The sequence below is a fragment of the Serinus canaria genome, chromosome 19 (assembly GCF_022539315.1).
Source record: "Serinus canaria isolate serCan28SL12 chromosome 19, serCan2020, whole genome shotgun sequence".
NCBI classification, from domain to species: domain Eukaryota; kingdom Metazoa; phylum Chordata; class Aves; order Passeriformes; family Fringillidae; genus Serinus; species Serinus canaria.
In genome coordinates, this window is record NC_066332.1 from 4,872,451 (window position 1) to 5,101,903 (window position 229,453).

General features: G+C 45.9%; 7 protein-coding genes, 1 long non-coding RNA gene and 2 other non-coding genes across 21 annotated transcripts; 7 read left to right on the forward strand and 3 right to left on the reverse strand.

The window, feature by feature from the left end:
* The first annotated feature begins 391 nt into the window (after positions 1 to 391).
* Positions 392 to 24,898, forward strand: PITPNA (phosphatidylinositol transfer protein alpha). Its single transcript, XM_009094728.4, has 12 exons — positions 392 to 552; positions 5,367 to 5,397; positions 10,981 to 11,126; positions 11,656 to 11,747; positions 15,475 to 15,482; positions 16,431 to 16,505; positions 16,866 to 16,949; positions 17,808 to 17,885; positions 18,779 to 18,889; positions 20,160 to 20,282; positions 21,016 to 21,085; positions 22,135 to 24,898. The coding sequence occupies exons 1-11, from the start codon at positions 533 to 535 to the stop codon at positions 21,061 to 21,063; spliced, it is 816 nt and encodes a 271-aa protein (XP_009092976.1). The 5' UTR covers positions 392 to 532; the 3' UTR covers positions 21,064 to 21,085; positions 22,135 to 24,898.
* Positions 24,899 to 25,050: 152 nt separating this feature from the next.
* INPP5K (inositol polyphosphate-5-phosphatase K) lies at positions 25,051 to 39,447 on the forward strand. 2 transcript variants are annotated; one of them, XM_009094727.4, is made up of 12 exons: positions 25,051 to 25,214; positions 27,319 to 27,426; positions 28,072 to 28,180; positions 30,657 to 30,773; positions 31,080 to 31,252; positions 31,848 to 31,959; positions 32,440 to 32,549; positions 34,804 to 34,996; positions 35,226 to 35,363; positions 35,825 to 35,908; positions 36,589 to 36,693; positions 36,973 to 39,447. In XM_009094727.4, exons 1-12 carry the CDS (start codon positions 25,180 to 25,182, stop codon positions 37,087 to 37,089), a joined length of 1,401 nt encoding a protein of 466 aa, XP_009092975.1. In that variant the 5' UTR covers positions 25,051 to 25,179; the 3' UTR covers positions 37,090 to 39,447. The 2 variants fall into 2 exon arrangements, with proteins under 2 accessions (XP_009092975.1, XP_050837820.1); XM_050981863.1 differs by lacking the exon at positions 25,051 to 25,214 and adding an exon at positions 26,836 to 27,148.
* A 4,401-nt stretch (positions 39,448 to 43,848) lies between these two features.
* MYO1C (myosin IC) lies at positions 43,849 to 93,880 on the forward strand. 4 transcript variants are annotated; one of them, XM_050981601.1, is made up of 32 exons: positions 43,849 to 43,990; positions 75,741 to 75,896; positions 76,476 to 76,591; positions 79,340 to 79,538; positions 80,413 to 80,493; positions 81,155 to 81,334; positions 81,528 to 81,626; positions 81,846 to 81,959; positions 82,435 to 82,506; positions 82,731 to 82,854; positions 83,067 to 83,145; positions 83,774 to 83,879; positions 84,186 to 84,266; positions 84,603 to 84,694; positions 85,242 to 85,336; positions 85,471 to 85,517; positions 85,753 to 85,833; positions 85,992 to 86,097; positions 86,583 to 86,700; positions 86,905 to 87,018; positions 87,182 to 87,258; positions 87,367 to 87,435; positions 87,660 to 87,744; positions 87,941 to 88,100; positions 88,823 to 88,906; positions 89,968 to 90,061; positions 90,173 to 90,228; positions 90,649 to 90,784; positions 91,288 to 91,358; positions 91,603 to 91,700; positions 91,872 to 91,971; positions 92,483 to 93,880. In XM_050981601.1, the coding sequence occupies exons 2-32, from the start codon at positions 75,771 to 75,773 to the stop codon at positions 92,507 to 92,509; spliced, it is 3,087 nt and encodes a 1,028-aa protein (XP_050837558.1). In that variant the 5' UTR covers positions 43,849 to 43,990; positions 75,741 to 75,770; the 3' UTR covers positions 92,510 to 93,880. The 4 variants fall into 4 exon arrangements, with proteins under 4 accessions (XP_050837558.1, XP_050837556.1, XP_050837559.1 ...); XM_050981599.1 differs by lacking the exon at positions 43,849 to 43,990 and adding an exon at positions 44,150 to 44,284; XM_050981602.1 differs by lacking the exon at positions 43,849 to 43,990 and adding an exon at positions 51,786 to 52,043.
* Positions 93,881 to 94,258: 378 nt separating this feature from the next.
* YWHAE (tyrosine 3-monooxygenase/tryptophan 5-monooxygenase activation protein epsilon) lies at positions 94,259 to 113,981 on the reverse strand. Its single transcript, XM_030233411.2, has 6 exons — positions 113,787 to 113,981; positions 104,441 to 104,640; positions 99,661 to 99,767; positions 99,099 to 99,305; positions 98,424 to 98,560; positions 94,259 to 95,172 (listed from the first exon to the last, which is right to left on the reverse strand). Exons 1-6 carry the CDS (start codon positions 113,848 to 113,850, stop codon positions 95,120 to 95,122), a joined length of 768 nt encoding a protein of 255 aa, XP_030089271.1. The 5' UTR covers positions 113,851 to 113,981; the 3' UTR covers positions 94,259 to 95,119.
* Positions 113,982 to 117,351: 3,370 nt separating this feature from the next.
* Positions 117,352 to 134,254, reverse strand: CRK (CRK proto-oncogene, adaptor protein). 2 transcript variants are annotated; one of them, XM_009094720.4, is made up of 3 exons: positions 133,933 to 134,254; positions 126,275 to 126,810; positions 117,352 to 120,658 (listed from the first exon to the last, which is right to left on the reverse strand). In XM_009094720.4, the coding sequence occupies exons 1-3, from the start codon at positions 134,174 to 134,176 to the stop codon at positions 120,521 to 120,523; spliced, it is 918 nt and encodes a 305-aa protein (XP_009092968.3). In that variant the 5' UTR covers positions 134,177 to 134,254; the 3' UTR covers positions 117,352 to 120,520. The 2 variants fall into 2 exon arrangements, with proteins under 2 accessions (XP_009092968.3, XP_050837690.1); XM_050981733.1 differs by having other exon boundaries at positions 120,515 to 120,658; positions 126,445 to 126,810.
* A 4,913-nt stretch (positions 134,255 to 139,167) lies between these two features.
* Positions 139,168 to 155,348, forward strand: NCBP3 (nuclear cap binding subunit 3). The gene is made up of 13 exons (XM_009094719.4): positions 139,168 to 139,342; positions 140,909 to 140,974; positions 141,707 to 141,812; positions 142,695 to 142,820; positions 144,749 to 144,877; positions 147,082 to 147,155; positions 148,026 to 148,134; positions 148,918 to 149,017; positions 149,316 to 149,422; positions 150,444 to 150,729; positions 151,401 to 151,558; positions 152,711 to 152,875; positions 153,381 to 155,348. The coding sequence occupies exons 1-13, from the start codon at positions 139,190 to 139,192 to the stop codon at positions 153,614 to 153,616; spliced, it is 1,815 nt and encodes a 604-aa protein (XP_009092967.1). The 5' UTR covers positions 139,168 to 139,189; the 3' UTR covers positions 153,617 to 155,348.
* A 1,373-nt stretch (positions 155,349 to 156,721) lies between these two features.
* LOC115484518 (uncharacterized) lies at positions 156,722 to 167,644 on the forward strand. 7 transcript variants are annotated; one of them, XR_007779140.1, is made up of 8 exons: positions 156,722 to 156,796; positions 157,037 to 157,116; positions 157,684 to 157,707; positions 158,123 to 158,191; positions 158,334 to 158,451; positions 158,855 to 161,462; positions 165,302 to 165,448; positions 167,552 to 167,644. It is a non-coding gene; the product is annotated as an uncharacterized LOC115484518 (long non-coding RNA). The 7 variants fall into 7 exon arrangements; XR_007779143.1 differs by lacking the exon at positions 165,302 to 165,448 and having other exon boundaries at positions 158,855 to 159,619; positions 161,354 to 161,462; positions 167,552 to 167,566; XR_007779141.1 differs by lacking the exon at positions 165,302 to 165,448.
* LOC115484705 (small nucleolar RNA SNORD49) lies at positions 157,939 to 158,012 on the forward strand. Its single transcript, XR_003945412.1, has one exon. It is a non-coding gene; the product is annotated as a small nucleolar RNA SNORD49 (small nucleolar RNA).
* On the forward strand, positions 158,710 to 158,783 carry LOC115484729 (small nucleolar RNA SNORD65). The gene has a single exon (XR_003945437.1). It is a non-coding gene; the product is annotated as a small nucleolar RNA SNORD65 (small nucleolar RNA).
* Positions 167,645 to 167,698: 54 nt separating the features above from the next.
* LRRC75A (leucine rich repeat containing 75A) lies at positions 167,699 to 219,913 on the reverse strand. Its single transcript, XM_009094718.4, has 4 exons — positions 219,204 to 219,913; positions 197,351 to 197,479; positions 183,768 to 183,880; positions 167,699 to 169,796 (listed from the first exon to the last, which is right to left on the reverse strand). Exons 1-4 carry the CDS (start codon positions 219,465 to 219,467, stop codon positions 169,190 to 169,192), a joined length of 1,113 nt encoding a protein of 370 aa, XP_009092966.2. The 5' UTR covers positions 219,468 to 219,913; the 3' UTR covers positions 167,699 to 169,189.
* Between the last annotated feature and the right edge of the window lie 9,540 nt (positions 219,914 to 229,453).

Here is a 229,453-nt window from a genome sequence, read left to right on the forward strand (position 1 = left end):
AACCTAAAGAAGCAGCTATAGCTGAAAATGAGTTGATGAGTTGATCCAGAACAACGTGAGGGCTTGCCAGGAGTCCCCTGCCAGCGGCACTGCTGGGAAGACTGCGACACTGCTCTGGCAAGCCCAGCCTTGAAGCTGAAACAACACCGCGCGGTTTACACGTCATGAGAGAACCTAAAAAAACCCCACCAAACACCAAAAAACCCAAGGCGTTTTAGTTTAAAACGTCAGCGGCGCTCCAGGCAGAAGCCCGTGAGGGAGGCGCGCGCTGCCTGAGGGGGCCGGGGGAGGGCGGGGAGAGCCGCGCGGGCCCCGCCCCGCCCCGCCCCGCCCCGCGCGCGGCGCGGAGCTGACGCAGCCGTTGCCGCAGAGACGAACCGCCCCGGCCCCCCCGCCGGCCCGGCCCCCCCGTCCCGGTGCGGCTCGGCTCGGCTCGGCGCGGCTCGGTCCATCCCGCGCAGCGGCTCCAGGACGCGCCTGCTGTCATCTTCAGCGGCGCTGGCCCGGGCGGGAGGCGCGCGGCGGCGCCGCCATGGTGCTCATCAAGGAATAGTGAGTGCGGGGAGCTCCCCCATGCCGGCCCCCTTGAGCCCCTTCGGTCACCTCCGTCCGCGCCCGGGGCCTGGCGCGGTGACGGCCGCGGGTGGGCGGCTTGGCCTTGCCCCGCACTGCGGCCGCGGAGAGGGAGGGAAGGAGCGGGGAGCGCCGTGAGGGCCGTGGCGGCGGAGGGGGCGGTATGAAGGTCACGGCGGGGCGGGGGCCGCGGCTGCCGGCGGGTACCGGGGCCGCTCGGCCCCTCTGCGGCTCCGCGGGTGTCGCCGGTGCCCCCACGGCCTCCGCGGGCGGCTGGCCCCGCACCGGCTGTGCCGGGTGGGTGTTGCCGGTGCCCGGGTGCCGAGGGCCGAGCCAGAGCCCGCTCTGTCCCGGGGGTTTCTGTGGGAGCTCTGAGGGAGGCAGGGGCGTCTTGCCCCTGCTCGTTGTAACAGAGCCAAGTGTCAAGCCTGGCTTCGATCCCCTCCCGCCTTCGGCTGTGAAATCTCCAAGGGGGGACTCCTGAGAATGTCAGAAATGAGGTAGCTCCAAAATATTTTTGGTGTGTGGAAGCCTCACCTTGGAGTTCTTCACTGACCCTGAGGCTGCTGCGGTTATCCTCCCCTGTGATGGGGATGAAGGGGTGGAAAACTGGCTGGCCATGAGGGTGTGTAGCTATTAGTCACGACTTGTCACAGTCCTTGGTTCAGCTGCTTTTTGCTTGCTAATGTGGAATATACTCTTGGACCGGTGCACTTTGGCTGGGTGTCTTCGAAGCTGTGTGCACTCTGCACATAGTTCTTGCCTGAATTCTTAAGGTTAACCCAAGTGCATTCCCAAGTGAAGTGCATTCCATCATTTTAAACTTCTTTTGGCTGATGGAAGAGGCTTTCTGATACCTGTGATCCCAGTGATAAAGTGGGTTTTCAGGTCTTCTCTTAGACACATTTACCTACATGACTGTGTCCTCCTTACAGGAATTACTTTGCAAGATTATGGACCATGGTGTGGATTTAAATATTAAAACTACGTTGAGGGTTGTACTGATCCTTGTAGTTGCCTTTAAACTTGATTATTTTTTTTCCCCTTAAACCCCTGCTATTTTTATCCAAACAATAGGAGTGTAGAATTCAGGAGCAGCAGCAGAGCTACTCTTTGTAACACAAAAACACCATTACCTTCTGTAGTGTTAAACTGGATAGCAGGCAGAAACCTGGCCTAAGTGCTTAGTTTCAGGTGCATGAAAAGATAATTAACTCCTTCTGCAACATCTGTTTTGTTGATATTTTCCTGTGGATTTACTACTTTCCCTCTTAGAGCACCTTGGCTGGGTTATCGTGTATCTTTTTCACGCTTCTGCTCACAATCCCTTGCCTTGTGCCACAATAAAACTCATTATCAGTGAACTATGCTGTAAAGGTGAGAACATATGTATTTTGAATCAGATTTTTGACAGTGTGAGCAGTTCATTTTCGTGACTATCACTTCCAAAAGTCGTTTTACTCAACATTATTTACCTCACCATATCAGCATGCTTACTGGTCTTTCACACTGCCTGCTTCAGAAACAAGGTGGGAAGTGTAAACGTTAAGAGTAAAGGTTAAAAGAGCAGAATTACTACATTGGTTTCCTTTTACAGTTTCCATTTGTATTTTCAAAAAGGTCACTAAACCTTTTTAGCGTTGCCATTATACTGTTTCTTTTCTTCCCTTTGTTTTGCCCTTAGTAAGACTTATGTGGCTCTAAGGACAATCAAGGTTGCTGCTGGACTTTCCAATGAACATTTATTTTTGACTTTCTGAGATTCCCAGCTACCTCTGACAGTTGCACATTCTGAGTTGTGTAACTGTATTGGCTCAGATTTAAATATTCTTGATGTTGTACGTGCTCAATTTACATCCTTTTTGAGATGGTTTCTGATGAAATCTCCTGTTAAGGCATGTTGAAACCTTTTGTTTTGGTGTGAGCTGGCTGTTTGAAGTGCTTTGCTGTTACTTATGTTAGTTCTGGTTGCATGCAGGTAATTACTGCCTTCCTGCCATAGGTGGTAAAAAGCTAAATGATCTGTAACTTCATCTCATCTGAGCAGATTATTCTTCCATCTCTGTGACCCCTTGTCACACTCTCCCTAGTAAATCAGATGGGTTTTATTATGGCTGTAAGTATTTTAGGAGCTGATACAGAAATAGAGCAATAGAACAAAAACCTGATGTCACATTTTATTATCAGACAAGTCTGTATCATCATTTCTCTACAGCTTCTTGTCCTGATGGTTATGCAGTGATGACTTTAACCCTTTCATTTGATGTCCTGTCAGACTTTCAGACTTATCTTGCATTTCTATCCATCCGTGCTGCAGATCACCTGCATGGATTTTGTTCATTTGTTTGCATTTTTTTGGTGTCAGGGTTTGTAAATGCTGGCTGGAATCTTGCTTGCTGTCCTTATTTTGATTTAAACTGCCTTGGAAGACCTTGAGGGGAATCAGAGTGTGGAGACTCACTTCCCTTTCCTGTGAAGTGACGATAATGCCATGACCTTCCCTGCAGCTGTACTTCCCTTTGCTGTCATTTGAGGCAGATTTTAATCTAACAGGGATCTTAAATGTTCCTCACCATTTTCAGGCTGACCACATCATATAGTTTCTCATAAATTGAGCAAATTCTGTCCTAAAGTTAGGAATCTTTGTTCTCATTGCTGCTCCTGCAAAGATCCTCTTGAGGAGTCTTCCCTCCTCCTTCTTTATCACTTGACTACCTGTAAGTGGTTTTCACCCCCACTTTCTTGGTTTGCTGGGCTGAACAAACTGTAAACCATTAATCTTGTTTGTGTTTCTGTTTCTCCACTGAACTACAAGATAACAATTCAGATTTAGTGTCTTCCAGTTTCCTAAATGGAATTTCGTTTGCTTACAGCAATGTTTTGCACCAGGTTCTCTGAAGAAAAATGTTTTAACTCCATTCCAAAGAAATTGTTTTTTCCTTCTTTCTTGATCTTTCACTTTAATTTATCATCCAGCCCCTCTTTTATTGCACTTTTATCCAGTTAAGTAACCCAACATCATGCTTGGTGGCAAAGTCTACCTGTGAAAATCCCTTTCCTTTTTTTATTCTCCCTTTCACCACACTGGTGTTGGTCCTCTCCCCTCTTGCCTTTCAGCAGGTATTTTCAGGATACAATATGTAACAGGGAGTAAAACAATTATGGTTCAATATATCCTACCAGCAAGTGGCACATGGATTTCTATTTTAAAATCCCATTTAAAAAATTGCTTTTATTTCCTGTGTTTGGCAAGGAAAGCCATGTCTTCAGTAGACTTGATGTAAAGAAGCACACGTGACTTGGTCTAAAATTTGTTGTCTAATGATTTTTCTGTTGTAAAACAGTCACTGTTCCTTCTCCATTCACATTTTTGCATCATTTATGATCTCTAAAACTCTTCCATACCTGAGCTTTTTAGCTGGTTTTTCTCCCAAGCTGAAAGGCCAAGTCTTAATTGCTTTCTTCTCACACAGAAGCTTTTTCCCATCTCCAATCATCTTTTCAACTTCCTTTACTTGTTCTGTATCCTCTTTGGGATAAGATGACCAGGACTATGGGCAATGTTCAAGCTGTTGATATGTGGGAGATTCTAGTGACATAATTGTCTTTTGTGTGTGTGTGTGTGCTGTTCCAGTTTCTAATATTGGATTTACTTTTGAATTGCCACTGAGCTGATGTTTCCTGCTGCTTTTCCATAAAGGCACAAGATATTGGCAATAACGAACTTGGGGCTCATTAACCCCATGTGTTTGGTGAAAATGAGTCCCTATAGTGCATTATTCATTTTTTTTAATTGACACTGAACTTCATTTGCAGTTCTCAGTAGTTCTTTCTGCAGTACTTTGCAGTCAGCATAAAGTGTTGCTGTCACAAGTAATCTTGCATAATCTGTAATCTTTTGCCCCTATTCCAGTTTGTTCTTTTGGTAAGTGTAAAAAAATAATTCTATTTTCACCACTATTTCTTTTTCATAATCAGTATATTAATACAGAGGGCGTTTTTTTCCTGATTGTGTCCTAGTTCCTTTGAGACTAATTCCCAAAGAATTGGGAATTCTTCTGCCCATGGTAGCCATATCCATTTCCTATCTGTCTCTCGCTTTGGTTCCTTGTTTGACATCATCCTTGCTGAAAGCAGAACTCAACCACAGATCCAGTTTTGGAGAAGACCTTAACAAGCATGTATTTCTGTCAGCTTTACATTGATCCTTTTCTAAAAAATCTGTGTGACTTCAGGCAGCTTTTGCTGTGTTGTCCAGTCAGTTGATTCTCAGAAGCATGCAGGAAACCACAATAATAAAATAAAAAAAAGACTCATTTAAAGCAGTGGCTGCACCCTGCTTTGCAGTGAGCTCTGAGCAAGCCTTTCCTCTGCTGTTTGCTGCTGCTTTGGGACATGTGAGCAAATCGTGCAGTGCCTTGTGGCTATTGCAGATCTCTGCAGAATTGCTGAGGCCCACAGAAACCTCCCCAGCAGCTTGATGAGGAATAAGATGGGATTGCTGAAAGGATGCAGTGAGAGAGATCACCACTGTGCTGCTGCTGTGTGGGTTTGTAGGCCAGTGAGGGATCACCAGTTGAATTACAGAGCTTTAAGAGAGGGTTGCAATTATGCTCTATCATGTATTGCTTCTCTTTGAGGTTGTTATATAAATAGTCTTTGGCCTAAGGAGTACTGGGTGGATGCTGGAATTCTGGGGGGAGAGGAGAGCTGTGCAGCCATTGCTGTGAGGAATGTGGGAATTTTGGGGCTGCAGGGATATTTGCTAATTTCTGTCTCTGTTTTCCTTCCAGCCGCGTTATCCTGCCCGTGTCTGTGGAGGAGGTAAGTTCTTTGCTTCCTGGCTTTAAGACTGTAAATAAACCTGTGATCAAAGCATGAACAAAAACTGGAAGATGGAAGCTGTCTTCAGGAGCCCCTGTGAGCTGTTACTCATTCACCATCATTTTTGACCAAATAATTGTATTAAGTCTGAGGGTGCCAATCATCTCTCTTATAAAATACTTGCAGATATGCTGATTATAAATCTTGAGTTGTCAGGCTGTTTTCAAGTGCAGTTTCCTTTTCATTAGCACTATTGTTCTTTTCTATTTTTTAACATGAAGGGGGAGCTTTAGTACAGATTTAAGTCACCTTTTAAACTGTGTTTTGCTGGAGCTCTTTTGTTTTAAACTCTTAGGCGAAGATCAAGAATTACTTAGGAGGCTCACATAGCAAAAGGACTTTTTAAGACCTCTGCTATTTAGCTCTTACATACAGCAGACTTTCTTTTTGTTTAGATAAAGCTGAATTGAGAGAAGAGATGTAGTTTCTATTGGACAGGGTGATTTTCACCACCAAACCACTCATGGAATAGCTGTGCAGACTCAGTGGCTGTTTCCCTCCTGTTTCCTCTGATTTTCAGCTTGCCTTTCCTTCCTCCCTCCTCCACGGAACTTTACTCTTGAAGAGAATCTAACTGTATAAGTGTTTTGAATTTTTTAATCTTTATACTAACAAGTTAGAAATTGAAATGACTGAGTCTATGGCACTTCTGTAGCAGATTCCTTCTTCTGGATGTGTTTTATTTTTTCCTTGTGATCCTTGGCTGTAAGCCTTGGGTTTGTGAACTCTGATCAAGGCCTTGTTCTAACTCTTAGGGAGAGCTGTGATAACAGCACTCCTGTTCATTTTCCTTTCCTCTGAATATAGCAGCTACTGTGGCGTAGACAGTGGTGGGCTGGCTCATGGCAGCACTTTTTTAAGCACATCCCTTTTATAACTCTCACTCTTTTGACAGAACACAGTTTAGAACTTCATGTAGTGCATTCCTGCAGCCATCAGACTGGCTAGTAAACCAAAAGCAGTGTCTTAGCTGAGTTTCTAGTTCCTGTGGCTCAGTCTGCTATGACAGGTATCAGAGGCTGACAGAAAGCCCAGAGTTCTGATCAGAGAGTGGGTTTGGATCTGTGTTCTATGTTAGTACAAGAACAAGGCTGTTAATGCCAGAAGTTCTGTCTGTTGCTTGCTCCCTACCTGTAGCTTTTATGCTTTCTGCATGAATCTGTTTCCAGCAGTTTTAACAGAAGTCAGACTGAAGTATGAGAATAGGGAAGTTTGGATCTTTTATTCTGTCCAAGTGCCACTCACAAGAGCAAGTGCTTGTCAAAGGAAGGAGTAACATGATCAGCTTTATCAAGTGAGCAAAGGATGCAGACTTGCAGGTTGAGGAAGGAGTGGGTAAATGGCAGGAGGTTGCTAGAGCTTAATGGACAGAAAGGACCTTCCTGAGTAACAGGATCCCTGCCTTGTAGTGATATGGCTCCTTGGTGTCAAGCTGTGTAAATAGAAAGTCAAAGCATCAGCATGCAGATTGTTTCTTTGAGGGGGTTAGACTGGATGGAACCCAATACAGGGTTTTCCTAAGTTCTCTGATACTGGGATTAGCCTTCATCCAGTTAAAGCGAGTCCCTGGCTGTGCTCTTGTCCCTCCCTGGCTGTTCAGAGCCTTGTGTGTAAACTGCCTCTGTGGAAATCTGAGGGTTTGGGCTGTAGATAAACATGTCAGTCTCTGGCAAACTCCTTGTGTGGGGGCCCTGGGAGTATCTGCTTCAGGACATGTATTGCTCTACTCTGAGTCCAGTGCTTGCCTTGTAGAGAAACCCCCAACCTGACCAAATCAAATTTCTCCCCAGATTTGCACATTGTCACCATGTCCCATGAGTGATGTCCCTTTCCAAGGTGTGGTGGTTTTCTTGTGGTAGGGCAAATTTCAGGAGCCAGTTCCCTGAGCAAAGAGGGTTCTAAAGTTCACTTAGTTTTGCCTGTGTGGCTGGGTGTGCTTAAGAAAAAAGGTTATTTCCAGTGTTGACTCAGAGGATGACTGCTGCTGTGTTTATTGCCTCATCCCCCTTCCTGTGTGCAAAGATGCTGACACATCTGTGCATCACTTGGTCACTGCACTGCTGTCTGTTCTGCAAACCAGCTGTTAAACCTTCATTGCTTTCAAGGATTTCCTTGTGTACAAAACTCTTAAATAGGGCTCTGGAGACTTGTTATTGCTCCTGACTGTGTTGCTGCTCGTGAAGCATCTCTGGCTAGCAGGAGGACTTCTGATTTCATTTTTATATGGTTGATTTTTGCTCAAAAGGCTCAAGAGTTCACACCTTCTGTGTGGAAATTGTTGGCAAAAGTCTGATGTAAGATAGGGAATGAAATTAATTATAACTTTGAGACATCATGGAAGGGTTGAGGGAGTCTTTTGTGGGGTTCTGTGATATACCAGGGATTCTGTGTTCAGTCTCCACCCTTAGCAAATGGATCTTAACCAATAGTATGGAATTCAAGAGAAAACTGGTGATCAGGAAGGCACTGGGGAGCTGTGATTTAGTCAACACAGAGCTCAGTGCTGCTTAGCCAAGCTGGGAACCAAACAGTGCAAGAGAAGCCCTGGCGATGACTAAAACTCCAGAGCTGGCATGTAGGAGTTGGACTGTAGCAGTCTGTCTTCTACATGGAAACCCTGCCAAAACACAGACCTGCTCAAGTGCAGGCTACAAGCTGCACTGCTGTGTTGGTTTATCCCCTGTCCCACTGTGGGGAGCAAAGGGAATCTCCTTGTTGAGTGTTGGGTGCCAGGCTTTGCTCCCATTCCCTGACCAGCATCAGGTGCCAGCTTGGGGAGCATGGACTCGTGTGGGTGTCTCTGCCAGCTGCCACTGAAATGCTGGTATGGATTAGAGCTGTGTGTACACATTCTGTGCTGCCTCTTTGTTCCTTTTCACATGGCAAGGAGCTTGCCAAACACACAGGAATCTTATTAATTGCATTCAAAGCAGCTTTCAGGAAAACAACTGCTCTTGAAGGTGGTTGTGTTGAGATCAGGCCTGCTGGAGGAAATTTGGTGCAATGAAGATATTCTCTCAGCTGTGTAAGAGGTGTTTGGCACAGAGCAAGAGGGATGACTTCCTGCAGAAGAGGAGTTTTTTTGGTGCTCTCAGATCTGTTTGGAGTCCAGATTCCTAGAGCCAAAATCTTTCTCTCTGTTCACCTTTGCAGGGAGAATGATGTGGAATTTGCTCATTGGGACAGTTTTATTTGGGCCTTTTCCTCTCTTGTCAATGTGATTAAAGGCTCAGAAATAACAGGGAAGTTTAAATGGTGAAGATGTTAAACCAAAGGGTTTATCTTCTTAGTGTCTGGACTTTGACCCAAGTATTTGAAAGGGAGAAGGAATGAATAAGAGGCTGTTACTAAGAGGAATTAGTTTGTGCTCCTGGAGCTCTGTCCTGGGACTTGCTGCAAAGCCATTCAGTCCTCCCCTGTAATCCTGTACTTACCAAACTCATAATAAACTCTGTTCTATGAGTATTTGTGTGGCTCTTACTCTGCTAAAGCAACTTTGCTTCTAAGGTTTCACAACACTCATGTTTTGCTGTTCTGGAGGGAGGTGAGTGTTCTGCTTTGTGTGGGTCATATGTAGGGAGTCATAAGGAAGGCAGTGTGGTGTATGAAATGTCAGAAGTCAGAGACTTGTATTGCAGCCCAAAATGCAGACTGAAACCCAGCCTGCAGTGACAGTGCAGGAACTGTCCAGCCAAGTGAAGGCTGCTCATGTAACCTGGCCCAGGACCTTCTGGAGAGATCCAGAGCTGCTGCTCTTAGCTTGGAAATGGTCTGATTTTTGTTCTGCCCCACATGAGCTGAGGCCAGGACACCTAGCCTTGTTACTCTGGCTTCTATCTCTTCTTCCAGCAGGCCTTTGTTGGCACCAGATGGCACAAAATACCAGAGAGCTTTGGTTACTGTTGTTATTTTGGGTGCTGTGACAACAAAATTTAACGACTGTAGAAATCTTCCTTTGCTGCAGAAGATGTTCCAGCCCAGTGAAGTATTTCTGGGTTCTCAGCTCTGAGCAGTATTCTACTTTTCCAGGCTGCCTTTCAGAAGTGCTATTCTTGTTTCTGAGGCACAGCCTTATGCTGTGGAAAAGGAAGATGGCCTGAACAGTGTTGCATTGCTTTGTAGTTGTGTTTTGGAATTTTTAGCAGGTTTTGGTGGGTTTTTTTTGTTTTTTGGGTTTTTTTTAATCATTGCACTTCTGCTGCCAAACACTTTGTGGTTTACCCTTTCAGATTGCATCCCTGCACTGTTGCCTTTGGCAACTGTTGCTGTTTTGCTCACTTAAGAGTTCTGAAGACTTAACTCTGCTAAGTTAGAACTCTTCCTTTTAAGTCAGTGGTTTAGCTTCTACATCCTCAAACTTTGCTCATCTAACTTTGCCTCAGAGAGACCTGTGTGAATTTCTTCATTTGATCATGTTTCTTTTGAGCTCTGCATCCCCTTTTTCAGCTGCAAGAGGCAAGAGTGTATTAATCTTTACATCTTCTGCAGAGGAGAATGTTCTCTTCTGTTTGTTTTTGGTTTTTTCCTCTCTTCTGCCCAGGGAAACATTTGTGAATGCCTCTTATGAAAGAGATTGTGTAGTATCAAGTACTTTAAGTGATTTCTGGGAAATAATGCTGCCAAGTGAATGTCTGTAAGACACTGAGAAATGATTTTAGGGTAAGAATTTTACTATATGTTGAAATTCTGTGCTCTCCCTGGGAGTGGTTTACACTTTTGGCTAAGAGGAAGTATGATACAGAGGAAAAACAACACAACCCAAACCAAAGATAATAGGAAAAATAATAGTGGGAGCAGTGGCAGCATAGATCAACTGGTCATTTGGGGCACTGGCTCAGTTATTTCATTAGATAAAGCTTTCAGAATGAAAATACCCTCTTTGCTTCAGGCTTCATACTCAGTTGTTGAACTGCATGTAGGGGATGATCATCTTTGACCCTCAGGGCTCCTAACCTGTGCACATCTAACAAGTTTGTTTCTTGGAACACTTAAATCAGGTGGTGCAAGTACCCTTTATCTTCTGTCTCCCTTATGAAGGTTTTCACTCCTTTCCCCCTTACCCTGCATTTTGTAAAAAAGCTTGAGGTGAATTTCTTTGGGACTCTTCTGGATGCAGCACTGTGTGCTTGTTGATTCAGGACTGGCAGTGCCTTATTCTCAATTTTTCACTCAATAAGAGTGAAACCCAATGGATTTTGCTCCAGTATCCCTGAGGTCATCTGTGTTTTCTTACTTTCTGATGCTCCTTTACTCTTTCTTGCTTTCTCCTGATTCTGTGTTGGTTTGGAGCTTGACATTGAAGGGTTAAAGGTAAGTGTTTCACTGGCAGTGCTTTCCTCCTAACTACCACTCAAGCTTTCTATCTCAAATGAAATTAAATGAGCTGCTTATCTGCCCATACAAGTGGATGTCCTTTTCTCTGCCCTCTCCCCGGGTAATAAATTTGTCCTTGGCTTCTTCTGGCTAAGTTATTACTTCAGCTGAATTATAGCCATGGTAATAATGTGTCTTTAACTTCTCTAGTATCAAGTGGGACAGCTGTATTCTGTGGCAGAAGCCAGTAAAAATGAAACTGGTGGAGGTGAAGGAGTGGAAGTCCTGGTGAATGAACCCTACGAGAGGGATGGAGAGCGTGGGCAGTACACACACAAGATCTACCACCTACAGAGGTATGGGAACCAATTCATTCCCAGAGCTGGGCAAGAGGAACCAGAGGGGTTGCAGCAGCTGTAAATCACAAATTATGTAAAGGCTGAAAGGTGCAGAAGGCAGGAGCATAAGAGCACCTGGTAGTGAGCATCACTGGGACACCCACCCTCCCCTGGAAACGTGGCTGTTGTCCCAAGAAAATCTGGCTTTGAGCTTTTCAAAGCAAGTCTGATCCTGCCACCCCGTATTTTCATACTTGAATTTGGCTAAAGAACAAAACATCTCGATTTCAACCTGCTTTCAGCCTCTTTTGCCTCTTTTTTTTTTTTTTTAATTTGTTTTATATTTCATTATGTAAAGAAGATATATATTAATGTGTCTGATTTAGCATTTCTGGAAAACATCATAATGGGGCTGGGGAGAGTCCTACCAATTCCAGAGCTGTGCAAATCTCCAGTCTTTGCATTCCAGGTGGATGTCCTGCCTGTGTCAGTTCTCATTCCATGTAGTCCTTATCAATGCCTTTCTTCCTATTTCCAAATTCTGCAGCAAAGTGCCAACATTTGTGAGAATGCTGGCCCCTGAAGGAGCTCTGAATATACATGAAAAAGCATGGAATGCCTATCCCTACTGCAGAACTGGTGAGTGCCTGAGGAAGGACTCTGGATTCTCCCTTTTTTGTTTTCTGGGGGGTAGGGGGAAAAGAGGTAGGGGAGGGTATAAGGAAAGATGCAAGCAGTAGAGAAGCTGTTCCAGCTCTCAAATTTTGTATCTCTGTTCTCTGAGCTCTTTGTGTGGCCGGGAAAAGCAAAATACAGTGAGGAGTTAAAAGAACTGCCCTTGTCTGATGTGCTGCTCACGAGTGACCTTCTTCTGTGAGAAAGAACAGACCAAGAGATACCTGTTAGTCTTCCTAAAGGAATAGCTGTGCAACACAGATGAAATAAATACATGAGGGGTGATTTTATGTGCTCAAGTGCAGCATAGCCAGGTGGGAAAAAGTGGAAGATGCAAGAGGGGAACAGGGCAGATCTTAGGGACAAGTGTTGAGTGATGGGTGTTTGCTCACTTGCACCATCTGAGGTCAGTGAGGGTTGAACAGAGAATGCTGCAGTTGAAGTGAATCCATCTGTAAAGGCAGGGCTGAGGCTCTGGGAGCTGTGTAAAGTGCTGGAATAATATCAAATCTATTTTCTACAGGAGTGGTTGGTATTTACTTACTGAAGTTACCAGCCATAGTGTTTAACCACTACAGCTTCTTTGGTGTTCACTGCTGTAAACTGAAAATTTGACTTTGCCTCCAAACTTATGTAGTGTTTTTGGCAGCATTTTGTGCTGTTTGTATCTCTGAAGGATACATTTGCTGCTAGTTGGTAGTGGTACAGTTGCTATGGGAACAAAACACTTAAAAATTCCAACTGTTCTTCAAACTTAATATATAACCCCCCCTTTTTTTTGACAATTTACTTAAGTGAATTTTAAATGAAGTGTTTTAAAAGAAGGAAAAAGCTCTGCAGTGGGAGAGGATAGTGTTACTTCAGTCTGTGAAATTACAGGCAGCAGTCTAGTGGAATTGATATTTCAAACACAAAATTCAGATACTGCCATCAACTTTAGAATAAATTTTTAATGTCTCACAGAAGATGTGGAAACGAAGTTGTTCACAACCTTTTTAACTTTATGCAGTTTTCTTGCTGCATGTTACTTAAATTAGTTAGTAAATGTCTAGTTTATTTCCATGTTAAGCCCACTGAGCTGATTTAAATGCCTGGCTGTATCCTTCACCTTCTCTTTTCTTTCTCCACCAATTTCTGAAACAAAGCTATGGAGTTACTTCTCTTGTTATTCTCAAGCTGCTTATCCTTCAGTTACACACTAATAAAATTCCACTGAAGAATAGGATACTAAAATCAAGTACAAGACTTTTCAACACAATCAAAGAAATTTCAGGTTTTAATATGCTAGTAATGATAACAAAGCCAAAAAAAAAAAACCCTCAACTGTAATAAACAGCATCATAATATGAGATAAAAAGTGCTTTGTTGAGGGGGTTGGAGCAGAAGGCAGTTTTGATGCGGAGGCTGATAAATTCTGTTTAGAGAATCTGCCAGCCTGACATGAAGCAAGAGAGCTTGAAAAAGTTACTGAAACCTTTGTTTGGCTGGGATTGGGCAGGAGGGGAGAACCCTTGGGTTTGGGAGCCCATGGATGAGAGGACTCATGGATGTGAGAGTGACCCCATGGATGTGGGAACCCTTGGATATGAGAGTGACCCCATGGATGTGAGAGTGACCCCATGGATGTGGGAATCCTTGGATATGAGAGTGACCCCATGGATGTGAGAGTGACCCCATGGATGTGGGAGCCCATGGATGTGTTGTGGGGTTGCCTTTTTTGACCATTCTCCTTTGGATGCACTCGGGTGTTTTGGTTGTGTGTGGGAAGACTTGGATGCCCTGCTGTGAATCCTTGGGCAGCAGAAAATGCTGTTCTGGCTTAGAGCAGCCAGGCTTTCAGCCCTCTCACTAGAATCTGAAATTTAAGAGCCAGGGACCCAGTAGGAACCAAACCTGAGTGTAGGAGCTGCTGGTGCTTCTGCCTGTGCCCTCCTGTCCCAGGTGGTGTTGCTGTGCTGTCTCTGGAGCACAGCTTGCTTGTTCACAGAGCATTATAAACTGGAATAAAGCAGTGCTTTTACTTAATTGTGCCTTGTGGTATTTTTTTTAATTATATGACTGCATCCTTTTTCCATTTCCATATATCTCCTCTGAGAAGCTCAATTAATATACATATTATGGGCCATTATCAAAGTAGTACTGGAGATTGAGGGAGTTTAAATGCCTAGCTTATCACTTTCTGCAGTTCTGCACACTTCCTTGTGCTGTAATATGTTGTTTTTATGTACTTTGAATGGAATCCTTGCTTAGTTCCTTTGAGAGTATAAACTGTAAGTGAGGTGATGGTTTCACAACTTCTGCAGTAGAAATGAAGTGAGGATTGTCCAATAGTTGTACCTGTGCCAAGGTGCCAAGGGGGACAGTGTTCTTCTCTGCAGTCTGACTTAAATATTAATGTTGCTTAAATGTTTTTAGAAAAGCAGTTTGATGTGTGTTCCACTCTGAGTGTAACCATGGCCTGTGGCCAGATGGCAAGAAACTGAGAAGTTATAACTGCAGTTGAAACATGTAGGAGTTGCTGCTGTAATGCCTCAAGAAGCAGGTCCTAATTTGTAGCAAGCTGAACATTGAAGTTTCAGTGGACATTTCTGAAGAGATTAATTTGTTTCTTTACATATGAGGAGTCTTCCCCACAGGGAAGAAGTTAAGGAGGTGAAGGAACCTGTTTTGAGGCAGCTGCATAGTCACAGCACACAGTCATGGCAAAGTGGGAAGGCCCTGGTTTATAATTATTGCTGGTTTATTCAGTATTTTGTTGGACTAGCAGGAAAGAAACCCCACTTCCTTCTTGCAGAAATAATGAAATGTTCTTTGAGATGAAGTTCAGCCTTTGAAAAATTAGCCTCAGCTCTGCTTTCTTGTTCTCTCCCTCCAGCCCAACATGCCAGTCTAAATAATTGGCTTTCTGTAAAATTGCTGTAAAAAGCAATTTTCACATGCTAGGGGTTTATAACAGTCCAAGCCCAGCAGTGGGTAATTAAGGCAGCTGGATGTGCATGATTGGTGATTTGGGATGGTAACTGTCTGCAGGATCCTGGGTTGGAAACTCAGAAATTGTTACAATACCTTCAAAACCAAATTGCTCCTTAATCAAGCCCTGATGTTAGACTTCAGAACAGGCCAGAGAACTTCACCTGCAGCTTCAGACTTCCTTCTGCTCGAGTAGAATTGCTCATGTAGAGCAGATGCTGACTGTTACAGGATCTTTAATTGCTTTTCTGTGTTGAATAATTGAGCCTTGGTGTCCAGGGAGCTCAGTTACTACGAGCAGCAGAGATGCAGAGGGTCTGGTTACTCCAGGCAGGGCTGCTCTGGCCTGAAATCCAGCATGGGTTTCCTTTGGAACTATGGAGAGGCTCCTTATCTGCAAACTGAGAAAGGATTGGTAAAATGCTGTCAGCTGAACATACTTATTCCATCTTCTCATCCAGCTGGCAGCAGGCCAGGGAGCACAAGTGGCAGTGCATAATTAATTGCTGCTCCTCTGGGTTTCTCTGAGAATTTCCAGAGGTGAAGGGGGTGCAGTTAGCTGGATTTTATCAACTTCCATGTCTTTTCCCTCAGAGGTACCTGGGAAGCTGGAGCTGTCCCTGTTTGGCTGAGAGTGGGAGGAGGGCAGTGGTTGCTGTACAGTCTTTCCTCACTAAAGTACTGTGTCTCTTTCTTTCCATGTGTTGATTTCTTGGACCAGTTATTACAGTAAGTATTGTTTTTACTGATAATCTGTGGAATAATGACTGAAATGAAGTGTTCTGGATAGAAGAAGCTCTTTAACCTGAGCTAAAGGCACTTTAGCTTTTATCACTGTAAGATCACATAGATTAACTGCCCTTACCAAGGGTGGTGTATCCACGTGAGCATGGAGAGAGATCTGTCTGTGCTCAGCAAAGCTCAGCTCTACAAAGGGGAACAAGCCCTTGCTTGGGTAAACTGAGTAAAAACCAGTTAGCTCCTGTCATGCTGTCCCCTTGATTAATCTCTTCTGAATTTGATATTTCCTTTCTACATGCTGAGTGTTTCACTGGCTTGTGCTTTTGTTTCTGCTCCCCTGAGGGAGGATAGGGTTACCTTTGGGAGTCCTTTGCTACTCACAGTGATAGTGAGAAATGGAAAGTTTTTTGCTTACTTGGCAGAACTGTGCTTCTTGTCCCTTCCTTTACAGTGTCAAGAGCTCTCAGCACATCAGTTTAATATTGTTATTAATTTGAAGAGTTGCATCAAAATATGTACTCAGTGCTAGATCAATAATCTCTGTGGAAAGACAGTTTCTGCCTAGCTAACTTATGTTACCCCTTCTAAACTCTAAATAGAGTGGCAGATATTGTCCTTTCAAGAAAAAGCTGTTTATAAACTCCAAATGTTTCACTAAAACAATAGAATTTATGGTGGTTTTTTTGTGAACAGCTTGTGGTTTATTTAATCCTAAGTAATTAATGATCAATCAACTTTGCTGAAAGCGGTGATCTGGTGACAAATAATTCTGAAATTCCCTAAGTTGGACCCCAGTCAAATGGAAAGTTCATTCTTTGATTTAATTCTTTGAGTTGACTCTCCTAATGCTTATCTGTGTAATAAGAAGACAAATTATATATTTGTCTTATATAATTATATATCCTAGAATAACAAGAAGCTTTATTTTGATGACAGAATGAGTATATGAAGGATGACTTCCTGATCAAAATTGAAACCTGGCATAAATCAGATCTTGGAACACAAGAGAATGTGAGTACTTGTCATGTGTTTTACTCATCTCTTTAATGTCACAGTGCTGCTTTCTGTGCTGGGTTAGAGAAGTGCTGTGTGGAGCTGTCTATTCACTGTGTTCCTGCATTTCAAATGTTTGTCTCACTACCAAGACAGACTCCCTTCTCTTCTCACACATAAACTGAATAAAATTGACCCCCAAGCACTTGTTCTGTGTGAGCCCCTTTGCTTCTTTGGAAACTCTCCCACTGTGTGTTTGCCTCTCTGTGGGTGGGAAGGGGAGCACTGGGTGTCTGCATTTCCATCTGGCTTTATATTTTCTTAGGCTGGGAGTGTTGTCACTAAAGCACCTCCTTGAGTGCTGTTGTTCCCCTGCAGGTGCATAAACTGGAGCCAGAGGTATGGAAGAGTGTAGAAGCCATTTATATAGACATTGCTGATCGGAGCCAAGTACTCCCCAAGGTATGGTAGGTGGGTAACAGCTCCCTGGGGGGGAGGCCTTGTGCTAAAAGGGGGGATCATGGACAAACTGTGCTTCCAGGGGTGGCCACAGCCAGCAGGACAAGTGGAGGAAGCCAGAGGAAAAGCTTTTAAAAACTGTCAGCACTGCCTGTAAAATGTGTTGCCTGTGCATGTAGCAATATTTCTCCAGCAGTGCAGCTGACTGAAGTGTTTGAATAGCAGGAAATGGCACTCCCCTTGCCACACAGGGTCTCTCCCAAACTTCCCTCTTTTTGATACTGACCCATGGCTTCACAAGTGTATCTGGAAATGATGTAGCCAATACTTGCTTCTAAGCATCACTCCAGTTACTATGAGAAAGAAAGGGGTGTTTCTTTACTAGGAAGAAAAATCAACTGTATAAAAATGGAATGTTGGTTGAGTTTCCTGACTTTCAAACAGTATTTGATACCATTTCATGGTAGTACTGTGAGTCTGACTATACTTTTCTTCTAGTGAACAGCATGTGAGCATCACACTGATACAGTGCTGTGAAAAATCCTAGATAGCACAGCTGCTTGGTGTAACAGCAGTTTAGCTCCCAGAGAACAAGTGGTTACAGGAAACATATCCTACAGAACTTCTGATAGCCTTACAAAGGTCATATCAGTTTGTTACCACTTCTTCATAGGTCTAGGACACAGCAGAGTGGGGAGATACATTTCCTTGGAGAGTGTCTGACCTAATGTTGAGGTCTGAAAACAGTAGCTCTTGATAAGGCAGAGGTTAGTCTTGGGCCAGGAAAAGAAATCCTTTGTGTGAAAGAACAGCTGGAGACAGTAGGATAATTTGTGTTTAATCTTTGTGTCTGCCCAATAGGATTACAAGGCAGAAGAAGATCCAGCAAGGTTTAAATCTGTCAAGACTGGACGTGGGCCTCTGGGTCCCAACTGGAAGGTTTGTATTGATGAGTTCAGGAACTGTATTAGGACAGATACTGGGATTTGGAGCCAAAGAAACACTGGGAAACACTGGAATCCCTTCTGCAGAAGGAAATACAAAACTCAGTCCTGAATCTGTTCTGATTTTAAAAGAAATGAAAGAGCTTGGTACAAAGAGAATGAGTTCCAGGAAATCTCTAGAGCTGTCTGGTGCTCAGCCCAAGGGTTCACCCACAAGAATTCAAGTATGAGATAGCTGAGCAATGACCAGCAGTGTTTAACCTTTCACTGAAATCCTTGGAATATGAAGACATTGCAAGTGCAGATATAATACCAGTCTTTAAAAGGGACCCTGGGTGGGATTTAGGGAGCTGCTGGTGTGCAGGTCTGATTCCTAGCAGGCAGACTTGGCAGAAGCTGAGATTGATGTGATTCATTTGGGGAGAGTGGTTATGGCTCCTGTAATGAGAAATAAGAAACCTTATGGAGTTTTCTTTAAGACTTTATAATCATGACTCAGATGATTTAATCTAATTCCAAAATGTTTTAGGTAGGGACTTTATGGAGAGACTTTTAAGGAAGCAAAGTAGCCGTGGTATAACAGTGAAGATGCTGAAAGACATAATTTTAATGGAAGAAAGAGTGGACAGCAGAGGAGAGGAAGGAATAGTCTGTTCTCAGAATGGAGGGAAAGCCACCTGTGAAGGAAACCAGGGTCTAGTTTCATCATGCCTTGCAAAAGGGTGAGCAAAGGTGTGACAAAACTTGTCAATAAAATATAAGAAAGGTGTAACAATGCAAGAGGATTGTGGGGAATTGTGGGAAGACTTCACAGTTAGGACTGAAGGATCTGCTTTCCTGGAGACACTTGGCTGGAGGTTTAATGTGGATATCTTTGTGTCTTTGCAGAAGGACCTGGGGAAGCAGTCAGATTGTCCATACATGTGTGCTTACAAGCTGGTAACAGTCAAGTTCAAGTGGTGGGGTCTGCAAAATAAAGTGGAGAACTTTATACAGAAGGTAAGTTCTGGGATGGGGAAAGATGTGGGAATGGGGCACATTTCATCACCCACCTGCTGTACAGGCAATGCCTCTGCCTGAAATTCTGCACTCAGTTAAAGCTGGGTTAAGTTTGCTGCTAAGGATCTTCCTGACAAGTTCTGGAGCTCTAGTCACATTTTCCTCTCCTAGTTTGCTGCTTGGAAAAACTGTGTTAAAAAATAAGCAGACAGTGAGAAACTTTATTAACTTAAAACATAAATGGTATCTTGAGCTTTTTGTGGCAGAGTATAACCCATGAGCTGCAGCAGGATGCTACACCTGGGAATGGTTGTGTGTGGTTTTCCAGGCAGTGCTGTGTTCATAAAACTCTTGTGCCTTCAGATCACAGAGATTTCTCAGTGGTTAATGTTGAGAAACCACAGAGCTGCTTCTGCAAAAGCAATTCTCTGCTGATACAATCAAGGCAGCTCCAAGGGGGAATGACCATGGTGCTGCAGGATTTCAAATACCTCTAACAAAAGTCCTGAATAATGCAGTGTCTTCAATCCCTTTCAATTTATGAGTATCTACAGGCTTGCATCAAAGTATTCAAGCTGCTTTTAAAGAGATATGAAACCATAATTGGTAAAACTGAAGTGTCCTTCCTTAATGAGGTCTTTCCAAGAGGCATTATATATCCCTGTCTAATATAATGATTTTGCCTAGCTTATCTCTTATAAAATGGAAATAAATTACTCCAAACCTGGAGTAGTTTGTGCACTTTAGTCACCTCTGCTGAAAGGTTTATAGTGTGAAAAACAAGTTTAGGCATTTTTTTAGGTCACTTCAAAAGAAAAAAAAATAAGATAGGTGCATGACAGCCCTTTACATTTCATAACTTTAGTTTTTAGCAAATTAAGGATTTAAAAAATACCTGTTTCTCCTTTTTTCTACACTTCCAGACCAACTTTCATGCTCTGAGTAAACCCAGCTTGGAGCACTTTATTCAGTCAGAGCAATACTGTCAAATCAAAGGAAATTCAGTAATTCTTTCAGTGCAGTGTGCAGACTGCTGTCTAGGTTTGGAGGGAAAAAAAAAGGCATTTCTCTGGGGATTCAAGACTCCAGATTAGATATTCTGATAAAAGAATAAAAATTAGCTATCTCCAGTTTCCAATTGTGGCAGCTAGGTGGAAAGGTGGGCGAGGGAGCTGATTCTACACATCTCTGAAAATTGTTCCAATGCTGTGAGCTCCATGGTAATTGCCCTGTGACTAAGCTGGTTTGTGTCTTATTCCTCCTTTTGCAGCAAGAAAAGAGGCTCTTCACAAACTTCCACCGGCAGCTCTTTTGCTGGCTTGATAAGTGGGTTGATCTGACTATGGAGGACATCCGTAGGATGGAGGAGGAGACCAAGAGACAGCTGGATGAGGTCAGTGGCAAAGCAGGGCAGGTGTGGGTTGTGTGAGAAACTGCTTCTCTCCAGCACAGCAGAGAGGAAAGGCTGCTGCATTGTCAGGGCATGGTGTGAATTGTGCTCCTGCTATTTAGGTCATGCTGTGTGTGTGCTTTGAATGATTGGCCATGAGTCCATCGTGCTGGCATCTCCTCCTAATCATTATGGAATTCTCCTTCTGTTTGTTGTTGAGCCAGTAAATGTATTGAACCACAGGTAATGAGGGGCTGAGTGGCAATGATTCATTTACTGCCTCAATATCTTCTGTTTGATTTTACTCAAAGCTGAATGGTCGATTCTGTCCTCATTAGTTGCCAGAAACCTGTTGAGTAAAAGGTTTTATAGCTCTAAGTACCATAAGCAGGTAGTGGGGATATGTAACAGCATTCTTACTCTGAGAAACACAAGTTTGGTAATAATGAGAACCTTGTTCTGTGGCTTGTGTCCTGCCCTGCACCCTTCTCTCCCTTCAAGCCTCAGGATATTTCATTACAGTTTCATGTACACTCTTGCCCTTTGGATAATGGTTCCAAATCTGCTGCCAACCCACAGCTTAACCAGAAGTGATGCCTGCATGTGCATTTCACAATCACTGATTTGAGGTGCTGAGATATAATCAATGTCTTACACACAGGAGATGTTCCATACTGATAAATTTTGAGATAACACATGTGAGAATCATTACTTGAACACTTCTTTCCTCTTTCAGATGAGAGAAAAAGATCCAGTGAAAGGAATGTCGGCTGCAGATGACTAATATGACTCCTTCCTTGTGCACTGTAGGTATCAAAGAGATGTAACAAAAATCTGTATTGCTCTATTTGGTTTAAAACCCCCAACATTTGTGTGAAGAATGATCCTGTTCATAGCTTCTGACAAGCAAATCTGTGCTATTGATTGTTTTTATAGTGAAGCCATTTCACTGACAGGTTGATGAGCGAGGTTTACTGCCTCATTTCAGAACTATTCTAAAGAAAAGTCTGAGTGAAAAGTATAAGAAAAATGTGTTAGAATGTTATGTAGTTTACTGCTATTATTTCTGTAATGCATATGTTACTTTCCATGACTCGCAGAGAAACTTTTGTCAGTCTCAAAAAAAAAAAAGTTAGACATGCAAATGCTTAGAATACAGTTGGAAATTGAGCATTCCAAGCATTTTGTGAGGCATTTCTTATTTCCATTGCTTTTTAGTAGTATTTACTAATGGACCAAGGCTTGGAGTAACACTTGAGCATTGCAGGAGAAACAGAAATGACCATTTTAAAGTTTTTGACTTGTTTTCTTTCTATTCTGTTAAATATGTCATCACTTTGGGTGCTGGTTTTGCCAAATTTTTCTTAGACACTGCAAAAACATTGTGTAGTATATACAATATATACAGTTGTATTGTATAGTATTAGAGAGGTAAGAAAGCAAGGAGAAAGAAGGGATTGTCCATTTATGATGGGAAGAACAGGTTGTTAGGGCAGTAAAATGCCATCCTAGTTATCCTTGGAAGGAATGGGGTGGGGCAGAACCACATCCTCCTGGAGTACTCACTGTTTATTCTATTTGCCCTCTGTTACCTGCTGGTTGGTTGGTGGTAAGTGGGGAACACGAAGTGAGGGAGTGTCTTTTGATAGAAATATTTTAATTTTGAATGCAGCTTCAGTCACTTGATTTTCCTCTCTCCATTTCCTGTGGATCAGAGCTGCAGTGTAACCGTGCATTGTCTGCCCGGTGACAGCCTGACTCACATTTGCTCTCTCAAGGTTGTCTGCCACCTCCCTTGGCACACTGCTCTCCCAAAGCCATCCTGAAACATTTCCCTGTTGTCTCTTTGTTTCAGTTTGCAAGACAGTCATCAGGAAGGCCCAGGGAATGCACACCCTTGACTGATGGACCATCTCTGGATCAAGCCTTTCTCTGTCCAGCTGGCAGGCGATTTTAAACCTCCCATAGCTAATTCTAGATGCCCCTTAATATTGTGAGCAAATAGACAGTCTGGTACTAAGCACTCCAATGTTAGCACGTGCATCCCAAGGAGGTTCCTCCTCCCTGGGGCCGTGTGACTTAGAGATCTGTATTTACAACTCCTCCCTCCTCTTTTTTTCATTGTGTTCAGACCAATTTCCATGTGGCCCTGTTTGATTTCCAAGTGACATTTTTAGCTCAAATAGTCTTGTGATGTGGTGACTTAGAAATTTTTTTGTTTTGGTTTTGTTTTTGGTTTGTTTTTTCCAAGTGGGATAAACTGCCACCTTTGTTTCTGCCCAGCCCTTCACTGTTCTTTGAATGTCTGTTTGGAGAGGGAAATAGTCCATATTTAACAGTGCAAAACTCTTCCATGAAATGTTCTGCTCTCACCCTTGCTTCCAGAGGGAGATATTGAACGGCAGGTAACCTGAGTACAACATGAGGAGCAGCCAGAGAGTTCTTGGTTTGTGATGAGTTGGGATTTGTGGCTTCTGCAGGGCATTACTTTGTTCTGTCTTAACAAACATGAATTAAAGACTGCCCAGAAGCTGCAGTCAGGCCCTGTGCTGGGGCATTCAGCACTTACCTGTTGAGTTTCCATTTTAGGGGTCTCTCTGGCCCTTGTAGCTCTGTTGTCCTCCAGCTGTGCGTGTCAGTCTTACAGAATCTTTCTTGACACATGTTGCAACTTCCTGGTTCTTTATTAATTAAGACTTCCCATAACTTACAAAGCTGGAATGGTTTTGACTAATAATAACAATGTGATTCTCCCTGGACAAATTGGGATGTTGCAAAGGCTGGTGTGCAAGAGAGGTGTTGGCACCTGGTTACATCCTGGTGCCTGGGGCGGTGGTTCTGCTCAGCAATAATATTCTTCCCATTGCAAGACTGACTAAAATATCTCCTTTTGTGCTGTAAGAAAAACTACTTTAAAAGTCCTGCAGTTTGCTAGGATATCTTTTGGTTATTATAAATCATAGAGGATACTGTTAATGTAAAGAACTCTTGTTATTTAATGAACTCAAATATTTACTGTAACTATCTTTGTGTTGATATCAGCTTTAGACAATCAACTCAGCAGAACAGAATCAAGGAAATGCTGCTTTCTTCAATACATATGAGGAAAAAAATTCCTACTTCTTTGCTTATCCCTAAGGCCCAATGTTTGATTTTTTTCCCTCCCCTAGTAGTAATAACTTTATTTTCCACTTCTGTATTTGGCAGCACTAACATGAAACCCTGAATGCCAAACAGTCGTGGGTGTATCACCACTTTTGAGGAGTCTTTTTAGTATTCTGTAATACTCTGACTCCTCCAGCCCTTCCCACTCCTGCAAGCAGGAGATCCTGAAATGATCCCATGCCCTGCTGAACAAGGCTGTGCTGTGATCAGAGCTGTTTTCAGCGTGAGGGAAGATGGGCATGCTCTGGAGGGAGAGGATGGCATTGGTTTCTGGGGAGGGGGCAGTTTATCCCTTTATTTTTAGTTTATTTTGCCTTACTCATGTCTAAGTGCAATAAGCTCTGAATTGTACCAGTAACTCTGGCAGGCTCTTCTCAGTGACCTCAGACGGTTCTGCGGGGTTGGGGTGGGGTTTGAGGGGTTTTAGCAATCTCACCAGGCAGAAGTAAAACAAGTTTATTGTAAAATAGATAAAGAAACTAAATTTTAATCTTTGAGGCTATTTGGGACCAGGATGTTTCATGACATGTTGTATAGCTGTTCCAGAAGTATTCTAGGAGTGTAGGCCCCAGTTAGAGTTCTTTCAGTTTGAAGTATTTTTAACAGAGAATTTATGCACTGACTTCTGTTCATGTTTGTTGGTTACGTTTTGAGGGATTCTTACACTTGAGGGCAACCTGAGAATACACATAGCACACTTGTTCTTTCAGTTTGTGTTATCCAAGAGGCTTTTTCCATCTGATGACACTAATCGCCGTGGAAGCAGATTGTAACATTCCACCATTGCAATCCTTTTTTGATCCTCTGATTTCAGAGTAAGAGCTTTTACACAAAGCTTTCCTGATTAGTGGAAAAACTTGGATTGGGGGGGGGGGGGGAACTGCAGGACCTTCAGCCTGAATCCTCCCCCTCTGCTCCCTGCCCTTTGTTTTCTGTCCTTCCAATTTGATCCTAAGTGAAAGCATCCCTCAGCCTTTGGATAGACAAATCCTGTAAAGACCCTTCAGTCTCGACGCTTGGTTCCTGCTAGTGAGCATAGCAAAGATCACGCAGCGTTCCCGTGCCGTATCTTCCATCAGCTTTGGCGAGAACCCCCCGGAGCTGTCGGCTCCCGGCGGGATCGGCTCCATCCCGAGGGGCTGGATGCGCTGGGATCGCCATTCCCATCTGGGTTTGGAGCTCCAGGGGCAGCTCCCGAGCCCCAGCCTGCCTCAGGCTGGTTTGCTGCCAGGGCCGCCCGCCCCTCACATCCCGCAGCCCTCTGGGCTCATCCCGCTGGGCTCCCGCCCCGTCCCGACGGGTTCTCCATGCTCTTTCCTTTGGCGACACACACTTTGTAGAATGGGTTAGATTATCTCGTCGTTTCTTTAAATGTGAGTTTGTGCCTTTTTTGTCTCCTAAATCTTCCAATACAGGCATATTGGAAACGAAATCTAATAAAATACTAGACAGAGCCTCTCGCCTCCGCTTCCTTTGTTTTGGGGTTTTTGAGTTTTTTTTTTTTTGGGGGGGGGGAGGTCTCAGTGCCATCCTAAGGCTGTTGCGGGTCCTCCCGGCCGCCAGGGGGCGCCGTGGCGCGGCGCGTGCCCTCCCCCGTCACGCGCGCTGATGGGCGCGGAGCGCTGAGGGCGGCGCGGAGGCCGCGGCCGGGCCGGGCCGAGTGAGGGGAGAGCCGGGGGATCCGCCGGCCCCTTCCCCGTCCTTCGGGCAGCGCTTCCTAGCGAGAACCCCGGGCATGGAGGCCGCGGGCCTTCCCACCAAGGAGTTGAGGTGAGTGGTGGGCGCGGAGGGGTGCGAGGCGCGGGGCTGAGGGCGGCTCCGAAAAGTGGCCGCGAACGGTTACGTAAATGGGCGAGAATTAGCGAAACGTGTGTGTGTGTGTGTATGTGTGTGTGCTTATTAGCGCAGAATTACACAAATTGGCGGCGTTGCGTAGTCATATGAAATAGAGGAGAAAAGCTGATTTTCTGGTGTGGAAGGTCGGTACTGGAGTGGTTCAGGGAGGCTTGTGGGGCGTTTTGGGGTGCTCGGGACTTCCCGGAGCTCTGTTAATGTGTTATGAGGGCACGGGCATCTTCACTTCTGTCATGGACCGGCTGTCAAGAACTTGTCAATTTCCCTGAGGAAGAACAAACTTGAGTAAACACTGAGCTTCCGCTTTAACGGTGTTTTTACAATGTGTCTTCTCTCTCTGTCGGTGTCTTGTCTGGGCTCGATTCCTTCCCTACAGAAACCTGCTTAGATGGGATTTGGGTAACAGCCTGTGAGAGGAAAATATAAACAGCCAAACTAACAAGCTGACGAGAGCTCAAATATCTTAAAAATCCTTTGAAGGCTTTATTATGAGCCCTGTGACCCTGAGAAATTCTCCGCTATTGAGTCATTTGAGGATTAGCAGCAGTGATGCTAAATAATGACTTTAGTAGGTTGCTTGTATTTAGGACAGTGTGTGTTTCTACTTCTGAGATTTGGGGTTTTGCCAGTGCTGTGGTCACTGGGCACCTTGAGGAATTGAATTTATGTCTGTAATGACTGATGGCTTCAACATTATTTCAGTTTTGTTTAATCAGGTAATTGTCTTACAAAATTAGTAACTGGAGAGTGTTCCCAAGTGCCATCTCCGGTGGCAAAATTAGATCTGCAGCCTGCCTACATTTTTTTTCCCTAGAAATTTGTTTTGGAGTAGGTTTTGTGTGACTTCAGAATAGTCTTACAAAGATACACTATTAGTGAGGAAAATTATGTATCCTTTTAATCTAATGTGCAAGGTTGTTTTCCAGCTTTCCTGTATCCATTTCTGTATACGTCACCTTGAGCAGGCAGTTGATTGTGGCATAGAAACACAGTCTTAATAATGGGTGTATTGATGGGATTCACTAATTATCAGTGTTTATAACGTCATTATAGAACTCTAAGATTTATTATTTTTTAAGCCTGTCTGTCACATAACAAGACTGACAACAAAGTGAATCTGTTTTTAGAAGCTCTGGTACTGCAGTAACCATGTTGTAAAGAAAGAACAGTGCTGTGATGTGAATGTGGAGAGTCAGTGGCTTTGCTTGGTTCTGCTCAGAACTTTGAATGTTTGGGAGCTGGAGATTACATTTCTCCTTGCCTGCAGACAGGCACATGATCGATTCAAATCAACAATAAATTCTTTTAAACCCTGAGCTCGTCGAATTAACCACATTAAATCTATTATGAAAAAACAATTGACTGTGTGTGGTAGGACGTGATTGCAGCTTTTGTAACAGCCCAGCCACTGTGGTGGGAACGCCACAGGTTGTTTTTTTTCCAGCATTGCTGCACCTCCATTTGTCCTTTTGCCTTGGAAGCAATGCTGAATTCCACAAGAGCTGGAAAACCCTTATCAATCTCTTGACTTCAATGGGCCGGTCCTTCAGGGCATAGCTTGAACTGGGAGAGCAGATGGCATCGCTGAGCAGCGAGGATGCAGCTGAGCATTGCCAGGGGCTGTCCCTGGCCGAGGTGGAGAGCGGGCCCAGCCTGCGCAGCCGCTCCGCCAGCCTCAGCAGCACCGGCTCCAGCGGCCGCCTGCAGCTCCGGCACAGGGTGGCCCAGCTGATGGCCTGCGTGGAGGACATCAGCTCCGATGACGAGATCCACGAGGAAGTGTCTCGCACTCTGGATGAAGCTTTCCTCATCTGGGGGAAAAAGATGAAGGATAAGGGGCAAGAATTCAGGTTTTGCTCCCTCCAGTTGGTTGTTTTTGTGGTGGTGTAGGGGCTGGCAGATAGAACTTCTGTCACTTTTCATCAGCCAGAAATCTGGTTGATGAAAAGTTCGTAGAGTTGATTGCCTGTCCACATTTCAATTTTAGCATTGGTTTTGTGTGGTTTCTGTTTGTTTTTAGACTACATCTAGTTACCTGGAATGTGGGCACAGCTTCTCCCCCTCCTGATGTCACAAGTTTACTTCAGCTCAACTCGCTGGGCCCCCCCACGGACATGTACGTTATAGGGTGAGTGATATTAAAGAGCTCGCTTTGTGAGTTTATTGCAAAACTGCTGGGTCTCAGCATGGTGTGTGTTGGGAGGACTGTGTGATGTGAATCACTGCCTGGGAGATGGTCTAACACTACTGCTACCAGAGGGTGAAGACTAACTTAGTCTCCTGTTAGTTAGACTAACTTACAACAGAGATGATTTAAAGCAGTTAGCTGCTGCTGTGTGGTGTCAGAATGCAGAATATATTTTTTCTAAACACTCAAAAAGTTTGGGCTGCTGGGTTTTTTTTTTTTGATAGCTTGTTCATTTTGATATGAAAGTTATTGGAAATTGAGCATGTTTTAAGGGAATTAATGCAAGCTTGTTAGGCACAATCTGTCTCTGTGTTTTCCAAACTATGTTGAAATTCTGAAGTCCTGACAATCAGGTTTTTATAACACATCTTGAGTCTGGCATTGTCTTAAACTCTATCTTCAGGTGTATATAACCTCCTTTAATTTTGTTTTACTCAGTGTCAGATGTGTTAGATCTGTGTGTGAGTTAAACTGCTTGAATGAGAAACTGAACTGTAAGAATTTTCTGGGATCTGTGTTCTGCAAAGTTCCTATGAATTCTGTCCAAACCAAGTGGTGCAATGTGAGTAATTGTGATGTATTCAGCTTACAGGAGGTGAATTCAAAAATCACAAATTTTCTGACTGACTTGGCATTTGATGATCCATGGAGCATTTTTTTCATGACTGTCTTGTCTCCCTTGGGATATATCAAGGTATTTATTTACACCACTCTTCAGTGTCACAGCACTGAAATAAGAGTCTAAAATTTTTTTCCTCAGGTTATCCATAAAAGAGAAGTTGATGGTGTTTTTGCAGGTGTCTGTCACTTCCATAGGTACACATGTTAGAGGTGATTCTTCATCACACCTGTGTTTTCCTGTTTTTCATGTGATGTGAGATTATACTAAACAGCATATTTCTTGTGGCCACAATATCTTTATCTCTCTCTTGTTTGTAGAAAAATGTTTTGCTCTGTGCAATATTGGGGAACTGTATTGTGATGCTTCTAATGTAGTCTTGCACTATAAATATTCCAAGCAATGGCAGTGATTGTCATTAAGATTGGTAAGGCACCTTTATCTTGTTTTTTTTTCTTTTTCCAGTTTGTTTGCAGGTGAAAGTAAATTGCACGTGTGTAAAACAGGATTTTAGTGGGTGTATATATTTACATGAGGACTTGATTTTTGGTTGAATACCTGTAACATTATATGGGAATTGAAATTATAAGATTTTGGGATAATATCAGGGACATAAGAGCAGTTAAAGTACTGGGTATTTTAATAATGCCAACAATAAACGTCGGAAGATGTCCTGGATTTCTCTAGTAAAGAGAAATTAAAAGCCTTTTGTAGTGATTTTCTAAACCAAGCACTATTTCTGGCTGATTTTGCTGAGGTGATTTCATTATCTGCATGCTAATCAGACTCAGTAGTTGTGCTGTTCTTTTAATTGTAATTAAACAAAACAAAGGACCCATTGGGAATTACAAAAAGGAAAAAACCCACATTGTTCACTCTGGCCTAAGTCATTGCTGATAAAAATTCAAAATCTGGCCGTGGGCTGACATTCAGGCCCTGTATACACACAGTTAAAAGAATTCCTGCTGGTATGCCTGGCTGATTTTGAATTCTAATTTAGAACAGAGGCAGTTTGGAGCACACTAATGAATGGATGCTGCCACCTAATGGCTTTCAGCAGGACTCGATTAGCTCCAGTAATAAGGGGGAGCTGTCAGGCCAGGTCAAAATCAAACCAGGCAGCAAGGAAAGGTTATCCCAGGACTTAGCCAGGAATTTGGCTGAGCAGGAGAGGAGCACTTACCCCTTGGCTGACCCGTTCTGAGGTTGGGTGTGGAGGGAGAGGTGTCATCCTTGGGACATTCTGTCCCCTCAGTAGCAGGGTCTGTTTTCAGAGTGTTCAATTGGTCACAGTCCATTCTTCCACCATCCACAGGATCCTGTTCCCTCTGTGCAAGGGCTTTGCTTGATTTGGCTCTAAGGGCTGGTGGGACTGGTGCTGGTTCCAGCAGGGGAGGGGTTAGTGCCTTGTTGTGCTCAGGTCCTGTGGATCTTGAGAAACCTCTGAGGACTGCCCACAGCAGAGTGAAATAAAGCAAATAAATAATAAAGGGACTGGAAGATCTTGGTGCCTCATGAATGTCACTATGGAAAGGAGAATGCTGACTACTAAAATATTTATGCATCATTAGTAATTGCAGTCCATTGTTTCAGTATTTTGTGGGGTATTTTGTTGGGTTCAAGGACAATGAAAACATTAAAATATATTCTGAAATAATTTTGTAGATAGGGAGACAAAGGAGGAATTCTGTTTTAAATTTTGGGTTGAATTTTTTGTGCTTCTCCAGCAGTTGTATAGTCAGTTTTATTCTATTGTAGTCTTTTTTAAATTAATCCAGCATAAAATTGAACTACAGTTAATGTATTTCAATGCCTGTATTTTAAACTGAATTATAATCATTAAAGCACAATGAATTTTGTGTCTCATGCCAGGGTCATTGTAAAGTCCATAAATGTTCAATGAAGGACATCTTTATTAGACAGTTTCCACACACACAAACCAAAAAAACCCGAAACCACAAAAACCCCGTGTCTTATGTGCTCTCTAAGAGTTTGGTAAATCAGTTTTTACAGGCACTGCAAGGCAGGAGGTTCTGCTGTTTGCAGCTCATTGTTTTTGCAGATGCCTGGAATGACTGCTGTGCTTTTGAGGGCATTTAGAATATTTAATGACCTGCTCAAGGGTTCTTCAGTTTGAAAAAGCTGCTGCTGTTGGAGGACTTGTAGGTGTGAGTTATAAAGCTTTTAGGTGAAAAGTGAAGGATTTAGTCTTTCATCAACAGGAGTCTTAAAGGCAGAAACAAGAGGCTGGTGAGGCAGAAGAAAAGTCTTTTAAAGAGGTTTGGGCAGGTGCCTGTTTTGAGGTTGACTTCAGATTGAAATACAATGGTGGAACTGTGTTAATTAGCTGAGGAATTGATCAGATTTGTTCATAAGGAATATGTTTTTCACAACACTGAAATGAGTCTGCATTTACTGTGTCACAGTATTGAGGCCAGGCTTGGTGAAGGAGTTGCATGACTTCTGCTGTGGACTTCTTCACCTAAAAGCTCCTGTGAAGTAAAGCCAAGGACCTCCTGAAAATGACCATTCCTTCTTTTCTGTCTCCCAGCTCTCCTCAGTCCGCATGCAGGGGCTGCTGCTTCTGATCTTTGTGAAGCACGTGCACCTTCCCTTCATCCGGGACATCCACACCCAATACACCCGCACGGGCCTCTTTGGCTACTGGGTAAGGACTGCCTCTGGGCACTGCTGGTGCTCTGTGCCTCTCCATGGCTCCCTGCTGGGACAGAGAGGGTGTGGCTTCATTAAAAATTAATAACCTGACAAGCAGACTCATTGTTTGAACCTCATATGCGGCACAGAGCGTAATTTCAGATTTCAGCTTATTTGCTGATACGCAACAAGTTGTGTAGAAAGAGATTGTACTGATTTAAATCGTAATTGCAAGAATTGAAAGGTTATAGGTGGTGCTAGTTCCATTTGCAGGCACTGCCTGCAGTTTCAGGGAATTGTTCTTCATCTCCCGTGCCAGGGGAACAAAGGAGGAGTCAGCGTCCGCATGTCCCTCTTTGGGCACACGATCTGTTTCATGAACTGCCACTTGCCAGCTCACATCGAGAACACCGAGCAGCGACTGGATGACTTTGAGAAAATTCTGGAAATGCAGTTTGAGGGAGAGGATATTCCAAGTCCCTTGGATCATGAGTGAGTTGTTCTCTCAGTTCTGTGTTATTTTTATCTATTATAGGGTGAACTCTTGCCCTGAAGAGTTTTGAGTTTGGATTTTTCATCCATTATTTTATTTTAAATGTCTCTTCAGCCTTGACCCTGAACTCTGGGAGAAAAAGATAACCTGAAGGACAATTGTCTGTTTTACAAAACTCTTCTCTTCCAGTCTCTAATTACATTCATTTGTTAGCATATAGACTGTACATGTCATGCAGGAAAGCTTTAGAAGCTAAAGCGTGTTTAAACCAAAAATCCTTTAGGTTGCTGTTAAGTGTTCAGAGATGTAAGACACAGGAGCAGTTAATATTCAGACAGTAATAAGCAAGCATCAAGAATGCAAGTGACTTAATTTACTGTTTCAATTACTTCAGTTTTTTGTTTAGCAGCAGGTTGTCCCTGTGTAAACTTATCTATAGCTACTTAATGTTTGTGTTAAAGCTGTTTGCATTAAGTAATAAAAGTGATTAGAGCACCAAATTAGTGTAATGGTTAACATTCTATCAAATTCTTTCCTTGAGTTAATAGATTCATATAAATCTTCTTGTTTGATGCATCTTGGTTTGCTTTTAAGGCTTCTCTTCTGGTTTGGAGACCTAAACTTCCGGATAGCAGATTATGGGATACACTTTGTCAGAGAATCAATCAATAACAAGCGTTTCAGTCTGCTCTGGGAAAAGGACCAGGTGGGTTGGCTCAGTCTCTTTGGGGGTTTGGTTTTGGTTCTAATGCACACAAACACAAAGTGGTAGTTAAATTATACCTTGAGCTTCTGATTTCTGTTAACACAAACTCAGAGCAGTCACAAGGTGGAACCTGAGGTGGTCATAAGCCCCAGTTAATTGCAAACTTTTTCTGCTTTTGTGCAGTTTCTTACTGGAGATTTCTTTGAACTTCATATCTTGTCAGTTGTTCCTCACCTTTGTCTCTCCTTCCAGTAATTCTTTTTAAGACAACGTAATTCTGGATGTTTTAGGTAGAATTGCCTCTAAACTTTTAGATGGATTGTGTCAAGAGTTCTGGCTATAACAAAGAGGCCTTTCTAAATTGACCTTTCCAGTGTTGTACTGACTTCAGTGTTGAATTCTTGGAAGATGCTTTCCTAGTCATCCTTTAAGATCTGATTTTTAAACATAATCTTTAAAAGCTACTTTTTATTTCTGCAGTTAAATATGGCAAAAAAGGAGGAAGCATTTCTGAAGGAATTCAAAGAGGGTCCTCTGCACTTTAAGCCCACCTACAAGTTTGACCTTGACTCAGAGGTCTATGACACAAGGTAAAATAAAATGAGTTTAGATGTGGAATATGAGAGTGAATGTGGTGCTTGGTTAAATATCCCTTCAGTAATCAGCAAACCTGAATTTCCTGAGTGTACTGGGTCTGTTGAGTTGTTCTGTTAGGCTTGGATTGATCAAATCTGAATAAATGAATATTTTTGGCTGAAGAAGCTGGGGTTTGCTGATTGTATGAGGGAAGTAATGAAACAACCCAGCTGCCTTTTTGGAAAGACCAGATTAACAAAATAAACGAGCACTTGTTTAAGCTGCTTCTGTTTTGTTCTTTCCTACTAAAAGTGCTCATTGGTTGTGAAAAAGGAGCAAAAGTATAATTGTCTGTCATTTTTGCTTCCTTCTCTGTGTAAGCATTTCATTTGATATGCTGGTATGTGAAAATTAATGTATATTTGTCTTTATTGATTACTTTAAGTTGAAGATGGGGTATCTTAAATTTCCAAAGTTTTTCTGTGATATTAAAGTCTGTTTGTTAAGTATTAGTCTTATGTTTCCACAGAAGGATAAGTTCCTGTCCAACAGGGTTTTGTACTGATCTTTTTCTTTACTTCCAGAGAACAGAAGTCCCTATTTTGGTTTAAGTAAGAAGAGAACTTTCTCAATTTTGTAGTGATTTTAATATTTCAGAATCAAAACAAGGCTCCATCTGAGCTTTTGATTTGATTTTTGTGAAATATTTGAAAATCAGATGACAGCTGATTTTCTTTAGGAATTTTCTTAACCTGTCTGAAAGCTGCAGTGTTATCTACTCTGCTGTTGCACTTAATATTGGAAGTTTATTTATGTGGACCCAAAGACATTTTGCTTCCTAATTTAATATAACGAGATGTAATGGGACCAGCAGTAAATCCATCTTAAAAAAAAAACTTAAAATAATCCAAACCTGGACATATTACAAATTACTCACAGCCTGGTTGTCTGTATTGGCTGATGAGAGAACAAAAAGTGTGGTTACACATTCTGTGTGCATCCTGCTGCTGCTCAAGCTACCAGAGACTTTGCTCCAATGGGGTGACCAGCAGGACCTCAAGGCAAGCACCCTGCAAAAGTTGTTTTTACTGAAGCCCAGAGAATTTTATTTTTGATACTTCTTCAATGTGAATTCTGAGGGTTTGTTTCCCATCTAATATTCCGTTTTCTCTATACCAGGGAGTGTTTTACTTTAAGCTGTTCTTTTGGTATTTCCTGCACAGCAGAGCAGACATCTGGCATCTCCTAAAGGTTTCTGTCCGTTTATAGAATTACTGCAGTAAGTGGGATAAGGGCCCTTAGTCATTTCAAATCTTTCCACTTTATTAAAGGTAGGAAGGGGTAAAACAAAATTATATTGAATATTGAACTAAATGGCCTTGGTTTTGATATTTAAACTGACAGTTTTCCTTACACATCCTGCTTTTAACTTTCATAATGCAATCCAGTCCATTCTAATTCCTCTTCCATAGGGTATGATCTTTTCTCCATTTCAATTTAAGTGATCCACCCATCCAGAGAATTGCTGTTAAGCCTTACCCCACTATACAGAGAACCACAGAGGGCTCATGTCTTCTGGTGTAATTGAGATGGTACAAAAGGAAACTCTGCATTGTGATAACAGATATATAGTACAGTTGCTGGCACAACTTCCTTGATTATGGAATTTTGAAAGCCCATTGTTAGGAGACAGCAGTAGTTTGCAAACCTGAAATGCAGGCAGGTACAATTTAGAGGAATTTCAAATAAAGCATTGCTGTGGTACCTGTGATTACCATAAGCTACCCGAGTTTGTACTGTCTTGTGTTGTTAAAAGAGACTTGCTCTCAAATATTTTGAATAATTTCAAACGTCATTCAGACTCTTCCTACATATTCCTTATGTTTACACCCTCATTTCTCAGAATATCTGTATGGAGCCTGGGGCAGTTGTTGTATTATGTCTAAATCCATGCATGTTTTTACAGGGTTTTAGGAGAAAGTATCATTTCCTGTATAAAGCAAACTAACCCACTGAAATGTCCTTCTCCCCTTCATTTTACTCCTCTTTCAGAAAGCCATGATCTGTGCTGAATGGAGTTCAAATTAAGGAAACATTGCTTGTAAAACACATTAATCAGAGCTGTAAAATGAAGCCTGGATATGATTGCCTCCTTTTATTAATATGTATCTCACAGTCTTTGAAATCTGAGTAGATTTTGCACAGCATTCTTAGCTTTTGGCAACTTGTTTCTCTGCTCATTTCACTTTTTACCTTACATTTTTGCAGTGAGAAGAAAAGAAAGCCAGCATGGACAGATAGAATTCTATGGAAACTGAAAAATCTCAGCGAGGATGCATCAAAAGAAGACGAATTCCCTGAAGAAGAGAATCCAATTTCTGTGACTCTGAATAACTATGTCAGTTACATGAGCTATGGCATCAGTGATCACAAACCTGTCACAGGAACTTTCAAACTTGAGGTGCTGTCCCAGTTATGCTGTCAAGAAAAAGTTTGTTTTTACTCAGTGTTGCCTTACAGCAGCTGATTTCCTAAACCATAATCTCTGTTTCATTCTGATCATAATGAAGGCAGCAAATTGCTGTCAGGTTATTTCCAGTCAGTTAAAGAGTCCCACAGGTGGCAATTGTGGCAGAGAAGAATAACTGAAAGACAGGCTTGACTGAGCTGAAACTCTTTTTTTGGTGTAGATGAAGCCTCTTGTCTCAGATCCCCTGGTCGTGCTGAACCCTGAGGGTGAGTGGAGCGCAGAGCACGATGTTCTCATCCGCTACTCCGCAGCGCCTGAGCTCCCCAGCAGTGCTTGGGACTGGATTGGGCTCTTCCAGGTAATGTTACCTCATCATGGCTCCTCAGCAAAGATGGGGAATGTGCCTGCATGAGCTCTGGAGAGTTTTAGAGCACTGATTCTTGCTAGTGCAGAACTCTGGGAAGTAGTTGTGTTCTTGGTTGCCAGTAGTTTCTGTGTGCGGACAGTTTAGCTCTACAGCGTGTGAGCTCTTCCACAACCTCTAAATTCTCTGCTAAAATAATCTGGTTGTTTATTGAAGTAAAATGTTGTAGAAGCTGTGGAAAGGAGTTGATGCAACAAAAATAAAAGTCAATGGAAGGGTGAGAGAACAGAGCAGTCCCACCCTCCCAGAAACAGAAGATGCCCCCAGAATGTTTTGATCTTTAGAGTGTGTTAATTACTTCAGTGAAACAGTAAACATCTCTCACAACTTTGTTTTTCACATAGTATGGCTTTTGTTTCCATCAGGAAGCTGATAGTTTGTATCTTTCTCTGCAGGTGACTTTCAGGCATGTGAAGGATTATGTTACTTATGCTTGGGTGGAAGATGATGAAATTTCTTCCAGCAGAAACAGCAAAGAAGTCAGTTGTATTTCTTTCTTATGTAGTTTTCCATAGAATAGCATTTTAGGTCTCTTCCATATCTCCTTCCCCTCAGCAGTTCTGTATCCTCTTCCCAGCTGAAGCTAATTTGGAACAATATAATTAAGATCCCTCTTCCTAATTCTTCCTATTGAATGTTTTGGTCCCTCTTTAAAAACTGCTGTCTGCTACAAAGCCTTCTAGTAGTGATTACCTAAAGGGATTTAAACAAACAAACAAAAAAAAACCCCTTATTTTGATGCAAATGATAAATAACTAGAGATACTTACCTGAACAAATAGAAGTTGAAATTGGGACCGGTGGCTCCTTGGGACAGGAGCAAACCAAGCTTGTGGAGTGCTCTGCTGTTGCCACCAGGCGGCAGCTCCACTCCCTCTGCTGCTCTCTGGCTCTGGCCCTTCCCTTCCAACCACTCTGGGTCCCTTCTCCCTTGTCACTGAACCAAGCCTGCCTGCTGACATGGTGAAGGATATTCTTTCTCCTCCCTGATTTAATTTTCAGATGGTTTCCTGAGTTATTTCTATCCCCATCCGTTTTAGCTTACGTTTTAAAACGTGCTTATAAATGGCAAATACTGATTTTGATGGTGTCCTGAAGGGCTTTTTTGTAAACTTCTTTTGTTGTGGAAATTGCTCATTGCCTGTTCTTACTCTTGCCAGGTTTACATGAGTGCTTCAGAAATACCCAAGATGGGAGGAGAATTTTTGCTTTGTTATTTTAGCAATAACTTGCAGTCAATAGTTGGCATCAGTGAACCTTTTCAGGTAATACATTAGGAAGCATTGATTAATGTTGATGTGATTTTTTTTATTTTTATTACTTCATTTGTTTTCATATGCATCTGAACATAACTGTGCTAAACCTTGGGAAGGTGGCAGCAGAAGGAATTTTTAAAAGAATTTGTTCTGGCTAAAAAGAATTTGCTGATGTGCTGAAAGACTTTGAGTAACTGTTACAGCATCTTTATATAATAGTATGGATAATGGAGAGGAACACAGTGCTTTTGAATTGTTAATTTGGTTTTTATCCTGTTTTTCTCCTAGATTCAGCCTAGCCAAACACCAGTAGAAAAGGATGTGCCAGAGGAGGAGAGCAGTTTGCTGCAGCAACCTGACAATCCAAAATCAGTTGATGATTGTGAAAATAGAAAGGGCATTTAATGGTCCTGGTTCAGCTGTCAGATGATTCTTTATGTCTTAGTGATTGTAAGCTTTTGCTCTTAGAAGATGGAGTAAGACAGGTAGGAATGTTCAGAAACTTTGGAAGCTCGTAGAAGATTATTTATTGTGGAAATGGTTATTTTTATTCTGGGGAGAGTAACTCTCTTGCACTGGGTGAGAACTGTAAAATAGCACTTCAGGAATGCTGTATGTTTTCAGGTGATAGACATTTCTGATGCAATGATTTAACCTAAGGAGGTTGCAATGTTGAATAGGTTTTTAGGCTTGTTCCTTTTTTTGTAGAGGATATTTTATTTACGATGCAATATTTACTATGCTGTAACCACTTAATAATTGATTTCCAAATTTTGAGTTTAAATGAAGTTATTTAAAAATTATTTATTAGATACAGCTAGTTAGCTTGTTTTGAAATTTTATTTGACTTTCAGATGTAAGCTAATTACCTTTTGGGAAACACCAGTGACAACAGGCCACATGAAAAACAAAATCTTTGGAGTGTGTAAAGTCTCCTTGGGTAGATCCTTCTCTTCATGCCTTACTGAAGAACTCTTAGTAGGATTTTCAATATCTGATTCTTCCAAATTGAAATACATTTATCAAAATGCACTATTACTGATTTTTGAAATTCTTATTTTATAAACCAATTAAGCAATTTGCCTATTGCCTTTACCCTCATCATTAAAAATGTAAAATAAACCCATTTTTATACCAGTCCCTGGCTTGGAGTGAGCCAGGATCCCACAGCTAACTTCTGAGGGAAATTGCAGAAGTTGAGAAATGCTTTAGCATAAAGGAGCAGCCCATGGTTGATGATTTGATAATCTCTGAAAATTGTAAATATCTTCAGTTTATAGCAATCAGTCTGCAAACTTTCTGTTTTTCTAGAGGTGCTCAGACCTTTCTATATCCTGTGCACTTGAGGGTGGAGATGGAATAGAAATTTCCTGTACCTTTAGGAACCTGGAAGGTAGTTAGCTTCTGAAAGGGTCTTGTTTCTTGGTGGGGAAATGGAGATCTTTGGAAAGGATAGGAAACATTCCACAGAATCTCAGACTGCAGTGCTGGGACAGAGCACACAGAGTCTCCCATGCTCAGTACTACCCACAGCTCCCTCCCAGGTGTGGTGAGCAGAGTTAGTCACTCCTCACTGGCACAGGGATGGAAAAGAGCAGGTTTGGTTCAGGTGGAAGAGCAAGGGATGTTGGGATGTTCATGCTGGAATTCAGCTTCAGAACTGAGTGGATTCCTTTTTGCTCTTTTTCTCAAAGCCTTATTTTTTCAGGGTTGTTTTGAGATAGAAAGTTAACAGCTTGATAGGATATTTGTTTTGCTTTTATCATTCACAACATAAAACCTTTTGAGGTCCAGGTGTCTTTGTGTCCTGTTGAAGCTCTGACATAGGTTTCTGGTTAGGTAGTGCAGTGGGCTTTAGGAACACTTGGCCTCTGTAGGTTTTAGTTGTATCTCAGCTTGATGCTTGGTGCTGGGAATATTTGGTGAGTAGCGAGGGCAGGTTCAGAGGATACTGTGTTCATTGCATGGATTAACACTGCCTTGAGGTTTACAGTTTGTACATTCCTGTTACTCTTTGGAACCATATTAGAAACAGTTTGCCCATTTATACTGGTCTCCCAAGAATTTGTTTTGCACTGAATCTTCCAGATATGTGACTTCTCATGGCAATTAGGGCATCAGACAAACCCCTGCTTAGAACTGCAGTCCCTTCTGCAGTTCCTGAGTTGATCTCTGTCTCTGGTTTCACTGGTTTAACTCTCTGATCATTCTCCATGCAAGGAGATTCTGTGGAGAGCCCAAAGAGCAGTGGGGCTTTGAATTCCAGACCACAGCTGACAATTTACTGTGGACCAAGATCCAGTTTCTTCTAAGCAGGGTGCATCTGCTGGGCAGGAGCAGCTCAGAGGGAGCCATGCAGCCTCTTTGCAGGGGCCAGACACTCGAGATCCTTTGTGTTTATGGGAGCTGAGCCCCCTCTGTCACTGGACACAGAAGCTGCATTTTGTAAACTGATCCTTTGAACCACGGGACTTCCCGGAAAATGCCCCCAGCAGCTGGGATTGGAGCTGCTTGTGTGTAAGGAGGATGCTGCACAGAACTCTGCACTTCTTTCTTCAGTATTATGCACACAGAGGCACTTTTGTTTACTACTGTTACCTATGGTAGCTTTTCAAACTATTCCATGACCTGTAATGATGCAATTTCTGATGAACTTTATCTTTTCTTAAAACACCTTTAATTGGATGTTATAATCACTGGAAATGTTTTTATACTCATGTGTTTTTCTTTTCATGTACCTCTAAAATAAATCCTGGCAGTGAAGTGTTGTGCATGGCTTGTGTTAATTTGAGAAGGAACAGACTGGTTTGGGTGGGGAGAATTAATTTGTAACTTTTCTCTGAGAAGCTTGTTTTGGTCATGTTTGATGCACAGATACAAAGTATTTTAGAAGGAAATTAGTTACAATTTATGGTAGGGCTTGGGCAGCAAAAGAAGAGCAAGGATAAATGCTGCTTTTCCTTTGGACAAAGCAGATTCATCTTATTTTTTTCCCTATTTCAATGAATCCAGTATTAAATGCTCTTGTGGTTTTGCATTTTCAGTCCCTCTTCCCCACTGAGGTATTGACATTTTCCTTGTGAAAATGCCCAGACCACTTGACATTGTTTCTTAAGTTTTGAGAACAGGTTCTTCTAATTTCACTTTTTCACAGTGAATTTTTCATCTTGTGATTTGAGGTGTCTCTTTTGCCTTTATGAAAGATCTGCTAAGTTATGCATCATATTTACAATTTTATATATTTTATTATAAATTTGCACTCAATTTCCATCTAAGGATAACTTTTCACAACTCCCTGCTGTTGAAGAATTAATTTTCAAATGGGAGCTATATATCCCAAGCAATGTTGTCCAGTCTAGCCTCATTTAACTCCCATATATTTGTGATTGCTGGCTAACCTCAGGATGTGCAGTGTATCATTGCACACAGATAGTACAGCTCTGTGTAAACAGGAAATATTTCTAAGATGTCTTGCGTGTTTGTGAGACCCTAAAAATACGTTCTGATAAAGACCATTGTTTCTACTACCACTACTTCCTTCTCTGCTCTTGGACACTGAGTGACACTCAGATGAACTTGTCTGAATTAATATACTGCAGTGGAAAGGCCAGTTGAACAAAGCTGGAGTTAGGTTTTCCTTGAGAGAGGAAATGATACCTTTTTTGAGAGCTCTGTGTTGCTAACAGGAAACTTCCTGTGGCCCTTTCTGCCCCTGGATTTAGGAATTGCTGTTTGCACGTGATTGACACGAAGCAATTTCTATTTAATATACACTTACTCTGGAAAATTATCTGCTCAGGAACTGCCCTGAACTTGTTTAATTGCTTCAATTTGAGGAACACCATGGATCTGTGTTTGTACATCCCACCTCCCTCCATTACAGTGGAACTGTCATCTTTCACTTACAGGGTGTCTGCAATTAAGGAGAACTTTGTGCAGCCTAGAAAGCAGCAAGAGAAATCTGTGTGGGAACAGTTAAACACAGCTTGGGAGAATCACTGGAGTCAAACAGTGAAGTGTGAGATCTGGGGATGCAAACTGGCAAGAGGAAATGCAGAGGTGCAGGAAGAATACAGAAAATGTGAATATAGGCACCACAAAAGGATGAAAAATAGAATAGAAAATGTTTTAACCTGCTAACTGTGCTTTGAAACTGGCAGTGCTCAAGCACAGACATCAGCTCTGGTAGGGAATGCTTCAGCATCATTTGTCAAGTTCTAATTGCACTGTAACTGTTGTTTTACACCTCAGCCTCATCAGAGACCACACTCTGCTCCTCTGCGCCCTTTTTATTTTGTTCTTTTAAAGTTTTTTCTGCAGTTTCTTTCTTCTGTTTTTACCTTTTTTTTTCCTCTTACCACTCACCTGTAGCCCATTTTCAGAAGGCTTTTTTGCACATAATTCTGGTGTCTGCATCACAGGAGCCATTCCACTAACACAGCTTTGGTGTTCTGACCATTGTGATTTCTCTCCATAGAAAGGGGAGGTAAATCAGGCTGGGTATTGCTCCTCATTATTGAGAATAGGGTGGGTTTGTTTGGGGAAGTGACAGTGTTGGGTTTTAAAATGTGATAAAATCTATTTTTTTTTTTAGTAGAACTTTGTATTGGGAAGTAAGTGCTCAAGGAAACAATTGTTGGACTGGAACAGTCTTGTGTGTAACAGCTAAGGAAGCATAAGAATAATTCCAGATATGAAACACAGAACCTTTCTTTGCAGTTGCTGAACAGAACTGTTACCTGTATTTGCTCTGGAGTGGCCAGTGCTTGTTAATCTTATTAATTAATCTTGTTAATGCTTTCTTGGCAAGCATAATCAACTGCAGTTGGTTTGTAGTAGAGTTGAAAATTCAAATTTGGCCCTTCCAAGAAGATAGAAGGAATTATATCCTGAGCAAATCTTAAAATACCTGAAATTTCGACTGATTTTTTTCCCCTCAGTCACAGGCAAGATATGTGATATCTTTTTTTGGAGGGTGATAGGTCTGGCCACTCCATTAATGGATGGCATGATCATTATGAAGCTCTGTAATTGCACTTAACCAGCATTCACCAGATTATTTTTCTCCTATTTGTAGGAATTTTCCTGCAGTAACGTGCCAATTAATTTCCTTTGCCATGATTAGTTAGCTGCTCAAGGACTCAATTAATAATGATTCCATTCTGCAGCAGTTTGCAGAACTTCCTGTAGTTACCATGGGAGCAGTCAGGGTTTTTTATTGCTTGCTCTTGGAGGCAAAGATGAAGGATTTTTTTCTGCACAAAATCTCTTGGTGGATTTTTGAAGTCTACCATGGGATTGTTTCGTGCCAACACCTCTGAAACAGCATCCGCAGCGACCTGACTTTTCTGAGCCTGGTGGGACAGAAATGGAACAGCAACAAAGTTGGAGGCAATAAACACAAACATAAATTTAGGCTTCTTGGAACTGTCGTGGCACATTGGAGCGAGTGGAAACCAGTCCTGAACTTCATTGTTTCAGCTCACACCTAACACTTGGTATAAATACAGAGGTTCATCTTTTCCTCTCACAACAGGGCTCTGAACCAAAGGCTGCACTTAGTCAAGGTTGGCTGCTGCTGCTGCTGCACACTGAAACCAGAACTGTCCATAAAGAATTGAGGGATTTACTGACTTGCCTTGGGAAAATGGAGCTGCAGGTTGAACGTGTCCCTACAGGAGAAATCATCCGCGTGGTCAGGCGCAAGGCAGAGCGCAGGACTGTAAGCCTGGCTTTTATTGTTCTCTGGCCCCTTCTGGTACTCTTGATTACACAATAACCGACTTAGATCTGAACTGAGCAACTCCAGGGTAAGAATGGAAGGGTTTGCAAGGCTGGTTGGTCATTGGAGTGACTGGAGCTGTGTTGTGAACAGTTTTTTCTCTCTGGGATGGAATTAGTAGCAGTGAAGTGAGTGGGAGTTTAGAAAATCGTTATGATTTATTTCCTGTAGAAATACTGCAGTGACCCAAAGCTGGTGTTTGGCCTGGCTCTATGAATTCTGTCAGAATTCTGGGAGCACTTTCAGACAGCAGAGGAAAGGAAAGAGCTTTGAAACAGTTATTTTGTTCCTCCTGTGTTGGTTGTGCTGTTGTAGGGTTCATGCCATCAATGGTATAGGAAGGTTCACATATGGAAAATTCAGTGGTACAGGCACATATTAACAAACTTATAAATATCTCAAGGAATTCTCTTAACTTGGCACTTTATTGACTTGTTTTCAGGGTTTGTATGTAAGCAAATGGAAATCCATGAGCTGATTTTTTCTGGTTTGACAAACAGTTGAGAAAGATGGTACTTCTAATAATTTCAGTTTTCTTAGAGTTAATGGCTGTTCTGCGTGTTTTGCTTCAGAATATTTTCTATCTGTATTTGTATAATCTTTAATTAAAGGAGCCCAAAGAAAAGGAACTGAGTAAAATTTAAAAAGATTTGAAAGTACCTAAGTGCAACTGTGAATTTCTCTCTCTCTCTGTCTTAGCTATCTAAAACCTATTTAACAGATCTTCAGCTCTGGTAGAGCCATCTTGTACTGAAGTGCACATCTGTGCATGTTGCTGCTGTTTCCTAGCATTGTCTTTCTAGTGACTAATCTGAAACTCAATCTGAAAATGAGCTGAGACATTTACTGTGTGGTTACACAATTGTCAGGTAGAGTCATTTTACCTCAGAAAAAGCCTACAGCTTCCTCTGCCTTATTAGGAGAGGAGACAGTGGCAATTCTGGGGTTCTTTGGTTTGCAGGAGTATTACTGACTGATGTGTAGCGTTATTAGGGAACTCTGGCAGGACTGAAGTGTTGTTCCCAGGGCTGAATGTTCCTTTAGCGTGTGCCGAGGTCCTGGGGAAGACATCAAAGAGAGAAAAGGTATCGGTTCAACTTTATAAAAAGTTTTAAACACTTATTAACATTCCGTGAAATGATAACTTGCTACTTTGTGTGTCAAGCAGTGGCCAGAGAGGGGTGGTTTAAGAGAAACTTTAAGATACTTTAAACTGCTGCAGGAGTGGCAAGAGCAGAGCTTTTTTACTCTTTTAGCTCAGAGTGGTTCAGGCTGTTGGAGTTCAGTGCGTAGTATTTCCTGTAGAGCCTGACGAGACTGCCTCGGGTATTTCACACCTGTGTGGGATGAACCAATCTGCTGTGAGCAGCAGATGGTTACCCGAGCTCGGTGCAATCACTCCAGAGCGAACTCCACCTGCGTCCTTCCCAGGAACATGCACTTCTGATGACTCCCACAGCCAGGAGGGGCCGGTAGAATTACCATCAGCGTTCGACGTTTATCTTGTCCGTCTGCAGCCGACAGGTGCGTCTGCCCTTGGAGGCAACAGCAGCAGCTCGCTGCACAAGCTGCTCAGCAGGATGCTGCTGCCGCCGACAACATAACCAGCGCGGGCCGGCCCCGGAGGCGAGGCGGGGTCGCGGCGGAGCTGCGGGGCCGGTGCAGGTGAGGGCGGAGCAGCGGCCCGCAGCCCGCATGCCCGGCGCTCGGACATGCTCACTAGCGGCGCGGCGCGGGCTCCCGCGGGCAGTCGGCGCCGAGGCGCTCGCGGAGCCGCCGCAGGGCCCCGAGCCGCGCGTCCCGGGGCACCGAGCGCAGGTGAGCGGGGCCGGGGGGGCCGAGCGAGCGGTCGGTCCGTCGGTCGTTGTGCGCGGTGTGTCCCGCCCGGCTGGCCGGCGGCACCGGCGCTCCCCGCGCTCGGGCACATGGCCGCGGGCTGCGGGGCGCGCGGGGCGGCGCGGGGGCAGCGCCCCGGGCGGCCGCGGCTCGGCCGTTCCCCGTAGCCGCCGACCTTCCCGGAAACTCGAAACGTTCTCCACGGAAGGAACAAATGAGCGGGGTAGAGCAGCTGACATGCCGGTGGCGGCACGGCGTGGCTCCAGCTGCCCGCCGCAGTTGTTCGCTGCCCGGCTCCCGGGCGGTCGGTGGCTGCACTCCGGTAACGCTTTCCCTGCGCGCATCCCTGCCCGGCACGGGGCGAGCGCTGCCCGCGGGGAGCCCGAGCGGAGCCGGGGCAGGGCGGGGCCGCTCCCGGCTCAGACGTGGCCGTGGCACGGCCGGGGCTCCAGGCGGCTCGGCTTGCCCTTGTCAAGACAGGCTTCCTGGACATCCCGAACTTGTGTTACAGCTCCGAGCGCTGCTGGGTGTGATCCACCCTGCTATGCGCAGCGCTGACTGTTCACATTGAAGGAATTCTTCCTTCTTTGTCAGTGCTTGCACAGGTGCCCCAAAGCGCTTCATGGGGAAGTGCCCTCTCTAGTTAGCCCTGTCTCACAGGTGGAGATGGTCAAACTCCTTACCTTCTCCAACTTAGACCACAGGTCTGCGTCCCCACTGAGGCTCAGGGGGTCCCCATCTCTAGTGCTGCTTTCCATGCCGGTTTTCCCCAGTTCTAATATATCTGGAGTTAATTGTTTTAAGTGACAGTGACTCATGGGAGGAATCTGACTCTGCCTGAATGAGCAACTCATTCTAGTAACTTGAATTTTCCAAGTAAGCTGGCTTGAGCTGCATTCTTCTTGTTGGGAGGATTGCAGAGGAAAAGTGGTTCTGAGATACAATACAGAGATTATTCTGGTATTTAATCTCTCTCTGACAGTTGCTTGGGGGGGAAGGCTCCTTCAGAACTACTTTTGGATGGCAGCTGCTTAGTTTTTTAAAGTGACAAATGAGAAAATTTGCTTGGTTGGTGGGACAAGCCATGAAAACAGAACCACATCTTAGAGTACTTGGGAAGAAAGGCATTTTTCTTTCATCCCCTTTTGGAGCAATAGACAATTGCCAGTTGTCAGCACCTTTTCAAAACTTTTAGAAACTGCCTAAGGCTTATGGAACTGATGAGTTCTTAATTTTCACAGTAGGTCCTGATATGGCAACCACTGTCATAACACTTCAGGGGTTTTAGTTTTGATAGTGGATATAATAATCCTGTGTTCTAGGAAGGGGCTGTGTAAATATGAATTTTGTGTTCTGCCTGGCAGGGACCAATGGAGTGTTACACTGAACACATGCTCTAATTTATCACTGTATAAAGCATGGATTTATTTTTAAAAAGAAAAAAAAAAAAAAAGGTGTGAATCATAACACACTAAGGAGTGAGAGATCCCATGTGAGTCAGGATCCACAGTGTGTAATTTCTGTTCTCTCCTGCATAATTAATAGTGAAGAAACTTGTGATTTACAGTACATCTTCAGGATTTATAACAACTGTAATAGAACTTACACAGATGCTGACAAAATGAGTCAAGCCATTTTTATTTTTTTATTTGATCTAACCCCACTGGAGGAAGGCCAGTAAAAAACTGGGGGCTAACAACGGTTTATAACATTAAATGTAGTGTTTCTTTCTATGAATAAGCTCAAACTCTATGGATGTCTTTGTGCAAAGCTAAGATAGTCTTAGTCTTGTTCAGATATTTGGGATTTTCTCTTTGTAGTGTCATGTTTCTTATTACTGCATTAGGAACCACATGCTTTCTAGGAACAGGACAAATTCCTCTACCCCTGTCCCAAGGAACAGTCTGCTCCAAATGCAGGAAAAGCAAACTGCAGCAGCTGCCACAGTCCCAGGGCAGTGTATAAAACCCAGCTCCCAGTGCCCCTTCTCCTGGCTCTTACCTGGCAGCTGTGAATGCCTCCAGCATGGAAAATACTGAGGAGCACTGGGCTGCAGCACTTTGCCTCCCAGTTCAAAGGACTGATGAGTGAGCACTATTCTCAGATAACCAGCAGTGCCTTCTGGAGGACAAGTGTGTGTTTGGGAGAAGCTGGTGTGTTACAGGTGCTGCAGAAAAGGAGGTGGAGGGAACTCAAGTACAGATTTCCCCGGGGCTGGTCTGTGCCGCAGCCCTTTGTAAGAGATGTAACTCAATCACTTGTCCTTTCACACAGGCTAAAGAACCGTTTAGAAAGGCTGATTTGTGTGGTGGGGAAAACCATCTGTGTTGTGCTCTGGGTTACCTCTAGCAGTGGCAGCCAAAGGTGGTTAACTGCTGAGAACTGATCCAAATCAGAACTGAGCAGCCAAACAAACAGGGGATTTGTGAGGAGGAGATTTGTGAGGAGCATTCCCCAGCCCAGCTCTCTGTGTGAGCACAGCAACATCTGCACAGAGGCAGGGAGGGCTGGGGTCAGGTGGGACCTTTGTGCTGGCATAAAGTGATTGCAATTATGGCACGTGTGTGTCTCCTGTCAGGGCTTTTCCTGTGTTAAACACTGCTTTACTGCTGTGGAACCAGCTCCTCAGTGATGTGGTTGGCTCTGCCTAGGATTGCTATCCCTGGCTTCTCCAGAAACCATCCATCCAACCTGCTGTCAGCTCTAGTGGGTGAGGTTTGCATGCCTTGTGTTCCTCTGAGATTGCAGCACAGTTCTTTTTCTGCCTGGAGGGAGCCACTTGTGCTGTACCTCTCTGTGCCTGGATTCAGGGATCTCTCTGCTGGAAAATATCCTCCTCTGTATTTTGTGTCCTCTTCTGCATATTTCTTGTTGATGTATTAGTGAGGTGGGTGACCAGCTCTTTCCAGAAAATATTAATACGATGGAAGCAGGCAGCAAAAGTCAGTGTGAAAGGCTACCAAGGCTTGTTCTGGCAGAAGGTTTGGAGTGGACAAATCTCTAGTAATTTGTAACTGAGTCATGTTCTGTGGGGGTGGAAGTGTTCCTTACAGCCCTGCCTTATTTAAATATTTAAACATTTAAATACAGCAAGGAGCAGCAGGGCCAGTACCTTTTCTGTTGCTATATATCTCCAGTGTAGACTATTCTATATTAAATTCCTGTACTGGAAGGCAGTAAAGGTTAGTATTTAGAACTCCTGTGGCATTCATGCATGCATGGATAGCTCTCCCTGGCAGCTTTTTTCTTTAGGAAAGCATTTGGTCAGGTCAAGCTGGCCAATGTCCAGTTTTCCTGGGACACTCTCAGCCCTTTAACCAGTACAGTGACCTTGGGCCAGCCTGGCCACCACCCTTCCTGTGATTCAGTTCAGCAGCTGATAATAAATGGACGTAGAATTTGACATTTTGGCAGTACCTTTTGGAGTGTTTTTCCTCTGGGCAGTGAAGTCCCAGGGCTGGGAGGTACAGCAGGCTGCAGTCACTGAGAGCTCTGTCACTGAATGGGCAGTGTCATTGTTGGTGGTGAAGAATGTCGTGTCAAAATGTGTTGTGATATTTGCCAGGAAATGGAGAGTCCATGAATGACTAAAAAGTGCTCTGTGACACAGCTGTGATGGCACTCAGCCTGCAGGCTGGGCTCTGCAAGCTAGAGCTGGGCCTTGAAATTTATTTTGGTAATTTCTTTTGAAGTCACTTTACTAGTAAAATTTCACCACAGAGTTTGCTGTAAAGATGATGAAAGGTCTAGAGGGGAAGTCCTATAAAGAGCAGCTGAGGTCACTTGGTTTGTTCAGCCTGGAGAAGAGGAGACTGAGGTCAGACCTCACTGGGGGCTGCAGCTTCCTCTGCCCTGTGACAGGAGGAGGGAGCAGCTGGAGCTGTGGCAGGGCAGGTTTAGGTTGGATTTTAGGCAAAAGTTCTTCCCCAGAGGGTGCTGGGCACTGCCCAGGCTCCCCAGGGAATGGGCACAGCCCCGAGGCTGCCAGAGCTCCAGGAGAGTTTGGACAACACTGCCAGGGATGCTCAGGGTGGGATTGTTGGGTGTCTGTGCAGGGCCAAGAGTTGGAATAGATAATCCTTGTGGATCCCTCCAGCTCAGGATGTTCTGTGATCTGACTCTGTATTTCCTTTTAGTGTTCTGGTGTCTGACCAGAGATTTCCCCCTTACAAAAGGTAACTCAGAGATGTGCTCCTACCCTGGGACAGCGCACACTGGAACAGGAAAACAGCCTTTGGAGGGGCTTTGAGGCTGCAGGGAAACCTTGGTGCCTCAGCAGCTGAGTTTCATTAGGCAGAGTGATCCTGGTGCCTTCTGCCAGCTGACAATCACCAGGTGTATTTGGCCATTTTGCTAATGAAGAGGGGGATTATGGAAGGAGCTGTAATTCAACTAGGGAGCAGTGTTTGTCAGAGGATTTTATTGAGCTTGCAATTGCATTTTTCTTCATTACCATATCCTCAATATTTTATGGCTATCTTTATGTCTGTTTTCATTGTCACCTGATGCCAGGTCTAGATGGACTATTCCTATCCAGGAAAGAATCAGCTTTACTTCAGCATTATAATGCCAAACTGAGAACAGAAAAAAGGGTAAACTCAGCTTTCACACTGCACATATTGTTCATGGCTGAAGGGTCCAGTTAAGTCAATGTCCAATTATATAATGAAGAGATAGTGATCTGTTTAGCTTTTTAGAAAATTAAATTCCACTGAAACAATATAACTGGAACTATAGAAGTAGGAGGAAAACTATTTTCCATTCTGAAGCAGGCCTTTGTATAGAGTTGAGTTTTTTTAAACTCACTAACAGTAACTAATAACTTGTACATTATACAGCCCACACTGAGTCATTGTTTACTCAGGGAAATGACTTTCAACAGCCAGACTTGTTTGTGAAGTTTAATAACTAAAATATGCAGTTCTGTGCTTTACAAGGCTGCACACTATAACCAACTTTTTGGAAAAAACAAAACCTGGTGCATATTTGCACCACCACACAGCACTGCATTGCAAATGCTGCTGCTGCAGCTCAGGTTTTAATCTGCAGTAAAAGCTGGTGAGTGCAATGGTGTGGTTTGGAGACAGGGAAGATTATTGCACAAATTAGTGCTGGGCTTCTCTAGAGTTTTATTGAACCTTCCAAATTAGAAGCCTTGTTCTGTGTCCACACATCTTGTTGTTTTAAATAACAGGTTGTCCTCCACTCTTAGGACTTTTGGAGTCTGTTTGAAATTGCCTCTTGTTCTTCTTGGGAGGGAAAGCCACACCTTTGCATCAGGAAGCCAGGAATTCTCTCTGACAGAACTGGAACTCAGACAGAAAAACAGATGTTTCTTTTGCCTCCTTTGAGTGAGCCCTCGAGTTCAGTTGTGAGCTTTTCTGCTTTTTCCTGACTCATGATCTGCTGTTCTGTGTTAGCATGGGATTTTCTCACAGATGTTACAGGAAACTTCCCTCCCCACCCATGACACCTGAAAAGGTTTTAACAACAGCCAGGGTTTGTGTCCCTGGTTGGTTTTGGGGTTCGAGTAAACAACCAAGTGCACCAACCAGCAGAGCACCCATCACATTTCTCAAGTAAACCAAGTGTTTCATTTTAGATAGTGTATTCAAAAAGCTTATTTTATGTTTTTCCCAAAATTACAGGCTGTTTTGGACACAATTTTGTTGGAAAACAAAAAGGAAAACCTTTGTCTCATAATGAAGGCGAATACAAAATATGTGACTTGCAAAATCCTCATTTTGTTTGTGCATGGATTTGTTTGCTCTTATAAGTGGGTGAGGGGATCAAAAGCAAGTTCTGCAGAAAAGTACAGTGTGTGTTTTTGTGTGTGCCCAACTATAGCACTCTGTGGGAATGCAGATTATATTTAATTTTGCTGAACTTCTGTCCAGGAATCTGGTGGATAGGACCTGGGAACAGCAGTTTATGGAGCTATTAGCAAAGCTTAGAGCATCAACTTTTACCATCCCAGAAATTCTCATGTTTTACTTTTATAATTCCATTAAAACAACTGTACAGTGCTGTGATAATCCTAGCAGGCTTGGAATTACTGAGAGAACCACCAGGTTTCCTTGGACATAAACCCAAGTCTTGACTGCAAGGTGTCAGGATAGTCATGGGTTATTTCTGATCAGCTGGGGTGTAGAAAAAGTGTGGATGGACATATCAAGGTGAAACGTGGTTGTTTGGAAAGGGAATTTACAAATTCATAACCTTGAAGGGGTTTGAATATTCTGTGCTGGTCTGAGAGAAAGTCAGGGGCTGAAAACCCAGAAGGAAAAGTGGAGGCTAAGAAAGGGTGGGAGACCAATAGAAAAAGCAGAAACTGAAAAGGAGTGGGAGGCCAAAATAGTGTGGGAGGTCAGCAAGGAAAGTAGAGGCCAAAAAGTGGAGGCTGGAAAAGTTAGATGGAGATAAAGATGTGTGGGAGGCAGAAAAGGTGGTGAGGCCAAAATAAGCCCATATCAGAGATCTGATCAATCTCTTTTTGCTCTGTTGGCCTCCACATCCTCCTGAAGAAGGGGACTCTCAGACTATTCAGCTGAAGAATATTAAAGCTCAGCTTCATGGAATAACTTGGGGACAAATGCCCATTGTCTTGGCTCTTGTATTCCTTCAGTTGGAGCTTAGTTTCAGCACTTAAAAATTTAGTTTCCAGCAGAAAGCTGGAATTGTTTGAGTCTTGATTGTATAAGCTCTGTAAATTGTTTGAGTCTTTATTGTAAAAATGGTGCAGGTGAGCTGCAGTGCTGCCTGTCTGTTCAATACCTTAAAATATTGTCCTTTAAGATCACCAAAGAGGTGTCCTCTAAACCCACAGAAGAAACAGCACTCTCATGACTGCTTTTGCAGGGGTTTGAGAAAGCTAGGAGGAATTTGGGATAATTTATGCAAGAGATATTTCCAAACCAGGTGTGGTAAAGTCTCTTAGAACTTTTAAGAAAAGCAACATAATGAAGAAGCACAGTGTCTTTTCTCTTTGCCTGATATAATTAAAGAATACAAGGGCTGATGGTTATGAGCCATTTACATATTAGGGTAAAGCTTTCAGACGTTATTTGACTCAAATAGAAACGAATCTGATTTGAGGTATTTGTGTCTTGATACAAGGAAGAAGCAGAAAGGAGAGTAAAAAAAGAGATGAGCTGCACTTCCTGGAGAGAAAAGCAGGGCATGGCTGGTGCTGGCAGCCTGGCAGGTAGTGAGTGCTGGGAGGGACTGAGGACTTCCCTGCTGCTCTGGCACACTGGTCGTGAAGGCTCCATGTGAAGAGGAAATGTTGCAAGAGATGTGGTGTTCTCTATGCAAAAAACCCTTGTGTTGTGCAGGAGGCTGTTTGATCTCTCTCTTTCAAACTGAAACCTGAGTGGTTGCCAAGTGTCTGCTCTGAAGTTTCCGGATCTAGGTGGGGACAGGGGAGTTCCAACTGTAACCTGAATGTGTTGCACTGGCAGCTGCTGGTGTCCAAACCACTTGCACTGGGAGGAAAATTCCACAAAGTGGCTCTGTGTAGGATGAGAATGTGAGCTATGTCCAGGCTCACGGCCATGGAACTCAAAGCTGCTCTCCTGTAACTGTTTATTTTTCTCTGGAGGCTTCAGTCAAGTTGGCTGTTTGTCCCTGACTGCAGCTTTGCTGGAATGCTGCCTGCCTGCCATCAGAATAAGGGAGCACCTGTGAAAGGATTGTGGTGTCACCTGAGAGGAAGGAAATCAGAAATCAGTGTTGCTGCAGGGTGAGTGTTCGCATCGGGGAAGAAATCTTTGTATGAGCCAGTTATTGCCTTCCAAAGAAAAATTGGGTTGTGACAGAATTTTTTGGTTTGGAAAGGCAAATTCTGGTGTAGCTGTCAGCTTGGTACCTGGCTGTCTGTTTTGAGCAGTGAATTTCTCTATGCTGAACTCTTGGAAGTGCTTTTCAGGCCACACTTGTACTGGTCTCAAATTATCTTAATTGCAAACCACTTATCTGAACTGATGAGTAGTTAACACAAATGTGACACGGTGCTCGTTAGAGTAGAAAATCAATCAGTGTTTAGTGTGGGCTGGATTGACATTTCTGAATTGATAGGGGATGGGGAGGTTCATTTGGGTCAATAAATGGCTCAGTGATGAGTGTGTGGAGTGAGCTGCTCCTCTCCTGTGTGCTGGCAACCACAACCCACCAGCATCAGCCCTCATTTCTAAGGCCAAAAGTGTCAGTTTTTGCATTTTTTGGGAGTAGCAGAGCAGTGCTGGGATAGGATCCCCATCTGTCAGATTAGGTGATTTATGGTGCTGCTTCCCTGCTCCTGGTGCACTGCAGATGACAGGCTGCACCCCTGGTGGCATTCCTGGGCCTGTCCCCAGGGCTGCTGGGGGTGATACTGTCCTTGTGTCGCTTCTCCAGGATTTCAGTGCTCAAGGCATGAGGATGTGCACAGGGGAGGGGATGAACAAGCAGCCAGAGAGTCTTGGAGCTTCTTCCATGTCACTTCCATGAAATGCCCTTTCTTTTGTATTCCCCCAGCATCTAAGATAAGCTTATCCTGATATCAGTTCTGTTTAGAATCATAGAATGGGTTGGAAGGGACTTAAAGATCATCTTGTCCCTCCTTTCACTGAACCAATTTTAATTGGTTTCCCTGTAGTCCTCCACTCCCTGCCTTGTACTTGCATCCATTTGACCCTTTGATTAACCCTTTGAAACAAAGCTGGGAGAGCAGTGATGACAAAAACCAACATTTTCTGTTTGTTCAGTTCCCTGGACTGTCTGCTCAGAGCTGAATGGATCTTAGTCCCAGTCCAGAGTGGGAGAGGGCCAGGACAGGCCCAGCTGGGACAGAGGCTGTCACAGTAACATCAGCTGGCCAGGCCAGCTGACAGCAGCCTGGGACTGCCCTCTGGCACCTCGGAGGACATTTTCTGTGCCCTTTTCACCTTGGACAAGTGTCTGTAGTGTAATGATGTGGGAATGATGTGTGTGGTTGTTCTATTCTTACACTGCTGTGTTTTGATCCTTGAAGTCAGTGCTAGTGAGAAGTTTGTTTGCTGGAAGGTTCTGCAGTCACACTGGGGGACTTTTGTGCTCTGATGTGTGGGCTGGTTGGCACCAAAACCTCCCAGCATGTGGATGTGGAGCTAGGCCAGCTGTTTGGGACATAAATGGTAATTAGTTTCTTTCTAAATGTTGGCTTTATCGAGGTTTACAAACAGAACAGGCCATCTCCACTCCACTGCTCATAATGAGCATTCCCAAGCTCCCACAGTCCCAGCTCCTGAGCAGTGCAGGAGCACCTGCCCCTGAGTCCTGCACTGCTGGTGCCCTGTAATGTGCTATCAGATCAGGGAGAGAGAGGCACTGATAAATCTTTTCAGGCTGCACACACTTGGACACAGAGCCAGGAAAAGCTGCTGTCTGTTTGCCTCTTGCCAAAGCATCCTCAGAGTGGCAGCATCCAAACCAGGGAGAGGAGCCCAAGGCACAGGGGTCAAGTTGGGCACTAGTGTCTGGAATATTTTGCTCCCCTCCCCTTTCTAGAGCATTGTTTTTTCCATGGATGGAGTTTGGGAGAGCCAGTGCACTGAGGGTCAGGATGGGGAATACCTTACCCAGGTGTGGATGCAGAGATTCCCACTTTTGCCCTGCTTTTCACCAGGTGTAAAGATCCAAAGAACCTTTGAGCCCTGTGGGACTCTAACAAGGCATTTTTGGTGGGTAGTAGAACAAGGTCACTGTGTTGTGGTAGCTGGGCATGCCATGAGAGACACAGGCAGAAAGGGGAGGGGAGAAGGAGTCAATTCGGCTGCCAAAACCTTCTGTGCCAGAGGTCGGATGTGGCTCCGTGCCCACTCCAGGCATACGTGCAGGTTCCTGCAATTCATTGCTGTCACCAACAGCAGTGGCACACAAGGAAACAAAATTTAAGAATGCCATCCTGCAACAGAGACCTCAAGAGGCTATTTCTAGATGGAATTGAAGCTCTGTGTGATGTAGTGGACTGGAGGCTCATTGTGAGGGTAGAAAACAACCAAATGTAGTTTGTGCTGGAATTCTTTATGCTCTAGTAGGCAGCTGGATTAAAATGTTTTGGAGTTTTGCTCCTTTTTGATGCACTGTGGGTGAAGAGGCTTCACAATCAGCTGTGACCCAGCAGGTGAGCTGCAGTGGGTTAGTATTGTAAATCAAAGATGACTCCAATGAAGGGGGGAGAGAATGATGTATCTGACTCCATCATCAGAAGGCTAATGAATTATTTTATTATACTATACTATGTACATTTCATCTAAACTGAATCTGCCATGCTCTCACTTTTGCTCACAACTGCACAGAACTGCACTCATCTCTGATTCTCTCCTGACTGTCCCATGACACACACACACTTCTTGGCCCTGGTAGGCCAAGGGAACAAAACATTTTCACCTTGGGTAAACAATCTCCATATTGCATTCTGCTTTAGCACAACACAGACACAGCAAGAGAGATAAGAATTGTGTTTTCCTTCTCTGCTTGTCTCACAGCTTCTCTCTGTTCAGAGGGCATGTGAATACCACAGGTTAGCACTTGGAAAAGTGAATTTTGGAATAGTGGGGTTTAGCCCTGCAGCTACCTGCGTGCAGCTACTGCTGGGAGCCATCAGCTGTTGTGGAATTTGTCAGTTCACCAGACAAGTGTGTGCTGCCTCTCACACCCCCCAGCAATTCTGAGAATGCAAAGTACTCTCAGATTCCAGTCCTGTATGGCCCTTCCCCTCCAGCTCTAGGGGCTAGTGGAAGCAGGAAAGGAGGTCAGGCTTGAAATCCGAAATCGGAGGGGAGGAATTTGTGGATGGGCAGCAGCTAACGCCCGTCACTCAGTGCCTTTGGCCACTCCCTCTGCCCCTGCTTTGTGGAAAGTCTGATTAAAGGCAGCCGCTCCGCCCTGCCTGCCTGAGCCATACATCCATGCACAAATGCCAGATTCTCTTCATTCCAGCCTGCTGACTTCAAGGAGGACTTGCTCTGACAAGCTGGAAATGAGGGCTGGCAGCTTCATCTGCAGCTCAAAGGCTTTATCTCTCTTAGACACTCTTCCTAACATTTCCCACAAACACTGCTCTGCTGGTAGGAGCTGTTGCACACACAGGATCCATCAGGCACTTATGAATAAAGCCTTACCTTGTGTAACTCTCCTCAGAACAGGCAAGGAGCACTTCACAAAGCACTTGGCACCAGGCCTGTGGCAGAGCTGGCTCTCCTTGTGCTTCAGCCTCATTATCTGGGGAGCAGTAGGAAAAGTCAGCTCAGCCTTTGATTCTCCTGTCCCCCTACCAAGCACTGATGTTCTTTCCTCCACAAAAATCCTACAGTCCATCTCCTGCTTGGGCTGTTTCCATCAGCTGAAAGCTGGCAGCTTTCCATCACCTCCAGCTTCCACACCATGTTCTGATAGTTCTCCACCTCAGCCTCTCTTTCCTCTCTGAGCTCCCACCTTCACTCCTGCCCCTCTGCTCCATGATGAGTTCTTTGACTTCCAGGATTGTTCTGGCCCCAGCAGCAGCTGCTGTTCCCCTGGTGCTGCCTCACTGCTCCATGAGGGATGCCAGCTGTGTCCACCTGTTAGGGTTGTTTTGCATGTGCCTTTAAGGCAGCTGCTTCTGCTGCATTTGCAGCCTTAAACCTGGAATATTCATATTCCCTGGCCTATCTCAAGCAATGGATGAACTCAGCCTTCACTAAATGCTTTCCCAGGGTGAAATCTATTTAAGATGTAATAATGGTTCTAGAGAACCTGTGCCAGCAACTGCAAGATAGCCAAGGTCTTCTTTGATTGCTGTTTGTTTCAAAATCACTATTATAGCAAGTGTACTTTTACATTCACATTTTTAACATGTAGAATGAGATAACCTTAAGCTTGATGCAGTAAGGTGCGCACTCTCATACAAAAATTTATCATAAATCAAATTTGAGTCATCATCATGATTGTGACATGATTTCTGCTTAAAAAGGCATCTTTGATGTCATCAGCATATTGCTTCACAAGCAGCTTGCTGGTGTTATTTTAGGTTGGGGAGGGTGTGTGCATGTCTATAGCTTCTAAAAACCATCAGGCCTGTGTCAAATGTCTGCCCAGTGCTTCACAGATTGCACAAGTGGCTGCTAGCAGACAAAACTCTTTTTTTTTTTTGGTCTGATTTTTGAGGGAGGGCTGTAACCACAGGGCTTTGACTTGTGGCCATATAACCAACCCTGCTGAGCAGAAAGGGAATCCCAATGATATCTGCTCCAAATGCTCCCTCCTGACCATGGCACTGCCCTTCCTGGACATTGTGTGAACTAAAACTTGTGAAACAAAAGCTCTAATTTCCCTTTGTGAAGCTTCATACAGAGCACACAGCTCTGGAGCAGCAGGATATGAGAATTAGAATCATTGGTGCAGTGAGGATTTTGAACAAGAAGCAGGCATGAAATACCCAAAGCATTTAAGCTCTGTGTTTTATTCATCCTGGAGCAAGTGTAATTTAAAGTGGCACCTCTATAATTGATGAAGTATCTTTTTACCATTTGTTTAATTACCAGTTTCAGTGTCTAGAAAGCAGCAGATCAATAATTTACAGTGATGAACTTCCCTGTGTCTCTGTTTTTCTACTTCAGCCATGCAAACAACAGCTCCTGAAACAAGCCCTCAAATATTGATGCTTTCCTTTAGGTAACATAAAAAGCTTGACCTTTTTTCCTGCCACAGGTGCACTCCAACACCACTGAAGCTGAGGGCAGAGCACTGACCTTGGCAAGGCAGGGTTAATTTAGGGCTTGCCCTGCATTTTGTATCAGCTCTCAGCTTTTTGCAGCCTCCTCTCATTGTTGGAGTGATGAAGGCTGGGCTCCTGTTGTTGCTGTAACAGCAGATGCTGCTGCCCTGGCTTTAGGAGAGCTGTTAAAACAGAAAATTTAAGGTGATGAACCAAAGCTGCTGCCTGTGGTTTATATGTATTTCTTACATGATGGGGTTTGATAACAAATGTCGACTTTTCTATGTGAAATACCTGTTCTGGAGAGTCTTGGATCCTTCTGTCAGGTTAGAGCTCAGATTCCCTCATGGTCCTGCAGCACCTCCCCAAGGGGATGTCCTTGATCTGTCCAAGAGGATCTGTACCTGTCAAATCAGAGGGAAAAAGGTGTTTCCTTCCCAGTGGGATGGGCCTTCAGACAGTTCCTCCTGTGGTTCTGGCTGCCATGGACTGTGGGGTTTCCCACACAGCATCAGAGCAGAAGATCTAAAGACACCCAAGTTCCATGAGATCTCCAAATCCAGGCATTTCTAGCAGGATGGTGAGCTCTGCTTTCAGACTCCCAGTCTCATACCTGTGATTCTCCTCACTTTTTAGAGCCAAGACAAATATCTTATTTCTCCTGAACCTGCCTTTGAAACTGTGCAAACAACTTTGTGACTGCATCTTTGAGCTTGGTATGAAAATAAACAGGGAATGCATCCCTTTCCTGACTCTTAGGAGTGCCAGCCCTCATCTCCTGTTGGAGAACAAGATGCTGTGGGACAGTTGGCATTTCTGTTAATGTCACAACTGTCAATTCCTTCAGGATCTCTCCTTTTAGCTGGGGCTCACAGCCCAGAAGAAAGCTTTGTTTAGAAAATAGGTGTAAAGGGTCACGAGGAAGATTCCTGGGCCTGTTGTGTCAGCCTCAGCAGGGTTTGTGCAGTTTTGCAACCACCAAATGCAGGGCTAGGAGTAAATCAGACAGAGAAAGAAAAAGGGTTTGGACCCAACCACAGCTGGGGAATGAATGTTTCCATTCTCTGCAGAGATCCATGTTTATCCAGATGTGCAACACACATTCCTGACAACCACAAAGGGATCGACTCCTTCATTGTTCTTTAGTGTCTCTGTTTCTGATTAAACTGATGTCTCTGATAATGCAGAAAGTTTTGAAAATGCAGAGAGCAGGACTGTGTAGTTGTCCTTAAGAGAGAGTTGAAACTACCTTGCGGATGAGATATTGCTTGTAATCCAAAGGGGGCTAAATTGCAGGCCAATAATTTATTTATTTTTTAACATCAATGTCATCACTGCTTTTTTTACATTAAAAAAAATCTTGATATAAGGTGGTTTTGATCCAATAGGAATGTCAATTTTTAAAACTGGAAAACAATATTCAGTCTTGGAAAACAATGTTCTGAATTGAGAATATTCTGACTTTGAGTGCAAGCTGATGCAGGTGGACATGGGATATCCTTCTGAAATGATGGCTGTATTTTCCAGGCAGCCTGGAACTCTTTTGCCATCACAATGACAGCTCATCATTCCCTGTGAATGTGAAGTGATGCTAAATCTATTTTGGGACAAAAAAGATTCACCAAAGCATTAAATCCTCCATGAGTGATATAGGGGGGGCTCCTTGTGGCACAGGCAGAGCAGCCAGAGGAGATGACCTCACACAATACCCTTCATCTGCTGCCTTTTCCCCTCCTTTTCAGCAGGAGCAGGGCAGGCAGGGGAAAGGGAAGCAGCTCAGACATCAGCTGCAATATCATCTGCCCACGTGCTCAGCTCTCTGCCAGCCTCACTGCCTGGCTCCTCTCCTTCTCTCTGCCTCTGCAACTGCTCAGCCCCTTCCTTTCAGCACAATCTGGAATTTCTACAGCTCATCCAATATTCTTATTTTGGGTTCATGAGCTAGTTGTTGAAACTCTTTCCTTAAACTTTTCTTAGGGGGCTTGTGCCAGCACATCAGTGTCAAGTGCTCTTTGTTCCCTTACAAAGAAGGGTTTGAAAAGTTCAGTCTCATGTGTGTCACTAATAGTTTTATTAGAACTTATTTATAGCTTTTCACTGCCCCAAAATAACTGCCTGCCTTAGGCCAACAAAGTCAGTTTGAAACAGAGGAGAGAGGAAAAAGAAAAAAAAAGAAGTTTAAAAAAAGTGGAAGTACAAATTGTGCCTGTAAACTCTTCACTTATAAATCATCAAATAAAAAACTGCTCCACTTGTTTGAATGTCCAAAGCATTCAATGTGCTCCCAGAACTTAACTCCACTTGGGAACTTGGAGTTTGCTACAGAATTTTTTTACAGAAACATTTGCTACCCTTGCATTAAGGAGGGTCACACCCAGAAGGAAAATAAGAATTTATTACTCCCAGGTATCACCCAATGCTTGCAGGTTGCTGACTTGGCTTTTTTCCCTAAGGAATCTGTGGATAATCCATGGAACAAACCTTTGACAAATGCAATTGTGCTAATACAAAATGTTGCTCACATCAACATATTCCCATATTTTGGGTACAAATGATAAAGATATCCCAGATATTACACTGATAGAAACATCTTTATCCTACTATAAACTGTCCATAGAAAGGGATTTTGCTGTTACAGTAACACTCATGTACAAACTATTTTATAAAAAAATCCAAATTTAAGCAAATATGTTCCATATGTGAGCCTCTCTCCTGTGCTTTTGAGGAAAGTTTTAGTCATTTGACCTTTATTCTTCTGTCTTTGAAAGCTTGAATATACTCATAAAATCTAGATATTACCTGTGCTGCAGTCTCCACATAACAGAAAAGTTCATGGCTTTGAAAACAAACTAGGACTTCCACGATAGCTTTATTCAAGCTTTATGAAAAGGAAAAGCTCCATGCTGCCTTAAAAGAAACAATTTCATTTGGCTCTTTTGGAGGGAGGTATTTCCTTTTTAAACTGTTTTTCACAGTAGCAGTGATCAGATTTTGGGTGTGGTTTGTTTTAATGTAAAGCTACATCGGTGAAAGTTGTCAATTCAAAGAGAAAAGGGCAGAAGAGGTCAGTGAAGTTCAGTTCTTTCCTATAAAGCATCTGATATAGTAGATAAATTTGGTATTTGGATTTCTGTAAAATGATGTGTGTTGGCACAGTTAAGAATGATGTCTTTCAGGTAGCTTGCCTTAGCTTTCAGATTTAACCTACTAAAGAAAATAAAGCAACTTAAACCTTCTAGTTTAGTGCTGGCAGTTCTAAACAGATAATTCCTATATTTAGAGAAGAATTTTGCAATCATTGGGGGCACAGGAGAGGCTTGGGATCCTGTCAATGCAACATTAATAGGGCGGATGAACTCTGCTTTCAGACTCCCAGTCTCATACCTGTGATTCTTCTCACTTTTTAGAGCCAAGAAAAATATCTTATTTCTCCTGGACTTGACTTTGAGCAAATATCTTAGTGCCTGCATCCTTGGAGCTGGTATGAAAAATAAACAGGGACTACAACAGCGTTAGGGTCCAGCCTGACAGCTGAGGCTTTGTACTGATTTAAATCCACAGGGAGCTCGTTCCCAAACATGTTTTTCTCCAAATTTAACTTCCAGATACCACTGACCACAAACCATACCAGCAGAGGCCATCTTGCTGAATTGCTTTATAATTGTTATGGAGTAAGTATTACATGAGGAAAGAGGCATAAGAGCATTTAAAATTAGAGCTTTTTTGTAGCTGTTTTTCTCTCAGAGTCATAACCACTAGTATTTCCCAGCTCTGAAAAACCTGCCTGCTGCCTGCACTCATTTTCCCCTTGCAGTGCAGTCAAGGATGTGAAGGATTTAACAGGACAAAAATTAAAGGTCAGTCTAAAAATCCTCAGAAATCAAGATGTCCCTAAAGATAAAGGCCAGTGTGAAACATCCTCTTGGCCCAGAACATGCCTTGGAAGGCTCTGAGTGCACTCCCTGTTCTGGCCAGGTGTTGTGGGGACAAGGGCCAGGTACAAGCAGCTGCTGAGATCCTGGTGGCACTGGAGGAATCCTGTGGGACAGTGGAGGGAATTGGGAATAATTGGGAGTCTCAGCTGTGTTTTCATGGGGACTCTGAAGCTCCTGATGCTGTGATGTGGAGAGAGCTTTGCTGTCAAACTGTAATCTCTCATCGATGACTCTTTTACAAGGGTAGCCTGGGTTGTTTTGTTTTTTTGTTTTAAGGCTCTCTTTTTAAGATTTTTTTGTTTGGTTTTTTTTTAATGCTGTGGCCAACTGAGCCCTGCAGCTCAAGGAGGACTCACCAGCTGACAGGAAAATGTTGGCTGGGATTTGGCTTTGCTTTCCCCTGGAAGTTGTGTCATTCTGCAGAGAAGAGACATAGGATGTGGCAGGGCTATAGATACAGAATTGTTTGTACATTTTGTCACAAACATCTCTTGCTGTCAGGGAGGGAAAAAAAAAGTAAACCAACAAAACTCTGGGTGATAAATCTGTCTAGCAATTTATATTGTGCTCATTTCCGTGGCAGCTCTGGGGCTGTGTTTGCTCAGCAGGCTGCCCTGTACTGGCTGTTCCTGGCCTTATCCATAGAAAAAGCAGAGATGGAAAGATCCCCCTTGATGGGAATCACAGAGAAACCTCCCAGTTCTATCACTTCCCCCAAACAAGGCCTCTGTGAGCATTGCTGTAGGAACTCCCTTCCATTTGTATAAAAAGGATGAAAATCTGTCCTTTAACTGGGCTTGCAGGTTTGGTGTTTGCTGAAGGGATGGTGAAAGTGTGGGTTGGAGCTACAGCTCCATAGCAGTGCCCTGGCAGCTCTGCTGGGATGTGCACAGCTGCCTGGAGCTGCTGGAACTCTTGGCCTAGGAGACATTAATTCCTGCTATTTTGTGGCAGTGCTGCAAAAATGAATTTAAATGGTGCTCAATGTCTTTGCTCTTTAAACCAAGATGAGTTAGAGAACTGTCCAGTTCATAAAACATTAGTGCTCCATGGATCTGCAGCTCAGGAAGGGCAGGAAGGGGAGCTCCCAGCCTGCCCTCTGCATCAGCACTGCCCATGTTGTGTTTTAGGGCATGGCTTTGTATTTTCCTGCCCTTTCCTAATCAGAGACATGCTCAGCTTTGCTTTGTAAGTGTTATTTTATAGATTTCAAAGTATATTCTGTCTTTTTCCTGCCATGGAGAAAAGCAAGGATGTTACAGAAGGACAGAGCATCTCTAATATGTCCATTTAGTTGCTATTTAGGGCTGAAGGATAGGACCCTGCTCAGCTTAGGTTAAACTCTGTCCCTCTGTGTGGAGGGGAGCCCTGGATGTGCTGCCTTCCCCTGATGTGTGAGCAGCCTCCTGAGGATTCCTGTACATCCTTCTCCTCCAGACTGCAAACAGTTTAGTGCTGATCTGGCCTTATATAGTAATTTCCTATTATTAGAAACATTTCCTTGGGATCTTGCTCAGGGAGTAGCAGAGGGAAATCCTGTTTCCTTCATCTAACTTGCAGGCAAAGCATCAGTGCTCACTCTTTCCTTATCTCGTGTCGATGGAACAAGAAGTTTTTGTTGTGATTTGCTTTCCAGCCTTAAGCCCTTTCTAACACTGAGCCTCTTTTCAGAAATGCAGGAAAAGAAATGTGAAGGAATAGGAACTGTCAGTCAGCAGTGTGAGCTGTAAAGTTTTGTCTGCAGCCTGAACATTCCCTGGTCTTTTTCATCCTGTTTTCTTCACTCGGATTGAGTCCTTCCTTTGGAAAACCAGCTCTGTGTTCAGTGCTGGTTTGTGTGAAAAGCAGTGTGCTAGGATATTTCACCTGAGAGTGCCAGGGATGGGCAGACAGCCAATGGCTGTGTTAAAAAAGAGGAACAGCTTTAAATTAAGGAAGGAGAAGTTTTTGTTCTGCATGCAACAAGAAGTGTTTTTACAGGCGAGACTCACTGGAAGCACAGAGATATGCACAGGCTTTGAACACTTAATTTTTCCTGTGAAAACATTTTTTCCCCTTAAAAGGAAGATGTAGGTCCTGCCACTAGGAGTGACTGTTTGGAAAGTCAGTCGGCAGGAATGCACATCAGCTGAACTGAGTCAGGCTGTTTGTGTTACCAGCTCCCTCCAAACCCCATCCCTGCCACAGCCCCTGCAGGGGAGCTGCTGCAAATGATTGTGTCAGAGCAGGGCCAGAGCAATCGCAGGGAATTAACTGCTGGGTTTAAACTTTGTTGTTGGAGTCAGTGCAACAATTGCTGTTGGGATTGGAGTGTGTTTGTAAAATCAGGGAAACCCTGACAGGGCCGTGAGCGGGAGCAGCCACGGGCATGAGACAAAGTGGCATCACATTAAGGGCATCTGGTAATTATAAAGTGGGACTTTGTTCTGATGGCCACTGTCAAAGCCAGCCAGCCATTTCTGTTTCACTGCTTCAGCAGAAAGCAACAACAAGGGAAATTTATCTTAATTTGTTAGATTAACCCAGTTTCTGATTTTGCTCACGTCACAGACCCAGAATTATTGTGTGTGTGCGGGAGCCATAACTAAATACAAGCCTGTCATATGTGCTTTTTAATCATCACCAGGGGCATCAAAACAGGGAACAGCACTGGCACAGAAAGTGCAGGAATCCAAGGAGATGTGTGCATCCCCATTTTTTGGAATTTTCCTTTTTTTTGTATTTATTTTTGAAAGACTGAGCTTGGGAAGAGAAGAAGTTTGGTTTTCTCACTGACAAAGCTTCTTGAAACAAACAAAACCAGTACTGACAGTTTTAGGCATTACAAAGCATAAATTAGAATCCAAAATAATAATCTAAATATTCTTTGTCTTCTGGTTTTTGAACCTTTTTGGCCACACCTCACTATTTTGAAGGTTTTGTCTGTAACCCTGCAAACACGACACAGAATCAGGGAATTCAGTCAGCTTGTGATGTCATGAAGTTTGCAGTAAAGTGAAGGAACTTTCATCATCTTGAGGCACCTTTTGAGTGAGTATAATGAGCTTTTGGTTTAACCTTGCTAGGTGTGCAGTTTCATAACTGAGCAGGAATGTTGTGACTCCAGGGGCCAATGTCCTGTGTTCAAGCCTCTTGTTTGGAGCACTCTTGAGAGGGGAAGAGGAGATGCTTTAATCCAAAAACTGGGTAGAAAAGAACAGTTCTTAGCAGAATTAATAATATAGGGAGGAGGTTTTGCCTTTTTATCAAACCTGTTACAATATTTAGCATTGGCTCTTTGGCAGGGCATTGATTTATCCTTGTCCTGCAGTCAGATGTTCATCCTCTGTTGGACACAGGGTGTTTTTCCTAAGCAGTGGGACAAATGTCTCAGAACCTTCAGCTTCTGCTGTAGGCATTTTAATCAGTTTTAGATCAGGATAATCTGGACAGCAGGACACATGTGACAGGTTAAAGACATTTCTATTTTTTGATTAAGACGTTCCTCTGACCTGTAAGAGGAAGGGCTCTCAAATTCCTGGCCTGTTTAGGGTGGTTTCTTTCCCATGGTATTTTTGCCAAGTGCTTTCTAATTATGGAATGTGTTTTATTCTGTAGTTCTTTTGCAAGGCAGAAATAACTAATATTACAAAAATCCAGAAAGAACTGACTCACTGATAGATGAACTTGACACCTTTTGGAGTAACATAGATGTGATCCCTGCTGGTTTTTGAACAGCATAAACCCAAGGCAGCATCTCATACCTCCAGATTTATATTTTGCAGTGGAATCTGCACTGCAGAGGGGAACACTGGTGATGTTTTCACGGGGCCAAACTCTTTATTTTTTCAGCAGAGCCACTGCTTGCGTGTGTAGCTTAGAGAGTCACGCTCGGCTCTGCGAGCCTGTCGGAGCAGGGCTGACAGGAAAGGTTTCCAGTCCCCTTGCTTTGAATGTGAAATTGTATTCAGGGAATCAGCTGCTTATCTGCAACGAGCAGAGCAATCCCAGTGCTCTAATCCAGGGTTTAAATGAGTCACTTCTAACTGGTGAGGCCTGGAAAACTTGATTCATCCCTCGGCCTGTAGTTGCCTGTTGGAGTGAGCCAGACCCTGCCAGCCATCCTCAGCAGAAATCACAGACAAGGGCTGGGCTCTGCTGCTGGAAAGGAAGAGTCTGGTTTTATCACCTTCACAAACCAGGATCAAGATCTTATAAAGTAAAATTATCTCTGCTTTCCAACTTTTTTTTCTCCTCTTAATTTAGGCTAACCCACATGCAGGAGTGTTTTCCTCACCAGCAGAAGTTGGGCAGTAGTTTGGCTACAGAAAAAAAGCATTTTGAGGAAAGGTTTTTTCAGTGAATAAATAAATAAAAGGGTTTTCCTGCATGACAAAACCCAAGGAAATTATGTAAAAAATGTACTTCCAAGTGCTGGGGTGTTGTATATTCTTCTCTTATGTGACATTTTCTGTGATGAGATTTGATCTGAGAAATGTTAGGAGGTGTAAACGAGGGAAAAGGTGAGGTTGTTTATGTGAAGATAACTCTGCTAATACTTAGAATTGTAACAGGAGTTTGGCTGAATCTCTTTGGTGACAATTAGACTGGTTTGAGGAGTGCTGGTGGAGCACTGACATTCTCCTCCTGAAGAGCTAGAGCTGCCAGGCCACAGCTTTAATTATGCTTGGAAAACTCCTGGCTCAGGGCTCACTGCTGTGTTTCACTAATGGCTGATGTGGCTCACTTTGGGAAATGGAGTTTATATCACCTCTGATCTCACCTGTGCACAGCAGAGGGGACTGGAGCAGTGTCCATTTCCTTCAGTGCCAGCCCAAAGCTGAACCCTTCTCTGAGCCACATCCTGAAGCTGCTGCCGTTAAAAATTCACCCAGCTGAGATAAGAAGTGAATTAAAGTCCTGCCAAACAGAGTTGTGCAAGAACCACAAATAATGCTCAAAATGGAGTCTGAGAGGGCAGAGGAGCTGTGGCACTGCAGTGCTCCCAGCAGCCAAGCTCCAGCCCAAATCCTTGGCACATTCTGCCTGTGACATCCACAGCAGCCAGAATCTCTGGGAGCTCTGCCTTGGGCAGGGCTAATTAGAGGGGAGTGCTGCACCCAACCACTGACAACATCTGCTACGTGTGTTTGCTTTTAAATAGCCTCCTCTCTGAGCAGGATGAAGCTTTTTGCTCTAAATCTTTTTTACTTCAGAGCTTGACCTTACCCTTCCTGTAGCAGAATTTGTGAAGGATGCATTTTGATAAGAAGGGAAAAAACAAAGCAAACCAAAAAGCCTTTAAGCAGAGCTGAGTGCAGATACTGCCAGTCATGAAACATCAGCAGCTGAGCTTGGGAATCATTCCATGGCTCTGCATCTTCAATGGTTAGAGAATCTGCTTGACTGCTCACAATATGAATTGCCTGAAACACCTGGGGGGTAGCATCCTCTCTAACAGATTTATATCTTTATTTGCACTACCTGTAACTCTTTTTAGGGTGGATCCACAGCTTAGTCCATCGAGGAACAAAATAATTAATAAAATCATGGAGTGATTTTAGTTTGGAAAGAACTTGTGGAGATCTCTGGTCCATCCTCACTTCTGGGCAGGACCAATTTAGATCAAGTCACTCAGACATTGTCTGGTTGAGTTTTAAATATCTCCAGGGATAGAGTTTCATAACTTTTTGGGACCCCTGTTCCAGTATTTGACAACACTCACTGGGAAAAAATTTTCTCAAGAACTCACTGGAATTTCCCTTCTTCCAGCTTGTGTCCACTGTCTCTTGTTCTTTCACTTTCCCCTAATGCTAGTGAAGGCTGTGCAGTATTTTTGTCAGAATGTTCTTATCTCAGGAGGTGGGTGGGAAATTAGGTGGGGTTTTCACACTCTTGGTGTAGCTGTGATCATAAATAATTTTGTGTGAGAAAACTGATGAGCTCAGAGACAGCAAAATGTGCAACTTCTGCTTGCAAGGGCTGGGGACTGAGAGCAGCAGGGCCTTCACTGTGTCCTCTAGGCACACAGTGAAGGCTCTTCCTTGGTAGTGCAGGTTATTTTGTAATAAGGACCTCACAACTTCCAGGTAAAATGGCTGTTTTTATGCTGGATGGCTCCAAAGAAATCTGGAATAAAATCCTGCTGAGCCAGGTTGGATGGGGCTTGATGGAATTGGAAAAAAGTGAAATTCAAGGTCTCTTCCAATCCAAACCATTCTGTGACTCTTAATCCTTGTGAAGGCAAACTGCATCCAGCCCTGGACTCTTTATGGTCTGTGATTCTCTGAGGGGGTGATTCCCAGTGTGATGCCAATGCCAGGGCTGGGGTTGTGGGTTTGCTGTGTTTGGGGTGAGCTGGGAGCAGGTCTGGGCAGCCCTGTCCACGCTGCTGTTCCAGGACAATAACCCACTGTCCCAAAGCTCATCTCTTCCTGTCTGATGGCTGTGGTTTGTGTGCTGGGCTCTGCCCCAGCTTTTCCAGTGCCTGGGATTACTTTTCTTTCTGTTTTTCCTGTCACTGGGCAGCGGGAACTCCGCAGGCAGAGCGCAGCTGATTTCCCTGGGACTGCCTCTGCTGGGCTGCTCCTGCTGGGAGGGGAGTTCTCCTTGGAAAACGCCCTCTCCAGATGCTCCAGTAGGAGCTGGTGGGAGGGAGGGAGTTCTGACTGCACTGAAAATGCCATGAAAAAAAAAATTAAAAAAATAAGGCAACTGACAGAGGAGAGAACTTGTCCTGAGAGTGCTGCTTTGTGCAGCAGCGTAAGCGAAGGCTCTGCGAGGGCAGCGGGAGCTGGCGGGAGGCAGAGATGAAATTCCGAGGAGGGGTAAGATTATTTAAGGTTTATTTAAGGTTTTTTTGAGGTTTATTTTACTCCTCTGGGGGCTTTGCAGCTCTCAGATGCATGTCTGGTCTCAGAGGAATAGAGACACATTTTCAGGGTTTCAACAGGAAAGTGAAATGCTTTGAGAAGGATCCCTTCATTGGAAAATTGGGTGAAATTGGCTGGAAACTCAGGGAATACCTGTTTGGAGGAGGAAGCCAAGATGGGAGTTGAGAAAGTGGGAAGAGAGGGGAAAGCTGTGCTCTGCTTTAGGAGGGAAGAAAGGGTGGAGCTTTCACTTGGGCACAAGGATGTGAAGGGACTGTCCTGGAGCTGGGCTTTGCTCCTGCCCTTCCCAGGGCTTCTGTCCCATTCCTGCCATCCTAGAGAGTGGCAGGAATTACCTGATTAAGGATTTCTTGCCCCTCAGTTCTTCCAGGCTGTTTTAGTTTAGGAAAACTTTGTCCATGCTTTAGCAGCAGCCTGAACACCTGGCCCTGTGTCCTGCATTGGACAGCCCCAGGCTTGGGAAAAGGAGTTTGTGACAAAAGATTAAGAGGACTGGGATTGTTACCTGGAAAAAGAGATAGGACAAGAGGAGGAGAAATAAATAATAGTTGTACAGAGAGCACAGAGATCCTTTTTCTGGGTTGGGTAGCATGGGAAGAGAGACAATGAGTTAAGCTAAAATTTACCAAAGAAATGCAAAGATTATTTTTGTATAATGAATAACTGGGCAATGGAATTCACTGATTCTGGAAGATGTTGAGGTCAAGAATGAGGGAGTGTTATAAAAAAGTGTGTGAGCTTTTGCCTGGATAAGAATGCTCGAGGCTTTAATTGGTAAAGTGACCAAATTTAGGAAGAGAAGGGTTGAAAACGTCACTTCTGTAGATTGGAGCAATTCTCTGTTAAAGAAGAGTTACCATGGGGCTGGTGTATCCCAAACCTGCTCAGCCCAGAGATACTTGCCTGTTTTCCCAAATATTCTGGTGCTGACCACTGAGAAAGTGATGGAGGGAAGGGCAGAGCTTTTGGAGAACCTCCTGAGTCCTTCTCTGTGGAAGTGGAGGTGTCAGGGCTCCACAGGGTATTTCTGCTAGCATCTGGTGTGCTGGGGCCAGCCCCCCTGCCCAGCTGTGGGCCTGGAGGAAGGCTGGCAGAGGTGGCAGTGGCAGTGTGACAGGCAGAGGTGGTGTCTGGGGTGGTGTCTGGGATGTTTTCTGAGGGAGCTGTGGGTGTGGAGGTGCCCTAAGCATGGCCCCTGAATGCTCTGGAGTTCTCTTTGGAAAGTTTGAGTCTCTGAGAGACCTCGTGGTGTCAGAGGTTCTGTGGGGGTGTGGAATGCAGGGGAAGGGCTGCCAGGGGGGTTGGCAGTGGGACACCAGCAGGGCTGGCATTGCCAGGGCAGTGCAGCAGGGAATGGGGCACAGGGGGTGCCCCAAAGGTGCAGGGGGCACAGGCTGGCCCTGGCTCCTCATGTTTGAGCTTCTGCCACCCTTCACCTGCTCAGCTGCTCTGGAAATCAGCATCAAAACTCACTTGAAGGGGCAGCAAGCTGATGCTTCACCTTTTAAAAATGCCAGTTTGAAATCTGTTTGTCCTCTGAAGCTGCTGTGGGATGCCCAGGCCTGTGGGCTCAGGTCTCCTGAGCAAACTGCCACCAGCAACATCTCTGAACCAGCAGCAGCTTGTGCCATCTGTTCTGGAGCAAAAATGTCAGCTCCCTAAATATAGAAATTCTGTGTATTTACTTTTCCAGCCCTGGTGATCTTTCTGGTTTGCCTAGTTCATTTTTCTTAGTGCTCCTTTAAATTTAGCCTGTTGATTGAAATATCATTATCCCTCTTAATGGTAAACATTTTTTCCTGTCCTTCAAATCAGTTCTTACAACTGCCTTTTCCTTTTCACTGCTAATTGCTTATTTCCTTACTCATCCCCCCACAAAGTAAAATCTGGAAGGTATAATTATGTTATAAATATTGAACAAATAATATTACCTACTTATTATTTCGATTTGTCCCTACTCAAAACGTGAAAAACTTCAGTGTAATTACTTTGCAATAGTCAAGGATGTAGCATTTCTTTTTCTTTAATATAATTTTTTAAATTGTGTGTTCTGGAATTCCATCCTTCCATCTGGTTAGGATGGGAAATATCAGAGGGACAACCAAGTTCTGAGTTCTCTGACTCCAGACATTCCATTGCTGGTGATGTATTGGTCTAAAAGAAGCAAGAATTAGAAGTAATTCTGAGAAATGGTCCTTGAGTGGCAGCTGCAAGTTCAAGTTGTTCCCTCTAATTCTGCTGGTCTGGGTCACCAGAGCTGTTACCTGGTTTTGGTCCCAATCCACCTGACAGCTCTGCTTTTCCCAGGTTGTCTTTTGGGAAATCACTTCATTGGCCTTACATAATTAAAGCAAATACGTGTCTTATCAATTATTAGCTCAGCTCAGGTGGCTTCAGGAAGGGCAGACAAATCCACGTGGTTGCTTGCAGGGGATTTTTATGGGAGACACAGAGCTGCCTCTCAGGGAACCTTCTTTCCAACCCAGCTGTTGACTAACAGAGGGAGTTGTGTCCAAAATGAGCAGCTGATCTGCAGTGTGGCAGGAGGGAGGAGGATCCTGAGTGCACTTCAGTCTGTCAGGGCTTTGCTGGCAGAATCCCTGATTCTGGTCCACCTCTGCCATCCTTGTTATCTCTTTCTCCATGCAGAGGGAAAGAGGAGCTTTCCCATTCTGCACCTTGGGAATTGAGGCTGTGGACACAACAGTTGATTTTTGTCTGCTCTGCTGTCTGGCCCACATTGTATCCAAGCCCTTTCCCAGGCTGTAGAATGAAGTTGAAATCAAAGGAATTTTTTCCTTTCCTGCAGCTTTGGCATGACAGTGAAGAATGTCCAACTATCCATGAGAGAAATGTTTTTTAGCTGCCACCTCCCCACGAGGAGTTCCTTCTTGGTTCAGGCTTGCATTGTCTTCCAGAATCTAATCTGAATTTCCCTTCCCACTCACATTTGGTTCTGGCCTGTTCTTCCGTTCCCGGCTTTGTGGCTATTTCTGGAGCCTGCAGATCAATCATCTTGCACTTGATACCAAGATAAAGGTGCCTGCCTCTTCCCAGATGGAGCCACTTCCTGGGGTTCTTCCAGTGAGCCTCCTGAGTGGATACAACCCAATCTGTAGAAATACATTGCCAGGAGAAAATATTGCAAGATACACTTTTAGGTGTTGAAAAACAAATTCTGTTTATGTTGTGACTTTTCTTTCTGAAGCAGATATGGAGTTTCCCTGCTCCATACAAGACCATTCATTTTGAGAATTCCAGGTGCTTTCTCATGGAAAGTTGCTGGTGCTGCCTGTGTCTGGAATTGAGTTTTAAACCATTCCAGTACCCCTCTGGGAAAATCAAGCCTGGGAATGAGTCTTTGCTCCATGCTGGGTATTCCATTGCCATGGGGCAGCTGCTGAACAAAGCCAGGGGGAATTTCTTACTATGCTCACATCAGCCCCAAACCCCTGTGCTCATGGCAGAGCTGCCCTCCCATTTTCCAGCACAAATTCCCCCAAAGTGCTCAGCCTGGCTGACTCTAATCCTTTGGATTTTGCTGCACAGAGCAAAAGGTCCTGTTTTTCATTTCTGAGGTGTATTAGTTCTCCATGTCCTAAGCGGAGGAAAAACTTTATCATGCTTTGGCATTAAGCAGAGTTTAAAGGAAAAATATGTGTTTACACCTTCACAACCCCATGTCAGCGATTTCCCAGTTCAGTTTAGGAAACTCCTTGGTACAGTCTTGAGTGGTTTTGTACTCCCAGGAGCTTGGAGGTATTTGCTGGTCTTGTTGACTCTTGTATGAACACAAAGAAAAGCTGGAACCCCAGCCAATGTAAACCTGGCTCTGCAGGCTGCATTCAGCAACCAATTTACACCAGCAGAAAGTCTTTCCCAAAATTCACTCCCAGGGCAGAAAGAGCCCTGGAAGCTTTGCTGTGGTGGTGATTGCACTGGCCTGGTCCCCACCATTCCAGAGGGACTTTTCCCTTCCTGGCCCTGAGCCACTGTTGTGCTCCAGGCTCTGGAGAAGACATTAAAAGCAAAGAGTGGGTTAAAACAATGTGGGAACAGATCCTGGGAACGGCCCCGTGGGGTGGTGGCAGAAATCAGATTGGGCACCCTGGAGGGGAGTGACCCTCAGGACAGCAGGTTCAGCACGGGGTGAAAGGGGAGATTGAGAGGAGGCTCAGGAGTGCCTGAGCCTCCTCACAGGCACCAGGATCACATGGAGATTGCTCAGATTTTTGCCATTCCCTGGTTGCAGCCTGTGCTGGGTGTGGCATCAGGTGTCTCCATCCTACAAAGGTCGGGATCCTCAGCCAGGCTCTCCTTTTGATCCCACAGGGGTTCTTTAAAGTGGATGTGGTGGAGCTGCCCTAAATAACTGATTCAGTGTGCTCCCTTTCCTCCTTTCCCTACCCCTGACACTGTCCCATCCCACAGGGAGGTGATTTAGCTCAAAACCTGCAGAGAAAACCACCAGATGCTTTATTCCTGCTCTTTGCTTTGCTGATTGAGTTGCCCTGGTTTGGGTTTGGAGGTGTTACCCTGTCCCAGGGAGGCAGCAGAGCCTGAGGAGGGATTTGATGCTGAGCTTTAGGCTAAACCCCACCTGCCTTTTAGGTGGAAGTTTCCCAAGCATTTCAAGGCAGCAGGAACTGGCCCTGCTGCTGAATCCTGGCTCCTCCCTGACCCTGCTGTGGCTCCCCATTACCCTATCCCTGGCCATCGTCATTACACGGGGGACCAGGGTGGGAAAATGACCTGGATTAAAACAACAAAAGAATCTGAGTTAGTTTTTAAATCCCTGTCAGATTTCCAGCCTGGTTTATTGCACAAGTCCTGGGCCAGTGCAAACCAAAGGGTGCAGCTGCACTGAGGTCCTCCCTCAGTGTCACAGCAGCTCCTCTAGCACTGAGCTCTCCTGGCAGCTTCCAGAAAAACTGATTTCCACAAGGAAGGGTCTGATCAGACCCTCACAGCCTGTGTTCTCCCAGTTATCTGGAATATACTCCCTGGCACAGGGCTGTCAGAGTGGTCCAAGCTGATCCCTTGCCTGGAGCAGAGGATGTTGTAAATGTATTTCAGTCAGAGGTGGTTTGGCACAAAGAAATTCATCCCCTGCAAAGACAACAAGACAATCAGTGTTGTCCATAGACAAAGTGCTTTAATGGTTAATTAGCTCCACTGCACCACATTTAACCCCCCAGACTGGGTTTTCTGGCATTAATTTACAGCCATCAGATCTGCTGTCTGCCTGCTAACAGAAAATCACCAACAGTTTGGTTATTTTAATTTATTCAGTGCCTTAAATTCATCATTTAGGAGGAACATATGATCATCACTGTGGTTATTTTTTCTTAAGTAGTGTCTTCCCTCCCCACTTCCTTCCTTCTGCATGACTGCTCTGTTTCCATTTTGCAAAAAGGGTTCATTTGCACCTCCTTTTATGGCCCATCTGTTGGTGGCAGTGGCAATGAAACAGTTAACACTGGCATTTGAAGCTGGTGGTAGACTTGGACATATGCAATAAAGCAAAATGCTGGCATGGAGCAGTGCCTATTGCTCAGCTCTGGCTCAGATTTGCACTCAGCTTGGGTTTGGGAAGGGACAAGACTGAGTGAAGTTTATATTCAGGAGGCTCTGACTGCATCACATCCCCTGGGCACATTTAATTATCACCAAAAAGCCACTTGCAGTCGTTTGTTTGGCTTTTGTTTTGTTTCGAGCTGACTGCAGATTGGAGGTGGTTATTTCGTTCTCACGGCGAGGGGCTGGAGTTGAATGAGGAGACAAAAATTGGAGGAAACCGAAAGTTCTTGGCCTTAAATGCCTGTCCCAGAGGAGGTTTCTGTGTTGTGAGGGGGATGGATTGGCTCTTCCCTCTGCTGGATGTGCACAGCTGGGATCACTTTGTCCTGGCCTCAGGGAGGGGCTGATGAAAGAGCTGCTGAAGTGACGTTTTCTGCAAAGCTTCAGGATTCTATAAACTGGGATTAACTCTGCCAGGGTGGAAGTTTCTCCTCAGTCCTTGTTAAGGCAGCTGTGTTTTAGAACTGTAGCTGTACATTTCCCCACTTGAAAAGGACTTATTTTCCTTTGGTTTTGCCTTTGTTCTCATCACCTTGGCCAAAATTTGCTCTGGGATTGCACTGCAGGATTCCCATTTCTAGGCAGAGTTTATTTGTATGTGATTTATCTCTATTTTCCTTTCCTTATCTCATCACTTTCCTTCTCCAAGGGTTATCCCTTTTCTCCTCACCTTGGCAAAGAGGGTAGAAGACAACAGAGCATTTTGCTGAAGCTGTGAAGGACTTGGCTTGGAAAATTTTGGCCATTTTAGGACGATTACTTCATGAGAGTATCTGCAGAATTCCTCCCAGGCTGTGTCTTTCCAAGCTTAGAACTCAGGCCTTCCAGACCACGAGACTAATTGGAAAAAATAAAACAGGAAATCAAATGATGTTTCTTTGAGCCATTAGAGTGGGTCTGGATTTGAGATTTCCAGAAGGAACTGATTTTCCTATCTGAAAACTGCTGGGTTCAGGCAATCACATCTGCCCAGGCTTACAGGGAGGAAGCCAATTAGAACTGGCAGAAATAGTCAAAACTGCACTTATTAATCATTTACCAAATAAAAAAAAAACATTTACCAAGAATTTGGTGAGTCAAAACAACTGCAGACTGAGGGGCTTTGTACCTGGTTTCACCCAAATTGATACTGCAGTGACTCTTGCTTTTATTACTGTTTAACAAAACTTCAGGTAAATTTTCTTCCTGACCAAGGCTGGGTTTATTTTTCTCCCTGCACATCAGTGCTTGTGGTTTGACCACTTTTACATCTTGGGAAGGTGCAGAAAGGAACTCTTGAGTCAGTAAAAGTCATCTCCATCACTGTGCAGGGTCTGGCACTCCCAGTTGGTGATGTGTGTCTGGGATTGCTGTTGGTGCGTGAGCCTGCTTTAGGAACAGACCCCTCTGGTGTTTGTGCAACATCTCAAAATATCACTTGGTGCTTTAGGTTCTGATTTAGGAGAAGGGTGCTGCTGTGAGCAGTGTGCAAAGTAAGAAGGGTTGAAGAAGATAAGGAGATGCATGTAGGTGAGAGGCAGAGGGTGTCACACGAGGTTTCTCCTGTCTCTGGTTTCTGTGGTGCCTCTCATCTTCTCCATCTCTGTCCCTTGAGTAGAGATTTCCCCACAGGCAGGCACTGAGTCACCCCTGGGTGCAGATTTCCCCTCCCTGCTTTACAGTGAAGTCAGGAGTCAGCAGATGAGTGCTTTCCACACTGTGGTGGCTGTGTCTCACCCACCTCAGGTTGGAAATGGAGCCTTTAAAGGAGGGTCAGGGGCAGGAGTCTCTCGATGCACGGCAGTGTCGTGGTCTGAATCCAGCAGCGTGGGTGCAGAAATGCCCATTTCTCATTTCTTCTCAATTTTCTCAGAATTTTCCCATTGGGTGCCTTGCTAAAGCTTTTAAGTTGGTCAGCAATGTGAAGCTGTTTGCTTCTGAGATGAATCATCATTAGTCATAAAAGATTCCTTACCTCGAAACAGCTTCCCGTTGTGAAATCAGAGACAGGAGAGAACACATTTCAGTCTCCCTCCTGCTAAAGGATTCCTGGGAAAGGAAATCCAAGATTTATTCTCTTTATCAAATGTTTGTTTCTTTGGTTGATTTGAAGTTATTGGAAATCCAGCAGTAATTTTTCCCTAATGCTGGCTTGTCTTCCCTCAAAGCAATTAGAGCAGACAACTGATGAAGTGTTATAAACCCTGTGTTCAGCAGCAACAGCGGGATTAGTTTAATATCCCACTTTAATATTTCATTTTAATATGGTTATCCAAGGGTAACTGTGGTTCTTGTGGACTCAGGGAAGTGCCTGCAAACCCACAGCCATCCCATCTTCCCTGTGCTCTTGGCTGCAGGGCTTGGGAGCCAACGGCATCCGGCTGAGCATGGAGAGCGCTCTGACGGCGCGGGACCGCGTGGGGGTGCAGGACTTTGTCCTGCTGGAGAACTTCACCAGCGAGGCTGCCTTCATTGAGAACCTGAGGAAACGCTTCAAGGAGAACCTGATCTATGTGAGTAGCACAGGGACAGTCCCCAGAGTGGCCCTCAGTGATCTGGAGTGTGTTTGGTGCACGGGACAGGCCCGGCTCTGCTCTGCAGCGGGGTTTGGGGGTGCTGGTGGCAGCTCACACAGGCCATGGGGGCTTGTGCCAGGACCAGGCTTGTGCCAGGACCACCCATTTCATGGGTGTAGGGACTCACTGCAGTGCCCCTGTTGAGATGTGGTGGCATTGACAGCGCTGAAAATCCAACTCCCACCACATTTTTCCATCTCCGAATTCACTCACTTCCACCAACCCAGACTTGAAGTCAATCCTAAATGTATATCAGAAATACCCCAGTATTGTGGCTTGTTGGAAACCCTAAAACCATTTGAGGTGCTTTTTACCCAGCAAGGATAACATGGCTGGCACAGCTCCAGCAGTGTTCCTTTCCCAGAGCTGAGAGTTCTCTTCCTCAGCACCCTTGGCCTGTTTGGAAGCCCTCAGCAGCATCCCCAGCCCACCAGGATGGGTGTCCATCCTCCAGAGACACCTGAGCTCTGCCTCCAGACCTCCTGTAAGCTCCCTGCTTTCTGTTTTGTTTCCCAGACCTACATTGGCTCTGTGCTGGTGTCTGTGAATCCCTACAAGGAACTGGAAATCTACACCAAGCAGAACATGGAGCGCTACCGTGGTGTCAGCTTCTATGAAGTCTCTCCTCACCTGTGAGTGGCTGCCAGGGCAGGTTTGGTCACTCCCACCCAGCTGGGACACGTCAAAAGAGGCAAACAGGACTTTGCCCAGTCCCAGCTGCAGCCCTGGAAGTCCAAGGGACAGAGAGGATCCTCTGAGGGTGTGGTGTGAGGCTCTTTCTATTCCTGTTCCTCTCTCCAAAGAGGATGAGTTGCCTTTGCAAGAGCAGTATTTGGAAAGGGAGTTGGTTCCTTCCTGGCTGCAGGAACAGAGTTGCTTACCCAGCCCTGGCAGGACAGGAGTTCATTGTTCCAGGGTTATTTGGGGTCTCTGTGTCCGGGGCTAAGTAGGGGAAAGAGTTTCTGCTGTGTGGGGGTTTCTTTCCTACCTCTGCTGGTACTGCCTGACCAATATTTATCTGGTATTTCCCTTGTTGCTAAGATACCATCAGCCTGTTGGAACAAGGAATGTATTTATTTACATGGTCTGGCTTGGTGAGCATTCCCAATTTCCCATTAAAAAAAAAAAGTTTGAGGTTTAAAGTTATTTTTGAAAGCGTTTGAATTTTTTTGTCAGACAGAAAGAAAAAGATGACTGAGAGCTGAGGCCACATGGCTTCAAAATGGTTTTTCTTCAGGACTAAAGGCCAAATTCTGAGCACCTCTTGGAGGATTTTTTATGTTGTGTTTTGTTGGGTTTTTTTTTAAAGAAATCTTGGAAGAGTAAATGATATTATTTTTGAACAAACTATTTGGGTTGTTTCTTATTGCTGGCACATAGCCCAGGAGAGTAAACAAACCAGAATGTGCTGCAAGCACAGAGAGGGGGAGAAACACCATTACTTGGGAAAGTCTCAGCACTTCAAGTTGGATTTGTTAGGACAAAAATATGATTTTTACTGTGTGAACCCAGATGGAGGAGAATTAAACTTAAAAAACCCTGCACTCAAACCTGCTGAGTTCCCTTTGCCTGTGGTCAGGGAAGGGCTTCTGTGCCCTTAGATGGGAATTTTGGGATTCTCTGGAAAATCCTTGGGGTTGTGGCCCTGTTTTTAACTGTGCAGTAGGTACAGGATGATGGCAATGCTGTGGATAGCACAAAGCCCTGAGCAGATGTGCTTTAATTCCATTTAAATCTCACTGTGGCTGATTACTCCTCAGGCTTCCTTTCCTTTTAACAAGTCCCTCCAGAAGCTGTAAAATGTGCAGCTCATGAGTGAACCCTGGGGAATTCTGATCCTGGGTACTGCTGCTCCCACTGGGAGAACAGAATATTTTGCAGACTGTTTTTGCTGTTCCATTGCATTATTTGATTATTTTATTGCATTATTTGATTATATATGCATTTAAAAATCATCTGAGGAGCAACAAAATGCTCTGGATTTCTCTTTTTCCAGTAACTCATCTTTTTTCCTCTTTTTCCTCTTCTAAACTGAGTCTAGAAAGCCAAAACATTTCAGGATCTCCATTTCAGTGTCAGATAGTTCAGCTGGGCTTTCTGGGAAGTGCATCACACTCAGAGGAGGAAAGTTATCCCTGTGGGCTTGGAGCCCAGCATATTCCCAGAGATCTGTCACATCCTGTCCTGTTTGTGGCCTGCAAATGGGACCATAAACATTTTTATTTCTGTGATTCTGTCTGTGCCTGCCTGCAGCTCTTGGGGCCATAAAGGCACAGGGGCCAGAGGCACTTCTTCAAATCCAAATTAAATCTGCATTTATTCAGCTGTTTTCCAAAAGACTCCAGAGGCAGAATCTGGATGGGAACAGAGGGACATGATGTATTTTGTGGGGTGAGTTGTGTTGCCAAGGGAGCTCATTGGTGTTGCCTTAGCACCAAGTATTAATAGACTGGAGAAGGCCACTGCTGTTATTTTGGTGTGATTACTTCTAATTAATAGCACAGCAGGAGAGTTTAAAAAAAAAGAAAAAAAAAAAGGAAAAAATGAAAATTTACAAAGCCAAGCTTCTAAAATGTTGTCAGGTGTGTGAAGAAGAAGAAGACAGGATATCTGCTTGCTCACCAGATGTGAGAGCTGAAAATGGTGTTAGGGAGGTTGTCCTTTCCTGTCCCCCTGAGCAGCTGTCACCATTGTCACTCATCCCCTGCTGCTCTCTGGTGCTGTGGGAGTGTGTGTGAGTGACTGGGTGGGAGATCCTGTCTGCTCACAGCACAGAAATGAAAGAAAAAGCAGCAAAGGAGGAAGAAGAAGGGCAGGGCCAAATTCAGTGCAGGGAATGGAAGTGGCTGCTGCTTGGGGCAGAGGGGACCTGCAGGATGCTCCTTAATCTGGGGTGGCTTTTCCAGCTCTTCCCACCACCCAAGAGAAGCTCAGGCAGCAAAATTCTGTTTGTGACCTTCTGAATGTGTCATCACCTAGAAGATAAGCAAGAAAAAATACCAGTGGAGAACGAGGTGTTTCCTGAGTGTAAAACTTTTCTGCCCTTTGGGACCGGGACAGAAAGAGAGAGGTCATGATGTTGAGAGATCATTTATATTTAGAAAAGCCAGTTCTGCACAATTTAGTCGACTTCAACCTATTTTTGTCAGGAAAAAAAAAAGTCAAAAGAACAGTCTTAAAGAATCAGACAGTTTGTGTGATGACCCTGCAGAAGGCTGGCTCGGTGGCTGAGGTGTGACCAGAGGTGTCAGTGCTGTCCTGTGCTGTCACCAGCGTGCAGGAGCTGTGATCTCACCCAGCCCACGGCCTGGGGCTGTTTTGGGGGCTGTCTCAGCCGGGATTTCTGGGCACACCCGCTGACCCCGGCTGTCCCCTCCCAGCTACGCCATCGCGGACAACTCGTACCGCTCGCTGCGCACCGAGAGGAGGGACCAGTGCATCCTCATCTCGGGGGAGAGCGGCGCCGGCAAGACCGAGGCCACCAAGAAGATCCTGCAGTACTACGCTGTCACCTGCCCCGCCAGCCAGCAGGTCGAGACCGTCAAGGACCGGCTGCTGCAGTCCAACCCCGTCCTGGAGGTACCTCCCACCGACGGGATGCTGGCCCTGGGAACGCTCCCGGTGCCACAGCGTGTCCTGGGAATGCCCTGTGGGCACATCACCGGGGAATCCTGCCCTGATTCCTGGCCAAAGCACTCCTGGCCCTTCCCAGGAAGGGACCAGGAGCAGCTGTGGCACGGGTGGGATTTGGGGACAGAGGGGATTTGGTGTGGGAAGAGCTCTGGGACACTGCAGGACTGCAAAGAGACACATCCCAGTGGGCAGCTCAAACTGGCTGGGCTCATTTTCTGGTGCTGTGGTGTCCTCTAGTGTCCAGCCCTGGCTGTGTGCAGTGCCCTGAGACATCCCTGTGCCCTGAGATATCCTTGTGTCCCTGTGCCCTGTATCCATCCGTGTGTCCCTGTACCCATGTGTCCCTGTGCCCTGTACCCCTGTGCCCTAAGATGTCCCTCTGTCCCTGTGCCATTTCCCTGTGCCCTGAGATGTCCCTGTGTCCCTGTGCCCTGTGTCCCTGTGCCATTTCCCTGTGCCCTGAGATGTCCCTGTGCTCTGTGTCCCAGGAAAGGTGAGCTCCCAGCAGCCCCTCTGGCAGTGAGCTGTGACCAATGACTGTGGGCACACAGGGAAAGGCTGTCAGATGTGACATTTGTTGTCAGCAGTGGACTGGCATTAAAATCAGCTTGCAGGGGGGTGGAAGTGTTTTCAGAGGATGTTCCATCTGCACTGCTTGCACAGGGTGTAAAGATCAGCCTTAGAATTCAGGGAGAAATCTGTTTCCTTCTGGGTTTCCAGGAAGGAAAATCCTGGGCTGTAAGTAAATAACTGACAGCTTCACCCAAGTGTTTATAAATAATCTGACTTGAATTTAATCTGAATTTAATTTTCATTTCAGGCCTTTGGAAATGCAAAAACCCTTCGGAATGACAACTCCAGTCGGTTTGGGAAGTACATGGATGTGCAGTTTGATTACAGGGTAACTTGGAATCTGCTTTATATGTCAGGACTGGTCCCAGTTTAGGAGCTCTCTGTGTTCCTGTATTGTTGTGTGTGTAGTGAGTGCTTTGCATTTCCTTGGTGACAGCCTAAGCAGAGCCTGTGGTAGCAATGTTTGGGTCCAGAGGTTTTATGGCACTCACTCTCCTTTCATTCCTCCCCTATTTCTCTGTACAAGGAGACACTGAGACCAAACCCTTTTATTTCTGGGGTATTTTATTTCTAGTGCTCTGTGCCAGTGGATACTCCCCAGGCAAATCCACATAAACCAGCTGAGAGTTCTGAAGATAATTCCTGTCCTGAGTAATTTTGCACAGAGTTTGTGCCCACTCTGATCCCAACTGCCCCACACCAGCAAGGTGGACACAGTGCAGGGGCTGAGGAGCTCAGCACTGCCATCCTTCAGGTCTCCTTTAATCCCTCCACACTCAGTTTTGGTGCTTTCCCTTTGTGGTGAATTCCCAGAAGGAGCTTTAGCACTCAAATCACCACCTGAAAATAGAGCTCGTGGCACAGAATGACATCACTCTGTTGGTTTTGTGGGATTTTGCTTCAGATCTGGTCTTTGAACAGACAATGAAGAAGCAGAAAGGTTTTCCTCTCTGTTGATGAACTCTTTCCACGTGTCTGGTTTGGTTTAGGGGGCTCCTGTTGGGGGCCACATCTTGAACTACCTCCTGGAGAAATCCCGAGTTGTGCACCAGAACCACGGCGAGAGGAACTTCCACATCTTCTACCAGCTGCTGGAGGGAGGGGAGGAGGACCTGCTGAGGAGGCTGGGCCTTGAGAAGAACCCACAGCAGTATCACTATTTAGTAAAGGTGATCATTAACTAGAATTCTTAAAATATTGTGTTACAGGGTTGGGATATCTCCAATTGACTTTGTAATTTCCTTCCCTCACTTCAAAAATAGCTCTGAGGTGACTGCTGTAAAAAGAAACACAATGCATTGAGCATGGATAATGTATCTTTGTTGATTATTTACTTATTTATATGAAGCTGTGTCTTTTTAGGGTCACTGTGCAAGGGTCAGCTCCATAAATGACAAAAATGAGTGGAAGATCATGAGGAGAGCCCTGTCTGTTATTGGCTTCAATGACAGTGAGGTGGAGGTGAGGTTTAGCAGCACAGATTTTCCTACTTTTAAGGATTTTTTTCTGCTTTGATTTTGGATTTCTGATTGAAATCAGTGAATCAAATCAGAGTGAATGTATTCCCCACAAAAATCCTGAAAAAGATACAAAATGCTCTCCTAAAAATTGAATTAACACAAAAACCTTGTTGTGTGTTCATTCCATCCTCCTGATCTCTGCCTGTTGCTCCCATGGCAGGATTTGCTGAGCATTGTGGCCAGTGTCCTGCACCTGGGGAATGTCCAGTTTGCTGCTGATGAGCAGGGGAATGCTCAGGTCACTACAGAGAATCAGATTAAATACCTGGCCAGGGTGAGTATCACCAGTGAGGGAGGTATTACAGGAAAGGCGAATTGTAGAGGATTCCTTACTTTGAGCTTAATATCATCATATAGTTTTAGACTGTGATTTTGAAGTTCTCATAAATTCAACTTTAATTTCACCTAAATAGAATGCAAATATTATCATCAAACCCATTTAATGCACAACTTCTCTATTTACCACCTGACCCACCCCTGCCTTGAGCTTTCCACCTTGGGGCAGTGAGGTAGGAACAGACTCTGGGGAAGAGTTTTAAAGCAAGAATCACCTCAGTGCCTTTGCTTGGTCACTTCCTTCCAGCCAATCCATTGGTTAGCTCATATCCCTGCCAGAAAGGAGGGGAGGGGAGGATTGATGCTGCAGAGTTGTTCAGTGTGAGTGGGAAGTAAAGGGTTGTTTCACTGGCTGGGATTTTAGGAAAATGGAATGTACAGCTCCATAAATTAATTGAATATCCTGCATGCAGCTGCTGGCAGTGGATGGCTCAGTTCTTCGGGATGCACTGATCCACAAGAAGATCATAGCAAAAGGGGAGGAGGTAAGAACAGGCCCTGGGGATTTGGGAGGCAAAGGGGATGCAGTGAATCAGCTCTGCCAGCTGCTCCCTCATCACCTCTCAGGAGGGTGGCACTGCAGGGATCCCACTGCTGATGGTCCAGCCACGAGCAGGATCCTTGGAGTGGCTGTTTAGTGATGATGAGTGAGGAAAAGGGGATCCCTTGGTTTGGGGGTGCTGAGTGCTTTGCTCTGCTCTGCCTGCAGCTGGTGAGTCCCCTGAACCTGGAGCAGGCAGCCTATGCCAGGGATGCCCTCGCCAAGGCCGTCTACGGCCGCACCTTCTCCTGGCTGGTCAGCAAGGTCAACAAATCCCTGGCTTACAAGGCAAGTGAACCCTCTGCTTGTTGAGATCCAGCCAAACGTGGCAGCAATTTCCAGATCTTTCAGCCTCAAAGCAAGTTCCATGCTTTCAGTCATTTCTCAATTCATTTGTAAATAATCTGATCCCAGTAAACGCTGGGATTTGATGATGGAGATCCAGGGATGGATCATAGCTGTGAGCAAATACCTACATTTGTTTTTTTGCTCTGTTGCAGGAAGAGAAGTTTCCAGGCTGGAGAAGTACAACAGTTCTAGGATTGCTGGACATCTATGGGTTTGAGGTTTTCCAGCACAACAGGTTTGTTTTGATAAATTCTGAGTTACATTATTCAGTTTATGATGTTTTTTCTCCCTTGTGAGGCAAGGTTTAATTCCATTTCTTAGTAAAAGAGGTGGCATTTAAATGTCAGGACATCAAGTGACAAACTGCTAATTACAGGGCTTCTAACACAACATCCAGCTAATAATTAGCATTTACAGCTATTAATGGTGCTGGTATTTGAAAAAAACTGTTGGGTTTTGGGTGTATTCATGCCTTACCTTGAGCTGTGCCTTTGTCCAGCTCTCCAGCCCAGGGGTGGCTGTTGTGACATCTTCCCATGGTGGTGACAAACCAGGGATGGGACTGGCAGAGTCTGGAACCTCCCTGGCAGGTAGCACTGAACCAAGACTCTCAGATTTGCAGTATTAGTGGGCCTTTATTCAAGGTTTTTGTGCTCTTCCATATTCCATTCTTCATGTCCATTTTTCCTTCCTTCTGGAACTCTTTGAGTTTCCCTAAATAATAAATTCACTAAAGTCATGCAGTCAGTAAATAAACACTTCACTAAAATCTATTTCTCTCCATTCACTGTATCCCTGCTGCTCCCACTGTCTGTACCTCCTTCTGTACAAACAGTGATTATTTTTCTGATTTTTCTTTGCAGCTTTGAGCAGTTTTGTATTAATTATTGCAATGAAAAGTTGCAGCAGCTCTTCATAGAGCTGACCCTGAAGTCAGAGCAGGAGGAGTACGAGTCCGAGGGCATCGCGGTAAGAGCCCAAATCCCCCTTCCCTCTCCTTGCAGAGATCCTGCCATGAGCTCCAAACCAAGGAATTAAAGAACTTCCCTTTTTCCCTTCATTTGGAAACCCTGGTAACTGTGTGAGACAGCTGGAAGTGAGTAATGCCATCCCAAGCTTTTAATAAAGGCAATGTTAGGAAAACAAATGTGATGAGTGAAAAAGCTTTGACAGAAAGATTGTTTAAATCAGATGTTCTCTGAAAAGTTCTGAAATTTACATTTCTTTTCCAGTCTAGAGTTGTTTTCACCTAAGTCTGATTTCTTGTCTTTGCAGTGGGAACCAGTTCAGTATTTCAATAACAAAATAATTTGTGATTTGGTGGAAGAGAAATTCAAAGGCATCATTTCTATTTTGGTGAGTTGAAAACATTTTTGAATGAAAAATTTCAGGCAGTGTAGTGGAAAACAAAGGGGAAAACTTGGGAAAAAAATCAGTTTATGTTGGAAGTGTTTGGTGGGAAGAGCAATAATACACAGAATAGTGACACCATTAAAAGTCATTGCATCACCTCCAGGGGCTCTGGGGAAAGCAGCTCCCAATCCAGGCAGTCTGGAAGGAGGGAAATATTCTTCTCAGCTCAAGAATTCTTCATTTATTGAGCTAAAAGTTGTTTATCTGTAGAAAGGCCAATCTGGAGGAGAGTTTCAGTGAGGCAGAGCCCAGAAATCCCTGGAATTTGTGTGTTTGTAGGATGAGGAATGTCTGAGACCTGGGGATGCCACAGACACGACATTCTTGGAGAAACTGGAGGAGACTGTGAAGAACCACCCTCATTTTCTCACGTGAGTGTTCCCTCAGCTGAGGGGTTCCAGTGAATAACATCCTCACTGTGCTGGGTCCCACATAAAAGATGATAATTTTCTTTTACAGAGAGATTAGATTGATATTTAAGATAATATAAAGTAGGTTGTCAACACAAAATGTCTGACTGAGCTTCAGAATGCAATTGGGGCAACAAAACTCTTGTTACTGACTCACCTCTCACCTTGCAGATTGTTTACTTCAGTTTTGGAGCTCCAAATGTCTGTTTATTCTGAATGTTCTGCTTTTGTTCTGAATGCTCTGTTTAGGATGTCTACATCTGATGTGCACACAGAACCAATCTGCCAGGAACACTGAAATTCCCCTTTTAATTAAACATAAATGCATTTATTGACACTTCTATGACGTGCTGGATGATAACTTCCTTTACCTGAAAACCCCCAAGTCCAGTTTGCATTCCTTGCTCACTGCTGCACAGTCCTGCTCCAGGACTGAATGTCCAGATGCTTTTTGAAGTGAATCCTGCAGGATTTTGTTTCTCCTGAAGGTTTTTTTCTCCCTCCCCAGGCACAAACTCGCTGACCAGAAGACGCGCAAGTCGCTGGGGCGGGAGGAGTTCCGGCTCTCGCACTACGCTGGGGATGTCACCTACAGTGTTGCAGGTAATACAGAAAAACCAAAAATCTGGGCCTTAAATACATCCCCACATCACTCGATCAACCAGAATAATTTCAAATCTCAAATCCCTGCCTTGAAGCCCCAGTGGAACAGCCTGAGTGCTTTGTTTTTCTTCCAGGTTTTCTAGATAAAAACAACGACCTTCTCTTCCGGAACCTGAAGGAGGTGAGTGTGGAGAGAGGAGTTTCCAGGACAGAATGAGGAGCTGGGTTTCAAATGAGGTGGCACCTGAGGGAAAGGATTCTTCCAGACTCCACCTGGAGGCTGTGTGTCCACAGGGCTGCGCTCTGAAAAGACTGATTGAGATCCCAGGGCTCATTTTGTTATTTTAAATAGTTTTGTCCTCAGGTTTCTCTGGTAGTCCTCTGTACTTCATCTCTGAAAACATCTCTCTCTGCAGACCATGTGCAACTCAGAGAACCCCATCATAAACCAGTGCTTCGATAGGACAGAGCTGACAGACAAAAAGAGACCTGAAACGGTGAGAACTCGAGAGCTGGAGGGGGCTGTGGCTGTTCCCTCTTTCTGAAACATGAACTCTCACATGATCCGAATGCAAACCCCTGATGTTGTATTCTGCTGGTTTGTAGCCAGCTCCAAGTCATCCCTTCATGTGCAATTTTCTCTTTTTTCTCCTAGGCAGCAACTCAGTTCAAAAACAGCCTCTCCAAACTCATGGAAATCCTGATGTCCAAAGAACCCTCCTACATTCGCTGCATGAAACCCAACGATGCCAAACAGGCTGGTATGGCCTTGGACAGAGGCAGAGCACTGCATCCCAGTCAGGGAGGCACAGAAAGGAGCCAAATGAAGATTTTGGGGTCATTTTGGGGCTGTGCCTGAGCTTCTGTAGGGAGGGGGTGGCAGTGCCAGCAGCCAGGAATCGCAGTGGGAGCACTGCTCTTGGGTAGGGGAAGGTGGGGGTTATAGTAAAGAATTATTCATCTGTAGAAATTCATTCTAATGACCTTATTCTCCCTCAGTTTTGGTTCCTCTGGGATGTTTTATGCATGGAGGAAAACTTCATTTTGGAGCTAAATAAAAATAATTTAAAAGGGATGGGAAGGGGGAAGGCAGAAGACACAAAATTGTGTGGGACTTGTGCTGTGAGGATTCATTGGAGTTTAAATATAATCCTGTGAGCTACAACCAGAGCTGAACATTTCCCTTCTGTGGAGCAAGGCCCAGCTGGGCACTGATTGTGTTTGTGCATTTCCATGCCCTGCCAAGACCGATTTGATGAAGTCCTGATCCGACACCAGGTGAAGTACCTGGGGCTGATGGAGAACCTCCGTGTGCGCAGGGCCGGCTTCGCCTACCGCAGGAAATACGAGGTGTTCCTGCAGAGGTGAAGCTGCTTTGGTATTCTGTCCTCTCCTCTCCCTCTCCCTGAGCTTCATCCCACTGCTGTTGAGGCTGGGAGCTGTTCTGAACAGCACAGGGGCAGCTTTACCACCTAGAGGGGTGGGAAGCTTGGGGTCCTTCCCTTGCCCCCCCTCCCTCCTTGGATTGCACTTCTCTCCCTAAGATTTTTTCTCCTGCCAATTCCCAGGTACAAATCCCTGTGTCCAGAGACGTGGCCCACGTGGGATGGGCGGCCCTACGATGGGGTGGCTGTGCTGGTGAAGCACCTTGGCTACAAACCAGAAGAATACAAAATGGGACGGTCAGTTCTGTGTTCTCACTTTGAGGTTATGAATCACTGCATGTCCCTGTTGTCCCTTTGAAATGAAGCTTCTCTAGATAATGGGGGAGGGAAAGATTACAGAGCCCAGAGGGGATGCCAAAAGCAAGTTGCTCCAAATGTAATTCTGCATTTCTATTTCCAGGACAAAGATTTTTATCCGCTTTCCCAAGACCTTGTTTGCCACAGAAGATGCTTTGGAAGTGAGGAAACAGAGTCTGGGTGAGGCACTCACACTTGCAGTGGATTTCTATTTTAAAAAGCTGAGTCTTTTTCTGCCCAAATGTGCTTGGTGGCAGTTACAAATTGCTGCTTTTCTTGCAATTCCAGCCACAAAAATGCAGGCGACGTGGAGAGGTTTCTACCGCCGGAAGAAATTCCTGACCATGAAACACTCAGGTATGAGAGACACACAAGGAGGGAGAGATGTTCCCCCAGCAGCTCCCACAGCAATTCCCAACCTTTTACTGACATTTATCCCACATATCACATTATTAAAAACTCATATTCTTGCCCCCATGCCCCACTGAAAGCTGGTTATTTCCAGAGTGGGTTTTCCGGAGTATTTTTGGTGCCAGTTTTGTGAAGGAGCTCTCTTAATGCAAAATCTTTGTTATTTTTAGCCATCACCATCCAGTCCTGGTGGAGGGGAACCCTGGGACGCCGAAAAGCTGCCAAGAGGAAATGGGCAGTGGAGACAATCAGGAGGTGTGTGAAGAGCAGCCCAAGCCCTCAGACATCACATTCCTTAACAATAAGATGCTAAAAAGAAACTTTCTTGCCACTACAGAGTTTTTTTAAAATAAATTACAACTATTAAATAAAGCCCAGGAAATAGAACCTTTACATACCACTAACTTGGATGACTTTTTAAATTTCCTGACAATATTTTCCACTCCCCCAGGTTCATTAAAGGCTTCATTTACCGGAACCACCCGCGGTGCCCAGAGAACGAGTATTTCCTGGATTACATCCGATTCTCCTTCCTCATGAACCTCAAGAGGAACTTACCAAAAAATGTCTTGGACAAATCATGGCCAACTCCTCCCCCATCACTCTGTGAGGTGGGAATGGGATGTGGGAGGGGAATCCAGGCCTAGAGGATTGCAGCTTCTTGGAGTGTGGTGCTGTTGCAACATCATTTCCTCCTGGGCTTCTCATCCATTTCTGAACTTTAATTTTTCTCTAAACAAATTCAGTTCCCTCTGTTTCTGTTATTATCCTGCATCTGCTTGAATTGGTTTATATGCTCAAAACAAAATATTGCGGAAATCTCAGTTACCTTATCCAAAGAACTGTTTGGGTTGAAGGTACAGCTGGAAGGAAGGAAGGGCACAGCAGTGCAGAGAGGAGGGATCCTGGCGTTTATTCCCCATTCTAAGGCAGCTGGAGAAGTCCCAGGGCAAACCCTCATAGAGAAAGGCAAACAATCAACTACTCAGTATTTAATTCTTGGTCAGGAAACAGCTTTTTAAGCCAGCAGTGCATTTTCTGCAGTTGCTGCTGCTCTGTTTGGTTTGTCAGTGGCTCTGGGCTGTTGGATGTGTCCCTGTTGGATGTGTCCCTGTTGGATGTGTCCCTAGGGGTTTGTCAGTGGTTCTGGGCTGAGTTTTCGTCCCTGTTGGGTTTGCCCCTCTCAAGTTTCATCCTCTTGGGTTTATCAGTGATCTCTAGACTGTTGGGTGTTTGTCCCTGTGGGGTTTGTCAGAGGTTCTGGGCTGTTGGGGCTCTGTCCCTGTGGGTTTGTCCCCAGCTCTGACTGTCCCCTGTCCCATGCTCCCCGCAGGCGTCGCAGCTCCTGCGCAGGCTCTGCATGCAGAACATGGTCTGGACCTACTGCAAAAGGATCAGCCCCGAGTGGAAGCAGCAGGTACAGGGCATCTTTGCAGGGCTTCCCTGACACTGCCAAGGGCAGAACTCAGGGAAAGGAGGAGAGGAGCAGCTGAGGGGAGGGCCAGGCCCTGCCCTGGGCCTCAGGGCAGCAGTGGGGAGTGGCAGGGCTGTGAATTTCTGCTTTCTGGGTGCCACAGGAACAGTGTCACTGATCTGGGTTTAGGTTAGACTCAAAACACTAAAAGCCTGGAATGTGCACAGAAGAGACCCCATTCTATACATATTTCAATAGATACTATTTAAACAGGCTGTGGAGACAAGCCCCCACATAATTTCTCTATTGAAAAGCCCTGCTACTCTGCCCATGGAAGCTAAAAATATAAGAAGCTGCATTATTCTGCCTGTACCATGTAAAGTAGAGAGTAAGAATCCTGCAGACACAAACCCAGTCATTTTCTAAACAGAGAAGTTAGAGGAACCATTTCAGCTGCTCTGTTGTAGCTAAAAAGAATAAAAATGATACTGAGATTTGATTCATCTCATGGAAAGGTAGGGGGAGGGAGTTTTTGTATTAAAAAAAAGCTCAGTAAAAGAGACAGAATAGGAGATGTTGGCTGTAACTGCCATGAAGGTTTTTCATTGCACCATTTCTCACCTTCTGCAGTGCATGGACACCTGGAATGAGAGGCTGAGCCTGTGATTAGGGACATGGGATTAACTCAGCTCAGCAGCTGCTTTCCCCCAGCAAACCAGACTCACTGCTAAGGAGCCTCTTTTATCCCCATTGTCCCTGTAAATCATCCCAGGTGCCTTGTCCTGTGTCACAGCCTTGGCCCCAGGTACAGCAGGGGGGATTTCCCACTTTCCCAGTCCCTGGTTTGTTCTTGGAGCAAAGGAGCCCAGGGCTCAGGTCACTGACAGGGGCTGGAGCTCTGCCACCTCCAGGGACTGAAAGTTTAGGGTGACTCCTCATCCAAACAGGAACTAAATTATGACTGCTAATAGAACCACAAAGGGAACATCTCTTCTAACACAGACCTATCTTTTTAATGAGGAGAAATTTTACACTAAATAAGAACACTTCTTTTGTCCTTGCAGCTGGAACAAAAAGTAATTGCCAGTGAGATATTCAAGGGTAAAAAAGACAATTATCCTCAGAGTGTTCCCAGGCTCTTCATCAACACTCGATTGGGTGAGTGGGGCTGCCAAGTTTACCAGGAGGAGGGAAGGGGGGGATTAATGAACTCTCTTCTTGCTGGAAATTCCTTTCTGACCCCCCCCCACCTCTTTGGTTTTAATACAGGTAGAGAAGAAATAAATGCTAAAGTCCTTCAGGCATTAGAAAATGAAGCACTTAAGGTGAGAGATGTCAAGCTTTTGTCAAGCTCCCAGTTACTCAGCAGGAGGCCAAATTATATTTCTGGAGAAATTACAGCAAGAATTTTACATTACATTAAGCTTGTAATACTTTTGAGGACAGTCTGGGAAGAATTGATGGATTAGAAACTGGAGACTTGGGCAGTTTAATGATGGCAATTAAGAATTGAATGGGTTACAGCTGGAGGGGAAGGGGGAAACCCCCCAGAGTGCCACCAAACCTGGGTGTCCCAGTCCCCAGGCAGGGCAGCCACCAGGGTGTGTCCAGAGCTGCTCTGGGGCAGTGAGGAAGTTCTGGCACAGAGAATTTTCTGCATTCCTGGTTTCCCAAGCCCTGGTTGGAGCCTGGTAGGGGCTGGCAGTGCCCCAGGTGGGCTCTGGCCCTGCTCACTCGTGTTTCAGTATGCAGTGCCCGTGGTCAAGTACGACAGGAAGGGCTACAAGGCGAGGGCACGGCAGCTGCTGCTGACCCAGAGCTCGGCCATCGTGGTGGAGGAGTCCAAGATCAAGCAGCGCATCGACTACTCCAACCTGACAGGTGGGAATGGCACTGGGATGGGGCTGGGCCCTCCCCTGACCCTGCTCCTCAGCTGCACTTTAGTGTCTACCACCACAAACTCCAGTTTGTCTTTGTCCTGGACAAAAACAGGATGAGCTGATCTTGGCAAGCATTTTAGTATCTTGAAATTGCATTTTTCTAAAATGAAGCTCCATAAAATGTCACCAAAATGACTCAATGAGTCTCCCTCAACCCTCCCTGGGTGATTTCCCAGTTGCAAGGTCTGGCCATGGGGGAGTTGCACCATTCCTGCACAGCAGCTGCCTGAGCCACTGCTGCACCTTTTGGCCCTTGGAATATCTGACGGGGGGGAAACTGCTGACCCTGCTGCAGTGTGGGCCCTGCAGCCTTGGGCTATTGCCTGTCCCCTCAGCCCCCTGCAGCCTCCCAGTGTGCTGCCTGGGAACAGTTGCTGCATTCCTGGAGAGGCTGTGAGCCCTCCCCAGTCCAGGCAGTGCAGTGATGCTCCTGTCTCTCCCCAGGCATCTCTGTCAGCAGCCTGAGCGACAACTTGTTTGTGCTGCATGTGCACTGTGAGGACAACAAGCAGAAGGTACTGGGGGCTCATCCCTCCCTCCTCCAGGGAGCACATCCAGCTGGGAGGAGGGGGTGACAAAATGACAGGGATGTGACTTTGTGCCAGCTCTTTCACTGGTATTTCCCTGCATTCCTTGCTGGGGCTCAGCAGGGCTTTTTTGCCCCCTCTGGTGCCGTCCCTGTCCCTGTCCCTATCAGCAGGGTAGTTTTGGTGCAGTGACACCAAAGCCATGATCCTAAAGCATGAACTCTCCTCCCAGGGTGATGTTGTCCTGCAGAGTGACCATGTGATTGAGACACTGACAAAAACAGCCATTCTGGCCAACAAAATCAACAATGTCAACATCAACCAGGGCAGGTGAGTGACACCAGGGCCCTGCCCCAGCTCTGCTTGTGCCTGTAAACCCAAATGTACCCAATCCATCTCAGCCAAGGCTCCAGAGCACATCTGCTGCAGCTCTGTTAACACCCAGCTCCTGGAAAGTCCCACATGCTCACCAGGGCTGTTCTGACCCTTTGCTCTTCACAGCATAAAGTTCACAGTGGGACAAGGCAAAGAAGGGATCATTGACTTCATCTCGGGATCAGAACTGCTCATAGCTAAAGCCAAGAACGGGCATCTAACAGTGGTGAGTGTGGGCTGGGGATCACTTACCCTGGATCCAAACCAGCATTCTGGCATGGGACACAGGCCAGGGGATGTTCCTGCCCTGCTATCCCAGCCTTTCCCCTAGTTGGAGCTGGGCACAGGACTCCTGCAGCCCTCAGGGGCTGCCAAACTCACACTCAGCAAGGAACTGTCCTCACTTTTTATTTCCACCTCCCAAGACTCATTTACTTCATAGCAAATCAAATTTTAGATACATTTAAAAATTCGAACAAAATCCTCTTCCCTTCTCAGCTTGTTTGTGGTGATCCTGGCAGTCAGATCAGCTCCACAGATGATTTATGCTGTCAGACCCAAGCTTACTCAGAAATAAATCCAGCACAAACCCAGACTGCACTGACAACCCCTTCCAGCAGAGCTGAGAGCTCCCATTTGGACCAGAGGGCTGCCCCTCACAGCAGCCTCAGCATGCTCAGGAATTAAAACTTCTGCAGCATTCTGAGCACACTTTCAAACCTGTCCTTCTCCTGCAGGTTGCTCCTCGGTTGAATTCCCGATGATGAAAAATTCCCTGCTCCAGGACCTTCCCCTCCACAGACTTGGCTGAACGTTGCTCCCAGCAAACCTTCCCTTCCTTGCTTTGCTCTTTCTGTTACTACCAAAGACCTGCACTTTCAGAACAACCACAAAATACATCCTTGCTCTCTTGTCTTACTCTCAAAGTCCCAGACAAAGGCCTTCTCCTCTCTTCCTTCCCTGACTGAACGTGGGATCCAGCACAGCTCAGGACCTTCAGCTGGGCATGGAGGAAGAGTTTAAGCCCTGATGGAAATGACCAAAATTTGTGCTTGTCATCACCAAAAAAAAGCACAACCAGAAAACAAGTAACTCTGCTGCTTTCTCAGCCAAATCACTGAAATGCCAAACTTTGTATTCAGAATATTTTATGAAGAATTTTGCTCGGAGATGTTTTAATGCTTTGTGTTACAAATATAGTGAAGCCATATTGTGTAAATGAGTAAAACCTGTAAATACTTTATAGCCAAGGATGAGATGCACTACGAGAGATGGAGTTGATGTGGAAATTTTATGTTTTAGGTTTGAAATTTTTGTTGGTTTTAGTTTATGGTTACAAGGTATAACCTGAAAAACCCATGATGTAACTTCACTGATCAGGAACCAGAGACTTTTATCTTTTTTTGAAGTCAGCTGTCCCATTTCTTGCTCTATTTTTATACCATAGGAATTTTTCATATCCACACAAACACAACGTAATACAAACTGCAGAGGTTACCACTGCTCTGGGCTGGCCATGGGATGAATGTGAGCTTCCCCCACTACCCTTCTTCTGCGAGTCCCCACTGCCCCTTGCCCACACAGCTCCGCAGGCTCAGAGCAGCACCTTCAGGAAAAATGGCTTTTCCTCTTGTTCCATAACTGGAAGTCTGACTCCCACAGTATTTATACCAGTGCCTCAGTGCTGCCTTACCAGGGAGGGCTGGGCACTGCTGCTGCCCCACAGCTTCAGGGACATGGGGGGTAGGTGCTGGCTGCAGCACAGCTTCCTCCTCAGCACCTTCCTTTAACCCAAACACCTGCAGGGTGCAGGGCTGCATGGGGAATTCCTGCTGCATCCATGGCACAGCTCCACAGCCCTGTGCATCCTGCCCTACCTGCCTTAGACACCCCTCCCTGCCATCCTGCTGCAGCCACAGCCAGCCCTGACTGCCTCTCACCCACTGCTGCCTCTCTCATAGCCTCAGCTCCCTCTCCTGCTCTGGTTCCTGACACAATGCCATGGTCCAGCCCTGCTCCTGGCTGGAATGTGGGATACACTGCAGGCCATCCCCAGATGTGCTCAGAGCACGCTGCAGATGTTGGTGTATAACCTCTGCCAGACAACGCTGAATAAATTTTTACAAAAAAAACAACCTCCCTTGTCTTTGGTGCCGTTTCCTTACGTGGTTTGGGGGGAGGCTGACCCCAGCCCCAGCTCTGTGTCCATTCCAAGGAGCAGGTTATCCCAGCAGAGCAGATAACCTGTGTCCTTTCTCTCCACCTATGGAACTGCACTGGCTGAGAGCTGGAACAGCAGATGAGAGGAATTCACCAACCATTTCCCAGGGATTTATACAGGGAAAGACTGGATAAAAGGGCTGCTCCCAGCAGCACAACTCACGCTCAGACCAAATCTTCCTTAGCTCCTGTCTGAAGAACAAGGCTGCTCCTGCTGCTCTCTCCCCCTCCACCTGTTCCTAGTACAAGCAACAAAGGAAAGTTATTCTTCTAAAAGAAATTCATAGTGATGGTTGGCATTTTTAATTTAGGTTTGTTTTATTTAAGTTTAATGTTAATTCCATGCTGTGTTTCAGTAAGAACAATACAGATTCTGTATCTGTGGCTCCAGTCAGATATCCAGTAGTACAAATTAGCTTCAAGTTACACATACTGAACAAAAGAGGTTGAGCGAGCGAAGGGAGATGGGGAGAGGGGAGGGAGAAAAGAAAAAATATTGAACACGCATGCAGGCTTATCAATGCCACCTTCAATGCTAACCTGCTTGGAGGGAAAGTAAAGAACAGGCAAGAATGAGCAGCCACGGATTGTTGAACTGTTACCAGCACCATGATTTTCAGCAACATTTCAGCAGTTTGGAAACTTTTTGTTTTTATACAGTAAAACCACTACAATAAATGTCCCAAATGCAACCTTGCAACTTCAAGCTAAACACCCAATTAAGTTGAAACATTGGTATAAAATTCAGTTTAAACAGTTATAAAAAAAGAAAGATGCCACCACATGAGCACTACCTGGCCAGGACCAATCTCTCCCTACACGGCCTTCAGGTGTCACATCCAGGTCTGATGGCAATGTCACCACAGCTGGCAGAGACAATACAGTAATGCTGAAAGAGCCTTTACGCAGTCCTGTTAGTGTCTTAAAGAACCTAAAAGCTGGCACCAGTAAAATCCACAGAAATTCACTCTTGCCTTTAAGAACTTTTAAACTGTGTAAAAAAAATAAAAATAAAGAAACCCAACAGGGCAGGAACCTAAATTCTGAGACCCAATGTAAAAGTCAGATTTGGTGGTTCTCAGAGTGACACTGAGGGTTTTTGTGGGGAAGGGGGAGGGTGGTCAGAGATGGGTTCTCTTGTTGGCCTTTGTGTCTCACTGGTTTTCATCTTCCACATCCTGCAACGCTTCTTTATTCTGTTCTTCACCTGTGGAAGTGGGAAGAAGGAAGTAAAATGTTACCATTTAAAACTGAGAGCTGCAGAACAGCTTAACAAGCACCTAGAGATTAATATTTTCATGCAGTACACGCTCACTCTCCCACTCCACACCGCCAGCTCCAGAGTGAAGCATTCCCATGGAAACGAAGCCTTGGAATCACCTGCACCCTCACACACAACTGCAGCCAGGCCATTAGAACATGGGAGGACAAACAAACCCAGCCCTGGAAACTGACACCACTCAGGTGAGCAGGGCCTGGACAGCCCAGGCAGAAACCATGGCAACAGCTGTGGATCAAAAGCCTTGGATCTGGAAATCCCTTCCCCAACCCTAATCTCTTTTCCTGCCCAAGCCCACTCAAGCCTCAACAGAAAAGTACTTCAGGGAATTTTATACAGTTACACTGATGGCAGGAGTTACCAAAGGTATGAAAAACACCCTACTGTGACTCCAACCTAGTAAGAAACCCTGGTTTAAGGTCATTAACAAAAAACATCTTGTGGAAATGAATGTCTCAGTTCAACCAGGCTGTGCCACGCAGGGGAATGGGGGTGTCCATGAGACTCCTGCAGTTCGGTTACACTCCAGCTGCCCCAGGGAGCTCCATGCAACACCTTCTGCAGGGCTTTACCAAAATTCTGCTGCAACTGGGCAAGTTCCAGGTACCTCAGCTGGGGCCATCACACATGCACAAGTCACTTAATTGATAAGGGAGGCTGAAAAAATGCTTACAATTATCTGTAACCACACAAGATGGGACTCTCTTAAGGGCAATAAACAGAAATTAGTAATTAAAAAGTTAATTTGCAATAAAACCCAATCAAATGAGACTGGTAACTTCCAGCAGAAAACCAGAATGTTTGCTCAGAGCATGTCCAGATTCAGGATTACCACCAGGTACAACAGGAAGTAGATTTTGGAAGAGGGGGCCTAGAACACAGGACATTCAACAACAGTAAAGTCTATAGACAGAATTCTATTTAAGAGAGGAAAGCAGAGGCTTTAACCCAGACTAGAAGATCTGAGCATGCTCTAACCAACACTTGAGCAAATATTCCTCTACCAGGCCACTGTGAAGTACTTCCCATGGCCAAATATTCTTCTATCCATCCAGGTTTGCAGCTCAGTTCCCAAACACGTGAGTTACTCTGGATCCTAGTCAAGCACATCATCCCTGGGCAGGGGACAGGTGCCACAGGAGTGGCAGCAGGGACACAAGCATTTGTCAGCAGCAGGTGACAGAGGCAGGCACTGTTAGTGACAGGAAAACTGACACTGAAAACTCCAGTGAGCCACAACAAGAGACTTACAAAGTAGAGTTTTTAGGAAATGAACAGTTGGACTTTCCTTTAGGAATCTATACAGCAGGAAAGAAGGGGAGAACAGGAATCATATGGAGATGGCATTACAAGTGTGGAAATAAACTCAACAGTCATCTGGGCCATGGGAAAGCTACAGGGATTGGGATGGGAGTGCAGCAGCTGGGTCATGCCAGGCTTTACATCCCTACATGGCTGAAATGGAAAGAAGGAAAAGCTTAATGCCACAGAACAAGCCCTTCTAAGCCTCTCCCATCCCCTGGAAACTGCTAATTGTGCCACTATTGATTTATTGTTCAAGGGCTCTGCTCATTTGGGAATATGGAGCTCTGGAAGCATCAGCTGGAAATGCACTCAGAGTATTAGCAAAGTATGAGAAACTTAACTCTGCACCCGTGTCTAAACATTCTACATAATCACTTTTCTGGATCCAAAGAATTCCACCACGATTTCAAGCAGTCCTAGAGTATTTTCAATTCTGTCATCGTTATCCTTCTGGCACCAGTAGCCAGGAGAACCTGAACTACTTCAGGAAGAACAAAAACCTCTATTTTCCATGCTGTGGAGCAAGAAATTCAGATCTCTGTTTATTTTTTCAAAATCTAAAGAGCCTGCAAGTAATCCTGTGGAACTTCTACAATATCCAAGATCCATGAGAGACATCAACCATGGACAAATCAGGAACTTTTGGAAGACACTGGTACTATCCCACACTGACCCAACCTTGTTACTCCACTAAAATGGCTTCCACAGACTACCAGGGTATTTGGCCCCAATAAAAAAAGTAAAGGTTGTATCTAAATTGAGGGAATGTGAAACACATTTCTCCTCTCCAATGCCTACCCATGGCAAGGAAGGGATTCAACACCTGCAGTGTTTTAGAGAAAAGTCTACAGATCCATCCAGGGTCCATCCTGCACCAGAGACAATCCTTGAAAATGGAGGTGCAAGAGCCTCAAACACTGGGATGTGGAGTAAACCAGGAGCCAAGACCCCACACATTTACAGCATTCCCAGTCTCAGCAGCCCAAAGAGCAGAGAGAGGAGCTATGGAGTAACAACACTTCAAAACAAACCCATCACCCTACATAAAAACAGGAAACTGGGAAAAGTGAAGAGATTCTACATTTACTTTCAGATGGACACATCACCAATAAAATACCCCCAAGAATGCTGTGTGGCTACAAGGAACAGTTTACCAAAAATTTAAGACACTCACATATTTATGTGAAGTTCAGCAGTGCTGTTTCTAAGCTCTGGGCATTTACAGGTACCCAAAATAATCTGAAAAGGACTTATTTCTTCCCTTCCAAGTTAAAAGTAAAAGAAGTCAGCTCTTTTCCTTTGTCTATCCAAGAGAGAAACCCTAAAATGAGCAGATTTATACTAACATTGAATGTGAAAGTTTAAGTGTTGGGAAAGTCCATTCAGTGTGCCAAAAACTTCAAAAATGTGTGCTATCCTTTGCAGTGAACAGAAGCAATCCCTGTCCCACCCTCTGGTACTGCCAGGGGACACCTTAGGCATTTGCTCTGGCAATGAGAATATGGAGTGACCTGGAATGAAGGGGAACTAAAGCATTTGCAGTGCTTCCTCCTGCACTGGGGGTTCACATCTGCTTGGAATGACAGCCAGAGATGAGCATGAGAGAAAGAAAAGATGAAATAAATGAAGTCACTGCTGTGACAGTCATCACAGCTGCCATGTGGGGAGGGACAAACAACCAAGTGCTAATTCCACACCTTCTTCCTTCAAGTGAGAGCCCAAAAGACCCCAGTGTCACCCCTATCGCCTGATTCAGTGTTAAGGTAGGACAGGAGAGTCATTATTGGGAGAGACAGAAGTAAACCATCAAAGGCTCTCCATGTCCACACTCCGTTCCTGGGTCAGGATGAGCTTTTCCAGCAGGACTCACTTACCATCACCCTGCATGTCTGAAGTCCATAGTGTCAGGTTATCACGTAACAACTGCATGATAAGTGTAGAGTCCTTATAGCTTTCTTCACTCAGTGTATCCAGTTCTGCAATAGCATCATCGAAAGCTGCTTTTGCCAACCTGCAATGACACAACAAAGATTTAACAAATATTGCTGAACACAATCCAAAAGCACCACTTAGCACCAGTCACTTTATGTGATTTAAGAAACTTTTTACTCAATATTGGTTTTATTAAGCATTTCTACATCTTGATTAAGTGCTGCTAAAAACTTAGTGTTTCACCACTGCCACTCTGTACATGCTCACAGGTCACAGAAATCAGTGCCACCAACCCTACCTGCCTGTGCAAGACAAGTTAAATCACCTCACACCTTGGGCAGTTTGAGGGCATGCAGAGAGTTAACCTGGCAAGCTCTGAGCTGCCATTAGCTGATCAGTTCAAGGTTCTCACTGTTCTGCCTCTCATACACCATTACTCCCACACAAACAGGTGGCTCTGGACTCCAAAGAAAACAGTGATGGTGAAAATGTTCCCAGTGAACTGACATCAATCACAGCAAACATCAGCAGGAAGAAAGCAGCAAAAGCAGTTACTCCTGGCTTGTCTGGTGTTCACAGAGCATTCCCCTATTCCCACTCTGCCAGCCAGCACCTACCTGCAGGCACGATCAGGAGAATTAAGAATTTCATAGTAGAATACAGAGAAGTTGAGCGCAAGTCCTAAGCGGATGGGATGTGTTGGTGGGAGTTCTGTCATTGCAATATCACTAGCAGCTTTGTAAGCCACCAAGCTGTTCTCTGCAGCCTCCTTCCTGTCATTTCCTGTGGCAAACTCAGCCAGATACCTATGGTAGTCCCCCTTCCTGAGAACAGAAACAGTAGGAAGTCAGTAATCCTTCTTTGCCCACCAGCCATTAAATTTACAGCTGCAATTAAAGTGTGTTTAGATATTCACACCAAGCACTCTGCTGCTCAGTTACTGTCTACACAACACTGCAGTAGGAGCTGAGGGAATTTCAAACCATCACTACAGGACACACCTCCTTTTCTTCTCTTTAAAAGTGTTCAGCTCATGCAAAATAAAAACCAATCAGGGATGTGATTTCTACATCATTAACTCAATTAAAATTGCTGTTTCTTACATCTAAGAGCTGCACAACAGTGTATTTTAAGATTTCTGTCTCTATTTCAGGCCTGTCCTCTAAAAAAGGTACTTACATTTTGTAATAGAAAACCTTGGACTCGCCAGTGTTAGCTGCTGGAATGAGGTGTTTGTCCAGTACATCCAGAATGTCACAACAGATTAACTTCAGTTCAGTCTCAACCTAGTAAAGAAAAATAAAAATGTAACAAAAAATTAGAAGAGGGGCCGGGGTGAGCACCTAAGCCTAAAAGCTTTCAAAAGTACCAAAATATCAAACAGGCAACATCATGAAATGCTAAAGAGGGCTAAGACAGAAGAAAAATAAAATGCAGCTGCTCCAAAGGTGCATTAAGCAAAACAGTTCTGCACATTCAGCTGGCACACACAAGAGGCAGGGACTGATGAATGATGAAATGTGGAACTGAACAGTGAAATTGCAAATTCCTTGGAAGACATCTTGCTAGACCATTGCATTAAGTTTGTTTCAGGATGTAATTCCTTACTGCAAGGCTTGCACAACTCAATTCCTTCCATTTTTGATCCCAGAAGGCTGCCCTAAAAGTGGCAACAGCAAAGGGGACAATTTGAAGGTAATTAACCTGAATCGGCTCAACTCCATTATACCCCAAAGTTAAATGGCACCTTCACAACAGGTTCTAGTGAGTCCTTGGAGGCAAAGCTCTAAAAATAGAGCCTTAAGACAAAAATCATGGAGTATCAGAACAGAATCAAGATGTGCCACACAAACAAAGGTCAGGTACAAGATGAAAATAAGCTCCAGAAGCAGGTGAAAAACACAAAGCACAGAACTCAGTGAAAAAGCAGAAATCATCAACACTAACAGTGAAATCTGTGGCCAAAACCACAGTATATAAAGCCTCATTTAAAAACAGATACTGGATTTGAATAGTCTGAACTGAAAACAGTCACATGAACCTCCATTTTTTCCAGTTCCAAACATAAAGCAAGGTCTATGAGGTCAGGGTTTACCACAGAGAGTTTCACACCTGCAAGCAAAGAAACTGAGCACACCAGAAAAGCTGAAACCCCTCCTGTGCCATCAGCACTGCCCAAACCAGATGGGCTCTGAGCCCCCAGGTCAGCCCAGTAGGAGTGGTTGGTTTAAAGCACACAGTCACCCATCCATGCTGCTTTTTCATGATTTCACAGAGACTTTCACAGCTACAGCTGAAGAGAACTCTGGCTCAAGCTAATTTCATATAAAGGAGAGATTTCAAGCAAATGCATGAAAGAAATTACCAGGAACTGCAAGTCTTGGATCACAGGAGCAGCACCACTCACTCCATCATCCCTTCCTATCCTCCCACCCAAGCATTTGCTTTCTCCTTCTTCCTTTAAGCATTTTCCTTGCTATGTAATCCTTTTATCACCACACAGCTCCCAAACTATCTGGGTTTGTAACCACAGCAGTTATACCCAAAAGGCGTGCAAATTACAGATCCAAAATAAATAATCAACTGGCACATACACACACACACACACACACACACACACACTGACTTGTACAAAGTAACAATTTGCAAAAGTTCCTTTAGGTAAATTAACTGTCAGCAAATTTCATGGACAAATGTCAGAATGCCCTGACATTCACAGGAAGAATAAGATGCTGTACTTAATTATGTGACAAATGCTTAAGAAAGGTGCTGAAATATGGTCACTTGAGGAGAATCTACTTCATATATTCTTGGGCTACAAAAGCTATAAAACCTTTGGCCAGCAGTCAGTTCCTGCAAACTTCTTTCCTCTTGATCCTCTTTTTCAATGACTTCTTTTGCAGAGAGATCTTCAGCAAAACTGCAAAGAATTAAACCAGTTTCTAATCCTCTTTAGTTAAATAACCATACATGTACAAACTCTATTTCATCTCAGACAGACCTTTTCCAGCTTTGCTTAAAGGATCAGTCACAGTTATCAGAGATCAGCTGCTGTCCAGGGCAATGGAAATGTCCTGAGCAAGCTTAGTTTAAAAAGATTTAATATAAATCAAGGTGATTAAGAGTAAAACAAATAAACAAAAAGCCCACAACAAAACTAAAAGCTCTTGTACAAAAAGGATCAGTTCCAGACAGAGTGGCTCAGTGAGCACTCTCTAAGAAGGGGGGATGGAGGAGAGCCTGGCAGCTCCCCAACAGACAGCCCAGGCTGGAAGTCAGAGCACTGGAAACACACATTCCATGTGCCACATCTCCAGAGCAGGAAGGGGAAGGTCACTACCTGTGCTATGGTGTGGCAATGGATCTGGTTTAACTGCAAGGGAGGGAACTGCACAGTGTGCAGCCACACCCCACTGCAGCCTCTCCAGGATGAAGAGCACAAGCCTCAGTGTGCTCTCATCAGAGACACAGCCAGATGAGAAATTCAGGAGCTTCTGTGTATCCAAACGGCCACAGGAGGCAGGAGAGCAGCCTGTCTACAAAGGAAGCACCTAAGTGGCATTTTCCCTCATGGCTATGGATGTGTTTGGCTCCATTCAGCTGAAGTGCCTTGGGAAGAGGCACAGTCTGGTGTCTTTCATCTCTCACCACTGCCCAGTGCACACCTGAGACAAGCCAAGCCCTGCCCTGCCCTCCCAGCACCACCATCCCTGGAGTTCTGCCCCAGGTCACACTGGCCACTAGGTCAAAAATGTCAACAGGAGCCATGAGCTGAATTACAGTAAATACTGACATACACCCAACCCAACAAAGAATTACTTTCACAAAAACCACTACAGAAACTTTCAATTCCTACTGGAGCAGCACTCTACAGCGGAGCAAGGTCACTCACAGCTGCTTCTGGTAGATGAGAAATGTGTCTTTCAGAGATGCTGGTTTTCTCCAACCCCCCAGTGCTTTAAACTTGACCTTGTTGGCCCCCAGAGATGGTCTGGGGGTTGGGGGTAAAGGTTTGGTTGGTTGGGCTTTTTTCCCTTCTTCAGAGCCTTTCAAGTCTGAAAAAGGTTTTCCCAGCAATGAACTCACTCTGGAAAATGCCACAATAGGTGAATTTGTTCACAAGGGAATCACAGCGAGCAGAATTCTGCTGGAAGCTGTTTCTTCAGGGAAGCACTGAGCACAACAGGGCAGGAGTGCTACTGGTGAGCAGTGACAGTGAGCAGCATCCAAACCTGTGCCATGTTCCTTCCTGCTCCCAGGCCATCCTGCCAAACCATTCACACTCAGAGCAGATGCCAACCCATATTAAGTGTCCCAACAGCTACTAAGAGGATCTGGCTTTCAGCAACAGATGATGATCAGGAACCTCTTGTAAAAGTCCCTGAGGAGCTGGGCAGACACAGCCACCCTTCCTCCAGCGTGGAACCAGTGACAGAGTTCAGTGCACTGCTCCTCCTGTGCAGCTCTGAAAGCTGCTCCCTTTGAGGATTCCACAGCTCAACACCCTGTTGGCATAACACTGACTTCATGTGGCCTCTCCATCTCTTCAGACACCTCAAGCACTACAAACTTGTACTTCTTGCACCCCAGTCCATCAAGAATGGCACACATCCTTTACAAAAAGAGATGCAGAACAAAGGCTATTTCTAGAGTCCTTTCAAAACCAGGAGAAAAGTCTTTTCATCATTAAAGGATCTCTGGCAGAAGATGATAACCACCCACAAAACCCTGTGCAAAAGAATCTGGAAACACACAATGTAAAATTTAATCACTGGATAGCTGTTGTCTTGTTTTCTATGTTCTTTTAGGAAACACCCATCAAGAAAAGGTTATTTGGGACTGTATGTAACTGGCAGAGTCTCATCCCATCAGCATGCCAGCATAAAATTAGAAACTCACAACTTTAACAATTCCATGGAGCAACAGAAACCCTGTGAGTCAACAGAAAGTAGACAGAGCCATTCCTGGGAGAAGATTTCCAAGCCAAGATCATTTCCATTGCTGGTATATGAATCAGTGCCAGGTGATATAACAGACTCCACTGTTTCTCTGGAAGTGAAGATGTGAACCATGTGGAGGCACTTGTCCTCAAATAATGGAGATGAAGTCTCTGCAGAAATGTGTGGGATTTAAATAGTATGTGAGGCTGCCTGCTCCATGCTAAACCATCATTTAGGGCAGGGGGAACAACAGCTCACTGAGAGCCGGAGGTTTCATTAGCCCTTACCAATGGAAGTTAGAGCTTGCTGCAAGCTCTCCATTTTAGGTAAAGCTGCACACACTGACTAAGTCAGCATGAAGTTATGTGGATCAATTTTTCCCTCTCTCCAGAGAGAGAAAACAGCAAGGCCCTGGAGGTTGCTACACACACAAGTTTCACAGCTGGGATGACCAGGACATGCCCAGGAACAGGAGTGACAGAAGACAAGGAGCCAAGAAGAGCCTGAAGAACCTTCCCCAAGGACATTTCAAGTGTTAATGTTTTGAACTCTCTAGGACAGAGAACTGGAATCACAAGAAGTGCCACTGTATGATCCAAAGCAACTTTTATAGGAAGTGGAAGTTTAACAGCCAAACACCTCCTTTGACAGGGTTAATCAAAAGAAGTGGCTTGGGGTCAGTGAGGTTGGAGGGGAAGGAATGAGGCCTCCTGAGCAGGTGGAGCCTCCCACCTGAGTAAGCAGGGAAGTGCCAGTGCAGTTCAAATGCTTGGCAGAGCTGCTGATGCACTGAGGGAAAGCCCTCCCTCTCCTGAGCCTGCTGCCCTTCTGAGTGTTTATACAGCAACACCACAGCTCTCCCCTTCACCAAGAGATTCATTCTCCAGATAAGGAACAAGCTCCAGCCTGCCACCCCATTCCAGGTCAGCACAGCACAGGCCATCTGGAACAGCAGGGCAGTTTATGGCAAGGGGACCAGAACTAAATGACATTTTGTTGTAAGACCAACTCCATCTTACCATTTGCCGATATTCCCGAATCATTTTTAATTTGTCTTCTCCACCTTTGTTTTCTTCTTTCTGTTCAATGCTGCTGATTATTCTCCAGGAAGCTCTCCTGGCTCCAATCACATTTTTATATGCGACAGAAAGCAGGTTTCTTTCTTCCACTGTCAACTCCACGTCCATTCCAGCCACCTTCTTCATTGACTCAACCATTTCTAGGAGGAAAAGGTCAGGCAATTATTCTCACACCTGAAGCATCTTTCAAATCATTCAGTACAAGCTGTACATTAATGAGAACTTAGGAAATTAATTGGACTCCCTCCTCCTTTAATCCAGCTACTCCTCACTTTTACCCTGCAGTGCTCCAAACAAATCAATCAGCACACACACAAAGGAAGTATCTGATATTCATCTGGCATTTTACAAGGGTTCCAAAAATTAATAACAGTTATCAGCACAACCCTACAGGAATGTTTGTTCTCCAGAGTGCTTTGGAGAAAGCAGAGAACACTGAGAAAACATGAGCAAATGTGATCTGGCTCTTGACACAATCAGGATAAATCTGAGGAATTACAAGATGTTCCACTGATTTTAACTGGAATACAGTATAATGTGGTAATTAACAAAAACATAAAATCCAGATTTGAATACATGTAGAGATGTCTGAGTACTGTTACTAGGAAAGTGAGTCAAAGCTGCAAGATGAGCCTCCAAAAGAAAAGTTTGGTGCTTGGAGTGGTAACAAAGAAGTCATCTTGAGTGTACCCACAGTAACCATATGTACCCATGCCAAGCAGCCATTTACACTGAAAAGTAACACACAAAATATGAATTCATATATATATTTGTATTTTAAGCCTGTTGAAAAGTATTTCTAAACCTGAGGTTAAAACAATCAATACCAAAACCAAAGCCAGCTTTCCTACACTCCAATGAAAACAAAGACTGAACCACTTAAGGAAGGCTGTAACCCTTTCATTATCTAACCACACCGGGATTGTTCAAGACACATCAGAAGAACAGTGTTAAATATACAAATGAAGCTTAACTATCATTTTTTGCCCTCAGATGTCGAAATCACAACCTGAACAGGCATAAGCTACTGCAGCAATGGAGACTGTAGGCTCCCTGGCAGGAACAGTGTTATCAGTCTCCAACAGGTCTCCATATGGGGAGGACAACATTTTATGGTGGCTCTATTTTTATCAGCAGATTTTGCTTCTCTAAATCACAGAAAGTAACAAAAAAAAAATCCACCAAGGGTTTGATAGAACTTGTTGAAAACACCACCCTGCAACTGCAAAATGGTGAGAAGAATCTGAGAGCTGCCCTAGAACACTCCATGCTCACACAATTAATATTAACATAAACATAAGTAATTGATGCCAGCTAAATTACAGGCAATATAATATAGCTACAATTTGCTACTTTAAAAAAGCAAGTACTGTGATTTTTTTTTCCCGAAGGATGACCCATACCATCCCATTCATACAAAGAATCTAGTTAAAAGCTGTGAATTTTAAAAACTATGCAAATTAAGCCATCTCATATTTTGAAGTTTATTAAACAACAGAGCTAAACTCAAGAGAAGATGCCTGAGAGATCCTGCGGACAAAAATGACAATCAGGAATTGAGACTTGCAGTCTTCATGACCTGGGTATCTTTGTCAAGCTCCAGCAAGAAATGCAGGTCTTGTTTCCAAGCCTAACATTTACTGCCTTCAGAGAAGCAACCCAGAGGTTACAGAAGATGCTGCCTTTTCTTTAAAGGGTTTCCATAATTGTGCTTTATCCACTGGGATTAAATACACAGTACTTCAGTCCTACTCCTGGATATACACAATGCTTTTATAGAAAACCTGCCTCTTAATGAAGACAACAGAAATCTCTTCACACTTATCCCATAGAACAATGATATACGTTGAGTAATGAGCCCAGAAGTGTGGAGGTTGAGGAACATGGACAGCAACAGCTCCCAAGATCTTCTGCCCTGTATCAGGAAATTGCAACAACTGGGCCAAAAAGGGCATGTTTTATCAACTGTTCTACAGGTTTCCTTCACAACCTCTTCCTTAGAAGCACATTTCTCTAGAGTGAAAATGTGAAATAAAAAGCTATACGCACAACTTGCTGTTCCCTGTAAATGAGGAGCTGTTTTCAGTGTACATTCAAACATATCATTACCAATTTAATCAACTGCTTGCCTTCTGCAGGATTTTATCTGTTACTAGTCTGAAGATCTACAAACTCTTGAAACAGAGATTAAACCAAATTTAGCTGAGCAATAGCTGGTCCAAAGCCAAACCCAAAACCCTGCCCTACAAGGAGCTCCTGTGTCAGTGTTTCAGTCTGTTGGCAAAGGAGGTCATTACCCACCCTCCTGCAGAGCCACAACCACGGAAACAAGGGAGCCAAAGGAAAACAGACTCACAACTACTCCTTATCAGTAAACAGCCCTTATCACCCCAACATTTTTATGACTGAGTGGTTAGTAAGTTAAATAGATTCCCTGACAAGTGGCAGCCACTGGGAACAGGATGCTAGGGGATGGGGGTGCACCTCAGGTCCCTCCATTTGCTCTGAAGCACAAAGCCCTCAGCTTCAGCACCCCTCACGCTGGGTACAACCTCCCAACACTGACAACAGGAACTGAAAGGTCTCCTCCACAAAGTCTTAATCTTGTCACTAGATCGCCACACAACCACAGATCAGAATCCCACCCATAAACAACCGTCCCACCCAAAAACATTTATCAGTCTTTATTAGTCTACCCACAAAGCTGTTGGATAAAAAGGTTTCTAGTTTAGTTAAGAGCCCAATTTTACTTAAAAATACAAAAATCTGGGCTGACATTTCAACAAGACAAAATATTATGCACATACCTGGGTCTTCCATAGTAAAGCCATAATCCAGCCCTGAAAATTTAAGCCTGATGAAAAATCTTAATACAACACAAGTATCCCCTCCAACAGAAAACAAAAATAAAGTCACCCACACCGGCGACAGAGCAAATTATTTTTTATTTTAAATGCAGTTTTACCTATCTGGAAGTTTCCATAAGGAGGTGGAAAGCTCAGTCAGAGACCACTCAAGACAGAATACAAGTCTGAGATTACATTTCATTAACAAGGATTACTGCAGGAATGACAACTCACTGCATACAAAATCCAGAGACTCTTACACTGCGTTATGGAAAAAGTAGTGTTATGCAGATTCAGAGAGACAGAGACTGTATTTAAGTGGTTAAGATCCAGCCTCTCAGGTGATTGTGGCTGTCACTTACTATGCTACTGTCAGATCATGCCACCATCAGAGCAGGAAATCCCAAAAATGTAAATTGTGGAAGGAGAGGGGAATATTCTGGAGGATGACATGCTTGCCCTAGATTTAGATTATTCCCCAAGCACCTGCTGCTGGTTAAGAAACACCACAACACACAGACACTGCCTGACCAGGTCTGTATATTCTTACGGAAAAGCTGAGACTTCAAACAACTGCCTAAGATACTACAAAACTGTCATGATGGCCAGGCCATTTTTTAGGTTCCTATATTCTACTACTATGATTAAAATGCTGGCTCCCCATTGCAAACCCTGCTGAGTCACCTCCAGCCACCAGGAGGGACACACAGGCAAAGCCTGGATAGCACAAAGGGTTGGGACAGAGTTGGCCGCCTACAAAAGGTTTGTAGAACAGCAAGGTGCAAGGCTTGGGATTGGGGCTTAAAGTGAAAGACAAAGAATAAGCCTTACTCTAAGCTAAAAAATAATGGGGAAGTTTAATCTTTTCTACTGCCCTTATCTAAGGACAATAAAGCAAACCTGGATCTTTGAGATTCTAAGCTGCTGCCCAGTACCTATTTCAGCACTTCAGGAGCAAAAGGCTGCGAGTGAGCACCCTGTGAGCTGTGAGGAGGTGGAGGACACAGGAGAAAAAACAAATCTTCCCTTGTGCCCACCACAGATGACCACAGACCATGAACAGTACTCAAAGACTCAGTACAAGTGTTAGCCTTGTACTTGTTCATTCTTGCAATGAACAAAAGATGATCAGAAACAAGTCACAGGAACTTGAAGTGTCTGACCCTAAACTGTTGTGCGTAACCTTCAGTCAGGGCTTTAATAGCAGCAGCAAACACAAAGTGGTTCACACTGTTCATTTGAGAAGGGTTCCAGCAGACACTCAAGGGGACCTACAACACCATGAACCTAATACTCACTAGGGGTCAAGTCAATGGGAATTACATTTAAAAAACCCCTGGAATAAGTGGGCATATGCATAATCATTATATTGTAGAGCACGGCCTTCCATTATGCCTCACAAATCTAGTGGAATGCTTTGAACAAGTGAAGCACATGGACAAAGAGACATAATTGGAAGAGTCTACCTGGATTTCCCAAAGGCATTTGACAAGGTCCCTCACCCAAGGTTCTTTAAGGAACTCAACTGCCATGGGATAGGAAGGAAAGTCCTCACATGGATAAACACTTGGCTGAAAGACAGGAAACAGGGCATGAATATGAGACTGAAGTGCTGAGAACAGAGAAAGCCCACCAGTGGAATCACAAGGGACCGGTGCTGGAAGCAGGCTGACATTTCTGAGGGAGCCACAGAAACAGAAGCAAATAAGAAGTACTATCTAGTAATAGATAGTAAACTCCTAGGAACAAACATAAGAACTGAAGAAATAGAGGCAGGTGTGTTTTCTTCAGTAAGAGATGAATGCAACTCTGCAGATTAATGCCACAGACTGCATTTCCCACAGCTACAGACCTAGATCAGTGTGCACCACCCTACTCACTACACTGATGAGCTCCAAATTCAACCAAGTGGAAGATCAGCTTATCTTTCCATCCATCAGGAACTCCCCTGAACACACCATGACACTGCCTGCATAAGGATTTTCTGTTCTCTTAGGGAATCCTGTGTTTGGCATCCAGAGATGGCTGAACCCATCCCTACTGATTCCCTCCTTCCAGCTCAACACCCCTCTGACCTCTCAAATGGCTCATTCAGGTCACCAGCTCAGACAACTACTCACAAGGGAAAAAAAAAAATCCTGCTTTTTATTTAGAGAACTGAACTGGTTCTAAGGGTCAGACCAGAATTCAAGCACAAATGAGAAGCATTCCTTATCACAATATGCAAGTTTTACACAAATGAGCATAAAAGAACCTAACAGGTGGATTCCCAGTTAAGACAAGCAACCTGCACAGTGGCTTGATGATGATTTTGTGGACAAAGCAGAGGGTTATACTGCTATTCCTTGTGTAAGGTTTCTAACAGCTGGTGCAGTCAAAACCCTTCCAAACCCGACAGCATGACTCTGCAATAAACAGTCCTGTACCTTTACACACTTGGAGAAACACAGGTTAGGGCCAAGTTATCCTAGCAACGGTGGGATTTTCTGCATGATCAATTGTATAGTCTACCACAAGTCCTTCTTGCAACAAGAACATTTTTAAATCATTCCTCTAATCTGTTCAAGCTGTGGACATTTACTTTTCCAAATCAAGAGGATTTCCCCACTATTTCTAACAAACATTTCAGTTTGAAAGCAAACATTTTAAGCCTGGCCTATAAAGATCATAAATCTCTCCCTTTATTGAGATCTGCTACTGAGCAATCCTCTAATACTGAAAACCAGTTCAGCTTCTGGGCTCCTTGCAGAGGACCTCACCATCCAAATGTAGAATTCTGTCTCCTTTGTCTGCTCCTGGTACCTCAGGAAATTCAAGAAGGCCATTACAGACAAAGGCTCTCTCACACAACTGCTCATAATCACAAGTCAATTTATGTCCCAGTATGTACAACTCCCACTTAAAGAAATGTACAGTCTTATTCCTTTAGCACCATCTTGCCCATATTTTAACTGTTGGATTCCTACAATTCTTAGGGATATGCTGAGATTTTTCTGTCTTTTATCTCAGAGACAGCAGTCACACCCCACATCGCTACAGCAGTAAGAGCTTTAACAGAGTAAGTAGTAACCATTAATAGGGAGAGGACCCAAAAAACTGAAGTGTGCTTGACATCTGCTTGAAAGAGACCAACCCTCTGCAAACCAAAATTAATATGCAACTTGAATTCTAATTTGTGACTTTTTGATTCCTCACTAGGCTCTAAGCTGAAGACCTGTTACTAGGAGACAGATCTTCCTAAAAAGGGTTCAAATCTTGAACTGAACCCACGGCTGCACACATTCCTGCCTCTGTGATAAAGACACATTTCTAAAGACAAAGGAGCCAGCTGTTAGCCTGCTGTGCCAGGAGGCAGGAGACCTGTCCTGGTGGGCCGGGCTTTCCTTACCTGTACCTTGACCTATTCTCTGGTTCTGAGGGCGAGACCCCACCTATTTCACCTCACTCAAGTAATTTACTTCAGGACCTATAGTACAAAGCAGCTGTTGGAAATATCTGCTCATAGACTGCCCTGAGCCATAGCATGTTTCTCACATGAAACAAAGATGCTCCCAGCCCCTACAAAGAGGAATTGGTTTCAATATTCAGCAGAAGTCTACAGGAGTCCTCTACATCCTCTTGATATGAAGAGTTCCACAATATCACTTACTCCAGTTTTTTCCAAAAAAGGAGTCCATTTAGTTATATATTATACTACCAATAAGGAATAGCAGTGAGTGAGATTTCTCACCAGGCTTCCTGTACTGCCAGTAAGCTTCCTGGCATTCTATGATTTGCCATAGCATGCCTAAGCAGATCTGTGAATATAGTCAGACACCCAAATCTCCTAATATATCTCTGGAGATCAGGGTTTAAGTGCTACTTACACTGCAAAAGTACCTAGAAAGTTGTCCTCTTAATCTGGGCCACCATCCTGAGGACAGTACAGGCACAGGACTAGATTCCCAACCGTTCACAAATGCAGCTCCCAAGACTTCAGAAATTCCCTAAGTGGGTCAGGTAAGTAACACCAAAGAAGCCACAGTTGGATGCCCACCATAAGTGCTGCTATAAATGCCATGAGCCATACATAAATAGCAACCCACCATTCTTCCAGTCTCCAGGAGAAAGATGGGACAGAAGTTTACATTTATTCTAATGTTAAACACAAAAAAATTGTCAAACTCATATTTGAATTACCCAAGGGACTTGTATTTCAATCTATCTGTAGCCAGTACTTACCATCACCCCATTTGATATGTGCCCATAATAACTGTGGCCTTATAATTGTGCACCTCAAGGATCAAACTGAGGAGCAAAATTAGGATTAGCTTACTCTTTCCTCATATTGCCTCTCAAATCACTTTGCTCACAGAATTATTCAGCAGTCTCAGCTATGATCTTGGCAGAACTGCATTATTTCACATTAACAAGAACAAATTATGCCAATCATCTTTAATTGTTTCAGCTGAACAGGAACAGAGAATTAAATGATAAAACAGTATCTACAGTACATTTTCTTCCAGGCCATGGACACGAGGGAAGTGAAGATGCATTTAGAGCAGCTGGCAAAATTAGAGGGTGCATCTTAAATTATGTTGACCCAACCTGATTCCTAAAACCTCTGGAAGTCCAAAACCCAGAGCACTGATTTAAACAAGACAACCTTAAGTTCAGTGCTCCCTCCTAAATTGTAACAAGTCTCATGCTCATTCAGAAGCAATACAGCACAACAAGTCTGTTACATTTTGCTCTGGGCAGTTTGTTTAACAAACAGTCATAGTACTGGGAGAACCAAAAGTCCACCCAGGGAAATGCTGCACCAAGGCAATAATCCTTCCTAATCAATTTTTATCAGTTGACAGGAAGTTTGCTTTGCAGATCTGTGTCATGGGGTAGAGTCCCATTACCTTCTAACAAAGTGATTTACTGCTGACTTCAGAAAACCCCAGAAAGACACTCATGCCACAAGAACTCCCAAGGATGATGGTTCCTCCAGTATGTTGGGTTTCCACTCAAACCAAAGCCAACACTTTCATCCCTACCAGGTGGAGAACCCTTCCCTCCTCAGCAGAAGTTGCACACATTCTGTGGAGTATGGGTGTGTTCCTCTGCCCAAGGTAATTATAGTACTCCAATAACTGGTTTCTGGGGGCATTGCCTTTCTCCAAGTCCTTCAGTTATGGCAGAGGCTGCCTTACTGCTTTCCTTCAGTGGTACTCTGAATTCTAAACAATTTTCCAATCAGAACTCTAAATGCATGGAGTCTTACTTAGACCTTCTTTTTCTTTTAGTTTCTCATTTTTTCTCCAAAACGTGTATTTTTCAGATTTTCTGCAATGATGCCATCAGATGTTTTTTAAGCACAACTCTTAAATGTGTCACATAAAAATGTGTCATTTGGTGAGACCTTGCTCATGTTGTCTATAAAAATTGAGGAACAGAAAATATTTGGAGTGTCTTCTTACCTCTCTAAATGAGGTGTTACTGCATTCACACATTCCACTTACATATATTTATTTCACTTCAAATGAGTAATCACAGCTCTCAGGGCAAAGTAACAGTCTCAGAAGAGTCGAGAAAATTAAAGGCCCTTTCTATTATATGCAAGGGAACCATGTTTAAAAGGAACAGTTGCAAGACAGACATTTTTGGGGCAAGAGACACCACCCAAGGTTGCCAGTTCCTCCCCTCTACCCCTGTTCCCCCAGATATTAAATCATCACGGATATTAAATTATCAGGGATAGCACAAAAACTTAAAGAGGGAAAAGGATGAAAAGAAAACGCTGGGAAAGTGAAACAACCTGTAATAATTTCTACCACATAATGAAAGCATATACATTTTCTTTAGGCAGTGAATCATGTACTCGCTCCCTGCAGGGTGAGAACTCGCTCTCTCTGGGTTTGCCAGGGGCAGCAGGATCGCCAGCCGGGGGTAGAGGCAGAGAAAGAAGCGCAGCCCCGTCCCCGGGGACCCCCGCGAGCACGGCCGGTGAGGGGCCGAGGGCCGGGCCCCCCCTCCGAGCGCTCGGCATGGGCGTTGTCTGCGGCGAGCCGCCCTCGCCCTGCTCCGCCCGGCCCGGGGAGCGCGGGGCCGGGGCCGGCCGGACCTCGCGGCGCCGTGAGGGGCAGCAGGGTCTCTCTGTGGGGCCCCCCGAGGCGGGGGCGGCTCCCCTGCCCCCCCCTCCAGGACTCGCCCTTCGCGGCCGCCATTTTATTCCCGGCTCCTGCCGCCACCGCCCCCCGCCCCGGGCCCCGCCCCGGCCCAAGACACCCCCTCGCCCGGGCCCCCCATCCCCGCTTCCAGCGGCCCCTCAGGGCGCTCCCCGTCGCCATTTTGTGTGCGCCCCCTCCTCCGCCCCTGCCCCCCTCCCCCGCCCAGCCGCCATTTTGTGGCCGCTCCCTCCCTCCCTCCCTCTCCCCTCGGCCGTGCACGGCCTCCCGAGCCCGCGCGCTCACCATCGTAGCGCTCAGCCTGCTCAGCCAACTTGGCCTGATAGACGAGGTCCTCCCGATCGTCCATGTCCTACGGGCGGGGCGGCGGCGGGGACTGCGCGGGGCGGATGGCAGCCGATGGGTCCGGGGGGCTCTGCAGCTACCAGCTCGCTGCTCTCCGGGCAAATATGGCGGCAGCGCCTCCTCCCGCTGCATCCGGGCACTCCCGCGGGCGCACGCATGCGCCCCGCCGCCTCCCATGGCAACGGCGGCTCCCTGGCAACGAGCGGGGGGCGGGGTGAGGCGGCATGAGGGGTGAGGCGGCATGAGGGGTGTGAGGAGGGCTGAGGGATAAAGGGATGGGGCGGTGTGAAGGATAAAGCGCAGTGAGACGGGATGAGGGGTGAGGCGGGATGAGGCGGAGTTGGTGTGAGGGTGAGGCGGGACGGATGAAGCGGGGTGAGGGTGAGGCGGGATGGATGAAGCGGTGTGAGGAGTGAGGCGGGATGGATGAAGCGGTGTGAGGAGTGAGGCGGGATGAGGGATAAAGCGGAATGAGACGGAGTTGGTGTGAGGGTGAGGCGGGATGGATGAATCGGGGTGAGGGGTGAGGTGGGATGAGGGATAAAGCGGAATGAGGCGGAGTTGTCAGTGTGAGGGGTGAGGCAGGTTGGATGAAGCGGTGGGGGGGGTGAGGCGGGATGGATGAAGCGGCGTGAGGGGTGAGGCGGGATGAGGAATAATGCGGGATGAAGGATGAGGCGGCCCGGCAATGGCGGGGATGGATCCGCCGTTCCCCCACCCGGCTCTGGCAGGGCCGTGACCGGGCTGTGGGCGAGCGGGGGCAGAGGGCCCGGCCGCCGGTGGAGTTTCCCTCAGTGCGGCTCCATCTCTCCGTATTTGTGCTGCCCTCAAACGCTGACAGCGCTGTTTGAGTTACCCTCTCTCGGTATTTGGGTACAAATCACCGCATGTGCCCCTCATGGAAGGGTGGATCTGTGACGGAAAGGCAGACGGTCAGATACAGATACAGATACCCTGCAGCCTCTCCAGGGTGTTTGCTCTAAGTAGCACCTCCAGTGCTAGCACGTGGTAATTTCAGTTTCAAGAGGCTAGAAAATCTAGAAAGTAAAATTGAATGTTTCATGGGTTCCTCACACAGTATTTCTGAAAAACAAAAGGAGCATTCACTTTAATAACTGAGATAATGCCTTGATTTCTGAAATCAGAATGGTTTTAGAAAGCTAAAAGGGATGATGCATGGCTGGCATTAACCTGATCTTCAAAGATCCCCATCCCTGGGAGTGTTCAAGGCCAGGTTGGACAGGGCTTGGAGCAACCTGGTCTCATGGAAGGTGTCTCTGCCCATAGCAGAGGAATTGGAATGAGTTTTAAGGTCCCTTCCAACCCAAACCATTCCACGATTCTGTGATTTGCTCAGGGCAGCTGTGAATGAAGTCTTGTCTCTTTTCCCAGTGTCTCCCTGGAAGTGCAGACTACAGATGTTCTCCCATCACTTCACTGCTGGGAGAAGAGCACAGAGACCTTGGCAAGTTTGACAGCAGAGACAGAGCTGGCCCTGGCACCTCCTGGACACAAAGTCAGGTATCCCCATTTATTGTATTGTGCCCACTGAAATGGGCTCCTGATGGGTGACTGAGGGCACACACCTTGAACACCATTCAAAGCATTTTTTTCAGTAGTTTATTGCTTGCCTTATTTTTTACAGTTGATAAACAAGAGTTTAGGGTCTGCAAGATCAACATAAGCTTATGCGTTTCTTATAAATAAATCTAAAAACTTGACAGAATTATTTTTATATCACTTGCTCAGGAAATCAATTCTCTGTTTTCAAGGGATATTTAGACCCTCTTTTTCACAGATCAGGATCATCTAATCAGGATTTCTTAAAAACAGATATCAGTGACTAAGGTCACTGAAAATTAGGTGTCAAGTCCAGAAAAAAAATTGCTTTTTTTTGATTTATTTGAAGTAAGACTAGAAAATGCTGATTTTGCTGAAATTGGGAATCATTGTAAACCTTTACTTCTGAATTGCTGGTAAATACATGACACAAATTTAGGCAATCAAAAGGTCCCAGTAGTGCACAGTCACTATCTCTGTGTAAATTTTTAAGACTTGCAAATCACTTCTTCACTCTCTTGACCATAAAAATCTATTTTTCAGCAGAGATTTGGGGAGCTGTGCACAATAAATTAGATTTGGATCAATTTAGGAATTTTTCTGTGATCCTCATGTTCAGCAGGCACTCAGTTCAGCAGGCACTCAGGTTGCAGGGAGTTCAATAATATCAATAAAGCAGGACACTTCAAGCAGATTTAATTGCCAGAAGTGAGGTGCATTCTTGGTACCCTTGCTAAATAATAGCATATTGTCTAAATACTTCAAATTCTTTTGAATGCACTCGTTACAGATGGCATTCGGATATTTGGAAATTGGTCAGGGATTTGGCAAAGCATGAGGAATAAGCAGCCTAATCCAAGGAAATACAGCACAATTTGCTGATGCAATCCTTGTTTGCCCTTTGCCCCCTGAACTTTCACATTAATTCACTCAACCACTGCTGCAGCCAAACCTCACAGTTGAAAGGAGAGGGAGTGGAAAAGGAAAAGCAAGCCCTTTGCTCCATCAGCTCAGGGAGCTCTGCAAACACCAGGGCAAAGTAAAGCTGGAGGGGATGGCTGGCAGGGCCCTGGGGAAGGGCAGGCACAGCCTCTTCCTTTTGGCTGCAGGGAGCTCTGAAATTCTTTCAGCCAATCTCATTAAAAGGCACCTTTGCATTGCAGCTCTGCAGTGGGTGAGCACTGAAACAAAGCTGGGGGATTTTATCTATGAAAAATTAAGGGTTTTTTTCCATCTGGAGCAGACAGAATAATCTTTGCTGTGTGGAGACACACCAGGATTCTTATCTTTGGGGCCTAAGGGCCACTGGCCCCTTGCAGTTTTTAAGGAATAGTGTGGCAAAAGCAGCTTTAATACAGATTGATGTTACAAATGTTGCTCCCCATGGGATTCTGATCCTGATTTTCTGTCCTTCAGCCCTTGACAGCACCTGCACACCCTGGCCTTTCACTGAATTAGTGCTCTCACACCACCACACATAAAACCAGCTCTTCTGAACCATTTGTAGACTCCTGCAGGAGATTCTAGCTGGTATTTATTTGTGTAACTTTGTGTTCACTGATGTTTTTAAGAATATATAAACAGCTTTTTATCTTCCCAAACATCCCATCCAAACAATCCCCAGACTCTTCCCTGACACACTTGTGCAGGTAGAATTGAGAGCAAGAGCTACAAAATCTCATCTTAACATTCCTCACAAGTTATTTTTGAAATGAGAATATACATTTCCCCCAACCCCTTGACTCATTTAATTACAGAAAGTCACCTTCTTTCAAAAAAAGTCCTATTTTATTGTTTGATACGTTAATTATCTTGGTTTGTCTTACTTCTGTAGTGGCTATGTTTAATTATTTTCATACTAACATGACCAATTAAAATTGGCATAGCCCCTCTATTTTTAATTATTACATGCAAGTACTCCAAGAACTGATTGAGAATGACTGAGTCAAAGTTTTGGCTATACTTTTATTTACTTCACGTACTATGAACATATACATTACATGCTACAAAAAAATAAAAAAGGACTTTAACTGTCAAGAAAGTGGATAGTGTTATAATACAATGGCACATGTTCATATTTTTCTTCAAACAGGTTTGGTTAGAATCCTTCCCCAAAACCATTAACAAAAAGGAAGTGTTTTACTCTTAAAGATGATTAGAAATCTTTGCATTATTAACAAATACAATTCAAACAGATTAACAAGATTTAACCAGGTCATATATTAGTAAAAAGGCAGGGGCTTACCAAAATGAAATATATATTAAAAAACCATAGCAGCCAGTTGTACTTTTTAGTGTGATATAACATGTAAATGCACCAGAAGAACACAGTGTACTTGAGCATTCTGCTTTCATGGTGTATTTCTAGAAATGATTATTCTAGTTCTAACACCTGCCTATGCACAAGAGACCAAAACCACAGCCAAGGAAGAGACAAAAGATTGTGACCAACATTCTGAGCAATGATTTTTTTGCACGCCTTGGGGAGAAGGGAGGGAACAAATAGAAGAGGATAAACAAAGGCCACAAAAGGATTTCCTCTACATGTTCATGGACATGGGTTCTACCTATTTGCCTTGAAGAGCCTGACAAGTTGAAATGTCTATTTTGTCCAAATTCATACTCCTTTCTATCACCTATGAAACAAAATCACATTTCAGCTTAGAATGGAAGAGTGGAAAACAGTTGCATTAATGTATCAGTCAGCTAAAAAAACTGCTTGATAAGAACTTGGAATTCTAGTGTAACAGCAGCTATTAAGACTCCTCTAGTTTCCTTATTTTGCTCTTTCAAAGTGTACAAATATTCACAATTTATACAGTCTTAACAAAACCACATCTACAAAGTTTGCAGGGTACTTGCTAGTTAATTCAATTCATGTCTTTTGTATTAAAAATGCAAGGTTTGCATAATAAAACTTCCAGAAAAATGATCTTTTGGTATCCAAATTCCTGATTGGAAAGGTACAAATATATAGGCCTTCATTAACTGCAGTTGGCAAAAATACTTCAGAACAGTGTTACTCTAAGGACACACTGTTTATTGTATTTCTTTTGCAATACCTGAAGAAAAACATAAGCATATATGGGCAACTGAAAAACTCAGTATTAAGTCTGTTATTTAGAGTGCAGCTATTGAACAAAACCCCCTGAACAGTTACAGTGAATATCAGGATCAGAGGAAAACCACAAATTAGCCTTAAAGAGCCTGATGAGTTACAGAACCTAGAGTTAGTTTCACAATTTTTTTCCCCTCAAAGTAAATTTTGTATTAAGCTAGAAGAGCTCCCACAATCACTGGCACGTCACCCTAACCAGAATAGCAATCCAAGGTAGAACAGAGCTGCAATTCCTTGTTTCCATTCTTACCCCACTGTCCCTGCTGTCAGTTTTTGACATTAATCCTCAGTAGTGCTCATGAGACTGGTGATGGACAAGTGTGATTAACATTAGTCCACAGAATTAATGAGTGCCCATAACCTGAACATTACTCAGACTTGCTGATGGATTAATTTTGTAGTAAAACAACTAGTACTTAAATAGAACAGAAATATTATAATTTCCAGCATGTTACAGAGTTCTGAGGTAAAGTGTTACCAGTATGGTTGTAGGGTCGGTGCCTTGCAGCAAAGGCCTTTGCAGCACGTGCACCCCATGAGCCTTGGGGTCACACGGGTCTGAAGCAACCAAACCCAACAGTTTCAGTCTGATGCTATTTAGAAAAACCCTTCTGCATGGATTATACTGTAGTCAAAGTTACAAAATTTAGTTTGGTCATCAGAGTACTGTGCTTGGAAAACAACTCAGGGTACAGGCAAGGGAGAATTACTTCAGTGTTTAATTTCAGTTTACAAAACTTACTAAATCCATTCTGATTTATATTAGAGAAAACCAGATAATTAGAAGAACAGACTATAAAACAACCATCAAGCAGTGCATAATACTGCCTACTCAATGTACTGATTTTCATCATGAGCTAGGAAGCCATATTTACTCTATTATGCCTTTTGAGAATCAATCCAGAAGCACACAATTATTTTCCATTAGTTTATTAAAAATAAAATCCTCATGAGTTCACTATCAAATATTTTACAGATGGGAATTAAACCAGAAGAGTCCCCAGACTGTCTTTAAAATAAAACTAATATTTGGTTTGTCAGTTCACCATGTTTGACACTGATTTGTACTGTAACAGTATTGTACAATATTGAAGAATTCTAGAAAAATTAAACTAGCCCTACACAATTTAATTTTATTGGAAAGCAGTGTCAATATTTTAGTATATTTAGTGAATCAAACACTGCTTTAAAGCTACGTATTAAAGTGCTATGCACGTATTTTTCAGCACTGATATGGAGGTTTACACTTCCATAAGCCTTGTATTTGTAGATAAAAGGAGATACTGTGTGTTAATAAAAATCTTAAATTAAAATCAGCTGCTATGTTTGAAGCATCAACAGTACTGAAGAAATCAATCTAGTGTCCACAAGCTTCTAGAATTCTGAGGTTGATTGGATCTGTCATTTACCATGAAAATGGTAAGGATCTGTAAATCATAAGGCTGTGCCCAACGGGTCCTGCATCAGTCTGTGCTGTGCACAGCTAACTGACCATGCAGAGCACTGCAGAGCCTTTCTAGGACAGAGAACCCAGGATGGAAAAAAACATGGAGAGAGCTCCAGGATAAATTTGTGAAATTTCTATCAAGGTATTGAATTGTCTACGGTTGATCTTCATTGCCTGAGGAAGAAGCAACATAAGCAACGGGCCCGGAGAGAGCTGTAAATGTTCTCTGAACATCTACAGCACTGCTTTCTCCAGCTGCTGCTGCTGGCAAGGTCCAGGCTGCCGTGCACATGGACATAAGCAGGCATTACAACCTATAATCATGGCCTAGTTCTGCCACTGGACACACGAGTTATCTACTGTCGTACCCTGAATTACATGACCCTTCTTAAGGAATGGTGGTGTTGAGTCCCAGGGGTTTGCAGGTTATCAGAATGCTTATCCAAGCAATACCGCTTGCAGTGTCGGTCTGAGCTTAGTCTTGATGGCATCTGCAATAAAAACAAGTTGAGATTGTTCCCATCTGTAAGAGCAACTGTTGAGCCACACTCAGCTGAAGTCCTCGTCAGGATTCTGTTGATCCAGCAGACGGACGTGTGTGAATGGAAAGTGACCACGTCTGCCATTACATTCTCCTTCCCACTGACCACTCATGTTAATCTTTGTGACCTTTACCAGCTCACCGACCTGTGGGGTAAGAAAAACAAATGTTACAAACCAGAAACACAGGCAGGATGAGCTGCCACCCCTCCCTGGTGTGCTGTCACCCACTTATACCAGATACACATCTATAAAAAGCAGCTTTAGTCCTGACAGTGTCTGACACACCAGCCTGCCCCCAATGCCATTCACTCCAAGAAAGTATATAAAGAAATGTACCTAGATCAGGTGAGAACTACCTGAGCTAAAGAGTCAGCAATCCAAAACCAATCTTTCCAAGTGCTCCTGGGTCCTGCCATCAGGTGCTAACCTGATAAATGTGCCTTGCTGGGCTGACAGAGACCTGCACACTGCTGAGACTCCATCCAGAGCCTCATAAAAGAAGGAAGGCTTGCACCTGGACCAAGTGGACACTAATCTGCAAGCTCAACTGCTCCTTGGTTTTGCAATCTTTTGGAATTCCACTTTTCAAGTTCTGGAAAGAAGAGGATCCCTCTCTCTCTTCAACAATTATAACAAGTGTATAAGAAGTGCCATAAGGCTTCTCTGTTCTTGCTCTGGACATCCACAGTCAGCCACTACCAAAGGCAAAGCCAGATGGCATTTCAGGCTTTCCCAGCATGGATTTTTCGGAGAAATAAATCCCACTGAATCACAGAATTGCTTAGGTTGGAAAAGATCTTCAGGGTCATTGAGTCCAACCATTAACTCAGCACTGCCAAGTTGAGCACTCATGGGAATAGTAAAAACAACAGATGCCTCTCCCACTTGCCCAGGAATACATTTCCTATTCTAATCTCCACCCTAATATTGCCAGCACCAATTCCAAAGGCATCCTCTATCATCCCCCTGTGACACAGGGACAAACTGCAAAGCAGGCACTTCCCCAGGGCCGTGCAGATAGTTCAAATCAGGACACAAGTCTAGATCTGATCAGTCCCCAACTCTGTTTCATATTTAAGGGTGCTTAATAAAGTGGCACTTACACAACCCAAGGAAGCACAATTTACATTGTAAAGACACTCACTGAAGAGTATATGAATGCACCACTGAAAAGCTGTGTACCCATTCCACCCCTCTGCAGAATTTTATCAATAATCTGATTTACAAGTAACATACAACGGTTTTTAGAATTCTTCCCACATCACAGATGGAGGATGCTTTTGGGATAGACAGACTCTATTTTCTTTCACTAATACTGTAAATAAACTCTGAAGGTGTGGCCAAAGGCCTCTCTGCATTTCATCCAGAAATTCACTGAATATAGAGTTATAGTTTACACAGATGCTCATCACTGTGTTCCAAATCCATCCAAAACACAACCTCATTATTTGCACTTTCCAGGCAGCCAAGAAAGAACAAGGAAAACAATTTCAGATGTTACCAATCTCCATTAACTTTACAGGTTTTAATCACTTCAAATCTTTTGCCAGAACAGCTTTTAACAGTTCATAAATTCAACCCCTTTCATGGACATTTAATTAAGCTTCCCATACCTCTCATGATTACTTATCTGGTAATGAGAGGCCCATTGGGACTCTTGCTGTAGCTTTATTTTTGCCTTTTGTAGTCATTAGTATAGACATTTTAATGAATCATATTTTGAAGAAAATCCTCTTATGTATTAGCTACAGGCAAAAAGGAAGCCTTCCTCCAGTTCTGAATGCAAGCTTCAGCTCTTTAGGAATTTAATCATGCAGTTTGTATAATTTTGCTACTGCTAATAACCACTGGGGGGTTGTACCAACAAAAATACTCTGCTGACCAAAACAATACATCAGCTGTAATTTAACAAGGATAAGAGTCAATGTGACAATACTAGAAGTGGAAAATCTGATTTCCTAATCACAGCCATTACCAGAACAATGTCCCAGATAAATTCAAGCTGCTTCAGACCTGGATATAACCTACAGATCAGCCCTCACCAGAACAGTATTTAACCTCCAACCCACTGGGAAGGGAAAAGCACCACTTGCACTGGTTTGCTGTCTTAAGACTGTTGGCCTCTGCTCTATCACACCCTAATTAGTGTTTATCTTGGATGCCTTACAATAAACTCACCTGCAAAAGGTGGGTTCAACAGAGCAATGACAGTTACAGTATGGGATGCTTGTGAAACTCCCTCACTGCCCCAGCATCCTGTAGCTGGTTCTTGGTTTCCAGGTGTGTTTCAGGGTCACTGCAGCCAAGGGACACTCAATTATGAATTCCCATTACTATACAAAGCTACACTTGAAAGCTGCTTTTCAGTACTTGTTAAATGAGGAGAGACCTCCAAGATCAAATATTCCTTTTTTTGCCAGTAATTTAATTTAGCAGACACACTGATACAGTTTTTATTCCCATTTCATTTGTATCTGTAAACCTTCTAATTCACTCTTACACATTTATCTTTACATCTGTCAAAGCAGGACTAACTTTAAGCAAGCATGGACCATTTCATAAATGCTGCCTTAATAAAATGGCTCCATTAGATCCTGACTAACTGAAAGATCTTTCTAGATCTGCTTCAAACCTCTGCCTAGCAAACTATATTTCAACCACTCTCCTGAAGACAATTTAGAACCCTTCCAAAAATTACTTATTACAAGTGCTGAAGTTTTAAAACCTTTAGGCTAGGAGTGGATGTTGTCTCTGAATTCTCCTCACTTTCAGCATTGATTTCTGGCAACATTAGTCCATAGTGCATCATCCCACCAAGCACAGCACCTCAGGAACAACACTGTACCCTGCTAGAAAGCCAGGTTTGTCTCAGTCTTCATCAGAAGCTTTAAAACTAAATACACCCATATGATTCAAAGCAAAACTGAAGGTTCAAGTGAAGACTTCTGTATGCTGTGGTTTTATTCCAAGTACTCCTCTTTGGCGAGGTCAAGGTGGCAGAGTTCTGCTACTGTTACAAAGAAAAAGAATAAATCCATCGATCTCAGAGTCATTCACCACACAGATCTTCCCTTTTCTTCCTCTATTTTCTCTTAAAATAGACTGAAAACTCCTTGAAGAGGTCCAGTTACATGCAAAATAAATGTTAACTTCTCCTGCTGAATCTTTTCTCCATAATAGAGCACAGACTTTATTAGAACATCATCTGCTCTGATCCTCTTTCCCTGAACTCTTCAAAAGCATGTCAGGCTTAAAATAACAGAACAGCACAGATATTCTGTTTGCAGTTTGGGCAAAAACTGTTTGATGTTAAGAATCTATTTTTCTAAGAGAAGCAGTGGGATCCACCCCCTCCCATGAATACTGCCAGATTTAAGGATAAGAGTTTTCATTTGGAAAAAATCCCACTTGCTGTATTTATAAAGAGGTCTGGGCAAAAATGGCCTGATAAGATTTACATAATGCTCTCTACTAAGTTACCTAAGAAAGAGATCTCTAAATAAACAGAGAAGGAACACCATGAAGTGAAAGGGAATGTGGAGAAAGGAGACAACAAGAGACAGCACTTTGATAGACAGGTTGAAGAAAACTTGGATAAAATGAAGTACATATTACTTTTTTTTCCTGTACAGACATTGAAAGCAACTCAGTAACATTGTGATTGGAAGTGATAAAAGCTGCAAAGCTTTGGAGGCCAGTAGAAGCAGTGATAAATGGCACACTTTTTAAAAGTGAGGTATTTGCAGTATTACATACAGAATGAAGAACCACAACTGCTATTGCATTTCTTAAATGGAGAGCAAGACAGGAATATAACACCCTAATCAAGAGGGCCAAGGTGTCAACTGACAAATATTTAAGTAGTTTTAAGAGGCCCACAAAGGCCATTTCTGGACACCAGAAATCTCCTGTGGTCACACAGCCAAGCTGAGCTGACACTTCTCAGCTGCCTCTCCCAAATCCTTCAGCTACTCAACCTTTCCCATCAGTTGGTAAAAGACTCTAGAGGTGTAAGGTAGCTTAGAAAAGAAAGGTGTTACCCACAAAACTGCTCTTCCTACAGGCACAGCACTCTTGCCAGATCATGTGAGTTTTGGTGAAGAGGATTGAACTAGCCTAAGATCAGCCCTGGCACTCACAAGCTGCTCTCCAGCGTGGAAAGCATTTCCTTTCACTCTAAGTTGCTTATGGCCTGGATTAGCAGCATTTCCTCACTCTCCCTATTTCACTCCATGCTCCCAAATCCTGCACTGGGCAGCAGTGTGGGGTTCTTTAGTGGAATAAAGTATGAAGTTAAAGCTCAACAGAATGCAAAATTCAGAAAGAAAACCAAAAGGTTTTGCTAAATATGCCACAACAGTATCCAGAGGCTCGAAACCAATCTAACATCTGGTAATTACAACAGCCTGCATTCAGGAATGTTCCCAAGCTCCAGGAGGTAACTGGGTGGAAAGGGTGAGAAAAAGAGGGAAAGAGACAGCCTTTTAACCTTTATGAGAGTTTGAAGGGTAAAAATCCTCACATGTCCCCCAAATCTGGTGAGTTTACATTGATTTCCCTACCTGCTTCTCAATCCAAAGATATTCAGCCCTATAACAGAATGTGTAGCAACTCAGAGTTTATCTCCTACCTACATGGGAGAGATTTCACATCTGCCAGGCTGTACATCACTTATCCATCTGCAGTATGTGCTGCATCTCCCACTTCTGCACCAGACACACACCTACAGCTGCCAGATCGCTGAAGTCCTCGAGTGCCTTTTGTGCTATGCACAATTACACAAAGTATTTGAGAGTGCAGAGGAGATGCTCTGACTCAGCACAGAAACTGTTTTTTCCCAAGTACTTAAAATGTTATATAAACAGGAAGTCAATTAGGTATCAGGAAATTCCAGAGCCTCTAGCTCAAAGAAAGCCTAGATTAAAGGATACAATTTACATATCCTAAGGCAAAGGTCTGCCACAGGGAATATCTTAGTCTCAATTTCCTCAAATGTAACTTGGGGAAGAACTATCTGATATGGAGAGATAGAGTGCTCCAGTCACCTTTTTAAGAGGAAAAAAGACAAACCAAAAAGGGCCTGGGCAATTACTTGATCCTGTCAGGAAGTGAATCAACCCGGGGAAAACTCAGTGCTTTACTACAAGCCCTGCTCCATCAATCACTGCAGATTTATACCAGACCTAACAAACTGTGGTGTGAACTGTAAAATGCTCCTGCCTCAAACCTAAACCCAAAGTAATCTGCTTGAGGCGATGTTACAATTCTATGTGTGATCATCTCAGTCCAGGTAATTTCAAAGTGTACCAATGTTTCCACTGATTGCTTTAAAACTGCTGACACATTGAGGAGAAAAAAAATACCCAACACAATACAAACCAACAAACAACCCAGCACACCTTGTACAGATTGTGGTAAGGCACACAACAGCAAACACAGGTTCAGACACACAATTTATGAGCTACTCCCTCTCCCTCCCCCCAAAATGAACATTTCAGAACTGAAAAGATGGATGGGGAAACACTTATGTTAGTGATGGTTGACAACAGACACAATACTGGTTCAGTAACCTAATAATAATCAACAAGAATCTAATTTACAAGTGACTCGAGTCACTCATTTTATCCATAAGTTATTAATGATGACATAAAACCAGTATTACAAAGCTTTTCCCTTTCTCATTCCTCCAAATGGAGAAAGGGAGCGAAAGGGAAATCCCTTGAACAGATCTCTTCCTTCTAAGTTTTGCCCATTATGTACCTCCAAAGCCAAGGCTGTCTTGTCGTAGGCATTAGGGACTCGCTTCTGGATAACCCGGGCATAAATAGGGCCATTCTGAAGGTTAGGGAGCGGAGTGTTGATGCTGGGCTGGGCATAGGGCCCTGGCTCCGGCCCACCCAGTGGTTGTGGGTGGGAACTATCCTGGTTACCTCCAATCAGAGTGGGGACTGAAGCAGAGGAAGGTCTATACTTCTCGACGTAAGGAACGGGTATCATTCCCCTCTTCCCTTCGCTGTCTTCTGCGTTCCACCACTGCTCTTCAGGCTTATCCCGGATTCTCAGGATGTCTCCTTTCTTAAAGGGGAGGTCTTCCTCATCATTGCCATTAAAGTCAAAGAGGGCTCGCACATACTCGGCCTCCTCCTGCCTGAGGATAACCCCGCTATTCTGCCTCGAGCGCGAAACGGGTTCTATCAAGGTTGTAGTGTCCAAATAGTGAATTTTGTAGAATTCCAGTAAAGATGGCAAAGAATCAAACTCTTGGTCACCTATTCGAAACCTGGTGGGATTCGACCCTGAAAAGAGAAGGCAACATGTCAAGGAGAGCATTAAAACTATAAATCAAACATTTGAGAAAAGAAATATATTTAAGCGGAAGTATTTTAACACCAGATTTGATCACCTTGACATCATATTCAGCTTTTCTGAGCATTTTCAATCAAAGGCAGCACTATCATGATCGTGAGTACAGGTTTTTTTAAAAAGATTTTGTCAAGGAAGGAAAAGATAAATTCTTTGGCACTGCCAAACTTCCCGAATTATGCTAAAAATATCTTTGTTTCTTTCAGTATTATATGGACCCAACAGATGAAAATGTTCAGTACATTAGGGTTTCTCAGGAGCCTGCACAACTCTCCTGTTTTATACTCTAAATATAGGAAGTAAATTTTGGTACCATTCCAAAGAAATTATTTTTTTTAACTCTCTTCTGCTGCTCAGATCTATTTCCAAAGAACAACACTGCAATAGTGGTTATTTACCTGTTGTAACACCTTGGGTTAAAGGCATGGACACTACAGAAAACTGCTTTGCATGGCAGCAAACAAGTGATGTTAATGAGCAAATAAAGTTATTTTTCATTTTGATAAAAGGTACCACTAAGAAAATTATCTCCGTTCTATGCAATGCAAAGCAACAACATATATTTTCATAACAGGTATGACTCAGCCTTTTAATCTCAAGTCTTGTAGCTTCTTTGCCACATTTGTCAGATGGAGCCTAAGCTATAAATCCAAACCTCAAATACATTGGAATACAGATGATGTTCACATCCAAGCCATTATAAGCATCACTACAAGTGCAGAATATCCATTTCCAATCTGTGTGTGTTTTTTTTTTTTTTCCATTTTATGTTCTTCAGGCTCAGCTGAGGAAAAACACACACATGATGTTCTATTTCCACCATGCCCCATGCCATCAGTTATGGGAAGAACTGGAGAAGGCTGGGGGAAGAGAGTGCACATGAAAAGATTTATACTTTAATGAGTAACTCTTTTAGCAAGACAGAGATGCTTACTTTGCAAGTCTGTTTTCTCTGCAGGGAATATCTAACGGTCCCAAGCCTTAGCTCTGGAGTACAAAGCTAGCAGAATCTTTCAAGCTGTCACTGATCCAAAACTCCCTGCAAAGTAGCACTGTCAGCATGGAAAGCTAATGTTACAACAAGTTCTTTCAGGAGAACAGAAAGGGGTTCTAACAGAGAAAAGGGCAGATTCAATAAGACCAACACCCAAGAAATGAGTTCTGAAGTATTCTGAAGGAACAGGAGCATTAGTGGAGCTGGTTAAAGGAAATTCGAAGGAGCAGAACTAAGTCATTGGAAAAAGCATGTTTGCATGCTTTAACAGCCCTGAAAGGCTCTCAAAAGAAATGAATACAAACATAGTGAGCCAAAACCCAAAAGCAATAGCCTTGAAAAACTGCAAAAAAACCCCTCAAACTGGCATCACCAGAGATAAAGGAAGTTAATGTAATTATCAGTGAGAAAAGCAAGCCCAGCATGGGAAGAGAATTAAGAATCCATCACATTCTCCCACAGTGTAGTGCTGAGAGGATGCAAAACCCCCTCAACGTTTGTTGCTGAGATGCAACTTAGAGCTCTAGACTTGGCCAGAACCCTGGAATTTCATCCCAGTGGCACTGTCAGCTCTGTGGGCTCACAGGACATGAATTCTGGCTGGACAGGCAGCATGCCTGCACCACTTCAGAACAGCTCAGTGGAAAACAGGATCTGGGAATGCTGCACTTCCACTAGAGTCAGAAGTGAGGAACACATCAGGTCTCAGACCAACCTGGTGACAGAAACATGTGCAAATATCTAGCACTATTTTAGCTTTAGCTTTAAGGATCAAGGCTTGACATTTGAGCAAAAAGAAAAAGTCATGGGAACTTTAAGAGCAAAGCAGCAAAGCTCTTTGCAAACCATATGGAGAAGACTGAGTCTCAGGGAAGTTTACTGACATGGAACTTATTTCACATGACAGAAACAGAGATCCTGAAACACCAATTTACCTCAGTGAAACCTGCTACAAGCTGACTCAGCCAGGGAGCTGAGCTCTGTCAGCAATGTGGGATTCACTGAAAAATCTTCACAGGTCACAGGAAATGAGCAGTTCATCAGTAACATTCATCAGCCTGGTCAATCTTCACCAGGATGAACAAGGTATTTTGGAGTGTCTTTTTTTTTTTTTTTTTTTTTCCTTTGGAACAGGTTCACCCGCTTGAATTAATGCACAACAGCCTGGGGGACCTGCCAAGTGTACCTGAATACAAGTTGGACTTTAAGAAGAGAAGTCCTCTGGAACATTATGTACAGAGAAAGAGTGACAGAAATCACTGTACTGTATCCTGGAAAATCAGCTCCTAAGAGGTATTTTACACAGCTGAACAACCAGAGGACATAGACCCTCCAAATTCTGGCATCAGAAAGATCAATGCACTCCTTGAAGGGACAGAGGGAAAAGCATCAGAAAGGAGAGATGTCACCCTCCCAAAGACCACACTGCTAGAAAACCACGTGTATTTCTGATGCTTTTCTTTTAAAAAATGTAAGGCAGCTACAGATCATCTAGAACAAGAAATCTATAAACTAAATTATTCATAAATTAATATAAAGGCAGCAATCTCATAATCGTCTGGAGAACTTAAATAGAAAACTTCTAAAATTTAGCTAAAACAGGCATAAAAAGGACAACAAAGTTCAAAGTCACAGGTGGTAAAATGCAGATCGGAAATAAAATACAATTCCACCTTCCCAAGCAAGTGGAAAACTTTCCATCAGTTTAAGTCTTATATGGATCTTCTTCAGCTACAATGAACCAAGTGATGTTCACATGCAGTGGGGAAATTATTCCACTCCCTACAGGCTCCTGAGTTTTGTCATTCCCTGGTATAATGAAATTCAAAGATTAACAGATTTCAGGCTCAGAGGAATTCTTCAGCCTCTTGTTTGAACTGTGACACTGCTCATACCTGCAGGCCAATGGAATTATTCAGGCAAGATCTAACAAAGAAAAAGTTACAGCAACAAGGTGAGTGGGGTTTTTTGGTGAATAAGAGCAGTTTTCCTTCATGATCCTGGGATTCCTCTGGAAGGCACAAGCCTGAGCAGCACAGTGTGCACATATTCTGAGGGCTCTCAGGAAGAGCACAAGCATGGAAAGGTGAGTCCAGTTCCTGGAGGAACTTTTGTCACTTCCTGTGAAAACTGGGACACTTGAGTACTGGAAATTCTCTTTCTGCAGCCTGGCACAATTGAAGAAGAGCTGCTCAGGGAGTACCTCCACCACCAGCACTGCTCAGCTGAGCAAGATTAACTTTTTGAATGAGAAGCACAAAGGGCTGAGTATACTCTTTCTTCCTGACTCCATTTCCACTAACATAACTCCAGCCAGCTCAGGATGCCACAAAAGGTGAGGAAAGAGTTAAAATCCTAAGGGTCCCACAAATGAAGAACATTTCAAACCTGGCTCATATCAGTTCTCTGTTTATGATGCACATTCCCTCCTGTCACAACGCTCTGACACTGTGCTGCCTTTGTGTCAGTCTGGGAAAAAGTGCTTTTGTATATTTTAAATATTGTCCAGATCCTGGGGAATCAGGGCTGTAAACCACACAATATTATGCTGGCTGGGGAGGTGGTGAAACCACAGAGCAACTTCTCACTTTCTCAGACATCTCAGGGGGTTTGCTTTTCTCTCTTCACTCCAATTGTTAGTGTCAATAAGGAGTTTTCTCTTTATTCCCAATAAAGAGGAAGTTGCTTGGAAACTTTTCCTTCACAGAAAAACAGGTCTTTATTTTTTCATCTAGTTTATTCTGTAAGGCTGGCTCCCTTTCCCAATTCAGAGTGTGCTTAGGGCCAGAAAAGCTGCTCTTATCACACAGAGCACCAGTAAGACACCCCAGTGATGTAAGCCACTTCCTCCTGGAGCATATGGGAACTGGGCTCTGAAGGCACCACATTCCAGCCCTTGTGCTTCCCCCACTCCCACAGGAACACCTTTTTTCCTTGTTCTCAAGTACCTTCCTACTCATGCTGAGCAGAACAAATAAACCCCATGAACACCCTGTAAAAACATAAAACTCTATTGAGTGGAAGAGCTCTGAGCACACCAGGAAAACATTCACTCAGGAGTTAGACTCATTTCTGATCACTGCAGTCATCATTTACAGATCAGAGGACAAGAGCAGATGTCTAATAAAGGCACTTTCTAAAGTTACAATTAGTTTTCATTTAAATATATTTTTATCTTAATGTAAAATTGGAAATAAAACCAAAACCCAAGCATCAGAGTTAAACCACTCTGCTCACACATGCCTAAAGCCACTTCACCCAGGGCTGAGTGTGGGTATCATTCTGTAAGGATTCTGATTCCAGGAAGTTCAATTCAATTCAGAACCATGTTCTTAAAACTCATAAATGTGAAAACATCCATTTCTGCATTTTATCTGTTATATTTGCCAACTTTAAACAGACAAATTTAACAACATTATAAGGCTTCTGTCTTTATAATGCTGCACTCTCAACAGAGAGCATTTCTATCTTTAGTATTTCAGGCATTTTTTAAGTGCATATCACACATTTTTACCCCAAGCCCCCATGTCACATCATAAGCACATGATATATTTAATATTTCCTCTGCTGTCCATCACCATGCTAATGCCTGCATGGAGCACTTTGTCTTGTTTGGGATTTCTTTAGCCATTACTGTGATACTTCATCATAAATTATCCCTTTCCACTGAAAACAGAATGTTTTTCTTTCCCATAATTCAGTGATTTATCCTATTTTTTAACATCCTTGAAACATTCCAGGAAGACATAAAAAATTCTGTTAAATTCTTTTTAATCTGTTATGTTGAAAAATCACCTGCAAGAAGTTAGAAACTGCAGCATCAGTCAAAAGGACAATTTAACAAAGAGTTTGCAAGTTTACTTTATACTTCAGAAATCAAAGAAGGTATCATTTTTTGTGACAGTGTGTTTTTTAGGGAAGCCAGAGCTCCTCATCTCATTCATTCTGTGCTGATGCTTCCTATCCCTGAGACCAGCCAGGAATTTCACAGACACTGAGCCCAACACAAATCAATCCAAGAACCCAACCTGGAATATTCAAATTTCCCAGAGAGACCTGTGTATTTGCCAAACAATAAATTGCTAAAAGAATTGTACCATACTAAAATATAGTAATTTTGTTTTCCCTAATGTCTTAACTTGGCCACAGTGAACAAGCAGGACAATTTGCAATCATTTAACTCCTTTTACTGCATTAGCTTCCCTACCCAAACATGGAATATCTTCAATCTTCTACTGTTTTCACCTCCCTTCCACTGCAGAACAACCTCCCACTTATTTTTTTCTGAAAGAGCACCTTAATTACACTTGAAGTATAATTCAATATATACCTCCCCAGCACCTTCTTTGGTTGGAGTGTGAAGACAGCAGTATCAGCATGAAGGCATGATTTAATTAAAATTACTAAAATCAGCGTGGGAGTGTCTGTAGTGCAGGAGTGATGCATCACCCCTCCCCAGAACCTCCAGAGGACAAATAAAAAGGAGACCAACCAAAACATAATTATACTTTTTCAGATATATTAAGCCTACTGTGGCACCAGCTTACATAGCTACTCTTTTAAAACAGAAGAGAATTACAAGGTACTTCATGATTTTAACCAAAGCCAGCCCACAGAATGCCACAAAATGTCACTAAGCTTAGGATGTAACACAAAAATGTCAGGACTGCTGAAGTGATGCCACTGTTTTTCCAGAGACGAGTTGCTCCCCCAAAAACAACTGCCCAGAAGTGACAGACACTCATGACCCAGTGTTTTTCACTGTCTTGAGAATACAATTAGGTTGGATTCTCAACAAAGCATCCTGGTGACTGACTCTGCTCTACATAACACCAGCCATCCTTGTCAGCAATCACAGCACCAAACCTCTGCCTGCACACACAGAGCAACAGGAACCCACCACATTCTGACCTCCCACAGCAGCAATAAATTCCACTTCCAGCTGCATTCAGCCACCTTTAACTCCTACCTGTGGAGCTCTATAACCCGAGTGCACTGTGCAGCTCCAGGAGGTTCCTGGCATAAACAGGAGGAGTTTAGACTTTCCCCATTTTTCCAATCTGAAATGCTTCCCCTGTATGACACTGCAAACCTACTAGCACTAATCTTGTTTTCTCTCAGATTATCTCCTTAGTCAAACATTCTGTGCCGAGACTGAAAAATAAAACAAGTCTTGTTACATCTTTCCACCACTGGTATCCTATTCCACCCACAGACCTACACCAGAGTGTCTCTGTCTACTTTATGCCAAATAAGTTCACCAAATCTCTCACTACACAGGTTTACTATAATTAAAAATTATCTAGTGTCTCCTTGCAGAGATGGCAATCACACATCCATATCATTTTGCAAGGATCAATATCCAAACTCAAGCAGTTCCAGCACCAACTTCCCTAATTCCCACAGCAGGGACACCAGTGCCTTTGGACTGCACGCTCTGACACATCCAAGAGTTCTGCACTGCTAAGGTTTACTTGAATTAAAAGCAAAAATTCTGCTTCTCCCTCTGGCACAATCAGCACCTTCTGCACTTGCAGTGTTACACTTCAGTGTGTTGTTTTCATCATTACACGTTCAGCTGATGAGAAATAATATCAAACTCCTCCTTTCAAGGGGAAAGAAATTGAACTTCACATCTGATTCCAAGAAACATTGCATTTACATCCTGAAGAGTTCCCACCACTCAAACTCGAACTCAGTCTCCCTGATAACGCCAAACTGCCTTGTCAGAAGTCAAACTTTGGAGATGACACTTCCACAGAACCACCTCCCGGCTGAGATGACACGGAAAATCTATGAATTATCGCTAAGGGGGTTAGGAAAACAAAGAGGTGCGAGGCTGGAGCCGCGGGATGCCCAACTCCAGGACGCTGAATTTCTTGTGGCACAGGACGGCAGGTGCGGACAGTCGGCTCTGCTCGGGCAGCGGCCCCAGCTCCGAACACGGCTTAATTCCACCACAAAGGGCTCCACGCCTGCGAACACCGCCCGGGCGCCCAGCGGAGCCGCCCCGGCTGCCCTGCCGGGGCTGCGGGCACCGCCGGCCCTGGGGGTCACTCACCCGGGGCCCCGGGGCCCTCGCCGCCGGCCCGCCGGGCTCCCGCCGGCCCCAGGCTGTTGACGATGTAGTGCGAGACGCGGGAGCTCTCGGACACCGACAGCACGAAGTCGCCGGGGATGGTGCTCGAGTCGCGCACCAGGAAGGTGCCGTGGCGCTGCCCCTGCAGCAGCGATACGGCCTCGACGCGGCTCAGCCGGCCCCAGTACCAGCTCGCCCGGTCCTCGGAGTCGAACTGCCCGGCCATGGGGGCCGCGCTCCTCCCCCGCCCGCGGCCGCCGCCGCCCGCGGAGCCGCTCAAAATGGCGGCCCCGGGCCTGACCTCACCTACCGGACGTGACCGCACGCGGGGAGCCGTGACGTCATCTCCCCGCGCGGGCGGGGCGGGGGTTCGGTGTGAGGGCGGGCTGGGAGGGGGAGGCGGGAACGCGCTCTGGGATCGGGAACTGCCGGTGAATCCGGGCAATCCCGGCGTCGATCGGGCTGGAAACACCGCTGGAATCGTCGAGTTCAACCCGGGACCGAGCACCGCCTTCTTAACTACACTGGAGTGCCGCGTCCGGTGATTTCTTGAACACCTCCAAGCGCGGTGACTCCGCCACGTCCCTGGGCAGCCTTTCCAATGTCTAATGACCTTCTCTGGGAAGAAGTTCCTCCTGATGTCCAGCCTTAACCTCCCCTGACACAGCTTGAGGCCGTTTCCCCTCGTCCTGTCCCTTGTTTCCTGGGAGCAGAGTCCGACCCCCACCCGGCTCCAGCCTTCTTTCCAGCAGTTGTGCAGAGCCAGAAGGTTCCTCGTCCTTTTTTCTCCAGGCTCAGCTCTCCTGGCTCCCTCAGCCTCTCCTGGTGCCCCCAGCTCTGTTCCTCTCTCTGGTCATGCTCCAGCCCCTCGGTGTCCTTCCTTAATTGAGGGGTCCAGAACTGGACACAGCGCTCCAATGTGGCCTTACCAGTGCCCAGCATAGGGGGGTACAGGGGGACAATCCCTTCCCTGGCCCTGCTGCCACACCATTCCTTGCCTACAAAGATGGGGAAGGGTCTGGAGAAAAAGGCTTATGAGAATGGACTGGGGACAGGACCAAGGTTTATTCAGCCTGGAGAAGAAGACTCTGAGGTCAGATCTCCTTGTGGTCTTCAACATCCTTCTGAGGGACAGCAGCAACCTCTGCTCTGTGACCAGGGACGGGACCCGAGGGAAGAGCAGGAGCTGTGCCAGGGGAGGGTTAAGTTGGATTTTAGGAAAAGGTTGTTCCCCAGAGGGTGCTGGGCACTGCCCAGGCTCCCCAGGGAATGGGCACAGCCCCGAGGCTGCCAGAGGTCGAGGAGAGTTTGGACGATGCTCTCAGGGATGGCCAGGGTGGGATTGTTGGGGTGTCTGTGCAGGGCCAGGAGTTGGAATAGATGATCCTTGTGGGTCCCTTCCAGCTCAGTATATTGTGCATATTTTCATCTGTACATTGAAGGCTGCAGCTCCCTGTGTTTTCCTTTAGGGCTGTGCCAGCAGCTTCTGTCCTCATCCTCCCTGGCAGCCACATATTCCCACCCCATGGCTGTGCCAGCACAGCTGCTTTTCATGGGAGTACACACTGAATTGGGCCAACGAGCTGTTCTGGGTTAAAAATAGCCCTGCAAAAGAAAAAGTTTTGTTTTATTCAGGAGAGTTCACTGACTGCAGTACCACAGAGGTCTGCAACAGCAAAGAGCTAAGGTTCCACTGGTGCCACAGAGGAACCATGTGTGTGTGGGCAGGCACAAATTAAGAGTTCTGTTTGTGAGAACAAAGCAATATTTGCCACTTTTAGACTGCTCTCCAAGATCTCTTAAATGCCAGAGTAATATCTGTCAATATGTGTAGAATTCTGCTCCGGCTCTGCTCAGTTCTGTGAGCTTTTTTCCAGGAAGGAATGTGCTTTTTCAACTGTGTGGTCTCCCTGTGGCAGCACTTGCATAAACAATGTTAGAGCACAGCTGTCCCTGACTGTGAGGGTGCTGTGCTCTGCCCTGCATCCAATATCCTGCTTTTTTTTTAGGGCCCTTTAGCTGTCTGCTGGATGGGACTCTGGCATTGTGTCAGGTTAGCATGGTTGTACTAACCTCCACAATATCCCAGTGAGAAAATATTCTGTTTTACAGGTGGGGAGCCTGTGGTTCATCAAATCCATAAGAAAACAGCAGGTGCTTGATTTCAGCCTCACAAATGAATATCCTTCCTCTGCTGGTGCTGTTCTCTCTCCAGGTGGACTGGAGCTAGGAGCAAGCCCTGATCCGTTTGGAAGGCAGTCCCAGTTTCTGTGGTGATGTGTGGGGTGTGCTGGCCAGCTGCAGGAATAGCACACACACTTCCATGGGTTTTTCACAGGTTTGAAAAGCTGCAGAGCCTTGTTGAGAGCCCAGGACGGCAGGAGAGTTAAATCATATCCGCAGGAACACATGTCCATTCTGTTCAGTGTTCACAGACCTTAAACAAACAAACAAACAAATCAACCAATACTTTACTGGGGCAAAATTCACCATTTTTCTGACTCCTGCCAGACCACTGCAAAAAAAAAAAAAAAAAATCTCTTTTTTTTGGTGGCCCACAAACTGTTCTTTTTCCGCTCTGTTCCTGGTCCCCATCTCCCGTTTTCACCCGATCCCAAAACTGCGGGAATTGATGTTTTCCATCAGGTTTTGGTTTATCGTTTACGTTGGGAATCCTGTTGCATGAGCTCTCTCTGGTGGTCAAAGGCGGGAAACCAATGACGCTCCTGCCCTAAATCGCTCCCGTGGGTGTTTTTATGCTGGAATGATTTCATAGGATCTTGGAATAATTTGGGTAGGAAGGGACCTCATAGATCATCCAGGTCCAATCCCCAGCCGTGGACAGGGACACCTCCACTAGGGCAAGTTTTTGAGAGCTCCATCCAACCTTTCCTTGATCCCTTCCAGGTTATCCACAGCTTCTCTTCTACAGTCACTTTCTCACCTTCATTATTTGTAAGAGCCTTTCCTTACTTAGCATTTCTTATAATGACTGGTAGCCTTTCCCAAATTTCTTTTTCATCCCCGATTTAAACACTGCATCCCTCAGTAGTTTATTACCCTCGCCCCCTCCCTGCTGCACAGAGGCTGTAAAAGGCAGAGCCCTTCTGCCCAAACCTGCTTCCTACAAGTTTGAAAACAATTTACATTTTAAGAGTTCAGGTTATCTTTCACAGGCAGAAAGATTACAGAGAGGAATGTGAAAGAAAAACAAAGCTCTGGGAGTCTCAGAAGAATAAAACTAAACCAGATTGAAATGCTGAAGAATTCACTGATAATTACAAGATCCTAAAAGGAATTACAAAACATTATGAAAATATTCTATTCACTCACCTAGCAGTAAAAAAGCCCCACTGGTACCCAGGTTTAGTTTCCCTCTCCTGATTTTATTGTCCCTACCAGTTGGCCAGAGATTGTTTTTTCCCAAGAAGATCTAAAACTTTGGCAATGTGTCTAAAGCCACAGTCAATCAGTTGCAAGTTTCTTGCTGAGTGCAATGAGTGAATCTTGAAAAGATGCCAAGTATGGAGGGCTGTAGTACAGCAATGTTCTGCCTGAGATGACATCCAAGGGATGTTGAAACAAAATCAGGAAACACCTGGGTCAGCCCAAGGTTCATCTGCACTCTGCTGACAGCAGTGCAAGGTGACCTGGTGTCACATCACCCTGTCCCAACTGCTCCTTGAAGGGTTTGGCTTTGTCAGGCTGGTCTAGATCACATGGCAACACTGTGTGCTACTTAGAAAACTAAAACTAAAGGAGGAGAAGTTCCATCTCTTGGTTTCTTTTCCCTGTGACCTGAAGAAACAGCATTTCTTCCACAGAAATGTTTCCTCTTGTTCAGGCTCAGCTGCTCACAGGAGGTGCCTGTGTCCTGTTTATTCCTTTTCTTCACCTCATGTGGCCTGGAACCTGGCTTCACACCTGGCTTGGAAGTGTCACCTGTGCCAGGAGTTGCTGCCAGGTGCTGCTGTGGGATGCCAGCCCCAAATGTAGCACTTTTGGTGAACAGTGACATGAGCCATTGTGTAACGAACTCTGTGTGAAGACTTGAGAATAAATAATCTTGGAGTGAGTGATGGGTGGAAGGATCTCTTGATCCTGCTGGATTCTGTGTAAGGGGAGCAGCCTTTATGCTGCCATCTGGGAAATGTCTTTGTGACAAAGTCTAAGTTTGAATTTTCCTGGGAGGTACCATCAGTTCAGAGGGAAAGTGACATGTCACAGGAAATGGACCGGAGAGGGTTTATTTGTAAGATGTGCAGAAATGAGGTGTGGAACAGCCTGAGCTGGAGGGAGGGTCCTGCAGCTGGAGAGGTAATAGGAATTCTTAGTGGTGCAATGATAACACACAATGACAATGGGATGTGACTGTGTAGCCTGGCCATTGTAGTGTGAAATAATGATGCCAAGGCAGGAGCAACTCCTCAGGTAGAACAGGGCCCTGGTCTGCTGTGTGTGAGGGAATGGAGCTGATTAGTGTCATTAGGGAAATGAAGAACTGGTCTCATGGGGACTGGTGAAAGCATGTGGTTTATTTAGGCCAAGAAGAAGCAAGGTTGCTCTCCTGAACAACCTGAACACCTTGGGACAAGGGGACAAGGATAACTGAGCTGCAGTTTGATTAGCTGAGAATTAGTTTGATTTTATCACAGGTGTAACATTCCGCTAGTATGGACGGAAAATTTGAACCTTAGAGTTCAGATAGTTAAAAAACCTCTTTTTTTGCGGGGAAAGGGCTTAAGTTCTGTGTTTGTCCGCTCTCCGGGGCCGGGGGTATGCGGGGACACCGCGGGGCCTCCCTCTGCCCCGTCTCAGTGGCCGTTCTCCACCCTGAGCCCCTGGGCCCTGAACCGGCTCCGGGATGTGCCGGGATGGGGGTGCTTGGCTCCGGGGGTGCACCGGGCTCGGGGGGTCCGCTGGGTCTCGGGATGCGTTGGATTCGGGGTGCGCTGAGTCTCGGGGGTGCGTTGGGCTTAGAGGGGGCACCGGGCTCGGGGTCCGCTGGGTCTCGGGAGTGCGTTGGATTCGGGGCGCACCGGGCTCGGGGGTCCGCTCGGTCTCGGGGGATGCCCCGGGCCCGCCGTGCCATGCCGTGCCGTGCTGCGGGCGGCGCTCGGGGCCGCTGCGCTCCGCCCGCCCGGCGCTCCTGGCCGCTCTCCGCGCTCGGAGCCGCCCCGCCGCTCTGTGCCGCCCCGCGTTCGTCTCGCTGGCCGCGCTGGGCGGGCCTGGCGGAGCCATGGCGGCCGTGCGGGGCCTGCGGATCTCGGTGAAGGCGGAGGCGAGCACGACCACGGCGGAGCCGCGCGGCGCCGAGCCCGAGCCCATGGAGGTGGAAGAGGGAGAGCTGGAGACCATCCCTGTGAGGCGCTCGCTGCGGGAGCTCATCCCGGTGAGGGCCGGGAGGGCTGGCTCGGTCCAGCGGTTGGGGGTGTCTGAGCGCTCTGTGGGGGCTTTTGGGGACATTCTTGGGAACAGCAGGGATGGGGGAGCGGGGGTGTGAGGGGACTCGGGGACGAGCGCTAAGGAAGCGGGCGGGGTGTGCTTGGGAAGGAATGGAATAAAGGAAGCGGTGGAGAAGAGGATTTGGGGTGCAGCGTTGGGGTGTGGAGCAGGCTGTGGGAGGGTGTACAGGGAGTGTTTGAGGAGCCCAGGGAATGAGTACCTGGAGCGGGGAACAGGGGCTGACCGCGGGGTAGCAGAGCTGGGACTGTGGGCTCTGACGAGCGGGCTTTGAGGGCTTCCTTCCCCATGTTTTTCTGCCCTTTTTCACTCTCCCCGATTGTTTCTGTACAAGTTTTAGTAGGATTAGATTTACCAACTAAAAATGGGTCAGAGTTCTAAAATCCTAAGTAATCTTTTGCTCTGAAAACTTGGGTGTAAATTGTTTTGGAAGCTAATCTTTAATTAGCTGATCTACCAACGTGCTTGTGCTTTTGCACAACATGTGGCCTGAGAGACAGCATCGTGCTGTACTTCCTTGTGCTCCCTGAGTCAACCTCAGACGCTGTGGGGTTTCAGCTTTAAAAACCATGTTTATTTTGCTTTTCCTTTTCTAGTAACTCTGGCCATTTGGCAGCATTAGAAGAACTTTGGTGCTGTTACTAAGAAAAGCGGTTGGATTGTGTGTGTTCTTCGGTCTTTCTAAACTGAGACTAACCTACTTCTAGAAATGGCTCTTTAGCCAAAGTAATTATTGCAGCACAAGTGTAAAGAACACGGTTACTCCTAAAGAAAGCAAGAGGTGTTCTTCCAGCTCCAAACTTCTGCCAGTTCAGAGTGTCAGAATGAAGAGGTGCCATTTTACAGATGCAAACACTGGAGGGCACAGAATTGGGTCATTGGTCCAGGGGCTGTGGGCTTTAGTCCCTCTCTGAATTCAGCAGTCCTGACTGATAGAGAGGAAATTTGTAATTTTTTTCCCTCTCATTCTTCATTTTTACCCTCTCTCAGTATCAAAACAGAACTGTTTCACCTTGGGATTTGGAATTTGGGGTTAAAATAATGATAGGAATAAAAAGTTAGTTGTTTCATTGTGGATGTGGCTTGGTGTTCTCACTTTATGAGGTTAAAAGCTGCAAACTGACATTTCAGTAGTCAGGTATCACTGTTAAATCTGCTCATGTTTTACAAGGAAATTATACCCAAACCAAAATTGTGCAAGTCTTACTTGGGAAAGATGTTTGATGACCTTTCCTGTATTACTGAGAGAGTAAAAGCTTGGCAGCAGCTGACATAGAAACTAAATTCTGTCAAAGGAAAGAATCCTTACGGTGAGGGAAGTTTGGTTCAGTTCATGTGCTTTCACTTTCACTGACATGAGAGTGCCTCTCTGTCCAGGGATGTAGGAAAAGAGGATCTATTTCTTGTAGGAATGATCTGGTAGGTTTTTTCAGTGTAACAAGTGTGTTGCTTTCAGTGCTCATTGAGATTTCATCACCATTTTGCTTTGTTTCAGGACACCAGTAGGAGATATGAAAACAAAGCTGGAAGTTTCATCACTGGCATAGATGTAACCTCCAAGGTAATTTTTGTGCTATGGCTCTTCAACATTTGTCATTTTTGCCACTGGAGAGGTGGAACTGTTTCATTTCTTTCTTTCCCAACATGTACAAAGGCTTAGCCTGGTGTTCAGATGATGCAGCTGGTAAGAATCAAAGTGTGTGTTCCAAAGATCCAAAAACCTATAGTGCTTCCTAATAAAATCTGGAGAACAAGGGGCTTCTCAGCCAGTTCCCAAAACTGCACAACTTCCAGGCAGGCTGTTGTTCATGAGCTGCATAAGAGGAGCCTGAGTTGCCAGTCTAAAAAGTTCTCTGGAGCCAGCTCTCCAGTGTTAAATGCATGCTCAGAGAGACAAATTCACACTTTTGTATATATTAAAAAAACAGGGGGAAAATTATGTAATCTTCAAAGATGAATTTTGCCTGTGGTAGAAAGACTTCTTTTAGAAAAGGGGGTTTATTTAATATTTGTTAATAAGGATTAGATAATGTTCCTGTTTCATGATGGAGTCTGTGTTGTCTGAGCCACCTTGTTTTCCTGATTCCCACTGCTGGACCTACACAAAAACTGTTCTGTGACACAGAAATATTCTTGTGAATTACTTCTGCATTCTGAAACCTACAGGTCTCTCCAGAATGAACAGAATTATTAATATAAATTGTTGTTGTCTGGTAGATTTTAGGTATCCTCAGTGCAGTTTGTTGAGTGTGCTCCTGGCTCCTGTTTGAGTGCATTGTTTTGCATTTTGCAGGAAGCAATTGAGAAGAAGGAGCAAAGAGCCAAACGTTTCCATTTTCGGGCTGAGGTGAATCTGGCCCAGAGGAACGTGGCCCTGGACCGGGACATGATGAAGAAAGGTACGAGTTCATCCAGCAGTCAGGGGAAAAGATCCCTTTAGTTACTTCCTCACAGTGTCTTGACTTGATTTATCCTGCAATATTTCCTACATTCCTAGAGGTTTTGCCAGATTACTGCTGGAAAGGAGTCACTTTGGGGTTGTTCCACCTCCTGATTTGCATGTCATTATTTTTAACCTCTTTGACACTTGCCACTTCACTCCTCGTTTTACCAACCCCAGCACAAAGATAACATTTTTTGTGTGCCTTATTTACTACTGCTAAATGCCCAAGATTCACCTTCTGGATCAGGGCTGTTTTAAGAATCTTTAAATGCTTTTTAAAAGCCCTGGAGCAGTGTGTGGGTACAGGTGGAGGACTCTGTGTCCTGTGCACAGGGAGATCAGACTCTGCTGTACACACAGTGAAGCTGCACTGATGGCAGGCTGGAACAGAAGCCAGGAGATGTGTGCACAACAGATTGGTGCTTTTGGCACCCAGTTAGTTCTCAAGGCTTTTTTTCCAGCTGGCAGCTTGGATCTGCTAAGCTGTGGCCTGGAACAGCTCCCCATCAGGTGATACAAGTGGAAATGCTTTGTGCAGGGCCTTGTTTTGTTCTGCCTCTTTAGTACTTAATGATAGAACTTTGGCAGTGTTCAAAGAGGGGAAAAAAATGTTTTTCAAGCTGTTTGGTTGCTGTGCAATCTCTGTATCTACCAGTGCTTGAAACTTCTTTTAATTCTTAATTTATTGAAAGTTTTACATTGTGGAAGAATAAGTTATGGTCTATGTCATGCTTCACTTCAATTAGTTCCTCTTTAGTTTATTTAAAGTATTTGCTTTATAAACTCATATGGCACTAATCTGAAAGCTTGGAATTTTGTGGTTTTTTTCTCTTTATAGCAATTCCTAAAGTAAGACTGGACACCATTTACATTTGTGGAGTTGATGAAATGAGCACCCAGGACATCTTTGCCTATTTCAAAGAGTATCCTCCTGCTCATATTGAGTGGCTGGATGACACCTCATGTAAGCAAACAGAGCATTTGTAATTCTTACTCTTTTATTTAAACCTGGTTACAACTATATCTCTAAGGGGGAAAAGAAAAATTTCTGAAATTATGAAAAATGTCTAAAATTATTATCTCCATCTTGACATAAATAATATATCTGAGAGAGGGTGATTGAATGGTGCAGTTGGGCAGGTTGGGATGGTTTTGGGAGGAGGAGGAGGAGGACATGATTTGTTGCCATATTTGTGTAGTGCATGCTCCAGGAGAAATGGGTGGGTGGAAGGAGGTGGCAGCTGGGTGTGATTTCCATAGGTTGGAAAAGCAATGTGGGTACACATGGTGAGGGCTGTTTTGGGGAGTGAGATCAGCAAGATCAAAGGTGGTGGAGAGTTGTGCTTTCCTCACTGACACTGAAGCCTGTAGAAGAAATTGTCATGTGGCTACAAAGCTTGTGCCTGAAATAATAATTTAAAAAAAAAAAAATAGGAGCCAGTGCAGGTTTTCCAAATAGCTGGAAATGTACTGACAAGCATGGCTAAAAGCTGAGAATCAATACCTTCATTCTCTGGAGTGACCCTGAAGAAATTCTGTTCCAGTTCAAGGCAAGATAGATGGTGACCTTGAAGTCACTGTATATGACAGCTTGAAGTACTGGCACGAGCTGATAGAAAATGTGAAACCCAATGAGCCCTGGGTGGATAATTACAGTCAGAGCTGCTGGATGGACCTGTGCTGATGCATGAGCTTGCAAATGCACAGCTTAACTATCTGAGACAATCTAACATTGTCTGTTTTCTTAAATGCTACATGGGTAAATTCATATGAAAATTAAGGCTTCAGGGTTGTAACAATACCCAGTTATGGTTATTATGCATTTTTTTTAATGGTGAATTTTCATGCTGTGTCTGAGTTACCATGTCAGCTACACTTGGTGAAAATATCAAGAAAAAGCTTTTTCTTTTCAGCATAGATTTGCATTGTGGCAAATACTCAGTGTTCCCAACTTAATTACATCTTAAGGTGTGCAAAGGTGGATTTAGTGTCCTGTGTTTCAAACTGATGAATGTGAAATGATGAAGGTTTTGGAAATTTGGAGATGGGAAGATGAGGCAGACTGAAAAATATGTAGATTTATTAACCAATTGTTGAAGTTAATAACTGGGTGTTCTTCACCTTGTAATCCTTGTCTGTTTGAGTATTTAAAGAAAGATTCTCTTATTTTGGGTCACTGTACTCTTTATATCTGAATCCACTCTGCTTAACAGCAGAACAGAGACATTTGTTGCTGTATTTGTACCAAGTGCAGAAAGCTTTTGTTCAAATCCTGTTTCTGAGCAGTTTTAACTCTTTCAATTTCAACATCTATTAAATGCTCTTAATTTGCCTAATAAATTATATTTTAGTATCATCTGGTGATGCTTAAGGCACATCCTGAATGATATTGAGAACCTGTGTACTCTATAATCTGTGCAAAGTGCTGGAGCAGTCTCCTATTTCCCCTTATTTTCCTGCTTGTTGGAAAAGATTACCAGAATTCTGCAGTAAAGTCCAAGGTTCTGTCAATTGCCAAAGGGGAAAAATATCCAGGCTTCATTCCTGCCCCCTGCTGCTCCCATAATCACATTTGTGTGGGAACACATGGATCCACTGACCCCCATCCAGTGCCCTGATTTGCTGTTTTCAGGAAGCCTCTCAAATCTGTGGTTTTGCATTTCAGTGATTCTGGAGGTTTGATCAGCTCTTGTGTTTTGTAATAAGCTGAAAATTGTGTGTCCTTCAGCTTATCAGGTGTATTAAAGAATATGACCTTCCCTGCAAGAGATCTGATGGCTTTTTCTGTCATTTCTGAGTTTTTGTCATTGATCTCCTTCCAGCAAGGCAGGGGAGATGTGACTGCTTGATGGCACCGACTGCATTTGGGTTTTGTGTTTCTGTTTGTCCCAGGTAATGTGGTCTGGCTTGATGAAGTGACAGCAACACGGGCTCTAATAAATATGAGTTCCTTGCCTGATCAGGAGAAAACAAAGAGCAGAGAAAACAACAAGGAGAAGACAGCTGAAAAAACCAAGAAAGGTAGATTGAGATATGCAAATACAGCCATCATCTCATTAAATCAATGAAACTTTAAACTTGTGCTGGGGTATTGCATAACCTAAATTACTGAAGGAGCTTCTATCATATAGTTGCAGGTAAATGTATTCTGCCACTTTAAAAAAGGCTTTCATCTTGGAAACCTTTTGAAGAAGCTGCTTCTTAAAAGGTGGGTTGGAGCTAGACCAAAAGCAGTAATTCAGTCGATACTAAACGTGTTAGATGAGGCTGACACTGAGAGCTGGTATTTATAGTGGGCCCTGTGCACAGAAATAGCTCTGGGTGATGTGCTACAAAGGCAGGCAAAGTGGGCAAAAAGCAGGTGTGAGAAAGTGGCCTATTTTTGAAATGCCACAGCTAATTCCCTTTTTGATGCACCACCATCCTTCAAGTGTATCCCTCACAGCAGCGTGACAGTGCCTCACTTCAGCAGGGTGTGTACCAGCTCTAAATTTGGCTGGTATCCTTTTAAGAAAGGAGTTATTAAAAGGTTGGTTATAAAAGAGCAGAGCAGCAGAAGTGTGTGTCAGTGTCGTGATCAGTCTGGTACCTCGCTGCCTTGATTGTAAATTTATTTTCCTTTTATGTGGGGAAGTTTAAAATCAGAATTTTGCTACCTGAGGACAGTTTTGCTCTTAGGCTGCTGTGGGTGGTGTGGTTGGAGGTGCTCTATCACATAATACAAAGAAAAAAAATTGTTATATTTATTAACTTTTCCATAGATTTTGCTTAAAAATGCCATATATGACTTCATTGCAAGTAGCCAATCTCTCTGTTAGATATCTGCAGTTCTTCCAAAAGCCTTTCTGGGAAATTTGGTGTTTAAGGCTTTGTTAAATTTATGGATTCTTCAAATTCACCCCCTTTTCCTGCTCCTTTTCTCCACAAAGCAGTGACTCCTCAGCCATCCATGTGACTTTAATTTTGCCCAAATGTTGATAAAGCTTCAAGTAAGACTTGTTAGGAAATTTCTAGAGATTAGGGACATTGCTTAAATGGAGCATAAACATATATATTTAATCCTGCTTGCTATGAATTGCATATTATATTATCATTGCACCCCATCTGAAAATAAGAACTGTCATCTGAATTATTCCTGTTCCTCTGGAAAAGTGGGATATTAGAGAAAGTACAGACTGTTCAATTACATCTTAAGGTGTGAGATCCATACAGATACCCTGGAGTCATCTGGCTTGGTTGCATTCCTTTTTTTAGATAGGAATTTAGGGAGGCAAAAGATTGGTCTGTGCTATGAGAAACTTCTAATTTGTGAGGGAGAAAAATGCCTGAGTACTCTCTCTGCTGGAACTTAATTATTCTGGTTTGAATTTGGGTAATTTCTTTACTGAAATTCTCTCTTTGGTTTCAGTTTGGTTAATTGTGCTTTATTGTTTTCACTCAGGAATATTTTCCAGGATCTTTTGAACAGCTGCCACTCTCTATTTTAAGTCCATTGTTGGAAGAGATTTAAGAGAGGGAACTCTGAAACATAAAAGAGAGGATTTTTTTAATCTTAGGCCTATGAAGCACTTTGAGATCTTTGCAAATGATATTGGCATATCACACTTCATAGCTGTCCATAGTCATTACTTTTTTACAATATTTTATTTCTTGGAGGCTTTGGGAAAAAAAAATCACCATAAATTTTCTTACACTGGGCTAAAAAGAACTAAGAAATCAAAGCAGCTCACAATGTTAACAGTTCTGGAAGCATGCTCTTATTTTTTAGTTATTTCACAGCAAAATTAAGTCACTAAGGTTAGTTGTTTTCCTTTTTACTACTCTCTCTCTCTCTTAAGCTTTTGATTAGTTGGTACTATTGGATATTTGCAGGCATTTGAAAAAGAGATGGAAGGAAAGGCTTTTATGTGCCTTTAGTGCCTTGGCCTTGCTGATCTCTGATTTTGAACAGACTAAATCCTGACAGGCAGTGCAGTTTCATTTGCTTTCAAAGAATTAAATTAATGATGCACATGTGCTGCTGCAGGCACAGAGCTCTGAATTTCACTGTGCTCCACTTTTCCATAGGCATTCAGTGCTTTGATTATTCCCTAGGCTGCTCAGGAGGAAGGAAAACACCTTCAGGCTGATTTCAGACAATGTAGGTAATCATAAATCAAATGAGGCTGACACACTAAAATGGAGCTTGGTTTTGTTTTGTTTTTTTCCCCAATTATTTTCCTTAGAAAAACAGGAGGAAAGCTCTGATGATGAGACAGAAGAAGGAGAGGTTGAGGATGACAATCCCAGTGATGTGGAGGTCAGTACAGAGGGGAAGTGAAAACTCTGCTCTGGAAGTTCTGCTCTGGCTGGTGTGACGTTTTCACAGCATTTTAGGTTTCTATTTGCAATTCACAATTTAATTATCAAAATAAATTAGGTGGGGAGTGAGAGGGAGTGCAGGTGGGGATAATCTCAATGGAAAGTGCTTTGTGAAAATGGATTTTGGAGAGTTTAAGAGTGAGCCTGGCTTCTCTTTTCTGCTGAGAGGAGGCAATGAGAGAACAATAATGGAAGGCAATGACCTTTCAGCAGGGAAAGTGCTTAGAGCCCAATGGGATTTAGGCTGCCCATGGATCTGTGGGAATCAGCACACACAGTGATGGCCTGGCAGCAATTTAATCCTCACTGCCTGAGTGTATAATAGGTGTGATTAGGATTTCCTGTAGGAATAAATCAGTGAACACTCCATCATGGATGTCTGATTTGAGTTTCTATAAAGCAGCTATAAATGAAAAAGAAGGGTTTTTAGTCATTGTGTGAGGGCATGAGAACCTGTTAATAAAATAATTTGGATATGAAACAGGGAAAAGAATCATTCTTTTCAGTGCCCAAGTTTTGCTATTTATTTTCTGCATTTCAGTCAGTAATATAGGGTCCGTTGGCAATTACTGGATTTAATAACCTGAGTTAATGTTGTGGAACAAGAGAAGGAAATATTTTAAATTTTCAGGGCAATTTACATTAAAAATTAACATCAGCCTGTCAAGAAAATAAAGCAGAGTTCATTTGAACATCATTTGAAAAATTATTTTCTTCATAACCACTTGATTGCTTCTCTGTAAGCAACCCATTTTTGTTCAACAGTCATTTGAATTTTGAGTCCAAAATACCTTTTTTGCCCCCAAAGTTGGATGCCCTCTCCCAGGTAGAAGAGGATTCCCTCCTGCGTAATGACCTTCGCCCTGCCAATAAACTGGCTAAAGGAAACAAGCTCTTCATGAGATTTGCTACTAAAGGTAAATGACCAAGCACCCTGAATTCACTGCTTGTTGTACTTTTATTTGTTAGCTAATTAATGACTCAGAGTGCCTGCTTCTTATTTATAACACTCCTTATAAAATAACACTTCTTATTAACACTTAAAAAATGACACTTCTTATAAAAGTGGGATTTTTTTTTTTTTTTGCTAATTGTTAGGTATTAAAATTTTGCCATAAATCTACATTTCTTGTGTCACTTATATCCAGTTCAAGTTGTATGAAAATTATTGTACCTGGAAATTGTATTTTGGGCACAGGGCATTCTTCCAAATCCCATGGAATAGGAATGATGCCTTTTTCCAGAAGTAAATTCCACATTTTATAAATATGGATACAACTTGAGATGCCAATGAGGGATTAGTAAAAATGATTGCTAAATACTCATTTTATTTATGAATTAAAAAATCCATATAATTTCTGGACCATGCAGGAAGTGGCACATTCATTAAGAAAAGAAAGGTGATGAGGAAGGTGAGTGGAAACTGCAGCAGTGACAGGGGGATGTAATGCCCTGTTAAGCTGATCTCTAGAAACCCAGTCTCCCTGGAATTAAGTTTCTAGACACAAATAAAGCTGTGATGGTAGGAGAAATTCCAGAGGTGTAAGCAAAATTGAATCCTTCATGGAGGAGGGTGAAGTAATTCTGATTTTAAGGCACACTCAGTCTCACTCTCTGTCTTGGATGGTTACTTATTTTTATGCTGTGCTGTAAGTTATACTCTAAGAGGGAAAAATTCCTATAATTTATGTTTTTTGCAGATGACAAGAAGGAGCTGGGAGCTGCAAGGAGAAGCCAGTATTACATGAAATATGGCAATCCAAATTATGGAGGCATGAAAGGAATTCTTAGCAATTCTTGGTGAGTGTTGGACAGAGGAATTGGAACGTTGCAGGTAATTGGAAAAGCTAATCTAAAACTGTTTTTATTTGTAGATTTTCTGTTGAGTTTATGTAGATGCTTCAGTGTAAATAATGGTTTTGCAATGTGAGTGTGAATTATATGGAGAGACTTTTCCCATGCAAATAATGTTTCTGTTCAGACCAGCTCTGACATAAACGTGTGTCTGCTGTTGAAGTAGGTGATAATTGCAGGATTGAGGGGTCGTGAATGAGCCATAATTCCTGTGCCAGCCATGTCAGCCTCTCTCTGCTTTCAGGAAGAGGAGGTACCATTCTAGGAGGATCCACCGGGATGTGATCAAGAAGAGGACTCTGATTGGGGACGATGTGGGCTTGACTCCCCCCTACAAACATCGGCACTCAGGTACTGGTGGCACTGGGACAGCTCTGGGGGGACACTGGGACGTGGAGGGCTGGGCAGGATCTGGAGCAGTGCCTCAGCAATCCCACGGGATGTGTGGAAGTCTTCTTAAAAAAATAAATTTGAATCCCATTTTAAGAGTTTACAGGAAATTCCTGTGGTGGAAACTTCATTCTGATCATTGCTTCCCAAAATAGCTGCTGCTTTTTATGTGACATTTTTCTTCTATAAAATTTAGAGCATGGGGACTGTGGCATCAAAGACCAAAAGAAGGGATGAATGACTTCTTCAGCCTTCTTGACAATTTGTCATACTTGCTAAGTCAATTCTCCCAATCTCTAAATGTAGAACAATAGAGATGAAAAAATTCTATGAATTAGGCTGGAATATCTTCATCTGCTACCTAAGGTAGAAAAATAATGGGTATAAAAATCTGGCATGAGACCAGTGCAGTGTGATTGGCCTGTTAAAAATACAGCCATGGATGTGACAAATCTCATGGAAAATTTTCCATGTTGGTCGTGTGGTGCTGTCTGGAGAGATGTCTGAGTGCTGGTGATGACTCAAGTGAAAATGCTTCTATTTAAATCAGTGTCTGTGATGAATTCATAATAATGACACCTGTGTTCTTTTTGGCATTGCTGCTTGCAGGACTTGAAAGGATTTTTGCAGAGCCAGCAGCTGGCACATTAAGCCCTGTAAGATCCTGGGAATTGTGCTTAGATCAGCAAGGAAGAACTGCACCTTCTACAAGAGGCAGTTGTGCTTTAATTACTCTGTCCAGCTTTGTGCTTGGCCAGGCCTCTGAGGGACTGAACACCAGGGATATTTTGTCCTGTAGCAGTTTTATGCCACTTATTGATTCCACTTAAAATACTCTGCAAAATATTCTCTCTTTAAGAAGAGAGAACTGAAAGAACTTCAGACTCACCTGTAGGAGATCATTAATTGCAGTGAGGTGATTTTCCTTTAGGTTTCATTTTTCTAAAATTCATTCAATCAGAATGAGTTCGTTTTGCTGCAGGCTTGGTACATGTTCCTGAAGAGCCCATAGAGGAGGAAGAGGAGGAGGAGGAGGATCAGGACATGGATGAAGATGACAGGGTGGTGGTGGAGTACCGGGATGAGCTGCAGGCTTTCAAGCAGGCGCGGGAGCGCGGCGCCGCCCGGAGATCCAGCGCCAGCGGCTCCGACTCGGATGAGATGGACTATGACCTGGAGCTCAAAATGATCTCCACCCCCTCGCCCAAAAAAAGCATGAAGATGACCATGTATGCAGATGAGGTGGAGTCACAGCTGAAAAATATTAGGTAAAAGTTTCTTAGTCTTTAGGAGCAGCAGTGAAGAGGGATTGCCTGGTTTTTGTGACAGAGCTGTCCAAGATTGAGGTAGCAAAATGATATTATTTTATATAGATTTTCCAACAATACAGAAACTAGGCTTTCAATAGAATTAACATTTTTTAATACAGCTTTTTCTGCAGATCTCTCTATCCTTGCTTATTAAAAATAATGAAACTCAAAGTAGAATCAAGAGAAATTTATGCAAACAATCATAATCAGCAGGGAAGATTAACTCCTCTTTCTGTTTTCTCTTTGCCATCTCTTATCTCAGAAAAAAAAATAGCCCTCAGTTGTTGGTGACAAAAAGGAATTTATGTTCATAATGGGCTTACCAACCAAAGTTGTATATATTGTAGGTGAATAAAATAATGTGTCACTTCAGTGGGGTGGTTATACTCATTATAATGTCAGCAATTTTGAGGCTGCCTTGAAATGGATACTGAGGTATTCATGGAATTATTGTTATATTTAGGATTCTGGTTTGAACAGCTTCTAACCATTGGTTTTACTACTTTTTCTCAGCAGAGAAATCCTGATACTATTATTTTCTGTCATGTAATTTTCCACATAAAGAAGACTTAAGAACTATAGTAGATTGGATTTTATTTAGAGGACATCAAATCTATGATTTATTTTAGGAATTCCATGCGAGCAGATAGCATAGCCACCAGCAACATCAAAAACAGGATTGGCAGCAAAGGATCCTTGGAGAAAGTTGCAGATGTGAGGCTCCTGTTGGAAGAGAAACGTCAGAATAACTCTGGGCCACGGCAGCCAAACAGCACTGTCAAATCAGGTGATTTTATCTCTCATTGCTGGGCAGAATTGTTTCTAAAATATATTTATTCCACACCTGTGCTCCAGTGCAGATAAACTCTGCATTCACACAGTTTGTCCTCACTGGGAGATTGAGGTGGGAATTGCTTTGGGGAAAGAATCAAGTGCACTTCAGTGAAAGCTTTTTTAGTTGTTGATTTCCATCCATTTTCTTTGCCTGTGCCGATCTCCCCCCACTTTGTCCTTTTTGATTTGCTCCCTCCTTGAGGCACAGATTCTCTGCAGCTGAGAAACAGCACACAGGGAAGGTCCTGCCCAAAATCAAATGTGAAACACTGACTACATTTAAAAATACACATAAATACACATTAAAAATGTGTATTACATGAATATGGTTGGTTTTGCATTTGGCAGGATTTATTTCTGAGCTTAAATAACTTAATTAACTTAAACGTGTATAATTTCAGCTGCTTCTGACATATTTTTCACTTATCAGTCAGATAATATTACATACCTTTTTGTATTAATGAAATGTCAAAATTATGTTCGTGTATTTTACCCTTCCTGCCTGCCCATTTTGGGCCTCTGACAAGTTGACACATAGTCCTGAAATTCCCTTTGATTTAATATTTTTGACTGGACCTCCTGTAAGATTGGGAACATCCAACTAAGCCAGGCAAACTTCAGAATACAAAATTTACATCAAGGCTTAAGTATCAATATCTTTAGTATTCTTTTTATTTTATTCTGCCAAATACCAAGCAGTGGTAGAATTTTAAATCAAGGTATCTGTTACCTGAAAAGAATTGTTGAAGGCAGATCAGTTTTCATGGAATTTTCCCTCCTGCTGGATATTTACAGACTCTGCTGCTACCACAGGAAAGCAGCAGGCCATGGGATAACATAGGTTTTTATCAGAGCACAGCTTGAAAACATGAAACGTCAAATTTATTGCCAAAACTGAAATGAAATCTGGCTCGATTGTATTGCAGAAATTTCCAGGAAATCTCAGTATGAAAGACTTAAATGAACAGGCTAAAGAAAAGATAAACCTAGAGAATCTGTCTGCTTTCAATAGTGGATGAGCATAAACTGAGGTGGCAGAGGTAGAGTAAATGCCATGGGATTTTTTTTTTTTTTTTGTCATTTTAATCACTGAAAACATCCCCAGATGTGAGGCAGAGGCTGGGAAAAAGGCCACACTCTCCAGAAATCAAAGCTCCAAGCAGTACCTGTGCTCCTCGTCGAGAACCAATCTCAGATGTGCACAGCAGGCTGGGAATCCCCAAACAAGATGTGAAAGGCCTCTACTCTGACACAAGAGAGAAGAAATCAGGTTAGTTGTGTGCAGAAAATGTTCTGCTGCACTTCCTTTTGGTTTTGGAGTCCAGGAGAAATCCCAGCAGAAAGCCATGAGGGGTGAAGTTGAACGAAATTCAGGATAAATTAGGAAATGTTTGTTCAGAGCTTTGAAATCTAAATACACGTAGGGAGGAGCTGGGGGGTTTTGGGAGCAGTATTTTTATGGAGGTGGGCTGGAGATCAAGGACTGCTTTCAAACTGTGGGCACCAAAACAAGTGTCAGGAATGCAGGGGCACTGGAGGTGTGAATTAAACATCCTCTGCAAATGGGGAACAATGAACAAGGCTGCCCTGAGCCTCCTGCGGCTAAATTTCAATTACTCTTCAAAACATAATCAGTTCCATGCCAAGTATTGAGGTGGGAGGAGTAGGAAGGGTTTGAAGAGTTGCTGTGAGTTTAAGAATTGGTTCCTTGACTTTCTCCTCTCAGTCCTGTCTGTTTTGGGCTTTTTTAAAATGTTTGTTTTTCATCTGCTTAGGTAATTTATGGACCAGATTGGGGTCTGCTCCGAAGACACAGGAAAAGACTCCAGAGAAAGCTGAAAACTCGGTGGCATCTCCAGAGGAAGATGACTCTGAGCTGCAGAGGGTTTGGGGTGCTCTCATTAAGGAAAAAGAACAGTCCAGGCAAAAAAAGAGTCGCTTGGATCATTTACCCTCCCTACAAATCGAGATCAGCCGGGAAAGCAGCTCTGGCTCAGACTCTGAATCATGACTGGGTTCACAGCCTGACCCTCCAGGTGCTGCCTCTGCAGCCTGGCAGGATCCCCTTTGCCCAAAAGCTGGACACTGGCAAAGACTCTGCAGTGAAGGTTCCAGAAGTGTCTCTGATCCTTTTCTACAACAAGAGAGGCATAAACAAACCACTTGAAACCTAAAGCAAAGACGTTTGTCTGGAGTCTGTGGCTGGCCCTGTGCTCTGTAGGGCATTGTCATCTCTGGTTATGACAGCAAACCTGTAGTGAATTGTAGCAAAACATTTTCTCCCCCGAGCTTTGAACTTAAAAGATGAGGCAGAAATGCTCTGTATTTTTAAGGAGACTTTTTCTGTTCTTGATGTTTTCATCATGGAGGCTTTGAACAAAATGTTTTACACACCTCATCCAAAGAACAGGGCATTTACTTCATGATCCAGATCATTGCCTTGCCCTTCTGGCTCTTACCAGCACCTTTCCTTTCCTCTTGAAGTAATAACAGTAAAGCTTCCTGGGTGGGCAGCCAGCAAGGATAAAGCATGAAGGGATTGATTATCACACTCCCTTCCTCCAACACACTGAATGTAAACCCGAGTTACACATTTTATTACAGTTAAGTTCCCTGTAGGTATCCCAGTGGCACCACCAGAATCCAAGGAATCCTGCTCATTTATTTTGGTGGTGCCACATTCTGCTGCAGCAGGGATTAAGATGTTCAGGACTGCAAAGTTGGATGTTTGACAATTGTGTAAACCCCTGAGGGTTTGGGGGATGTTTTTTTTTGTTTGTTTTTGCTGTTGTTCCACGAGGAGAGATTATATTCCTGTCATTCCACCTGGATTATGTCCTGAAGCAATCTATCCAACAGCTGGAAAGCATTTTTATATTTGTGAGAATCTTCCCATTGGCCACGGTGAAAGCTCTAGTGGTGTTCTCCTCTGTGCTGTTCTATCTATGTAGAAGTGAAAGAGAAAAGGAAAACTTTAGGATCACTGTCTCCTGTCAATATTTTGGATGTTCTTCCTGTATATTACACGTGGATGTGGACATGGGTGACTTGTTCCATTCAGCTTTTTTACCTGCACATTTTTACCCTTCCCTGGGTAGGACAAGGGTTTGATCAGTGTGCAGCTGCTATTTCTTTATTTTTTTTTTCATGTTGCCAGTAATTCTGAGTGAGGAATAATGCAGCACATCACATTCAGGTAAACAACAGGTAGCAAAACCATTTTAATAGTCTGAAATCTGTTTGCATTGTCCCTGTTCCTTGGTTCTATCAGTCTGAAATATTTGTGAACTTCCTATTTCTGCTTTCTAACAAGGAGCTTTTTCACTTTTTTTGTCGTCCCCCCGTTTTTGTACTAAGTTGAAGTAGGTTTGAGATTTCAGCAAGAATCTGCAAAATTAACTTTTCTTATGCTTTATGATGTGTGAGGATAGCAGCATGTCAAATGAAAGGTCAAATGACAGGCACAGTGACTGAAGGGGCAATCTGGGGGCTGACCAGGCTTCAAGCCTTACTCTTTCCTTGTTTTGTGACACTCATCCTTGATTTTATATTTAATTATTGAATATATAAATGTCTCATAAAAGTACTGTTGAGAGAAACGCCTGCAATGTCTGATCACTGTAATAACTCATTTTAAACGTGTGCTTTCACTGATACCCTCTCCCCAAGCTTTCCCAGAGAATCACTCCCATCTCCCCAGATCCTGATAAAATTTATTTCACTGGTGTCTTTTTGCCAGCAAACCTTTGTGTTGTGTCACTGCTTTGAATCCATTGGGACCTTTCCTTTTCATGAAAAGAATCAACACCTCATGCACCAAAGCTGGATTACTGGGAACCCCTGTGTGGTATTTCCATGTCAATATTCCTGATTTAAACCTGGTGGAGGATAAACTGCTGGGAATTGAGGATCTCTTTAGGTCATCTAAAAGCTGGGTGAAATCAAGCACAGTCCTCTAACCCCCCTAACTCTGCTTTTGCCTTCCAGGTTGTCAGAAATCTGCCTTAAAAATTCCCCCACGCTGGTCAGGACTGTGTTTTTATGGTTTTGGGGGGGTTTCTGTGTGATATTGATCCCACAGGAGCTTAGCTGCAAGAAAAAAAATGAGGTTTATTGTTTAGAGAGGGTTTTGTAATTGAGTGTGCCTAGTTTTGCTTTTTTACAATGTACAGAGAAGCCTTGGAGAGTGCTGGTATCAGGAATCCTTTGGGCTTCCTTGGTTACCTGAGCCAGGGATTTGGTAATTAAAAATGAACTCTGAATTTTAACTCAATGCTTTTTCCTCAACGTTTTAACTTCCATCCATTTGATCAAGAGATTGCAAAGAGAATTTTGTTCCTTTCTCTTTGTGTTCAGCTGTTCAATCCTTAGCTAATGTGGTTTTTCACTCACCTCCCAGCTGTCATCACCTACAAGAATTTGATGTTTGATAGGGAGACGGGACCTGTGTATTTCACTAAAATGTGTTTATGTTGAAAATTGCAAAAAAGGAGAATGTTGGCTTTGGCTCTTGCTAGAGGATCTGAATTTTAGGTGATTTGTTATAGCACCACATTAATCCTTCTTGTAGGAAGTTTTTGCTGTTTGGAAAATGTGGATTTTTTATAAAGGGTTCCTTAGGCTGACTGAACACTTTGGTGTTGAGGATGAAATTTTAAAGCAACGGTGGCTTTATGTTTGATTTTAAAACGATGGCTGATGCATTTAACAGAGGGAAAAGGACACCAAAACACCCCTATTTTCAGTTCAAGAGGACACAATGAGAAAAGAATGGAACTTTTATTTAAAAACAGTTGTTCTGTTCTAAATAAAAGTGGCCTGAAATCGCTCCGACCTTCCAGTGTTCCTGGGAAAGGCAGAACCCAGGGCAGGGCCGCTGCTCCCTGGGGCTGTGCCCGGCCACACGAGAGTCCCTGCCCGAAGCTGTCACCTGTCCCTGCCCTGGGGTGGTGCCTAAACTCGGGGTTTTTTTGGTTTTTGGGGGGTTTTGGGGCCGGGTTTGAGGGATCCCGGCGGCTCCCCCCGCCTCATGCCCTCATGGCCCACACGGGAGGAAATGGGCCTCGGCGTCCCCCGCCCATGGAGCAGTGGCACGGCCCGCCCCCGCTGCTGGGTGGTACGGCCCAAGGCTTTATAAGCGGCCGCTGAGAAGAGTCGCGCCCTTTCATCCTGTGCCTTTGGAACGGGTGAGGTGAGAGCAGCTTGGGCTGAGCTCGGGGTCTGCTGGGCGGCCAGCGGGGAGGCGCAGGCCTGGCTTGCCGAGCGAACCCCCATACAGCTGAACGAGCTGAAGCGCTCGCTCCCCCAGCTCGGCGGTGGTAGCGGCCGCCGGGCCTGCCTGGGCCGCGCGGGCCGGGCCGCACCATTGGAGGGGCGGGGGGAGAAGGCGCGGCCTCGCGGCGCGTGGCGGCTCACGGCCATTGTCCCTCAGGCCACCATGGAGGCGGCAGCGGCACCGCGACCCCGCCGGCAGCGCCGGGACCCCGCCGGGACCGCGGAAACCCCTCCCCGGTGAGTCGGGAGGGGCTCGGGGCTCGGCCGGGCCTGCGTGTCTGTGTGTGTGTGTGGGGATCGCTGCTGGCACGGCCCTGCCCGCGGCTCCTTAAGGACAGCGCAGGTATCGCTGCTGCGTAGAGTGCTCGGCATCCAGCGGCATCCATGGATTTTTGTGGCGTTAAAATCAGTAAAATCAGAAATTAAAGCCCTTTTTAAATTTTTTTCAATGTACTAGACCCTTTCTGTGTAATTTAAAACTACACCCACAACATTGGAGTGTTTGTGATTTCAGTTTGAAAATTGCCCTTTTGATAAATGTAATCCTGCGAGCTGCATTCTTACATACTTTTAAATTTACGTAGTTCTAAATTTCCTCATTAAGAATTAATGGGAGAGGATTGCTGAGTATTAATAGCTGTATGATATAAATATTTCAGTGATTCATATCAGCATAAACGCGGGTGGAAGCACAAACAAAGTTGGTCATGAGGGTCTGGTTTTGTTCTTGTTTTTCCCTGCACAAACTTACTTTATACTGTAAAAAGTATTCTAGTAACATTTTTCTTGCTTTTACTCCCACAGCAGAAAGATGTCTTGAAGTAAAGAGTAAGTTAATTTTTTTCTTTCTACCTTAGTGTGTGCAAAGTTGTTAAAAGGGGTCCCAGGCCTTTACAAGTCAAAATAATCTGTAAAAATTACATCTTAAGTTAAATAAAAACTCAATAAAACTTGGTGTATGCACAAGAGTTAAAGCTTCATACAGGGGGGATATTGTACAACTATTTGAGATGAAAGCTAGTGTTGTGGTTGATTAATTAGAGGAGCTAATTAACGGCTGTTAATGATGATAACCCTGAATAGGAAGTGCCGTCAGATGCGAGAACTGACGATACCCTGGTTCTGGTCTGAAATGCAGCTACACACAGGAGCTCAAACCTCCACAGTCATCCTCTAGAGCCAGCAGGCAGCCTGCTGTCACTGGAAACATCTCACCTTGTCCTTCTGTCCCACTTCTCTGCAGAGCTGGGCTTTCCACCTGCCTGTGACACAGCAGGGCTGGGAGCAGCTGGGGAGTGGCCCTGATGTGAAGGTGAGTGATGGGTCTCAGTGCACTACACAGAGCTCTAGACCAGCTGAAATGTAAATTAAGGATGAGGTTAATAGGATATCAAGAGCTGGAGTCCGTGTTCCTTAGAATATTAAGCCTGATCTTTATTTTCTGATGTGTTTAGGTAGAGCCTGCAGGTCTCTGCTGCCACGTGCTGGTGGCTGATGTCCCCCCAGTGATGGGACAGCTGTTCCCAAGTCCTGTGGAGGGCACTGAGACAGCAGAGCAGGAGAATCTGCTGGGTGAGTTTTATATTTATTGTGCTCTTAGCTGAACATGGTGGCTTTTGGCTGCAGTCTCAAAAAGAGACTTCATTTTACATTTAGAGCTGAGTTTCTGCTCGAAATATATAATTATTGAAGCTCTAGACAAAAAAGAAAAAAAAAAACAACTTAGAATAAAATTAAAGCAGTAAATGTGTGAGAGCAGCTGTTTCTGCACTGTGAACAGAGGGATAAAGGTCTGTTCTGCCACAAAAGTGTCAATTTCCCTGTGATATCACGTGATGAAACTAACCCAAACTTGCTGGAATTACCGGCAGATTGACTGGTGGTGAACAAAAGGTTTTCTGATGATATCTGACTCATTAACAAATGCATTCATGATAATTAAGGCTGGTTACCTGACCCTGCTCCTGTGTTCCAGGTGGTGCTGCTGCAAACATCTCTGAGGCAGAAGGACTCCAACAAAACACCTGGCCTTGAGGATTTTGTGTAGACAAAACATTTTTCTGCCTGTTACAAAGTGGTAACAGTTAAAGTGGTTTGTTACATGTACATTAAAATAATTAAAATTAGAAAAAAACCACTGTTTTGTCACTTTACTGCAATAAGGAAACTGGGCATTCCTGTAATTTGCTGTAAGATGAAGATGTACCCAGATGGCAAAATTTTCACTGCAGATGATGCCAGTGGGGTTTAGTGTGGTAATTAGTGTTTTAACAAGGCATTAAGAGCATAATTACTGCAGAGATCAGCCCTCCAGTGCTCTGATAGCCAGAGCAGCAAATGCAGCTGCAGCTGTAGCTTGTTTTAAGCTCAAAATTGAATTTAAAGTCTGCTGCAGAGGCAGAGTTCAAGGGTTAGAGGGAATCTTGGGAAGTTAGAGATGCTTAAAAGAGTTAAAACCTCAGCGTTTAAGGCCAGAACTCCCAATTAGGTTAATTATGTCACTAGAACTGGCAGGTTACAACACTTCAGTGCTCCAAACATCCAAACTGATGGTGCTGAGCCTTCTGCCCACCTGGTGTCAGCAGTGAGGATTTTCGGGTGTGCTTTCTGCAAACTTTATTAATATTTGAACTATTTCCTCACAAGCCTGTGGTCACTGCCAAGGGGGGGATCACAGTGGTCAATGCACAGCTCCAGGTGGGAGAGTTTGGGATTGTTTTGCCTTCCATGTGGAGTTCAGGTGAAGATCTGAATTGGATTGAATCTGAATTTTAATTTTAATTTTTCTGACTGGAAGGTGCTGTGAACTGGTGCTGCTCATGTGACATCACAGGGCAGTGTCCCTGTCCCTCCTAAAGTTCAGGTGACAGTGCCTCCTGAGGTATAAATTGCATGAAAAGTAGAATTTCAGGAATTTCTCTTGGTGTTCAGAGAAACTGGCTCAGTGTTTTCCAGAGAAATCTCCTGGTTCTACAACATGCAGGTAAATTATTCTGGATTTTTTTTTCCTAGAATTGTTACAGTGGTACATCCAGGGCTTCATAAAAACATTCAGCCTGGGCAATGGAGTAGGTAAATCATGTTTGGAATTAATTAGTTGCTCTTAATCTGAAAGGATTTGAACACTACGAAGAACAGGTTACTCTGCTTAATTCAAATTTAAAGTTACATTCTGTTCCAGTGTTTAAAGAACCAAAACTTTTTCCCTGATTTTAAGAGCTTGTGTATTAGAAACATGTTGATATTTCTTACAGCATGCACTGGGAATAAAAATGGGTTTAAAGCTCTCAAAAAGCACAAGGATCCACCTTTTTTAAATGTGAATCTGCAGACCATGGAGGTAATAGCAGCCACATGCCCTCAGCAAACAGAAATAATCAGCAAATTGTTTAATGAGCTGTTCAGTTTGCTCCAGGAAGCTTTGCTGCAACTTCTTTTACAATTCTTGCTTTCTAGTGTTAGAATTCTCTTATTAAACAGCAGAGTTGATCTGGGAAAACTTGAAAATTGACTTTACCTGGGTTTATTGAGGGTGCAGTTGGTGGTATCTGTTGGAGATAAATATTCATGAGTTTCATTTTACCATCACTTGTTTATTGTTCTAATCAAAACTAAAGTTCCTCAGCAGGGATCCTCTAGCAGGCTGGGGTTTTGCTGAGATTAATGAATGGAAAAGTGTTATTTCTGTTAGAAAATGGTGCCTTTCAAACATAACAAATGTCCTCAACATTTTACTGTGATTTTCCAGGGGAGCACAGATAATTTCATGGTGCTTGAGGGGAAGGGAAATAAAACCATTCTGTTTTGATTACATTTGGAGCACTTGAAACTTAGTGTTGGGGAATAAACAGCAGACAAAAATCTGGTTTTAAAACACAATTATTTTGGATTTTCTAAAGGTTTAAAAAGAACGGTTGGCAGGAATCCCTTTGGCACTCAACAGCAGCCAACAACCCTGGATAAATCTAAAATAGATGAAAAGATTAAAGCACAAAGAAAAAATATGCAACAAAGCAAAGAATGGCCGAGTGCCAGCTTTTAGCAATAAGAGAGATGGCAATGCCATGTCTCAAATCACTGTTTGAGAGAAAACATGGAGATTATCCCCAAAATCTGTGCTGAGGGGCTGGAATTGAGGAGGAGGGGAGGCATCCACAGGGACAGAGCTGCCTCACTGTAAATCACAAGCTTCACATTTCACATAAATGCTGGTTATCATCCTCATTGCTTGATTAGTACTGTAAAGCAATCATATCTGCAGCAGCATGAGAATAATCACTGATGCAAAGCCATAAATTACTGTAATTAATACATGCCAGCTATTAATGGCAATGTAAAGAGGAGCTCTCTTGGCTTGGTGGCTGCTGTTCCAGCTGAGGCAGTTGGAGCTGTAGCTACTTAATTAGGAGGGAGGAAGGGATACCCTGTGTATCTGAAATCCTAAATATTGACACTTCACTCCTTTTCCCCTCAGAGCAGGAGGAGGAGCTGTTCATTTTCCAAGTCTCCTTCATCTCAGAGAAGTGAGGCACAAAGGAGCTGCTGTTTTCCAGCACCGGTGTCATGCAAGCAAAGTGTCACAGGTTTGTTTTCTGCCAGCTAAAGAATGTCAAATGCTTTGTTACAATTTCTGAGATTGTAACACAGGCAGCATCTCCTGAGCTGCTCAGAGCAAAAACTCAAAATAACCAAGGGGACTTTGGCTTTCTCAGGCTCAGGATGTTCCTGGCACCCCCCTGACCTTGTGCTGCCAGAGCTGGAGCACATTTCATGTGTTCCTATGAAGAAGGACAAGGTTAATGCATCATTTAATGCTCTGCCAGGACAAACATCCCCCTTCTTTGTCACTTCATGTCATTTAGTGCCTTAATTTTACGCTTGAAATCAGTTTCAGCTCAGCTGATCCTAAAACTGCTGAACGTGGGGAGGGTTGAACAGGTGGGGTTTGATTTAGGGCATGCAAGGAGAGCTTATTTAAAGAACATTGAGCATTTTCTGCCCCTGTGCTCTGATTCTCAGAGTAACATCTGTCCTGCTTTACCTCCTGACACTTGAGCCCACAAGGTGGGGCAGTGACCAAGCTCAGAGCATTTGAAATAAAATATTTTTGCAGCCTTGAAAATGCTTATTTTTGGGGAAACTCGGTTTTACTGCTGGTTCCTTCCCTGTTTCTAATAAGATTTGCAACTTTCATTACTATGTAGAGAATCCCACACACAGTGATAATGTCACTCTTTAATTAGCTGTTAATTAATGTGTCTTAGTGTTGGACCAGCAGAGGCTCATTTGATGAGCTTTTGATGCTGTGCAAACTCGAAGTTCATGGTCCCACCCTAAAGTGTTCCTGCTCTGAGTGTGATGAGGAGCCAGAGGAGTTCAAACTTATTTTTATTTGATAAAAATAAAGGATATTTTGCCCTTCATTGCCCTTCCCTCCCAGGCAGCTCAGGAGCTGCCAGGCTGTGCCTGCTCCAGGTGGATTTTGAGTCAATAAACACCCCCAGCTCAGCACCTGTGTGGAACTGAAACCTGAACAAAATGCAAGTGAGGAAATCACTTAGTGAAGGCTGATTTCAAATCCCTGCTGTTTTAATCAAATAGACATGTTAAAAGTTTTATCTCCAATAATTAAGACTTTTGTTTGTTAGACTCCTGTTAGTTTTTGCAAGTCAATACCTGGATTTTTTTCCATAACAGGTTTTTTTGTTTGTAATGGTTTGTGGTAAAATCATTGCAGAGCCCAGCTGCAACACAAACTAAACAAATAATGATTGATGTTTCTGAAGCTGCCTATGGCTTTCTGCTGGGCTCTCCTTGGTTTTCTTTATCATTTTGATTTATTTCCCAGTTTTTTTTGATTGCTTTCTTGCTTGTGCTTTCCCACATCCTGCAGGGTAGTTACTCTAGGTTTGATTTTCTTGGGTTTTTGTGTATTTTGTGCATTTGCAAACTGCACCTAAAGATGTGTTAGTGTTGGCTTTGGGTTTGTTGGGTGCTCTTATCACCGAGCAGTGGAATAGGCTTGAGGTTTAACAACACAAAGACAAACTTCCAGCTAAGCCTGAGGTTATCAGCCATAATAAAAAATAATAAATTTTCCTAGATAGCTGAAACTTTATTAATAAACACCTGAGTCAAGATAATGGTGGCACCAATGGTAATTTGGTTATCAGCCTTTATCAGACAGCAAGAGCAGTCCTGGTGCTGAGGTGAGCTGTGAGCTGTTTAATGCAGCAGCAGCTGAAATATCCAATAGAAATGTTTTCCATCTGTGCCTCCCTCTGATAATCCTGCAGCAGTCTGCAGTGCTCCACATCACCTCCTTGCAGATGAGGAACTGGAGCTGGAGCCCTGCTGGGAGCAGGCAGAGGGTTTGGTCAGTGATTGGATAAAGCAATTTTCCTGAACTGTGTCAAATCAGGTTTTTTCTTCCTTTCATCTGTGGCAGTAAATAATAAACTCTTTGTGCTGAGTGAAATCCAGGGGAGACCTGCTGGGAAGATGATGGGAATTGTTTCAGAGCTGGGAGTGAGGTGGGAGCTTTGAAATGCACAGTGATGGGAAGCCCCTGCACCAAGGTGGCTGCACTTTGAATTTAATTAATTTAATCTGTCCAGGCACCTCCCCACCAGCCTGTTTGCTGCTGTGCTTTGGAGGAAGATGCTCTCTGCTTGCAGGAGGTGAAATAAAGCTTCAGTGTCAGGGCCAGACTGTTTGGAAATGCAAAACAGGAGCTGCATCAAGGGCAGGGATTTCAAAGGTGCTGCTTTTATGCTTCAGAAAGGTCTTTGGAGATGACAGCAACAACGTGGTGTCACCTGGCAACAGGTCAGAGGCTGGCGCTGAGCCAAAAGAAGGGTTTCAGGGAGGAAAACGGGGCTGAAAAATCACCAACACCAGAATGGTTTGAAGAATGGTTGTGACACCAGGGTGAGGGGACAGCTCTGGGCTGGTGGCTGCCCCTGCCCTGGAAGTTCAGCCCACTTTGGGGGTTGGCACAGAAAAAAGGACAATATTTGCATTTCAGCCCTCAGCTCTGCTGTTTCTGTGCCTGTGGTGGAGGGGAGCTCTGAGCCTGCAGGAAAGGCTCACTCTTACCTGAGTCTCTCTTACCTGAGTGACCAGGCAAGGAGCAGCTCCCCAAGGGATGCTCATGCCTGGGTGATTCAGCTGGGTTTCCACATCTGCTGTAGCCCAATATCCCATAATTTTCCATCCATCCCTTACTCTGCATGCCTTTCCATACATTTGGGCCTGTAGGAAGATGCTTTGAGGTTTTATTTATGTAGATTGTGTTTAGGAGGGCTGTGAGTGCTGCTTGCAGAATCCTGATCACAAAGCACCTCCCCAAATTCTTGCCCAGAGCCAGAGGAGCCCTGGTTTTCCCTGGAGAAGGACAGAGCTGACAGGGAGAGCCAGGAATAAAGTGGTTTTACAGCACACACCCTCAAAATCCAGTGATAAATGCCCAGGCCAAACCTTCAGTAAATTAAATATTAATATTTCTCTCTTCTTTTGTAAACCTCCAGTCTATTTGTCCTTCCAATTACAGCTCCCTGAGAGCTGCCACGTGCACTCACTGGAGGCTGGGATTGCTCATCCCAACCTGCTGGATGCAAACCAGCTCACAGGTTTGTTTTCTCCTCAGACTGAGTTAATAAAACAGCAAAGAAAAAAGATGGCCCAGAAGCCACAGGATCAATAAGCTATTAGGAGCCAAGAAAACTCAGCAAACTGCGCACATAATTAAAGGCTGTGGTGAACAGGTTGCATCTTTTCTGACTCTATTAAATCAGGTCTTCAATTTAATGTAAAACTATCAGCTGAGCTGGAGGTAAAACCAGCTGTGTCTCTCTGTATTTACAGAGGGGGCATAAAAAGGGATAAAAAAAATGCATGCCCAGAACTGCCAGAAGAGGTTGTGAACAAAGCACCTCCAGTTCCCCATCCTTCAGGAGTAACTGAGCCATGGCCTGATGGAGCTGGCACATCAAAAATGACACTTTGTTCCTAAATACCTTTCCTGCAGTGCCAGTTTGGGATCAGGATTCCTGCAGTGAGCAAAGCTCTTGAGCTGCTCCCTGAGAACAAACCCTGTGCTACCATTTTATTGAAGCAGGTCCCAGAATGGTTTGGGTTGGAGGGGAATTAAAGCCCAGTTCATTCCAACATTCTGCTGTGGGCAGGGACACCTCCCACTAATCCAGGTTTGTCCAAGCCCTGTCCAGCCTGGGGATATCTATCCATTTATTAATTATAATTAATTAATATCAATGGTAATGTGCCTGGAGCTGGGCCCTCCCTAGGAATTGAGGCTGGAGCCTGGCTGGAGGCAGCAGAGCACTGTGAGGGGTGGCTCTGTCCTTCAGAATTTCCTGTTAAAGACATTTCACAGAGCTGGAAAGCTCCTCTGCTCTTACAGCTGCTGGTGGAAATCATCCCCCAGGCACAGAAAAACCCCACTGCCCTTGGAGTGGAGGAAAAGTGGGATCAAGGATTCCAGCCTTGTACCAGAGAGGTTGGGAGGAGATTTCATCTGTTGCTCACCAAGGAACATTTCACTGCAGAGGTTGGTCAGTTGTTTTTACCCCTTTTCCCTGAGCTTTGAGATGTGAATTCTGCTAATGAGGTCAATCAGTTTCCTTGGCAATGGCAGATCCCAGCTGATGGAGCAGGGGAGTGTTTGTGTTTCCAGGCCAGGAGTGCTCCTGAGCCTGAGCTCACAAAGCTCCTGCTGCTGCTGGAACAGGGCTGATGGACCACAGGGGAGCCCTGGAGGGCTTTTGCCCCTCTCCAAAGGCAGTTTTAGTGGGATAACCCAGAGTGGTGCCACTGCTGCCTCCCCTGGTGTCCCCTTGATCCTTTAGGTCACTTTTTGGCTCTTCTCTGACAAAGGTTGGTGTTTGGGCAATTTTGGGTTGACATTTGCTGACTCCTGCCCCTGAGCACCAGCAATGCTTTTGGCCTAGGTATTTTGTGCTTCTGGACATCCCCAACAGCATTTTTGTGTCTCCCTCTGCTCTCCCACACACTCCCTGCTCGGGGGTGACTTTTCCCAGCTCTTTCCTGCTCCCAGCCATCCTCTGGCAAAGCAACCTTCATTTTAAATGAATAACCACCTTCAAAACTCAGCCAGCCTTGGTGCAAACCCTTCCCAGATCCCCCAGCTGGCAGGAACTCTCTGGAATGTGGCATCAGCCCTTTCATGGCTCTCTCAGCCCTCTCTCATTCCCTGCCTGCTGTTTCCATTCCCCTCACTGTGGGCTCCTCAATCTGCACAGAATGATTTCCAATTACATTTTTGTTGCTGAGGCCATAAATCTCCTCCCCAGACTGGTTTGTTTGATTCCCAGGCAGGGCTGTGGTGCTGCTGGGGAGAGAACCAACCAAGCCAGGCTGAGGCTTTTTATGCTTTATTTATTTTATGGTGGCCCTTTCCTCCTCTCCTGGACAAGAAATGACCTCATTCTGTTTTAATATTCTAACAGCAGTGATTTTCAGTCCTTGAATCCTTCATGTAAGGCCAGTTAAAAGCCTCTGACCCAAAGCAGCAGCCCAGAGTAGCCCAGAGAACATTGATTACATGTGGAGTGAGCCCTGAGCTTGTTTTGATGTTGATGAGCTGGGAAGGGAAGGGTCTCACTCTGCTTTCTTCAAAAAAAAAAAAAAAACCCAACCAAGCCCTGCTCTGTGCTGAGCCCACAGGATCATCATTATCCTGAAGTGCACTAAGTGGATAATTGAGCTAATCCACACTCTGAGGGAGGCACTGATGAGCCAAAGCTTTTATAACCAACTCTCTACAACAGCTCTGCTTTTTTTTTCTCCCCCTTTTTCCATGGCAGTAATTTGGTGCATGCATGGATATATTGACAAAAATCCCTTTCCAGCTCTTTCTCTGTCTCAGGAGGGCTAAACCCTCACTGGACACAGGGATGTTGGCAGTGCCAGTGCAGCAGAGGTGACTCAAGCACTGCAGCACCTGCACGGGATCTCCCTTTGGAGACACTGAAATGATTTCCCCATGGCTGATGTGCTTCCCAGCAGGGGGAAGCTGAGCCGGAGGGGAGATGTGGCAGGAGCAGCTCCTGGGTGGTTTTTGTCTGTGAGGGAATGGAGCAAAGCAGGAATAAAGGAGGCAGAGCTCCCTCTAAATGCAAAGTGCCTCTGGTTTGGGAATTTGTGAACTGGGGGGTCCAGGCAGCTCCTCAGGCCCTGGGTCCTGTGCAAATACTTAGCAGGGAATAAAAACCTTGCAGCAAGGAGCTTGTGACTTCAATAATTTAAACAGACAGAGGGGCTTGAGCTGAGCATGAGGAGCAGAGCCTGGTACTGAGGTACCTGGGTAGAAGGAAGGAATTGCTGCAGTTTCTTTTTCTTTTTTTCTGCAAAGAGAAATCTTGTTCTTGATTAAATCCCCCTATGTTCCCCCAACTCCTTGGCCCCCATGGTTTGTGGCTGGGACAGCGCCCCTGCTGCAATAAACAGCATTTCTGCCTGCAGGAGATGAACACCCCAAGGAGCACTACCCCTCTCTCAGCCTCCCTTTCTCCCACATTATTTTATTTTGGCAATATTTAAAATTTAAAAGATTCTTTTATGATGCTTCTGTGTCCAGATTATGGCCACCCTGATAAATCCAGCCTATAAACTGAGCTCTTTATTTCTCCAGCCCCCTGAAGAAGCCAGAGCAGCAGCTCTCAGCACTGCCTTGTCCTCTGCTTTTTCCTGGGCATTCAACCTGGACAGAGGGAAAATTCAACACTGGGTCTTTATTAAACATTATCATTTATTTTGTTTATGGATAGCTCCTTTATTTCAAACAGAAATATTCCATATTCACTGGAAAATTGGGGTTTTTTTCATGCCTGTTGGAAAGAGTTAGAATTAAAAAAAAAAAAAAAAAATAAGGAAAAAAGGCTTGGATACATGCAAATCATACTGAGTGTTGCCAAATGTATTAAAAGTAGCAGAGTTTTTTCTAAGTTACCTTCTTGCAAATGGAGGACAAACAACCACTGGCAGCCTGAAGCCCCTTGGAAAAGTGGATAGAGCCAATGGGACCAAAAGTCTTTGCACCCCAAAAAAGCCAAGCTGGAGTCACTGCTGGGAGCTGCTCAGGGAAGGGCTTGGGGCAGAGGCTCCCCCTGCAAAGGGAGTCAGCTCTGCTCCTGGAACACAGAGAGGAAGTTCCCCACTTTCCTGCCCTCCCCCAGCTTTGGGATCCAGTGAAATTCTGGTTCCAAAAAGCCAAAGTGCACATTCCAGCCCTGCTGCTCTGGGCTGATCCATTTCCCACTGAAAATAAACCCAAAGCCGTGGCTTAGAAAAAACTGGAACCTTTTAGGAACAAAGCACTTCTGGTCCAAAGGGCAACAGCCATGGCCAAGGGACCCCAAAGCTTTCTGGGGCTTTAAATCCCAGCTGGCTGTGTGGCAGTGACAGAGGAGATGAACCCCAGGCTTGTTTTACCTTTTTTAACCCTTCAGTACCCTGGTCTCTTTTTGTCAGTGATGCTCCTGAGCCCCGACTCCAGGATTTGTGGGTCCCTCCCAGGATGGATCAGATGCTCCCATTGAAAGCTCAGGAATTTTTACAGCTGGTAGGAAGCTGGGTTTTACTGGATAAATCCTGGGCAGGCACAGGTGCCAGCCTGCTTCTGCTAAGGCTGGAGGTGAGGGTGGTGTCCAGGCACGCTGCAGGCTGGGATTTAACCCTGCCCCAGGAAAACAAAGCTCTCCCTCTGGGCTGGGCTCACAGTACTGAGAGGAACAGCCCTCGTTGGTGTGTGAGCAAATTTTTGAGCCCTGCTTTGTGTGTGAGCAGATTTTTGAGCCCTGGTTTATGTGTGAGCAGGTTTCTGTTGTGTCTCAGAAGCCATGCCTCTCACCAGTGATTCCTGAAGTCAGGAGTGGGAAGGATTGAAGGTTTATCCCAGGCAGGTCCCTTTGGGGTGGCTGCTGTCTGTCCATGACACGTGGGGAGCAGCTGAGATCCAGCACTGAAGGCACCTCCCTGCTCCCTTTGCTTGCCCTTCTGAGGTTTTGCAGCCCCTTGGAGATGCATTTCTGAGAGAGCCAAAAGCACAGCACACCACTAATGCTTCAAAACACCTGGCCAGCTGTTAGGAAATACAAACACTCTACGTGATCACTTTTATGTTGTCTTCAAGAAGAAAATCACTGACGTTTGTGGCACAGGGGGAAGGCAGCACTGGGACTCCTGGAGCATCCAGGAGTGGGAACAGACCCCCCCCAGCTCTGAGGTTTTAAGTCATCCTTGCTCAAGGTGCCCACCCAAGGGCTGGACATCATGTCTGTGGTGTGGCAGCACCTTGCTCTGGGCCAGGGAGCTCCCCAGCCTGGGCTGTTGTGTCCATCTGCTCCCAGTCCGTGCTGCCAGCCTGACCTGGCCCAGCCCTCAGCTCCTCCTGGCTGTCCCTCAGTTCCTCCTGGCTGTCCCTCAGCCCCTCCTGGCCCTCCAAATCACTGACCTGACCCTCCCCAAACTCCAGGATGGTCGGCAAATTCCCCTGCTTGGGGCAGCGCCTCTTCAGGCTGACCAGGAAGGGTTGGGGCAGCGAGAAAATATCCACATTATTGCCCAGATCGATCCAGGTGACGCTGGGGAACTTCTTGGGGTCCTTGAGGGTCTCGGTGAGGTCCCTGAGGATGGCCTTGGTCAGGCGGTTGCCGTTGAGGGCCAGCGTGGTGAGGCGGGGCAGCCCGCAGAGGGCGGGCAGGAGCTGCAGCAGCATCTCGTCCGTCAGCTCGGTGAAGCACAGCTCCACCGTGTCGATGTGCTCCGAGCTGTGCTCCAGGTAGGACGTGACCCTCTCCAGGTCCTTCAGGGTCAGGGGGATGCCTGACAAGTCCACGGTGTTGTCCTGGGGCTTCCCCATCAGCACGGCCTTCAAGCTGCAGACAGGGGAGGCGAGGATGGGGTTAATGTGAGAGTTCAGCACAGACCCACAGGGGAATGTCAGGGGAACCACAAGGGAACACTGCAATTGACCTGAGGTGTGGAGAAGCTTCCAAAATTGATTAACAGCACTGGGATCACGGCTGTGGAGTTGGTTATTACAGCTTTCCACCCTGTAATATCGCAGGTGGAAAACTTAGAGTTTGGGGTTTTAGAATATAGAAATAAATATGGAGCAAGATAGACGTTTTAGAGCAGACACAAGCTGTTCTTCTTTACCTTCTTCTTCCTTCTTCTTCATGGGTTTGAAGAAGAAGGAAGATTTTGATGGGTGATATTTTGTAATTGGACAGAAACGTCCACACTGCAGAGTTGGAGGGATCAGTTATTGGGTTTAAAGGGAAAATAATCTAGGTGCCATTTCTTAATTGGATAGTTTAGCCTTAAAAGACCTTGTAACAAGAGACAGTTGGGCATTTTGTGCCTTGCTCATGAAAGAACTCACGGTTGAAGCTGTTTCACTGATAAATAATAAACACCTGAGTCAAACATGAAATACCACCTCAAGTGCCTTCAATCCTGACCTTAACAGAGGTAGAAAATAAATACCAGAGAAACCACAGGCAAGGACAGGAGCTGTGGGAAATGGATTTGGGGAAAGTTATATAATGTATTATAATTTATAATTGTATTATAATTAGGAAATAGCTTCTGATTGTGATAGTATGAATTATAACATCTGTATTGTCTCACCCTTCTCATGAAACTAAACATGGAATTAAAGATTTCAAAATGTCTCTCAGTTGCCCCATCTCTGGGGCAGGACAAGAGTATTGTCCAACAAGGAGTTCTGGAGAGGTTTCATGGAGGGTTTCAGCTGGGGTTGATGGAGGACTGTGGGAAATGGGTTTGTGGGGAGTTCTCAGGGCTGACACGAGGCCCACAGAGTGTGCAAACCTTGAGATAAGAAATGCTGACTTAGAAATGCCCTGGAATAGGACAGACATTGAGAGAGAAATGGAGCTAGAAACAAGTGTCAAAGGATGGCCTTGCAAATCAGACTGGATACTTTGGAGAAACAGAACTATGGAAGATGCATTGGAGTGGGACCCCAAATTCCTCTTGTCTTGCAGCCTTTGAGCACCAAAGCAGCATCTCACCCCCAAACAAAGTGATGACCATTTATCAGCAAGACAGCCAGAGCTTGATCCTGGTTTGATCCATTTTTCCCTGTAATTTCTTGTGGGATGTCTGGTGTGGCTTTAAATAACCAAATTAAGGAGGTAACAAAGGAGGAATGGGGACAGCTTCAGGACAGATTTTTTGGGTTTTTTTTTCTTTTCAGCTGCTTTCAGTGCTGCTGCACATTTGTCCTTTCCCTCAGAGCATGTATGGGATTTCTGCCAGGCAGGAAAGATTTCTCCCTGGGGTTCCATCCTTTCCCCCTGAGAGGGATTCAGCAGATCCCCAGTGGAACAGACTGATTCTCTTGGACCAGCTGCCTTTTCACCCTGCTGAGGAGCACAAGGATCTCCTGAATCCCTAGGGCAGAGGGCCCTGGGCTGCTCCTGGGGGAGGCTTTGCCCCTCTGTCCCTGGGGAACCAAGGACACAAACCCCAAAGAGGATTCCATCCAAGCAGTCCCATGGCTGTTCCCAGCCAGAACATGGAAATAAGAGGGATATTGATGTTAACAAACAGCTGGAAAAGCTCCCAGCCCTGCCAGAAAAGTTGGCCCTGAATCTCAGGAGGAAAATCTTAACCATTAAACAAATCCCTGTGAGCTTTAGTGGGGGATCAGTTACACCCACTTGGTTTCATCCTCATATTTTACAAGGCTGTTCCACAGGGAAAACATTCATTTTTTCCCCCCCCAGCTGGGGTTTTGCCCAATATAACACCAGGATTGGGAACAGAGCCCTTCACTAAGCTCACACCCTGGCAGGATGCTGATTTATCCACACTCACGCTGAGCTAAAAGCTCTCTGCCATGGAATCAGATCAGAAAATGGTGTCATAAACAGGAATATTGATGTCTAGATCAAAGGGAATGAAAAGAAAGGGGTTTCCTCCTGGTTTAAATTCATGGCACTGCTCTCAAGCGCTGCACAAATCGTGACTTGTGTCGTGTTCTGAAGGAAAATTGGGATGTTCCAATTCCCTGCAAAGGAACAGCTCAGGGAAAATGAAGAGGCAGCCCCAGAGAGTGAGGAATTGCAGCAAGGAGTTTGTACAGACACCTGGGGAGAAAAGTATTTATGAAAATGTCAGTGAAGCATTTTTGGATGTAATGAATCACCCAAAAAAATCCAACACAACAAATAAAAGGTAAAAGCCTGAGATAGAAGATTTGTCCTGGAATAATGGTGGCAGCAAGGATCAGCATTAAAATCTTTTTTCAAAATCCCTGCTCCAAATGATGGCAGTCAAACACTGGAGCAGAGATTTGGGAGAGGAAGGAATACAAACAAATGCTGCAAATTCAGTGATAATTTTGAGTAAAGGGTTGAGAATCCCCACCCTCAGAGAAGGAATAAAGACAAATAAATACAATTATTTAGCTGAAAGAGGGAATGTGACTTAGATACTAATATATTGGATACTGGATATACTGTATTATTTTATATTATATTTATATATTATATTATTTATTTATTTATGTGTATTATACTAATTTGAATTTTATATTATATTTCTATATTATGTTCTATTTCTATATTATAAAATATATCCATATAATGAGGATGATCCCATGGAAATGCCACCCTCCCTTGTCCCCCTGTGCCACAGCTCCTCAGTGTCCCTCAGCAAAGAGCCCCCATGGAAAGCCAGAGCTGCTCAGAAATTGGATTTCTGCTGTCCCCCCTGTCCATTTCTCCAGCAGGGACAATTCCAGCTCATGTGCACTCAGCTCCTGCTCCTGGAGCCTGCTGGGATGGGGAGGGAAGGGAAAGGTCCTTGCTCTGTTTCAGAACCATCATTTCCCCCCCTCCCCCCAATTTGTTTTTATTTCCTGCTAAAAAAAAATGCTAAAAATAAACACTTGGGAGCAATCAAAATGCTTGGCTATAATTATAACTCTATTTAATTTAGTGGGGGAAAAAAAAAAAAAAAGTGAATCTCCTGCTGTTGGAGAGCTCCATTTTCCTATCCCATCCTCCCCAACATAAAATGTATTTATATCCTCCCAACGATACAATTTGCTCCCAAACCTCTGTTTTTATACAGAAATTGCTGGAATTTTCCCAGCAAACTCTCCTCCAGTGGAATAAGGAGCTGCAGCTGATAGGACCTGGATTTTGCAGGAGAGGCAATTTGCACAAATTCCCATAGAAAACCAATCAGCAATTCAAAGGAAAACATGTTGGGCTGGTTGCTTCTGGAAATGACTCCCTGGAAGAGAATTGGCCTGAAATAAGGATTTGTGTTACAATAAATGAGAGTTTGCCATAAAACAAACAGCATTTTCTTCACAATTCTAGCACAGGAGGGTTTAAAAAAGGCTGGAAAGACTTTTGGAAAGAGACTTTTATGACTGGGGAGACACAAAAGTACCCAAATCACGCTGGATTTACATGAGCACCTCCCCACCTTTACATGAGAGAGGAAGCAAGGCTGGTTAGGAAAAGGACCTTTAAATCCATTTGCAGCCCTCAGTATCCAAAGGGAAGAGGCCACAGGAAAAGAAATCCCTAATAATTTGCTCATAAAAACACCCAACTGGCTGCCAATATGTGTTAAAAAAGGGAAAGAAGAGGAGGAAAAAGAAAAGGGAGAGGGATGTGATGGAGAACAGCAGTGCTGGCCTGGACTCTCCAGCACTTTTCTGGAAAAGCAGGATGGAGGTTTCCCTAAAATCCATAATTCCAGCCTTTCCCTTTGGCTTTGCTGGTGCTTTGTTTGATTTTTGGAAGGAATGAGCCTGTTAAGAGGCTGGATGTGACCCCAAAAGTGAGGGCAGAGTGTGGCTGCTCCTGCTCTGTCCCCTCACCACAAACTGAGTTTTGCCACGTCGATGGAAATTGGGGCTGGTGTTAATTATCTCCATCCCATTCCAGAGCCCCAGGAGTTTTGGGATGGGGGAAACACCCAGGAAGAGCCAGGCTGGAGAGGCAACTGCTCCAACTCACCAAAATCCTCTCCCAGGCCTCAAAACAAAAAAAAAAACAAAAAAAAAAAAAAAAAAAAAAAAAAAACACACAAAAACCCAAAAAACCAGGAAAAAAATGTGGAGAACTCCCTGTATCCAGGCCCTCTCTGAGGGCTTGAGGTTCACACTTAGCAGAGGCTCTTTGTGTTTCCTGTTCCCTGAAATAAGTTGAATTCCATTCATACAAAGGGGAAAACCCCAAGATATTTGGGGGTGGGGAGAGAAATTTCAACTCTGATCTTCCAGCCCAGTTTTCTCATCAGAAACCAAGAAAATAAAACAAAATAAAAAACCCCTCTCCCAACTGCTCTTCCTGCAATTAGGGAGTGATCAGCTGCCAAAATGTGTGCCTGGGGCTTGGCTTTCCCTAAAATGTTTATTTTATTGGAGCACAGATCACATTTGGAAGAGTTTAGGCAGGCTGAGGTCCCCTCTTGCTCTGATGAGAGCCAGAGCACGAGAGGCAGCCGCCAGCCCGGCTCCCAGGGTCCTGCTTGTCCCCCTCCCTCCTTGGGAAGGGATTTTTTCCCGAGCCAGGAGCTGCCATCACCCCCTATTTTTCCCTTTTCCCCCCCAGATCCTTGGCAGGACCCTAAATCCTGCCCTGCCCACCAAAATCCCAGCAGCTCTGGTGCCCAAAGTGAAGGCAAACAGCTCCAGATCCATCCAGACAGATCCATCCACACTCAGGGATGGATCAAAGGGAAGCTCCTGACCCTGGGCACAGCTGGTTTGGGGGCACAGGGACCCATGGGATGGCTCTGTGATGTCCCACGTGGGGCTGGTGGCCTCCAACCACATCCTGGGGGTCAGCAAGAGCACAGAACATCCTGAGGAACATCCAGGGATTTGTGCTGGAGGAGCTGCAGCAGCCAAAGGAAGAGGAGATGGACACAGTGAGGCAGCCAAGAACCTCTCACCTGATGCTTGGCCAGTTTTTAATCAGAACTGGCACATCTATTGAGCCAGAAAAAGGTTTTTATAATCAGAATTTGCATGTCTATTGAGCCAAAAAAGCTTTGTTTCATCTGGTTTTCAACAGCCAGGTGTTCAGCTGGCCAAGCAAACTCTGTTCCTGTGGCCACCCTGCTTCCCTGCAGGGCCCATGGTGCTCCCAGGGGTTGGGATGAGATCCCTGGGACTCAGCAGCCTCAGGAGAAGGAGCCCTGGCATTGGGAATTCCAACCCTGGGGTGCATCTGCTGCACATTAACCCCAAGCACTGGGTCACCCTCATGCCAGCAGAACAGAGCCACCATTGTCCCCTCAGCTGCCCTCCAGTGAGGAATAACAGGATACAACCTGACCCACTGCTACTGGCTTCAAAAGAAAAAGGGATTTTTTGGGGTGGCTTTTTCATCTTCTGTTCCAATGAGAGGGTTTCGCAGCACCCCTCTCCTCTGTCACTGCAGCACAGGTTGAAATTGAATTTCTGGCACCCTGTGGGTTGTTTATCTTGCTGGGCACAGTTTTTGGTGCAGTTGTTTCATTTTAAATCCCCTTCCCTGAGCCCAGGGGCAGCAGAAAGAGGCTGCAGCCGTTCCTGCAAAGCCCAAACAAAGGGAAAAATCCAGGCAACAAGGAGCAGCTTGAGCTGCCCAAAGCAAACTCCCTCTTCCCCCAGCACTCCGTTGCTTTTGGCAGGTTATTTCCCTGCTGATGGGGGGATTTCAGCCTCCAGCTGCCCCCGAAGGTGCAAAGAGAGCAGGGAGCAGAGGTGGGGCTGGCTGGTGGAGCAGAGCAGGGATGTGATCCTGTGCCCCGAGCAGCCAAACACTGCCCAGCTCCCCCATCCCCAGGCACGGCAAATTCTGCTGGACAAGCAGGAAAACCACAAAAAACCTTCCCTGGATTTCCCCTGGCTGCCTGTTTGGCTTCTCTGCTCCAACACAGGCCCTCCAAATGCAAATATTTTGCTTTTTTCTCTGCCCTCTGCACCCACCAGTGAGGAGGGTTTGTGTCACCATGCTCTGAACGCTGCTGCAGAGATCAGCACAAACAAATCTTCCCCAGCGATTTGTCTATATTATGTCCATATTATTATGTCAACACACGGGGTTTTTTTGTTTTTTTCCCCACAAATCTCCAGCTCATCATCTTTGGGATAACGAGCCCCACTGGAGGGGCCAGTGTGAGGCAGCAGCTGATGAAAGCAGGGAATGCAGGAGAGGACTGGCTCCAGATGGGCATTCCTGCCAGGCCAGGAGCTGCCCAGGGATAATCCTCATTCCCCAGGGCACCAGAGGAGTGACTGCAGCACACCGGGGTGGATTTAATCCAACCCCCCCCAGCTCCCCAGCTTGGCACTAATCCTGGATAAGGGGAGAGTAAAACACCTGCAAGAGCATATTGCACCCTGGGCTGGACAAAAGGGATCAGCCTTGGGGCTCCTCTGACACTGGGATGTGTCAAAACACAGCCTGGCAAGGCCTGGAAAAACTTGAACACGTCCAGAAGCTTTGGACTTTTTCCTGGAGGTGCCAAAATCCCCTTTTGAGATGCAAAAGAACCTTCTGTGCCTCAGATGCTCCAGAGGTTTTTTTTCCCTCCACCCCATCTCTCGGAGCCAAGCGGTGTGTGAGGGTGAAGGGTCGGAGTGGAAGGGGGAGAGCCCAGTTTGTGTCACCCGTGGGGACTCTCAGGGGACAGACAGAACCCCCTGGTGATGGCACAGCCCCCTGGTGATGGCACAGCCCCCCGCTGTCGCCGTCCCCATTTGCAGCGTTCTTTTAAAGCGTTTTTTCCATTCAAAGAGAGCAGCAGCAGCAGCAGTGGGAGGTGGGAATTCACCGAGTTAAAGTGATGGATGAGCTCACTAAACACCTTCATTCACCGCCTGAAAGGGCTGGGGAAATAAAATAAATGTAAAATGTGCCTATCAAAGCTTCATCATCGAGCTTGATGGTCTTAATTGGGAAATACAGCCCGGGGTGACAGCCAGGCTGGGCTGGCTGGGATTGAATGGGCTCGGCTGCTGGGAGTGATGCCTCTCCCCCATGGAGCAGCATCCAGGCCCCACATTGCCCCTCACCACCCAAAAAAAGGAGTCAGTGTCTGCTTTGAGACAAAACAAATCATCACAGAGTGTCTGGACCACTTCCAAGCTGGGGGATGAATTATTTTCCCAGCTGATTCTCTCCTTTAATAACAATTTCTACCGGTTGGTTCCCAGCCCTGCAGCCCGAGTGGTGGGGATGGATTTAAATAATCCCCACCATGTGTCCATGGAAAATCTCATTTCCACTCTGCCCAGAAGCAGAGGAGTAATTATTACCAAAAAAATAAATTAAAACCCCACACTTTTCACCATCAAAGGCCTTTTCTAATTAAGCACCGGACTAAAAAACACATTTAAGGAGGCACAAGCACCCAAGTGCAAGGAGGTGGGAGGGGAGGAAAACCACCATTAGTCCTTGGTTCAGCTGCAGGAGGAGAGAGGAAAGAGGAGGATGAGGGTGGATAGGAATCGAGGTTTTAAATCCAGGTAGTGCCTTAAAAACCTGAAGTTTATAAGGCTGCAGCAAAAGTGTGAGGGAAAAGCCAGTGGGGAAGGGTGTCCTGCTGCTCTAAATCACCCCAGCCCAGCCTCTGGTTGTTTCTGCTTTATTTTCCAGCATTTCTGGCTGACAGGAGCAGCAAAAGCAATTTGAGATTTTTGTCAGGGTCACTATTCATCAGCGTGGGGGGAATGGTGTTTGCAGTTTGGGTCAATTGTTTTCAGTTCTGGGGCAACCCAGAACAGGAGCAGGGGAAGGGCTCAATTTACACCCTGAGCCAGTGGAAAACCTGAAGTCCCTTGGATGTGCCAGCCCTGTGCCACCAACCCGGGTGGCATTTTAGTGGCCATGAATTATTCACAGCTCAGCTTCAAATGCAGGTCTTGCTCAATGCCAGCTGCTGGCTGGGCGAGGTGTGCCAGGAGCTGCAGCCTCTCCATGGCAGGGTTATCCTCTCCTCCAGCCAAACTCAGCTGGAAAAAGAACCCATTTCCACCCCAATCTGCTGGTCTGGTGGCCAAATAGTGGCAAGGAGTGATTTCAGCACCTGCTTTGTGTGGTCTCCTCAGTTTTTCCAGGAATTGGGGCAGAACCTACAGCTCCCACTGCAACAGGCCCAGGAAAAATCAGATTATCCCAGAATATCATCAACAATAATTCCCTTCACCCTTTGAAGTCATTTCAGGGATACCTGGAGGCATTTAAAAGATGTGGATGTGTTCCTGGCTTAGTGGTGGACTTGATCTCAGAAGGTTTTCCCAACCTTAATGATCCCACGATGGTGGCAGCTCCTTTCATTGCCACAAGCCACACATTGCAGAATGATTTCTCAACCACAGCCCTCACAGATCTTTACTCCCCCAGATTTGCAGCATTCCACCTTTCCCCCACACCAGGCATTTCATCTGTTCACAGCTTAGCCCTGTTTTCATCCTGCCAAAAAGTCTCTGACTCTTTAAACTCAACCAGAAGCATCACAGCATTTTCCTTCCAGGCCTCTGGAGCTCGAGCTGTGGTGTTTAATGGCCTGTCCTGAATTCTCTGTGCTTTTGGGCCCTTCAGCATCATCCAGCAGGGAGAACTGGGTGGAAAAGGAATTCCTTGGGTTGGTTTTTAGCCTCTCTTTTGTTGTAGCATTGGCACACTCTGAGCTGGGAGAAGCTCAGGACATCCCTGTGCACTGTCAGGTCCATCCCTCCCTGCCTGACACCCCCTCCCCAATCCAGGGATAAAGTGCAAACCAGGGACACCCTGATACCCTGAATTTATACCCCACTAGCCTGAAAAGAGAATTATTTAACACCAAAGCCTCTTAGTGCTGAACATGATCGAATTTAAAATGACACAAGTTTCTTTTTCTTTTTTTTGATTCCTCTCTCATTCAAGAAATCCACCTCCAGCTGGATGGAATTCTTCCCTTCTTCCCACTCAGCCCATGCTGGACGATTGTTGGCCTGTTCCTTCTCTCCCCTCCAATATCACACCCCATTCCTACCAGGACAAAACATTTCACCAGGGTTTTTGCATGGTCACAAAACCTTGGGGTTGCCAGAGGAGATGTTTGCACATTAAACAGCATTTTTGGAGGAGGTTCATTGGAATTTCTCCATAACCAGGAGCTCCAGGGAGCTGCATCCCAGCTCCAGAGGGTTGGGATTTTCCCTTTTTTTTGGGAAGCAGCTTGGGCACATTTAACCCCAGATTTAACCTGCCCACCCCACTCAAACTCATCCTTTAGGGGTTCCACAAAAAATCCCAAATCCCACATGCAAAGGACCAGCCCCAAATGCTGCTCCCATTCAGATATCTTGGGAAATGGATTTTCCAAAGGAGCAGCTTGGAAGTGCCCCAGCCCAGGAGAGAGCAGCCACAGCAGGGACTGCCTGCAGCCTGGCATGTGCCAAAGGGAATAAACTCAAGGGGCAGCCCAGAGCAGCATGGTGAGCAGGGAACAGAACAACTGCCAGGGCACATCAGAGTTTGTTCCCAGCCCAGCCATAAGAGCAAGAGAAAAGGCACATCTTGAGTAGCTATAAAAATCCACACGGGGCAGATGGAGGAAATGCCCCATGGCCATGGGGGAGAGCGAGGTGAGGAGGACAGGGGTGATGAAAAGGGCATTCCTGGGATAAAATGACATCCAACTTTTTCTCCCAAGTCCTTTTTGGTACCTCAAAAAGTTCCTTTTTTTCCTCTTAATGTGCCCTGAACCCCATCAAATTTCCTCATTTGCAGTGTGGGGAAAAGCCAAATCCCACAGCTCTGCTGGGACCAACCCCCTCCTGCTCTTCAGCACCACAAATTCCCAAACATTTCTGCCAAAGCACAGAAAATATTCCCAATTTATTAAGCTGGCTGAGCCCTGTGTGAACTCCACCAAACCAAAGGTGTCTCCCCCAAAGGTTTTCCACTCTCTCTCCCAAAAATCTTAGTTCATTTCTGTGTCACTCCAGGCCTTCCCATCACATTTAGACATTTATTAGAGAGTGCCTCTGAGCCTGGGCTGAGCATCCCAACCTGAAAAGCCACCGGGAACCAGAACTTTGCTCTTCTCCATCCCCAGAGCCTCAGGCCACGCTGGACAGAGCAGAGAGAGGTTTGGGAATTGCCTGTTTTCCACTGCTAAAGGTGGAAAAATACACCACCACCCCAGACCACGGAGTTCTGAGCATTTGGAGCATCCTGTGTCTTCTCAGCTCCCTGGAATGTCCATGGAATGGCATCCCATGGGCACAGGGAGAAGGGATCGCCCACTCACACATCCCAGAGGCTCCAGCTCCACATTCCCTGCTCTCCTGCAGCAGCTCCAGCACACACACACATTAAATGGGATTTTAATGATCAGGAGCCCCTGCTCCAGCCTCCTCCCACCACCTGGGTTTGTGCTGGATGCTCTGAAGGGACCTTTTGTTGCAGGAGCTCCAACTTCTCTTGCTCGCCCACCAGCTGCCACAGCAGAGGAGGATTTCCAGCCACAAACATTCCCTTTCTCTTCTCCAAAGGGCTTCTCCCACCATGAAAACTCATTTTTTAATTTTTTTTTTTTCCTCAGTAAAGCAATGCAAGCAGGCACTGCCAACATGAAAGCCCTGCACCCAGCATTCCTGCAGGACAGAAATGTTTTGTGCCCCTGATGAAATCAGGAGTGGGATGCTAAAAGATCATTCCTGCCATCAAAATAAGGCTGCTCAACCTCTGTAAATTCATCACTAAATCCAAACACCTTCTGTTCTAACAGGTCTCTGGATCCTGGATGCCAAATGCCATGGAGAACACCCAGCCCTCAGGTAACCAGGGGTTAAGTCTGCCACAGCCTCACAGAGCCTCCACATTCCCAAAAGCTGTCCCAAATTATTCATTTTCCTGCTATTTTCAAGGTGATTTCTAATGATTTCACATCAGAGGGTGAAAGGAGTTCAGGCTGAGTCCCAGGTGTCACCAGCAGAAAGGAGAAGTGGCAAAGAAAAGAATGGGCTGGAGCTCAGGAAAACCACCTGGAAAACCCAGGAGAAGTGAGAGAAGAATCAGCTCCTGGCTCCTTCCAGGTGCCAGCACTGGGGGGGTTTGCACGAGTGAGGGCTGGGAGCTGTGAAACAAAAAGTGGGGTTAGAAAGTGCAGAAAATGCCACGTTGGCTCAGCCTGGTGTGGACACTTGGGGGTTTCTCTGCTGGTTGCAGAGCAGCAGTTTAAAAATCCACACATTTAGATCCAGATTGACCCCATTTATTTCCATTTAAACTGAGCTGCTTCACCCTAAATTCTTCCCCTGCTTCGTGAAGAGGCATTAACAAGAACTGTGTGTAAAAAGAAAAAATAAAGGGTTTATCTGATGTAAATTTGGAGTTCCAATGTGAATATTTGATATTCCTTTAGCTGGTGCCCACTGCTCCATCCTTCCTGCTGCATTCCTGGCTCATCCCTACCACAAAGGCCGGGGATATCCCCAGGGATGGTTTCCCCCGGGAAACACCTCCTCCCTCCCAGCCCTCCGGGAGCTTTGATTCCCGGTTTGCCTTTGTGATGCTGACAGGAGAGCTTGGCAGCAGCAGGAGCAGGGAGATTCCAGGAGCAGGGAGATTCCAGGGCTGGAATCGTGTCCCCAGGCAGAGCCAGGCACAGGGAAATGACTTTAGCAGGCTGCCTTCATCCTGCTGCTGCTGGCTTTCCCCGATTTTCATCCCTGGATGTTTAATGTATTCCGAGGGAGGCGTGGAGACAGCGAGGGAGAGCCAGACAGATTTATAAGGTGCCAAAAAAATAAGGTCATTTGGCAGAGGTTTGGGTGCTGCTGTGCCAGGGCTGGGAATGTCTGCCTGGATTTAGGGAGCACACCCAGCCTGGGAGGAGTTGGGATTAGGAAGTGGAGCCTCCCCTTCTGCCTGGCCAAAAAATCAGCTCCATCCTCTGTGCCCATCCCCCTCCTGCTGCTGCTCTGCTTCCCATTCCCACCTGCAATGGATACGTGGGTGTGGAAGAAGGAAAAGAGATTTTCCCTGCAACACACACACATGAAAAGGGTGGATCTGTGATATTGGGCAGCTCCTGCAACACCTGGCAGCAGGGCCGAGTCAGGGCAATGCCAACACCTGGGAATGGGAGCTCACAATTCCCTTGGGAGCAGCACAGGGCACTTGGAAACCCCAGCCCCGAGCAGGATGCTCTCTATAAAATCCCTGTTTTATGGCATTTAGACCTCGGCACAAGACTGACTTCACCTTCCAGCAAAGGGTTCAACTCACAGCCACCTCCTAAAAGAGTATCTAAACCAGAAATCCAGGAAAATCCAGGAAAATTCCAAAGCCTGGCTGGGGTAGAACCCAGCCCACGTTGGCACTGGGTCACTTCAGGGCTCGCTGACAGCCAAAACCTCATCCCAAAACCTCATCCCTGCTCCTAAAGCCCCGGGAAACCTCAGCTATTTCCCGGCTGCTGCAAGGAAAAGCTGCAGATAAAGCCTTGCAAATCTCGGGCACGAGGCTGTGCTCACACCGTGCTGATCCCGGGCTGGGGATTAAGGACAGGGATTGGTAATTAAAGACAGAGGGGCACCAAGCAGGGCTCGAAGTTTTTTCATTTCCAAGGATTTCGGGCGGTTTGGGAGCTGTAAAGAGCTCGGCGATGCAGAGCAGTGTGACTTGAACAATGCCCTGATAAGGGGTGATAAGGGGTGAGCATTTCCTACTCTAATTAAGAGGAAACCCCGGAGGGTAATGAGCTGCTGGGTCATTACAGCTCCGTGCCCTCAGGACACAGCCTGGGAGCTCCAACACTCCCCCAGCTTCTGCTGCTTTATTGGAAACTGCAGATTTTAGCCATCAATACACCTCAAAACCCACCCAAAAACGTGGGTAACACTGCTAGTGAAATGCATTTCTCCACGTTTTGGTCTCTCAGGACAGCACTTTGTGAGGATGATAAGCCAGATCCCTGGGAGATGTGCCCCTAATCCAATCTGGCCACTTAATCCTTTATTTCCTTGTGTCTTTTCTTCCTCCTGTGACCACGTTCCTCCCATCTCCTTACCTATCCCATCTTTTTCATTGGATTAATTCCTACTACAGCTCCATTACACCCAAAAGTCTCCTGGGACCACAAGCCAGCACCTGGATACAAATCCTGACTCTCATAGATTGCAGCTTTGTTTCTATTTCTTGCTTCCTTAAGCAAAAATAATAAATATATAATGCCCAACATAAGGAAAACAAGCAGCCCTTTCTATTCCCATCAGCCTCATCCTCAGGTTTCTCAGCTCTGTAGATCCAAGATGACACCAAATGGAAATGCTCTGCTGAGGAGCTGGATGAGGAGGGGATTTGGGTTATTTTTTCCCTGTTTTTAACAAGAAATTTTCTTCTGCGTAAACTGCAAGCCACGGTGTGCATGGTAACATGTGCCTTTACATTAATTACCAGCTAATTAGGAGCTCCTGGAGCAGTTGGGAAGACAAGGGATGTTTGGAGGATGGATGGCTCAGGTTTTCCAGACCATTCCTCCTCCCCAGACACTGAAGCGCTGCTCTCCTCTGCAACAGGGAAAGGAAGATGGAAATAGAGGAAAATACCTCTGGGGGAGCATGAAGGAACCATAAATGAAATTCTGGTGAGATTGGAGAGGAAGGAAGATTCTGGAGGTTGGGATACCCCAGCTCTGAGCACTTCCCTTCATCCCGCGGGATTTGCTCCTCCCGTGGCTGCAGGGAGCAACAGGCAGCTCCCACATTTTCCAAAACCATCGTGGAAAACCCCCCTCCCCAGTGTCCCCAGCCCCGTGGTGGCCCTGAGGGGTGGCAAGGCCAGCCTGGGGACCCAGCAGGGACTCACCAGGACTGCGGCTTCCTCTTCATGATGCCCTGGCGTCTCCACTGCGAGTGGGGGCTCAGGTGGTAGGTGAGCTGCCTGCAGAGCTTCTCCATGGCTCCCAGGGAGTCTCCTTCCTGCAGAAACAGGGAAAGGACACGAGCTCAGGGCTCTGCAGCATTGCCATCACACCCAGGGACTGCTCCGAGCCCAGAGGGGCTCCAGCTGGGAGCTGGGAAGCCTTAAGGGACCACCCTTAAAACAGTCTAGAAAGGGGGAAGAAACCTCTCTGATTGCTAAGATTGCAAAGATTCTGCAGGAATTATTATTATTATCATTATTATTATCATCATCATCATCACTGCTATATTGTTATTATCCCACCATTACCATTCCACATGGCACACCAGCTTCCAGCGCTAAAATTTGGCAGAGATTGATTAAATGTGGTTAAATCACCCATTCATTACCACCAAAAACAACTTCCCAGAGGCTTTGTGAGCTGATGGAGTCCTGGGAAGAGAAAATCTCTCAATATTTAATTGTTAGGAAAAATAAAAACATGAAGACATGTGGTGTCTGCTCGATTTTGGATCAGAGTTCCATCCCAAGGGATACTGGGCTTGGAAAACTTGAACTCTGAGACTTTCAAAGGGTTTGGGTCTAGAAATTTTGGGTCCCAAAAATAAAATAAAACCCAGTCCTCAGTATCCAGACTGTTCAATCACGTTTCAGGATTTTCATACACATGATCTGCATTCCAGTAATTCAAACCACCCATCCTGCAGTGCCTCTCTGGCTCTCTGAAAGGTCACAGGCAGAGATGAACCTGACTGAAAGATCAATAATGATAAAAGAGATCCAAAATGTGACAATTTGTGCTGTCTGCCTGGTTTTATCAAAATGCTGCAGCATTAGGGAAGACACAGGAATTAAAGATGAAACCCTACAATAAACAGTCAGCCTGGGCTGCTCAGCCACAGGGATGGCTCAGGATTTCTGGGAAAATCCTGAGGAAGGTGCTGCATCTCCTCTGCCTGGACAGCCAATTATTGCTGCCTTCACGTCCTCCCTGAGAGCTCAGCTTTTGCACCCTAATTTATGCAATTTATTCACCTCCTCACCTCTGCATCAGTGGAGCGGGACCAGCCTTATAAAGACACATAAATATTGAATTACCTGGGAGCAACTGGGATTTTGACAAATCACTGGGGGTGTACAGGGAAACAATTACAGCAGGTTTTCTCAGGGTAAAAAAAAAAACAAAAAAAAAAAAAACAACAAAAACAAAAAAAAACAAAGCACAACCATCACAAACCCAGGACATCTCTGCAGGTGGCTGGGGCAGAAATATCAGCCAGGATTTGTAGGGTTTGACTCCACTCTAAGAATGAACATTTAATATAAATTGGGGAGGATTTCTTCCCAGATAAATCATGGTGATTCCCATGAATCATAAGCTGCATTTCCAGCTGGTTTTTCCCTGATAATTCCAGGGTGGTGCTTGCCCAGCTCCACCTGCACTGAGGGCAGCAGTGCCGGGGGATTTCAGGCAGAAACTGCAAATCCAGGGATCCCAGCAGGACACATGGAAAACCCTGGGAACCTGGAGCCACTTCCCACCTCAGCCTCTGATTCTCAGGAAATCTGGGTTTATAGGAGCACATTTAAACCCCTGCTTTTCAATGCTGAACCCCAAAGCTGGGTTTTCATCCCACAAATTTAATTCCTCAGGTGTTCCCACAGCTCCTCTCCCACTGCAGGCCCTGTGGCAAAATCCAGCCCCGGGCCTGGATGAACCCTGGGAGGCTCAACCTGTGGAATGAACACTGAGAAAATTAGGAAAAGCAACATTTTACCTCATGTTTCCCACTGGAAAGCCTGGAAAAAAAGGCAATTCCTTAATTAGAGCCTCAAAACATTTTGGGAAGGCAACACCGCCAGCAACACCTTCCCGGCTGTGGAAACACCCGCCCCAACATGAGAAGAAAACACCTCGGATTTTAACACCTCCCTGTATTTTTTTTTAATTTTATTTTTTTTTTAACCTGCCAGGTGCCAGCAGCTTTCATTTCATCTGTTTTTTTTTAATTATTATTTTTCTTTTTAAGCACCGAAGCTGCCCCTGAAGCAGCAGATCCGCCCTGAGGGAGGAGCGGGGGTTTCCAGCTCCGAGGCCTCCCGGGAAGAGCCGGCCTTGAAAAGGAAACAAAGTGCTAAAAATCCTGAGGGGGTGCTGGCATTTTGTGCTGCAAATTTCCTCCAAAATAACCCCGCAAGAGACAATTCAAGCTGTCTCCAGCCTTATCCCAGCTGAACTGTTGGGGAAGTGAAATGATCCACGGGAGGAACGCGGAGAAGCTGAGAAAGTAAAAACAAAACAAAAGAAAAACCCCACAAATTTTAGCTGGTTCAGGTGTGTCATGGCCATCTTCCCTCTCCAATGAGGTTTTTTATGAGGATTTTTTTTTCCCTCAAGACCTCTAGATGGCCAAGGGAAGCTCAGGCCCATCAAACCAATTCCTGAATATTCAGCCCAAAGCAAAGCCAGCCCATCCATGCTGCTACAGGAGCAGGATAAGGAATATTTTAATGCTTTCTCCACATCCACCTCATCCTTCCATGGCCATCCCCACCCTTTCAGGCCTTTTTCTTCACAGGCTCAACTCCCAAGCCCTGTAGATCCTGGGATATTTCAATTTTGGGGAGTTTAATAAATGATTTAGAGCACACGATTCCTGCACACATCAACTCTGTAGACAAAAAATAAATATAATAATAAATACAATTCCCATTTCAGAGCCCTCCTAAGGCACGGGATGGCTCCTTCCTTCTGCACATCTCATTCCCAGTAACTCTGTGCTTCAGGAACATCCATTTTTTAGGTTTTTACCCAAACCTCTGCAGCCCCAAAGCTCATGTGCAGGAGAAGGGACTTTGCTGGTGCCATGCCAAGGGCTCCAAACAAAAGCTTTTCCCAGTTCCTGATCCAAATCTATCAGGAAATAATTGGAGCTGACGCACACACCCTGGTGGGACTAAGCCCAAGAGCTTGTTTGGAAAGGGAATCAGCATAAAAATCAGTTTTAAAATCAGTTTAAAAACCAGCCCAGCTCGTGCTGGCAAGGTTTGAAGCTCCTGGGGAATGGGGAGACCCCTGGGTGAGGGGATTAGCCTGGGGGAGGGATGATGCCAAGAACTCCTGTGGGATGCTCCCTCTGCCTTGGGATAACAGCTCTGCCCAGCACCACCAGCATCCTCAGGAATGATAGAAAAAAAAGCCACAAACCCCTCTGGGCAGATCCTGCTGCTTCCCACAACATCAAAATCGAGGCCAGAAGCTCTTTCTGCCACATCTCCATCAGTCTGCATCACATCACTTGTGGAAGGTGAATATAAAGCTGATTTTTTGTGGTCAGAGGGCAGGGAAAACCTCAACCTGCAGAGCCTGAATCCCACAGGGCTGGGTTTTGGGAAACCCCTGAGTGCCCTTTCCATGGAAAGGACAACAACCAAGCACAAAAATTGCATTTTCTCACCACCAGAGCCCAATCCCAGCAGCAAACTCTCCTGAAATAACACACAGGAAAAGCATGACACAAGATGTGGCCCCTCTAACATCACACAGGGGGTGGGAATGTTCATTTTTTATCTGGTTTTCAAACTCTGGGAGGAAAACTGCATGGTAGGGCTGGGGAGATGAGACAGACCACACACACTCAGAGTCCAGCTTTCCCAGCTGATGCTGCTGGCAGGAAAAAAGCTGGGATGTGCCCTTTTCCTGAGCACTGAGCTCCCAACCAGCTGGTAAATGCTGGTGAGGAGCCCCCAGCTGAGCTCCTACAGATCCATCAGCCACACATCTGCAGCTGGGATTTGTGTCCTGACCCCGTGGCTGAGGCATCACCCAGCACCTGCACAGCAATTTCTCCACTCCTGGGCACCTTCCTGGCTTTTCTGCAGGGCAGAGGGATTTTACCAGGGAGAAACAACCCTGGGATGTGGTTCCACTGTGGATAAATAACCCTGGAGTCACTGCCTCCCCTCCCTGCATCACCTCATGAGCGAGATTTGGGTCCCCAGACTGGATTTCAGGGCTGCTCCAAAAGGAGAGAGAGCTCAGAGGAGGACACAAAGGAGGTGATAAAGATGTTAATCAGCAAATTAATTTGTTTTCATTAAAAAATGAATCCCTGCTCCTCCTCCAGGAGCAGAATCCCTGGGGATGGGCAGAGCCCTGGGGCCAAGCACGGTGGAAAAGAGGCCAACATTAATGATTAAAGAGCCCTGGTGAAGGATTCCTGCTGCAGCCCAGCAGGGGAGTGACCCAAATTAGAACAATTAGCCATTGTCTGGGGGCTGCCAGGAAGCAACAGGATTTTATTTTATTTTATTTTTCCCCCAGCATTATTACACAGTTCCCACATTTCTGTCACTCACAATCAATCTTAAATAAAAATGTGCTGTCCTGCATATCTTAAAAATGAGAGCTCCCTGGCCTTCCCAAATCCATTAAAAATTGGGTTTTTTTTTTCCCTGTCCTTTTGTGGTTCCTTTAAAAGAATTTTCACACTTGGAACATCCCTCTCTGGATGCTGCAGGATTTGCAGCTGTGAGGCAGAGACCCCACTTATCCTGGGAACCCCATTCCCTGCCCAGGAAATATTTGGTGTGGGGATCCCTCAGCCAAGATTTTTGCTTTTCATGCAGTTCAGCAGACAATGAACCTTAAAACATGACCTATTTCACACCTTAAAAATAAAGAGAATGAGAGATTTCCTTCCAAATCCTCCTCCTTTTTTTTTTTTTTTTTTTTTTTTTTTTTCTTGGATGATCAGCTAGGACAATAGAATAATAGTTTGGATTATTAAGCAAAAAACCTCAAGTGGTTGAAAGACAAAAAAAAAAAATGTTCACAATGATAAATGGAATTATTATCCAGTTAAACAAAGGCATAAAACAGTGAGACATGCCCTGGGAAGCCCCAGGGGAGAAAATCCTCAATGGCTTTAATGTGTATCCAATCAGTTATCCCAAATTAGCAGGAGGCAAAGAGAGCACATCCCCAGGGACTGGAGCTGGGGTTTGGAAAGGATGAGAGCAAATCACAGAGGAAACGTGGAAATGGCCTCATGTATGAGGGATACACACCCTGTGAGATCCCCAGAGTGGGAATAGAGACCCCAAACACTGCAGGGACCCCCTGGTCTCAGGGAATCAGGGGTGTCCAGCACCCCCAGTGCACAGAGGATGAACCCCACAAGCCCAGGACAGAGCTCTGCCCACCCCAAACCTGCAGCTGCAGCCCCAAAATGGCTTTTCCTGCTCCCCTCCCGGCTTTAATGGGATCCAAATTTACAACTCTTCCCTTTTGATGTTGTCACGAGGGGCTGAAGTCATCTCATGATTTTCTGCTTTGCTTTTTCCCTTTCCTTTCTTCTTCTTCTTTTTGTCCCTCCCCCCTCTGCTCTCAGAGCGTGGGGCTGAGCTCAGCCTATTGTTGCTTGCAGACATCTGTGCTGCAGCCAGTCCCAGATTTCCCTTTGCAAGTCCTAATGGAGTTTTCTCCAGCAAATCCTGTGAGATCAGGAGGTGGGGAAAGATTTAAATCCACCATTCCCCCAAAACATCCCAAGAACCAAGAGGGGAACACAGGGATTGGTGACTGTTCCTACCTCCAACCCCATCCAGGTGTGCAGGGGAGGATCCATCCCAAATCCCAAATCTCTCCTCTTTCAGAGCTGAGTTCCTTGGGCAAGGCATGAAAAATCCCCCTGGAAGAGCTCTCCAGGGAGGTGCCCTTAAAATATCACCATGAGGGTGCTGCAATTCCCCTTCCCTCACTTCAGGCTCCTCTGGGAAGAGGATTTGGTGTGTGGAGGATGAGGGATGATGTGGGTGATGCCCAAAGGGAAGCAGATGTTGGCATAGTGGAGTGATAGATCCTAAAAATAAATTCCAAATAAAGTGACAACGTGGCTTTAGGGCTGATCAATTTGACCACCCCCTAGCTCAGAGCAGAAAAGCTTTTGAAAATAAATCATGTCTGGTTTAATTCAAATTAGAGGAGGAAGTCAAGCAATTTAATAAAGGCTATTTTAATAAGAATGAGGGGGGTTTTTTGGTCATATTTTGCAATGATCACTGTGGAGCCACAAGGCTTACACACAGTCAGAGCCCAGCATCAAATCAGATCCTACATCACCTGTTTCAGGGGGGTTTTAATCTCAAACTACCCCAAATATTAGGAAATGCTGGTAGTTTGTGGGAAATTCTACTGAGAGAATGTTAAAAGATGCACAGATACAGAAATAAAAGACATAAAAGCTGCACAGAAACAATGCAAACCCAGCAAACAGCTCCAGATGCTGTTTGGATAGGGAATGCTATTCACAGCAGAAACCTCACTCCCCTCCTTCTGGTTTGCTTGGATAGAGGTTTTACCACCAAAAATTCCCTCTCAAAGAGGGTAAAAGAGGAAAAAAGAGGTAAAATATGAAGTAGCATGAATAAAAGCCAAAGAAAAAGGGCTGTTTTTTTTTTTAGGAGGAGAACCATAAGAAGAAGAACCATTCTTCTTTTTAAGGAGAAGAATCTTCTATCAAGCAAAAATTAGACTTTGATAAAACCTTATTAAAACCCCACTAAATTTCCCATCCAACAGCAACCTTTTTGCACAGGAAGGAGCATTTTGGAGATGCTGATCAGAAAACTCACCCCCATCCATCACCTGGCAAACCCCAAAGCCATCTACAAAACCATCCAGGGAAATTCCAAACCCAGGTCTGCAGGTAAGGACTGCACAAAAAAGGCAGGAATAATTAAAGGTTGGGGCTGTTATTAGCTGCAGAGCAGGGTGAGAATACAGACCTTGAGCAGCACTTCTGGCCCTTCACCACCTTTTGGGAGCAGGCTGACACTCTGGCAGCTGAAGGTGTCCTGGAGCAGATGGCAGGGGCTCCGTGCCAGGGCAAAATTAACATTTTGTGGTGTCCTGCTTGACAGCAGCATAAAACTCAATGAGGGGGAAAGGCAGCAACTGGTGCAAAATGGGACTGGGCTGCACTTGTGGGCAGGAGGGGCCTGCAGGGACAGCCAGGCTGTCACCTGAGGGGACCTGCTGGCCCATCTCCAGGAGGTCCCATTAACCCTTGGCTTCCATCACATTAACCCACTGATCATGGCACTTGTTTTAACTTCATGACTGAACAAACCCCCAAATCCTCTGATTCCAGGCAAATCTAGCAAAGCTGGAAACCCCAAATGAGTGGGATTGTCACAGCTCCCCCTCATGTCCTGGCTGCAGGGATGGGGAGGGTGCTCACCTCCCCCCAGCAGCAGCCAGGCTCATTCTTGAGCTCTCAGGAGGGGCTTTGCTCCTTTTCAACTCTTAAAATCCCAGCTCTGCCACCACAAAGCCATGGGCATCCCAGCAGCACTGAGTGCTCACTCAGGACAACCACAGAGCACCAAGGACCCAGCAATTAAACCCTGAATTAGCCCAAATTAGGAGCTGGTGAAGCTGCAGCAGTGGCAGAACACTGAAAGGCAAACTCTGGAGAAACAAAGGGAAGGAGTGGAACCCAGTGTTGCACATTTCCCCCCAGTGTGCTCTGCTGAAAGGCCAAAGGGCAGAGCCTCAGCCTCGGTGTTGACACACCAAAATGAAAAGCAATGTACAGCAGGGCTTATCAAGAGAGGCAGGAGCAGGAGATGAAGGCGATTGCAGCAGCTCAGGAAGTTGTTCCAAAGGATCCTGCAGTAATATTGCACTTGGGCTTCAGAGAAGCAATTAGAGAAGGCAATAAAATCCGAGGTGATAGACGGCCCTGAGGGGGACATGGAAGATAAAATTGCAAAAAAAATAATATCAAAATCTTCCCTGAGAGCTGCTGGAGGGTACCCAGCTCAGCTTCCACAGCAAAGGAGGAATGGGAGCAGGGTGGGGAATGGCAGGGAGGTGTGTGCTGCATTTCCTGGCCCTAAAAACCTGCCTGAGGTGTGGGGAGGAGGCCTTGGAGCATCCCCACTCCTAAATTGGACCCACTTGAGTGCTACAAAGTCATTATGGGAAGATCACTTAGGTGCCACTGGAAAGGTCACTGGAGCAGCTAAATTTTAATGCTAAATCCATCTGTATCCTACTGATAGAGCTGCCATGAAACAAAGGGAGCAGCCAAAAATCCAGGAGGGATTACTCTGGATTTACTCATTACTCTGGAAATATCTCAGCAAACAACAGGTTAATCCTTGCAGCTGGTGCACAACAGAAAAAGAGAAAAACCATCCACTGGAATCAGAGTGCTCAGGGGATGATGGCACTCTCAGGAAAGGGAATGAAATCTTGATTTAAATGAGGATCACTTGGGCATTGCTGTGCACTTCATGTCATCCCATTTTGCTTTTCTTGTTTCACTTTGTATCGGGTTTGTTTTATTTTTGAAATTTCATTTCTTCTGTTTCTCTTCTGTCTCTTTGTTTACCTGTATTCCCTGATTTTAGGGAATTCAATGGGAATCATTTCAGCAAGTTTTGGTCCTTTTCACTGCACCTCATTTCCTCTCAGTGTATTTGGTTGTAGTCACTCCGTTTCAAATTTTCTGTGGTTTATTCAATTTCATTTTTAGTAGATCACATCTCCTTTCCGGAGTGTTTGTTCCACTCTGTCCTCTGATTTCAAGATTTCATTCCCTTTCCTGAAAGATGGCACTGCCTTCCCCCTCAACACACACAGGGAAGATGAAATTCAGAGGAAAATTGATATTTCTCAGGGAAAATCCCCCTTGGAACTGCAGGTCTCATCCCAGCAGGCACCACTCACCCTCCTCTGTCCCCCATCCCCTCCCATGATGAAACCAGATGTGAGGTTTTGGGTTATTTATGTCCCAAAATCAGCACATCCCAGACAGCCTTTCCCAGCCTGGATCCCACGGGAAGCAGAGCCCAGGCCAGCCCCCCATGGCTGCAGGAGCGTCCCTGGAGTGCCCCTGGGATATTTTTGTGACATTTCTGTCATTCCCTGGGGGTTCTCAGCCCTGGGAGCCTGGGGAGGGGCAGCAGGACCCCCTCCCATCCAATCCTGCTGTTCCCTGCCCAGAGAAAGGGCACCAGGCTCAGCTCCAGCTCATGAACCACCTCTGCTCTGCAGGCACAGCACCACTGGGCATTTTCCGAATTTTTTTAAGGGGAAAAGAGGTCAGGAAGAAGCAGTTGAGGGTATCCAAGCTCTCCCAGCACCAGATGCAGCGAGGCTGGAGGGAAAGGGGTCCCTTCCAAGTGCTCCAAGCAGATGTGAAAACACGGATCCAGACCCAGGAGCTGTGCTGGGGCTGTCCTGGCAGGAAGGATGGCAAGGGGAAAAAGGAAAGTGACAGGGAAATCAGGAGGATTTAGCAAATTACCCAAATTACCCAAATTACTGCGGAGCTCTTTGAAGATGGGAAGGGTGGGATAAAGCTCTTAGAAATCCCCAAATAGCCCAAACTGGGAGATAATCACTCGCTGGACTTTGGCCAGGAATCCCAGTCCCTGCCATCGAGGAAGAGCAATCACTGGAAAGCCTCCTGGCACCTTCCCTATTTACAAAAGCTCTGTGCTTTTATTTCTTTATTTTCTTTTTTTTTCCTTTTCCTAATTGAGGGTGCCTCCCCTCTGGAAGGAGTCACACAGAAATTGTTCAAATGACAGGAAAACAGAGCTTCCATCCACCCAGGGCAAAATCCACTTTGCTTCCACTCTCCAGCTACTTAAAAGACTCTTCCTGTCTCCATTTATCTTGAATTTCAGTGGGGAAGATGAGGATGATGCTCCCTATTGCACACAACAGGGAATTATCTCAATCCCAAACTGAGTTAATTGCCCAAATCCATTCCCCTGTGTTTGAACAGGGTCACATCTTCCACCTGAGGCCTGGGATGAACTGCTGCCCAGGAGGGGCAGGAGAATGGCCAGGAAAATTGGATTTTGGGATGGTCTGGTTTATTTTTGAATAAAAAAAGCTGCTGCCCAGGAGCTGCAGGAGAATGGCCAGGCCCAGCTGGACTTTGCTAAGCTGCTCTGCCAGCCTTGCCCTGCCAGAAAGAAGCAGGATGGGGATCAGCAAAGCCAAAATCTCACTCTGGGCAGCCTTCAGGGCTTGGAGGAGCTCCCAGGTACATCCCAGGGTGTGCAGTGGAACAGGACAAGGGCACAAGCCCCAAACCAGCCTTGCCCAAGGCTCCACTTTCCCTTTCCCCCAATGCTTACCCCAATTCCAACAAGTCCTCAAGCTGGAGAGAAGCCTGACTCACTCCCTATCACAGCCATCAGTCATCCACACACGTGGCTTTGGTGAGTGGAAAAAAAGGAACTGCTTTAATTTTCCAATAGTTCAGGGCCAGATATCCCTGCTGGCATGGAGAGCTGTGAATTTTTCATGGGGGCCTTCACTCCTTACTCAAAGTTTGTGTTTTCAGCTCCTTCTCACTGCAAACCAGAGCAGCTGCAGGAGGTTTGCTGCAATCCCACAGCATGTGGCTTTGCTGAGGTGTTTTGTCCCCTTTTCCTATCCATGGGGACAGACAGACATCACCCTGAGGACAGCACCCACTGACTCCTGGCACTGGGTTTTGGGAAGTGGCTTTGGAGCTGAGCTGCTCTCTAAGGAACCTTTTCCACAAGGAGAGAGGCAGGGAGATGAAAGACTGGCCATGGGAGAGAAGACACTTGTTCAGATGTCTTTGATCCCCCTTTCCTTGCTGGGAAACTTCCTGCACAATGTGAGTTTCCTGAACAGCAATCTGCCCCTGCCGAGGCTTCAGGAACCCCAAAGGTGACAAAAGCTGCACTCCAGGACCTGGGTTTCCTTGAACAGCACTAAACACATCTGTAATGGGACCAAATCCAACCCCTGACTTCCAAAGGGTCTGGAAAGGAGATTTTCCTTGGCTCCTTTCACACCCCAACCCTTGAGCCAGGCTGGGACCTCAGCAGAGCCTGGGAGCAGCAGTCCAGCCCTGCACCACTGCCTGGACACCCACACAAAGCTCACCCAAACATTTCCACCTCCCAAATTCCTCCTTCACAGCACTCCAGCCTCCTCCAGCACAAGTTACAGCTTTTGGTTTGGGTTTGCTGGCTGGAATCAGCATCCCCTGAGCTCCAGAGCCACGCTGGGGAGCCCAGGTCAATTTTTCCTGGCCATACAGACTCAGGCTGTGTTTACCCAGGGCTTGGAAAGAATATTCAACTTTTATTTTAGCTCAGAGGAGAGACCAAGGGGTCACCTTTAAGCTAAGGGTGGTATAAATAGAAACTGAGTGAAAAAAGCAATGTACAGAGAATCAGGAGAGCCTCTCCAGGAGGGAGGAGGGAAGCAGGACCCCATAACCCTGAGCAGGGACATATTTAAAAGAGAAGGTTAACAGGGACCAGGGTCCAGGCCAGCTCCATCCACCTCTGCATGGATAAGGACAAGCTCCCAGCTGCCTCAACATATATATTTATGGATATTTGTGGCACAGGATGCAGAGCAAAAGCCAAAACTTCTGCAGCACTCCTGGCCCTGAGTGTTCTCCTGCTCTCACACATCGTGCCAAGCCTCTGTCAAAGTGAACTAAGTCTGGGGGAAGAGAGGGCTGGGAGCTGGAAAATAACCCTGGTGACTAAAGCAGGCAACTTTCTGGGGACTGACAGAACATCTCAGGAAACACCATGAAACACTGGGATGAAGTTACTTTTCACTCAGCTGCCAAAAAAAAATGGATTTAAAGCCCAGCCAGTGGCACCCAAAGCTGAGCAAGGCAAAGCCACCAATGAGGAGCTGCAAGCACAGCCCTGCTGCTGTTGGAGTTGTTCTCTGTCACCTGCACAACCCCTGCTTCCCTCCCCAAGGCAGCACCCATCCATCCATCCCATCATCCATCCATCCCATCATCCATCCATCCCATCATCCATCCATCCCATCATCCATCCATCCATCCATCCATCCATCCATCCATCCCATCATCCATCCATCCCATCATCCATCCATCCATCCATCCATCCATCCATCCATCCATCCATCCATCCATCCATCCATCCATCCATCCATCCATCCATCCATCCATCCATCCATCCCTGGTGTGGTGCTTTGAGCTGTGCAAAGGACGTGGAGAGCACCAAGGGCATCCAGAAAGCACCTCCTGCAGATTGAGAGCCTCAGTGCTGCACAGGCTGATTCATTTGGGGTTTTGCCAGCACAGAATCCCAGGAGGGTCAGGCTGGAAGACCCAAATTTCCCAGCACATGGCACAGGATTGAGTCCAGACAGCTCTGGGATCCCTGCAGTGAAGGGAGGCTCCACACTCCACACTCCCTCTGGACAATCTGCTCCAGCTCTCACCTGCACAGGGAAGAAATTCTTCCTCATTTTCAGGTGGAGCTTCCTGGGCATCATTTCCTGCCCTTTCCTCCTGTCCCACTGCTGGGTCCCTGCACACAGGGACAACCAGGGATGAGGGCCCCTCTCAGCATCTCCTCTCCAGGCTGAACAGCCCCAGCTCCTGCAGCCTTTCTTTGTCAGAGATGCTCCAGTCCCTTCATCCTCTTTATCCCCCTGCTCTGGCCCCACTCCAGGAGCTCTTCTTGCTCTGAGGAGCCCGGAACTGGACACAGCTGTCCAGATGTGCCTCGCAGGGCTGAGCAGAGGAATGAGAACTCTGCATCTCCCTGCTTACCCTGGCAGTGCCTCCTGCACAGCCTTTGGTGCCAAAAGAAACCTGCAGGGGAACAAGGGAGGGCAGGAGCTCTGCACTGGAGCAGCTCCAGGCCCAGGAGTGGCCTCGGGGTGTTTTTATGGAGAATACAGAGCTCTCCTCCCATGGCTCACCCTCAGGAGGAGAAACCAGCTTAGTCACAGGGCTCTGGAAAAGGACAAGCTCAGCAGGGGAACGGGGCCTCTCCGCCTGGAAAGGAGCCCGGCACGAGAGCAGCTTTCTCCACTTTCCCAGCTCATGGGGGAGGAGGAAGGAAAGGATCTCACTCTCCACGGGAAAAGGGATCCATGGAGATCCCTGCACAGCACAGGGGTGTGGCTCCATCTCGAGCTCACACTGCAGGACATGGAGAGCCACCCTTGTCTCTGTCTCTGGAGGTGGAGATTCAGGTCCCTGGTGTCCCTTCCATCCTTCCCAACACTTTTTACTGAGTGCAGAGTTTTATGAAGCCTTTCAGAGTCAGACTCACACCACAGCCCAAACAGCACCTTTGTGGCTTTGTCTCACAACATGAAAGAAATCTGTAAGTGCTTAAAAAAAAAAAAAGCAATTTCCCTCCTTTTCAAACGCTGGTGGAGGCTATAACTGAGTGAAACATCCACAAGAAGCAGCAGTGAATGACTCCATCCCTTCAGACACTCTCACAGGAAATTAAAGACCTGTTATTAGCAGCAAATACAGAAGAGGGATGCCTGCAGGTCCATCCACCCATGGATGATCCCTTGCCACACACAAGCCAAAAGGAGTACCAACATTAGCCAAACATCACTCATTCAGCTGGAAAACCTGATCCTCTTGGTCCAGACCCACCCAGAACTGGGAGGATTTTCCTCATTCCCAGTTTGCCAAGTGTGAGGAGACCATGGCACCTACTGGTTTGGGGCAGTGGATGTATCTTGCCAGGCTGATGATGAGGTCGTGGGTGATGGGATCCACCAGGTTTCGGAAGCTGGCATAACGATAGAGGACATCATCCAGAGAGGTGGACTCCATCCCTAAATCCTGCAGGAAACAGGGCAAAGGAGCAAGGTTAGGTGGGACAGAAAAGTGGTTCTTCAAGTCAGCCCTCACTGGAGGTGGAAATGATCCCCAGCAGCTCCCACGGAAAATGTTTGGGAGGGTTTTTGTTCTTCATGCGGTTTTGGTGACAAAGAGAAGGAAGGGACACCTTGTGTCACCTTGAGGGAAGCTGCACTCCTGGCCTTCACCTGCTCTGCAAAGAGGCTTTAGGGCTGCAGGATCAGCCTCATAAACCCACTGAGCCAATGACACCCTTGCAACAGGAAAAAATCCAAAAGATGACCCCGGAGAACATCACACGGAGCTGCAACTGGAGAATAAATGCAGCACTGGAGGAGTTCTGGGGCTGCTGTGCACAGGAGGGAGGAAGGAGCCCAAAACTGCAGCACTGGAAACTGGAGGATGGATTGGAGAGAGGGAAGAGCAAAATGCTGGGTTAGACTGACTGGGAAGGAGTGGAAGCTGTGCCAGTGGAGACTGCACGAGGTGGTGTCAGGAGCAGTTCAGGTGGAGCTGATCCTGCCCCAGGGATGGGCCAGACCTCCTGAGGTCCCCTCCAAGACTGATTTCTATGCTTTGTAATTCTTGGACTGGATAATTTGAGGAATTTTAGCAGAGAACTCCCGGTATGGAATACATCAGTGCACAGGGATGGGGAGGGGAAGGGTTATACACAGTGTGCTCCTTTCACCCCAAATATATTTGTGGGTATAATACCCAAATAATCTTTTTATTCCTTTATGAACTTCTTTTACTTCCCACGGAGCTGGCGGCACCCGGCACAAAGAATTTCCTCCTGGCAAACACAAGCCAATAACTTTTGGCACCGTGCAATAAATTAAAGCTTGTCCTGAGCTCAGAGATGCTCCAGCCCCAAAAACCCCACGGGAAAGCACATTGCTTGTAGGTGTGGATGCTCTGTGATTTCAGACAGGTTGAAAATAAACATCTACACAGTTAAAAAATCCATTGTGCCTTCAGACCCAACAGCCCGAGGGATCTCACATTACAGCAATTACAGCTCAGGCCACAAACGAGGTGACAAGTGTTTATCCCACTGGTTTCCTTGGTATTTTTAGGATCAGGCCCGCAGCAGTGCCTGAGTTAACACCAACTCCTTGACTGCAAACAGGTTCTTCGGTAAAAAAAGAGCCGAGGCAGTTAAAAACCACAGGCGTGTGAGGCTGCCCAGCTGGGAAAATCAAGTGGCCAAACTGATTTCTGGTCTGTCTCACGGCTTCTGCCAAATTACTATTTACAAATTATACAAATTATATTATATTATACAAATTATATATATTATATTATACAAATTACTATTTACAAATTTTTACAAATTATTATTTTTGTGCTTTAAAAAAAAAATAATCACAGCATGGAGAGAGCTTGGGCTCCTCTGCAAGAAGAAGAAATAGAAATTGTGGAGGGAGGTGCTCAAAGGAAACTTTCTTTGAAGTGGGTGCTTCCCTCCCACTTTTCCAGGAAGAGAAGCACCAAGAGCAGCATGGATGTTTGGTAAAGCTCAGCATTAGGATTAAGCAAACATCAGATAAAAGCTGGATTTGGTTCATGATCTATGACAAACATCAGGCACTACCAGAGGGCCAATCTGGGGACTTGGGACAACTCACTGGGACCTTTCAGAATCAAACCAGGCTCAGCATCTCGCCCTTTCAAACATCTCAAAACTCTTCACCATTTTCTCCTCAGCTAAAATGAAAAAGTCCAGCTCATAAATCAGAGAATTTCTCCTCCTCTCTCCTGGGAGAACTTTACATTTTCCACACGGAGCATTCCCTGCTCCCCCCGGTACTCACATTTTTTAGGCACAGATGTCTTTCTCAGCTGCTCCCCAAACCTCTCTGCCACACCAGCATTGTCTCTTTTCCACCACACACAATATTTTAAAGCCTCTGAAGGCTGAAACTTGTTCGAGGCCAAGTGATGAGCTCATCTGCAATTTAATAACTTAACACCAGTTCATGCTGTCAGCAGCAAATCACCCATCACTGGCTTTGCAGAAAACGCCCAGCATCTGGCTCCAGTCACTTTTTTCCAGCACATTCCTTTTTCCCAGGGGATTTTACCTGGATGGCAAGTGCAGATTTCAAATAAATAAGGGTTTAAAGTGATGGGATTTATCAGCCAGGCATGGCTTCCTCAGGGCAGATTGGAGGGGTGTTCAGGAGTGGATGCAAACCCCTGAACTCTGCTGGGGTGCTTTGTGCAGGTGTGGCAGGAAAATGGGAACATCTCTGCAGGAAAAGGGGGAATTTTCAAACAGAAATCACCTGTGACTTCTCTGCAGTTTATCCCATTTGTTTCCAGCTTTAGGAAGCTGAAAGCCAAACCATTGATCCATCCTTATCTACTGGAAGGAAAACTTCCTGCCACCCACCAGCTGAGCCTCCACAGGAGGAGTGTTCTGCAAATCTAGCAGTGTAAAGCTATCAGGTTTAAAAAAACAACACAAAAAAAAAATAAAATCCAACCACCTATTCCACTTTGAGGGGTGAATTTGAAATTTATATCCAAAAATCCAGCAGAAAAAAAAAATGTAATGTGTTCCTCCAGCAGCCAGCAATAGAAATTCCCCAGCCACAGCCATGAAAAGTATAAAAACCCCCAATTATTTCTGAAAACAAAACCACAAGCCCAGTGAGAGGCACAGGGATGCTGTGCCCAACCTGTTATTTGCAGCAAAACCCATAAAAACAGCTCTTTTGCCCCAAAACTCAGAGCTCACCCATCACTCTCCAGGCCAACATCACCCAAGCAAAACATCTGGGAGCTGCACCCCAACTTTTCCTTCCCTCAAGTAAAACAACCTCTTGTTCCTTTCTGCTGCCCAGAACTGCAGCTCCCAGGCTTTGGGAGCTCCAAGTTGTGTTTCCACCAGTCCCAGCATCCCCCAAACCACACAGAGCCATCACCAACCACAGCCAAGCCCATTTTTGCTTATTAAACTATTTATCACTGCAAATTTGATTGTAATTAGGGGGAAATACAGCAGGTCTCTGTGTGGAGTCATTGAGAAAGCAGCTTCTGCTGTTGTTGTTTTCACTAACACCGAGTTATTGCTGCCCAAACGAGGTTCCTGTGCAAAAAAAAAAAAAACTGCTCACAGCTGCTCACAAATATCCCAAGAGCTGCAGGTTTGGCCAGCACCTCTTCCAGAACTCCTTTATCTCCACTAAATTCAGGGCAGCATCCTGAATTTCCAAGGTCGGTGTTGTAACCAAGAGTCAGGGAGGGAAGGGAAAGAGGGAAGGGAGGGATTAATTCAGTGTTCCATCCATCATCTGCTCCAAGTTATCTGGGAAAAATGATTCCAGCAGATGGGACTAGTGTGGGGAGGGAGGTCAGCTCAGAGAGAGGGGTGGGATGTGACTCAGCCCCACGTTCTTCTGGATTCTGGACACAACCCATGTCCTGTGAGGAAAATCCAACCACTTCCTCCTGCTCTCCCCCAAAAAGATTTTTAAGGCAGGAATCAATTTCTGGTTGAGAGAAGAGTAAAGCACCCCAAAGGTGATGATGTCACAACATATTTTGGGATGAAAAACCAGCCCTCAGCCACACAGAGATGATCAAATTTGCACTTTTGGGGAGGGCAGGCAGCATTTGGGAGCTCGGCACACCTGGATGAGGCATCCCAAAAGCCACCCTGGGAACCTCCACACAAACCAGCAACTGCTTCTGCAGATTTCACGTCCACCCCACCAGCCTGGAGTAAAATCAGAGTTTAAATATGTGGGGTATTTTCTGTTTCACAGAGTTAATATCAGTTTGGGAGCCACAAATCGCTCATTCAAGCACGGAGGGTGCAGTGAGAGAAGGGAGTTGATGCTTCAGGGAAGGAGCAAATATTTCCCTGGCAGACTGACTCAAATAATAAATGGTGGCAGCTTGAACCCCCTCCAGGAGGGCTGGAATTGAGGAACTTGGAGAGATGGATTAATGGGCAGAGATGTGATGCTGCCAGCCAGATAATAAACAACTGAGAATAGGAGATTTGCAGAAAAATGCTCTTTTATTTCATGCTGCCAGGCAAAGGCAATGACTCCAACTGGAATTTGGCCAGATCACAGTTAACATTTCTTCAGGAGAGTGCCTGTGGATGTTTAATAAGGATGGCCTCAGCTCTGCTGATTTACAGAGCCACTGGATCCCAGGAAAAGCCTGAAGTTCTGTTTGGGTAAGGTGACTCCAGGATTTGCTTTGAACAGCTCCAACAATTCCCATCCACCACTGCCTTTAACCCAACTCTGCCTTGAGCTCCAAATCTCCTCCACTCATCCCTCCTAAAGCAGCAGGAGCTGCCCAAATCCTGGTTTTCCATCCAAGCCTGGGGCTGGGGCTCCAGCTGGGGCTCCAGCCCCAAGCCAGGATCCTGCTGCCCATGCAGAGCCTGCACCAGATGGCTCCTGGTGGCACTTGTCACTTATTCCTGCTGCTCCCAGACAGATGGGTGACAGCCCAGCCTGCCAGAGGCACAAGAGACTCTTTAGAACCCTCCCTAAGGAGAGTGATGCCACAAAGTTTTCCTCCTGCAAAGGGAAGAGGCAGAAAAAGCTGCAGGTCAAGGAGGATTTGAGCAAAGCACAGCTGAGGGGTCACTCGCCCACCCCCTCAGCTCCTGGGAGCCAGCTCCACCCACAGCCCCACACATTCCTGGCTAAAACCCAAAGAAAAAGGTTCATGCACCAACCCTGCACAACCCCCACCCTGTTAACTCCACTCTGGCTGCTGGGTCTCCACAGCTCTGCAATGAAGCATTACATGAAAATACAACCAATTTAATCAAATCTGCCACTTCCATCCTCGTGTGTCTGCCCAAAGAGCTTCCTGGAGCACCCCAGGTGCTGCCTGGAGCATCCAAACCACAGGACAGGAGCAGAACTTCATCAATTTCTCAGTTTCTCATCCCTTTTGCCCTGTGACCAGTAGCTCTCAGGGCTGCAGAGGAACTCCTGATGCCCAGGATCAGCCCCAGCCTCGACCACATTGTGCTGCCACATCCCAACCTCAAAAAAAACCACTTATTTTCACTTGCAAAAGCCTTCTAGATCTCTGCTGGAAAATGGACTTGGAGGACAGGCTGCCTATTATCTCCTGTCAGGGAAGGAGCCAGAGCTGCCACCTAAGCTCAGTGTGCTGTCAATTCATATGAGGATGGTGATTCATCCTGCTCGGAGACAGCTGGGCTGACTCAGTCCCTGGATGAGCTTGTCTCTCTCATTTACCTGCCAGGAAAAGCCCCTCTAATTAGCTGATCCTAGACATTCAATGTGGAGGCACCTGGAGCAGGAAAATCCCCCTCGTGCTGCTCTCACCTTTGCTCCCAGCACAGCGAGCACCGAGCTCTGCCTGGTTTTCCTGCTCCCTCTCCCAGCCCAAATCAGCCCCATCTGTTCTGCAGCTGATCACCCATCCACATTAGTTAGATTTTTATGATTTGCTTCAGCACCCCATGGTTTTTTAAGAGGTGACCCGAGGCTCAGACAACTCTTGTCCTTGGGAGGTGACAGAAGATGCCTGATGGCCACTAAAGATTTTTATTTGTGTGTGCAGCTCTCCTACCCTGCCCTCACAAGCAGTAAATCCACAAACAACCCTCAAATAAATATTTACAGGAACAAAAGAGAAAAGCAGAACTGGGATCCCTGCAGGAAAGGGGAAGAGATTCACAAGTAGAGGATGGCACTGTCAGATGGGGAGGAATCACTCGCCCTCATCCTTTCCACTGCCTGGGAGAGACTGCCCCAGGGTCTGGGCTGGCAGCAAGTGAACAGCTCCTGGGACAAGAGCAGCATTCCAATCTCACAATTCCCTGCCTGGAATCACAGACCAGGCTCCCCACACCCCCTCCAGCTGATGGGAGTTGTTGGATCAACACGGAGCCCTTGGTGCAGTCTGCTCCTCACCCCCAGGTGCAGCATTCCATGAGCCAGCTCTGCACACCCCTGCAAACATCTCTGCTGGGAAAAGAGCCCCAAAGCCCTCACCCAGATGGCCCAGCCTCAGGGAGGAGCCAAACAGGCACCAAGGCTGGTGCTGCCTGTCCATCCTGCCACCCCTGTCCTTCCCCAGGTGACCCTGGTGTCACCACTCCCATGAAACCGTGGGGAAGGGGCAGGGGTCTCACAGGTGATGAAGGTCCTCTGAGTTCAGGAGAACTGGGAAGGAAGAAGAAACAGATCCCAGCAAGGGAAGGAGCAGGATTTGGCTGTGGAAAGCCCTGCATGGCAGAACAGATGCTCTGCAGCTGGGCCAGATGGTCCCCAGCTGCTGTCAGGGATTGTGCCTGGGACAGGACACTGGATCCTGCTGGAGCTTTGCCTGATGGGATGGAGGATGCAGGAAAGCTCAGCCCTGGTCTAACAGAGCAAATGAGGCACTGGGAGTCCTCACCTCTCACTCCTCTAATCCAGGCACCTTCTCCAAATTGCCCTCCCTCCACAATTAACACAACCCTGCACCAGCTGCCAGGCTCTGCCATCCATTCTAACCCAGGCTCTGCTTGGGAAGGAGTCAGGATTTATGGTCTTGGCCCAGCAGCTGTCACCAGGAGAGGCTTCAGGAGGAGGCCAGCGTGGGTCTCCTGAGGTACAGCAGGTTAAAAACCCTCTCTGAGCCCATCCTGACCTGCTGTTCCCAGGAACAGCAGAAACAGAAAGAATTGCAAATCTCACTTGAAACAACACATTTGCTTTTTTCTCCACTCCATACATGCTGCTTTTGATGGCTCCCCTTGCCATCCTCAGCCAGCAGAGCTGTTGCAATCCAACAATGGGGGAAAAAAAAAGTTTAAAATATTGGGGGATTGGTCAATGCAGCCAAAAATCCTGAGGTGAGGATTGCCCACAGCTATGCAGGGGTTTTGTTCTGATGCCCAGCCCTGGGAAACACTCCCACACCCTCCCCCAGAACCTGCAGCATCAATAATGATGTTCCTGCCTCACCTGGAAGCCTCCTGGACCCAGCAGAAATCAATCCACTCCTGCACACACAATGAGAGGCTGCAATCCAAGAACTGCTCTCTGAAAGCTGCTCCCACTTGCAAGCCCTGAGCTGATTATTATTGCATTAGCCAGGGAGGGATGCATTGTTAATGCTCAATGGATGCTAAACTCTGCTTCAAAAGGGTGGAATTTCGGGGTGGGAGACTCTAGGAATGTTTTGGCATCCTTTAATAGGTGCTGGAATAAAGCCTCAGATATTTCTGATACAGAAAATGAGCATCAGTGATTCCTCATCACAGCTCTCTCCCAGAGTTATTCAATGGAAGTAATTGAAGGCATCTCTGAGAGACACAAATATTCAATTAACTCTCCAAACTGGCTGCTGTGGAATAATGCAAGCATGACAAAAAGACAATTTAAGTGAACAAATTGCAGCTGACTCCCATAAAATCATGCCAAACCTTTTGGGTTGGTTTTTTTTTTTTTTTTTTTTTTTTTTCTGGGCCATTTACACAATTGCAGGAGCCTGGGTGGGAGGAGCACAGGGAAAAAATGGGTTTGGATCAATAGCAATACCTGCACATACCAAAATCCAGGCATATCCCTGGATTTTTTACCAGCAAAGAGAGTGGAATTATTCAGCACAAGAATCTGGCTGAGTGTCACAGCAGGAATTAGGAGATTTTGCAAGGTAAAGATTTAGAAGAACAAGATACAGAGAGATTTTAGCTCAAATCTAAAGAGGAGGAAGCAGGGTTGAACAAAACATTGAAAAAAAAGCTCCCTGACCCTTTTTTTGCATTAAAATTTATCCTCAGGAGCAGCCTATTCCATGAAACCATTTAGTATCTTCCTAAATGTTAAAGGGGAATTCCAGCAAAGGACAAAAACCAACCCAATCCCACAGCACCAAACTCAGTTTCTGAATTAAGACAAAGCAAGAGAAGTGGAATAAAAATAAAGGTTTCCCCAAGGAAGGCAGCATCACCCAAGTAATTAATATGGACAACATGAATTCCAATTCTTTCATTTGCAAATCCAGCATCCCCAGTTAATCTCAAGCATGGACAAAGTCCATTAATAAAGCAGATTCCTGTAATGGGATTCAAAGCAATGTCAAATCAATAAATTAAAAAAAAAAACTTTGTGTGGTTAAATAATCTACACTTTGCATAATAACATCAGTGCTGTGATGCTGGGTGGTTAAGTGGAGACAAATTCCAGAGCAATCCCAGCAGAAAAACCCAGCCAGAAAATCAGATTGAGGTGGGAAAACCTCCCTGCTCAGGGGTGGAATCCATGAGCAAAGGGAAAATCTCCCTCACAGCCATGAAACCTCTCCTGAGCTGCCCCACACAGAGCTGGGAGCTCCCCAAGCAGCTTTTCAAAGAGTGAGGGAGGATGATTTCCCTTGAAATCCTTTCTCACCCTGGGTGTCTCCTCTCCAGGATGTGCCAATTGGGAATTCAGCAGCCCCTGGCAGGACCTTTCCTGTGCCCCCTCTGCCAGCTCAGATGAATTTAGTGACCAACACTGACCCAGCTCCTGTTTCACCAAACCTTTTGGGGCACCTTTGATGCCTCCCAGCTCCCTGCAGAGAGCTGAACAAAAGGAGAAACTGAGTCACAGAAAGCTAAACCCACCCCCCAAAGTGGCACTGCTGCCCTCAGCACCCCCATTTCCAAACCCTTTCAGCTGGGAGGCCACAGCTCTGCTCTCCTTCTCCTCTGGGATATCTCCTCTCGGGCTTGCCAAGGCAGAAAACCACTTAAATACCTGATTAACTACAAGCACATGTTGAAATCCCTCTGGAGCCAAGGGGGTTGGATTAGCAGAGTGCTTCGTGCAGGTTTTTGTGAAGCAAAACTTCTTTCCTCCACCCAGTTCCCTTCCTGGGGAAGGAGTGGGACACCCCAGAGTGAGCTGCAGCTCAAGTGAGCACTGGAAGGAGCATTTTGCCCAAAATCAGGGAATGAGATCCCAGGGGACACAGGCTGGGCTGATGGAGAGTGCTCTGCCCTCCAGAGCCAGCAAACATTTCCAGTAAGTGCCATTAAAATTCTCTTTATTTCACCACACACCAGGCTCCAGAAAGGCCAGAGGGTGGTGGCTGCTGGTCCCGAGCCCCAGAGATGTGACAGATTAACCCAAGGATGGCCTGAGAGCCTCTGTGCCTGGCTGAGAAGGGAAACCCACCCCAGGTTTCACTGGGGGTGCTGAGCAGACACAGGTACCAAAGAGCTTTTCTGCTTTTCTGCTTGTGGGGTCTGGGTCCCCTGTGGGGGAAGGGCTGCTCTCTGCACCCCCAGACCCACAGGACCCCCACAGCAGGCAAGGAGAGGCAGGACCATCCCTCCTGCTGGGACAGGCAGCATCACATCCTGCTTTCAGCAGTAAAAGGTGCCAACCCACCCCCAAAATCCAAATATTTCTGCTTTGTTTGACAGCCGGGGCCATTCAATTGCTGTTGTTGATCTTCCATTTCCCAGCAGAGCAGCTCGGGAGGATGAGACACAAGACACACCTTGGCCCAGGGAGCTCCTGCCAGGGAAACGGGGCCTGTGAGGGATCTGTGGCCCCAGGAGGAGAAGGAGCCATGAGCTGGGTGATGAAAACCACGCCTAGGAGCTCACTTTGCAGGAGAGGATCCATGGCAAAGCTGCTGCTCCCATTGCTGAGTCACAGCTGCTGTGCAGAGCTCAGGATCAGGAGTTTCCTTCCATCTGGGGCTTCTGCCCAGCCCTGACTGTCGGGGTGAGCACCAAAAACCACCCAGGAACAAGGCAGGGAGCAGCCCCAGAGCAGCAATATCAGCAAAGCATCCCTGCCTCCATGCCCTGGGATATTCCCTGCACTGCCTACAGTGTGACACCAGCCCAGGAAGTGTCCCCAGGGAGCAGCCTGGAATGCCAAGGGTAACAGAGCACCCTGCTAATCCCTCCTGCTTCCCCAGAGCTGGCTGAGCCTTCCTGGGGGCACTCAGCTGGGTCCCACGGAACCCTGTGGCCACAGGATACTCCCACAGTGCCAGAACCAAGACTTGCAGCTCCTGCTCCCAGTTCTGGCACTGCAAACCCAGAAGATTGATTTCCCAACTCCAAAGCAGCCAGCACTGATGTGTTTTACACCAGCAGCTCCTCCTGAAGTTAACAGCAGAGAAGAAGAGCCCCAGAAACTTTCAGGACACAGCACCAAGTCCTTAATCTCGTTTCCCAGCTACAACCATGGAGTGAATAATCCCTGAACCCTGATGAGCTGAGCAGGAGGAAAGGCAGGATGAGCTCATTGTGCTGAGCCTCCCCTTCCCTGCTCCATCCCACTGAGACATCCACAGCCCTGGGCTGGAATTCCTCAAACAGCCACAAGCAGCTGATTTCAATATCATTAAAACATGACTAACACAGCCCCTGAGCTGGTTTTAAAGTGGAGGAGCCACTGGTGGGTGCTGAGCCAGACACCTCCAGCCTCACACACGAGATGTGGGGTGGCATTCAGCACACAGTGACACCAAACCCGCCTTGGGACCTTCCTCCTGTGCCAAGAAATGCCAGAAATTCATGGCTGGAAGAAAGATTCCCTTTTGCAAGGCATGAAACAGGAAGAAAAAAACAACCCTTGTTTTCTCTGCAGACCCACAGGCTGGACTAAAATCACCAGTGACAAGCAAATAGGTTGGAAAAACCTCCCTCTGAGAGGCAGGCTGACTCAATCTGTGTTATCTTTTCCCTTTTTACTTTATCTTCCCTGATGTGCCTGCTCAGGAAGAGATAAGGAGCAGCTGCTCCCAGCCCTGCTGTGGCCCTGTCACTTCTGTGCACTTCATTCCTGTTCTTGGGAATTCCCTGCTTCCCTTGCCCTTGGCCAGAGGGATGCTCAGCCCTTCTGCTCCTCCATTCCCTCTGAAAAATGAGGACTGGGCTCCTGATAAAGAATCCTGGAATTATTTAGGGTGGAAAAGCTCAAGTCTGACCACTAACCCACCACTAAACCACATCCCCACATCCCATAAACCCCTCCAGGGATGGGATTCCAGCATTTCTCTGGTGGCACAGCCAGAATTCTGCTGGCTCTGGGTCAGTCAGAGCTGGAACAACCAGGGGAGCTTGGTCCCAGCAGGATTTTGCACAATGTCATTCCCATCCTCCTGCAATCAATGGAATGATCTCAGCCTGTGGGAATGGCACTCTCTTCCTGCCTTTGGGAATATTCCAGGCTCCTGTATTTTTGCCCTCCTCCAAAGGGAGGGCACACAAGCAAACACAAGTCCTTGTGGAAAATAAAGTTGATTTATGTGATGAGGCAAAACTAAGAGGTCTTTTTTTTAAAAAAGATATTTCAGGAGAAGAGTTTAGCTGATTTATTTTCTTTCAGGAGAGGAGTTTGGCTGATGCATTTTCTTTGTGTTGGTGGAGAACAGCAGCTGATGGGCAAGAGATGAAAGCACCCCAAGCAGAGATTCCTCACCACGTTTCAGGGAGTTCATCCCATCTGAGAACTGCTTTACCTCTAAAAAAGGATGGAGAAGTTTATCACAGCCCAAACTTGCACTGGTGCAAGGCTGACCCTGTCACCTGCACCGTGCCAGAGTCTCCATCCTCCTCCTCTGGACACCAACGGGATGGGAAGGAAACCAGAGGGAAAACCAAGCTGTGCATGGAGAGCTCAGGAGAAGCACCAAAGCTGCTCCTCTTTTACAGGTCAGCCTTTCCACGGAATGACCAGTGCCACGGACTGGAAAGTCAGCTTTGGGACGTTTTCTCCTGCCAAGAAATGCCAGGAATTCCTGCCTGGAAGTGGTACAGCTCCAGCAGCTGCTCCCCACGTGGGAGCAGGGCTGTGCTGGATGCTGCACACCCACGGCCCCTGCTGTTTACGAGGCCCCCAGGGCCTTTACAGGGATAAAAATCCTAAAATCCAGGAAAAGCTGGAGTCCTGGCAGCTCCTGGGGCTGCTGCCACCTTTGTTCTAAAGCAGCAAGGCAAGAGAGGAGAATGCCATGGAAAGGACTGGATTTTTACACTGAGGAAGGAGATGCTGGAGAGCAGATGTTGTGCACGTCCAGCACACATTTCCCCTTCCCAAATCCACAAATCTGTGCAAAGACTGGTTTGGGTTGGAAGGGACCTTAAAGCTCATCTCATTCCCACTCCTCTGCCATGGTCAGGAACACCTTCCAGAGACCAGGGAGCTCCAGCCTGGCCTTGGGCACTGCCAGGGATGGAACAGCCCCAGCTGCTCTGGGCACCCTCCCAGGGAACAATTCCTGCCCAACATCCCATCCAACCTCCCCTCTGCCAGCCTCTCTGAACCACCCACACTGGTGACCCCATGGTTTTGGGGTACCTGGTGAAGAGTTCCAGCTCCAATCCAGAGAGAGGATGAAAAGCAGAGTCCCAAACTCAGCAGGAACAGCTCCACACCTGCAGTCAGCAGGGTCCTGCAGGATGCCCTGAATTCCCCCCAAATCCAGCACCCCCAGCCCAGCAGTGCTGGCCAGGCACCCTGTGACCCCACTGAACAGCCTGGGAATGGCACACACACAACAAAACATCCATTCTGGAACTGCTGAGAGGAGGCTTTCCTCTTCCAACACCCCCAGAAGAATGGGCAAGGGAATGGATGAGACCACCAGCATGGGCAAATGACCCTCATTTCTTGCAGGGTGGCTCAAAAGTCTCCCCTTTCCCATCCTGGAACTGCTGTGCCCACACCACAGGGAGCTGGGAACCTCAGCCCTGACTTGGACCAACAAAGGAGAGTCAGTTTTGGGGATGAAGGGAAGAAATGAAGCCTTTCCCATGTTTTGTGCCATGTTTGTGTGGTTTCATTTGCAGCATCAGATTTTGAACCATCAGGCAGAGCAGGGCTGGGATCTGGTATTTGATATTTGAAGAAGGTTGGAAGGTAAAATCTTTCTTGAAGGCTTTCACAGCACCCTCCCTCCCTGTCTGGCACCAGGGAATTTGGATGCTCCTTTGAGGATCCACCCTGGCATGTACCTCCAAACTGGAGGTGGGATCCTCCCAGCTGGCTCAGTCTCTCCAGGGAAACCCAAAAGTAAAGGATTTGGGCTCATCAAAGTCACCAGGAAATGCCCAAACTTGCTGAGGAAGAATTAATGACTGAGCTGCCCAAGGATTCCATTCAGTGATATTAAAATTCAATTAATGCTGCTCTATAAAGTAGCTTTAAACATTAAATACATTTACTTTAAACCACCCAGATCTCAAACCAGCAATTTGATGTCAACCTCTGGCCAGGCTTTAATTTTAAAATTGAAAAAAATATTTAATTTTAAACAGCTCCTGTTAGCCCAGGTAGGCAGGACACAGCTGCCAATGATTTTAGGGAAGTCAGTGATAAAAACAACCAGAAAAAAGTGCAAACACAGCTTTGGGGAGAGTTTGGTTCTCTCACAAGGACAAAGAAAACATCTTAATTTCAGTTAATTCAGATGTTCCAGTTTCAAGGATTTTCATTCACTTAGTCCAGTTTAACACTGAATTTCAGCAAGTCAGTGAAAAAATCAGGAGTACAAAGGAGAAATGCACAATTTCCAACCTGCAAGTAAAACTTTGACCTGGGACACCAAGATCTGTAATTATGGTGACCAGAAGTGTAATTCATGATGCACAATTAATACTCCACTTCATGAATCAACCAGTTTAAAATGCAAAATCTGTTTTGAGACATTTACTTTGTCTGCTTTCTTATCCAGCATATTTTGGGTGTATTAACTGATCAAAAAACATTTTAAACCACTTTTCTGCTCTTTACACTTGCTTTCATTTCCCTGTAACTCGAGTCAGAAATACAAAAGGATCAATCAATCAATCCTGCAAACCCCAAATTCACCATTTCCCACCAGAATAAAACCACACAAAATTCCTCACCAGCCACACAGCTGCCTAAATAAATGTCCCCAGATACACCAGGCTCCCTTCTCAGAAAAGGAAGTATCCAATTACACCAAGCAGAAGCAGCTTTTTACAACCAAACAGGAAAACATCCTCTTTCTTACAGAATGACCCCCAAAAAATCCTAACCACACACAAAAAAAAGGCTGTTTAAATCAAGATTTAATCCAATCCTGCCTGGTTTTGGCTGGATGTAAATCACGGGTGTAGATCATTCACACTCTCATCCCAAATTGTTCTTCTGCAAGCCCAGGAAGCTCAGAGAGAAATTTGGGAGCAAGATTCCCCCCAGATCCTTTCTGGAGAGGGGAGAACCCAAATGGAAATAAATTGAGGGATTCTGGGATGAACCAAGGCTTTGGGGCTGTTTGGTGAGGTCTGAGTCCTGTTTCTGCAGAGATTTGGGCTTCTCTGCCCTGATTTTGGGGAGCTCAGGCTGAACCAGGAGCTGGGGTTTGTTCAACACCAACCAAACCTGGGGCAGAGGCTGCAGCAGCTTCAGCTCATCCTTGTGCAGGGAACTGGGGTTTTTCATGGAGGTCCAAACCCCCCCAGCTCCTGTATCCCACTTCCCACTGGGGCTGGGGATGCCCCAGATCCCAAAGCAGCCCCAGCAGGAGCTCAGTGCTCCACAGCAGGGTGGGAACAGGGACAGAGGTGTCCCAGGAAAAACCCTCAGCACATCCCTGGCCAAAACAACCATTTCCCACCCCAGCCTGCTCTCCTTCCTCAGCAGCCTTTGCTTTCCCCTGCTGGGATTTCAGTGCTATGCCAAGATCCTGGCCTTGGGGAGGCTGGGGGTGAAGGAACAGCCCTGCAGAACCAGGCAGGAATTATCTGCTCCCAGCCCCAGGGTGGGCTCATCCCCTGGGACAGGGGAAGAGGCAGCTCTGGGAATTTCCCAGCCATGGGACTGGGGCTCCTGGCTCAAAGCCCTGTGCTCTTCCAGCCAGGGAATCTCTGCTCAAAGAGAGGTGAAGGCACAGGAACTGCTCAAGAAGGTTCTGGTCTCGTGTTTTCCAAGCTCATCCTTGGAGTGGGAGGAAGGGACAGACAGAGCTCGCTCACCTGGGTGTGCTCTGCATGCTGAGGGTAGGAAACAGAGCTGCAGCTCCCACAGAACTGCAGCTCCTCTCCTAACACCCATTTCCACACTTCCTGTGCCTAAACAGAAAGCAAGGAGCTGAAAAACCCAGCACACAAATCCCCATCCTCCAAAAAAGCCCTGCTCCTGCTCCAGGCTGGCAGGTCAGCCTCTCCTGTAGTGAACCAACCTTCACTTCCACCCAGCTGCTGCTAGAGCTGGAACTGGCACTGCTGCCAGGCAGGGCCTCCCTGAAACCTCCTCCAAATGCAGCCCCTGAGCACCCCTGGGAATGGGCAGCAGCAGTGGGAGCAGGAGCTGGGCTGGGAAGCTGCTCAGAAAGCAATCCCACAGGCAAAGGGGACATCCAAGGACTGAAATCAGCAGCCAGCAGCAGGACCCAGGGCTGGGGAGGAGCAGACCTCAAGGAGAACCTCCATGGATTTCCAGCCAGGACTTTGGAACCACTGGAAAAGGCAGAAACATCTCCTACAGAAATCCCCCCACCAAGATCAAACCTGAGTCCTGCTCTGCAAGGCAGGACAGCCAGGGCTCTGGGGAGATTACTGTGGTATGAAGAGCCCTGGGGAATGAAATCCCCACTGAGATACCCAAAGGCATGAGGAAAAGGCAGCTCCCTCCTCTCAGCTCTGCTGCCCGTCCAGGCTCTCTCCAGAGCTCAAAGCCTCTCCCAAAGGAAGTGCCTCTGACTTTGAAAGACACCAAGTCTGAAAGATAAAGAGCCCTGAAAAGATCTGAGAATGCTGGAAAGCTCCAAGCAGTTCCTGCTCTCCAGCAGCAAGGTCAGAGCCAGGAGTAATTGGAGCTAAAACCTTCGGCCTGGAGAGGAATGGAATGGACAATTTGCTTTTCCTTTGACAGGCAGGATTCAATTTACCACGCAGTGATCTTTTCTCCAAAATCTGAAGGAGAAGGAGGCTGAGACACACACACACACACAGAAAGAGAAATGGAATCAGGCATTAAATCATACCAGGCCTTTGGCCAGGACCTGAAGATGTTGCATACTAAAAAAATTCCACACCACTCGTAGGAGAATGAAATGAATATTAATATAGAACCACCCCCCTTAGCTAAGAGAAGGGCACAGGCACAAATCCCCCAGCACACCGAGCACTGAAGCTCCAGTACACTGAATTTCAGGTGCATCAGCCCCATTGCTGCCCCCCTGCACACTGCACAGCCCAGGGATGTGCAGGGAGGGCTGTGCCCACACACCCACGCTGCCAGGGAGAGCAGACAGCCTCACACTCTGGGCTTTAGGAGTCTGGAGCAAGATAAAAAGGAGAAGAGAGGGGGGGAAAAAAGGTGTATGCCAGGCTGTCTGCAGCCCCAAGCTGCTGCATTCACATCAGGTGTGAAAAAAGCAGAGCCTGGGGGGGGGGGGACAGATTCCTGCTATTATACAAGCAGAGAAAGTGCTGAACAGGGGCTGGGGTGGAACAACAACCATGAACCTCTGCCAGCTTGGAGGTTTCTGTCTGCACTGAGGGCACAGGCAGGACCTGATCCTCTGCTCCAGGTGCCCACAGCCCAGCCCAGCCTAACTCAGCCCAGCCTAACCCAGCCCAGCCCTCACTTTCTATCACATCCCAGCTCTCCCAGCCTTCCTCTCCCCCCAAAACCACATTTCTGCCAGGAGGAGCAGCAGCAGCCACCTTCCAGGGGGTTCATTAAATCCTGAAATCCAACCCTGTGCCTGCACATCCACCTGCAAATCCCACAGGGGGTGCAAAAGGAGCAGAAGGATGGGAAGAGGCAAAGTGAGGGAGCATCTTGTACCAGAAACCCTTTTTGGGGCAGGAAACACCCCAAATACCAGAGATCTTTGTTGTCAGTGCCTCCAGCAGCCTAAGGGTTAAAAAGCACCGTGGGGAGCCCTGGTGGGGTTTCAGCAGCAGCTTGAGGCAGAGGAAATGAGGGCTCATCCCAAAGCCACCCCACTCAGAGCAGGGTTACCCAACTTCCACCCTGGGGCCCTGCTGCAGCCAGGGCAGGGCCCTCCCCCAGCCCCAGCAGCTCCCAGCTGAGGAAAAACAACCCCAAACCTGCAAAATCCCTCATCCCTGTCCTCTGCTGGCAGCCACGGGCTGGGAGGAGCCCAGAGACCCCAGGCTGGGTCACCTCTGGTGCATCAGCTGCTCTGAGCACGCAGGAGAAGGGACCAGGTGTTCATTTTTGGGGCAAACACAGCAGTGCTGAGCTCCTCCAGCATTCCTGGGGTGGCTTCCGTGGGAATGCTGCCCCATGGCTGGGGAGCACAGGGCCAGGGGCAAGCACTGAGCCCAGCCACAAATATTTTAATTTTTTTCTCTGCTCTTGCGTCTCAAGGAGGAAGTCACAGGAGCCCAAAGTGAGCTGTCTCCATCAGTATTTTGAAATTATTTTTTGTGATTTACTATCCAGTCAAGCCCCTCTTACAATGAAGGCATTCACAATTAATTAATGAATTAATTAAGCATCCCTGTGCCACACAGTTCCCAGGCTGCTCAGGTCATGTCTCGTTCCCCACAACCTCTGGCTGGAAAATCCCCCTGGGATGGGGCAGGGCCACAGCAGGGGCTGTTTGTGGGACAAACCCCAGGGATCCCAGGCTGGACCCCAGCCAGGAGGGGCAGCCACAGGGTCTGCAGTATTTGCTGGGCACGGAGCATGTTTGCTCCCAGCCCTTTCCTGCAAATGGGATTTTTGGTGGTGTTTTTGCCCATTTGGGGCCCTCTCCACCCTGCCATCCCCACCCCAGGCTGGCAGGGCACAGGATCCACCTTGCCAGTGGTGCCACACCTTGGACCTTGGCATCTGGCTGCCACACCCAGGCATTTGCTGCCACGCTTTGCTTCCTCTCCCCCCTTTCCCCACTGAATTCCTGGAACTGCTGCTCACCTGCCCTGTGCAGATGATGCTCAGATCTGCTGGATTCCTCCTCCTCCTCCTCCCCTCTCCCCCAGCCCCAGAACAGCAGCAAAAGCTCCACGTAACCAATGGCAAATTCCTTGAGTGCAACGTAATGTGCTGGGAAGCGCTTCCCCATCTCGCCTGGGAAAAGCGATCCTTTGGCAGCAGGGAGGAGGAAAACATGCTTTGTTTTACAAATCCTCTCCCCAGCAGGAGAGACACTCCCAGAATTTAATATACTGACAGCGCTTGGCTGCCTTAACCACTGGAACTCAACAGTATGGGGGAGAAAATAAGAGTGAAAATAAAAAGTGCCACGCTCTGTAATGCTGAAACCTGTCCTGCTCTGCAGCTGGTGGTACTGGGAATAGTGGGGCTGGAATTCTCCCTCCTGGATGGTGAGAGGGGTCTGAGAGTGGGTTCCCACGTCCCAAGTGCTGGACACCCTGAATAAATACATTTTTCAGCCTCTCCCTGCAGTATCTCCTTGTAGGAAAGCAGAGAAGATGCTGCCAGGTAAACCTGGGAAGTCCCTTCTTGGCAGATAAATTCCAAGTTATTCCGTGCAGGAATTACTTCCAGCACCTCCCTCCAGGTGACCAGCAAGCCTCTGGCAACCCCCAACACCAGCCTAAATCAAATGTTAATTATTTCAGTGTCTTCCCACTGCATTTATGCCAGAGGCATCCTCCCTGCAGCACCCTGAGGGAAAACACCTCGGCCAAGGAGAGCAGCAGGCACTTCTTGGGATTTGGGGGGTTTGAATTTTGGGTTTGGGCTCCAGGGCAGAAAGAAGGAAAAAGAAATGAGTATTCTGTGTCTCAGGAGCTCGACGTTAAATTAGCCTGGCTGTGCCAGAGGAGCACAAACCCTTTGGAATGGCTGCTGGCAGCAGGAATAACAGGAGTGTTATTTTGGGGGCAGGCAGTGGGATCAAATTGCCTCCACAGCAGAGACCACTGCTGACCTCTCTGAGGAAGCAAAGTCTGTCTGCTCTTCATGCTTTTTATATTTTAAACAAACAAACAAAAAAAAACCCCAAAAAAACCAAAACAAAAAAAAATCACTTTGTATCTCAGTATTTTATGGTTGTTTGCAACCTCCAGGCATTCCCAGAAACACAAATTAATCCTTACAGGAGCCTGTAAGGAAAACAGCATTGCTCCCACCTCAGGGGAGGGAGAAGGATGGATAAATTCTAAATAGATTCTAAATAAATTCTAAATAGATTCTAAATAAATTCTAAATAAATGGGTGGAATGCAAAGGCCACAGTGGACATTGGTGCCAGTGGTGGGACTGGAAGGGCAGGACTTGCTCCAGCAGGTTTAAATACAGGATTGCAGCCCTGCCCTGATTCTCAAACACACCTTTTGTGGGAGCAGAAAAAGCCCCCCAAACCTTTTCTTGCAGTGGGTGGGTAGGGCAGGGAGTTATGGTACAGAGACCCAAAAAACAAAGATTTACAGCTCTGGCTATGTGCTCATCCTGCTCCTAAAAGAATTGTGGAGCCTCTCCAAAGGCAGGGATGCTGTCACCCACCCCTCAGCAGCACTCTGGGCTGGCTTCAAAGCCTGCTGAAGTCAGTGGGAAGGCTCCCAGTGACCTAAATGCCTGGGATTTAAAAAAATCTCTTGCTGAGAGCTGGGCACCAGGTCACTGGGTTTGCTGGGAAAACCCCAGTTTTGCTGGGAAATGCCCAGTTTGACAGCAGCACCTACATGGAGCACGGTCCCTCTGGGGGGGACACCCTAAAAATGGCTCAGGGAAAAGTCTCTGCCCCACCAGGCTCATCCATCCACCCCTTTCCAGGATGAAGCTCATCCTTCTCCCCAAATCCTCACTTTGGGGCTGGGACACTCCAAGGGCTCTGCTCTGGAAGGCTCCTGCTGGAGTGGGAACAGCCCCAGTGGTGCCTTGGAGGCACCAATGCCCTCCTAAAACATCCCTCCCAAAACCCAGCTGCTGGAAAACTCCAGAGCAGCCAGGATTTGTTCAGTGGGGCATCCCACATTCCCTCCCCGGAGGCAGGGATTAATATCACCTCATTAAAAACCTGCTTGGAGTCTATTATGGTATCTAGGACAAAGAGTTCTGTATTTTGACACTCTAAGATATATTTTATCAGAGCGAGCTCTGCAGAGACACTCTCTGCCAGAAATGCACCTGACTGTAACAGGTTCCTTGCTTCCCCCAGCAGTTTAAGATTAATTTTTAGCTTTTTCTTCCCAATCTCCAGCGAGATGAGAGGGTTCCCCCGTGGTCAGGTTTGTCATTAGGGCATCCATGGTGACACATGCCAGCTCCCATCTGCACAGAGAGTGAGGACAGACCTGAGCATCGCTGAGAAAAACCAGTCTGGAGCCAGGGAGAACGTGAGAGTGATTCCTGGCACTTTGCAGGCCCCAAGATTTATTTTTTGGGGAGGTGTTTGAGATAAACACCCTCTAAAATTAGCACCTGCCCTTCTGCCAGCTCCAATGGGCTGCAACAACGATAAAGATTTGGCGTGGCTGAGAGGGTGCAACATTTGGGCTCTGATCTGCTGCCCAGCTCAACCCCCACGGTCCCACAGATCCCAAATGGAGAGGTCACTGTCCCAAGGAATTCCACCCCCAACTCCCAGAGAGGCAGCACACTCCTCTCAGGAAAAGGATTTTATCCCTAAGTTGAAAGCGGAGAAAGTTTTCCATGAAAAACCAGAAATCATATGACACAGTTCAGATTTCTCAGCTGGGCTGCTCTAAAGATAATCCTAAACCTGCAGGGCAGAGGGAGAAATGGGAGTGGGCTGAATGGGGACATGCCCCGAACAACACATCCACTCACTGGAAAGTGGACCAGAAAATGGGGGGGACAAATGCTATCAGCAAAAAACCACCAGCAGCAAACCCCAAAGACAGAACCCCAAAAGAAAACCAGACTGGAGCAGTCCCATGGACAGACTACAGGGCAAGAAAGCAGCTCCCCGTGCCCAGCAGAGATCTGAACAACTTTTCCCCGGGTGGCAGAACTGGTTACACCGAGCGGCCGAGGGAGAGAACCCGAGCTGGAAGATGGATCTGCTTTAGGTTTGCATGGAAAACTCGCTGCTCCTCAAAGCCCTGCGCACCCCAGAGCCTTGAAAACGCCCAGAGCACTCGGGTGTTTTTATCAGCACCTATCAGCAGGAAAGATTAAATGCTAATTTGCTTTTCTGTTTGCTCACAGCAACTTTCCGTCCTGTTGCTTCCCAGCTAATGCCCAGCTCAAACAGATTTTTCAAGGCAAAAGGTCTCGGGCTCGCTACAATTAATTCCCCACTCCCCCAGAGCTTCTCGTTCCTCCCAGCCCCAGTCCACACCAGCAAAACTCCACCAGGCGAATGTGCGCCAAAAAGATAAAAAAGCAACGCTGCCAGCTCTGGGTATTTCTGAGCCAGCAAGAAAAGAGCTGATTCTCAAAAGCTGCCAGCTCCAATTGCCTCGGCGCTTTTACGGAGCTGCTTGAAACACCAAACTTTTGGAAAGTTCAGTGGGAACCGCTCGGAGTAGGCTGCAAAGCCCAGAGCCCCCAGCGCCAGCAAGGAAGGGAAGGGGGAAAACCACCCCGGGCAGTGTTTGCTGGCTGCAGACAACGCCGAGCAGCTCCCTGGGGGTGTTTCCCCCTGTGTGACACCCTGACCACCCCGCAGCTCCCCAGCCACTTCCCCAAAATGAACCACGCGAGTCAGAGCCGCAGAAGCGGAGCGTGGCCCCCGTTTGCCACCCAAAGGAGCAGAGTCGCTCTCCAGCTGTCTTTCCCCAGCGCAGCCCCCTTCCCCCGGAGAAAGCCGCCCGTCCTCACCTGCCGCAGGTTCTTCAGCAGCTCGGTGGCCTCCTCCTGCTTGCCCTGCTTGACCAGCAGCAGCATGTCCTGGATCATGCAGATCCGCCGGTGGTACGGGGGCAAGCTGGGGCCAGCGCCCTTCCCGAACTTCTCGCCCGACTTGGCCACGAGGGAAGCCAGGAAATCCCCCCTTTCCCTGGGGGCCACCTTCTTGCGGTGGTGGCCCGGGGGGCTCTCCCCGGCGCTGCCCGGCTGGCAGCCCTTGGTCTGCTTCGTGCCCATGGCCAGCGGCTCCCGCAGCCCGGGGGCCGCATGCAAGGGGGTGGCGAGGCTGGAGGGGGGGCACAGCACAAAGGGGTCTGGGGGCCGCACAAAGGGTTGGGAGGCGCGGGAGGTGCCGAGGATGCCCGGGAGGGTCGGGGGGCTCAGCAGAGGGGTCGCTGCCCGCCGGCGAGGCGGCTCCGCTCCCGCAGGCGGAGGATGGGGCGGCTGCTCCCGGCCGGGAGGAGCCGCGGCTCGGCCCCTCCGCTCCGCTCCATCGCCGGGAGAGGCAGAACCGCCGGATCCGGGCAGCTCCGGGCAGCTCCGGGCGCTGCGAGCGGCGCTGCCTCAGCCAAGCGGCGGCGGCTCCTCCGCGCAGCCTCCTCCCGGTGCCGAGGGGTCCCCCGGGGGTCCCCCGGGCGTGGGGGGCGGTGGCCGCGGCTCGGGGGCAACTGTTGCGCTCACGGGGCTCCCCCAGAGGCGGCGCGGCTCGGCTCGGCTCGGCCCGGCCGGCTCGGGGTGCTCGGAGCGGGGAGAGCCGGGGGAGGGCCGGGGGCGGGCACCGTGCACCGAGGCAGGGCTTGCGGAGGAAGCCGCAGCCGGACGGGGCTCGTCCTTCCTTCCCCGCGGGCTGGGGGCTCCGCACGCCCCGCAGGGGATGCTCCGGGCGGGGCAGCGGGGATGGGGCCGGGCAGGGAGGGAGGGAGGCGGCGGGGCCGGGCTGCTGCCGGGGACATCCCCGCCGGGGTTCCCGGGGAGGGATTCCCGCCGGAGCCTCATCACCCGGGGCATTTGATGGCGTTCGGTGCCTCGGGGAGGTGCCCAGGACGGGGGAGGTCCCCCAGCCTGTCCCCTGCGGGTGATGCTGGCACTCTGTCCTGCCACACCGAGCCTGGCAGCTCCTGCACCTGCTCCTCACCCTCAGCCCTGCTTGCCCATCTGGAAATCACCACCTGTGCCCCATCCCCAGCCAGCGTTTCCACCCCTCCCTTGCAGGTGCTGCTCCTTCCAGCCCCTCCCCAGCCGATATTCCATCACTCCTGGTATTCCATCACTCCTGATCTCTCAGGAACTCCCCTGGCTGGGCTCAAGGCATGGATTGAAGCTCCCTGGTAAAGCTCACGGTGAGCAACTCCTCCAGCCAGGCTCTGCCCACCTGCTGCAGGACACAGGTTGCTCCAGAAGGGCCTGGGAGGGATCAGCTTTGGGGTGATGAGGCCCCAGCAGCGGCCTCAGACCCTCTCCTGATGTGAGGGGATGTTTTCTGACACAGAAACTCTTTGCAACAGTTTTAAAATTTAAAAAGAACCCCAAAGCAATGAGGGGATGTTTTCCAACACAGAAACATTCTGCGACTGTTTTACAACAGAATCCTGCATGAGAAGTTTTTGCCTCTCTGCATCCAGTGCAATGGCACATCCAGGAACACACAAATTCCACGTTGCTGTGGTGGATAAGAGGCAGCTCTCCCCCACCACCAAAGAGCTGGAGGCCCCTGCAATTGTTTCTCAAACTCAACTCATTCTGATCCACAGACCACGGGAACAGCTCAGCCCCAGTGACTTCACCAGGGTTTGGCTCTGCTCTGCAGAGCTGTGCTGCACATGAGCCAAAAGCCGGGTGTCTTCCCCCAAAAACACAGCTCAGGGGCCAAAAACTCCATTTCATGCTTCAGCCACAGTGAGTCAAGTCAGATGAGGAAAACAACTGATGCCTCAGGTTTTAATTTTTACATTTTTCGGATTCTGGGCTGCTTTAGGGTGAAGCTCTGAGCTTCATCTAAAGCGTTAGCAAGTTCTGCTCTGAGGGTAGGCAGACAAAACAATCCTTTTCCAGCTTGACCAAGGACAACTGCTGCAAGCTGCAGGCCCAAAAACACAAACAATGGTTGTCGTGGGCCTTGGGTCTCCAGAGAGAGAAGAGCGGTTGTTGGTTGTAGTAAAGTTGTTTGTTGCATGAATGCAAGGAGTTCAGAGTAATTATTAAAGTCTGTGCTAAAAGCGTTCTGGCACGGAGTGCTGATGTTTTGAGCAGAAGCAGCAAAAGCAGCAGCCACTATCTCTTTTTCTTCTTCCTTTTCTTCATCATCTGCACCCCATTACAGCAGCTTTTTATTCATAAATCATCCAATCAGCTAAAAACACGATTCTAAAACATTCTTTCTACAGCAATCTGAACTTGATTCTAATGTACAAAAGTGGTGTCAGTCCTCACACAAAATCTTACCTATATAATTTTATCTATTTATGTAAATGGTACCATCTGTGTTCTTACCTAAGATCTGCATATATAATTTTATCTATTTACGCCAATAATTCTATCTATTCCATCTAGAAACCCAAGCAATGTCCTGCTATGTTTTTGTTATGTCTGGAGCTAAGTTCAGCTCGGCTTTAGGGCCTTTTACTAACTAACACAGCCTCCTAAGGCACTTAAGATATATTTCTATTCACTTAAAACTAAAACTAAGACTTCTACTTCATGCCTGCGTGGCTTCAGAATATATATTCAGCTTCTCCAGAGGTTCTGAGGGAAATATTTCTGTCAGTATGGCATTTGAAGGAATCCCAGAGTTATGTGATTTTTATCTCTTCCTCCAAAAAGAAATTTAAAAAATCAACCTTACTGTAAGACCCCAGCACATGCAGCAGGAGGAGAGCAGTGAGTCTCAGCAATCTCTGGGGAAGGAGGCCAAATTGAAAAATGTGATTTTAAAAGGACAGAAAGCCATCCTCATGCTGAGCTTGATTCAATTGGGCTCTGACAGCAGACAGGGTGGAAATGCTGTGAGATAAAATTGCAGATGAACCAAACTCCAGATGGAAGGGGCCAATAAAAGGATGAGAACCATCACATGAGAGGTGCTTTGAAGGAGAAATGAAAGAATCTCAGGTAGAAGCATTCGTGTTTCCTTCTGGCAGTGGATGAAATCTTCCTGTGTTCACCTTTGGATTAATTCCCTTTGGCCTCAGCTGCAAGAGGGACAAGAATTGAAAAAATATCCCCAAAGCAAGGGGGAACCTGAGCAGCCAGAGAAATATTGCTGCAATAGAGGCCTGAAATCTGCCCTGAGCTCTGGCATCTGATTTCAGCACGGCCCAGGGTCACAGAGGGGCCAGGGAGGAGGAAAATAAACTGCTCCCCACGTGGGAGGAAAAGTGACCACAGAGGGCACAGAGCTGCCAAAATCCCCAAAGCACCACCTGGAAAATTTCCTTCTTAATTATTGTTTTGCTGCACCTCGTCCCTTTCATGGCACTGAAACCACTGTACGTGTGCAAGCATTTTTAGAAGAAAATAATTAATATTTAAAACAAACCCCCAAGTCCCCTTCCAAGCAATTCAGCTGCCACAGATGGAAATTGGGATTTTTCATGGCCAAACCAATTTAATTCCTAAAATGTTCCCCCACCCCCTTACCCCACCAGCAGCTCCTGCTCCTCCTGCACTGCCCTCAGCAGGCACAAGAGGGTCCCTCTAATACTCCCTCATGGAGATTTTAACTCTAAAAATTGAAATTCCAGCAAAGGTTTCACTGATTTCTCAGAGAATTAATGGGGGAATTTCTTGGTTTAGGTTTTGGAGTGGTGGTTGTTCATTTGTTTGGGGTTTTTTGGTTTTTTTTTTGTCATTAACGAGTGTTTAGTCATTTAATCCAATCAGAAGAGCAGGAAAATATCTGTTAGATTCAAGAAGCATTCCCTCAATCCAAAGGGATGGGCTGTGGAGGGGTTTGCCTGTGGTCCTGGGAAAGGGAACGTGGAAAAGGGAATGTGGAAAAGGGATCCCAGAAAGGGATCCTGGGAAAGGGATCTTGGAAAAGGGATCCTGGGAAAGGGATCCTGGAAAAGGGATCTTGGAAAAGGGATCCTGAAAAAGGGATTCTGGCAAAGTAATCTTGGAAAAGAGATCCTGAAGAACGGATCCTGGAGAGGGATCCTGGTGAAAGGGTCATGGAGAAGGGATCTTGGGAAGGGTTCTTGCCAAAGGAATCCTGCCAGAGCAGTCCCCAGGAGCAGGGCTGGTCCTGCTGGGGCTCCCAGGGATCCCCTGCTCACATCCCATCCTGGATCTGGGGCTGGGGCTGGCAGGGGATGCACAAAACTCCAGGAGAAACCCAAGGACACACTTCCCAGTGTCGACTCCCAAATCCACAGTCCCCCATCCCAAATCCTCTCTGCACAGCTCCCCACATCAAAGCTCCCTGCCCTGCTTCCCTGCCAAAGCCTCTCTGGGCAATGCTGTTCCCTGCACCCCAAAGGAAATTCCCCAAGGAATTCCCAATCCTGCTGGAAGGGAAGCAAAGGGTGCCTCGTCCAGATGACTCCATAAAAATGCCTGGCAGCTTTAACCTCGTGCTAAACAACTTTTGGCCAGTGTGTAAACAGACTTTGGGTTTGTAAACACGGGATCCAGGCCTTGGAGTGGGAAAAGAGCTGGAGCTGTCCCCAGAGGGAGGATGGATCGCTTCCTGCAGCCCCAGGGAGTTTGGGTTTTGCTCAGGGTTAAGGGTTTGAGTTTGGCTGGGAATATTTTGAGTGGAGAATCTTGGGGGAGAGAAGGGGAGAGCACCTGGATTTGGGAAAAGATGAGGTTGGAGAAGTGCTTCTGGTAAATTGGGGAAAAAAGCCTCATAAGGAAGAAGAATAATGGGATTAGGAGGGAGAGGATGCAGGTGGAGAGAATCCAAATGGGCTTTGGGGCATCCAAAATTCAGAAAGAAAACATGAATTATGCTGGTGAGCCACAACCTAAAATTTAGACCTAAAATGTGAGGAAAACACAAAAGCAGAACAGAGAAATGTGGATCTACTCCCCCTGTCCCCTTTGTGGCATTGCTCAGCATCCCAGGAGTACTCAGGACACAAAAATATCCCAGAACTGGAAGCACCACATTCTGAAATGCAGTCCCTGGACTTCAGTTTTGAGGAATTAAAAGCAGCAACCACCAGCACTCAGCAAAATTGGCATTAAAAGCTCAGAGACCATCCAGCCACAGCTCAGACTTTGGCTTTGCAGAGGCTCCCAACCCTTCCCGGAGCAGCATTTTTAGGGTCCCTCTCATCACCACAGTGATGATTTCACACCTTTCCCACACCCCAGAGCCTCTTTTACCAGCTGAGAACCCTTCCCTGGCACAACCAGACTCGCTGGGATTTTTTTCCAGCTCAAATTAACCCAAAGCCTCAAAAAGGTTCAGCAAAGAGAAGAGAAAGCTCATCAAGGAGCAGATGGTGACAGTCCTGAGCAACCCAGGGGCCTCTTCCCTGCTTGGCCTCAGCCTTAATCTAGATAAAAGCCCTCTCTTCTCCAGCTAAGAGCTTCTTTTGCTCAGTAAGAAGATGAGGGTGTTAGAACGTGCAGAGCAGGGGGAGTGCTGCTATTTTGAGACAGAGATGAGACTTCTCAAGACCCAACTGGTTCATTTATTGCCCTGGATATTCCCAATTTCTCCCTCCTTTTTACCTGGGGTAACCCATGGCCCCTTGGAAAAGAAGAGCCAACACTCCTCAAAGTTATTTCAGTTGGTTGTGAAGCCCCAAAATAATTTTGCCGAGGTGTGTTCACATTTCCACCCATCCACCCATCCACCCATCCACCCATCCATCCATCCACCCATCCACCCATCCATCCACCCATCCATCCATCCATTCACCCATCCATCCCTCCATCATCCATCCATCCATCCATCCATCCATCCATCCATCCATCCATCCATCCATCCATCCATCCATCCATCCATCCATCCATCCATCCATCCATCCATCCATCCATCCATCCATCCATCCATCCATCCATCCATCCATCCATCCATCCATCCATCCATCCATCCATCCATCTCTCCACAGGAGATGACCCCACTGGTACCAGATCCCTGGATAAGCAAGGCCAAACACCCAAAACAGACCCCAAACCCATCCAGAGACAGAAGATTCCTGGTTTAAATGATCTTTTTGGCTCTGCTGAGAGGGTTCTTCTCTGTTGTGGCTTTGGAAGCAAATAAATCACTTTGCCTTCCCTTTACATCTCTTTACAAACAAATCAAATAAACATTTTTTTTCTTTTTTACAAATATTTTTGGGCTTTTGCAAATAAAAAAAATAAATCACTTTACAGCCTCAAAAATGCCCCCTGCCACTTCCAGGCCTCCACCCTGGCATGATGCAGATCCCAGCATTCCCAGATGGGTTGGATTAATGAGTCACCCTCTGCTTCCAGCACCTCTGGAAGCCCAAGAAATTAAATTGAACCCCTCAAACACGTTCTTGGCATCTCCCAGGAGGTTCAACCACACCAATCCCGACCCTTCCACTTGCCAGGAGGAAAAGCAGCCCCTCCTAAGAGCACGGAGAGTTTTGGATGAGGAGCTGGCTGGACATGGGAGGGTTTCCCATTTCCAGGAATGCCGAAGGTTGCAGCTTTCCTGGCAGCTCTCTGCAGCAGCTGAAACGCCCTAGGCTGGAGGCTGGAAGTGGCTGATTTTGGGGAAATGAGCAGAACAAGGCCCAGAGCACCCTCCCCCTGCAGGGAGAGCAGCAGGGAGGGATGATTCCCAAAAATCTCTTGGCAGCAAGGTCACATCTGGATTTGCAATCGATGGCAAAATTGCCAGCAAGGCTGTGCACAGGGGATGAGGCTGGGAGGAGGAGGAGAGGGAGGAAGAGGAGAAATGGAGAAAAGGAGAAGGAGCAGCAGCATTTCTCAAAGCCCCAGAGGAAGCAGCCCCTGCAGAGAAATCTCTCCAGCAGGAGCTCGCTGCCTCTCCTGGGCTGTCCCAGCCAGCTCTGGAAGCTCTGGGCTCCCAACAGCAACATCTGCAAGCTGCTCCCAGGAAAATCCAGCCAAAAATAGCAGAGATGTGCTGTCCTCAAGAGCCACAAACTTCTGACCCCACTGAGGTCACACTGTGGAGAGCACTCGAGCATCACACACCTACTGCTCAAAGCAGGGTCTGAACCACAAAGAGCAATTCAACCTGCCCAGATGTGTTGGTTTCAGTGAGTTTTTGATCTCAAACCCTGATCCTGTTCAAAGGCAGCAGCTCCCCCCACTCCCAGAGCCTCACCCAGCCCGTGCCCATCCCTGTCAGCCCCTAAAGGACAGAGCTCCCCACGCCTGGGAGCTCGGCTCTGGGGATTGAAATATTCCCGGGTCAGCACAGCTCCGGCAGGACTCGGCTGAGCTCAGGGAGGTGGCAGGGCAAGGGAGCAGCCCCCGGGGACAGCGCTGCCCCCAGGAATGCCAGCCTGGGCTTCGTTCTGGGGCAGCCCTAAAGCTGAGCTCCAACTCCGCTCCATCTGCAGCCGCAGTGCCACGAACCCCTCGGGGCCGGGGCAGCAGCAGCAGCGCATCCACCCCAGGCTGTGACACTGAGGCACCCTCAGCCCTCGGTGTTCCACAGATCTGCCTGATCCCGGCTCTCAGCAGTGGGGAATGGCTTCCCAAAGGATTCCGCCCGGATCCCGGCTCTCAGCCATAGGGAATTGCTTCCCGAAGGATCCTGCCTTTCTCAGGGCAGCCATCCCAAGGGTTCAGCGACCCCGGGCACACAAAGCCTGTCCTGAGCTCCAGCCATCCCTGCCTGCCGGAGGCTCCTTCCTGAGCCCCAGCACGGCCCTTCCCAGCCGCTGTCATTGTCCCCAGGGTCCCTGGGGCTGTGCCAGCTGGGAGGAGATGCCAGGCCCGGTGTGGGGCTCCCCTCACCCCGCGGTTTGCTCCGCACTCCTCAGATCGCTGCCGGCAATGCCTGAGGGAGGGAATTTCCTCTGTGTGCCAGCCTGCATCCCCTCAGCACAGGGAACGCGGCTGGCGTCACCCTGGTGGTGGCACAGCATCCCTGGCAGCGGCATTCCCTGCCGGGAGCTCTCCCGCCATCCAACAAGGATTCCTACAAACCATTTTATCCATGCACGATGGAGCGCCACAAATAATGACAGGAGCTCGCCTCGCTCCCCCGCAGCAGCAGCTTCCCCCAAAGCGAGGGGGGAAGGAGAGGAGTTCCCGCATCCATCACGGCCGGGAATCGCGAGGATTGCGGCTTTAAATAAAGGAGGAGCGGTGGGGAAGCTCAAATCTCCCAAAGAATGATTAATTCTCGTTGCCTTCAAGGCAAAGTTGGGCATTGGGGCTGGGTTCTGGTCAGGAAACGGATCTGAGGGACCATCGTGGAACCAGCACCTTTCTACCCCAATATCGCTGCTGATATTAATTCTGATTTAAGGCAGACTCTGCTTGGCAGCCAGAACAGCATCAGACCTGGGGGCTGAGCTGCACGGTTATCACAACAGAGAAAAGCAAATCCTCTGGAATTCCTCCTCTAATCGATGGCAGGAAAAGTTTTGTCTGATTGCTTTGACCTTTGTACTCACCGGGCTGGGCTTCCAAGAGGGCTCCAGAAACTCAGTTTATTCCTTACGATTTTCCTGCTCTTCCCTTTCCCTGCCTGGAAGCAAGACCTGGGGAAAACAACCTCACTCCCCAGACTTCCCCCAGGCAGCTGCAGGTGTGGAATATTGGTAATTAAGGGTTAATCCGTGACCTGGGATGCCGCTCAGGGGACACCTCGTGCCTACCCCGGAGTGCTAGGGCTGGGTTTGTTGTTTATTGGGAATGCAGATGAAAGGACAAGGAATTTTGTCAGGGAGGTGTTTTGCTCTCCTGCTGTGCCTGGAAGCTGTCGGGGGCACGGTGGGCAGCAGGGATGCGGGAGGAGCAGCATCCCACAGCCCACAGGGGTTCAGCATCCCTGAACCCACATGGGAGCTGCGAGTGCCTCTCCCACTGGGACATCTCCAGGAAAAATCCCAGTTTCCACTCCCACACCTGCCCTCAGTGCACAAAACCCTGGGGCTGCCAAACCCAGACACCACCGGAGCGAGAGATCCCCGGGGAATACCGGGGTGGGAAAACGCGGCTGGTCCCGGGATTTCCATCCCCTCCGAAAGGGAAAGGACGGGCTCGTGCCGCCACCCAGCGGTGTCCGGCGGGGACACCGGGACAGGGACACACGGACGGGGACACCAGGAAGGGGACCCCGGGAACACCCGCAGAGGGACAGGCTGGACAGGGACACCCGGGCGGGGATACCCAGTTACGGACCCCCTCCGGACCCTTTGTGCTCCAGGATTCCCCCTCCATCCCCTTCATTCTCAGGGATTTCCCTCAGGAATCCCCGCTCCAGGATTCCCCTCCAGCCCCCCCATCCCCAGCGCTCCCCGCTCAGGGTTCTCCTTCCAGCCCCTCCATTCTCCTCAGGGATCCCCCTCAGGAATCCCCGCCCCGAGATCCCCTTCCACCCTCTCCATCCCCACCATTCTCAGGAATCCCCACCCCAGGATTTCCTCTCCACACCCTCAGTCCCACGGGATATCTCCTCAGGGATTCCCTCTGCAGTCCTTCCATCCTCAGGGATTCTCACTTCAGGATCTTCCCGCAGCCCCTCAGTCCTCAGGGATTCCTGCTCAGAAATCCCCCTCAGCCTCTCCCTCCGCCGGGATTCCTGCTCTGGGATCCCCCTCCAGCCCCTCTGGATTTCCTCTCCAGCCCCCGGAGTCCCCCCAGGGCCCAGCTCCCCCTTCCCCACTGACATTCCTCATTTTGCCTCAGTTTACCTCATCCTACAAATCCTTTCCCTGCAGGAATTTCAGGGTTTCCTCCCTGGCCCAGATCCACGTTTGGTTTCTCCTCATTTCCAGGCACTTTCAGGTCACCTGCGTTGCCCTGGGAATCACAGAGGGTTTCCTTTTGGACATGTGCATTTTTAAGCTGATTTTCCCCATTCCCTGAGCTTTAAGGAACACAACCAGGCTTTCAGGAGGGGCACATCCATTGCTCTGAGCCCCACAGTGAGCCCTTACCCCCCCAAAATCCCCTTTTTTAGCCATTTGTGCCTTCTAGGTGCCAGTTTTGTTCATACAGAACCCAAGGACACCCCTGTTGTGCAGTCTCACCTCACCTGAGCTGCTCCTGGGCTCTCATCCTTTCCTCACTGACAGAACTCCCTGGTG

Excerpts from the sequence above, each read along its gene's own strand:
- PITPNA (XM_009094728.4), top strand. The coding sequence starts at position 533 with ATGGTGCTCATCAAGGAATA. Across the intron at positions 553-5,366 it reads ATGGTGCTCATCAAGGAATA|CCGCGTTATCCTGCCCGTGT; the intron begins GTGAGTGCGGGG and ends TTTTCCTTCCAG. Across the intron at positions 20,283-21,015 it reads CCAAGAGACAGCTGGATGAG|ATGAGAGAAAAAGATCCAGT; the intron begins GTCAGTGGCAAA and ends TTCCTCTTTCAG.
- INPP5K (XM_050981863.1), top strand. The coding sequence starts at position 26,874 with ATGGCATCGCTGAGCAGCGAGGATGCAGCTGAGCATTGCCAGGGGCTG. Across the intron at positions 27,149-27,318 it reads GATAAGGGGCAAGAATTCAG|ACTACATCTAGTTACCTGGA; the intron begins GTTTTGCTCCCT and ends GTTTGTTTTTAG. Across the intron at positions 28,181-30,656 it reads CTCCCTTGGGATATATCAAG|CTCTCCTCAGTCCGCATGCA; the intron begins GTATTTATTTAC and ends TCTGTCTCCCAG.
- MYO1C (XM_050981599.1), top strand. The coding sequence starts at position 44,162 with ATGCCCGGCGCTCGGACATGCTCACTAGCGGCGCGGCGCGGGCTCCCG. Across the intron at positions 44,285-75,740 it reads TCCCGGGGCACCGAGCGCAG|GGCTTGGGAGCCAACGGCAT; the intron begins GTGAGCGGGGCC and ends TCTTGGCTGCAG. Across the intron at positions 82,507-82,730 it reads TCATAGCAAAAGGGGAGGAG|CTGGTGAGTCCCCTGAACCT; the intron begins GTAAGAACAGGC and ends CTCTGCCTGCAG.
- YWHAE (XM_030233411.2), bottom strand. The coding sequence starts at position 113,850 with ATGGACGATCGGGAGGACCTCGTCTATCAGGCCAAGTTGGCTGAGCAG. Across the intron at positions 99,768-104,440 it reads TTCGGGAATATCGGCAAATG|GTTGAGACTGAACTGAAGTT; the intron begins GTAAGATGGAGT and ends TTTCTTTACTAG. Across the intron at positions 99,306-99,660 it reads AAGGTTTTCTATTACAAAAT|GAAGGGGGACTACCATAGGT; the intron begins GTAAGTACCTTT and ends TTCTGTTCTCAG.
- CRK (XM_009094720.4), bottom strand. The coding sequence starts at position 134,176 with ATGGCCGGGCAGTTCGACTCCGAGGACCGGGCGAGCTGGTACTGGGGC. Across the intron at positions 126,811-133,932 it reads CGAGGGCCCCGGGGCCCCGG|GGTCGAATCCCACCAGGTTT; the intron begins GTGAGTGACCCC and ends TTCTCTTTTCAG. Across the intron at positions 120,659-126,274 it reads AGACAGCCTTGGCTTTGGAG|GTCGGTGAGCTGGTAAAGGT; the intron begins GTACATAATGGG and ends CTTACCCCACAG.
- NCBP3 (XM_009094719.4), top strand. The coding sequence starts at position 139,190 with ATGGCGGCCGTGCGGGGCCTGCGGATCTCGGTGAAGGCGGAGGCGAGC. Across the intron at positions 141,813-142,694 it reads CCGGGACATGATGAAGAAAG|CAATTCCTAAAGTAAGACTG; the intron begins GTACGAGTTCAT and ends TTCTCTTTATAG. Across the intron at positions 149,423-150,443 it reads CTACAAACATCGGCACTCAG|GCTTGGTACATGTTCCTGAA; the intron begins GTACTGGTGGCA and ends GTTTTGCTGCAG.
- LRRC75A (XM_009094718.4), bottom strand. The coding sequence starts at position 219,467 with ATGGGCACGAAGCAGACCAAGGGCTGCCAGCCGGGCAGCGCCGGGGAG. Across the intron at positions 183,881-197,350 it reads ACATCCACTGCCCCAAACCA|GAAGGAGACTCCCTGGGAGC; the intron begins GTAGGTGCCATG and ends CTGTTTCTGCAG. Across the intron at positions 169,797-183,767 it reads AAGAGGAAGCCGCAGTCCTG|CTTGAAGGCCGTGCTGATGG; the intron begins GTGAGTCCCTGC and ends CCCTGTCTGCAG.